Genomic DNA, 288,358 nt, shown 5'->3' with positions numbered 1-288,358 from the left:
AATGAAGCAATCCCATTTACATATAACACTCCATAAAGGAGAATTGAGGGGCTTATCAGGTCTGCGTCAAAAATTAACAGCCACACCCAATCAGACAGCTCGTGTTAAAAGGGACCTGAAAAGCAATCTGCATGGCTTGCTTTTCCAAGCATTGGCTAGTTTAGTGAGCCTGGACTAATAACAGTCACTGTAATGCTACCCATACTGCTGTCCTTTTAACATGGTGACAAAAGTTGATACCTATGCTACATGTGTGTAAAGTTACTTGCACCCTGCTAAATGGACAGCAATAAGGTTGTAAATACAGTGACTGCCTGTCCCCCCCTGATGGCGGCCCTGGGTGTGTCATGAAAGGCCAATTGAGAAAATGGCTATATCATGTAGAGGAAATCACCAGTGTGGGGCAACCTATGTCATGGAGGTAGATTTGGACATCGATGTATATGTATCACCAGAAATGGAATTCTTTGTTCTACAATATCTCAAAGACGACCTAGCATGTTATTTGAAGACTGTACTATTTTGGACATACTTGGACTCAAACATACACTGCTCTTTCCACAGCTCCTTCTCCTCTGGGGGTATGATAAAGTTTATACGCATCTTCACCAAAAGCACAAGATGATGTGTCGTCTCCGGATGAGGCTGCAGCGGAGATTTCAGTTTCTGCCTGAGATAGTGGATCTGCAGCGGGCCTGGAGTGATGCCAAAAGGCGCTCACCCAAGCTCCTGCTAAAGGCTGTGGAGCAAATCTCCGGTAAGTAAAAATATACATTACATGTGACCAGATAGGTTACAATTTTTTGGGTAGGTGGACATGTGTTTAGCTATGCAACAACACTAATACCAACACCCCCCCCCCCTCCCTCTCGCTCCTACCTTTCCTACCTCCATCAAGTGTCTCTTCACAACCTTTAATACTACTATGTACATTCGTATTTTTTATGGTTTTTTTTTTTCTTCTGCTTCTAGCCAAAGCGGACGGACGGCACCCTCTTGTGCTTTTGGTGAAGAAGGGGAGGAGGAGGACGGCCACACTCCAATATGCAGTCAGAGGCAGCGAGCCATTTGAGCAGCTGAAAATTGTGGATCGTAAGTAGAAAATAAAAATGTTAGAAATTTCTAATCTCTAATCACATTTTACAGAGCCCCCTTTACATCGGAGTCTCCAGACTTACTACACTGTAAGAGGGAAGTGTGAAGACTCTGATATAAGGAGAGTTTGGGAACCATTATTTGAGGGGGGAAGCTGGGGACTCTGGTGTAAAAGGGAACTCTGTGTTCCCCAAAGCTCCCCCATACATCTGAGCTTACAGAGACCCTCTTACACTTCCCTTCCTCAGTCCACCACAGTCAAGGGCACAACAAGTCCCACTGCAGAAGGCTACCTGCTTGGACTTGTAATCCTCTCTGTAGGGGAATGAGGAAATACTGCCTGCTATGCTAAGACTTGTAGTGCCCTCTGTTAGGGACTAAGGATTCCTCAGTCCTCAACATTCTAGGGCACTATAAGTCTCAGCATAGTGGGCTGTCATACCTCAGTCCCTCACAGCTCGGGTCAAAAACAACACAGTTAAACATCTAAAGGACAACTCCAAACAAAACTACCAATAATGGACAGAGTCCATATGCTCTATAATGTCAAAGACCCGCTACCACTCACCTTCCACCTCTGGTGCTGTCATTGTGTAGGGCAAAGGGCTCCATCTACACCATGTTTGGCTTTCATGTCAGATAGGCAGGACTTGCTCAGCTCCACTCTCTTCCTTGGCAATTGACTCTGGCGTCATTGTGGATCTTTCCTCCTCTAGAAAACCCCCAGGGGCCCTCTCCTTGTCCCCCAGCCACCCAGGGCCTTCTTCTCCTCCTCCTCCACCAACCATTTTCAGACTCTTCCAACTTCCCTGGGGCTACTCAACCACTTTGCATAGTGGACACAACAAATCTATGACCAGCCTGCAAAATATCAAGTCTGGGCCTGGTTACCTGTATGTTCCGGGTCCAGGGCGGAGCTCTCCTCCCAGAGCAACAACTGATGATAGCAGAGTGAGTTGACCGGCCAGTCACTTCCTACTGGTGCAGGTACACACCTACCGATTCCTCCACATCTTAGGATAACATGATCAGACGGCCAATCCCCAGGCAGAGAAGGAGGAGTAAGTGTCAGCGGACAACAGACACCTGGCAGACGCAGTGAAGGGACTGCAGCACACTGCTGCAACTTTTTGATCCGAGGATTGAAAGCAATCTTTTACTTGGGAGATTTCCCTGACTGCGCCCTTCGAAATGTTGGTGCTCCGCCACTGGCCGCAAGGCCCCTGTAGGTGCGAGGCCTTAGGCGCCCGCTTAATTTGCATGGTGCCCTCCTGTTTTAAAACATGGTCAATGCATCTCATTGGTGTAAGTGCACTTCTATGTTCTGAATTGTAGGGGCATTGAGTATGGTGCTAGCATGATGAGAGGTTACTGCCTATTTGTGTCCATAAATAATATATAATGTTTTTCTTTTATTTTAGAAACCAGTGATCAGGATGTGGAGGCTCAGCCTTCTCAGGCCCCCTGTAAGTAATGTGGATGTGCTGGTGTGTTGTGTATTAGGTCGAACTTGGAGGAATGATTGTTTGTTTTGTTTTCTTTTGTGGTTGATGTAACTTCAGCAAGAGAGGAGCCTCAGGCAGGGCCAAGTCGCCTGGATCCGGGCCAGGAACAAACTGTTGGCCAAGAAGAGGCCAATTGGTCCGACTCGGATGAGGACCTGGGCTCTCCTCAAAGGGGAAGTAAGTATTCTACATGTGTTTGTGTGTTCAATGTGTCCTGGTAAATATAAGGGCTGTAATATATATATTTTGACATTGGGGTTTTGTAGCAGCTGACATTGAGGATGTTTGTTGTGGAGGACTGGGGAAGAGGGGCCACTGCTTACCCAGTCCACTGTAACTACTACCTTCAATGTTTCCAGACTACTTTCTGTGTGCCTTTATCAAATAGCTTTTGTTCAAGGATTGTATTTGTGTCTTTGTGTTTCTAGGAGATACAACGCCATCCCCCCATGAAGGGACACCATCCCCCCATGTAGGGTCTCCCCCATCCTCCCCCACTCCAGGCTCCCCTGAACTAGTCTGTAAGTACCTAAAATTAGATTCTCACATGAATTGTGTGTGCTAGGATGATGTGTATCTAGGATAATCTAAGTTGGAGTCAAAGCAAGTGTAGTTTTGCTATATGTGACAGGAAGGTTGGTCATGAAACACTCTTGCTTAACCTTCATGTTTGAAAGGTGGTTTTGGGGAGCTTTACAGGACATGTTATCTTTTGTAAGTTATCTCAAGCCACCCTATTCTAAATTGGTGTTAGTTTCTCTACATTGGAAATGGTGTGCTTTGTACTTGTAAATTTTTAGGGGACATTGTAATTTAATCATGTCCTGATTTAGTCAACACTGAAAATGTGTGTTTGTCAATCTTTCATAAATACTCTTCCTCGGTAATGTACCACATTCCAGTTCACAATTTGTGTTCTTTTTGTGCAGTTTCTCCAGAGCCAGCCACGCCATCCACTTCAGGGGCCCCAAAAAAACCTGATGATGGTAAGTTGTGTGCTTTTCCAGTAATGTGTCTACTTAGTAAGTGGAGAAATGCTAACTGTGTATGTCCCCGCTCAGGCTTCAAGTTGTTCTAAAGGCAGCGGGTTCTTTATGTGAATGCATTCTATGCATTAGTATTCCAAGTGATAGGTGTGCATATTCCCCCTAAGACTTACTGGGACCATTTTTTACGGTCCAAATTTTTGCACTAATACTTGTCTGGAACAGACTCCCCCTCCTCCTTAACTGAGGTGACAGCATGCCAATATTGCCTCCTGATGCTGTCACTCCTAATCATTGAGACCATTGGAAGGGAGGGGGGCAAGGCTGGCTCACAGCCTAGTGCCTGAACAGGCACAGGGTGCTTGGCTTCATCTCATGTGCCTCCATAGCAAGCTGCCTGCTGTGGGGTCAAACAACAGGAGGGAGGTGCCTAGAGGTGTGTACAGGGGCCATGTAAAAAGGAGGATTGTTATTTCTCTTGTCCCCAAAAACCTAGAGAGTGTAAGTCTAACCTGATTAGTTTTCCGCAGCCCTCCCAAAATGATATGTTTCCAACACTTAGAACAGGCAGGGCTGAGGCACCAAAAACATCAGAAAAACACAATCAGCACAAAAGCAGGGAGTACGTATCCTTAACGCTACAAGCTTCACCCAGAAGAATGACGCTTGCACTGTACAAATCTGCATCACCACCATATCAATGTCTAAATAAAACTTTCAGGGAAATGTGGAGGGGTAATGAGTGGGTGTTAGAGCGTTTTCATGACTGCGTAACCTACAGTTAGCGTGAGTCCATTTGTTGATAAACTTTTTCTTCTCTCTTAACACAGCTGGGATGGCGGAAAGGAGATCAGGGGAGCAGACACATCTGCTCCGTCCAGAACTGGCCCTCAAAATTCCTAAGGGTGAGTCTCTACTATGTGTCAGGTTCAATCTATAGACAGTAAGAGGGAGAGAGAACGCTCCACAGATTCCAATGGTGATAGAGATAAATGTGTGCACATGTATCGTGTTGACCAATTGAACCCAAAACACCTTACATTCTTCAAAATGATTGCTTGTGTTTACATGCAGAAAAGCATTTTACTTAGCTTTGGTGGAACTGCTACTAACATTCCAAGCCATCTTATGTAACCTTTTGAACAATTTGCTGTGAAAGTTTGAGTTTAAGGTTTACAACAGCAATTTAGCATATTTGCTTCAGAGTGTTGATAAAAGCCAACCAATAGACTCCTAAGCATATTTGTTGAGGCACATTAATTACAATCCTTGTTTGGATCATTTTGCCTAAAACTAATTGTCATGTTTTTTTCTACCCAGGGCACACCCACCTCACCTACGAGGTCCTCCTGGATTATATGAGGTGGTGCGGAGACCGAATTCTCTATTTGGAACACCTTTGTGGCGTGGATCCAGACCCTAAGGAGCCATTCGTTAGGAATGTCACACCTTTAAAAAGATCCTAGTATTTTTTTTTTGTTGTTTGTTTACTTATGTTGCACGTTGCAACACAAAGAAATGTCACATTTGTAATTGTTGCCCATTATAAACAAAAATCTAACAAAAAAATCAAAACAGTTTAAAAAAAAACCCTTTTTTGGGACCCAAAAAAACAAAAAAAACAAAAAAAGCCTTGTTTTTGGCAACCAAAAAAAATATAAAAATTTTAAAAAAACCCTTTTTTTGGGACCCAAAAAAACAAAAAAAACAAAAAAGCCTTGTTTTTGGCAACCAAAAAAAATATAAAAATTTAAAAAAAAACCTTTTTTTGGGAACCAAAAAAACCAAAAAAAACAAAAAAAGCCTTGTTTTTGGCAACCAAAAAAAATATAAAAATTTTAAAAAAACCCTTTTTTTGGGACCCAAAAAAACCAAAAAAAACAAAAAAAGCCTTGTTTTTGGCAACCAAAAAAAATATAAAAATTTAAAAAAAACCCTTTTTTTGGGAACCAAAAAAACCAAAAAAAACAAAAAAAGCCTTGTTTTTGGCAACCAAAAAAAATATAAAAATTTAAAAAAAACCCTTTTTTTGGGACCCAAAAAAACAAAAAAAACAAAAAAAGCCTTGTTTTTGGCAACCAAAAAAAATATAAAAATTTAAAAAAAAACCTTTTTTTGGGAACCAAAAAAACCAAAAAAAAAACAAAAAAAGCCTTGTTTTTGGCAAACCAAAAAAAAAATGTTTACAAAAAAGCCTTGTTGTTTTTGGTAACAAACTAAACCAAAAATGTTTACAAAAAAGCCTTGTTGTTTTTGGTAACAAACTAAACCAAAAATGTTTACAAAAAAGCCTTGTTGTTTTTATGGCAACGGAGAAAACCACAAATGTTTACAAAGAAGCCTTGTTGTTTTTATGGCAACCGACAAAACCAAAAATGTTTACAAATAAGCCTTGTTGTTTTTGGTAACAAACTAAACCAAAAATGTTTACAAATAAGCCTTGTTGTTTTTATGGCAACGGACAAAACCACAAATGTTTACAAATAAGCCTTGTTGTTTTTATGGCAACGGACAAAACCACAAATGTTTACAAAAAAGCCTTGTTGTTTTTGGTAACAAACTAAACCAAAAATGTTTACAAATAAGCCTTGTTGTTTTTGGTAACAAACTAAACCAAAAATGTTTACAAAAAAGCCTTGTTGTTTTTATGGCAACGGACAAAACCACAAATGTTTACAAAGAAGCCTTGTTGTTTTTATGGCAACCGACAAAACCAAAAATGTTTACAAATAAGCCTTGTTGTTTTTGGTAACAAACTAAACCAAAAATGTTTACAAATAAGCCTTGTTGTTTTTATGGCAACGGACAAAACCACAAATGTTTACAAATAAGCCTTGTTGTTTTTATGGCAACGGACAAAACCACAAATGTTTACAAAAAAGCCTTGTTGTTTTTGGTAACAAACTAAACCAAAAATGTTTACAAATAAGCCTTGTTGTTTTTATGGCAACGGACAAAACCACAAATGTTTACAAATAAGCCTTGTTGTTTTTATGGCAACGGAAAAAACCAAAAATGTTTACAAAAAAGCCTTGTTGTTTTTGGTAACAAACTAAACCAAAAATGTTTACAAATAAGCCTTGTTGTTTTTATGGCAACGGAAAAAACCAAAAATGTTTACAAAAAAGCCTTGTTGTTTTTGGTAACAAACTAAACCAAAAATGTTTACAAAAAAGCCTTGTTGTTTTTGGTAACAAACTAAACCAAAAATGTTTACAAAAAAGCCTTGTTGTTTTTATGGCAACGGACAAAACCACAAATGTTTACAAAGAAGCCTTGTTGTTTTTATGGCAACCGACAAAACCAAAAATGTTTACAAATAAGCCTTGTTGTTTTTGGTAACAAACTAAACCAAAAATGTTTACAAATAAGCCTTGTTGTTTTTATGGCAACGGACAAAACCACAAATGTTTACAAATAAGCCTTGTTGTTTTTATGGCAACGGACAAAACCACAAATGTTTACAAAAAAGCCTTGTTGTTTTTATGGCAACGGACAAAACCACAAATGTTTACAAATAAGCCTTGTTGTTTTTATGGCAACCGACAAAACCAAAAATGTTTACAAAAAAGCCTTGTTGTTTTTGGTAACAAACTAAACCAAAAATGTTTACAAATAAGCCTTGTTGTTTTTATGGCAACGGAAAAAACCACAAATGTTTACAAATAAGCCTTGTTGTTTTTATGGCAACCGACAAAACCAAAAATGTTTACAAATAAGCCTTGTTGTTTTTATGGCAACGGAAAAAACCAAAAATGTTTACAAAAAAGAATTGTTTTTGTGAAAACCTTCCAAAAAATGATGTCAAAACATAAAAAATGTTTAAAATGTTTATCTAAATTAAATTTAAGTATGTTGCTCTTTGCAACACAAATGTTACATTGGCAATTTAGTTCATTCTATTATATATTGTAATATATTTTTTGTACGCTACAGTTGGTAGACACCCACATGTGTTATTAAAACATTTATTTTATTACCCAAGTTTTCTTTTTGGTGTACACATCGAATGTCTTTTGTGTTGTATTTGTTTACTTGAATGGTGTGGTCTGTAATTGTTAGTATGTTGGCTTTGGTTTATGTTAGCCTTGAGACTTGTTTTGAAGCTACATTTGAAGGGAGACCTTTTCTTGGGTCGTTATGTGAACATTGAGTTATCTAAATTTACATGAAATCATATGTTTGGAGATAGAGAAGCACGTGTGTATAAATGCCTACATTAACCAGGGCCATTACTTGGCCACCAACACTCCTAAAAAACCAAAGAGCAAACACAAACTAATCATTTTGCATAAAATTTTATTTCATCCCCAAAAGAAGCACTATAATAAATCATATTGTGCCACCCTCAAATTAAAAAAAAAAATGGCCCAAAAAATTGGCCAATGTAAATCATTAACAAAACTAAACCAAATTAAACAAAAAAACAAAAAATCAAGTTGGTGGTCGTGCCTGAAGCAGTGTGGTGAGCATTGTTAAGTTTCCTGCCATCAAATGGTGTGCCAAGAGTTCCATCTGGTCTGGGGTTAACTGTAGAGTTGTGCTCAAGTGGCCCATTAGGATCATATCTTCTGTCTGAGGCTGCTGATGATGCAGGGTGTTGAACGTTGGAAATGTCCCAGACAGAAGATGTTCGGCCAATAGTGTCATCTGCTCTGGGGTCAGCCTAAGCATTTGGGCAACGTGTGCCATTACCATGAGATGGGATCGTTGCTGCTCCAAGGCTATTTGATGCTGCTGGTGGTGCAAGGGTTGTGAAGATGTGAGGGGAGTGGTGGTTGATTGTTTGTTGTGGTCCACGGTGCGGGGGCAAACGACATGTCGCATTGGTGACAAAAAAGAAGAACGGCCTGGGGAGGAGTGAAGTGATAAAGGTGTGGAGGGAATGTAGTCAGGTGGAAGGGGTACTGTGGAACCAGTGCGCATTGAGGTTGTGCAGGAGGATTGCTCATTGAGGGGTGTGGGAGTCCGAACGGAGTGTGAAGTGCTAGGAGTGGCTACAGGAGGAATTGTCCCATCCCCAGCTGCCTGACAAGTGGCCAACACTGGCATTACCCTCCCACTACCACAACCTGCAGTGGCAGGTGAGTGAGATGTTTGGGAGGGCTCTGCCAATGGGGCATCTTCAGATCCAAACAGGCATTGGCGTGTGGCCAGCACCTGAGTGTCAACACTTTGCCGATCCCGTTGATGCTGGTCTGCTAAACTTACCAAGCTGTTACGCATATCCTGTTGAACCTGTAACATATCCTGGTGAACCTGTACCATTGTTGCTACAGATTCCTGTATGAGCCCGAGCAGACGTACTGCCTCAGTAGATTGCTGAGTACGCCTCCTTAACTCATTTTGGACCTGATACTCATCAAGCAGCCTCTCGGCTACATCCAGCATAGATGGACGAAGTTGGGTAGGTGACAATCCCTCTGCATCTAAGGCTACCTGAAAGCAGAAGAAATAGACCAAATCATTATCAAACATCATGACTAAATATTTCAGATTAGTTTGACAACTTAACACCCCAAGCAGAACGTTGAAAAGTTTGATGTGCTTCTAATGAGTACTTGTTCATTGTAAGATTATCCAAGCTAGCAACACTTCTGATAATGGGTACATATTATATTGGTGTGACTAATATGACAAAGGCAAAAAAGATTCAACATGAAGGTGTTCCCAATTAACCCTGGTGTGGTAGGTTGTTTATGCTTTTGGTAAATCTGTTACTACACCAATGACTTTATACATCTACGTATGTTGTCTAAAATCTTGCCATCAATCGGCTACAGGACAACCCAACCAAACGATACCCATGAATTTGGACCTGGAAAATCAAAGACGGGCCGGACTTTAAAGATCCTGGATGTTTTTGGAACATTAGTGGCACACCAAATTATAACATAATTCCCTGATGTTCAAGATAGAACTCTTGTTGTGCTGGTGCATCGTCAGAATGTCATAGCACTAATTTAACACACACAATGTAAGCCACATCTAGTCCAAAATCAATGCTACCATTGAAATGTTACATGTGCACCTTGTTCCCTTATATCACATACCACAGCACTGGATGCAGAATCGTCGCCAGCTCCTGATCCAACTCCAGCTGCAACGTCAAGAGGGGCCTGATGTTCTTTTAAAAACAAAAAAAAAAAAACATGTTTAGTACATAACCTTAGTCAGTAATGATTATGGCCAGATTGCCCTCCTAGCTTCATGAATGAAGCATTGAGGCCAAACATTCAAAAGTGCTTTCCTGGGCTCATAGGACACTTGCTAAACCCTCCCAAAGGTTAAGAAGGCTTGGTCTGCCTACTAATGACGGCACCCATTAATGCTGTCAACTGTGTTTTGCAGGGTAAACATCTAAAAGGCAACACTCTTTCCTAAGAAAAAACATGTGTGTTAATGGGGTTAATAAGATTCAAAAAAACATTATTTGACTAGACATACCAACACCTTCCTCCAGGCCTAGCTGCACTGGGTGTGTTCCCTGCTGCGGATCTTCTGTAAAGGACATAGCAATATGAGCTATCTTGGCAAAAAAAAAACATCTACATTGTTTGGCACAGTATGATATTGGACCTACCAGGAGGAGGGTCAGCACTGATGTCAACACCTGTGAGTCCGTCTGGTTCGCCAAGCTGCATGGGCTGTGGAGGGGCTGAGATCCGTGCTACAGATGAACAAATTGCAGGTTGGGGAAAACAAAAAAAGGACAATTGGAAGGGCAAGTATCACATTCTCTTAATGTCACACATAGGATAGTAGTTAATCTTTTCCAAACAACTCACACAATTGACATCCAAGATAATATCCTACCTCGGTGCAAAGCATCCGAATCTAAGTCCTCTCTGGGAAAGATGGTATCGGGTCCTATGATGTTCAAGAAAGGTAATTGATAATCCCAGAGAGAACTTCGTGCACGTTCATCCAGCCGACCTTGACGGTCATAAAGACCCTCCGCAGCCCATGCAATTAGCTTCTTCCGAACGGACCCACAGATGTCGTTGACCTTCTTCCGCACACTGTCACGGTGGCGAGGTGCTTCACCCAGTGCATTTACAGCATCCCGGATTTCATCCCACAATCTGTTCTTCTCTGTTACTGAGTAAGACGCGGCCCTGGTCCCATGTATCGCCTGATATCTGGCCATATAGGCGTGGACCAGGGCACAGCACTGATTGTGGGTGAAACGGGGAAGCCGGGGTAATGTGGACAAGCTGACTCTGGTGGACGGACCCGCTCCAGGACTACTGTCAGAAGAGCCAGCTTGTCCACTTGGTGTGTTAACACCTCCCCCGGCTTCCTCCTCCGGGATGGGGATGGTGGACTCCCTCATGGATACAGCTGGAGCCTCCCTCACACCAGAGCCAGACGATCTGCCCACCCTGCCCCCCCTGCCCCCCCTGCCCCCCCTGGCCCCCCTGGCCACCCTGCCCCTTCTCATCCTTCCAGTGGGTGGGGCCATGGGAGCACGAGGTGGGCAGAGAATCTGGCTGTCCAGCAGCAGCAAAGAGCCCCAAACTCCTAAATCTGAAATGACAAAAGAGAAAACAGAAAAAACAGGATTTGCAGATTGCTCTTCATATACAGTATAATTAGTGAACAGTTACAGAACACACTTACCTAATGGCACAAACAGACTTGGTCGTGGTGGTGGTGGTAGTAGTGGGCAAAGAGCAGAAGAGGCTGCAAAGAAAAGGAAAAAAAAAAACACATAAGAAAACGCATATGGGTACAAATCACACGAGGCCCTCCAAACACTTACCTAATGGCACAAACACGGTGGTGGTGGTGGTGGTGGCAAAAAAAGCAGAAGAGGTTGCAAAGAAATGTAAAAAAAAAACACATAAGAAAACGCATATGGGTACAAATCACACGAGGCCCTCCAAACACTTACCTAATGGCACAAACACAGTGGTGGTGGTGGTGGTGGTGGTGGTGGTGGCAAAGAGCAGAAGAGGCTGCAAAGAAATGGAAAAAAAAAACACATAAGAAAACGCATAGGGGTACAAATCACACGAGGCCCTCCAAACACTTACCTAATGGCACAAACACAGTGGTGGTGGTGGTGGCAAAGAGCAGAAGAGGCTGCAAAGAAATGGAAAAAAAAAACACATAAGAAAACTCATAGGGGTACAAATCACACGAGGCCCTCCAAACACTTACCTAATGGCACAAACACAGTGGTGGTGGTGGTGGTGGTGGTGGTGGTGGTGGCAAAGAGCAGAAGAGGCTGCAAAGAAATGTAAAAAAAAAACACATAAGAAAACTCATAGGGGTACAAATCACACGAGGCCCTCCAAACACTTACCTAATGGCACAAACACAGTGGTGGTGGTGGTGGTGGTGGTGGTGGTGGTGGCAAAGAGCAGAAGAGGCTGCAAAGAAATGGAAAAAAAAAACACATAAGAAAACTCATAGGGGTACAAATCACACGAGGCCCTCCAAACACTTACCTAATGGCACAAACACAGTGGTGGTGGTGGTGGTGGTGGTGGTGGTGGCAAAGAGCAGAAGAGGCTGCAAAGAAATGGAAAAAAAAAACACATAAGAAAACTCATAGGGGTACAAATCACACGAGGCCCTCCAAACACTTACCTAATGGCACAAACACAGTGGTGGTGGTGGTGGTGGTGGTGGCAAAGAGCAGAAGAGGCTGCAAAGAAATGTAAAAAAAAAAACACATAAGAAAACTCATAGGGGTACAAATCACACGAGGCCCTCCAAACACTTACCTAATGGCACAAACACAGTGGTGGTGGTGGTGGTGGTGGTGGTGGTGGCAAAGAGCAGAAGAGGCTGCAAAGAAATGTAAAAAAAAAACACATAAGAAAACTCATAGGGGTACAAATCACACGAGGCCCTCCAAACACTTACCTAATGGCACAAACACAGTGGTGGTGGTGGTGGTGGTGGTGGTGGTGGCAAAGAGCAGAAGAGGCTGCAAAGAAATGTAAAAAAAAAACACATAAGAAAACTCATAGGGGTACAAATCACACGAGGCCCTCCAAACACTTACCTAATGGCACAAACACAGTGGTGGTGGTGGTGGTGGTGGTGGTGGTGGCAAAGAGCAGAAGAGGCTGCAAAGAAATGTAAAAAAAAAACACATAAGAAAACTCATAGGGGTACAAATCACACGAGGCCCTCCAAACACTTACCTAATGGCACAAACACAGTGGTGGTGGTGGTGGTGGTGGTGGTGGTGGTGGCAAAGAGCAGAAGAGGCTGCAAAGAAATGGAAAAAAAAAACACATAAGAAAACGCATAGGGGTACAAATCACACGAGGCCCTCCAAACACTTACCTAATGGCACAAACACAGTGGTGGTGGTGGTGGTGGTGGTGTAATCCTTTATAGGCAAAAGGAGGCTGCAAACATTAAACATACATGAGAAATCGCATGACCTACATACGTGCACATAATAAATTACAGTTATCAGGAAAGCAAAAATGGTGTCTTTGGAAGCTGGGAAGGTAAGGGGGCAGGTTTAGATGCCAAATCTAGACTGCACACCTTTAACAAACATGAGAAAACACATGTCCAAACCACATGCACATGGGGCCAACTGCCAATGATTAAAAGACACTTGAGGGGTTCCCAAGCTATTGTGGGTTGGAGGGGATTCACCATAGACAACTTAAGCACACCCAAGATAAGTACAAATTGTCTCCTTCCTTTTTTTTGGGAGAGAGAGATACAATTGTCTTACCTCCAGATAATGTAGGTTGTGGGTCACAGGGTCTTGCTAGCACATAAGAAACATCGATCTATAACATCCAGCAGCCATATTGGCCATGTGCTCCTTTTATAGCTGGCTCACAGGTGTGATAATTAGCGGCCGTTTCTATATATATCTGCGCATTCGCGAATTTGCGCGTTCAAAATGGAGGACGATATCCCAGACGCATTAGATGGTGCAATGCTGGCATTTATTGGTGCCTTGTTTGAGGAGGCCCTGGCACAGGAGGCAGCAGAAGGTGGGGAAGCTGCAGCAGCAGCAGCAGCAGCACCTCCAGCAGCAGCACCTCCAGTCCGTGTGCCCTTACCTCGCCAGCCACGCATTTTTGCTCCAAGGATCTATTTGGACAAGCTGCGGGATTCTGATGTCAGGAGGAAGTTCCGGCTCGAGCGAGGAACTATTCTACACCTCTACCAGCTCATAGCAGAGAAAATTGACCCGGACACACAGCGCGGCCATGCGGTGCCCGGCATGGCCAGATTGCTGGCCACTTTGTATATTTTAGGGCGTGGCAGCTTCCAAGCCACTTTGGGAAGTATCATGGGCATTAGCCAGCCCACAGTTTCAAGGGTGTTCATGTTGGTCATTAATGCCATAGTGGATATAGTGCCCAATTTTATCCACTGGCCACAGAATGAAAATGAGTGGAATGAAGTCAAGTTGGGTTTCTACCGGCGGGCACACATGCCGCAAATCCTAGGGGCAATCGATGGCACCCACATAGCCATTAGGCCCCCAAGGAGCCACGAAAGTGAATACCGGAACCGCAAGCAGTACCACTCTGTGAACGTCCAATTAGTGTGTGACGCCAAACAGCGCATCATGAGTGTCAACACTGGTCACCCAGGGTCGTGCCATGATTCCAGTATGTTAAGAACAAGTACTCTGTACGAGGTGTTTGAAAGTGGACAAATGCCCGAAGGGTGGCTTATTGGTAAAGTATTTTGTCTTAACAACATAAACTGTAAGATTACATAGACATAGGAATAAGCTACATCGGTGTACACCCTGATTTAAGCAAAGCCTACCTAAAATGGATGTGTTAGGAGTTGTCAGGCTGTTCACACACAACCAGATCAGCAGCTTAGCAGCTCACAAAAGAAAGATTTGCAAAGTTGTCTTTGAGTCCAATGAAGGTGGTTAACCAATGTGTAAATGGTGTCCTCTAGCCACCCAAAGAAAACCTACAAATGATTCCAATGGTATTGCCATATCCCCAAAGTACTTTGCATAAGTGAGTCAATATTGGTTTCCTCACTCTAGTTGCAGATATATTCCAGAAGTAAGACCTAGGCTAATGTAATAGGAACAAAATAGGGGCCAAGTTGGAACTTGCAAGAGAAACCCACCACTTTGTGTGTCCTTTTTCCCATTTGTATTAGTGATTTAGGCAGTTAGACAGAGTTGAGATGTTTCATATGATTTTTTGCAAACAGACGAGCAGGTTGTTTAGTAAAATGCCTAATTGTCTCCCATTTTGAGGAGTCATCTAAAGTCACATGATAGGAAGAACTAATGTATATTTTTCTTATTTTTCAGGGGATGCTGGTTACCCGCAGCTGACGTGGCTGATGGCTCCAATCAGGTACCCCCAGGGCCCAGCAGAGAGGAATTACAACAGGGCCTTGCGGAGAAGCCGGAGTATCATTGAGTTGACCATAGGTCTTCTCAAGTCCCGGTTTCTCTGCTTGGCCCGGCCTGGGGGTGAACTCCTGTACTCTCCTACAAAGGCTTCCAAGATCATCCTGGCGTGCTGCGTGTTGCACAACATGTGCGTTGCCCGGGATGATTCTTGGGAGCTGACGGAGGAGAGGGAGCCAGAGGTCCGTCAGCCGGCGGCCCCCAGGCGGCGGAGCACCGCTGCCGGTATGGCCACCCGGAATACCCTGGTTGCTAGCCACTTTACATGTAAGTACTGTAACCGGTCAAGATAGGGCATGTGTATTAATTAGCTAGTTAGCAGAGGTGCCACTCACAGGGAGACAGAGGGTGATTATCATCTGCCAATGACACTTGCCATTGTAGATAAAGTGTAGTCAACATTGGTAAAATTGTGTTACTTGAGAAAAAACATGCACCTCTAACCATAAACATGTTGGTATTGTGAATAGTGTAAAGGGCTGAGAAGAGCTGGCAGGTGTTTATTTGTGTCTATGCCACCTGTGTAGTTATTGATAACATGAACGGCTGCTTGGTATCTTATGGTGTTGTAATTTTCCAGAACATCAACATCTTGGAATCATGGCACGTACCATGGGAAGCCTGTGGTGATGGGCTGTCTGGCGTCACAGGTGTGTATTCAAATGTTTACATTAATGATTTCTGGTTTGTGTAAGTTGGCATAAAATGTGTTATTTCACTCGTGATGTCGAAATTAAATGAAGTTCAGAATGAAGCAAACAGGCATTAAGATGTGATTTTCATAATGAAATGTCTTATCCTTTGTTTTATTTTTCCAGGAGTGGTACTGCTTGCGGGTGTAGGTGGTAGAAACCCACCTTGATGGACTCCACTCATTTTCTTTTGTGGTCAGTGGATATTTGGTAAGGCACATGGCCAATGACCAACATGAACACCCTGGAACTTCGAAAGTGGCTTGGAAGCTGCCCAGCAACCTTGCCATGCCTGTCCCCTATGAGCTGGTAGAGGTGCAGAATGGATTCTGAACTCTGCCGGAAGTTGTGGAAGACATCAGAATCCCGTAGCCATGGAGCAAAGATCGTGGTCTGGCGCTGTAAAGGCACACGGACTGGAGAGTGACAATATTCTTTTGCTGCATCCCTCCTTCTGCTGTCATTCTCAAATAAATAAATACATTAGAATTGAACATGTGTTTTTTTGTTTTGTGTGGGTGCCTACAGACAAAAGGGCCATCCACACTGTAAGATTTAGAGAAGACTTTATCCTTCCGATTGACATTTTCTATGTAGTGCAAGGGCCTGCCTGATTGCATCCAAATTGAAAGTGTTGAGGTTTGAGCTTCTATTATATGGTTTGGTTAAGTCTACAGGAAAAAGTCTAGACAAATTGTTAGTGTATGGCCCATTAAGCTGCCAAGGCCGGAGTTTTGCACTTTGCATGCTGCTTGTACTGGTGATGTGAGGGGTTGTAATGTAGAGTAGGGATGTGACAGTGTTGTGTTGAGGTGTGAGGCAAATGTAGTGTTGGACTATGAGGGCCTGTGTTGTTGAAATATGGAGAGAGTCCAATATCAGACACCTATGTTTATTGGTCAAGAAATTGTAAGAACCATGGTAAATATGTAAAGAATTGCATCTCGATAAAACTAGGACCACACTCATAAAATCAAAATTGTGTTGTTTCCATTGATGTGCTTGAAATTTGGGTAGGACACCCCCCTCCCCCCCCCCAAATTCAAGATAGTTTAAAAAAACTGTTTAAAAAAATGAGAGTGAAAAGAGATCCCAAGTGTAGTGATGTGATTTGAACCCATGACGTTGTGAACTGCAGTGAAGTTGCAAAGCACTTAGCTATTGTGCAGAATAAAGCTGTATGGTGGAAAAAATGGAGTGTGTTAAGGCTAAAAAGCACATATAGCTAAAGAACTAAACATTGTATGGAATGTGGGAAGAAGACCATGGTAAAATTGTGAGGTTTCATCTTGCCCTGAAGTAGGGTAGGGGTTTGGTCACTTGCCTTTGGTACTTTCCTTCATAAGATCGATTCGACACACAGACAAGATCAAAAAAACACTTAAAATGGTGTAAGCTTGCAAGCGCTTCTGAGTGTAACATTATTTAGCAATATATATGATGTAATCCGTTACATTTTAGCAATGTAAACAAAAAAAGAAAATAAAAAAAGTAGGTGGAGATGGTAAGCCTCGAACCTACAGCAGAGGGAGATGAATTACAGACATGTGATGTGTGCACTAATCCACTAGCCCACATCGCTATGTGAAACTGCTATAAGCACGAAGACATAAGTTTGCGAATTGGCGAAGCCGCGATCGTAAGTGAATCCCGCTGACGGCGGAATTCATTATTGCTGTTTTACTCGCCAATTCGCCGCAGCGCCAGTTAATTGATTTGAACGCGGCGAAACTGAAACACGTCATAGAGGTTTGAAGCTGCAGTTTCTTTAAATCCGGCCCCCCGTCTCCGGCTTTCAGCAGTGAAGGGGCGTACGAACTTGCTAGGGAGGGAGGCGTACAAACTTGCTAGGGAGGGAGGCGTACAAACTTGCTAGGGAGGGAGGCGTACAAACTTGCTAGGGAGGGAGGCATACGAACTTGCTAGGGAGGGAGGGACTGGCACCCCCATAGAGCGGCCAGTGACTGGCCAGATCGGCTGCACTTAATTCAGTGGGTGGGGCGGAGCCTGTAGCTCCACCTACCCTCCTCCGCACGGCATGTAAGGGATACTAACTTCTCCCCAGGGCAGGTCTATGTAAGAGGAGAGAGAGGAGGACAAGGGAACCCCCAGGACATCCGACAGCAGGTAGGTAGGAATCCCGATTTTAGGTTATCACTGCTATGGCTACAAATAATAATTCCATTTAAACTTTGCAGTACATGAACTTTCACTGCATGTGAACTGTTAAATGAGTTTACATTAGTTTCAGCATGTGCAACCTGCTCCATGCATGCTGAAACCAATAGAAATGCATTTAACAGTTCACATGCAGTGAAAGTTCATGTACTGCAAACTGCTACAAGCTTTAACCACTTCTGGACCGGAATATTTTCCCCCTTAATGACCAGGCCACTTTTTGTAATTCAGGACTGCGTTACTTTAACTGACATTAGTTCGGTTGTGCGACTCTGTACGCTAAAAAAATTGATGTCCTTTTTTTCCCACAAAAAGCTTTCTTTTGGCGGTATTTGATCACCTGTGCGATTTATATTTATTACGCTATAAACAAAAAAAGAGCAACAAATATTTTTTCGCATTCTGCTATATCACATTCCCCCCCAAAAAAATTAAAAATCAAAATGTCTCATCCTTTTAGGCCAATTTGTATTCTGCTACATATTTTTGGTAAAAAAAAATCCCAATAAGCGTATTTGTATTGGTTTGCACAAAACTTATCGTGTCTACAAACTAGGAGAAAGATTTATGTCATTTTTATTTATTTCATTTTTTTTACTAGTAATGGCGATGATCAGCGATATTTAGCGGAACTGCGACATTGCGGCAGACAGATCGGAGCCCTAACTGACATTTTTGACACTTTTGGGGGGACCAGTGACATTACTACAGTAATCAGTGCTAAAAATATGCACTGTTACTGTAATATTGACACTGGTAGGGAAGGGGTCAATACTGTGGGTGATCAAAGGGTTAAGTGTGAGCCTAGGGGGTGTTTTCTAACTGTATGGGGGATGGGACCTGTGATCCTAAGTAGGTGAATCACAGGGGCTCTATGATCATTCCAGAGAGAAGAACGGTCAGCTGTGTTTACAACAGCTGACCATCGTTCTCTCTCAACGGGAAGCGATCGCGGGTGCCCAGCGACAACTGCGACCACTGGCCCTGTGGAGTGGCATCCCCGCTGCCTAGTGAGGGCAGGAACGCGCGCTTACCCCCAACAGCGCTCCTATGAACCAATGTACCCATACGTTGGTTCGCGCAGCCGAGCCAGCCTTCCGCAGTAATTCTGCGGAAGGCAGTCAGCAAGTGGTTGACCACTTGCCGACTGCCCGCTGCAGTTTTACTGCGGCATGTTGGCTCGGCTGCGCGAAACAGGAAGGGGTGTGGCATTTACATGAAGGGGTGGGTCGTAGTTAAATTAGGGGGTGCACGAATTTAGTCCGGCCTAGGGCAGCACAAAACCTAAATACACCACTGATGTGGACTAAGCCTTTAGGAATAGTATAATAGTTAGCTTGGTCTATACATGATGTTGTGAGTGTTTCTTATTGCTTTATTATTGACAAAAGAACTATGATGGTTGTGAAAAGTCTTGATCTTGATATGAAACAATGAAAATATATTTTGTCCACATAAGTTTATTCATTATTGCAAGGCAAAAAGTACTGGTGAAGTACAGTTATCCATAACAGAAATCATATTCACTGATCTGGTAACAATAATTTGAAATCTTGATCGGCTGCTATGTTGTATTGTATTGTGCATAGAGTGGAGAGGGATTGGAACATCTGTAAATTTGTATTGCTGTCTGTGTTCTCTGTTAAGGGGATTGCCCTCTCTATTTGTCCTGTTTACCATTATAATTGAAAGCTAAAGTAAAAGAAAACCCTACATTTTTGGATGTCCCCAGAAAAGTAATATGGGGACACTAGTTCTGGTAACCTGGGGGTTCCCAAGAAATTTACTTAATTTGCAGGGATTTCCCCTCACTTCTTGTTTGGCTATGGGACAGGAAGTGAAGAGAAATCTCTGCAATGGGACACAGATGGTGAAAAGTCTTACAGAGCTTATAACCCTTGCTTGCTTTATTCAAAATGAACAAAAAAAAAGTTTTGCCTATAGTTCTACTTTAAGCCTAATAAATAATGTTAATTAGGTTGGTATACATGCAATATATAGAATTGGGGTTTGGCAACCAGTCAGTTATCTACCCATCAATCACAGCCATCTGATGGGTTGACCTTGACCCACCTCTCAGACCAGAACAGAGCTGAGAAAGTCCAAGACCATAGGTGGGGCAGACCCAGGGAACTAGAGAGCCACTGTGAATCAGCCAGCAGCAAGAGGCAAGGCCCTACTCTGCCAAACCACAAGATGTGGCTTTGTTAACCACTTCTGGACCAGAAGGATTTGCCCCCTTAATGACCAGCCCTTTTTTTGCGATTCGCCGCTGTGTTACTTTAACGTACAATTGCGCGGTTGTGCAACGCTGTACCCAAATAAAATGTATGTCCTTTTTTCCCACAAATAGAGCTTTCTTTTGGTGGTATTTGATCACCTCTGCGATTTTTATTTTTTGCGCTATAAACAAAAAAAGAGTGAAAATTCTGAAAAAAAAAAAACAATATTTTTCACTTTCTGCTATATAACATTCCCCCCAAAAAAATTTAAAAATCAAAATTTTTTAACATTTTAGGTCAATTTGTTTTCTGCTACATAATTTTGGTAAAAGAAATCGCAATAAGCTTATTTTAATTGGTTTGCGCAAACGTTATCGCGTCTACTAACCATGGGAAAGATTTATGTTGTTTTTTTTTTTCTAGTAATGGCGGCAATCTGCGATTTTTAGCAGGAATGCAACATTGCGGACAGATCGGACCCCCTAACTGACATTTTTGACACTTTTGGGGAGACCAGTGACATTACTATAGTAATCAGTGCTAAAAATATGCACTCTTACTGTAATAATGACACTGACAGGGAAGGGGTTAATACTGTGGGTGATCAAGGGGTTAAGTGTGAGCCTAGGGGAGTGATTCTAACTGTGGGGGGGGGGGGGGGCTTGTGAAATGATCACAGAGACCTGTAATCCTATATAGCAGGATCACAGGCACTCTGTGATCATTCCAGAGAGAAGAACGGCCAGCTGACCGTCCTTCTCTCTCAGAGGGGAACGAACCCGGGTGTCAGGCGGCAATCAGAGCCGCCTGCTCCATGCATCCCGGCCCCCTCTGCCAAGTGGTTAAAGTGGCAGTGGCAGAGTCTGGCAGACTGGAAGCAACTGAAAGTCAATGGGGGGTTGGTGCCAGGGGGCAGCAGGGTGCTGGCTGTATTAGGACAAGTCCTTACAAGCTCTCTGCTCAGGTAGCTCTGAGATTTGAGTGATCAGCAGTGTTTGATTGCTCGGTTCTCAGTCTTAGAGCTGGTAGGAGACACCTGCATCATCGGACTGATGCTTCATCCACCTACAGTAGGTAAGTGTGATAAATATCCCCATATTTCCCATATTTCTCTTTTAAATATTATTTCGAAAACAGTAGTGAAAATCAAAAACTGAATTCATTATGTATTATTTATTCTTGACCCCTGCACTACTTACTCCAGACGCCTGCACTGTGCGTTACATACTATTGACCTCTGTATTACTTACTCCTGCACTCTTGGGTACTTACAACTGGCACCTTAACTCTACGTAACTTACTGCTGACCTCTGCATTCTGTGTTATGTACTATTGACCCCTGCACTCTGCATTACTTACTCCAGACCCGTGCACTCTGTGTTACTTACTCCTGACTCTTGCATTCTGCGGTACTTACTACTGATCTCTGACCTCTGCATTACATACTACTGACCTCTGCATTAATTACTCTTGGCTCCTGCACTCTTCTATACTTACTACTGGCCACTTTGCGTGACTTACTACTGACTTCTGAACTCTGTGTTACTACTTAGTACTAACCCCTGAACTCTTCAAACTTTCCTTTTTAATGGGGTCTTACTAGGTTACAAAGTGTGATGCACCCATGCCTTTTTACAAGGAAGAATAGGATCCTTAACAAAAACATAACAAAAAATGGCTAGCTTAATTATTCTTGCAGCAAAACAATCGTGAATCGTCCCTCCCTCTCACTCTTCCCACTCTCCCTCTTCCTGGCCTCCTCATGACCTCCATTCCGGGCTGAAGCTCCTCTCCAGGTACTCTCTACTCACCGACCGAACCTTGGTTCCTGACCTGGACAGCAGAGGGCGATTGGGGGGAGCTGGGACAGCTCAGTCTGGGCTGGCCGGGGGAGGAGAGTTTCCAGTGGTACATGGAACTGACCTCTTCTCAGACACAGTTTACACCACCCATGCCGGGGGTGGGTGGGAGGCCAGCGCTCTGCCCTTGTCTTTATCCCGCACTCAGAAGTTTCTTCAACAGGAATCCTTTAGGCATGTCTGTGACAGAAGCGGTGCAGCTTTTTTGCGGCCCATCAGAGCGGCCCAGAGGGCAATATATCCCCTGCCCCCTGGCCCAGTCCTCCCCTATTGGCTGCTCTGGTTTTGTGACACTGTACTGGTGTGGCTAGCAATAAGGGACACTATGGCTGTCTGCACTGGTCAGATGATACTGTGTTTTGGCAATCAGGCACACTGTGGTTGGCTAAATTGGTCTTGTAACACTGTACTGTTGTGGGGGTGATCAGGGACATTGTGGCTGGCTGCACTCGTCTGGTGACCCTGGGACTGGAATGGCTAGTAATCAGGGACACTGGGTGTCTGCACTGGTCTTGTGACACTGTACTGGTGTAAGGGCAATCAGGGACACTGTAGCTGGCAGCACTGGTCTGGTAGCACTATGTACTGGGGTGGTTATTAATCAAAGACTTTGAATGGCTGCACTGGTCTGGTGAAAGTGTATACTGGTGTGGCTGGTGATCAGGGACATAGTCAGGATCTGATAAAACTTCTAAAACTTTTCTGCAGATCACTCTAGGAAACACTCTATTTCCTCCCACAGCTAATCCTTGTGAGAGGAGAAATGGGACACTGGCTGCAAAATGCAGCCTTTGTTTCCAAGCATGATCACTGTGACTGGTCACAACCAGCCTCCTGCCCTCAGAAGGTTATTGTACATAAACACAAGTGGTCAATGAGATATTTACTTCATCTTTTTTTTTTTTTTAAACCTCAAAAGTGCTTTTTCATGGCTACTTTATTTTTATACTGGTTTTTCAATGTAGCAAATGTAATCATCTGGATGTTAGACAAAATAATTACGCATATGTAGCAGATTTTTCAGGCATTGGGCCTGATGTGGGTTTGCCATGGTTACCAGTGACACCTTCAGCCCATTTAAGCTGAATACCCCAAGTATGAGATTGGAGACAATGACCATTCCGGCATCTTTGGTTTGTTTTGTTTATTTATTAATGGGGATGGGAGAAGGGAATGAGTGGGATACTCCTCTGGCTCAACTAGGTACAAATGGGACACTTTGTGGAAAAATGCCTTTTAGTTCTGTCTTGACGCCGGCTGGATGCCGACCAACGCTTGCTGGCGCTTGAAAAAACACTGACTTGCTGAACTGTACTTGAACTTGACTCTGATCAGCTCAAAAGTGCTTAAACTTGACTTCTGATGCTCTGGGTAGCTCAAAAGTCCTGCATACAGCTCCCTCCAGTCCTTCCTGACTTAGGTAGCTCCTGTAACTGCTTGTGCTGCTGCAACTCTCAACACTGTACACTGCACACTGCACACTGCACACTTTAACACTTCAGGGCCCAACCGCTGGCGCCTCCTTTGCTTTTCAGGGTCCTCTCACTAGGCACCCTCTCTGCACTACAGGGTCCTCTCACTAGGCACCCCCTCTACACTTCAGGGTCCTCTCACTATTCACCCCCTCTAAACTTCAGGGTCCTCTCACTAGGCACCCCCTCTACACTTCAGGTTCCTCTCACTAGGCACCCTCTCTGCACTTCAGGGTCCTCTCACTATTCACCCCCTCTAAACTTCAGGGTCCTCTCACTAGGCACCCCCTCTACACTCCAGGGTCCTCACACTGGCACCCTCTTTGCTTCTCTTCAGGGTCAGCACTGGCACCCCCTTTTCTTTTACTTCTGCACCAGCTAGCTAGCTCCTGGATCCCCACGACCTTCACCGGAGTTGTCCCCTCTCTCTTTAGGCAGACCCCCAAGGGGCAGTTTGCAGTACTCAGGAACTGGGAATGCTTTCTTGAAACTGGACCCCTCTCAACTCCGCTGGTCCTCGGCACACCGGATCCTCTCTGCAGCTCAGCTGAGCCCTCTGTCCCCTCAGGCAAGTCGCCTGGGACAAGCGATCCTGCTGACAGGAGGAGAGACAGCCGTACTCTCCCTCCTGGGACTCTGCTTCCCACCAAAGATGCTGCGTCATGCGTTCTCCTCAAACTTATACCCACTACCTTTCTGCCTTTCTGGGGTAGATACAGGCCTGAGTGCCCCATTGGCTGGGTTTTTTCCACTGCCCAATGAGAACCCTCTCATGGAGCACAGTGAGGAGACTTCTCAGTCTCAACAGCTACACCTGGGAGACATGACAGCCCAGCTGAAAATCATGGCCCTGCTGTTAGGCAGCCAGGGCCCACTATATTTTACCTAGCACCTACTTTGTAGGGTGCTACACATAGTTTTACAATTTTGATAGTAAAATATTTTTTTTATAGAGGTCTATGCATCAGACCAAAAAGAGGGACAACTGAGGAGACAGTAGGGACAGAGATGTTTGGTCCCAAAAGACAGAGAGTACCTTCAAATGAGTGGCAAGTGGGAGCTATGGTACTGGTGAGTTGAGGATAAAATTAAAGGGAAAACTATAATTTTTTATTAATTATCCTTATTATAAGTTAGTATCCCTCAACAGCATCTCACAAAGTCCTGTACTCTCTTATCAACATTTCTGTAAGATCCATGCTGTGCGGTATACAATCCATGCTGTGCGGTATACTGGGAAGTGTTGTTTTTCAATAGGAGTAACATACATAAAGTAATCATTTATTGCACCTTTAAGGTTATTTGGAATACAGTGATCTCTATCTAAAAATTAATTTAATAACATGATTATTTCTCCAAATAAATAATTATGTGCAAGGTCTCCTTGAGGATAATATTTTCTGATTAACTGTAATGGGTTGACAGCTTAGATAAGTATTGTATATGAGAAATTACAGTGTCATCTGTCACAGTAGAGATGTTCAGTGACAAGACTGAGGCTGGCTGCCAATTCTGTAAATTAGAGAAATTCATGTGATGCAGAGGTAATCCAATTTAATGATTACTGTATGAAAGTCTGGACAGATTTGTGCTATGGTTGGGCCTATCCCTGATTGTTTTTCTATATGTAAGAAATGAAGAGGGATCAGAGAACTTGTTCTGGCTGTTTTCTATGGTATAGAACACAAAATTCATTATTAATTCAATAACAGCACAAATGGGTAAAATCAATATGAGATAATGGTCGATGCACTGATATGGTTTTCGTTTATATTACCATTGCCAACTGCATACCTCCCAACTTTCTGAGCTGAGAAAGATGGATACCTTTAAGCACAAAGTATGTAGGTGAAGGACACGCTCCTGCCACACCCCCAGTTACGTAGACCACAGAGAATTAATACTCAATTAACCACTTGCCGACCGCTCACGTTAAGGGTACTGCGGCAAAGTGGCTCGTTATAGTCCAGCGACGTAGACCTACGTCGCTGGACAACGCCCCCTCTTGGCGGCGCGCGGATATATTGGATATTTTTTAACTGTCAAAGTAGAAAATGTCAATTTTTTTCGCAAAATTTTTGCTCTTTTTTTATGAATATCGCAAAAAATGAAAAGCGCAGAGGTGATAACATACCACCAAAAGGAAGCTCTGTTTGTGGGAAAAAAAGGACGTAAATTTTGTTGCGGGTTGCATGACCGCCCAATTGTCAGTTAAAGTCGCGCAGTGCCAAGTTTCAAAAAGTGGCCTGGACGTAAAGCATGAAAATCCTCCGGTGGTAAAGTGGTTAAATCAATGGTCATTGATGTCACCTGCCCCTTTTTTATTTGTGGGGACCAGAGCTGTTATTCAGGGAGAATGAGCAACAAGAGGAGATTGTGTTGGCAGATTTTTTTTTCAGGGGATTACTAGTGGTTGTTTATTTAATTAAGTTGATGTACATTGTACAACATTTTTTTTTTTTTTTCATTAAAGGATTTGCCAAAAAGTGCGGTGTCTTTATTTATGCTTTACTTTTTTTGTAAAAGAGTACCCCTTACTTATTCACATTAGATGGGCTGGTCTCTAGGGGTCCCCTTCCTTACTATACAGGAGGCTGCCAGATTCCAATCAAACCCTGCCCACAGACCAGCATAAAAAGTATATACACGATGGCACAAGCAGATAGCATTAAACACTAAGTAATAGTCCAAAGGGTAGCCATATAGGCTGCCCTAATAGTCCTTGTGATGTAGGGAGAGAAACAGTCCATAAACTCAAGGCCAGCCTAGTGGGGAGCAGAAGCAATCTCCAGACATGCAAAACACAAAGAGAGAAGACAGGCGCCTCTGAGTAAAGACTGTGACTTTTATTGAGTGAGGTACATTAAAAACTTACATCCAGGTAAGTAAATGTAGATACGTGGGACCTCCGGCATCCAGGATCGGCATGGGGCCACCGCTGATGGTCGATTATCCCCTGTGTCGTTCCGTTTCCTGTCCAGCAGGAAATGAGGTGGTATGTGTGGAGTCAGAACGAGGCTTGGACTGCAGGGTGAGCCGCACTGTTGCTGTCTGAGGATCTTCCGGCATGCTGACAGACCAGCATGACCACTAGGTCAGGGTTGTGGGGAAAAGGACCTGGTCTTCATCAACTTAGGGTGAAGGTATTTTGCCAGGGGGGTTCTCCTAGCAAGGTACCCCCCATATTGGGGGCATGTGGCCTGGTATGGTTCAGGGGGGCAGGTCATTACAGAGCACAAGAGGACACTTTTTACACCTAGAAGAAAATAATTTTAACTTCCACATATGGAAAGGCTTCTACACAATTTTTGTTGTTGTTCAGTCGTTTCGTTGTGTCTCACTCTTCGTGACCTCATGAACCATAGCGTGCCAGGTTTTTCTGTCCTCCACTTCCTCCTGGAGCTTGCCTAACTTCATGTTCATTGCTTAGATGATTCTATCTACCCATCTTGTTTTCTTTTGTCCTTTTTCCTTCCATGTTTCCCAGCATCAGGGTCTTCTTTACATTAGGTGGCCAAAGTATTCGAGTTTCAGCTTCAGGATCTGCCCTTCCAGTGAATATTCATGGTTGATTTCCTTCAGGATTGACTGGCTTGATCTTCTTTTCTACACAAAAAGAGCTGTGAAAATGTGGAATAGACTACTAACGTTTATAAGTAATAGCATTAGGGGTAGTTATTCCAGAGAATATCCAATTGCCTCCTCAGGTGATCAGGAAGGAGTTTTTACCCCCACTGGGGAAAATTGAATCATGCTATATTATTTTTTTTACCTTCCTCTGGATCTACTATGGGATTAGGATTGTGTATATGGAGGCTTTCTTTTTGTTGTCTTTTTTTCTATTGGTTGAACTAAATGGACCTGACTAACTATGTAACCACTAATAAAAGACTTAATGCTCAAAGGGTAAACTGAAAAAACATTCTCATTTCTGACAGTTCAGTATCTTTTTTAACAAGTAAACATGGAAAGGGTTAGCTGGGGTCAAGGCAAACAATGGGTTACAAACTGAATGTGAAATTTCACATGACATCGATAAAGGATACAAAGACATGAGGTTACACATCACAAGAGAAAAAAATAAGTGTCACTGGGTCAGTGACTTGTACCCTTTGATGCTTAAAAGCAACATGACATCACTTTATCAATTACATCCTATCACTATCTAACTAAATTTCTTTAACCACTCGCCGACCGGTTAACGTAGATTTACTGCAGCACTCAGCCGCTTGCAGGCAAAGAAACGTAGCCCTACGTCGCTTGCCACCGCCGCTCTGGGGCGCACTCCCACACGCCCCCGGCCCGCTGATGATCTGATCGGGTTCAGAACCGATCAGTCATCAGGTCCAGGCCAATGATTTTTGGCCTGGACCTGTTAATCGGTCCTGCCCAATCAGATACTGACTTGTGCCTGTGTCATGTAAACATAGGCACAGAAAAGACCCGCTCTCTCCTCCCCAAATCCTTTTTGGATTCATCAAGAGGAGAGAGCAGATCTGAACTGTGAGTACTGCACCAAGCACACCCACACACACCTAGGCTAGGCACATTTAACCCCCGATCACCCCCCCCCCAGTTAACCCCTACACCCCCTGTCACAATACACACTGTATACATAGCATTTTCCTATATACCTGTATAAGTGTGACTTGTGACCAGGTTTAGCGCTTGCGGCTGTTCCTTTTAGGCTTAGGATACCCGCCACGCCCCCAATAAAAATTTAACCCCCTGATCCCCCACTGATCACCCCCAGTTAACCCGTTCCCCCCTGTCACATTGCACACTAATATACAGGTAATATAGTGGTTTACTGTATTTTGTATTAGTGTGATTGTGACTTGAGTTAGCGCTAGCGAGTTAGTTTCTGTCCCAAGGAGGTTTAGGGTCCCTGCCACCCCCCCCAATAAAGATTTAACCCCCTGATCACACCCAGTTAACCCCTACACCCCCTGTCACAACACACACTGTATACAGTATATAGCAGTTTCCTATATACCTGTATTAGTGTGACTTGTGACCAGGTTTAGCGCTTGCGGCCGTTCCTTTTAGGGTTAGGATACCCGCCACCCCCCCCAATAAATGGTTTTAACCCCCTGATCACCCCCAGTTAACCCCTTCCTCCCTGTCACATTGCACACTATACACAGGTAATATAGTGTTTTTCTGTATATCTGTGATAGCGTGATTGTGACTTCAGTTAGCGCTAGCGAGTAAATTTCTATCCCAAGTAGGTTTAGGGTCCCCGCCACCCCTCCCCAATAAAGATTTATCCCCCTGATCCCCCCCTGTTCACCCCAGTTAACCCCTTCACTGCCTTGACACAGTGTCACTTTTATAGTGTACAGTTTTTTTTCTGATCACTATTATTAGTGTCACAGGTGACATTAGTTAGTGTTAGCGTCAGTCTAGGATAGCGCAGATCCCCGGCGCATAGTTAGTTAATTAGTTAACCCCTTGATTACCACATACACACACATACACCTCCATTACTAGTATAGTGTTTGAACAGATCAATATCTGATCAGAACTATACTGGCGTCCCCAATAGTTTAGGGTTCCCCAAACACGGTGTTTGCACGATCAGCACTGATTCCTGCCAGCACCTGCGTTTAGCCCCTCTGCCAAGCCCACCCCACCCCACCCCACCCCCCCCAGGCAAGTGCAGTAATCAATACATTACTGTCACTTCCAAAAAAACACAAAACCACTGTGTTAGCAGAGTCAGGCCTGATCCCTGCTAGCATTAGCAGTTTTTTTGTAGCCACCAAATAGTCCTTGACAACCAGGTGCTTTTTTACCTGTGAGTCACACTACTGTACCTGTAAATTTAGTTGCTAAAATGACCAAACGGTGGTACAGTAGTGCAGAGGCCTACAGTATACTAACCATGTCAGATGAGAGCGATGGGGAAGCCTCACTGGCAGAATCAGGGTCAGTATGCAAACCTGAAGAGAACAGTGGCTCCCTGACAGACAGCTCTGACGACGGATGGGTCCATGTTAGAACCAGGCGTACCCGACCCCATTCTGGAGTTGCTGAGGTGCAGGAATTGCAGGGTGCTCGTATGGAGCAGAGTATCGGTACTAGTGCCGCTCAGCCTTCTGGTGATCTGGTGAGCACCTTCGGCCTAGTACACCCTGGACCTAGATTAACCACCACTGCAGTATCACTTGGTGATGTGGCGAGTCCCATAAGTGCAGTTGAAGCTGGTGCGGTGGCTAGCACAAGTAGTGGCCTGCAGCCACCGCGTATTCGAAGACAGACCCATAGAGCCCATAGTGCCCTCCCTGATGCGCTGGCATATCCTGATTGGCAGCCCACTGATACTACAGCGCCTGTACTTCCCCCATTCACTGCCCAACTTGGAATCCACGTGAAAACAGACAATTTTACTCCCCTGTATTTTTATGAGCTGTTTTTCACGGAAGATCTTTTCAGATCTATTGTGGACCAAACAAATTTATACACTGGTCAACACATCGCCGCCAACCCAAATTTGTCCCTTGCCAGACCATTCGGCTGGAAACCTGTAACGGTTAAGACTTTTCTGGGCCTTTCCCTCAACATGAGCATAACCAAAAAGAGTGAATTGCGGTTATATTGGTCCACTAGCCCAATTCACCATATGCGCGTGTACTCTGCTTCCATGTCCAGGGCGAGATAGGAGCAAATTCTGTGGTTTATGCATTTCAACGACAATGAAAAATGTCGTCCTCAGTGAGACCCTGAATATGACCGGCTCCACACAATTTGGCCCCTTGTAAATCACTTCAATCAGCGGTTTGCAGCCTTGTTTACCCCCGAACAAGTTGTCTGCATTGATGAGTCCCAGATTAAGTTTTCTGGCCGCCTTGCTATGAAACAGTATCCCCCCAGCAAGCATGCCAGATACGGGGTCAAGCTGTATAAGCTCTGTAACAGGGCCACAGGCTATACAGTTCGTTTCCGGGTTTACGAGGGAAAAGATAGCACTGTGGAGCCCCCCAACTGCCCAGACTACATAGGGAGCAGCGGAAAGATAGTTTGGGACTTGGTGTCATCCTTATTCGTACGTGGACAATTTTTATTCAAGCGTGCCACTATTTAGTCACCTGCTCGAATTACAAATTGGGGCATGTGGCACTGTGCGAACTAATGGCCGGGGCTTTCCCCAACGGCCGGGGGGAGAGAGCCTGCTTGAAAACGGACAAATTGCTTGCAGTGAAGTGGAGGGATACACGGAATGTTTTCGTTCTGTCCTCCCTTCACGCAGACACGACAGTCCAAATTACTACGGCAACTGGTGTTATGGAGAAACCCCTCTGTGTCCACGACTATAACCTTAATATGGGAGGGGTGAACCTTAACGACCAGCTTTTGGCGCCGTACTTAGTTGCCCGTAAAGCCAGATGCTGGTACAAAAAAAGTGTCTGTTTTTTTATTCCAATTGGCTATGCTGAACGCCTTTGTGCTATACAAAGCATCAGGACGTGCTCCTGCCCAACTTCCCCTTCCAGATGCAGTGAGCCGGCTGCATGAGAGGCACTTTCCACAAGTCCTCCCGCGTACCCCTACCCAAAGACACCCCCAAAGAAGATGTTGTGTCTGTAGCAGGTGCGGATTTAGGCGTGACACCCGCTATTATTGTCCCGACTGTCCTGACCAACCTGGTCTCTGCATCGGGGACTGTTTCCGTCGCTACCAAAAAGTGGAGTTTTAGTGTAGGGTACAGCACGACACAGTGCAGGGCACACTAACACAGGGTCTCGAAAGATGTTCGATGGCTATCGACATTTTGAGAGACCCTAACCTAAAAAGTTGCAGTTCACAAAAATAAAGTGTAAGAAAAAAAATTACAAAAAGTTACAAAATAAATTACAAAAAAATATAAAAAGTTACAAAAAAATTTACAAAAAAAATATAAAATAAAAAAGCCAAAAACAGTTATTGTTTAAGTTTTTTTTCTGTTCTTCTACTCTTCCTACTGTAGTTTGTTGGTTTTACATTCTATTGTTAACCAGTTTGCTTTGCAGTTACACTCATCGGCTGCGAAAATGATTTTATATATTCTGACACAAACAGCGCTTGCGCTCAGCATATATGGATACCTCTGATAGCAGCGCTGTGGTAGGTGATTTCACCACTGCAGTTAATATACCATTAGGTATACATGGAATTTTGTCATGTATACTCGCTATTAGGTAGTGGGTTTGGATGTTTGGGCGGTTAATGGTGGGTAAACTACACAAATTTCTTGGGGAGATTTCTGTTAGGGTTTCTTTTTTTTTGTTCAGCCCACAGGCTGCATGAAAAAAAAAAAAACCTACACTATATGCCAAACAAGGACCAGCAATGTACTGGTAGGTTGCTGGACTTTGAGTGGTTATACCAGGATGATGCCTGCATATGTTTTTTACAGCCAGCGGTCGGCTTACATGTAAAAGCAATCCTAGCGGATGATTGGCCACTAGACTGCTTTTATAATTTTTAAAGCATGGCATATTTAGTATTTATGTACTCGGCATAAGATCATCTTTTAAATTTTACCAAACAATTTGGAATTATATAGTGTATTTGTGCATTAAATTTAAAAAATATATTTTTTTTTGCAAAAATTGCGTTTGCAAAATCTGTGCGCAAATACGGTGTGGCAAAAAAATTTGCAACATCCACCATTTTGTTCTGTAGGGCCTCTGCTTTAAAAAAATATATAATGTTTGGGCGTTCAAAGTAATTTCCTAATAAAAACAAAATATTTTTTCATGTAAACAAAAAGTCACAGAAAAGGCTTGGTTTTCAAGTGGTTAGAAGAGTGGGTGATGTGTGGCTAAGATTGAGCATAAAATGCCAGGACAGTTCAAACACCCTCCAAATGACCCCTTTTTGAAAAGTAGACACCCAAAGCTATTTGCTTAGAGGCATATTGAGTCCATGGAGTATTTTATATTTTGCCCTAAGTTTCGGGAAGGTGACAATTTGTTTTTTTTTAACACAAAGTTGTCACTAAAAGATAAATTGCTCACACATGCCATGGGTATATGTGAAATGACACCCCAAAATACATTCTGCTGCTTCTCCTAAGTACAGGGATACCACATGTGTAAGATTTTTTGGGAGCCTAGCTGTGTACGGGACCTCGAAAGCCAATCACCACCTTCAGGTTTTCTAATGGCGTAAATTGTGCATTTCACCTCCACACTACCTGTCACAGTTTCAGAGGCCCTGAAATTTCAAGATAGCACAAAACCCGCCCAAATGACCCCATTTTGCAAAGTAGATACTCCAAGCTATTTGCTGAGAGGCATGGTGAGTCCATGGGATATTTTATATTTTGCCACAAGTTTCGGGAAAATTATTATTATTTTTTTTTGTTTTATTTACACAAAGTTGTCAGTAATTGATATATTGCTCACACATAACATGGGTATATGTGAAATGACACCCCAAAATACATTCTGCTGCTTCTCCTGAGTACAGGGATACCCCATGTGTGAGACCTTTTTGCAATCTAGCCGCGTACAGGACCCCGAAAACCAATCACCACCTTCAGGCTTTCTAAGGGCGTAAATTGTTGATTTCACTCCTTACTACCTATCACAGTTTTGAAGGCCATGAAATGCCAAGATAGCACAACCCCCCCCCCCAAATGACCCCATTTTGCAAAGTAGACACTCCAAGCTATTTGCTGAGAGGCATGGTGAGTATTTTGAAGCTCTCGTTTATTTTCGAAAATGAAGAAAAAAAAGGAAAATGCATTTTTTTCCTCTTTTTTCAATTTCCAAAAGTTTGTGACAAAAAGTGAGATCTGCAAAACACTCAACATGCCTCTCAGCAAATAGCTTGGAGTGTCTTCTTTGCAAAATGGGGTAATTTGGGGGGGTTTTGTGCTATCTTGGCATTTCATGGCCTTCAAAACTGTGATAGGTAGTAAGGAGTGAAATCAACAATTTACGCACTTGGAAAGCATGAAGGTGGTGATTGGTTTTTGGGGTCCTGTACGTGGCTAGACTGCAAAAAAGTATCACACATGGGGTATCTCCATGCTCAGGAGAAGCAGCGGAATGCATTTTGGGGTGTCATTTCACATATACCCATGGCATGTGTGAGCAATATATCATTTAGTGACAACTTTGTGTAAAAAAACAAAAGACAAAAAAATATATATTTTTCCCAGAACTTGTGGCAAAATATAAAATATTCCATGGACTCACCATGCCTCTCAGCAAATAGCTTGGAGTGTCTTATTTGCAAAATGGGGTCATTTGGGGGGGTTTTGTGCTATCTTGAAATTTCAGGGCCTCTGAAACTGTGACAGGTAGTGCGGGGGTGAAATGCACAATTTACGCCATTAGAAAACCTGAAGGTGGTGATTGGTTTTCTGGGTCCCATACACAGCTAGGCTCCCAAAAAGTCTCACACATGTGGTATCCCTGTACTCAGGAGAAGCAGCAGAATGTATGTTGGGATGTCATTCCACATATCCCATGGCATGTGTGACAACTTTGTGTTAAAATTTTGTTTTTTTAAAAATTTAATATTTCCAAAGCTTGTGGCAAAATATAAAACATTCCATGGACTCACCATGCCTCTCAGCAAACAGCTTCGGGTGTCTACTTTCCAAAATGGGGTCATTTGGGGGCGTTTTGTGGTATCTTGACATTTCAGGGCCTCCTAAACCGTGATAGGTAGTGAGAAAATGCAATGAAAAATGTACGCTCTTTGAAATTCTGAAGGTGGTGATTGGTTTTCGGCATCCTGTACACAGCTAGGCTCCCAAAAAGTCTCACACATGTGGTATCCCTGTACTCAAGAGAAGCTGCAGAATATATTTTGGGGTGTAATTACACATATACCCATGGAATGCTTGAGCAATTTATCATTTCATTGACAACTTTGTGTAAAAAAAAATTTTTTTTTTAGTCATTTTTTCAAACACCTGTAACAAAAAAATGAAATATTCAATGAGCTCAACATGCCTCTCAGAAAATTTCTTAGGAGGTCTACTTTCCAAAAAGTGGTAATTTGGGGGGGGGGGGGGTTGTACTGCACTGCCGTGTTAGCACTTCATAAAATGAGATAGGCAGTCAGAAAGTAACAGCTGCATAAATTCCAGTATTTACACCATAGTTTGTAGACGCTACAACTTTTGCGCAAACCAATAAAAATACTCTTATTGAGATTTTTTTGTCAAAGACATGTAGCTAAATTCATTTTGGCCAACATATATGACATACATTGAGTATATTGGATATTTTTTAAAAGACAAAGTTGAAAATGTCATTTTTTCTTAAAATTTTCGCGCTTTTTTTATTAATATCGCAAAAAATAAAAAGCGCAGAGGTGATCAAATACCACCAAAAGAAAGCTCTGTTTGTGGGAAAAAAGGACATAAATTTTGTTTGGGTACAGCATTGCATAACCGCGCAATTGTCAGTTAAAATCACGCAGTGCCAAGTTGAAAAAAGGGGCCTGGTCTTCGAGCAGCCAAATCCTCCGGGGCTAAAGTGGTTAAGTCACATCACATTACAAGTAAAATAGAGGCAATATGTTTCTCTTGCTGCAATTATCAGATGCATTCCCCTCACACAAAAAACAGCAAGGCAGCAATGAATTCTGACGCCACATAAGAATACCAGTCCAAAGCACTTCAATTTAAGGAAATTGCATTTCTAGTTTTGTTTCAGAAGTCCATCCCTGACCTGGTGCTTACTCTCCACATAGTGGCAAAAAGTACATCACCTTCTCTCAAAAAATCCTTTCATACAGCACTTGTAGAAATCGGGGGGGGGGGGGGGGGGCAGATACAGTAAACAGACTAACCATGAAGATCAGTCCTGAGAAAGGAAAAGCCCCAACTTTAAACTATGTACACACACTTGTGGGTTTGCTTACCATAACCTGTTGTGAACATCTGGAACACTTCACAATCATTTTTTACCACTGGCAGTCCATAAGCAAAAGGGCAGCAATTTCCTGCAGCACAAAATCACTAGATGTTACCACCAGCAGTCCGGAAAACAAAGATCAGATGTCTTCTAGTTACAGAATCACATGCATTTACCACTGGCAACCAGGAACAAGAGACCTGCAGTCTTCCCATCCAAGGATACATGGTAGCTCTATGCCATAGAAACAGAAGCCGGCAGTTTTCTGGGATCCTCCAACAGGAAAAAGTCCTTAGCAGTCTTTCAATAACACTTTGTGTCTGGCACCTTAATAGGCTTCCCCTTCTTTTCTGGTGTGGGGATGCTAAACTCTTTCTGGCCTGCTTATGGTAACTTTGTCTATAAAAATATATATATATTTTTTATCTATGGGATACATTGCACTAAAATATTTAGGCTACAATGTTGTCATAGCATTGAGCATTTCCTTGATATTTTAACTGCTTGTACACTGCCTATTATAAGTGTCAATACTTGTTTTATATTGCCCAAAATAATGGCCCCTGTTGAGACACCTCTCTGATGTTTAGGCCTTCTCTATTGTTGCTGCCCTCCAAATAGTTTTGCATACACAGTGCATGTATCTTCTTATTTTTACTTTACATACAAAGATATATATATATATATATATATATATATATATATATATATATATATATATATATATATATATATATACTGTATAATGTTGAAAAAAAAATGCATGGCTAAATTTTTAGGGTTTCCATATCCAGGTTACACATAGGAAGCAGGGGACTACTATGTAACTCTCCCGCTGTAGCTTTAAAGAAACATGAATCAGTGAAAAGAATAAGAAAATGTCAGTGCATGTCTCTCTGCATTTGGGGGTAAGTGTCAGGGCAGAAGTGGTGGGTGCCATCTCACCCCCCCCCCCCTATTTCCTCTTCTTCCTATGATCTCGCTAAAGTCACAGTATCATTGCTATCCTTATCTTCTTTCTCTGTAGGTGGAAGTACTCTGAACCTACCAGAAGAAGCGGAGTAGGGGCCTGGGAAGGGTCCTAAGCACTAAGTACACTAATACCCCCACATTGCTCACCTGTCTTAATGGCAGGAAGTGTGCAGGTAAGTGTGAGGCAGCACTCAGGTTTCTCTTCTGCTGTCAGCAGCTGTAGTTGCAGGCCTCAACCATGACTGCAGGATGCTCAAGCATGCCCTAATAGATTTGCAGCAGATACAGGCTGGTCGCTTCCAGTAGAAATATCAGCTACTGTACAGATAGTCACTGGCTCCTCTGTTGTGTATTTGGTTGTCTAGTACACCCTTAGTATGCTAGGCAGCAGATTAGCTTGGCTTGAGCTCTGTCAGTAGAAAGTCCCCACAGTGGTGGCAAGGACTTCAAGGTCTCATAGTAGCAGAGACCTTCCAACACTTTCCACATATGATGGCAGAAGCTCATATTCACAATATCTTGGCTGCATCAGCAGTCCAGTATCAATAAAGGTTCCACCATCCGGCATAACTAGGCCACTGGTAATGCCAAGTGTATTTACCTTTACTTACATCTCTGTAGTAGTAACAGATGAGATCGCAGCAGCAGGTGGCTGAAACCTTGCTGCCTCAGTAATGGTCTCTAAAGCACAGTAGCTCATCACACAGACAGCGCACAGGATGGCCCTGACAGCAGAGTGTGGCAACTCTTCCAGATAAAGGTCCAGGGACTGGTGGTTGCCTTCTTTCACCAAAAATCATAAAACTCTCTACCACACTGAGCAGCACACTTGTGACGGTGACGGTCCGAACACAGATGACACATTAAAAAAAAAGGTTCCCTGGTTCTGCAGCACAAAACTTGCTTCAATCTCCTCCAAAACAGCTAAAGGAATCCCAGAAGATAAGCTCACATGTAGCATTGATCCCATTGGGAGGGCTGATAGATTTTTGGCCTTTCTACCAAAAATCTGGCCTTTAGCTGCCCCTAATCACTCATCTACCAGCAGTGACCAATTTTTGGCTCAGTGTCCAGGAGAGAGGGGGTTAGGGGTACAGGATGAGTAAAAACAGCAGAAAAATTCCCTCTGTTCAGTAGTATCTTTGCCCCTGCCATAAGATAATGTAGAACAGGGTAGGCCAGATGGACAGCTACCCTAAAATATCGTTGACCTCTCTCATAGTCTAAAAGTGGACCTTTAAGCTGAGATGGGCAACCTATAGTGGTGGACCTTTAAGCCAAGACAGGCAATTACCTGAGAAAAACTCTTCTGAAAGTGCTCCTCCTTAGTAGCCACCTTCCTATATTTCCAGGCCCTAGCAAATGCCAACCAACAATTCTTTAGCCCTGGATTTGGAGTTGTATCTCCCCCAGACAGCAAACCTGGGGGGGGCAAAGGACTTCTGAAGTAGGCCTGAAAGGCAGCGACTGGATTCCTCACGCACATCCTCTCAAAGATCCTAAAGTCCTATAAAGTCCTAAAGTCCTGTTGGTCTTGTCAAATACATATATATATTTCACCATAGACATTATATCCTCTGAAACAGTCAGTCCAGAAACTGTCTCAAATATTTAAAAGCATATGTTGATCTCTATCATTATTTATGGGACTGTGCTAAAAGAAACCCTTTGAAGACAAATGGCACAATGTACTCAATCTGCCAATATTGTGACCTGTCTAACCTTCTCTCAGAAAACATTAGGGGTTGATCTGGTTGAACAAAACAACATGAATGTAATCAAGCAAACAGAAAAATTAGCTGCTTTATTATTGCCATCAGTAGCTGAAAAAAGGTTGTATTGTCAAAGTAAAAAAACAAAACATCCAACTTTTAGGCAGTTCTAAAAAAAAAAAAAGGTAAATTGCATTTCAGAATGGAACACATTGAGACATCATTAAAATAATTAGATGCTTGTTTGATACTTGGCAATGTTATTATAATTAATTGTACTCAGTAACTAAGCAGAAAATCCATAAATGCTTTCAACACATGTTGCGCTTTATAAATAGAGTTCTCCAGTCTGGAAATATCTTTATGGACATTTTACATTTCTGAAGCCCTTATAATACATCCAGATTACTGATGTGCACATTTACATGCATACTTCTGTGCATGTTTCTCTGCTAAAGGTATAGGTTGACTTTGCTGCATTGAGGGGCCAATGGACAGGGCCGTGTATTGTAAAATCTTGGATGAGAACCTTCTTCCCTCAGCCAGAACACTGAAGATTGGTCATGGATGGGTCTTTCTGCATGACAATGACCCAAAACATACCGCCAAGACAAGAAAGGAGTGGCTCAAGAAGATGTACATTAAAGTCATGGAGTGGCCTAGTCAGTCTCCATACCTTAATCCTATAGAAAATATTATGGAGGGAACTGAAACTTTGAGTTGCCAAAAGAGCCAAGCAGCCTTAAAGTGGTTGGTAAAGGCAGAAGGTTTTTTATCTTAATGAGTTCTATGCATTAAGGTTTAAAAGCCTTCTGTGTGCAGCAGCCCCCCTCATAGTTACCGGAGCCCATTTCTATCCAGCAATGTTTTAGGAGTGTCTTGGCTGCCCGAGACTCTCCCTCCTGATAGACTGACACTGCAGCACCACTCCATTGGCACCCACTGCTGTCAAATTCAGTGAGCCAATCAGGAGAGAGAGGGGGCGGGGCAAGGTCTGGATGGACACAGGGAGCTGAAGCTCGGCTTGTGTGCCCCCATAGAAAGTTGCTTGCTGTGGGGGCATTCAAAAGGAGGGTTGGCCAGGAGAGCCGACAAGGGTCCTGAGAAGAGGAGGATCCAGGCCACACTTACAATCACTTTAAGGATTTAGAGAAGATCTGTAAAGAAGAGCGGACCAAAATTCCTCCTGAGATGTGTGCAAACCTGGTAACCAACTACAAGAAACTTCTTACCTCTGTGCTTGCCAACAAGAGTTTCTCCCCCAAGTATTAAGTAATTTTTTTCTTGGGGATCAAATTCTTATTTTACTCAATGAACTGCAACCTATTTTATAGCATTTTTTTTATGGATATTTGGTTGATATTCGGTCTCTATTATTTAGGATTTAGGATACACCTATGCTAAAAATTATAGACCCTTCATTTCTTTGTAAGGTGGCAAACTTACAAAATCTGCAGGGGATCAAATATTTATTTTCCCTACTGTACACATACTTCGACCAATTCAGACAGGAGCTAATTAACCTACCAGCAAGTCTTTGAAGTACCCGGAGAAAACCTACGCAGGCACAGGGTAAATATGCAAACTCCAGATATGTATATCTAATGAAATATTTCTCTTAAAAAATATGCTTTTTAAAGTAAGATGTGCTGTATTTGGTAGGTATAAACAATTATATAGATAATTGTATAACTTATAAGGTTATAATAGGGAGAAGATTGGAAAAGGTAAAAAGTAGTCCTGAAAACTGTTTACGTCTATGCCCCTCCGCCACAAAATATTTTGCTGCATGACCATACAGCTACCTCTTCAGCTGCATCAATGATTGTTTGGGCTTTCAGATGTCTCAAAGAAGCCGGATTACCTATTAAAATGTGTTATATAGTTGTGCTCAAAAGTTTGCATACCTTGGCAGAAATCGTGAAATTTTGGCATTGATATTAAAAATACAATACCAAAAAATGTTTTTTATTTAAGGATAGTTATCATAAGAAGCCATGTATTATCACATCGTTTCTCTGCTCATTTTTAAATTATAATGATAATAGAAATCACCCAAGTGGCCCTGTTTAAAAATGTACATGCCCTGGAATGTTTGGCCTTTGTATAGACACGCAAGGTGACACACACAGGTTAATATGGCAATTAAAGGTTAATTTTCCACATTTGTGGCTTTTTAAATTGCGATCAGTGTCTGTGTATAAATAATCAATGAGTTTGTTAGCTCTCACATGGATGCACTGAGCAGGCTGGATACTGAGCCATGGGGTGCAGGAAAGAACTGTCAAAAGACCTGTATAACAAGGTAATGGGACTTTATAAAGATGGAAAAGGATATAAACAAATATCCAAAGTCTTAATAATGCCAGTCAGTACTGTTTAAATGAAGAAGTGGAAAATTTGGGGATCTCTTGATTCCAAGTCAAGGCCAGGTAGACCAAGAAAGATTGCAGTCAAACCTGCCAAAAGTATTGTTTGGGATACAAGGAAAATCCCACAGGTAACCTCAGAAGAAATGCAGGCTGCTCTGGAAAAAGATGGTGTGGTTATTTCAAGGAGCACACTATGACGACGCTTGAACAAAAATGAGCTGCATGATCAAGTTGCCAGATAGAGGCCTTTACTGCGCCAATGCCACAAAAAAAGCCTGGTTACAGTATGCCTGACAACACCTTGACACGCCTCACAGCTACTGGCACACTGTAATCTGGAGTAACAAGACCATTATAGAGCTTTATGGTCAAAATTCAAAACCTAAGCGCTATGTTTGGAGAGGGTTCTACAAGGCCTATAACAACATAAATATCATCCCCACTGTGTAGCATGGTGGTGGCTCACTGATATTTTGGGGCTGTGCGAGCACTTAAGGCACTGTGAAAAATGATGGCAAGATGAATGCAGCATGTTATCAGAAAATACTAGCAGACAATTTGCATTCCTCTGCAGGAAAGCTGCGCATGGGATGCTCTTGCACTTTCCAGTACAACATTGACATTAAGCACAAGGCCAAGTTGACTCTCCAGTGGTTACAAAAGAAAGAAGGTGAAGTTTCTGGAGTGGCCATCACAGTCTCCTGACCTTAATATCATCGAGCCACTCTGGGGAGATCTCAGACGTGCAGTTCATGCAAGACAACCAAAGACTTTGCATGACCTGGAGGCATTTTGCCAAGAAAAATGGGCAGCTATACCACTTGCATGAATTTGGGGCCTCGTAGACAATTATTACAAAAGACTGCACGCAGCCATTGATGTTAAAAGGGGAAATACACAGTATTAAGAACTAGGGGTAGGCAGACTTTTGAACAGGGGTCATTTAATTTGTTTACTTGTTACCGTGTTTTGTTTTATGATTATGTCAATCTGTTATGACCTACAGTTGAATATTAAATCCCAAAAGAAATACAAGAAATGTGTTTTGCCTGCACACTCATTTTTCTTTACATATTTAAATAGTTAGTGAGGTTGAAAAAAGACAACAGCCCATCCAGTTCAACCTATGATGAGTGTGTGTATAAGTGTTTATGTCAATAGTACATTCTATACCCTTGTATGTTGTGATTGTTAAGGTACCCATCTAATAGTTTTCAGCTCCCTGCTGATACCTCTGCTTGTGGAAGAGAATTCCACATCCTTACCGCTCTGACGGTATAGAACATTTTATGCAGTTTAAGGTTAAACTGCTTCTCTTCTAATTTTAGTAAATGGCCAGGAGTCCTTTTATATTCCCTTTCACTGAAAAGTTTGTTCCCTATGCTAGGGTCGCTAGAACGGTATTTGTACATTGATATCATATCCCCTCTCAAGCGTCTCCTCTCCAGAGAGAATAAGTTCAATGCTTGTAGTCTTGACTCATAGCTTAAGTCCCCCATTCCCTTTATTAGCTTTGTTGCCCTTCTCTGGACTCTCTCCAGTTCCAGCACATCCTTCCTGAGGACTAGTGCCCAGAACTGGACGGCATACTCGAGATGCGGCCAGACCAGAGTCTTGTAGAGTGTGAGAATTATCGTTTTATCTCTGTAGAGCATGGGTGTCCAACCTTTTGGCTTCTCTGGGCCACATTGACTGTAGAGAAATTTTCCCGGGCCGCATTTAAAATATATACTATAGTTGAGGTATATAAGTAATAAAAAACGCCCCTGTGCCCTTCCCGCGACACCCCCCCCCCCCCCCCGCACTAATATAACACAACTAGAGGACGATGAAATTAAATACAATCAGTATACAGAGGTTTACTTCTTCTGAGAGATACTAAAGGAACACTCTAACCACCATGACCACTTCAGTGATTTGAGGAGTCAGGGACACTGCACATGGTGGGATATTTACAGTTATGTGCTGGGGGCTAGTTGCACCTCCTAGCACATGTGACTTAGGCAGCCAGAAAATGTCATGTCCTTATTCATACATGTATGTACAAGGACATGACATATTATGACCCAACACAACTAGTTATTAAAAAACATATTGCAACATTTTACACTTGCTAATGCACATACCTTTTCTACTTATTTTGCAGACTGTTGGCGGTTACTGCTGGTGGTTACTGCTGGTGGGTACTGCTGGTGTGGTTACTGCTAGCGGTTACTGCTGGCGGGTACTGCTGGTCATGCGGGTACTGCTGGTCATGCTGGCGGGTAATGCTGGCCATGCAGGTACTGCTGGAGGAAGCAGCGGCTTCAGTAGATAGCAGAGCCACTGCTTCCTGTATGGCTCCTGTCACAGGCGCAGGAGGGCTGCATTTCATATCACTCTGCCTGTGACAGAGCCGGAACCATACAGGAAGCAGTGGCTCTGTCACTGACTGCAGACATCCTGAGTCTACCGCGGCAGCTGGGAGATCCCACGGCACTTGCAGCCTAGTGCGTGCCCATCCAATGCTGCCTAAACAGTGCCCATCCAATACAGCCTTACTAGTGCATGCCCATCCAATGCAGCCTGATCAGTGCCCATCCAATACAGCCTCACCAAAGCATGCCCATCCAATGCAGCCTGATCAGTGCCCATCCAATGCAGCTGCACAAGTGCATGCCCATCCAATGCAGCCTGATCAGTGACCATCCAATGCAGCCTCACCAGTGCCCATCCAAAGCAGCTTCACAGGTTCGTGCCTATCCAATGCAGTCTCACTAGTACATTCCCCTCCAATGCAGCTTCATCAGTGCGTGCCCATCCAATGCAGCCACATCAGTGCATGCCCATCCAATGCAGCTTCATAAGTGCATGCCCATCCAATGCAGCTTCACCAGTGCGTGCCCATCCAATGCAGTCTGCAATGAAGAGAGAGGAGAGCGGCTGGATTACACAGAGCGGGGATCTCCCGCTTACCCGGTGACCGCTGTCATACGAAGTCCTGCCTCCTGGACCTGCTCCTATGATAGACGTCACCAATGTGCTGTCTATCATAGGAGCTGGTCCAGGAGGTGGGGCTTCGTATGACAGAGGCGGCCGGGTAAGCAGAAGATCCCTGCTCTGTTTGTAATCCCGCAGCACTCGCCCCCCCCCCCCCTGCGAGGCAGTCTCTGCCTACAGTTAGTTGGAAGCCGCTGTGGCCATGCCCCCGACTAGAATTCCTTCCCAGCAAAAAAAAAAAAAAAAAATTGTCAGGTGGCAGTGGGCCTCATTGTCTGCAGTCCTGGGCCGCAGGTTGGACATGGCTGCTGTAGAGAATCCCCTTTTTTATACATGCCAGCATTCTGTTGGCTTTGCTTGCAGCAGCTTGGCATTGCATGCCATTGCTGAGCTTGTCATCTACTTGGACCCCCAGGTCCTTTTCCATCTTACATTCCCCTCTAGTGAGTAACTTGCGCTCGTATTTCTGGCACCCAAATGCATTACCTTACATTTTCCAAAACTTAAACCTCATTTGTCATGTAGATGCTGACCCCATTATTTCGTTCAGGTCTTCTTGTAAGGTTTCCACATCCTGCGTAGAAGTTATTGCCCTGCTTAATTTAGTATCGTCCGCTAATATGAAGTTTGGGCTGTTTATTCCATCCACTAGGTCGTTTATGTATAAATTAAACAGGATTTGTCCCAGGAGAGATCCTTGGGGGACCCCATTTTCCACACCAGACCATTCCGAGTACTCCCCATTTATCACCACCCTTTGGACTCGCCCCTGAAGCAAGCTTTTACTCCAGGTTTTCTCTCTATGGTTCATACCTACGTACTTTAGTTTGTACAGTAAACATTTGCCTTTGCAAAATCCAGATAAACCACATCCATAGGCCTTCCTTTATCTGGATGGCAGCTCACTTCTTCAAAAAAGGTTAATAGATTTGTCTGGCAAGAGCGTTTTTTTCATGAATCCATGCTGATTACTACTAATGATACTATTTTCATTACTAAAGTCTTGTATATAGTCCCTTATCATCCCCTCCAATATCTTGCAGACTATTGATGTTAGGCTAACCGGCCTGTAGTTCCCAGGGATATATCTCCGCCCTTTTTAAATATTGGTACCATGTTGGCTTTTCTCCAATCACCTGGTCCCATTCCCATCAGTAGTCTATCCATAAAATTAGGAACAATGATCTGGCTATCACCTGGCTAAGTTCTTTAAGGACCCTCAGGTGTAATCCATCTGGTCTCAGTGACTTATTTATGTTATGTTTTTCAAGTCTAGTTCGGAGCCTGTCTTCTGTTAACCATGAGGGTGCTTCCTATGACGTGTAATTAACTCTAACATTACAGTCTAGGTTACTGTACCCCCCCATTTTTTTTGTGAAGACTGAGAAGAAGAATTTATTTAGAACCTTCACCTTCTTTCTGTCCTTTACAGCCAGATTCCCATCATCATCCTTTATGGGGCCAATATGTTCTGGCCTCACTTTCTTACTATTTATATAGTTAAAGAATTTTTTTTTTTTTTACTCTCTTCCACTATGTGCCTTTCATGTTCTATCTTAGCTGCCTTGATTGCGCTCTTACATTTCTTATTGCATTCCTTGTATTTTTTGAAGGCCTTTTCTTTAGTTTTTATATGCATTTTTACGTTGGAGTTTAGCCACCCAGGGTTTATTTCAACTCTTTTAAGCGTATTCCCCGTTGGAATGCACTGGTCAATACCTTTATTTAGTATGTTCTTAAAGCACTTCCATTTTTCCTCAGTGTTCTTTGTTCCTAGGAATCTATCCCATTTTATATCATCTAACAAAGAGCGCATTTTGGGGAAGTTGGCTTTTTTGAAATTCAGTGTCCTTGTACCGTAATACCCTTATAATTCCTATTTATATGATTTATACTGAAATAAATTGATCTGTTGTCACTGTTTCCTAAGTTGCCCCCTATTTCTACATCCACAATCAAGTCTGTATTGTTTGTAATCAGTAGGTCTAGTAATGCATTGTTTCTTGTTGGTGCGTTCACCATCTGACCCATGAAATTGTCCTGCAAAACATTTAGGAAATGGTGAGCCTTAGATAAATGCGAGGCTCCTTCTGCCCAGTCTATATCTGGATAATTAAAATCCCCCATTTTAATGAGATTTCCCATCCTTGCAGCCATTCCAAGCTGTGATAAGAGATCCGCTTCTCCCTCCTCCCTCTGGTTTGGGGGGCCTATAGCATACGCCCAATATTATTTTCCCCATAGTGCCTTCCATTTTAAGCTCTAACCATAAGCATTCCACCTCCTTCCTAGCTCCATTCGTGTTATTGTCCCTCATATTCACTTGCACATCGTTCTTGACATACAGGCCTCCCCCTCCCCTATTTTATACCCTCTCTATCTCTGCAATAAAGGTAACACCCCTGAATGGTTGCCAGCCAATCATGAGAGCTGTCAAACCAAGTCTCTGAAATTCCCACAAAATCGAAATCCTCCTCATACATTAGCAGCTCCCATCTCATTAGCCAGACTTCTAGCATTGGCATACAAACCTCGTAATTTTGTCCGGTTGCATACCATATCCTCGTCAGATGTTGTAGGCTGCACTTTTCATTTGTCAGCCTACCTACCTTGGGTTCTGGATCTCTGGTCACCCTACCACTAATGCCCCCTATAATGCCTAATGAACCATGCTCCCCGTGGGCTAGCTCTACATCTGGACCCTCCCCCCATCTCCTAGTTTAAAAGCCCCTCTAACTTTTCGGCCATCTTCTCTCCCAGTACGGCTGCACCCTTCCCATTTATGTGCAGTTCATCCCTACTAAAGAGCCAGTAGCCAACTGAGAAGTTGGCCCAGTTCTCCAGGAACCCAAACCCCTCCTTTCTACACCAGCTCCTTAGCCACTTGTAATCTTCCCTAATCTCCCGCTGCCTCTCTGACATGGCTAGAGGTACAGATAGTATTTCCGAGAATACTACCTTGGAGGTCCTACTCCTTAATTTAGCTCCCAGGTCCCTGAAATTGATTTTTAGGACTCTCCATCTTCCTATAACCTTGTCCTTGGCACCCACATGTACCATGACATGTCACCAGATCTGTGATGTGCCGAACCAGAGTCCCCGGTAAACAACATGCAGTTTGGCGCTTATGGTCTTTTTGACAGATTGCCCCTCTATCCTTCTAATAACTGAGTCCCCTACCACCAGAATCTGTCTTTCCTTACCCTTAGCCTATGTCCCGCCCTCACTGGAGGAGTTCTTCCCCTGGCAGCTAGGGGCGTCGCTCTGCTCCAGCAATGCTGGTCCCTGACTGGTTTCCCCAACATCATGCAACAGGGCGTATTTATTGGGATGTTCCAGCCTAGGACCAGCCTCCTTGACCTTTTCCCCTCTACCCTTCCTAAATGTAACCCAACTACTCTGCTCTGGTGCCTGCACCCTTGTATCTCCACCCCCCCTCTGTTATGTCCCCTACCGGGTACGTTCCCAGCTCTTCTTTCGTATGGAGATTCTTCTCAGTGTTGCCAGTGGCTTCCCTAGATTTAGGACCTGAGCTTCCAGGGAAGCAACGGGCTTACATTTTGTGTAGCTGTATTCGCCCTCGATCAGATTATCGAGAAACACATCCATGCCACAAGATGTGCACCGAGTCGAATTTCCACACCCATCGGGCATCATACCCACTCATTTATTGGGGATTGGGAATTTAACTCTGTCCGATTAGCTGTTTAAAAATGGCACATTCTGTATATTAACAATTTTGCAAGGGTATGCAAACTTTTGTGCACAACTGTACGTATAAGGCACTCTGCCACCTTTTTTTCACCTGCTGTATAAACTATACTAAATATTATCTCTTATAGAGTTTCTAGAATCTTCATAATTTCAGGAGCCAGGCTGTGTCATATATTTGCTGCAATTTCCATGAAGCACTTTACCCTGACACAGTGTGGGAAATTTACTAAAACAGGGGCACACAGAATCTGGTGAAACTGTGCATATTACCCAATCAACTTCTAACTTCAGCTTATTCAAATAATCTTTGACCATAAAACCTAGAAGCTGATTGGTTACTATGCACAGCTGCACCAGATTCTGTGCGCACCAGTTTTAGTAAATCTTCCCCAGAGTCTCTATTTTATAATAAATAAAATCTCTGGGTAAAAACTTTCATTTTGGATATAGAGGAGTGGGTTAAAACTGCTGTCCTGTTCCCTTCTGGGATTCTTCCATGCTTGTTTTGTATCCAGAAAAACAGCAAGAAATAAGTGGAAATCTCCCCAGAATTTGCAGAAATCTCACAACATATATCGTCAATTGCATTGTCTGCTGCTATTTTAGTGATATTTGAATAATTTTGGGTTCACGTTTTTTCCAGTGATGATGATCACCAGGACAAATAGGTTAGAACTTAGACTGTATTTAAAAAAACACTGCTGCTGTTTGAGGAATCGAATGACAAACCTCACTCTGCTTCCTTCTCAGCCTTTGCAGTTTTGCCTAGCTTTCAATATGTAGGACATACACACAGATGGAGTCTATGAGTGGAGATTGAAACTACGAGTTTTTACTAAAGAAAATACATAACAGTTTGAGGATTAGTCAAAAGACTGTACTTCGGACAGCAATATAAACTTGACAGAGTTTCAAACCTTCCCCTATTCTATTTAAAACTAGATAGCTGTGTGTTAGGTTGACTTCATATTTCAACCCGTCATAGGGGAAATATTGTTGACCTCCTTTTGAACATGCTAGTTGACTGGCCTAATTGCTTATTTAATGGCTTTTAAAGTTTTCTATGTGCTTGACTCAGGTCTCAGCAAATTCAGTATGAAGAGCAGGAGAAATTAAGCCATTGGATGAGCAGGACAACCATGTAACTATAATTTTTAAGAGGGTGTCAGCAGCGACAAACTTTTATGATGGAATACCAATGAGTATGTAAGGGGCATGAATCCTACTCTGAAGGAATTTTTTGTTTTTCTGTCTTAAGATGTGGCCTCATTTCTATGCTATACTAACTTTTGCATAAGCACTAGGCAACAGCACCATACCTTTACAGTGTGTTTCGGATTTTTTCTTTAAAAAAATGCCTAATAAAAATACAATAAAGAGAAAAAAACAGTCATGGCCTTAAACTGTGTTTAGATGACAATGTGATTCATTTCTAGGTACATACAACACTTATACAAAAGGCAGAAGGTTTACAAAGCCTCACTCTGTGAAATGTGACTGGTATATTAACTGTATTTTATATATAGTTATTGCAATATAGTCCTGTTTTTACTGAGATATTACTGAGATCAATAAATTAAAAACCTTTTTTGCGCTCATCCCTCACAAATATGAAATAGTATTAGAAACTAAAATCAACAATCAAAATCAACCACAGACAATCAAGCTGCATCAAAGGTGTCCAACCTCCACATAATATAGCCTACTGACTATGGATTTGACCCCGACTATTCTAAACCTTGCCTGCCTTGTATCTGGACTGTCATTGAACTACACTGCCTGTCTGCCAACCCCAAGTACCTGTTTGCTGTGCTCAGTTCGCGCCTGCCCCAGCGGGGTGGCCAGGCACTGAGTACAAGACCCGGGGGCAACCGAGTACCAGTAGGCCTGCTTGCCTTGTGGGAAAGTGGTTGTTATAGGTGAGGAACACTGAAGTCAGCTATAGTGCCTGACCATTTCCCTAAGGTGTAAGTGAAACAAAACCAAAAAAAAAAAGGGAATAAAAAGCAAAAAAAAAATGGTTCATATGTGCATCAGTGTCTCCAAATTGAAAAATCCTGTTTGGTGACTCTCATGGTGCATAGAGAAGGAATTCCAAGACAAAAAGTTGCAGATCTACACTTACCTTCCAGTATGGACCTTAAAACTGGTCACATGCGCCTTTTCCCCTTTAAAAGCCAGGATCAGCTATTCATAATGGACTGTGGTTCCAATGGAGATTACTCCCAAATTCACACATATAAAACATATAAGAGAGAAAAAGAACTAATAGTGCACTTTGCACTTATAAGGATTTTTATTTTCCACTAAGAACAGCACACACATTGTGTATACATCAGACCTGAAAGGACTTCATCAACATTACCCAACAATAAACTTCTCTTGTACTCAGAATACTTCGTATTGTAGCTATATTAGTGCACTTTGTAAAGATCAGGGTGACTGGACTCAAGTGGTGCATGCGTTTTCATGAATTTGCACCAGTCCAGAACTGTATTCTTAAGGGCATGGCAGCCCACTTTTGTTTAAGGGAATGGAAAACCGCCAGTGCTCTTGTTGAGTGTGTTTTCAGCTTTGCTTGTGCAGGAACACCTGAAACCTCATAAGACATGGTAATGGCCTGCCTAATCCATCTGGAGACTGAAGGTTTTGACGCCTGCAGTCCTGTTCTTGGTCCAGAGTAGAGGATCAAAAAGTGATTAGATCTCCTAAACTCCCTGGTCTTCTGTAAATAAGTGAGGAGACATCTCCTCACATCTAAACAATGAAATTTAATTTCCTTTTCATTCCTATAATTATCACAGAAGGATGGTAAAACTATTTCCTGCTTTCTGTGAAAGGAAGATGCTACTTTGGGCAGATATAGGGGATCTGGCCTGAGAATAATCCTATCTGGGAAGATCAGCATAAATGGTTCTTTAATTGAAAGACCTTGTAAATCCCCTATGGCTAAGAGTAAGGCTAGTTTTAGGGACAAAAACTTAAAGGGAACCTCTTCTATAGGTTCAAAAGCTCTCCTAGATAACACTTCTAGAACCCTAGTCAGGTCCCAAGGAGGGAACCGGGGAACGACTGAGCTTCTGTAAAACTCGAGCTATAAGAGTTTGAGAAAGGCATAGGCTAACTCGAACTGCCATGTTTGGGCCAGAGCATCCAGGCCCAGGGAGAATACTATTTACCCCCTTGGTGATTCAGGTAAGCTACTGTTGTGGAAAAATGGATTAAGTACGCTCCCAAGTAGCGGTACCCTGGGCGTCTAAATAGCGTAATGAGTGCCACATCCTATTACAAGATTAAACAAAAAACTAAATGGAGAGAAGCATGGACTTTGGAGGCACTGGGTACTTTAAAATATAACATTTTATTAAATAACATGTATAAAAACATCAAAAAACAAAAAACAAAACAGTGTAACCATCCCTTTCATAAAGGGGAACACATTTGTACAGAATAAACAATTCTGGCAGTTACATTGCTGGTGAATAATGAACAAGTACAGATCAATTGAATGACATAATAAAACACATATTAACATATCGAACATATTAACACATTGTCCGATCTCCCTGGGAAGACAGTAGACCTCCCTGTCACCTTCGGTTGGATCGATTCGATGTGAAGTATCAATTATTTTATTATGTCATTCAAATGAACAAACTGACTCGCACGATTTTTATTATGTCATTCAAATGAACAAACTGACTCGCACGATTTAAAAGCTGTATTTCAGTCCGACTTCGGGGGCGACTTGAAAGACATCTGTGCAGAAAGCCGCCAAAAGTAGTGCAGAAACTACTTTTGAAAATCAGTGCGGCGTCGCACCGATTTGGACACTCTGATTGCCGGCAATAGGGTGCGCCAATGGGAACGGGGGCTTAAACAGCCTAAAATGAACAGTTGCATGGGCTCGCCTTTCTACAACTTGCAACAAAAACAATTGAGTACTGTTTGAACCTTAAAAAAGAAGGGTATACACCCCGAAAGCTTGTCCTGAAAATGTGGATGTTAGTGCAAATAAAAAAATATATCACAGTCACAATTATTTTTGTCCTTGAAGTACTAGAACATTTACCTAGTTATCTTTGTGAGGTTGGCATACAACCAGCCTTTCTGTGTATCATGTTTCCTAAGCCATTCAGGAATGTCCTGACTCGGCTTTTATGTCAGAGTATTGGTGTTTGTTTTCTGAAAACATTTTGTGGTCATTACTTTTGACGTTATAGTTGTTACATTCTCTGTCGGTATTATGAAAATTCCTGAGCAGAAACCTCAAAAAGACTGAAGGCATGGAAAGCGGGACAACGTTTCTTTCTCTGTTCCGGAAATAAGACATTTCATTTTCAATCCTACAAGAAATCCTACAAGAAATCTCTGCAATCCTACAAGATTGCAGAGGAAAATATGTCACTATGAGTGTTTCCTAGATTAACCAAAGTGGCTGCATTAATATCCATAGTGCACTCCATGATGTAACAGTATATACTAAATGATCCCTAAGGCTCTACAGAAATCAAAGGGGGAAAGAGTTGACTTATGTAGAATTACATTTCTCTTAAAGTACAAGCATATCTTTGGCAAGACTCAGACTTGTGAAAAGGTCACTGAGGTTTAAACTTCCAGCAGCAGTCAGAAGAAAAAAGACAAAAAGAATAAAAATAAATCCCTGCCAGTGGGGAAATTACCATCATGATAGGCATCCAAGGTGGTGGAGGTCAGGGGTGGTTGTGACTGGTCTCCCCCTGGAAACAAAGAAAAATGCACTTTGTTATACTTTATTTATAAACTTTATCTTTATATTCCTTGGTGGATTTTCAGGGATGTGTGAAAGTGATCCTGCATTCAGGACTATAATACTACCTAGTCAGGAGAAACATAAAGTATATAGACATATCAAAATGCATTTTATTTATATATCCAAAGTTTTGTTTTTCATGTGTTGGGGTGGATGGCAACCCAATTTTGCTGCAACGTGCCTTTACCACGTGAAGCATGCCCTACAGTCTATAATGGTGTGAACAGGCAATCACATTGCAATTACTCCTGATATTTTACATGCATGAAATGTAATCCCTTTGTTTATCAGTGCTTGAAGTTGTAATCAATGCACTGCAAATTAAAGTGGAACTTTAGTTAGAAAATTAAGTCCTGCTAGATCACTTCAAGCTGGTCCTTTTTGCAGGTATAGTTATGTAAAACATTAAGCACTTACGGTCCGCCCTATAGCAGTATTACTGCTACAGGTTGGCACCTCTACACCGGATCACACATATATATATATATACGTGATCAGGCTCTTTTGGAAAATGGGGGCAAATGCGCGCCGCCGCTGGCTCGCTCCCACTGCAAATTATACACAGCGGGAGCTGAGCGGCGGGTAATATTTACTCAATGTCTGCCATCACCCACAGATTGTTCTATACAGAGTGAGAATGGCAATCTGTCAGGAGGGAAGGCATGGATCCTGTGGCTCTGCAAAGCAGGGACATAGATCAATGCCTTCTCCTAGTAAAAAGCACTTCCCACAGTACACAGAAACACAGGCTAGGCACACAGATAACACTTTGATCGCCCCTGATGTTAACCCCTTTCAAGTCAGTGTCATTAGTACAGTGACAGTGCATATTTTTTTTAGCACTGATGACTGTATTAGTGTCACAGGTCCCCAAAAAGTGTCAAAAGTAACAGAATGTCCGCTGCAATATCGTGGTCCCACTAAAAGTCACTGATCGCTGCCAATACTAGTAAATAAATAAATACAAATATCCCATAGTTTGTAGACACTATAACTTTTGCACAAACCAATAAATATACGCTTGTTGGTTTTTTTTTTTTTACCAAAAATTTGTAGCAGAATACATATTGGCCTAAATTGATAAAGAAATAAGATTTTTTAAAAAAATTTTATTGGTTATGTTTTATAGGAGAAAGTAAAAAATATTGTTTTTTTTTTTTTTTTTTCAAAATTGTCAGTCATTTTTAGTTTATAGCGCAAAAAATAAAAAGTGGTGATCAAATACCAACAAAAGAGAGCTGTGTTTGTGGGGAAAAAAGGACATACATTTTTTTATTTTTTTTATTTGGGTACAGCGTCCCACAACCGTGTAATTGTCAGTTAAAGTAATGCAGTGCTGTATTGCAAAAATGGCCTTGTCATAAAGGGGGGTAAATCTTCTGGAGGTCAAGTGGTTAAAAATAAGTTCCTATACTGTTTAAAATCCAGTAATACACTGTCTCACCCTGCTCTGCACATGCTCAGTCGCTCTTTATTTTTAGGCACTGTGCCAAATATGTAGAGGCCAATCTGCTGACAGCAGAAAGATTTACTGTTGTTCAGGGGCTCTGGGCTTCAGCACAATGGCGGCCTCCAGTAGGAAGAAACAGGAGCAGTGCTGGAGGAAATGTACAGTACACACTAATTTTGATAGCATAATTATTAATGTGGAATTTATATTCTTTGCTAAGGGACATTATTTTTATCAAGTTGTTGTGGGTAAATTACAACAAGGAGTTAATTCTCTTGCTAACAAGCGATTAAAATCTCACATCTAGTTGATCCCTTTATGTCTCTACTGATGAAACTGCCATAACGACTATAAAAAAGGCAATACATGTCCTCTATATCTGCCAATAATGGTTCAGTGTATTATTAAAATGTGTACAAAAAAAAGTTTGTTGCTAAGAAACAGAACCCATTATTATGCTGTTGGACAGATGTTCTACAATCTCAGTAGTATCACATATATTAACTCATGTCATATCTGTATTGTAAATTCATTTTTTGGTCGTTTTTTTTCATGCTGTTAAACCCTGCACATATGTTTAAAATGTCTGTTGGAGACAATTGTGTAATATTTTAATCACAAATTCACAATACCATCAGAAATTACCATTTAACCCTATTATATAAAAAGCAGAATAAAGCATTGGTAGACTATTTATTTATTTATTTTTATACATGTCATTAAAAACATATTCTATATAACTATGTAACTATATAACTATGTTTCCGTTTAACCACTTCTGGACTGGAAGGATTTGTCCCCTTAATGACCAGACCATTTTGCAATGCGGCACTGCGTTACTTCAATTGTGCAGTTGTGTGACGCTGTACCCAAATAAAATGTATGTCTTTTTTTCCCCACCAATAGAGATTTCTTTTGGTGGTATTTGATCACCCGTGCGATTTTTATTTTTTGCGCTATTAACAAAAAAGCGCGCCAATTATGAAAAAAAAACCCCAATATTTTCCACATTTTGCTATATAACATCCCCCCCCCCCAAAAAAAAAAAAAATTAAAAATATTTTTTTTTCATCCTTTTAGACCAATTTGTGTTCTGCTACATATTTTTGGAAAAGAAAATCTCAATAACCGTATTTTGATTGGTTTGCGCAAAAGTTATCACGTCTACAAACTAAGGGAAAGATTTATGTAATTTATATTTATTTTATACTAGGTATGGCGGCGATCTGTGATTTTTAGTGGGACTGCGACATTGCGGCAGACAGATCGGACCCCTAACTGACATTTTTGACAGTTTTGGGGGGACCAGTGACATTACTACAGTAATCAGTGCTAATAATATGCACTGTTACTGTAATAATGACATCTGTGATTTTTAGTGGGACTGTGACATTGCGGCAGACAGATCGGACCCCTGACATTTTTGACACTTTTGGGGGGACCAGTGACATTACTACAGTAATCAGGGCTAATAATATGCACTGTTATTGTAATAATGACACGGGCAGGGAAAGGGTTACCCTAGGGGTGATCAAAGGGTTAATTGTGAGCCTAAGGGAGTGCTTTCTAACTGTGGGGGGGAGGGACTTGTGAAATGATCATAGAGACCTGTGATCCTATATAGAAGGATCACAGGCACTCTGTGATCATTTCAGAGAGAACAACGGTCAGCTGTGTTTAAAACAGCAGACTGTCCTTCTCTTTCAGCGGGGAACGATCGCGGGTGCCCATGGATCGGCATCCCCGCTGCCTAGTGGGGGCGGGAGTGCGCCGACGCACGCTCACACCCAGGAGCGCTCCCGCGGATTGCTGTACAGGTACAGCGATTCGTGCAGCCTAGCCAGCCTGCTGCAGTATATATGTGGCAGGCTGGTCGGCAAGTGGTTGAAGAAAAATGCATGGTACCTTACATTTTATTCCAGCTCTTTGGTCATTGCCAAAATCGATGTACAGTCTGAGAGTTATGCTAAATAGACAAAGGTCAGAAAATTGAGTGAAACCTTTAATTATGATTTGATGTCTAGGAATCGACAAAGTGCAGTCAAAAGGTATAGCCATTGGAAGTTGCCTTACCACTCCACTCCACACCTGCTGCTATCAGGTGCATAAGCTGCAGTTACATGCCCTCCTTCATGTGTACTCATGTAATAGTAATGTAAGACTTATTTGACTGATGTAAAAGAGGATCTAAAATTAATAAAAAAAGGGTAGTTGATACTTGGAATATACTACCAGCAGATGTAGAGAGACAGTCAACAGTAAGAGTCCATTCAGACTAGCGCGACTTGTCAGGCGACTTGTCAGCCTGACAAGTCGCGCTCGGTCGCTCGCCAATGATTAGCACAGGACCCGTTCTAATAGGAGCGACGCAAGTCGCTCCGACTTAGAAAAAGGGTCCTGTACTACTTTGGGGCAACCTGGGAGCGACTTGCATAGACTTCCATTATGTGAAGTCCCTGCAAGTCGCGCCGAAGTCGCTGTGCACCGCGACTTCACAGGTCGCCCCTCAAAGTCGGATCGCACCAGTCTGAATGGGCTGTCAATGGCTTCAAACAGGCTTGGGATAAACATAGTTAGACAACAAAGTTAACGAAAAAAAACAAAACAAAAAAAAAAAACAATAAAAAACAAACAAACAAAAAAAGCCCCCATAAAAAACAAGTAAATAAAAAATAAAAAACAAAACAAAACAAAACAAAACAAAAAAATGGCCAGACTCGTTGGACTAAGGCTCGGTTTCCACTAGTGCGACTTGCGGTGCGACTTGACACATGTCAAGTCGCACAGCAAGTCAAAACCCATTGTTTTCAATGGGGCCCGTTTCCACTGCCGCGGCTTCAGTTGCCGCGACTTCAAAAGTAGATCGTGCACTACTTTTGAGCCGCCTTCAGTGCGACTTCCCTCTATATATGAGGGACAAGTCTCACTGAAGCCGCAGTTTACTTTCGCTACGAAGTCGTGCTAGAAGTAGCACGACTTCGTAGCCGCACTAGTGGAAACCGAGGCTAATAGGTCTTTTTTGCCGTTCCTTTTCTGTTTCTATGACCCTAAATTCTCTGTTAGTGCCAGTTCATATATTTGCGATGTCAGACATTGCATGTGATTCGCAGCTCACTGCTCTGCAAATCACATGCGATGTCTGTGCATTACGAATTCAGCCATACAGATTGTATGGCTGAATTCACATCGCATTAAGGCCAAAGTCGCACAGGACCCTTTTTTTGGTCCGCACCAGAATCGGATCACATGGGTGTTCACACCTATGCGATCCCTTTCAAGTCTGAACTGACAGTTCACACTGTGATAGGCAAACTGATCTGGGGTGTCGTTAACTTTGTATTGATACCCCCAGCGATTTGCATATGCGATCCGAGTTCGATGCCTTGAAGCCGCAGTGGATTTGCAGTGTTCCTGCATCGCATATGTGTGAACCGGCACTTACAGGTCTAATAGGGATATACTGTAGTGGTGTCCTCTCCAGCCAGACAGCTGACTGGACAGTAAACATGAAGCAGAAGAATGAAATGCTGACTGTGCTATATTCTCCTATGTAAATGTGACTTAACAGCACATTTTTATGTAGCACACATGATTGGCTCCTAGTTCTGCCCCTTCCTCTCCAAATCGGAGTGCTGCTGTATAGTGATTGCAAGCAGCTGGTACCAAGTCAACTTCAGGTACTTACACTTGCTCCATTTAAAAACACATTTAATGATTTTTTAAATAAAGTAGAACGATAGTCAAAACTTTTTTTTAATTTTGGATAGCGTAAGAGACGGTTATTACCCTTTTTAGGTCAGTTTATTGTTGCCATGTGTCCCATTGGGGAGATTTCCCTTCACTTCCTGTCCCATAGCCAAAACAATGAAGTGAAGTGAGAAGAAATCCCTGCAAATTAAAGGAATCCCTTGGGTCACCAGAACTAGTGTCCCTATTGGAAGATTTACCCTCTATGGCATTTCTAGAGACAACCCCAAATTTGGGATTTTCTTTTACTTTCAATGATAATGGCAAACAGGACAAACAGAGAGGGTGGATCGCTCTAACTGGGGCACAGACAGCAAAAAAAAAAAAAAAAAAACTGACAGGTGATCTAATCCAGCTCTGTCCAAAAACCAAAAAAAAAGGTTTTGCCTTTAGTTGTACTTTAACCACCTCAATACTGGGCACTTAAACCCCCTTCCTTCCCAGACCAATTTTCAGCTTTTAGCGCTGTTGCAATTTGAATGACAATTGCGCGGTCATGCAACGCTGTACCTACACCAAATTTGTGTCATTTTTTCTCCACAAATAGAGCTTTCTTTTGGTGGTATTTGATCACCGTCAGGTTTTTTCTTTTTTGGTGCACAAATAAAAAAAGACTGAAAAGTTTGAAAAAAAAAAAAAGTTTTTTTGTTTAGGTTATAAAATTTTGTAAATAGATATGTTTTTTCCTGCACTGATGAGCACTGATGATGCCGCACTGACAGGCACTGATGAGGAGACACTGATGGGGTGGCACTGATATGCAGCACTGATGGGCACTGATAGGTAGCACTGATATGCAGCACTGATGGGCACTGATATGTGGCACTGATAGATAGCACTGATATGCAGCATTGGTGGGCACTGATAGGCAGCACTGATGGGCGGCACTGATGGGCACTGATAGGTGGCACTGTTGGGCGGCAATGATCGGCACTGATGGGTGGCACTGATCGGCACTGATAGGTGGCACTGTTGGGCGGCAATGATCGGCACTGATAGGCAGCACTGGTGGGCAATAATGGGCACTGGTGGGCGGCACTGATAGATGGCAATAACGGCACTGGTGGGCAGCACTGATAGATGGCATTGGTGGGCAACACTGATAGGGAGGGCACTGGGGGGCTCTCTGAGCCCTGCTTGCCATCCCTGGTGGCCATCCCTGGTGGTCATGGGTGGGCATCCCTGGTGGCTTAGTGGCACCCCTCCCCCCCAGGGCTGCACTGGTAATCAATGTTCTGATTACCAGCACAGACCCCCCCCTGTGATCAGTGAGTAATTAGAAATACTCACTGATCACCCCCGCAGCAGCACCGATCATCCCTCTTCTCCTCACTGACAGGATCTGTCAGGAGGAGAAGAGATCGAAGCCGTTACAACGGCTCTATTTACATTACATGACGGCTGTGATTGGACACAGCCGTCATGTGATCAGGAGGGCCAATCACAGGGCCCTCCTGCCGAATGATGTTGCTCTGTGTCCGAGGGACCCAGGCACATCGAGATCGCGCTGCTGCACGTGCCCGGGGTGGCGCGATCTCTCTCCTTCTGAAGGATGTTCCGGAACGTCCATTCAGAAGGACGAGACTCCCACCCGGCCGTATATTTACAATGGCCCGGGCGGGAGGTGGTTAAAGGAATGGTAAAGGCAGAAGTTTTTTTTATCTTAATGCATTCTATGCATTAAGATAAAAAGCCTTCTGTGTGAAGCAGCCCCCCCCCCAGCACCCCCTAGTACTTACCTGAGCCCCAACTCTGTCCATGAGTCCCACAGCCGTCTGGGACCCTCCCTTCTGATTGGCTGAGACACAGTCGTGGCACCATTGCTTCCCACAGCTGTCAAAGTCAGTTAGCCAATCAGAACAGAGAGGGGCAGGGCCAAACTGCAGCCTCATGTCTGAATGGACAAACGGAAATTGCAGCTCGGCTCAGATGCCCTCATAGCAAGCTACTTGCTGTGGGGGCACTCAACAGGAGGGAGGGGCCAGGAGCAATTAAGAGGGACCCGAGGAGAGGAGAAGCAAGGCTGCCCTGTGCAAAAAGCCAACTGCACAGAGGAGGCAAGTATAACATGTTTGCTATTTAAAAAAAAAAAAAACAAAAAAAAAAAAACAGACTTTACAATCACTTTAATACAGAGCTACAATATTTGCCTGTAGTACAGCTTTAAAATAATCACAAGAATCTTCCCATAGCACTTGGTCCTATTAGGATTCATGCAGTGGTTTAAAAATAAACTGATACTATTTTACTGTTTGTGCTGTAGCTCCACCCCTGGCTGAAGGCCAATTTATGGATTGAGTCCCCAGTTTATGGATTGAGCACTGAATGCTGACCCTCTCTTTAAGCTGACTGGTCTTTTATTGTATAAATGAACAATCAATGCTGCAGGGCTGTGTGACAAAGCTGCCAGCAAACATACATGGCACCGGCAGATACATCACACAGCCCCAACATCGCTAACTGTTTATTATCAATGGTAAAAATCAGCACTGTGGGGCTGTGTGATCTATCAGCCAGCAGATCTATTACACAGCCTTACAGTGCTGACTGATAATTTACTATTGTGAATAAGCAGGCAGCACGATCAAGGCTGTGTGATGTACTATATCTGCTGTTGCCTAGAATGTTTAACAGAAGCTGCAGTGCTGTGGAGTTGTGTGAGATATCTGCCAGCTCCATGTAAGCCCTGTCAGTGGTGACATGGCACCTCCAGAGGGCTTTGTTTCAACCCAATTTTTTCATAATGTGCTAGTATGAATATGGCTTTACCTTGCAGGCAGGTTTTGTTTTTTTATCATGAACTTTACTACCGCTTTAAAGTGGTTGTCAACACTTACATACACCAAATGAAGTGACTAACCTCAGGTGATACACAGAGATTAAATAAATCCTCCTATACAAGTTATCCCTGTTTATCTGCAGCCCTTTATCCTCTACAGACTTCCAAAACATACATTTTTCACAGCATCTCTCAGCAGCAAATAGCAGAAGGCAGGGATCTGATTTCATAAACACTGCAGAGCTAATGCATAGAGCATTGTGAAATCTGATCTGAAGCTGATTAGAGGGAAGGGACACATCCCCCTATTATAGGTTCATTGACAAAAACACAGAGCTGAGTCTATGAGTCACCAGCTGTGTGCTGAAGGGGGGCGTGCCATCTCCTGGGAGGCTGAGGTGTTGATTAAGAGTTCTATCTGTGACACATGCAGATAGCAGAGGAATCAGAGAAGAAACAGACTGGGGCTTCCCACTTTAATTTCGAACCAATTTGCCAGTGGCAAAACAGTTTCATAACAGTTTTCAAACATTTAATACAATGCCAAAATATTCCAAATATAGACTTAAGGTATGTGGTGAAAATTGGCTATCGTCAAGACAGTATGTGAGCACATGAATTGGCAGCAAATGTAAAGAAACAAGGCAGAATATGTCTTGCAATTACAATTAAAGGATATTATTACAAATGCAGTAGCCAAAAACATTGCAAATTTGCTGGAGTAAGTAAGCAGCTTGATTAGCCCCCAATGTAAGAGGGAGGGAAAAGGAAGGTTTTATCCTGAAATGTTCCATTTTTTGGGGAGGAGGGGGGGGGGGCAGATTTTATAAACAAATTAGTAGCAGCTACAAGGGTTTTGTAATCATTGCGGATTCCAGGACTGGTTCATTTTTATAAAAAGTGAGCCAGTCCACAGTTTCAGGGGACAGGTGGAATTTTCTCCACATTGAGTCCTCACTTCAAAGAGTATCCACATTAGCCTTGGACTTCTAGTTGTCTGTAATAATATGATTTAGGCGCTGCCTACAGCCAGGCCTTATCACTATGTTTGGACAAACGACTTAACTGCGTGTATTGTGGCTGGAATAGTCTTCTGAACAGAGAAGAAATGGCGACTGGGTGTCCGCTCCTGTGGGGCAGCACAGATCCTAAACCAATGGAAGGGAGCAGACTCCACCACTTGGAACAGAAGTAACTGTAAATCCAGCAGTTTTGGAAAAGTTGGCCCTGAGATACTGGACACACAGGTGATTAGGGGGCATTTTTTTCTTCGTTCATTCCAGCAGCTCTGGAAGAGAAATCTGGCTGGGGATACTGCTGTAGGCAGCGTGGTGGGGTTAGGAGACTTGTGGCGAAGTTCAAGCTATGCTTGGCTTTATTTACCATAGTCCCAGGCTCTTTCCTACTTGATGTGTTGTAAGATGGGCCTCTTAAACCCCCTGTCTGACTTCCCTCCCCATTGCTTGAAACAGCAGATAATGCAGCAGATGCAGAATCTGGAGTGGGGGGAAGAGGTGGAAAGTGAGAAACAAGTAGGAGGAAATTGGGACTTTCCTGGTGATTGGTAGCATTAAAATGATGCTCCCAACAAGTTTTGTGATGCATATTCTTGTGTTTTCTCAAGCAGAGCAGTCACTGGGGATGGTTGTATCTTGTATGCGTGGGAAAGTGCCATTTGGTGAAATAGGACAGCTGCTACCTCCAGTCCACTGGAAGCTGCCCCTGCTCAAAATATTACCTTGCTGATGTTCTGCCTGTGCCTCACTTTCCTGGGATAATATGTGTAACTGGTGTATGCCTAACTTTAATTTTAACTATGAGAGTGGGTGATGTTTTTAATTGTGGGTGACATAATGTAATGTGTTTTATGTGCACTCCTGTCTTCCAAATAGTTTATTTCTTTCAAACAATGAAGCCATGCTGAAAACAAAAGGCAGATTCAAGAATGGCCAGGAATAAAGAAATGAGGCAATAACCAAATATTATGCTCAGGACATGTTTGCAAGTCCTTTCTAGTTAGGCAATTTTAAAATATTACATATTATTATTTTATGGTCTCTAGAGCAAGCAGAGGACTTGTCTACAGTTGTCTACATAATTAAATAGCTCAAGTTAATAAGTTTGAGGAATTGCTCATCACTTATCATTATATATTAGACATTTTTAACAGAAAGCAATGGTTTGACCACTTGCCAACTGCACTATAGCCAAATCACGGCTACAGCACGGCCGGCCAGTTCTGGGAGGGTGTCAAATTACATTCTCCACTGATCGCGCCAGTGGCGCACTCTGTGATCACTGTATCCTCTGGTTACAGCTGATCACAGATTGGGGTAAAGATCAGCGGCTCTTTACCATGTGATCAGCTGTGTCCAATCACAGCTGATCACAATGATAACACAAGCCAGTTATTGGCATTCTTTTCCACACGCTGTCAGAGGAAAGGAGAGCCGGTAACTGGCTTGTGTGAAAGGGGCATCTACACTGATAATCAGTGAAGTCCCAATAGTGCTCACCAGTGCTGCCCATCAGTGCCCACCAGTGCTGCCAATCGGAGCCACCTATCAGTGCCACCTCATTAGTGAAGGAGAAAAATTACTTGTTTGCAAATTTTATAACAAACTATAAAAAACATTTTCTCCAAATTTCCGGTATTTTTTCATTTATTTAGCAAAAAAAAAAAAACAGTGGTGACCAAATACCACCAAAACAAGTTCTAATTGTGTGAAAAAAATGATAAAATGGGTACAATGTTGTATGACTGCACAATTGTCATTCAAAGTGCGACAGCGCTGAAAGCTGAAAATTGGCCTGGTCAGGAAGGGGGGGGGGGGTAAAAGATTTATAAACTAAAAAACAGACCAAAACCAATAACATTTCTCTTTTACCCCCTTCATGACCAGGGCATTTTCTGTTATTCAGCACTGCACTATTTAACCACTTTACCTCCGCTTACATGGAGGCTACTGCGGCAAAGTGCCGCGATTCCGTCCAGCGACGTAGACCTACGTCGCTGGACTCCACCCCTTGTGGGCGGCGCTCGCGCGCCGCCGGAGGCTCGCTCCCACTGTGTTCATTCACAGCGGGAGTCGGGCCAGCGGAGGAGCAGCGGCGATTGCCGCTGCTCTGCCCCGATCGTCGGGGATCGAGTCTGGAGATCCGCCCGCTGTATGTAAACACAGCAGGCGGATCTCCATAGTGACAGGGACTGACAGATCGGAGTGTTCAGCATAGCTGGACATCCGATCTGTCCTTCTGTCACACAGTCACCTCCCCCCCCACACGTCAGTAAGCACCAGGCATACATTAACCCCTCCCTCTCCAATAAAATTAACCCCTTCCCTGCCAGTGTCATTTTTACAGTAACAGTGCATATATATAGCACTGATTACTGTAGAAATGTCACTGGTACCCCCAAAAGTGTCAAAAATGTCAGTCAAGGGTCCGATCTGTCCGCCGCAATGTCGCAGTCCCGCAAAAAAAATCGCAGATCACCGCCATTACGCGTTAAAAAAAAAACACCAAAAATGACAGAAATCTTTCCCTTAGTTAGTAAACGCAATAACTTTTGCGCAAACCAATCAAAATACACTTATTGCGATTTTTTTTACTAAACATAGGTAGCAGAAAACAAATTGGCCAAAAATTTAAAAAAAATTTGATTTTTACATTTTTTTGGGGGGGAATTTCATATAAAAAAATTTGAAAAATATTGTTATTTTTTCAAAATAAACGCTCTTTTTTTGTTTATAGCGCAAAAAGTAAAAATCGCACAGGTGATCAAATACCACCAAAAGAAAGCTCTGTTTGTGGGAAAAAAAGGACGTAAATTTCGTTTGGGTACGGCGTCGCACGACCGCGCAATTGTCAGTTAAAGTCGCACAGTGCCGAAACGCAAAAAGTGGCCTGGACGGAAGACAGCAAAATCCTCCGGTGGTAAAGTGGTTAACTGGCAATTGCTCTCAGTCTTGCAACACTGAACGCAAATTCAATTTATATAATTTTTTTTCTCACAAATAGAGCTTTCTGCTGGTGGTATTTGTTCACAGTTGGGTTTTTTTTATTAATTATCTAAACTAATATTTTTATAGAAAATATCTAATAATAAAAAAATTGAATTTCTTCATAAATTTAGGGCAAAATGTATTCTACTACATGTCTTTGGTATAAAAAAAAAAAAAATCCCAATAAGTGTATATTATTTGGTTTGTGTGAAAGTTTTAGCATCTACAAACTATGGTAAATACATGGGAATTTAAACAGCTATAGACACTATACTGTAATGGCGGTGATCAGTGACTTATAGTGGGACTGTGGTGGCCAATCTGTTAACATTCTACGAGGAGGTGAGCTGTGAGCTAGATAGGGGGAGACCAGTGGATGTGCTGTACCTCGATTTTGTTAAAAGGCGTTTGATACAGTTCCCCACAAACGCTTAATATATAAAATAAGGTCTGCAGGCATCGACCACAAGGTCTGCTCTTGGATACAGAACTGGTTAAAGCGGCGTGTCCAAAGGGTGGTAATAAATAACGCATACTCAAACTGGTCTGGGGTGGAAAGCGGGGTCCCCCAAGGCTCAGTCCTGGGACCAATCTTGTTCAATTTATTCATAAATAGCATTGAAGACGGGATCAGTAGCTTGATTTCAGTTTTTGGTGAAGACACAAAACTAAGCAGGGCAATACCTTCACATCGTAAGGCAGGAATCTTACAGAATGACCTGAACAAAATCGCAAAGTGGGAAACTACATGGCAAATGAGGTTTAATGTGGAGAAGTGTAAGGTATTGCATTTGGGGACAAAAAACATTAAAGCACAATACACTTTAGGGGTGAAACTCTGGGGGAATCAAAAATGGAGAAAGATCTGGGGGTCTTAGTAGAAGATAGACTTAGCAACAGCATGCAATGTCAAGCTGCAGCTGCCAAAGCCGGCAAAATATTAGCATGCATAAGGAAGGGGATTTATTTCAGAGATAAAACTATAATCCTTCCTCTTTATAAAACTCTGGTCCGACCGCATCTGGAGTATTCTGTCCAGTTTTGGTCGCCAGTCCTCAGAAGGCATGTATTGGAGCTGGAGAGAGTCCAGAGAAGGGCAACTAAACGGATTAGGGGATTGGAGGACCTTAATTATGAAGAGTGCTTACAATCGCTTGATTTATTCTCCCTGGAGAAGAGACGCCTGAGAGGGGACATTATAGTGATTTATAAATACCTCAATGGTGATCCCAACATAGAAAAAAAACTATTCAGTAGCAAGGATTGCATGAGGACTCGAGGCCATACAATGCGATTAGAGGAGAAGCGTTTTAACCTCAGGCTACGCAGGGGGTTCTTTACAGTAAGGGCTACAAAACTGGGGAATTCTCTACCACAGATGGTAGTAACTGCGGGATGTATGGCTACTTTTAAAAGACTCTTGGATGTACACCTCAAGGGTCAAAACCTTCAGGGGTATGGGAAATGATTACGTCCACACACACCTACACAGGTTGAACTGGATGGACGATTGTCTTTATCCTACCTCAACTACTATGTAACTATGTATGTAACTGACACTATACTTAAATGACACTGGTCTGGAAGGGGTTAACGCCTAGGGGAAATCAAGGAGTTAACTGTAACAAGTGTAATATGGGCTGCTTTTACTTATAGATCTGGTTAGTTCTTCTGCCTGCTCAGCCAGATCACTGCTCTGTGTTTGCAAACACAATACTCTGTTCTGTGATTGGCTACAGCTGATCAGCAGGTCCACAGCCAAAATCATTGGCTAAGACCTGCTGACAAAATCATGCTGTAGCCAGTTCAGCAAGGGGCGCGTGCATGCGCGCCATGAACCTAGGAAGAAGCTCGAAGGCGTACATGTTCGTAATCCAGCCTGGCTGTGCCACTCGTCTGCAGTAAATGTACTGTCGGCAGGCGGCAAACAGTTAAACATAACTATTTATTTTGGTTTTGTAGATAAAGTGGAATATTTGCAGCAATCAGGGTCTCATTTTCTTGTAATCAAGAGTTTTCAGGTTACCTGATGGATTAAGGGGCTTGATTTTGTCTGTTGATGAGCTGCAGAGCAGAGATGAAATTAAAAAATGCATAATCAGAGGATAACTTTAGTGAGAATCACATATCTACACCATTCATAGATTAAGCCCTCGTAAACACTGGTGTGAATTGATAGGTCCAAATCGCAGCATTGGAACTGTTAAATTGGTGCGAATCCAACTTTTGGGGCGCCACACAGATTTTATAAAAAGGTTCCTGCACAATAATTGGGGGATTTCAGGTGCGACTTGCATCGACATCTGTGCATGAAGTTGTCAGATGTCAGCCTAGTTGCCCCTGAAGTTGCACTGACCTGCGATTTTCAAAGTTGGATTCAGTGTGAACGGGGATTTAGAGACATCAGAGGCAGCTGAAATGATATGCACACCTCTACCTGTGTCACCACATTGGACAAAGTCAGCTATCAAATTAAAGGGCAACTAGGGAGGCTGGAAAGGTGGCAGGGCCAAACTGGACTTTACAGGAAAGTTAACATTTTCAAAACCTCAGCTGCTTATAATTCTGTGTCAGCAGGTTTTTTTTATTTTTTGAAGGAAAAGGAAATCACTGTTTAAGTTTTATCATATTCTAAGTTTGAATAGGCCAGGTTATTAAAAGTTTTATTCAAAGTGAAGCTGTGTCCAGACGTTGCACACTAAAGTATTTACATATTCTGAACAAGCAGTACAGTAAATGCACTAATTAAGAGTAACAACAAATGTACTTGAATATACAAAATATGTAGATGTCCGCTACACATTGTGATTATTAAAGTAGTTGTACACCCTTATACATAGAAGTGACTAGCCTCAGGTGATACACAGAGATGAAAGAAATTATCTTACATAGGTTGTACCTGTTTATCTGCAGTCTTCTTATCTCTACAGCTGTTGAAAGTCCAGAATTAATAAAGCTTGTAGACAATCAGTGCTCTTAATAGAAGGGGGTAAAAATGTGGGACTTTAGATGAGACGCAAGGTGGGACTTTAAATGAAGGACATGACAAGGCTGGTAGGAAAATAAAACAATGCATTTATTGTTGCATAAAAATATAGAAAACAACGTTGCATATTACAGGATATTCATAATGTGTATGAGCTGATAAGTGAGACCCAAATCCAGATAGTAAAAAAATCAACATCACAAAATTTCATGGAGTAGAAGAGTATATAAACATATGGTATTATAATCGCTGCATCGGACAGGCTCAACGCCTTTTGTGGACTGGATCTGCCACATCTTCAGGAGTGTGTGATGCATATCTGCAGAAAATATATAGGAAATTGCAAAGATGATAGATTCAATAAAAACTGGAAGGGGGATGGGAGGGGGAAACCAAGCACCCATATCAAAACTTACAATGCAGCTCAGATTGTTTGTGGTGTTGAAGGCAAGAGATGACCATGAGTATCTCTCTCGGGAGCTGAGGGGGCACAAACCAGGTGGACAAGGCAAAGCACGCCACACATAGCCAGAGTGTGGGCATGAGTGTATCAGTGCTCTTAATTGTAACGAGTACGCGCTATTGCTTTGTTCGTATTTCATGTCTGAGGGTTGCAACCACTTTAGGTCTATGCAGTTTCTCTGCAAAAAAAAAAAGGGTAAAAGTCTGCATCATATACACTCGCCGGTCACTTTATTAGTTACAGCTTGCTAGTACTGGTTTGGACCCCTTTGTGCCTTCAGAACTGCCTTAATTCTTCGTGGCATAGATTCTACAAGGTGTTGGATACATTTCTCAGAGGTTTTGGTTGACATGATAGCATCACACAGTTGCTGCAGATTTGTCAGCTGCACATCCATGATGCGATTCTCCCATTCCACCACATCCCAAAGGTGCTCTATTGGATTGAGATCTGGTGACTGTGGAGGCCATTGGAGTACAGTGAACTACCTACAGTGAGTACCAACTTGAGATGATTTGAGATTTTTTTACATGGTGCATTATCCTGCTGGAAGGAGCCATCAGAAGATGGGTACACTGTAGTCATAAAGGGATTGACATGGTCAGCACCAATACTCAGGTAGACTGTGGCATTTAAACAAGGCTCAATTGCTACTAAGGGGCCTAAAGCGTGCCAGGAAAATATCCTCCACACCATTACACCTCTACCACCAGCCTGAACCTTTGATACAAGGCAGGATGGATCCATGCTTTCATGTTGTTTATGCCAAATTATAACCCTACCCTCTGAATGTTGCAGCTGAAATCAAGATTCATGAGACCAGGCACTGTTTTTCCAATCTTCTATTGTCCAGTTTTGGTATTCTTAACTGACAGGGGTGGCACCCAATGTGGTCTTCTGCTGCTGTAACCCATTTGTTTCCAGGTTGGATGTGTTGTGCATTCAGAGATGGTATTCTGCATACCATGCTTGTAACAAGAGGTTATTTGAGTTAGTGTTACCTTTTATCATCTCAACAATTCTCCTCTGACCTCAACAAGGCATTTTTGTCCACACAACTGCCACTCAATGGATATTTTCTCTTTTTCAGACTATTCTCTGTAAACCCTAAAGATGGTTGTTTGTGAAAATCCTAGCAGTTTTTGAAATACTCAGACCAGTCTGTCTGACAAGAACCACCATGCCACGTTCAAAGTCACTTAAATCCCCTTCCTTCCCCATTCTGATGCTCGGTTTTAACTTCAGCAAGTCTTCTGCACCACATCTACATGCTAAAATGCATTGCAGTTGCTGCCACGTAATTGGCTGATAAGCAATTTGTGTTGCCAAGTAACTGGACAGGTGTACCTATTAAAGTGGCCAGTGAGTGTATAAGATAACTCTAACCCTCGCCCCCACCCGCCTTTATCCTTTTAATCAGGACAGTATGCAGCTAATTGTACATGCAAGGAAGCTCTGTTTTTTTTCTCACTCCACTCTTATACTTATTTTAGAACGCGTGCAAATAAATGAGCAGGATAAGCAATGTAGATAATAAACAGAAATTAGAGAAATCATCTAAAGACTCTTGGCAGTGGTGTTGTGTTTTGCGATCATTGTACCAGAGCTGGGGGGAATAAAAATGGTCTTGGAGACAGTGTGCTGTTAAGGACATCTTTTTGTTTATCATACAACCATGTTCATAATTAAGCAGTTGTAGAGCATAGAAAGCATAGAGCTTCACGACACTCTTTTCTGTCCAAGACTTGCTCTGTTCTTTTTGATCCACTCTATAGCAATCTAATTATCAATTGTTAAGAACCTGTTCGCTTCGATATTCGAGTGTGGCTCGGGGTTAAATTTCAGTACCAAAACCGGTAACCCCGAGCCTCACTCGGGAATACCCCAGAACATTACTCACCTTCCCTGCGATCCCCCACTGTCCTCCTCACACTCTCTCCCCGCTCTGTGCATGGCCGATTGCCGGCACTTGCCTTCCGGTTCCCTCCCTGCGAGCGTTGCCACGCAGGGGGGTGGAACCGGCGGCAAATTCAAAAGTGTAAATAAACAAATGACATGATACAAAACTGTGATCCTAATGGATTACACTGTATCATGCCATTTCACCTGGGGGACTTTTCCAGTGCCCTGCCTGTGCTTTTCCAGTGCTTTGTGCCTGGAAAATTTTGAACGAACATGGCGTCCAAAAAGAGTTTTTTGCGCAAAAGCGCTTTTAGACGAACTGGAAAACGGCAACAGCAAAACAGAGTTACTTGAAGAACTGAGCGATAGCGATTAGTAGGAAAATTAGCCATCAGGTATGGAAAGTGACGACAGCAACGATTCTGATGTCTTCTTCTGGCACATAGCTTGTGGAATTTGGGAAGTATATCAAATAAATCTTCAGAATTTACAATGGAGCTATGTGCCTGAAAGAGACATCAGAATCGTCGCTGTCGTCCCTTTCATTACCTGATGATGATTTTCCCACGAATCGCTCTCGCTCAGTTCAGTAAACCGGAAGGCAGGTGCTGGCGTCTGTCGAGCACACAGCGGGAGGACAGCGGGGGATCACAGGGGAAGGTGAGTTTTAAAATGTAAAACAACAGATTTCTATGCAAAACAATGTACCGCTTTTAGCACAGATATCTGGACATAATCAGACCACCAGGGAGGTTAATAACCTGTCTTTATTCATGTGCTTTTTGTGCATTATTATATATTTGTGTAATAGGACCCAGGTCTTACAACCCTTGTGAAGAAGATTATTTTTATTACCATGGATGGCTACAACATGATTTTAGTAGTTTGGGAGTTTTTTTGTGTTTTCTGGACATACAGTATGTGGTTGTGCTTGGTGTATACAGGACTGCTTTTTTATTGGATAATACTCTGCTAGCCAACAGTTAGCATGCACAAATATTTACAGTATCTCACAAAAGTGAGTACACCCCTCCCATTTTTATAAATATTTTATTCTATCTTTTCATGTGACCACTGAAGAAATGACACTTTGCTACAATGTAAAGTAGTGAGTGTACAGCTTGTATAACAGTGTAAATTTGCTGTCCCCACAAAATAACTCAACACAGCCAATAATGTATAAACCACTGGCAACAAAAGTGAGTACACCCCCTAAGTGAAAATGCCCAAATTGGGCCCAATTAGCAGTTTTCCCTCCCCAGTGTCATGTCTCGTTAGTGTTACAAGGTCTCAGGTGTGGATGGGGAGCAGGTGTGTTAACCACTTGCCGACCGCCGCACGCCGATCTACGTCGGCGGTCAGCCCCTCACAGGCAAAGTGACGTAGGGCTACGTCACTAGCTTGTGAGGGTCTAGGGAGCGAGCGCGCGCCACCGGAGGCGCGCTCCCGCGTGGTCACGGACCCCCCCGCGCGTGTGACCGGCGGACCCGATGTCCGCCGGCCACTCTGCGATCGGCGGGGGAGAGGGAGAAAGTCAGGCAGCTTGTGTAAACAAGCTGCCTGTCATTCTCCCCTCTGTATGAGAGCTGATCATATGGATCTACTATGTAGATCCGTTGATCACTCTGCATACAGCTGAAGCCACAGCCAATCACAGTTAGAATCACGCCCCTAGGGACACACACAGCCCCTCCCTCTCAAATAAAGTTAACCCCTTCACTACCAGTGTATTTTTACAGTAACAGTGCATATATATAGCACTGATTACTGTAGAAATGTCACTGGTAACCCCAAAAGTGTCAAAAATGTCAGTCAAGGGTCCGATCTGTCCGCCGCAATGTCGCAGTACCGCAAAAAAAAATCGCAGATCGCCGCCATTACGCGTTAAAAAAAAAAAACAACAAAAATGACAAAAATCCTTCCCTTAGTCAGTAAACGCAATAACTTTTGCGCAAACCAATCAAAATACGCTTTTTGCGATTTTTTTTACCAAACATAGGTAGCCTAAAACAAATTGGCCGAAAATGTTAAAAAATTTTGATTTTTACATTTTTTTGGGGGGGAATTTCATATAAAAAAAAGGGAAAAATATTGCTATTTTTGCAAAATTGACGCTCTTTTTTTGTTTATAGCGCGTGATCAAAAAATCGCACAGGTGATCAAATACCGCCAAAAGAAAGCTCTATTCGTGGGAAAAAAAGGACGCCAAATTCATTTAGGTACAGCGTCGCACGACCGCGCAATTGTCCGTTAAAGTCACGCAGTGCCGAATCGCAAAATAACCCCTGGTCGTTTAGCAGCCAAATCCTCCGGGGCTTAAGTGGTTAAAATTGGTGTTATCGCTCTCTCTGTCATACTAGTCACTGGAAGTTCAACATGGCACCTCATGGCAAAGAACTCTGAGGATTTATAATAAAAAAAAAAAAATAATTGTTGCTCGATAGAAAAATTGTCTATTCTATAAGACGGCCAAGACCCTGAAACTGAGCTGCAGCACGGTGGCCAAGACCATACAGCGGATTAACAGGACAGGTTTGACTCAGAACAGGCCTCGCCATGGTCGACTAAAGACGTATGAGTGCAGCCAGCATTGCTGCAGAGGTTGAAGGGGCCCAGACCATATGCTGCACACTGCAGCAAATTGGTCTGCATGGCTGTGGTCCCAGAAGGAAGCCTCTTCTAAAAATGATGCACAAGAAAGCCTGCAAACCGTATGCTGAAGACAAGCAAACTAAGGACATGGATTACTGGAACCATTTCCTGTGGTCTGATGAGACCAAGATAAACTTTTTATGGTTCAGATGGTGTCAAGCATGTGTGGCGGCAACCAGGTGAGGAGCACAAAGACAAGTGTGTCTTGCCTACAGTCAAGCATGGTGGTGGGAGTGTCATGGCCTGGGGCTGCATGAGTGCTGCCAGCACTGGGGAGCTACAGTTCATTGAGGAAACCATGAATGCTAACACATACAGTGACATACTGAAGCAGACTGAGCCGCAGGGCAGTATTCCCACATGATAACGACCCCAAACACACCTCCAATACGACCACTGCCTCGCTAAAGAACCTGAGGGTAAAGGTGATGGACTGTGTCCAAGCATGTCTCCAGACCTAAACCCTATTGAGCATCTGTGGGGCATCCCCAAACAAAAGATGAAGGAGCGCAAGGTCTCCAACAGGCACCAGCTCCGTGATGTCGTCATGGAGGAGTGGAAGAGGACTGTATAACATTTTAACCTAGGGGTGTACTCACTTTTGTTGCCAGCAGTTTAGACATTAATGGCTGTGTATTGAGTTATTTTGAGGGGACAGCACATTTACACTGTTATACAAGCTGTACACTCACTACTATACATTGTAGCAAAGTGTCATTTTTTCAGTGTTGTGACATGAATAGATAAAATATTTACAAAAAATGTGAGCGGTGTACTCACTTTTGTGAGATACTGTATATGATTGTGAAAAAAAAATGGGATTTTTGACTTACCGTAAAATCCATTTCTCTGATGTTCATTGACAAGACAGCTCCTGATATTCTTAACCATTGGGTTTTACTGCCCCCTACAGGAGTAGAACACTAGGCAGAAAAAAAAAAAGTCTGACTACACCTATGGGCAATCCCAGGGGGTATACTCCCTCGCTCTGCTATAGGTACTCAGTTTTGTGTCAGAAGAATTACAACTCCACAGAGGGGTGGGTGCTGTGTCCGTCAATGAACATTTTCTCTTTCGCTCACTGACAGACACAGCTCCTTGTTAACCATTGGGACGTCCCAAAGCAGTGTTAAACATGAGCGGTGGGAATAGTGAAAAATAAATTCCCAAGGCTAACTATAACCAACCAGGTAAACAGGAGTTCAACCAAAACTGGAGCTCACCTGAAAAAACAAACACCCTCAAAGAGGACCAGGTCCTCTAAACAGCAGCCTGCAAAACCTTGCGGCCAAAGAAAGCATCCGCAGATGCCAACACATCCACTTTAAACAACTTTGTGAAAGTGTGCACCAACGACCAGGTGACTGCCTTGCAAACCTGCGTCACTGACACCTGATGACGGAAGGCCCAGGAGGCACCGAGTGCCCGAGTAGAGTGTGCCTTGACAGGGAAAGGAGGAATCTGACCCTTGATGGAATAGGCCTGAATCACCGTCTGCCTGATCCATCTAGAAATGGTTGCAGAGGAAGCAGACAACCCTTTCCAAGGCCCATCCTTAACCACTTAAGCCCCGGAAGATTTTACCCCCATTCCGACCAGGGGGTATTTTGCGATTCGGCACTGCGTGAATTTAACGCACAATTGCGCGGCCGTGCGACGCTGTACCTAAACGAATTTGACGTCCTTTTTTTCCCACAAACAGAGCTTTCTTTTGGTGGTATTTGATCACCTGTGCGATTTTTTGATCACGCGCTATAAACAAAAAAAGAGCGTCAATTTTGCAAAAATAGCAATATTTTTCACATTTTTTTATATGAAATTCCCGCAAAAAAAAATGTAAAAATCAAAATTTTTAAAAATTTTCGGCCAATTTATTTTATGCTACCTATGTTTGGTAAAAAAAAATCGCAAAAAGCGTATTTTGATTGGTTTGCGCAAAAGTTATCGCGTTTACTAACAAAGGGAAAGATTTTTGTCATTTTTGTTGTTTTTTTTTTAACGCGTAATGGCGGCGATCTGCGATTTTTTTTGCGGTACTGCGACATTGCGGCGGACAGATCGGACCCTTGACTGACATTTTTGACACTTTTGGGGTTACCAGTGACATTTCTACAGTAATCAGTGCTATACATATGCACTGTTACTGTAAAAATACACTGGTAGTGAAGGGGTTAACTTTATTTGGAAGGGAGGGGCTGTGTGTGTCCCTAGGGGCGTGGTTTCTACTGTGATTGGCTGTGGCTCTAGCTGTAAGGACACTGATCAACGGATCTACATACCAGATCCGTTTTATCAGTGTCTTTGCAGCGAGGAGAATGACAGGCAGTTTGTTTACACAAGCTGCCTGACATTCTCCCTCTCCCCCGCCGATCGCCGAGTGACCGGCGGACATCGGGTCCGCTGGTCACACGCGCGGGGGGGGGGTCCGTGACCACGCGGGAGCGCGCCCCGGGGGGTGCGCGCTCGCTCCCTAGACCCTCACAAGCAAGCAACGTAGCCCTACGTTAGTTTGCCTGTGAGGGGCTGACCGCCGACGTAGATAGTCGTGCGGCGGTCGGCAAGTGGTTAAGCACAAATAGTGAGTCTGATGTCCTAAGACTCCATAGCTGCTAGGTACACCTTAATCGCCCAGACCACATCCAAGGCATGCAAAGCAATGTCCTTCGGATGTTTTGGCTTGGGACACAGGGAAGGAAACACAATGTCTTAATTCAAATGACGAAGAACCACCTTATCTCGGTGAACCACCAAGTAAGGTGAACGACAGGATAACGGCGCCAATTCCGACACCCTGCCAGGTGATAGCCACCAAGAAGGCCACCTTCTGGGACAGCGTAAGCAGGGGAATCTCCTGAAGGTTCTCAAAAGGAGGCTTCTGGAGGACAGAGCACTAAATTGTGGTCCTAAGGTGGCAACAGAGACTGCACTGGAGGGGCCAAGTGCCTAACTTCCTGAAGAAAGGTACGCACGTACGATGTTAGATCTTCCTAGAAGTAGATTCCCTAGCTTTTAACAGCATTGGAATCACCGACTCAGACAAACCTCTATCCATCAGCACCTGGTGTTCAACAGCCAAGCCATCAAAGCCAGCAACTGTAAGAAGATTGGCCCTTGGAACAGCAGATTCTCCCTGAGAGGAAGCTTCCAAAGAACGTTGGTGACCAGCCGCACCAGATCGGGGTACCAAGCCCGGTGAGGCCAGTTCGGAACCACTAAGATGACCGGAATCCCTTCTGCCTTGATCCTGCGTCAAGGTCTTGGCAGAAGCTAGAGAGGGGGGAAGGTGTAAACCAGAGGATACTGACCCCACGGGGCCACCAATGCGTCTGTGGCATCCATCAGAGGATCCTGTGAGCGAGCCACAAACCTCTGCACCTTTCTGTTGAGCTGAGACGCCAACAGATCCACCTTGGGTATACCCCACCAGAGACACAACTGATGAAACACCTCCAGTTGAAGGGACCACCCCCCTTGGTCCAACACCTGCTGAGGTAATCCGCCTGCCAGTTTTTCACCCCCGGAATGTGTACGGTGGAGAGGGCTGGAACAAACCGTTTCTCCCACCTTAGAATGCCGGCTACCTCCAGAGCTGTCTAGGACACTTCTTGTGCTCCCCTGGTGACAGACTTAAGCCACGGCCATGGCATTATCCAATTGAATGCGCACTGGACATCCCTGAAGAGGATCCGTGCAATGGTCCAGGCACAGTCTGATCGCTTGGAGTTCCAAGACATTGATCATAGTCTGGGCTCTTCCGGTGTCCAGAGCAAAATTTTTGCAGAGGACACCTCCCCAGCCGGACAGGCTGGCATCTGTGGTGACCAATGTCCAATACAAGGGGAGGAAGGATTTTCCTAGCTGAAGTGCCGGGAAAACAAAGCCACCATATCAGGGAATGCCATTGTTCTCTGGCTCAGCCGGATCAGAGTGTCCAGACAGCAGGGTCTAGTCCCATTTGGCCAGAATGTCCCTTTGCAGGGACCTCGTATGGAACTGTGTAAACGGAACCGCCTCAAAAAGGTAGACACCATCAGGCCCAGCACCCACATGCAAGTCCAGAGGGATTACCATCTGCTGGACAGCAGAAGACAAATTGCAACCTGCAATTTCTATAGTTTGTCCAGAAGAAGGAGCACTAAGGCAGAGTCCAGGGTCAGACCCAGATAGTCCAGCTTTGTGGACGGAACAAGAGCAGACTTCTGAAAATTCATAATCCAGCCTCAGAGCTTGTATGGTTAATTCTAGGTTTTCCACCAGAGCAGTAGGAGACTCAGCTCGCAGAAGGAGGTCGTCCAAGTAGCCCAGTACCGCAATCCCCTATTGGCGTAAAAATGCCAGCACCGGGGCTAATACTTTTCTGAAGACATGACGAGCAGAGGTGAGACCAAAGGGTAATGCCACAAACTGATAATGCTCCTCTCCCACGGCAAAGCGGAGGAATCGCTGATGACCGGCACATATTGGAATGTGAAGGTAAGCATCCTTGATGTCGATAAGAGGCAAGAAAATCCCCCTGATGCAGGGATGCCACCACCGTGTGAATGGATTCCTTTCTGAACTTCTGCAGCCAGACAAAGCAGTTCAGTGCCTTGAGGTCCAGGATGGAAAGCACCTTGCCTTCCTTCCTGAGGACTGTAAACAGGTTTCTGTAAAAATACTGAAAACGTTTGGAAGTTGGAACCGGGACAATCACCCCCTGAAGCAACAGGTCTTGTACTGCCCCAAACAGATCCTGTAAGCGGACAGGGGGACAGGAGGGAAAGAACCTTGCCGGGGGACAAGAGCGAAACTCGGTCTTGTAGCCGGATCCAATACGAGTGAGGGCGCACCTTCATGCTGAAGGAGTCTTGTGCGCGGGTCTGGAGAAGCCCACTCTCGGCTTGCCAGACCAGGTTTCGCTGGGATCCTTCAAAGGAGGCCCTGAAAGGCTTGAGCCCTTGTCAGTCGACCCTGAGGGAGGAAAAAACGTATAAGCCGAGAAGGAGGGCCCACGTCTACAACGAGGGTCCTTGCCCTTAGTAGCCTGAGGAAGAAAGGTACTCTTACCCCCTTTGAGACCTTTAATGATGTCATCCAGGGTAGCTGCAAACAGGCAGTCTGCTTGAAAAGGGGAGAGCAGTCAAGGTCTTTTTAGAAGTCTGGTCTGCAGACTAGCATTTGGGCCAAAAGACACGCGGAAGGACCACTGCCGAAACAGAGAGCCAAGCCACTAGGGGAGCTGCATCCAAAGAGGCATTACAGATAAATTGCAGCCCCTGAACCAGCTCAGCAAAGGCAGGGGGGGGGGGGAGCTGTTCTATTTTAAAGGTCACAACATAAAAGCTTAGCATACTCAGTCAGTTTGCGACACCAGGGCAATGGTGAATACCGAGTCCTTAGTGCCGAACCAGCCAGAGTGTACATATTGCGGGCCACAATTTCCGCTTTCCTGTCAGCAGGATCTTTAAAGGCTGGGGACTCTTCAATCTGAATCATAGTTGCCTTGTTCAATCTGGAAACCGGAGGGTCCACCACCGGTGGAACAGTCCAATTCTTGATAAGGGACTCCTCAGAGGCAACGCCTAGTAAATCGCTTAGGAACCCCAAGGGGACGCTTTGGTTGTCCCCGCTCTTTAGCAACAATTCTGTCAAAATAGGAGGGGAAAGGAAACACCTTTGCCGCTCTGTGCATCAATGGATGGTTGGGACTCGGAGGGCCCTCACAGCCTCATAGAGGGGATCAGGTGGGGATATGTGCTCCAAAGACTCCATGAGTCGCCAGGACGACTCCACAAAGTGTAAACCACTGCAAAGGGATAACCCCCACCACACTGGCAGCACCGTCGCCAGACACAAAGCACCAAGCGATCCCCAGCAGAGAGGAAGAGGACCCCACCAGATTCACCACCCTGCAGAAACAGGCACCTGCAGCCACCAGGACCATCTGCACTCCACATGTGGCGTTCAGGAAGTGAAAAGATCCAGGAGTCAGCACCAGGGGATGAGGAGGGTGCTCCTAACGTCGAAATTGCCGCCCACAGGGCTCCACTGTCATGGCCTCCGCTATTTTCAATGGCAAACCACCACAAAATGACCGCCGGGCTACACAAACATGGCCGCCACGAATTGAGCACACAGGCTACAAGAAAAAATGGATTTTTGTAAGATCTTACCGTAAAATCCTTTTCTCTTAAGCTCATTGACAGACGTAGTCTTCTTGATTCTCAAGAGCTGGGTTATGTTGTCTCCGCAGGAGTAGGACTAGGCAGAAAGACAAAACGTTCTGGCTCCACCTTAGGGGCAGTCCCTGAGGGTATATCCTCCCTCTCTCTGCTACAGGGAATCAGTTCTGTTTAAAGCAGTACAGAGAATTTAACCCAACCCAACTCAATGATAGAGGGGCGGGTACTACGTCTGTCAATGAGCTTAAGAGAAAAGGATTTTACGGTAAGATCTTACAAAAATCCATTTTTCTCTATCGCTCATTGACAGACGTAGTCTTCTTGATTCTCAAGAGCTGGGACATCCAGAAGCAGTGCCACAAATGAGGGGTGGGATTGACAAAATCAAATCCAATCTAGAAGGCCCAACCGGTGCCAAACTAGAAGTTTTAAAGGCTCATTATGAACAAAGAATGAGACTAAAGAAAAAATTTTCCAACGGAAAAAAAACCCTCGAGGTAGACCACTGGTCTCCTCAAATTGCGGCCTGCAAAACCTTGCGGCCAAACGAGGCATCAGACGATGCCATTACATCAACTTTATAATGTTTAGAAAAGGTATGCACCGACGACCAGGTAGCCGCCTTGCACACCTGGACCACTGACGCCTGATGGCGAAAGGCCCATGACGCACTAAGTGCCCGAGTGGAGTGCGCCTTAACAGGGAACGGGGGCTCCCGACCCTTAATAGAATAAGCCTGCACTACCGTCTGTCTGATCCATCTGGAAATGGTCGCGGCAGATGCAGGCAACCCCTTTTTGGGTCCATCTGGGATCACAAAAAGTGAATCCGTCTTGCGAAACGAGTCTGTCGTTTTCAAGTATACCCTGATCGCCCGAACCACATCCAAGGAGTGTAAAGCAAACTCTCGCGGATGACTGGGCTTAGGACACAGGGAAGGTAATACAATTTCTTCATTCAGATGAAATTCTGAAACCACTTTTGGTAGGAAGGATGGATTCGGACGAAGAACCACCTTATCTCTATGAACCACCAGATATGGTGAACGACAAGATAATGCGGCCAGTTCTGACACCCTGCGTGCAGAAGTAATAGCCACCAAGAAGGCCACCTTCTGGGACAACGTGGGTAGAGGAATCTCCCTAATATCTTCAAAGGGAGGTTTCTGAAGAACCGACTACACTAAATTAAGATCCCAGGGGGGTAACGGCGCGTGCACTGGCGGAGCCAGATGTCGCACCCCCTGGATGAAGTTCCGCACCAAGGAATGAGTAGCCAAAGGCTTCTGAAAGAAGATGGCTAATGCTGAGACCTGACCCTTGATAGTACTCAAGGCCAGTTTCTGCTCAACCCCTTGTTGCAGAAAAGCCAATATTCGACTAATCGAATAAGACCGAGGACGGAACCCCAAAGGTTCACACCATGCAATGTAGGACTTCCATGTGCGATGATAAATCTTTCTGGAAGTCGCTTTCCTTGCTTCAACTAGAGTAGGAATAACTGAAGCTGACAAACCTTTGTCCTTCAGCACCTGGGTCTCAATAGCCAGGCCGTTAAAGCCAGCGATCGTAAAGCAGGATGGAAGATCGGTCCCTGAGACAGTAGATCCTCCCTGAGAGGAAGTCTCCATGGGACGTCCGCCACCAGTCTGACCATGTCGGCGTACCAAGCTCGACGAGGCCAGTCCGGAGCCACCAGGATTACTGGGATTCCTTCCTCCTCTATCCTGCGAAGAAGTCTTGGCAGTAACGCGAGAGGAGGGAAGGCATATATTAGCTGGTATTGCCCCCACGGGGCGATCAGTGCGTCTGCGGTTTCTGCTAGAGGATCGCGGGAGCGAGCCACGAATCTCTGAACTTTCCTGTTGAATCGTGATGCCAACAGATCCACATCCGGGGTGCCCCACCGTAGGCACAACTGGTGGAAAACGTCTGGATGGAGGGACCATTCCCCCTGATCCAGGGTCTGACGGCTGAGATAATCTGCCTGCCAATTCTCCACCCCCGGAATGAACACCGCAGAGATTGCTGGAACAAATCGTTCCGCCCAGCGAAGAATGCAAGCCACTTCTTTGGCCGCTCGGACACTCTTGGTGCCCCCCTGGTGATTGACATAAGCCACGGCCGTGGCATTGTCCGACTGGATCCGAACCGGGCTGCCCTGGAGCTGCTCGGTCCAGTGAATCAGACAAAGTCTGATCGCTCTCAGTTCCAATACATTTATCGGTAACCTGGATCGGTAACCTGGATTCTTCCGGGGACCAAAGTCCCTGGACAGATAACTGACCAAGAATTCCTCCCCATCCGGATAGACTGGCATCCGTGGTCACTGTCGTCCAATATATTGGCAGAAATGACTTTCCCTGGCTGAGCATAGGAGACCGAAGCCACCAAACCAGAGACTCTCTGGTCTGTTTGCTCAATCGTATCTGATTGTCCAGGGATTCCGGATTCCGATTCCATCTGAGAAGAATCTCTTGCTGAAGAATTCGGGTATGGGACTGGGCAAATGGGACTGCTTCGAATGAAGCCACCATCAACCCCAGAACCCTCATGCAAGTCCGAAGGGAAGACCAGTTGTTGGACAGTAACAACTGGACTGCTGATTGAATCTTTCGGAGTTTCCCTACCGGAAGAAAAACTCTTGTCCTGACTGTGTCTAGGATTAGACCCAGATATTCGAGCCTCTGGGTGGGAACCAGAAATGACTTTTGCTGGTTCACCAGCCACCCGAATTCCTGTAAAGAAATCATAGTAATTTCTATGTTTTGTAGCAAGGTCTGAGGAGACTCTGCATGAAGCAGAAGATCGTCTAGGTAACCAAGGATCGATATACCTCTTTGGCGCAGAAGTGCCAACATTGGGGCCAACACCTTTGTGAAGACCCGCGGAGCCGTGGCGAGACCGAAAGGTAACGCCACAAACTGATAGTGGTTCTCCTCTACGGAAAAGCGTAGAAAACGCTGATGTCCTGCGAAAATGGGAATGTGAAGATAGGCGTCCTTGATGTCTATGGACGCTAGGACATCCCCTGGATGCAGGAAGGCTCCAGAATTGGACGCACTTTGCCCTCTTTCCTGGGTATTGTAAACAGGTTTGAATAAAACCCTTGAAACCGTTCTGTCCAAGGAACGTGGACTACCACTCCTTGTTGTAGTAAATCTGTGACTGCTCTCCGCAGATCTTCTAAACGATCTGAGGATAGTCGGATATTGGAAGGGAAGAATCGCGCCGGTGGGAGAGATCGAAACTCGATCTTGTACCCTGACCTTATGACTTCGCAAACCCATTTGTCCGGGATTCTGGAAAGCCATGGATCCGGGAACCGGCGAAGACGTCCCCCCACCCCAGTTATGGGTGGGGGCGCACCTTCAGGCTTTGGATGGTTTATCTTCAGGTCTGGAGGGGGCGGGCTTTTGCTTGCCCGACCAACGACCCCTGACGCCTCCTGCAGGAGCTTTGGAGGACTTAGTTTTTTCACCCACTGGACGAAAAAAACCTCTTGTGAGCAGAAAAAGAAGGCCCTCGTCTTTGACGAGTTCCTCTACCTTTAAAATTTTGCGGTAAAAAGGTGCTCTTTCCACCGGTGAGATCCTTAATGATCTCATCTAAGTTGGCTCCAAATAGACGCTCTCCTGAAAAGGGGATATTAGCCAATGCTTTTTTGGAACCTTGGTCGGCTAACCAACCTTTTAGCCACAGTGTACGCCTGAGAACCACTGCTGAGACTGATGCTCGCGCCATTAATGGAGTGGCGTCTAACGCCGCATCACACACAAACTGTAACCCCTGTATCATTTGTTCCAACAAATCTGATACCGCCTGAGGGACCTCTTCTAAGTCCCGGCGTAACCACTTGGTCCATTCAGTTACAGCCTGCGAAACCAGACCAATAGCTATTATAGGTCTGAAAGCTGATCCAATCAAGGAAAACATGGTGCGAGACATAGCTTCTATCTTGCGATCCACTGGATCTTTAACCACTCTACGACCGCTCACAGTAATACTACTGCGGCAGAGTGGTTCGTTATCGTCCAGCCACGTAGTATTAACGTGACTGGACACTCCCCCTTCTGGGCGGCGCTTGCGCGCCGCCGGAGGCTCGCTCCCGCTGTTTTCATTCACAGCGGGAGTCAGGCCAGGGGAGGAGCAGCGGCGATCGCCGCTGCTCTTACCCGATCGTCGGGGATCGAGTCTGGAGATCCGCCCGCTGTGTGTAAACACAGCGGGCGGATCTCCATAGTGACAGGGAGTGACAGATCGGACTGTTCAGCATAGCTGGACATCCGATCTGTCCATGACTCACATAGTCACCTCCCCCCCTACACGTCAGTAAGCACCAGGCATACATTAACCCCTCCCTCTCCAATAAAATTAACCCCTTCCCTGCCAGTGTCATTTTTACAGTAACAGTGCATATTTATAGCACTGATTACTGCAGTAATGTCACTGGTACCCCCAAAAGTGTCAAAAATGTCAGTCAAGGGTCCGGTCTGTCCGCCGCAATGTCGCAGTCCCGCAAAAAAATCGCAGATCGCCGCCATTACGCGTTAAAAAAAAACACCAAAAATGACAGAAATCTTTCCCTTTGTTAGTAAACGCAATAACTTTTGCGCAAACCAATCAAAATACGCTTATTGCGATTTTTTTTACCAAACATATGTAGCATAAAACAAATTGGCCAAAATTTTTTAAAAAAATTGGTTTTTACATCTTTTTTGGGGGGAATTTCATATAAAAAAATGTTAAAAATATTGTTATTTTTTCAAAATAAACGCTCTTTTTTTGTTTATAGCGCAAAAAGTAAAAATCGCACAGGTGATCAAATACCACCAAAAGAAAGATCTGTTTGTGGGAAAAAAAGGACGTAAATTTCGTTTGGGTACGGCGTTGCATGACCGCGCAATTGTCAGTTGAAGTCGCACAGCGCCGAATCGCAAAAAGTGGCCTGGACGGAAGACAGCAAAATCCTCCGGTGGTAAAGTGGTTAAAAGACGGAGCGTCTTCTAAAGGAATAACCGTGGCTTTATTCAATCTAGCAATTGGTGAATCCACCACAGGTGGTTCTGTCCATTTCTTAATAAGGGTTTCCTCAAACGGATAACGCCTGTCAATGCGTTTAGAAATAGTAAAAGTGCGTTTTGGCAGACGCCATTCTTCTTCGATTGGATTGCCAAAACATTTGGGCAATGGAAAAACCTTCGCCACTTTGATGCGTTTTTTAGTCCCAAAAGGGATTTCAGTTTCAGCTATTTCCGATGGAATACCCTGTAACCTTAAGGTCTCTTGAACAGATACAATGAGTGCGTTTACCAACGCTTCCTCTCGGGCTATGGCGGATGCCGAAACATCCTCCTCACTGTCTGAAGAGACAGGACCCGAGACACCAATCCCAGATGAAGTACCTGCAACTGCAGAAATAGGCTCAGAGTCTGAATCCGAGGTTTCAGATAATAAGGGGTTAGGCGGGGGTCGCTTTCTTGCGCCCTGTCCCTGACAAGCCACTTCCACCCGGGACACAAAAGTTTCCATAATAGCTGACAATGATTCAATTGTCAATGGGGTGCTGGAGGATCCCGCAGACCCCTCGAGGGGATCCGGAGGAGATACATGAGTGGCAGGGTCCATGTTAATACAGGACACCTTTGCCAGCAAAATAAAAAAACTTTTTCTCTTTTTTTTTTTTTTTTGTGTGTCTCCCCCTAGCGCAATAGCGCCCCTCAGAGTACCTGCTTCTCGATCCCAGAGAGAGAGAGAGGGACCCCCAAGGCTCACCAACCGATGCAGTGCAGTTTCCAACCAACTGCAGTCAGCGTCTGTCTTACACAGACTGGAAGGAGCTGTTTGCTTTTTCCTGGGTAGAAGGCGTGGCTCCGCCCCCTGTGTACGCCTTCCGGCGTTCCCAGCCCTCCACGAGGTAGCTGGGCTCACAAAACATGGCCGCCCCCATAGAAGAGACATAAGACTCCAAAAACATGGCGGCCGGCGTGACCTGAGGACATACATGCATTCGGTCTACGGCAAAATGGCGGCGGACCGCCGAAATCGTCTTCCCAGCACATCCACCTGCACTCTGCTAAGAGGTGATATATGGATCTACAGAGATACACTACACATAAGGTAGGATTATACCTCCTATGTCTGCTGTAATGTTACAGTCTGCTGGGTAGAGTGTTAGCTCTTAAACCAAGTCCACTTCCCACAAACACATGCTGTATTACAAGGGGGACTTGTAAGTATCAGATATATACTGACCATATATGGAGGGGCCCATAATACATACTGCCTCATAACGAGGAAAAAAAAGGGAACGTTTACTCACCACACCGAACCGACAGGCACCCTCTCTTCACAATACCCTCTCCACCGGGGTGGGGGTTTGTGGACGCCTCGACTCTCTGGTACCTGGCGTCCAAGCGAGACTTTTAACTCGCAAAGTCAGTCCCTTCACTGGGACTCCGTCGCGGCCGACCCAGCGCGGAGCTCTGGTCTGCACGCGCTCGTAGGCAGAAACCGGGGTGACCACTGGATCTCAACATCCAGCCCGTCGCCCGGCCCCGCATACTTACTTGAATATGTCGCGGCCGACCAAGCGCAATGCCATGGTCTGCGCGCGCTCGTAGGCCGGCTGGGGTGACCACAAGTGTCGCCCAGTCCGGCATTTTTGCTTGAAGATCTCACAGGAAAAAAACACTGGAGAAAACTACCTAAAAAATGTCTTTCTTAAAGAAAAAAAGTCTTGCCAGGACCAAAAGATCCCAGCAAGGAACTTAGGTCCTTACTCCTGACTAGACAGAAAAAAATGGATTTTTGTAAGAACTTGCCGTAAAATCCTTTTCTCTTAAGCTCATTGACAGACGTAGTCTTCTTGATTCTCAAGAGCTGGGTTATGTTGTCTCCGCAGGAGTAGGACTAGGCAGAATGACAAAACGTTCTGGCTCCACCCTAGGGGGCAGTCCCTGAGGGTATATCCTCCCTCTCTCTGCTACAGGGAATCAGTTCTGTTTAAAGCAGTACAGAGAATTTAACCCAACCCAACTCAATGATAGAGGGGCGGGTACTACGTCTGTCAATGAGCTTAAGAGAAAAGGATTTTACGGTAAGTTCTTACAAAAATCCATTTTTCTCTATCGCTCATTGACAGACGTAGTCTTCTTGATTCTCAAGAGCTGGGACATCCAGAAGCAGTGCCACAAATGAGGGGTGGGATTGACAAAATCAAATCCAATCTAGTAGGCCCAACCGGTGCCAAACTAGAAGTTTTAAAGGCTCATTATAAACAAAGAATGAGACTAAAAGAAAAAATTTTCCAACGGAAAAAAACCCTCGAGGTAGACCACTGGTCTCCTCAAATTGCGGCCTGCAAAACCTTGCGGCCAAATGAGGCATCAGACGATGCCATTACATCAACTTTATAATGTTTAGAGAAGGTATGCACCGACGACCAGGTAGCCGCCTTGCACACCTGGACCACTGACGCCTGATGGCGAAAGGCCCATGACGCACTAAGTGCCCGAGTGGAGTGCGCCTTAACAGGGAACGGGGGCTCCCGACCCTTAATAGAATAAGCCTGCACTACCGTCTGTCTGATCCATCTGGAAATGGTCGCGGCAGATGCAGGCAACCCCTTTTTGGGTCCATCTGGGATCACAAAAAGTGAATCCGTCTTGCGAAACGAGTCTGTCGTTTTCAAGTATACCCTGATCGCCCGGACCACATCCAAGGAGTGCAAAGCAAATTCCCGAGGATGACTGGGCTTAGGACACAGGGAAGGTAATACAATTTCTTCATTCAGATGAAATTCTGAAACCACTTTTGGTAGGAAAGGATGGATTCGGACGAAGAACCACCTTATCTCTATGAACCACCAGATATGGTGAACGACAAGATAATGCGGCCAGTTCTGACACCCTGCGTGCAGAAGTAATAGCCACCAAGAAGGCCACCTTCTGGGACAACGTGGGTAGAGGAATCTCCCTAATATCTTCAAAGGGAGGTTTCTGAAGAACCGACTACACTAAATTAAGATCCCAGGGGGGTAACGGCGCGTGCACTGGCGGAGCCAGATGTCGCACCCCCTGGATGAAATTCCGCACCAAGGAATGAGTAGCCAAAGGCTTCTGAAAGAAGATAGCTAATGCTGAGACCTGACCCTTGATAGTACTCAAGGCCAGTTTCTGCTCAACCCCTTGTTGCAGAAAAGCCAATATTCGACTAATCGAATAAGACCGAGGACGGAACCCCAAAGGTTCACACCATGCAATGTAGGACTTCCATGTGCGATGATAAATCTTTCTGGAAGTCGCTTTCCTTGCTTCAACTAGAGTAGGAATAACTGAAGCTGACAAACCTTTGTCCTTCAGCACCTGGGTCTCAATAGCCAGGCCGTTAAAGCCAGCGATCGTAAAGCAGGATGGAAGATCGGTCCCTGAGACAGTAGATCCTCCCTGAGAGGAAGTCTCCATGGAACGTCCGCCACCAGTCTGACCATGTCGGCGTACCAAGCTCGACGAGGCCAGTCCGGAGCTACCAGGATTACTGGGATTCCTTCCTCCTCTACCCTGCGAAGAAGTCTTGGCAGTAACGCGAGAGGAGGGAAGGCATATATTAGCTGGTATTGCCCCCACGGGGCGATCAGTGCGTCTGCGGTTTCTGCTAGAGGATCGCGGGAGCGAGCCACGAATCTCTGAACTTTCCTGTTGAATCGTGATGCCAACAGATCCACATCCGGGGTGCCCCACCGTAGGCACAACTGGTGGAAAACGTCTGGATGGAGGGACCATTCCCCCTGATCCAGGGTCTGACGGCTGAGATAATCTGCCTGCCAATTCTCCACCCCCGGAATGAACACCGCAGAGATTGCTGGAACAAATCGTTCCGCCCAGCGAAGAATGCAAGCCACTTCTTTGGCCGCTCGGACACTCTTGGTGCCCCCCTGATGATTGACATAAGCCACGGCCGTGGCATTGTCCGACTGGATCCGAACCGGGCTGCCCTGGAGCTGCTCGGTCCAGTGAATCAGACAAAGTCTGATCGCTCTCAGTTCCAATACATTTATCGGTAATCTGGATTCTTCCGGGGACCAAAGTCCCTGGACAGATAACTGACCAAGAATTCCTCCCCATCCGGATAGACTGGCATCCGTGGTCACTATCGTCCAATATATTGGCAGAAATGACTTTCCCTGGCTGAGCATAGGAGACCGAAGCCACCAAACCAGAGACTCTCTGGTCTGTTTGCTCAATCGTATCTGATTGTCCAGGGATTCCGGATTCCGATTCCATCTGAGAAGAATCTCTTGCTGAAGAATTCGGGTATGGGACTGGGCAAATGGGACTGCTTCGAATGAAGCCACCATCAACCCCAGAACCCTCATGCACGTCCGAAGGGAAGACCAGCTGTTGGACAGTAACAACTGGACTGCTGATTGAATCTTTCGAAGTTTCCCTACCGGAAGGAAAACTCTCGTCCTGACTGTGTCTAGAATTAGACCCAGATATTCGAGCCTCTGGGTGGGAACCAGAAATGACTTTTGCTGGTTCACCAGCCACCCGAATTCCTGTAAAGAAATCATAGTAATTTCTATGTTTTGTAGCAGGGTCTGAGGAGACTCTGCATGAAGCAGAAGATCGTCTAGGTAACCTAGAATCGATATACCTCTTTGGCGCAGAAGTGCCAACATTGGGGCCAACACCTTTGTGAAGACCCGCGGAGCCGTGGCGAGACCGAAAGGTAACGCCACAAACTGATAGTGGTTCTCCTCTACGGAAAAGCGTAGAAAACGCTGATGTCCTGCGAAAATGGGAATGTGAAGATAGGCGTCCTTGATGTCTATGGACGCTAGGACATCCCCTGGATGCAGGAAGGCTGCTACCGTGCGAATGGACTCCATTCTGAATCTTCTTATGTTGACGAAAGAATTGAGTGCTCTTAAGTCCAGAATTGGACGCACTTTGCCCTCTTTCCTGGGTATTGTAAACAGGTTTGAATAAAACCCTTGAAACCGTTCTGTCCAAGGAACGTGGACTACCACTCCTTGTTGTAGTAAATCTGTGACTGCTCTCCGCAGATCTTCTAAACGATCTGCGGATAGACGGATATTGGAAGGGAAGAATCGCGCCGGTGGGAGAGATCGAAACTCGATCTTGTACCCTGACTTTATGACTTTGCAAACCCATTTGTCCGGGATTCTGGAAAGCCATGGATCCGGGAACCGGCGAAGACGTCCCCCCACCCCAGTTATGGGTGGGGGCGCACCTTCAGGCTTTGGATGATTTATCTTCAGGTCTGGAGGGGGCGGGCTTTTGCTTGCCCGACCAACGACCCCTGACGCCTCCTGCAGGAGCTTTGGAGGACTTAGTTTTTTCACCCGCTGGACGAAAAAACCTCTTGTGAGCAGAAAAAGAAGGCCCTCGTCTTTGACGAGTTCCTCTACCTTTAAAATTTTGCGGTAAAAAGGTGCTTTTTCCACCGGTGAGATCCTTAATGATCTCATCTAAGTTGGCTCCAAATAGACGCTCCCCTGAAAAGGGGATATTAGCCAATGCGTTTTTGGAACCTTGGTCGGCTAACCAACCTTTTAGCCACAGTGTACGCCTGAGAACCACTGCTGAGACTGATGCTCGCGCCATTAATGGAGTGGCGTCTAACGCCGCATCACATACAAACTGTAACCCCTGTATCATTTGTTCCAACAAATCTGATACCGCCTGAGGGACTTCTTCTAAGTCCCGGCGTAACCACTTGGTCCATTCAGTTACAGCCTGCGAAACCAGACCAATAGCAATTATTGGCCTGAAAGCTGATCCAATCAAGGAAAACATGGTGCGAGACATAGCTACTATCTTGCGATCCACTGGATCTTTAAAAGACGGAGCGTCTTCTAAAGGAATAACCGTGGCTTTATTCAATCTAGCAATAGGTGAATCCACCACAGGTGGTTCTGTCCATTTCTTAATAAGGGTTTCCTCAAACGGATAACGCCTGTCAATGCGTTTAGAAATATTAAAAGTGCGTTTTGGCAGACGCCATTCTTCATCGATTGGATTGCCAAAACATTTGGGCAATGGAAAAACCTTTGCCACTTTGATGCGCTCTTTAGTCCCAAAAGGGATCTCAGTTTCAGCTATTTCTGATGGAATACCCTGTAACCTTAAAGTCTCTTAAACAGATACAATGAGTGCGTTTACCAACGCTTCCTCTCGGGCTATGGCGGATGCCGAAACATCTTCCTCACTGTCTGAAGAGACAGGACCCGAGACACCAATACCAGATGAAGTACCTGCAACTGCAGAAATAGGCTCAGAGTCTGAATCCGAGGTTTCAGATAATAAGGGGTTAGGCGGGGGTCGCTTTCTTGCGCCCTGTCCCTGACAAGCCACTTCCACCCGGGACACAAAGGTTTCCATAATAGCTGACAAAGATTCAATTGTCAATGGGGTGCTGGAGGATCCCGCAGACCCCTCGAGGGGATCCGGAGGAGATACATGAGTGGCAGGGTCCATGTTAATACAGGACACCTTTGCCAGCAAAAACAAAAAAACTTTTTCTTTTTTTTGTGTGTCTCCCCCTAGCGCAATAGCGCCCCTCAGAGTACCTGCTTCTCGATCCCAGAGAGAGAGAGAGGGACCCCCAAGGCTCACCAACCGATGCAGTGCAGTCTCCAACAAACTGCAGCCAGCGTCTGTCTTACACAGACTGGAAGGAGCTGTTTGCTTTTTCCCGGGCAGAAGGCGTGGCTCCGCCCCCTGTGTACGCCTTCCGGCGTTCCCAGCCCTCCATGAGGAAGCTGGGCTCACAAAACATGGCCGCCCCCATAGAAGAGACATAAGACTCCAAAAACATGGCGGCCGGCGTGACCTGAGGACATACATGTATACGGTCTACGGCAAAATGGCGGCGGACCGCCGATATCGTCTTCCCAGCACATCCACCTGCACTCTGCTAAGAGGTGACATATGGATCTACAGAGATACACTGCACATAAGGTAGGATTATACCTCCTATGTCTGCTGTAATGTTACAGTCTGCTGGGTAGAGTGTTAGCTCTTGAACCAAGTCCACTTCCCACAAACACATTCTGTATTACAAGGGGGACTTGTAAGTATCAGATATATACTGACCATATATGGAGGGGCCCATGATATATACTGCCTCATAAATGAGGAAAAAAGGGAACGTTTACTCACCATACCGAACCGACAGGCACCCTCTCTTCACAATACCCTCTCCACCGGGGTGGGGGTTTGTGGACGCCTCGACTCTCTGGTCCTGGCGTCCAAGCAAGCTTTTAACTCGCAAAGTCAGTCCCTTTACTGGGACTCCGTCGCGGCCGACTCAGCGCACTGGTCTGCACGCGCTTTTAGGCAGAAACCGGGGTGACCACTGGATCTCAACATCCAGCCCGTCGCCCGGCCCCGCATACTTACTTGAATATGTGGCGGCCGACCAAGCGCAATGCCATGGTCTGCACGCGCTCGTAGGCCGGCTGGGGTGACCACAAGTGTCGCCCAGTCCGGCATTTTTGCTTGAAGATCTCACAGGAAAAAAACACTGGAGAAAACTACCTAAAAAATGTCTTTTTCTTAAAGAAAAAAAAAAAGTCTTGCCAGGACCAAAAGATCCCAGCAAGGAACTTAGGTCCTTACTCCTGACTAGACAGAAAAAAACTGATTCCCTGTAGTAGAGAGAGGGAGGATATACCCTCAGGGAATGCCCCTAAGGTGGAGCCAGAACGTTTTGTCTTTCTGCCTAGTCCTACTCCTGCGGAGACAACATAACCCAGCTCTTGAGAATCAAGAAGACTACGTCTGTCAATGAGCGATAGAGAAACAGTGGCCCTGCGCGGCACCACGAGGCTCCAAGGAGGGATCCCTAGCCCTCAATGACAGCCCGAAGCAGGACAAGGGGCCCTGGCAGGAGCCCCCACTAGGTCCAACCGCCCCCCCGGGAGCAGATCGTCCGGTCACCGGCGGCGTATCCCCCCTGCCCCATTGCCAGCATAGCGCCCTGCCCCCACCCCAGGACCAGACCACCCACATAGCCCCAGCATACAGTACCTTGCAAAAGCATTCACCCCCCTTGGCATTTTTTGGGTTTTGTTGCCTCATAACCTGGAACAATTGATTGTTTGAGGATTTGCATCATTTAATTTACAGAACATGCCCACAACTTTGAAGATTGTTTTTTTTTTTTTTATTGTAAAGCAAACAAATAGGACAAATCAACAGAAAAAGTCAATGTGCATAACTATTCACCACCCTAGAGTCAATACTTTGTAGAGCCACCTTTTATGGCAATCACAGATCCAAGTCGCTTTGGATAAGTCTCTATGAGCTTGCCACATCTTACCACTGGGATTTTTACCCATTCTTCCTTGCAAAACTGCTCCAGCTCCTTCAAGTTGGATGGTTTGCGCTTGTGAACAGCAATCTTTAAGTCTGACCACAGATTTTCAATTAGATTGAGGTCTGGGCTTTGACTAGGCCTAACACAATTACGTTTCCTCTTAAACCACTCAAGTGTTTGGGGTCATTGTCCTGCTGGAAGGTGAACCTCCGTCCTAGCCTCAAATCACACACAGTGGTACAGGTTTTGCCCAAGAATATCCCTGTATTTAGCACCATCCATCTTTCCCTCAACTCTGACCAGTTTCCCAGTCCTGGCTGCTGAAAAACATCCCCACAGCATGATACTGGTATTCTTTGGGTGATGTGATGCGTTGGGTTTGCACCAGACATAGCGTTTTCTTTGATGGCCGAAAGAAAAGTTAAATTTTAGTCTCATCAGACAAGAGCACCTTCCTCCATACATTCTGGGAGTCTTCCACATGCCTTTTTGCAAACTCAAAACGTGCCATTTTGTTTTTTTGCTGAAAGTAATGGCTTTCGTCTGGCCACTCTGCCATAAAGCCCAACTCTATGGAGCGTTCTGCTTTATTGTCCTCCTATGTTAAGATACTCCAGCCTCTGCTGTGGAACTCTGCAGCACCTCCTGGGTCACCTTAGGTCTCTGTGCTGCCTCTCTGATTAATGCCCTCCTTGCCTGGTCCGTGAGTTTTGGAGGGCGGTCGTCTCTTGGCAGGTTTGCTGTTGTGCCATGTTCTTTCCATTTGGCTATGATCGATTTGATGGTGCTCCTGGGGATCATTAAAGATTTGGATATTTTTTATAACCTAACCCTGACTTGTACTTCAACACCAGTGTCCCTTACTTGTTTGGAGTGTTCCTTGGTCTTCATGGCAATGTCTGGTTAGTGGTGCCTCTTGCTTAGGTGTTGCAGCCTCTGGGGCCTTTCAAAAAAGGTGTGTATATGTAATGACAGATCATGTAACACTTAGATTGCACACAGGTGGACATCATTTCACTAATTATGTGACTGAAGGTAATTGGTTGCACCAGAGCTTTTTATGCGCTTCATAACAAAGGGGGTGAATACATACGCACATACCATTTTTCTGTTTTCTATTTCTAAAAAATCGTTTTATGTATATATTTTTCTCATTTCACTTCACCAACTTAGACTATTGTGTTCTGATCCATCACATAAAATTCAGATTAACAAAACATTGAACTTAAGGCTGTAATGTAACAAAAATAGGTACAAGGCACTGTAAGTTGGGGGGGGGGGGGACAGATAAAGGGGATTCCTGATGGGAAGGAGGGGAACCCAGGGGTCTGACCGTCCCAAGAAGGGGCTCACATCCACCCCAAAAGCCTCCAGTGGGAGAGGGGGAGTTACTCACCATACCAGGAACCAGACAGGATATTAAGGTGGTTAAAGTACAAGGAAAACATGACATGGACAGCTAGTATGGTTGCACCATATTGGGAAATAAAAAATTCAAAGAGGATCAATGAAGTCATAAAACCTGAAAAATTAAACTGCATTGAAAAAAAATGCATCACACAAAAAAAAAAAAAAAAAAAAAAAAACTAATACTAAGTAATGTCATGTCCTCCTGAAACCAATCTGGGGTGTAGACATCCAATACCTAAATATAAACCCCAATTTCTACTTTACTACAAAGCCACTACCTGACATTTTACATGAGAAAGCTCTATTCACTTTGCAAACTATTGTTGATCACCATTAGTTGTGTGGCTTATTTCCATATCTACATGACTGTAAACCTGGAAATAATGTAGGAATACATACAAACAAGATGGAATGGAAAAAACAGCCAACTGATGTAACAGGGCTTATAGTACAGTATACTTGTCAAGAAATGCAGTGGTCAGTGGACTTTTTAGCCCAATCTACCTACCGTGAAGGCAGCATAAATGTCATACATCCAAAAATGCACTGTATAATTGCATCACCAACTATCTGCTTATATCAAAGGGATTCCAGAATGGAGATCCTGGGTGTTAATTGCTGCCCATGCACAACATATTTTCCTATCAATATTTATTGTGACGTCCAGTATTCAGTTTTTGTAGATATGCATTTTCAATCATCTTTTGTAAAAACAAAAAAGGTTTAGGGTGGCTTCACAGTGCCCCGGTGCAGTCCCTCGGATTTGGGCAAAGCGCAGCTAACCCTCAGGCTTTGTGCGGGTTAGTTGTGCTTTCATATAGACTTCTATGATGTCCCATGGTTTTGGCGCTGTTTCAGAAAGCACACTTAAAAAAAAAAAAGTTTTGGTGTGCTTTCATAAACCGCAATAAAACCACAGGACCTCATAGAAGTCTATGGGAAAGTGGTGCTAACCTACACAAAAACGCAGGTTCGCTCTACTTTGGCAAAAGCACGTTGAGGCAGGATGAAGCCACCCCTACAGAATACCTTACGTCAATTTACGTCAATACACCAGATAACTTGTGCCCAGTCAAATTATTATACTAAAATGCAGTACACTAAAGAATTTAGGAATCCTCCACAATTCTGCATCGTGTATTATTTTACCAAGTTTTTAGTACTTCGGCAGGTCCGCCAGACCAATAAGTTTCTCTTGAAATTTGTTGCAAAGTGGCCAGGTAACTACTTGCTTTTGCACATGATTTGAATGCATCTCTGGTTATGCTGCAAATATTGGTACAAAATATTATGTTGGTATAAACTGCTTTCCTAGCCCATTGGTAAATGCTGATGAAATAACCCAACTGACATTTTCTAGTGGTTTCAGCAGTTCTCCGCTGTGGCCATTATGAAAAGGTTTTGAAAGGTTCCCGCACTCGTTACTTTTTTTTTTTTATATAATGGAAAAAAGAGCTTAACACCTGAAAGCCCTTCACACATATAACACACCTTAGATGCATTTGGGTGTTGCGTTTTTTTTTTAGGGAATGTACACTACTATACTATTGTGTCTCCTGGTACGCTGCATTACATAAAATGGCGTAAGTCCGATCTCAATCAGTTATAGACTGCCTTAACTCAACACGTTAACCTGGGACAGAATGCACCTATGTTAAATGCACTAGGCTTGACCAGCTGGGTGTGAACGGGCCTCCAAACTGGCTAAGAACAGAGTCTGGAACTGCTTTTATCCAAGAAATTTATAATTATAAAATACACATTAAAACTATTTATATCAACATGCATGCATACAGTAATTTCATATATATATATATATATATCCTCATTTGAGCAAATCTGAATGGATCAAGAAGCTAGTGCCACACTGTAAAGGCAGGTAACAACAGATACTTGTGTTAGAGGTCTGCTCTCATATTAACACGAAATCCTGGAATGCAAACTTTAGCCACCTAGCTTTTTCTCGTCTTGCATATATTGGTTAGTGACGTTGCCCACTACAGTTTTCTTTAAACGTGTTTGATAGCAACCTGAACCATGTAACTTTCTGAAACAACCCCCCAAAAAAACAGACCATGTTTGTAAAAAAGGAAAAATTATTTTGTTTATTTTACATATTGATCTCCTGTTGCTCCAACAGGCATCATATTTAACAAAACTGTGTTAAATGTATCAACCAGTAAGCTCCCTTTCCTGTTAGATATGCATCATCACAATCATTTCCAATGCAATAATTACTCTTTAATTCGTTACTATACAAATGATATTACATGATCAATGTTTAGTAGTGAAAAGACAATGATTGACAGCCAGTCAGACTGCCAAGCACTGATGCGCTTTTACTTAGTACAGAAACTTACAGAGTTTGAGTTAAATTAGTTTGAAAAGTCTTATAAAAAGATACAGTTCCATAATTTTTGTATAAAGCCCTTTAAAAAAAAAAAAAAAAAAAGTCTTGTTTTAAAGGAACAATGTTGTGATGGCACTGCCATTGAAAACACATATTGGGAATCGTAAACAAAATATAGTTCCACATTACCAAATATCTGTACATATTTGCCAACAATCCTAAATAAATGGGTAAAATGATTGGGTGTTGTAGAAATGGGAGGGTTGAGGGCATCACCTAGCTGGTCCCTGGTGTTAAACTGGAAATGTTAGCAAGTATGCCCAGAGGCAAAAAAGTACTGATCTTGGACCTGTCCAGACTGTAGTGTGTGAAATGTAGAATGGGAAATACAATTTAGAACGTTATGTTTTATTGTTAGATAAACATATTAACAAGAAAAGGAAATTCAAAGAAAAAAAGATTATTGCCAGATATGGGTCAGTTGTAATTGTGAAAAGTGTAGCAGGTTTGTCCAGCCAGCTTGGCGCTGGGGACCTTGCACTTAAACCACAGTAAATAAACCATGTCAGAATACAGTTATTTAAAGCATTCACATTTTGCTCCAGTCACCTCACACTAATATTAGTCAAAGATAAGCCAAAGTGCTATCACTGAAATCCCTGAATTACAGGAAATTCTCAAATAGTGTCATAGATGTGTGATTCCAATATTTCTTACAAATAAAAAGTCACAAATATAGAATAAAAAAATTGTATCAAAAATGCATGAGATTGCATACATGATTATCTGAACTTTAAATAACCTATAACCACTTCTGATTGCCCATTAGAGTTATGGGGGGGGAAAAAAAAATCACATTTAATGCATAATAAAACATTTTTGGATATTGCTTGATGTTAAAACACCACTTTATGTCCTGGAGGCAGTTTTAGGCAATTCAATTGTCATTCTTTGGAGAGGTTCAGTGCAGAGAAAAAGCCTCTGGAAGGAGGTCCAGTGACTCTGCAGCGAGCTCAGAGTAAGTGCTCACTCCCCTGTATGACAATAGTGACAGCAAAGAAAAGAAGATATATGCCCTACTAAAACTGAGTACTAATGTAATGTCTAAATTGAACACAATGTCTAGCCATTTGGTGATAATAAGGCTAAAAAAAAATCCTAATTAACAATTTCCCTTCACTACATCCATGGGCATTGTAGCACGTGGAAGGCAATGCATTTTTATATTGTATGTGTCAGCATATGAAGTATATAAAAAAAAAAAAAAAAAAAAAAAAAAACAAGATCTTATCGATCGACCAGGAATGAAATGCTTGGTCCAGTGATGAGCCCCTATTGGATGTTCCTGAAATGTTGCTTAAGGAATAAGAAAAAAAAAAAGAAGAGAAATCTGTATTAAAACAGCGGGCTGAGCATTGTGTTCTTAATGGCTTAACCAACCAGCCACACCACTGCTGACCATTCTTTGGGACCTGCTCTGAATCGTATGATTTGTCCATTTTACTTGCAATACTTTCAAAGTGGTTTTGTGCAACTGTACTGTGGATTTCCAATTCGCCATAAGCATGCAGAGTGATCAAGACTCTCCATTCCGCTATAAGAACAGGTAAAACTTATGCAAAGTCTCTTGTATACTTTTGGCAAGTATTGTGCATTTTATGGTTACTCTCCCTCTTATAGATTGTCTCCAGGTTGGTACTGTGGCTCTGTTGCTGTAAAGTAGTCTTCTAAAAATGACTGAATATATTCAAAGGTTGGCCTCTCATCTGGGTCCTTCTTCCAGCACAACTTCATTAATTCATGCAGGGACTCTGGGCAGCCTTGAGGGCAGGGCATTCGGTACCCACGCTCCACTTGCTCCAGCACCTCCCTATTCACCATTCCTGTGGAAAGTGTTTCATATAGTTAGCCAGAAACTATTAAACAAGGATGTTATAAGTAAAACTGTGCAAATGTGTGAAACATACAGCTATAGCTATTCCATATTTCCTTTTAGAGTGCAAGTTAGACAAAGAAAGTCAAAGAGAAGTCTATAGCAAGCCATTTCTGGCCTACTGGAAACGCTGCCTGAATGCATCACCAACCTGGAGCAAGTAAACAGTAAATCAATGCTAGGAAAAAAAAAAAAAAAATCCAAAGAAATCCATGTCTGTACATGTTCCATGTTAGCAACCCAAAGCAGCCTACAAATATCTTCCATGGTTGGTTTTCCTTAATTAAATGATTACCAAACATATTTGTCTATGGTCTTCATGAGCATCACATGGCATCTAGTGAAGGTCTGGCTGAACGGTAAGATCAGCCGATTCTCTTTTTCTTCAGCATAAGTTAGGACAAAGATGCCTAGGCATTTAGTCACATGATCATCCATTGTAGGATGTCAAATAAGTGGTTCCTCCAAACATTCAGTGCTTCAATTACAGATTAGGTGTATAAGGGAGTGACTTTGGCAAGAAACCTAATTTCTGTTGACAGGACCAATTTTAGGAGGTTGCAAAACATAAGCTTAAAAAAAAAAAAAAAAAAGATATTTTTGACTTACCGTAAAATCCATTTCTCTGATGTTCATTGACGGACACAGGGTCCTGATCTTCATAACCATTGGGTTATACTGCCCCCTACAGGACTAGGACACTAGGCAAAAAAAAAGTCTGGCTACGCCTATGGGCAGTCCCTGAGGGTATACTCCCTCTCTGCTATAGATACTCAGTTATGTTACAAGCAGTGTCAGAATTACAACTCCACAGAGGGGTGGGTGCTGTGTCAGTCAACGAACATCAGAGAAATGGATTCTACGGTAATTCAAAAAAACAATTTTCTCTTTCGTTCATTGACGGACACAGCTCCTCATCTTCATAACCATTAAAACATCCCAAAAACAGTGTTAAACATGAGGATGTTTAAAAAATTTCCCAAGGCTAACTATAGCCAACCAGGTAAACATGAGCTCAACCAAAACCTGGCGCTCACCTAAAAAAAAACAATACACCCTCAAAGAGGACCAGGTCCTCTAAAGAGCAGCCTGCAAAACCCTGCAGCCAAACGAAGCATCCGCAGATGCCAACACATCCACTTTATAGAACTTTGTTAAAGTGTGCACCGACGACCAGGTGGCCGTCTTGCAAACCTGCACTGAGCACCCGAGAAGAGTGCGTCTTAACAGTGAAAGGAGGAACCTGACCCTTGATCGAAAAGGCCTGAATCACTGTCTGTCTGATCCATCTGGAAATGGTCGCAGAGGAAGCGGACAACCCTTTGAGTCCCATCCGTAAGCACAAATAGGGAGTCTGATTTCCTAAACTCCTAGATGCCCGGACCACATCCAAGGCATGCAAAGCAATTTCCTTTGGGTGTTTTGGCCTGGGACACAGGGAAGGCAACACAATGTCTTCATTCAAATGAAAATCAGAGACAACCTGAGGAAAGAACAACGGACAGGGGCGAAGAACCACCTTATCACTGTGACCCACCATGTAAGGTGAACGGCACACCGTGCAGAGGCGAAAAGCCCCCAAAAAGGCCACATTCTGGGACAACGTAAGCAGGGGAATCTCCCGAAGATTCTCAAAAGGAGGTTTCTGGAGGACTGAGCACTAAATTGAGGTCCCAAGGCGGCAACAGAGACCACACTTGAGGAGTCAATTGCCTAACTCCCTGAAGAAAAAGTACGCCCCAAGGAGTACGTGGCCAAGGGTCGTTGAAAGAAGACTGCTAAGGCCGACACCTGACCCTTGATAGTACTCAAGGCCAGTTTATGCTCAACCCCCCGTTGAAGGAAGGTCAAGATCTGAGCAACAGAAAAAAGAGTGGGGCTGAACCCCAAGAGACTCACACTATGCAATGTATGTCTTCCGCGTACGATGGTAGATCTTCCTAGAAGTAGATTTCCTAGCTTTAACAGCGTTGGAATCGCCGACAAACCTCTATCCATCAGAACCTGGCGTTCAACAGCCAAGCCATCAAAGCCAGCGACTGTAAAGCAGGATGGAAGATTGGTCCTTGGGACAGAAGATCCTCCCTGAGAGGAAGCTTCCAAGCAAGATCTGCGACCAGCCACACCAGATCGGCATACCAAGCCTGGCAAAGCCAGTCCGGGGCCTTTAAGATGAATGGAATCTCTGACATCTGTGGTGACCACTGTCCAATATAAGGGTAGGAAGGATTTGCCTAGCCGAAGCGTGAAGCCACCATACCAGCGACTCTTTCGTTCCCCGACTCAGCTGGATTTGATTGTCTAGAGACTGCGGATTCTTGTTCCATTTGGCCACAACCTCCCTTGCCTAGACCTCGTATAGAACTGTGCAAATGGAACCGCCTTGAAGGTAGACACCATCAGGCCCAGGCCCAGCACCCGCATTCAAGTCCGAAAGGATTACCATCTGCTGGAGAACAGGAGACAAATTGCAGCCTGCAGTTTCTGGAGTTTGTCCAGAGTCAGGCCCAGATTGTCCAGCTTTGTTGATGGAACCAGACTTCTGAAAATTCAGAATCCAGCCAAACACCTAGCTTGTATGGTAATTTTCTGGTTTTCCACCAGAGCTGTAGGAGACTCCGCTTTTAATGGCAAAGTACAGAAAAAACGGCCACCGGACTACACAAACATGACCGCCGTGCATTAAGCATGCAGGCTACAAGGAAATGGCGGCCCCACGAGGCTACCAGGGACTCCGGAGGGATCCCTAGGCCTCAGAAAGCTGCACAGGTAGGAAGAGAGGCCCTGGCAGGAGCCCCCACCAGGTACAGCCCACATAGGGCTGCATGATATTGGAAAAAAAGTACATTGCGATATTTTTTTTCCCCAACGATATATATTGCGATATTCAGAGAGCCATCAATCCAGGCTAAAGTCAACAATTACCTTGGGAAGTAGTGCAGCAGCATTTTTCTGATTGTACTACAGGGCCAGCCAAAGTTAATGTTACTGTAGTAGAATTTGGGAAGTAGTGCAGCAGCAGCCTTCTTCTGATTGTCATTGCAGTTGCACCATACAGGGCAGGCCAGGGTTAATGGTAATGAAGGGAACTGGGTGGACAGGGAACTGCAGGTTAATAAGACACTGACAGTGTGACTGTGCTGTGGCAGGCAGAGAAGTCGGGACTCACAGTGGTGGTAGAAGAATACAGCCCGATATCCGTCCCACAAGTTAAGTCTGCCCTGCAGCTCTCCTGACCGAGCGATGAGCGCGGCACAGCGAACCAATCACGTCATGAGTAGCAGCACAGCGAACCAATCAGGTGTGCAGGCACGTGTGATTGGTTCCCTGTGCCGCTGCTCACCGCTCAGGAGAGCTACAGGTCAGACTTAACATGTGGGACGGATTTTGGGCTGTATTCTTCTACCTTCACTGTGAGTCCCCAATATCGAATGATCCGGCGATGTGACTATCGCCCACAGCACGATATTCGATGTTACATCGAATATCGTTCAGCCCTAAGCCCACACAGCCGATCTCCACCCCATCACCAGAACAGCACCCTGCCCACACCCTAGGTGGTGGACCAGGCCACCCCACAGCCCCTGCATCAGTGAAGGGGGGCGAGATGGCCCACAGGAACCACCAGACCGATGAAGGGGTGCCTAACAGGAAAGAGGGGAACACAGGGGTCCGACCGTCCCATGGAGGGGCCCACGTCCACCCCAAAACCTTCCAAGGGGAGAGAGGACAGTTTATTACCATACCAAGAACCAGGCGGGCACAGCTCCAGACAGAACCTCCTCTCCATCGAAATTGGAGGGGCCGTCGGCCAGGAGGAACACTGAGACTCGGGCCGAGACCTGGTCACATGCGACCTCGCAAAGTGTTTAACTCGCAGGCCAGCCTCCGTCCGGTGGGGCTATGTTGCGGCCGACCTAGAGTGGAGCTGAGGTCTGCACGCGTTCGCTGGCCAGACTGGGGTGACAACGCAATCTAGATTATCCAGCCCCTCGCCCAGTCCGGCCGTTGATTTTAGATCTCAGAGGAAAAGAATCGAGGATAAAAAAAAATTATATCTAAATAGAAAAAAAATGCAAGGACCAGGGATCCCAGCAAGGAACTAGGTCCTTACTCCTGACTAGGCAGAAAAAAATCTGAGTACCTATAGCAGCGAGAGGGAGTATACCCCTTGGGACTGCCTATAGGCGTAGTCAGGCTTTTTCTGCCTAGTGTCCTACTCCTGTAGGGGGCAGTAAACCCAATGGTTAAGAAGATCAGGAGCGTTTTAAAACAAAGTCCCAATGTTTCCATAATGACATTAATAGTTATTGGCTACACATTGAAAATGTTGAAAAAGACTCCTATGTTTTCAACTTGAACAATAAACTTTATGTACACTTTCTGGTAAGAGCCCATTCAGACTAGCGCGACTGGTCAGGCGACTTGTCAGCCTGACAAGTTGCGGTAGGTCGCGGTCCATTGAGTAGTACAGGCCCCGTTCTAATAGGAGCAACACAAGTCGCTCCGACTTAGAAAAAGGGTCCTGTACTACTTTGGGGCGACCTGTGAGCGACTTGCATAGACTTCCATTATGTGAAGTCCCTGCAAGTCACAGTGCATGCGACTTCACAGGTCGCCCCCCGAAGTCGGATCGCCTCAGTGTGAATCGGCTCTAAAGGGACTCTATATATATATATATAATAAAAAAAAAAACAAAAAAAAAAAAAAACTTACAAGGTGTTTGCTCCCCCCAGTCCCAAAATACTCTCCCGTATCAATCCAGCACTGCTCTTTCTCCCTGATCTCACAAGGCAGAAAGACAGGAACAGGAGCAGGGTCGGGCCAATCTCTGTGCATCTATAGAAAAATGCAGCCCAGCTCGGGAGCAAATCCACACGACTGCCCCCAAAGCAAGCAGCTTGCTATTAAGATAGACAGAGCCAAGCGCCAGTGGGGGTCCCCAGAAGAGGAAGAGGCAGAGACTTTAGAATAACTAAGGATATTGATTCATACCTCTTCACATTTTTACTGCTGTGTGAATACAGCCTGAAGAAGTCTAAATAGTTGGATGGAAATTGATCTAACGATTGACTTCAATCAGCATGTCCTGTAATTTTTTATAACCACTGCCTTTGTTGAAAGTCAACTGACTTTGTTGATGAGGGAATCAAGTGATTTACCTTCTATCAACCTGTGGTTGAAGGAAAGAAAACTGTACAATATATGGCCTTCCTAACATTTTACTCATAATGGTCAATAGTCCTACAAATGCAAGATTGAGTTTGACATTTCTACATACAGAGTAGCTCACATAATAGCCTGCAAGCTCTGTACCACAATATAAGGTCTTTTCAAGGTGCATTACTTTAGAGTGCATTAATCATGTAATTTCTAGACTCAGCAGTATCTCACAAATGGACCATTTATGCCTCTGTGGTTTGTCCAGTATCCTTCCGATGGACGTAACACAAAGTGATGCATAAAAGGCAGGTTGTAAACTACCCATGAGAATGACCTCCTAAAGTTTTACTTTCAGGCTGTTGTCCACCTATATTACATTTTGCCAGCATCGTCAATCAATTTTCACAAAATACATTTACTGCTTTGTGCAAAACAAGCTGTACTTCTGGTTCCTGTAAATGCTACGTGTGCAAAAACTGCAATTCGAAAGAAAATAAAAGGGCTTCAACATATTAACATGCTGACTTATTGTATCGTTAGAAGTAATTTTTTTACATAACTTTCACAATTTTACTTGCATACCAAGGTTATATATAAATTTCTAAATGCTTCCTCTAGTGGCAAAACAGAAAACATTGCAAAACACAGCAAGTGGAAGGCAACCAGCCATGGGATATAGTACCTGGATATGGCACTCTTCCTTTGGTGACCAGCTCTGTCAGAAGAATGCCAAATGACCACACGTCAGACTTGATGGTAAATCTGCCATACAGGGCAGCCTCAGGAGCTGTCCACTTGATAGGAAACTTTGCACCTAAATTAGCACAGAACAGATGCTTGTGAACCTTTGCTCTTAAATTGCATGCTTATACACAATCAACCATATTTACGTATGCCTTCAACTAAACACTGATGTGTTTTAATAAATAACCAGAACAAAATGAGCCTTAACAAATTATATTTTTGTACTCATTGTAAAATACTGTTCTCTGAGCTTATTCAGAGACACAACTTTATTGGTAATAAGAAACCAAGGGTAATGATGTCACTTACAGGAAAAATGGGAACTTAAGGCTAGTCCACTATAGGCTATAACCCCTCCCACCTCATCCTTGCCTGTCCTAAGCAGTCCAAAGAGGAAACAATGGCATATGAGCGGGAGGGAGTCACGGCTGTGAAAAACTGAATTTTTGTAAAATCTTACCGTAAAATTCCTTTCTCTGAGTCCTCCGACAGTCGCCGCCACTTCATAATCTTCACTAATGGGTATTGACCTTTTCTCCGTAGGAGTAGCTAGGCAACAAGATTTGTTAATATAAAAGCTTTTAGCATATCACACCCCTAGGGGGCGGTCCCCTCAGTCAATACCTCCCTGCTTCCTGCATTCTCAACTCAGTTTCAGTAGCATAGCAGTAGAGTACATAAACAAACCCCAAAAGAGGGGCGGCGACTGTCGGAGGACTCAGAGAAAGGAATTTTACGGTAAGATTTTACAAAAATTCCGTTTTCTCTTACGTCCTCCGAGAGTCGCCGCCACTTTATAATCTTCACTAATGGGGACGTCCCATAGCAGTGTAGACATGAGGGGTGGGAAAAAAACAGCCGCGCCTAAAGCAACGCAGTACCCACAGCAGAGAAAGGAACCTTACCAAAGTAAGAGAACCAACTGGGCAACAGGAAAAAACGTGCTCAACAGGAGCAACAACCCAGGAAAGAACAAGTAACCTAGGGGTAAAAATACCCCAACAGCCAAGGACCCAAACAAGGGACCCTAAGGCACTGCCGCACTAAGAACTTTACGGCCAAAGGAAGCATCTGCCGATGCCTGAACATCCACCTTGTAAAATTTGGAGAAGGTGTGAACAGACGACCAAGTCGCCGCCTTACACACCTGGGCCACAGAAGCCTGATGACGATAGGCCCAAGACGTACTCAGAGACCTGGTAGAGTGCGCCTTCACAAGGAAAGGAGGAACCTTCCCCTTCAAAGCATAGGCTTGCACAATGGTCTGTCTGATCCATTTGGCGATGGTCGCAGCCGACGCTGCCATGCCCTTCCGAGGACCCTCTGGAAGGACAAATAGAGAATCAGACTTGCGAAAGGATTTCGTCGATGACAGGTAAACCCTGATCGCCCGAACAACATCCAAGGAAGGCAAAGCCACCTCCTGTGGATGCTTAGGCTTCGCGCAAAGCGAAGGCAAGACAATGTCCTCATTAAGGTGAAATTCCGAGATCCCCTTCGGAAGAAAAGATGGGTTAGGTCGTAAGACCACATTATCCAAGTGAATCACCAAGTAGGGAGAGCTGCAGGACAAGGCCGCCAGCTCCGACACCCTGCAAGCCGAAGTGATCGCTACCAAAAAGGCAACCTTCTTGGACAACAGAGACAACGAGATCTCCCTGATTTTCTCAAAGGGAGCATGCTGTAACACGGACAGAACAAGGTTCAAGTCCCATGGAGGTAAAGGGTCCCTCCGAGGAGGGGCCAAACGTCGCACCCCCTGAACGAAGGTGCTAACCAAAGAATTAGACGCCACAGGGCGTTGAAAAAGAACGGCCAGCGCAGAAATCTGACCCTTAATCGTGGCCAACGCCAAACGCTGGTCCACACCCGTTTGAAGGAAGGCCAACACTCTCGATACCGAGTATGAGCGAGGGGAGTACCCCCTGGACTCACACCAGGCAAAATACGCCTTCCAAGTACGGTAGTAAATCTTCCCCGAAGAGGCCTTCCTAGCCTTGATCAAAGTGGGAATGACCTCAGGGGAGAGACCCCTATCCTTCAGGACCTGGCCTTCAACAGCCAGGCCGTTAAAGCCAGCGACTGTAAAGCAGGATGGAATATCGGTCCTTGAGACAGGAGATCTTCTCGAAGAGGCAGACGCCACGGAGCGTCGACCGCCAGATTCACGAGGTCTGCGTACCAAGGCCGGCGAGGCCAGTCTGGCGCCACCAGAATCACCGTGTGCGGTTCCGAGGCCAACCTGCGAAGGAGCCTGGACAGCAGCTGAATCGGTGGAAAGGCATACATCAGACGATACTGATGCCAGGGCACCACTAACGCGTCTGAGGCGTCTGCCCGAGGATCGTGCGTCCTTGCCACGAACCTTTCCACCTTGTTGTTTAGACGAGACGCGAACAGGTCCACATCTGGGGAACCCCACTTCGCGCACAACATCTGAAAGACATTCGGGTGAAGGGACCATTCTCCCTGGTCCAGGGTCTGGCGACTTAGATAATCCGCCTGCCAGTTCTCCACTCCCGGAATGTGAACTGCAGATATCGCCGGGACGTGCGTCTCGGCCCAAGACAGAATGTTGCCCACTTCCCGAGCCGCTCGGGCACTCCTGGTGCCCCCTTGGTGGTTGATGTAGGCCACCGCTGTGGCATTGTCCGTCTGCACCCGAACCGGACGGCCCTGAAGCCTGTCCGTCCAACGCAGAAGGCAGAGATTTATCGCTCGCAATTCTAGAATGTTGATCGGAAGGGAGGATTCCTCCTCCGACCAAGTTCCCTGGGCGGACAGAACGCCCAGAACACCACCCCAGCCCGACAGGCTGGCATCCATGGTGATCACCGTCCACGACAAAGGACGAAAGGACTTGCCCCCCGACACCGCCGGGGACTGGAGCCACCACAAAAGACCCCTTCGGGTGAGGCGGCTCAACGAAATCCGCAGATCCAGAGAATGCGGACGCCCGTCCCACTTGGCCAGGATCTCCGCCTAAAGATCCCGCGTGTGAAACTGGGCGAAGGGAATCGCCTCGAAAGCCGAGACCATCAATCCCAGACACCTCATACACGTCCGGAGGGACGAGCACTGATTGTCCCTGAGGGACCTGACTTCGTCCTGAAGTGTCCGGAGCTTGTCTTCCGGCAGGAAGACCTTCGCTTGAACAGAGTCCAGGATCATCCCCAGGTAGGGAAGACGAACCGACGGACACAGCGTTGACTTTGGAAAATTTATCGTCCAACCGAACTCCTGCAGAGTCTGCATCGTGATGGACAGGTCGTTCATCAGGCCCTGACTGGTCGCAGACCGAATCAAGATATCGTCCAGATACCCCAAGACAGAGATGCCCTGGGCTCTCAATAAAGCCAGGACCGGCGCAAGCACCTTGGTGAAAACCCGCGGAGCAGAAGCGAGACCAAAGGGTAACGCCATGAATTGGTAATGATCCTCCGCAATGGCGAATCGAAGGTACCTCTGGTGACCCTCGAAAATGGGGATGTGAAGGAACGCATCCTTCAAGTCGATGGAGGCCATGAATTCCCCCGGAACCAGGGCAGCCACCACCGAGCGCAAGGATTCCATGCGGAACTTGGGAACCCGCACAAAGCGGTTCGGAGCTTTTAAGTCCAAAATCGGACATACCTTGCCCTCCTTTCTGGGCACAGTGAACAGATTGGAATAGAACCCCCGAAATCTGTCCCGATGAGGCACCGGAAACCACCACTCCCTGGGCCCGCAGGCCCCGCACCGCCAGGTGCAGATCCTGCAAGCGCTCCGGAGACAGCTGAATTTTGAGGGAAAAAATCTGCCCGCCGGCCGAGAGAGAAACTCGATCTTGTATCCAGATCGAACGATTTCCTGAACCCACCTGTCCCGAATGCGGGCCAGCCAGGGTTGACGAAAACCGAGCAAACGTCCCCCCACCCCAGAACCGGGTGAGGGCGCCCCTTCAGGCCGAATTGGTATGGGCAGCGGACCCAGACTGGCCGGACTTCTGCTTACCTGCCCACGGCTTCTTCTGGGAGCCTTGGCCCTTGAAGGGCTTGCCCTTATATTGCGACCGAAAGGCACGAAAGGACCCCTGAGAGGGCCTAAACGAGGCATTCTTCTTACCGCGAACTTATTTTTGTGAGTTTGGGGTAAGAGAGTGCTCTTACCCCCGGAAATTCCCTTTATCAGAGTATCCAAAGACTCGCCAAAAAGGCGAGATCCCGCGTAGGGCAAATTAGCTAAAGTCTTGCGAGATGATTGGTCAACCGACCAACATTTCAGCCATATCAGGCGACGGTTCAATACCGCCACACTTGAGAGGCGTGCAGCCAAAGGGACTAAATCCAAGTCCGCATCACACAAATACATGACACCCTGATAAATTTGATCCACCATAGCCAATGTTGTCGGTGGAGCAGAGTCAGCCACCAGGGTGCGCCTGAGCACCTGCGCCCAATCTGCAATAGCCTGGGCTGCCAAAATGGAAGCAAAAATAGGCTTCAGCATAGAACCAGCAACCGTATAAGCATGACGGGCAAGAGACTCCAATCTCCTGTCCGTAGGATCCCGGAACACCGGGGTATCCTCAGCAGGGATCGCAGTAGATTTATTCAACACCGCCACCGCGTGATCCACCTGAGGCGGCACACACCAACGCTCATCAGTGGTGGGTGTAAGTGGATAACGCAGCCTGAACTTACTTGGCACAGTAAAAGGCTTCTTCAAACTGCGCCATTGCTCATCAACAGCGCGCTGAAATTCCGCAGGGCAGGGAAAAACCTGCGCGGTTTTGCGCTTCCTTTGCGTCCCATAAGAGGACATCAAAGCAGGAGGACATGGTTCATCCTGCAAATGCAGTGTGTCTTTGATAGACGCAACCAACTCATCCATGAGTGCAAGCTCTTCAGGCGAGCCAGGGGGAGAATTATCAACCCCTTCCACCTCAGCCTCACCCTCAGACCCCCCAAGGTCTAGAGATGAACGAGACCCTGAGAAGGGCACTCCAGCCATAGCAGCCCCATCGCCCTCTGAATCAGAGGAAATAGAGAATCTGGGCCGTTTTGCGGATCGATCAGCCATTAGCATCTGCCCTGAGAAGCCAAGTTCGCCACAATAGCGGCCAGATCAGCCCCCTCGGGGGATGCAGCAGCCCCTTGGCCCCCCACCAAGGTGGGAGGAAACTTGCAATCCTGAGAATCCATGCCCCAGCAATAATAGGAAAAAGGAGTACTGCCCCTTTAAGACCGCGGCGAGCGTAGCCCACCGCACACTACAGTATGTGCCGACCCCCACAGGGATAAGAACACTGAGCAGGGAAATACAGGATAAGGAAAGGTAAAAACCTGGAGAGACCACACAGGCTGCTGCCACCGATCGCTGTCCCCGAGCAAAAGGAAGTGATGTAATGACTGACCGCCCTATAAAGCCTATACAGGCTACACAAACATGGCCGCTCGGCTGAGGCATTTTTGGGCAATGAGAAAATGGCGCCGACATGTGGCTGTACGATCGATCGCCGCCAAAATGGCGGCGTTTGGCGCCAAAACACCGCGCCCTACCACACAGGGCCAGACACCACAAGTTTGCCGCAAAAAAATGGCGGACCGCAATAGCGGCCGCCGCATAGCATGTCTAAGCCCAGTCTGCCCACACAGTACACATAGCAGAGCGGGAGAGCCCCCCCCCCTCGCAGCCCACAGAAAGGCAGCTATTCCACACAGGAATCTGACAGGGAGCTCAGCACATACACAGACATGCAATGTCACACAGTCACAGACTGACACCCAAAACAGACAGGTCCCCACATGGAAATGCACTTACCAGTCCGGATGGCGTGGGGAGCCTTCTCCTGCGACCAAACCGCTGTACTGAGGACAGGGAGTGTCGCAGCCAGGATGCAGTGGAACTGCGGTGCGAAACCGCAAATGGCGTCCGGTGAGGTAGCCACCTCACAGGCAGCATCCCTGCAGCGAACAGGGATGGGTCGTTCAATATGCCAGGGAAACCTGACTGAACGCTCGATGGCAGGCTGGGGAACCACTGGCCCTGAGCCCTGGGATCCAGGGTGGCCAGTCCGAGGCCCAGCTCCGCATGATCATCTTCATCCGAAGAAACTAAACTAATGCTGATAAAAAGAACAGCTAAGTAAAAAGAAAGAGAAACATACTCAAATTAAAATCAAAAAGAGGATAGAAGGCTGAGACTGAGAGCCCCAGCACAGGATCAGCCAGCTACTCCTAAGCTAGGCATTAGAAACTGAGTTGAGAATGCAGGAAGCAGGGAGGTATTGACTGAGGGGACCGCCCCCTAGGGGTGTGATATGCTAAAAGCTTTTATATTAACAAATCTTGTTGCCTAGCTACTCCTACGGAGCAAAGGTCAATACCCATTAGTGAAGATTATGAAGTGGCGGCGACTGTCGGAGGACGCAAGAGAAAAAGGATTTTTATAGTAAGTACAAATATCCTATTTTTACTACCGGACATTGAGAGACACAGCATAATTGGTAAATAAGAAACCAAGGAACATTAGATACCTTGGTATCCGATAGCATTCGACAGCAGTTTGCTGAACTTTTCAGTCAAAATGAGCATCTGCAGAAGCAAGACTGGACATAACATACTGTAGGTATTGCAAAATCCACAATTAGGTTGGATGCAGAGACTACCCTGGCCAAAAAGGTGGTCTTTGGTCTCCAACAACCTTGTGTGTAATGTAAAATCAAGTGAACATTCCTTACAGGACAATGCTGAAACGTTTTACCTGAAAGGATGGCCACAAAAAAAAAAGCTATATCTTATAGGATAAAAAAAAAAAAAAAAAAACAGGAAAAACACTGGCACTCAGTAGGTGACCCTTCATTGACAGTTTATTATCAAACCGTTAAAATCCGCTAGCATAGTTTGGCCAATGAGGCCTTAGTCATAGTTCTGAATATTAGGACCTCATGGCTAAAACACATTAGCATCTTAGTCATGACTGGATTTTAGGCCTTGGATAATAAACAGTAAATTAAAGATCAGCTACTTACATGTCAACACTTCCTTCTGTTACTATACCCTTTGATGACTTGCAAGAATGAAACTGTTCTTTGGTGTTCCATCTCATTCAAATCTGGTGATTTGAGAGCTTTAATATTTTGAGAGTATAGTTAAATGTTCTAAATAGGTTCAAACAGGGTGTTTTGCAACACGGGCAAAACTAGAGTTAAAGTGATATTGGACACAGTTTAAAAGCATTATAAGCATTTTCAGCAGCCGATTTATTCACTTACTAAGTAAGCAGCTGCTTCATCTTTTAATCCTTGCCTATGTTAAATTCTAATTAAAGGGAATTATTATTTTAGTTTCAGATAGAGTGGAGAGGACTTAGAATACCTATTTGGTTTTCATTGCTGTCTATGACCCCTTTAGGAAGATTCACCCTCTAATTGTCACATTATCCACCATCATTAAAAGTGTACGTAAAAGAAAATCCCACATCTTGGGTTGTCCCCAGAAAAGTAATTTGGGGCAAATCTTCCAATCTCCAGCTATCAGGTTTTGTGTGCTGGCAGTCCGTTCATTTTGGTCGGGGCTTAGTGTCCCAATTTGACAGCCGAGAGAGTGAGCAGAACTGAACAAAGACCACGTAAGGAACTTTACAATTACTCTCAAACATCCAGGTGTTCCCCCCTCTCTGATGAAGCATGTGGGTCGGATAGACTGAGACCTCGGTTTACCATGGATGCTTAGAACCCTCTGAACTTGAGATGGTGAAGAAAACTTGTGAGCTCTGTAACTGGAACCTGACCTGCAGGATAGGTCAATCTTTGTGGTAGACCCTTAGCTTTGCATAGCTGGGATAAGTAATCTTTCTCCCATTGCAACTTCAATGATTTTGTGTAGTAAGAGTCAAAAGATGGTCTTACACAAGGTGTAGGCAAAACAAGGCCTACTCACATTGTTGCTTCACTGACGGGCACTTAAATCAGCGTGCCCTGTGGATCTAAACAAAGGAAAGGATTTCCTGACATTGCTTAGCTGAAATCCAGCATTGCAGTGAACAAAGTTTAATACAAACTAGTCCTTTATATGCTATATCATGGAGTCCTAGCCAGAGAGAAAAAGCAGGAAAATTTGTTTGGGCTAAAAGAGCAGTAAGTACCCAGTTGCCACAGTATGAAACAGAGTGGTGCTAATGCATATGGCAGTTTGAGTATATGCAGTGTGCAGCTGCCCCAGACAGTGCTGACACTCAAATGCTAGTTTTAAAAAAAAAAAAAAAAAAAAAAAATCCAGAAGAGCATCTATTCCCCTCAACTGCCAAGCCACTTTGGCCACTTGTGTGCAATACCCGCACACAAGAACTTCAGGAACATATAGCAGCACCATACAGCAAAAAACCTGCTTAATCAGTGATGGGGACAGACAAATACAGCCACAGCTCTGGTATACTCTGCAAGGAATAGCCAGATATACTGGCCGGACCTGGGTAGTGGAGTCTTGTGTAACGGGAATACAGACAAGTAGTTATCGATGACTGCAGAATCGTTACAGAGAGACCACCAGTATAACAGATGAACTGGAAAAACCTGCATTCATTGGCTAACTAGGAAGATTTCCAGTATTTAATGTATCGGGTATGACTACCAGCAGCTCTTAATATAGCAGAAAATCTTCTCATTTAGGAGAAAAATTAAATCTAAGGTAATTTTACCTTGTCTTGCTGTGTATTCATTGTCTTCTATTAACCTGGCCAGACCAAAATCAGCAATTTTACAAACAAGATTGTCTCCTACTAGGATGTTAGCAGCTCGGAGGTCTCTGTGGATGTAGTTCATCCTTTCGATATAGGCCATACCATCTGCAATCTACAAAAGGATAAAATGTAAGGTAAATTATTACCCGTTGATTGCAACAGCCACCATGACATGAGGAAACGCAGCATATACTCTTACCTGTGCAGCCATATCAACAAGCTGTGGCAACTTCAAATACTTCCCATCCCCTTCTTTAAGAAAGTCCAAAAGACTGCCTATTAGAGAAAAAAAAAAAACAGAATAAACTTAATTTCACCTGGCTTCATTGCTCTCCAACAGCAAGGACATTTTAAATAACATTTTTGTATTTACTGTAAAATCCTTTTCTTGGAGTTCTTTGAAGGACACGGGAAGAGTTTGCCATTCAGAATATACTGGCAAACAGACAAAATCAGGAGACAAGCCCAGGATAACCTCTCTATTACCAGCAAGCCCCAGAATCACAGCAAAGCAGCACTTTGAGCATAATTATAAACCCAGAGGGGTAGGAACCCATGTCTCTCAATTCCAAAAAAGGATTTTTACAGAGAGTACAAAATTCCTACTTTCTTTCTAGTCCAATGAATAACACAGAAGTCCAGCCTTTTACATGTTCAACAGCAGTCTGAAGAATGGGCAACTCAACAAATAGTAATAGTAAACAAATTCTAACAGGTCTAAGAAAAATACACAGGGAACTGGGGGCGGCCTGCAGGACGGCCTGAAGGACATCATGCTCAAAGCTGGCATCGGAAAAGGCCACAATGTAGTAGAACCCAGAGAAGAAGTGAACAGACGACCAGCTGGCAGCCATGTAAATCTGATAAGGCTTAAAGCAGAAAAGCCTTGTAGATCTAGTAACTGCACTATGACAGGAAAGGGTGGAATCTGATCCTTGAGACCATGAGCTTGATGGCCTGTCTGAACTTTCAGAGCCACCATACAACTGACAAGCTGGGCCTTGGCGCAAAATGAACCGGTCTGTTTGAGGACTTGATTAACTTGTCCTAAGGCAACAGGTTGTTCTGTTGCAGATAAGAAGAGATTAAAGTGTATGCTTTTCCAAAAGTTCATATCACATTTATGTGTTTTTCCTGTACATTGCATTGGGTAGATGTATCCTGGTCTTTACTGAGCTTAATATCTGGTAATTCTGCAAGTTTCCCCCTAGTCGGCTTCATTTTGACCACATCAAGTGCGGGAGAGGATCCATGCTGGTGTAGTCAGGTTCGCTTATCTCTTCTTCCTGAACAGAGATACAGGACGCTGTGCCGACACTCAGTGTGCATGTATCTGTCGTAATCAGCTTTACCAACACACCCCCTGTCCAGCCCTGCTGTTTTGATTGACATTAGCAACAACAGTAGACATGCTGCAAGAAGCTCTGGAGCCAATCGATTGTGAGCTGGGGGCACCCATTACAGTGGGACTGTCCTAGTCCCCTCCCTGGTCTAAAATCATACATATTGTGACTGTGCTGCAGCAACATAGCATAAGGCTCAGGGTAAGATGCGTGTTAAGTATTCAGAAAACCTGGACACCTGGTAGTAGGTAAGAGTCGGAGGAAGGAAAAATGGGTGGTAGCAAAAAAAAGTTAGTCTTAGTCAGTCAGAATAGCTGCTGTAATCCATTCTCCTATGACAAATCTGAGACATACTGGTAAAGGGAGGGGTTATACTGGGTATAAATGGTTGGACGTACAGTTTTTTTCTTGTGCCAGTCTCTGGTCCTCCTGTAGGTGGTAGTATATTTTACGATAACACTCAAAACGTCCCTCAATGGACATACTACATATATACATATACACACACATTTCTGTAAGGAGGACAATACAACCAAACACAGGATATGGACTGTGATTTCATTCTTGGGCTTGTTTAACCATTTCCCACCCAAGGACATACCCATACGTCCTTGGGCTTCATCCCGGTATCATTGTTTGCAGCTGGCGAATCTCTACAAGGCAGAAGTGATCCGAGTGTATAATTAGCCATTCGATCACTTCTGCGGATGGGGGAAAGGGGTGCCTGCCCCCTCTCGCCGTCACCTCTCCCAGGCTCCCCGGTCCCATCGCGGAGGCCGGGAGCAATGCGGCCGGCAGCGATGGCTGCCTGTGACAGAGAGAGGAACTGACATTGTTCCCCTCTCTCTCTCTAACCCTAGAAACCGGGAGCGATGTTTTATTCGTTACTTCCAATTCCGCCCCTTTGTTTACCTGGCCGCCAGCGGCCAGAGAAGCAGCCGAGCAGACCGATCTCGGTCTGATCAGCTGCATGGGTGGCCAGAGGAGAGATTTAGGGTCCAATAGACCCCAAATCTCTCTATAAAGAGGACCTGTCACGGCCCATGCTGTCACAAGGGATGTTGTTCATTAATGAATTGTTACTAGTGTGCCTTTTAGCCAACGATCCTATATATGTTTTTTTTATTTTCTAAAAACTGAATTTTTGTAAAATCTTACCGTAAAATTCCTTTCTTTGAGTCCTCCGACAGTTGCCGCCCACTCATACAGTCTTCACCAATGGGGTATTGATTTCCTCTCCTTAGGAGTAGCTAGGCAAAAGACTTGTTAGAACAAAAGCATTTCCATAGACACACCCATGGGGGCTGTCCCACTGGTCCAATACCCCTCCTGCAATAGCCATTTCAACTCAGTTTGGTATCAAAGCAGTTAAGTGAATAAGAACCCCAAAAGAGGGGCGGGGGCGGCGACTGTCGGAGGACCCAGAGAAAGGAATTTTATGGTAAGATTTTACAAAAATTCTGTTTTCTCTTACGTCCTCCGACAGTCGCTGCCCACTCATACAGTCTTCACCAATGGGGATGTCCCAAAGCAGTGTAGACATGAGGGGTGGGAAACGCAACCATCAGAAAAGGCAACGCAGTAACCATCTCAGAGAAAGGAACCTTACATGAACAGAAAGGTAACCCTCTGGGTAACAGAAAAGCACAACTGGAGCAAACAACCCAGGAAAGCAAATAACCAAGGTGTAAACAACCCCAACAGCCAGGGACCCGCACGAAACCTGGGTCCCCTACTGGACTGCCGCACAGAGAACTTTGCGGCCAAAGGAGGCATCCGCTGATGCCAGAACATCAATTTTGTAGAATTTGGAAAAGGTGTGCACTGACGACCAAGTCGCAGCCTTGCACACCTGGGCCACTGAGGCTTGATGCCGGAAAGCCCAGGACGCACTCACCGACCTGGTAGAGTGCGCCTTGACAGGGAAGGGTGGTACCCTTTCCCGCAACAAATAGGCCTGAACAATTGTCTGTCTGATCCATTTTGCAATGGTCTCCGCAGACGCAGCCATACCCTTCCGTGGTCCCTCAGGAAGGACAAAGAGGGAATCCGATTTCCGAAAGGATTCAGTCGATGACAGGTAAACCCTGATCGCCCTGACAACATCCAAAGAATGCAAGGCAATCTCCTTAGGATGCTTAGGATTTGCACAGAGTGAAGGTAAGACATTGATGTCCGAAATCCGAAACCACCTTTGGAAGAAAGGACGGGTTAGGTCGCAAGACCACCTTATCCCTATGAACCACCAGGTAAGGGGAGCGGCAAGACAATGCTGCCAACTCCGACACTCTGCGAACAGAAGTGATCGCTACCAGAAAGGCAACCATTCGATAGCAGAGGTAATGAAATTTCCCTGATGTTTTCAAACGGGGAACGTTGTAATACGGACAGAACCAAGTTCAAGTCCCATGGAGGCAGAGGCTCCCTTCTAGGAGGGGCCTAGTGACGCACACCTTGAATGAAGGTGTCAAAGAATTAGACGCCACAGGGCGCTGAAAAAGAATAGCCAGTGCAGAAACCTGGCCCTTAATCGTAGCCAACGCAAGGCGCTGGTCCACACCAGATTGGAGGAAAGCAAACACTCTCGCCACCGAGTATGAGCAAGGAGAGAAACCCTTGGACTCTCACCAGGCAAAAAATGGATTTTTGTAAAATCTTACCGTAAAATCCTTTTCTCTTAGCTCATTGACAGACGTAGTCCTCGGTGATACACCACCTTCGGGTTATGTTGCCTCCACAGGAGCAGGACTAGACAGGAAATTAAAAAGCTCTGGCCACACCCTAGGGGCAGTCCCAGAGGGTATATCCTCTCTCTCTCTGCCTCAGCAAATCAGTTATGTGAAAAAGCAGTCTTTAGAGATTTAACCCAACCCAACTCAAAAAACAGAGGGGCGGGGACTACGTCTGTCAATGAGCTAAGAGAAAAGGATTTTACGGCAAGATTTTACAAAAATCCATTTTTCTCTAGCGCTCATTGACAGACGTAGTCCTCGGTGATACACCACCTTCGGGACGTCCCAGAGCAGTATCACAAATGAGGGGTGGGAAAATGAAATCAAATCCCAATCTAGAAGGCCCAACCGGTGCCAACTAGAAGTTTACAATGCTCATCCTTAATAATGAGACTCAACAAAAAAGAGAAAAAAAAACATTTTTTTTTTTTTTCCAAACAGAAAAAAACCCTCGAGGTAGACCACCGGTCTCCTCAAATTGCGGCCTGCAAAACCTTGCGGCCAAATGAGGCATCCGCTGATGCCGTCACATCAATTTTATAGAATTTTGTAAAGGTATGTACCGACGACCAGGTGGCCGCCTTACATACCTGGACCACTGACGCCTGATGGCGAAAGGCCCAGGAAGTACTGAGCGCTCGAGTGGAGTGCGCCCTAACAGGGAACGGAGGACTCTGACCCTTAATAGAATAAGCCTGTACCACCGTTTGTCTAATCCATTTGGCAATGGTCGCGGCAGATGCAGGCAAACCCTTTCTGGGGCCATCCGTGATCACAAAAAGTGAATCCGTCTTACGGAATGATTCCGTAGCTTTCAGGTATACCCTGATTGCCCGAACCACATCTAAGGAATGCAACGCATGTTCCCGATGATGCTTGGGCTGAGGACACAAGGAAGGTAGTACAATATCTTCATTCAGATGAAAATCTGAAACCACCTTAGGAAGAAAGGATGGCTTAGGATGAAGTACTACCTTATCCCTATGAATCACTAGGTATGGGGACTGGCATGATAATGCAGCCAGTTCTGACACCCTGCGAGCAGAAGTAATAGCCACCAGGAAGGCCACCTTCTGGGATAAAGTAAGCAAGGGAATCTCCCTGATGTTTTCAAAGGGAGGTTTCTGTAGAACCGACAAAACCAAATTAAGATCCCAGGGCGGTAAGGGCGCGCGGACTGGAGGAGCCAGGTGCTGCACCCCCTGGATGAAATTCCGCACCAAGGACTTGGTAGCTAAAGGTTTCTGAAAGAAGATTGCTAATGCTGAAACTTGACCCTTGATGGTGCTCAAGGCTAGCTTCTGCTCAACCCCTTGTTGCAAAAAGGCCAATATTCGAGTCACCGAATAGGTACGTGGAGGAAATCCTAAAGATTCGCACCACGCAATATAAGTCTTCCATGTGTGATAATAGACCTTGCTGGAAGTCGCTTTCCTTGCTTTAATAAGGGTAGGAATGACTGAAGCTGACAAACCTCTGTCCTTCAGTACTTGGGTCTCAATGGCCAGGCCATTAAACCCAGCGACTGTAAAGCATGATGGTAAATTGGTCCTTGAGACCACAGACACTCCCTGAGACGAAGTTCCCACGGAACGTCTGCGACTAGCATGTTCAAGTCGGCCAGGCCGGCTTGAGGAGGCCAGCCTAGAATTTCTAGGACCACTGGCGCTGATAGAATCTGAACCAGGTGTCCCTAGAGGTATCTGGCCCCGACCATCCGAGAAAGTCTGGTCGTTTTCTGTTCCCACACATTTATCAGATACCTGATTGTTATCAGGAAGGGTGATCTTTTCTGGTTGAACCTCAGGGACCGAAGTCACCCGACTAGAGGCTACTTGGCCTATCTGGTCAACCAGATCCGATTCCTGTGAGGTATAGGGACTAATCTTAGGAAAAGGTAAAGGAAAAGATCTATTCAGGGAACGGTAACTACCGCTTCCTGTAGTACTTAAATGTTGGAAGGGAAGAATCGCACCGGTAGTAGTGGTTGATGCTCGATCTAATGTCCTGAATACCGGTGAAAACGTCCCCCCACCCTGAAACCGGGTGGGGGCGCACCTTCAGGCTGTGTACTCCTTTGCTTCGGGTTTGGCTGGGTTGGTCCTCTGCTTGTCCGACCAGCCCTTCTTGAACCCTCCTGGAGGAGTCTTGCCTTTCCCGCTAGTACCAGCCGGGCGCCCTTTATGGGCGGTAAAGAAAGGTCCTCGCTTGTTGCGAAGTCCCTTAGCTTTAGCAGCCTGTGGCAAAAAAGTGCTCTTGCCCCCAGTGGCATCCTTAATGATTTCATCTAGGTTGGCCCCAAATAGACGATTCCCCTGAAAAGGGAGATTTGTCAAGGTCTTCTTGGAACCTAGGTCAGCTGACCAGCATTTTAACCACAGCACACGTCTGAGGATCACCGCTGACATAGATGCATGCCCTAATAAGGGAGTAGTGTCCAAGGCTGCGTCACAGATAAACTGTAGCCCTTGTATAATCTGTTCCATCAAATCAGATGTCTCCTGGGGAATATCTTTTCCCCTAAGGTCTTGGCGTACCATTTTCGCCCATTCCGTAAGTGTCTGGGAAACTAGACCAATAACAATTACTGGTCTAAATGCTGACCCTATCAGAGAGAAGATGGTGTGGGACTCTGCTTTCATCTTTCGATCCACCGGATCCTTAAAGGACGAAGTGTCCTCCACTGGGATAACCGTGGCTTTACTCAGCCTGGAAATAGGTGGATCCACCACTGGTGGTACCGTCCATTTCTTAATGATGGATTCCTCAAACGGATAGCGTCTAGCAATACGCTAGGAAATAGTAAAGGTACGTTTAGAATGCTCCCATTCTCCTTTAATCTGATTACCGAAACATTTGGGTACAGAAAAAACCTTCACCGTTTTGATGGGCTTATTAGTACCAAAAGGAATCTCTGTTTCAGTTGCCTCTGCCGGTAAAGCCTCAAGTTTTAAGGTTTCCTGCACTGCCACAACTAGTGCGTCCACCAATGCTTCTTCCTGAATTATAGCAGGAGAAGAAGCGTCCTCCTCACTGTCTGAGGGGGCTTTACCTGGGATAACAGCCCTTGCAGAGGAACCTGCAACTGCAGTGACCATCTCTGAATCGGAGTCAGAGGTGTCAGATAGTATAGGGGTAGGCGGGGGTCGCTTCCTTGACCCCCGTCCCTGACAGGCCGCCTCCACCCGAGCCACCATAGACTCCAAAATTGCTGTAAATGACTCTACACTCTGTGCACCGGCGGGTCCCGTGGCCCCCTCGAGGGAAACAGGTGGGGGAATATGTGTGGCAGGGTCCATGATAATTCCAGTCACTTTCTGGATAATATAATTCAAAAATAAAAAACTTTTTTTTTTTTTTTTCCAGACCCCCAGCGCCACAAAAAGCCCCTTAGTGTTACCTGCTAGGGATCCCTATCGATCGAGAGAGAGAGAGATAGACCCCCAGGCTCACCACTTGATGCTCAGAGTTTAACTGCAACAGGTTACAGCGCTGTCCTGACAAACAGGAAGTCTCTTGGCTGGCTGCCCAGGAAGAAAGGAGGCGGCTCCGCCCCTCTGCACGCCTTCCGGCGCCTCCCCTAGCTCCACGAGGTGTTTGGATCACCTCAAACATGGCCGCCCCCATGCTGGAGACACGAGGCTACGCCAAAATGGCGGCTCGTGCGATCCAGCAAAAAAAATGGCGGCGGCCTGTACTGAATAGCGGTGTGCTGCAGGGCACACAACACTCTCTCTGCATGGGGATTTTGGCGTGGTTGGCGGTACCGGCCCTGGCGGACCGCATGGCCATTCGGGAGGCCTGCTAATAGCTGGAGATCTGATTAGGAAGGCAGTCTACATGTCCGTGGCTTCTGACTGGTAGGTAGCTTATTCTTATCACCGTAAGATTCCCAGAATGCCACAGATTACAATCTTTTTAACATGTATACAATTAGATTGTTAGCTCCCAAACCAAGCCTCCTGGCTTTTTGCACATAAAATCACACTCAAAGTAGGAGGATCTGTGTCATTTATAGGATAGAGAGGGACTCTATCTTACCATACAGAGAGGGGCCCGCGTTCACCACAAGACCCGTCAGGGGAAAAGGGGGAACATACTACTCACCATACCGGAACCAGGCGGGCACCAACTCCTGACAGTACCCCTCTCCACCGGGGCGGGAGGGCTGTCGACCGATATGGACGCCGTGACTCATGGTGTTTGGCGTTTCAGCGAGACGTTTAACTCGCGGGGTCAGTCCTTTAATGGGACTTTGTCGCGGCCGACCCAGCGCGGAGCTATGGCCTGCACGCGCTCGTAGGCTGAACTGGGGTGACCACCGGATCTCAACATCCAGCCCGTCGCCCAGTTCAGCTTTCTTGCTTGAAGATCTCACAGGAACACTTGGAGAAAAAAAGCTGTCTAAAAAAATCCTTTAAGAAAAAATTCTTGCTAGGACCTAAGATCCCAGCAAGGTATCTAGGTCCTTACTCCTAACTAGACAGAAAATAACTGATTTGCTGAGGCAGAGAGAGAGAGGATATACCCTCTGGGACTGCCCCTAGGGTGTGGCCAGAGCTTTTTAATTTCCTGTCTAGTCCTGCTCCTGTGGAGGCAACATAACCCGAAGGTGGTGTATCACCGAGGACTACGTCTGTCAATGAGCGCTAGAGAAATAAGCTTTCCACGTACGGTAATAAATCTTACCAGACGAGGCTTTCCTAGCCTTTATTAAAGTAGGAATGACCTCTGAGGAGAGACCCCTGTCGCTCAGGACCTGGCTTTCAACAGCCAGGCCGTTAAAGCCAGCGACTGTAATGCAGGATGGAAGATCGGTCCCTGAGACAGCAGATCTTCCTGCATTGGCAGCCGCCAAGGAGGCTCGACGGCCAGATGAACGATGTCCGTGTACCAGAACCGGCGCGGCCAGTTCGGCGCCACCAGAATCAACCAATGTTGGTTCCGAGGCCAACCTGCGAAGGAACCTGGACAACTGAATCGGAGGAAAGGCATAGATCAGACGATACTGACGCCAAGGCACCACATGCGCATCCGAGGCGTCTGCCAGAGGATCGCGCGTTCTTGCCACAAACCTTTCCACCTTGTGGTTTAGCTGAGATGCGAACAGATTCACATCCGGGGATCCCCACTTTGCACACAGCATTTGAAATACCTCCTGGTGCAGGGACCATTCCCCCTGGTCCAAGGACCATTCCCCCTGGTCCAGGGTCTGGCGGCTCAGATAATCGGCCTGCCAATTCTCCACACCCGGAATGTGAACTGCCGATATCGCCGGGACATGAGTCTCGGCCCAAGACAGACTACTGGTCACTTCCTGGGCAGCCCGGTCACTCCTGGTGCCCCCTTGGTGGTTGATGTACGCCACCGCAGTGGCATTGTCCGTCTGCACCCGTACAGGACGGCCCTGAAGATGATCCGACCAGCGGAGCAGGCACAGCCTGATCGCTCTCAATTCCAATATGTTTATCGGAAGGGAGGATTCCTCCTCCGACCAAGTGCCCTGGGCAGACAGGTTGCCTAGGACGCCACCCCAGCCCGACAGGCTGGCATCTGTGGTAATCACCGTCCATAGAAACGGCCGGAAGGATTTCCCTTCCGACAGCCGGGGACTGAAGCCACCACAAGAGATCCATTCTGGTTTGACGACTCAGAGACACTCTCACGTCCAAGGACTGAGGTAGTCTGTCCCACCTGGCCAGGATCTCCCCATTGGTGAAGACTGTATGAGTGGGCAGCGACTGTTGGAGGACATAAGAGAAATAAACATTTGGATTGTAGACATATCAATCTAAAGGATGCAGTAAAGAGAAACATTTTAGCGTTACATAACAGTGTTTGTTAAAAAAAAAAAAAAAAAAAAAAAGCTTTCAATGAAACAAACCTTTTGTCATGAATTCTGTAACAATGTAGATTGGTTCTTCTGAAACCACAGCATAAAGGGGGACTAGTTTGTCATGCCTTAGCTTTTTCATTATCTGAGCTTCTTGTAGGAAAGCTTCAGGCATCATTGTTCCAGGCTTTAGTGTTTTAATGGCTACTTTAGTTGTTCCATTCCAGGTTCCTAGAGAAAGGGGGGAAAAACAAACAAAAGCGTGTTGAGAACTCTACTCATCAGAAATAACAGAGCAACCAATGATCAAGTGAAATTAAACTAAAAAGTTACATTTTGAGATTGCTGGTGGAATTAAAAATGCAAAAATATATTTAAGAAAAATTATCTGTATTTCTTTTTTTAATATGCCTTGTTGAATTGAAAAAGAAAATGCTATTTGGAGATCAATGAACACAGGAATTTAAAGGCAACAAACATCACAGGAGAGAAAAAATATACTTGGAAGAAAGATTTGCTCTTTAAAGCCAATGTGCACATATGTAGATCAAAGAATTCACTGATGTTTGGTAAAGACTGGGAACCTATTTACTCCTGCTAAAGTATAGAATTTTTTTTTTTTTATTTTTTTTTACACAAAACTTCAAAAAGGGCAACACATTTTGACACGGTCTGCCTGCACATATCAAATATCTTATATTTAAAAAACAAACACGGAAATTTCAGTACCTGGAGATTCGTTTAAACTAAATTAATGAACAGGTAAAAAATACTTTAGATGTTCTATTAGCTTGCTTTGCATGATGTAACTAAAGCCATGCAATATTGCCAATAAAAAAAAGGGAGAAGAGGATCCAACATACGCTACAGAAACAATAAGATTCGAGGGCACTACAAGTAAAAACAGACTGCAAGCTCAAATATACTAAAAGCAAACCTGTCCGTGAATGTAAAATGCTTTCAAGACTCTGTATACTTACTTCAAATAGTACATCTTTTTATATTTTATGTAAACCCTAACAATTACAATACTTATTTTACTTACTCACTTTTGGTCTATTAAATATATGATTAAAGGTGTTTAGTTACGTCTGTTCAAAAGTGAATATAATATTTGGTGAACCTCTCAGAATTGTATTGGGCTTATAGCTTCTTCCTCTAGTTCTGAACAGTTATCAGTTAAAACTATTATCAGTTTTCACTGTCGACTACAGAATACTCACTTCCCCTTCATTACAGAGAAGAGGTGTGTGGTGTCCTCTAGTCCTGACACTTCCAGTCCTCGGGGGACAATAGTTCCCACATAGATAAGTACTAACACTTTTGAATATCAAAAAACAACTCAGAGCAACCTACACAAACACAGAAAAATATAGAAAAAAAAAGTACAGTATACAGTAAGCGTTGCTTTACGAAAAGCAAAAGTATTACCAGGTACAGGCCGGCAGCTGTGCACCGGATCAGGTATATATACGTAATTCTGGAGTTCTGCCTACAGGGGCTGTGCGCCGTTCCTGCTGTAAGCTACACAGAACAGGGAGGGAAGGGATGAATTCTGTGTTGCTGCAAAGCAGGAACTAGAATCCATCTCTTCTCCTAGTAAAAGTAGCACACATAATTAACACAAACACTGGCTAGGCACACAGTTAACCCTTTGATCACCCCGGATTTTTAACCCCTTCCCAGCTAGTGTCAATACAGTGACAATGCAATTTTTTTTAGAACCTGAAAGTGTCAAGTGTCCAATTGCTGCCGCAATATCTCATTCCCGATATAAGTCGCAGATTGCCGCCATTACCAGTATAAAATATAAATAAAAATTCCAGTATATATCCCAAAGTTTGTAGACGCTATAACATTCACGTAAACCAATCAATATATACATATTGGGATTTTTTTTTTATACCAAAAACATGTAGCAGAATGTATATTGGATTACATTTATGAAGAAATTAGATATTTTTTTCAATTTAATTTTAATTAGTTATGTTTTTTTTACCTGAAATTAAAAAAAAAATTTATATTTTTTTCAAAATTGTTAGGGTGATTAACCAGTTCCGGACCACCCGCTGCCTTTTTACTGCGGCAAGGTGGCACAGACAGGCAAAGCGACGTAGGTCTACGTCGCTCTCCTGAAGTGCGCTAGGGGGCACACGCGTGCGCGCCCCCGATCGTCAGCGAGTAAGCCGATGCAGGTGTCAGGCGGCTCCGATTGCTAAGAGAGGATGACAGTCGGCTGTTGTAAACACAGTCGACCGTCCTTCGCATGTCTCTGATCATTTCAGAAGTCCAACCCCCATACAGTTAGAATCACTCCCCTAGGTTCACATTTAACCCCTTGATCACCTATACTGTTAACTCCTTCCCTGCCAGTGTCATTATTACAGTAACAGTGCATATTTTTATCACTGATTACTTTAGTAATGTCACTGGTACCCCCAAAAGTGTCAAAAATGTCAGTTAGGGGTCTGATCTGTCCTCCGCAATGTCGCAGTCCTGCAAAAAAAAAAAAAAAAAAATTGCAGATTGCCGCCATTACTAGTAAAAAAAAACCCCCAAAAAAGACAAACCTTTCCCGTAGTTAGTAGACACAATAAGTTTTGCGCAAACCAATCAAAATACGCTTATTGCGATTTTTTTTACCAGAAGAAATATGTAGCAGAAAACAAATTGGCCTTAAATGTTAAAAAATTTTGATTTCTACTTTTTTTTTTTTTGAGAATGTCATATTAGCAGATTTATTTGGGTACAGAGTTGCATGACCGCACAACTGTCAGTAAAGTAATGCAGTGCATATAGCAAAAAGTGGCCTGGTCATGAAATCTTCCGGAGGTCAAGTGCTTAAAAGGTAACTTCCACTTTAGTGAGGCTGTACCTCCCTAATAAAAGCCAAATGATTGCGTGGCTCTATAGAACCATACAAAAGTTGCCGTGTAGTTTAGGCCCTTACCCCTATGGGAATACCAGCAAAAATGGATAGAGAAAAAAAAAGGATGGGCTTTACGGGCCAGTGGGAGTAGAAGGATCAGACGCAAAACCAGTTTATAAAACCAAATAACATTTTATTGGCATATAAAGGTAAAAAGCATGGGCTACCATGCATGTTTTGTGCAAACAGACTAACATACAACAGACTAACATGCCTGTTGCTGGCGTATCACGATTATTAAGGGCCTGTGGAGCTCGGGACTTATTGTCCTCTCTATCAGCATGAAATAGCGATACATATATGTACTTCTTTCCTGCCTGGAGCCATCCCTGCACCACAAATAGGTTATTCACCTCTGTCTCCCGGGACTTTCAGGTCCGGGATATGTCGCCCTCTTTGGTCGCATGAAAGGTGCATGCCTCCGTCTGCCTGAGGCTACCCCTACACCATAATAGATCTTTTATACCCAACGTTGAATGTCCATAATTTTGAATATACCAGGGAGAGGGCTTGGGTAGTCGAGTTTCCCAGGAGACTGCCATCAGTGGAGATTATAAGCCTTGCTTCTGTGGTAAACGAGGGTCTAAACATTTGAATCCAGCGTAATATATATGACGCTAACATGGAGTTTGTATTCTGAATATGGAAGCAGTGATCTCTAATCAGTATCTGTGTCGCCACAACTTTGTCACCACTGAGTCATTACCAATAAGGAAATACCGGTCTGTCATGGACTCTCAGGCCCTGAGGAAGCCTTGAGCGAAACACGTCGGCTTGCTGGGGACCTACATTGACCGTAATCCATCCTGAGACCTACCTTCCATCCTACACAGGCTCTTTGGTTTTGTTTCCCTCATGGGATGTATTTCTATATTGTGAATGACTCATCTTGATTGATTTTAGTAACTTTGTATGTTAGTCTGTTTGCACAAAACATGCATGGTAGCCCATGCTTTTTACCTTATATGCCAATAAAATGTTATTTGGTTTTATAAACTGGTTTTGCGTCTGATCCTTCTACTCCCACTGGCCCGTAAAGCCCCATCCTTTTTTTCTCTATCCATTTTTGCTCTATAGAACCAGATCTCTTAACTGAAATCACCAGAAGCAGCTGTACAAAACAGAAACAAGCCCATGGCTGCTATTGCAGGATGTAATGTATAAAATTAAAAAGGTAATCGAGTGAATCTTTAATGGATTTAGAAAACACAACTTACCCATCCATACTTCGCCAAAGCATCCCTGACCCAGCTTCACTTCAAGTCTCAAAGATTCCCTAGGAATTTCCCAAGCATCCTTCGCTAATCCCTGGGTTTGTGGTTTCACAGTGGGACACACAGTTGTTAACCTATAGCACAAGCCATCAGCATGTTCTAAAAAAAATAAATACACATTATTTGCAGAGCTGAAAAACATGCAGCATTCTAGTATTAAAGGCTAAGTTCATGGTTTTTCCCAACTAAATTTCAGCTTCCCTATGTACCAATATACCATTATTAAACTTCTCTTGCAAAAAAAAAAAAAAAAATTTCCATCTTCTAGGGCATGCATTACTTCAGCCTCCAGTGTCTCCCAAAGAAAACGTCTCCATTACTTCCTGCTATCTGGTCGTTATGACATGAAAACGGTTAGAAGGAAGTAGTTCCATCAGCTGACCTCATTAACACACGCTGCACTTGTTCTTCCCCTCCAGAAGTTTGCTACAACTCACCTCTACAGTTACATGCTAATCTAATGCAGGCAATGCCAGCACTGTTCTCACCGAACACACAGCCAAGGTTTTCCTCGTTTTGTACGTTACCTTTTTCTTGCATACATGGTTAATTTGGCAGAGTGTGCAGGAGCTGAGAAACCACAACAGTCTATGTGGAGGAAAGCTGTAGTATTGAAAACAGAAGTGTGTCCCTGGAAGTCTGTAAAGCTCATGCCCGTGTCCCTGGATGTAAACAAGCTGCAAACGGGCATTGCCATTAAATGTTAATGGCATCCCAAAGGTTGGTAGCAGGTGGGTGTTTGTTATGCCATGTGACAAACGCCTTGTAAGTGCACCAAAAAGCGTGGTAAAAGTCCTGAAGTTTCTTTGGGGCTTCTGCCATGCAAAGGGCAGCCCATTCAAGTGAACTGCTCAAATCCCCCCCACCCCCCCTAAAAACAAAACAAAAAAAATGTGTGGGAACGTGAGTGAATGTGAACAGGGTCTGACAGCTGAGTGACTCCATTCACTCCCCCCTATGTACTTGTGGGTGGAAATAAAACAGGTGGTGTAGTAATGAGGGAGGTGCAGTCCAGAGTTGTAATACCCCCCTTATTCTATGATGCGTAAGGCAGTGCATGATGGCATATGATCTACATCAAGTGATGTAAACAGAAAGCATTTTTTTTTTTAATTTCAAACAGAAGATTGAAAGCTGCAGTGGATGAGGTGACAGCTATGTACATTGGGATGGCTTGGGCAAAATACATTAGAAGAGGAGTCTATTATGAAATATTCTGCCTGAAAAAGTGAACTTAACCTTTAACCTAAAAAGATTTATAACATTTTATACATTTTTTTGCTCTTTGAATTACCACATTCTGTAACAGCCCATTCAGACTAGCACAATCCGACTTTGCGGGGCGACCTGTGAAGTCGTGGTGCACAGCGTGCACCCCGACTTCGGCGCGACTTGCAGGGACTTCACATAATGGAAGTCTATGGAAGTCGCTCCCAGGTCGCCCCAAAGTAGTACAGGACCCTTTTTCTAAGTCGGAGTGACTTGTGTCGCTCCTATTAAAACGGGTCCTGTGCTAATCAATGGCGAGCGACCGAGCGCGGCTTGTCAGGCTGACAAGTCGCGCTAGTCTGAATGGACTCTTAAGTAGCCTAATTTTTCTCATAGTTCATTCACACCAGGTGCCATGGGAATGCTTTGCGTGGCTATTCCAGCACAGTCCCACCACACCTCCACCGCAAGACAGGACCAATATGCTTGCCTGGTCTCCGATGCGACCATTTCATACCATTGTGTTGCAGTCGTGTGCATTGGAAAAAAAAAAAGAAGTACTGCATGCATTTTTTGCCAGTGCAGAACAGGGCACCCCAAGCTGGCCGATGTGTGACATTTCAATAGAGATGTGTAAAAAGAAAAACACATTGCGCTGTGCTGTTATCAGTGCATCAACACTGTGCTGATCAGGTTGGACCACACTGCGCAGCAGCTGGTGTGAACAACCCCTAAATCAAGTGCTACTTTATGAAAATACTGACATAATGAGCATCTCAGAAATAAATGTCCTAAATGTATGGTTGTAGGCATTCAGAAATGGAGGTAACAGAATTCTGTCCAGAAGAGGCAAATTACCAATAAAATGGCCTTATTACCTGAGTAGTGTTTTACAAGCTTCTGCAGTGAATCAAACTGTGCCCGTGTAGTGATATAATATCCTCCATTGTCAAGTTTTCTGATCTTGTAGTGTTTCACATTATCACCTTTTACTTCATCCCAATCTCGAATAGAAAGGGAATATGCTCCTATAAAAACATAAGATATTTGTTAATTCTATTAACATAGTTTTACCAAACGCTCAGATTATGCTCTTCCTCATAAGTGCTAAAAAGTACAACGCAGGGTGTTCTATATATATATATATATATATATATATATATATATAAATAAATAAATAAACATTTTTCATAGCAATAGCCCAGTGACAGTGCACGCACATTTATTCTGTGCAAATGGGACAAAAAATGTTATTAGGCTATTCCCTGTGCTGGTCAAACATTTTTATTTGATATAAAAATGGAAAATGCCACATTTGGCCACTGGATGGCGCTCAATACCATAGAAAATTCCTATGGCACTTTTTAATAAATTAAAACATTTGTCTAGCACAGCAAATAGCCTATCATTTGGTAATTTTCACCCTTCACACAGATCTAATGCACATGCACTTTTACTGGGTGAAATGCTATGCAACTTTTTAATTATAACCCTTTGTCAAGCAGTAATGGCAAGCCATCCTTGGATAAAAGTCTTTAGCTTTAAAAGATATGGGCAACGTATCTATTTAATGTCACCTCATTATAAAAATATACCTCATTATAAAAATATACATCTTCTTGGTCACTGTTTTAAAGTGATTGAAATCCTATTTGGATGACATTAAGTTTACTAAAGTGCTGGGTATCATACAATTGCTTTCATTTGAAAAAAATAGATTTTTGACTTACCATAAATGATGTTCCTTGATGGACAAAGCTCCTGGTATTCAAACCATTGGGTTATACTGCCCCCTACAGGAGTAGGACACTAGGCAGAAAAAAATTCTGGCTACATCCATGGACAGTCCCAGGGGGTATACTCACGTTCTTTGCTATAGCCACCCATTTTTCTAACAAGCAATTTCAAGAGAATAATAACTTTGCAGAGGGATGGGTGCTATGTCCGTCAATGAACATCAGAGAAATGGATTTTACAGTCAAAAATCCAATTTTCTCTTTCTTTGACGGACATAGCTCTTAGTATTCATAACCATAACCATTACTAACCATCTCAAAGCAGTGTTAAACATGAGGGGTAAGAACAACCAAAAAATTCCCAAGGCTAAACATTAGCCAACCAGGCAACAGGGGCTCAACCAAAAAACTGGAGCCCACCTGAAAAAACAATACACCCTCAAAGAGGATCAGGTCCTCTTAATCAGCAGACTGCAAAACCTTGTGGCCAAAGGAAGCATCTGCAGATGCCAACACATCCATTTTATAAAACTTTGTAAGTGTGCACCGACGACTGTCTTGCAAACCTGCATCAGAGACGCCTGATGACGGCAGGCCCAGGAGGCACTAAGCGCCCAAGTAGAATGCACCTGGATAGGGAAAGGAGGAACCTGACCCCTGAAGGAATAGGTCTGAACCACCGTCTGTCTGATCCATCTGTAAATGGTCGCAGAGGAAGCAGACAACCCTTTTCAAGGTCCATCTGTGAGCACAAATAGGGAGTCTGACTTCCTAAAAGACTCCGTAGCAGCAAAGTACACCCTAATTGCTAGGACCACATCCAAGGCATGCAAGGCAATTTCCTTTGGATGTTTTTGGCCTGGGACACAGGGAAGGCAACACAATGTCTTCATTCAAATGAAAATCAGAGACAACCTGAGGAAGGAACAATGGACAGAGGCGAAGAACCCCCTTATCCCTGTGAATCACCAGGTAAGGTGAACTGCAGGAGGCTTCTGCAGAGCTGAAAGCACCAAATTAAGATCCCAAGGCAGCAACGGAGCCCACACGGCAGGAACCAAATGTCAGACACCCTGAAGAAAGGTACGCACCAGGGAGTGTGTGTCCAAAGGTCATTGGATGAAGGCCGTCAAAGCTCTTGGCCCTTGATAGTAGTCAAGGCCAATTTCTGTTCAACCCCCCATTGAACGTCAGTGACCAGCCACACCAGATCGGCATACCAAGCCCCAGCGAGGCCAGTCCGGAGCCACTAAGATGACCAGAATCCCTTCTGCCTCGATCCTGCATAGAAGTCTGGGCAGAAGCTTGAGAGGAGGTAGGGCGTAAATCAGACAATACTGACCACATGGGGACACCAGCGTGTCTGTGGCGTCCATCAGAGGATCCCTTGATTGAGTCACAAACCTCTGCAACTTTCTGTTGAGCTGAGACGCCAACAGATCCACCTTGGGAGTGCCCCACCGAGGAGAGAGCTGATGAAACACCTCAGAGTAAAAGAGACCACTCCCCTTGGTCCAACGCCTGCTGACAGATAAACCGCTCGTCAATTTTCCACCCTGGGAATGTGTACAGCGGAGAGGGCTGGAACGAACAGTTCTGCCCACCTTAGAATGCCTGCTACCTCCAGAGCTGCCAGGACACTTGTGCCCCCCTGATGATTGACATAAGCCACGGCCGTGGCATTGTCTGATTGAATGCGCACTGGACAACCATGAAGACAGTCCATCCAATAACTCAGACACAGTCTGATCGCTCGGAGTTCCAAGACATTGATCGGTAGTCTGGACTCTTCCAGCGTCCAGATCCCCTAAACAGAATGCTTGCTGAGGACGCCTCCCCAGCCGGATAGGCTGGCATCTGTGGTGACCACTGTCTAACAACAAGGGAGGAAGGATTTTACCAGCCAAAGCGTCGGAGAACAAAGCCACCATATCAAGGACTCCTTCATTCCCAGACTCAGCCAGATCCGATATTCCAGAGACTGGGGAGTCTTGTCCCATTTGGTCAGAATCTCCCTTTGCAGGCACCTCGTATGGAACTGTGCAAACAGAACCGCCTCGAAGGTAGACACCATCAGGCCCAGCACTCGCATGCAAGTCCGGAGGGATGACCATCTGTTGGACAGCAGGAGATGGAATTGCAGCCTGCAATTCCATCTGTTGGACAGCAGGAGATGGAATTGCAGCCTGCAATTTCTGCAGCACCACCCAGTCACCAGGCACAAAGCACCAAGCGAGAGGGTACCACAAGACTCACCACCCGCAGAGACAAGCACCTGCAGCCACCAGGATAATCTGCACTACATGTGCGACGATCAGGAAGTGAAAAGATCCAGGAGTCAGCACCAGGGGATAAGGAGGGGCTCCCATCACCGAAATTCGCCGCCCACATGGCTCCACTGTCAATGGCAAACTACAGCAAAATGGCATTTGGACTACACAAACATGGCTGTGGATTATAGAAACACAGGCTACAACAAAATGGCAGTACAGGGACCCAGGATTGGGAGACCAGGCCTCAAGCACAGATCCAGACCCCCCGCCAGATACACCCTGCCTCATCCGGTTGCCGGCGGCACACCCCTCTGGTCCCCATCGCCAACCCCAGGAAAGTGGCCAGACCACACAAACAGCCCCAGCGTATGTGGAAAGGGGGGGGTCAAGATGAGAGACTCCGCGGGGGGGTTAAGTGCCTGTGGGAAGGAGGGGAACCTGGGGATCCGACGAACCCAAGGAGGGGCCCATGTCCACCCCAAAACCATCCAGGAGGCGAGGGAGAACAGCTACTCACCATACCAGGAGGGCACCACTCCAGACAGAACCCCTCTCCATCTAAATGGGGGGCTGTCGGCCAGGAGGAACACTGCGATTCAGGTCGAGACCCAGTCGTATGCAACCTCGCAGGCCAGCCCCCGTCCAGTGGGGCTGTGTTGCGGCCAACCTAGCACGGAGCTGAGGTCTCTGTGAGCTCATTGGCTAGACTGGGGTGACCTAAGGATCTAAATTATCCAGCCAGTCTCCCAGTCCAGCAGTAGATCTGTGTGTAGATCTCACAGGAAAAATCCAGGAGCAAAAAGTTTTCTATATAAATTTTTTTTACCAGGACCAAAGATTCCAGCAAGGAACTAGGTCCTTACTCCTGATTAGGCAGAAAGAATGGCTATAGCAGAAAGAGTCAGTATATCCCCTGGGACTGCCCATGGGTGTAGCCAGAATTTTTTTCTGCCTAGTGTCTTACTCCCATAAGGGGTAGTATAACCAAATGGTTATGACCACCAGGAGCTGTGTCTATCAAGGAACGATAGAGAAATACAGTTTTTACTTTTTTGACAACATTATGCCACGGATATCCTCAAGCCTCTGGGTAGCCAGTTCCTATTTACAAGTTATATAGCACGTCACTGATCAGCGCTAGCTTAATGGTAATAATAGTGGAACATGCCTGTGCATTTATCGTTCACATGGCCACTTATAATCCCCAGTGAGAGAGCACATTATGGGTGGCTGACAATGCAGGGATACCACTAGGAGACAGTGACAAAGCAGTTCAAAACAGAAGTGTCTGAGAAGGGTCACCAGGTAGAATTGTAGTTGTAAACTTGTATCTTTTTTTTTCTAAAATGCCTTGCCATTACTTCTTGACTTTTGTAATTACAATAACACGCTAAAAATAGGAGATTAGAGTGACTAATTTAATATGAATGAAAAAGACATAGCTCACCACATATAAACAGTAACACAGTGAGATAAGTACCTTTAGTGGTTTCACTTTCCCTTACTAAGAATGTTCCTCTCTGGTTCCCTGGATTGAGGAGCAATCTTTCAGCGTCTTTTCTACCCATTTTCCCAAAATACCATCTGAAAAATAAAATGACACTGATGTTACCAGCATCTGGATCCATGTAAAAGAAAAGTTTCTTTCTAAAAAGATCATTCATCATACAAGGTTCATAATGTTATTTCTTTAGCGCAGCTTTCCAATAGCTTTTTGCAATATTATACAGCAACAGCCTTCTCATTCTTTCATTTGAATAAAAACACCACAAAAAAATGTGATTTTTGACTCACGGTAAAATCCATTTCTCTGATGTTTGACGGACACAGCTTCTGATTTTCTTAACCATTGGGTTATACTGCCCCCTAAAGGAGTAGGACACTAGGCAGAAAAAGCTACTCAGTTTTGTTACAAGCATTGTCAGAAGAATTACAACTCCACAGAGGGGTGGGTGCTGTGTCCGTCAATGATCATCAGAGAAATGGATTTTATGGTAAGTCAAAAATCCCATTTTCTCTTTCGTTCAGTGACGGACACCGCTCTTGATCTTCTTAACCGTTGGAACGTCCTAAAGCAGTGTTGTTAAACATGAGGGGTGGGAAAAGCGGAAAAAATTCCCAAGGCTAAACTATAGCCAACCTGGTAAACAGGAGCTAAACCAAAACAACTGGAGCCCACCTGAAAAGAATAAACCCTCTCAAAGAGGACAGGTCCTCTAAACAGCAGCTTGCAAAACTGTAGCCAAAGGAAGCATCCGCAGATTTCAAACCTGCGTCACCGCGTAAGCCTGAACATCATCTGTCTGATCCACAAACAGGGAGTCTGATTTCCTAAAAGACTCCATAGCTGCCAGGTGCACCCTAATCGCCCGGACCACATCCAAGGCACGCAAAGCAATTTCCTTCTGATGTTTTGGCCTGGGACACAGGGAAGGCAACACAATGTCTTCATTCAACTGAAAATTAGAGACAACCTTTGGAAGGAAAGTCTGACAGGGACGAAAAATCACCAAGTAAGGTGGACAGGAAACGCCGCCACTTCAGGCACCCTGCACATAGAGGTGAACCACCAAAAAGGCCAACTTCTGGGACAGCATAAACAGGGAAATCTCCAGAAGATTCTCAAAGGGAGGCTTCTGGAGAACAGAGCACCAAATTGAGGTCCCAAGGCGGTATCGGAGACCACACTGGAGGAGCCAAGTGCCGAACTCCCTGAAGGAAAAAAGTACGCACCAGGGAGTGTGTAGCCAAGGCCAGTTGAAAGAAGACCATTAAGGCTGACACCTGACCCTTGATAGTACTCAAGGCCAGTTTCTGCTCTGCTCAACTTCCCCTGTTGAAGGAAGGTCAAGATCCGAGCCACCAAAAAACAAGGATGAAACCCAAGAGACTTCCACCACGCAATGTGTCTTCCACATACAATGGTAGATCTTCCTAGAAGTAGATTTCCTAGCTTTTACCAGTGTTGGAATCACTGACTCAGACAAACCTCTATCAGCACCTGGCGTTCCACAGCCAAGCTGTCAAAGCCAGCGACTTTGATTGGTCCTTGGGACAACAGAACCTCCCTGAAGCTTCAAAGGAACTTCAGCGAAGAGCCGCACCAGATCGGCGTACCAAGCCAGGGGGGGGGGGGGGGGTTACTAAGATGACCGGAATACCTTCTGCCTCAATCCTGCGTAGAGGTCTTGACAGAAGCTGGAGAGGGGGGGGGGGGGGAGGGGAGGCGTAAATCAGACGATACTGAACCCACGGGGCCACCAGTGCATCCATGGTGTTCGCCAGAGGATCCCGTGACCGAATCACAAGCCTCTGCACTTTTCTGTTGAGCCAGAACTTTAACAGATCCACCCCAGGGACGCCCCCCCGGAGACACAACTGATGAAACCCCTCCGGATTAAGGGACAACTCCTCTTGGTCCAACGCCTGCCAACTGAGGTAATTCGCCCGCCAGTTTTCCACCCTGGGAATGTGTAAGGCGGAGAGGGCTGGAACAAACCACTCTGCCCACCTTAGAATGCCTGCTACCTCCAGAGCGGCCAGGACACTTTTTGTGCCCCTCTAGTGATTGACATAACCACAGCCGTGGCATTGTCCGATTAAATGCGCACTGGACATCCCTGAAGACGATCCGTTCAATGTTCAAGGCACAGTCTGATTGCTCGGAGTTCCAAGATATTAATCAGTAGTCTGGACTATCCAGTGTCCAGATCCCCTGAGCTGAATTTTTGCAGAGGACACCTCCTCAGCCAGACAGGCTGGCATCCGTGGTGACCACTGTCTAATACAAAGGGAGGAAGGACTTGCCCAGCCAAAGCGCTGGAGAAGGAAGCCACCATATCACGGCTCAGCTGGATCTGATTGTCTAGAGACTGCGGAGTCTGGTCCCATTTGGCCAGAATCTCCCTTTGCAAGGACCTAGAAGAACTGTGTAACTGAACCGTCTCAAAAGGTAGAAACCATCAGGCCCAGCAGCCGCATGCAAGTCCGGAGGGAAGACCATCTGCTGGACAGCAGGAGAGGAATCGCAGCCTGCAGTTTCTGGAGTATGTCCAGAGGAAGGAGCACTCTGGCTAAGGGCAAGCCCAGAGTCAGACCCAGATAGTTGTGGATGAAACCAAAGCAGACTTCTGAAAGTTCAGAATCCAGATGCCGCTCCCAGAAGGAGGTCGTCCAAGTAGCCCAGTACCGCAATCCCCCCTTGGCTTAACAATGCTAGCACCAGTGATAACACTTTTGTGAAGACCCGAGGAGCAGAGGCGAGACCAAAAGGGTAACGCCACAAACTGACAAAACCCTGACAACGTTCTGAAGTTGGAACTGGAACAATCACCCCTTGAAGCAACAGGTCTTGTACTGCCACAAACAGACCCTGTAAACAGTCCGGGGACAAGTTGGGAGGAAAGAACCTTGTGGGTAGGGGGGGGGGGGGGGAGAGCAAAACTTGATCTTGTAGCTGGTCCGAATGACTTTGTGGACCCACTTGTCTTGTACCAGAGAAGTCCACGGGTCCAGAAACTAAGATATCCCCCCACCCACGATACGGGTGAGGGTGCATCTTCATGCTGAAGGAGCCTTGTCCTTGAGAAGCCCGCTCTCGGCTTGCCAGACCAGGTTTGTTTGGATCCTTCGGGGTGGTGGGGGGGGGGGCCTGAAAGGCTTTGAGCCCTTGTCAGTCGACCATGAGGGACGAAAAAACTTCTTATGAGCAGAGAAGGAGGGCATACGTCTAAGACGAGGTTCCTTGCCCATAGCAACCTGCGGACGAAAAGTACTCTTTCCCCATGTGAGACCTTTAATGATGTCATCCAGGGTAGCCCCAAACAGGCGATCCCCTTGAAAGGGGAGATCAGTCAAGGCTTTTTTGGAAGTCTGGTCCGCAGGCCAGAATTTAAGCCAAAAGCCACGCCGAAGGACCACTGCCGAAAGAGAGCCGAGGCATTAGGGGAGCCGCATCCAAAGAGGCATCACAAACTGCAGCCCCTGGATCAGCTGGTCAGCCAGCTCAGCAAAGGCAGGGGGAGCTGTTCTCCCTCCGGGTCACAGCGGAAGAGCTTAGCCCACTCGGTCAGAGTTTGTGACACCAGGGCAATGGTGAATACCAGGCTCAGTGCTGCACCAGCCACAGTGTACATATTGCGGGCTACAGCCTCAGCCTTCCTGTCAGCCAGGTACTTAAAGCCTGGGGACTCTTCAACCGGAATCATTGTTCAATCTGGAAACCGGTGGACCAGTTCACTTCTTAATAAGGGACTCCTCCTAGAGATGGCCCCTAGTAAATCACTTAGGGACCCCAGGGGGACACTTTGGTCTTACCCACTCTCTAGCGACAATTCTGTCAAAATAAGCGCAGAAAGGAAACCCCTTTGGTGCTCTGGATGGCTTGTTATAGCAAAAGGGAACCTGCTCCTCCATAGCAGCTGCGTCCTCCATCTTCAAGGTCTCACGCACAGATACAATCAGTGCTTCCACCAGCGCCTTTTTTGTGCACGGTTGCAGATGTGAAGGAATCGTCCTCACTATCTGAGAATTCCGGGCGTGTGTTCGCAGACCCAGCAGGGTGACTCACATCCGCAGCAGCCAAATCAGATTCAGGATCTGATGAGACAGATGAGGCAGGGGAAGGCGGGGGTGCTTTTTGCTAGCCCATCGCCCAAAAGCCACCTCCGCCCGGGACACAAAGGACTCCAGGACCGTCATCAGTGCATCGATGGATTGTAGTCACCAGGGGGATCCCACAAAAAGTGTAAAACACTGCAAAGAGACAACCCCCCACTGCGCTAACAGCAGCAACCGGGAGCCAGGCACAAAGAACCAACCGATCCTCAGCAGAGAGGGAGAGAACCCCCACCAGACTCACCACCAAGCAGAAACAGGCACCTGCAGCCACCAGGACAATCTGCATTCCATGTACTGCGATCAGGAAGTGAAAAAATCCAGGAGTTTGCACCAGGGGATGAGGAGGGGTTTGCACTGCCGAAATTGCTGCCCACAGGGCTCCTCCACAGTCATGACCGCCACCATTTTCAATGGCAAACCTCCGTAAAATGGTCGCCGTGCATAGAAACACACTGGCTACAGTAAAATGGTGGCCCCCGCGAGGCTCCCAGGCAATCTTCCTGCCTGGTCACCGGCAGCGCACCCCCTGGACCCCATCGTCAGCATAGCACCCTGCCCCCACCCCAGGAGGTGGACCAGACCACCCACACAGCTCCCAGTATAAGTGTGGGGGGGGGGGGGTTTGGGATGAGGGATAGATGAAAGGGGGGTACCTGAGGGGAAGGAGGGGGTCCGAGCATCACAAGGAGGGGCCCACGTCCTCTCCAAAACTCTCCAGGGGGGACAACTACTCACCATACCAGGCACTGCTCCAGACAGAGCCCCTCGCCATCGAAATGGGGGGAGAGGCTGGTGGCCAAAAGGAATGCTGCGACTCGGGCTGAGACCCGGTCGTATATGTGACGTCGCGAGGCATTTAACCCGCAGGCCAGCCCCTGCCCAGTGGGGCTATGTCGCAGCCGACCTAGCGCGGAGCTGAGGTTTACGCGAGCTCACTGGCCAGATTGGGGTGACCACTGAATCTAGATTATCCATTGTCCCATCGCCCAGTCCAGCAGTTGATTGTAGATCTCACAGGGAAAAAAAAACAGGAGAAAAATTTCTATCTAAAAAGAAAACATTTGCCAGGACCAGAGATCCCAGCAAGAAACTAGGTCCTTACTCCTGACTAGGCAGAAAAAAAAAAAAAGAGTACCCATAGCAGAGAGAGGGAGTATACCCCCTGGGTCTGCCCATAGGCGTAGCCAGATACTTTTTCTTCCCTAGTGTCCTACTCCTGTAGAGGGCGGGATAACCCAATGGTTATGAAAATCAGGAGCTGTGTCCGTCAATGAACGAAAGAGAAAGACACTATCTCCGCAGCGTCTCCTTTCAAGATTTGGGTTATTTTGCGTTCCCTAGGATTTCACTGGAAGAATGGTAAAGTCACCCTTGCCTAGGATCCACAGGCAGAAGCAAAGGTTAAAGTATCTTAAGTAACTTTTGCCATATTTTTTTTTTTTAATAAACTGAATGCGGATATTTATGATAGGAGTGGGGCCTTAATTTATTGCGTTGAATTCGCAATTTTACTACTAGGTCTGCTTTAAAAAATAATCTGCGGCCAGTATGATGTTAAACTGCAAAAAAATGTAAAAGTGTTTTTCTTGTAATATGGTCAAACGTGGGCACGCTGTGTACAGTGTGTGAACTGAACACATCTATAAAACTAACTTCTTGCTCATATGACTTACTGCTTTTCTCCGAAATCTGCACAGTCATCCTCTGTAACTTATTTCTGCCAAGACATTTTCCTAGAACTCTTCATAACTGAAGGCATGCGGATGGTAATCCTTTTAGGATTACATAGCTGAGTGTGCTCAGGTGGGGAATACTGAAGGCAAACGCTCTTTTATTAGGGAGTTTGAGAAAGGGCAAGCAAAGGCAATAATTAATAGCTTCTAACAGAAAAAGTTTCCTAAAGTCCTTGCAACTGCAATCTACAACACATAGTTTAGGAGACAATTTCAAGCCCAATTTTGTTAAAGTGGAACTTTAGTGGGAAAATTAAGTCTTGCTAGATCACCTCAGGCAGGCCCCTTTTGCAGGAAGTGTTAAATTAAAAATGATTATATTGTTTAAAATCTAGTAATACACAGTTTCACCCTGCTGTACACCTGCTTAGTTGCTTTCTATTTTAGGCACTGTGTCGAAAATCAGAGCCACTAGAAGTTGGATCTGTTGGCAGCCTAAAGATTTACTGCTGCTCTGGGACTTTGGGCTTTAGCAAAATGGCAACCTCCAGCAAGAATAAAAAAAGGAACAATGCTGGAGGCAATTTAAACCTCACATTCATTTTAGTAGCATATTTATTCATGTGGAATGTATGTTCATTGCTGAAGAATATTTTTTATCAAGTATTATGTGTAAAGTTCCGCTTTAACAGGGTTAAACTTTCTGCATAGTGGCATGTGGTATTGCCTGCCGAACAGAACATGCCCTATTTTTTTGTCAACATATATGGGGCTGTCTAGCTGACACTGCATGGTCTTGACAAGTGCCTAAAGCGGTTTAAAAATGCACTTCACCTGTTTTTGGCACATGACAGCGCTTATGTAAAAGGGGACTAAGATTTTTTTTTTTTTTCCTTTTTAGGGTCTTTGAGTTCAATCGCACATTCTACAGTTTGCTTCTCAATCATAAGTGTGGTGCCACTCATTCTGAATGACAAAGCAACCTACCTAGCCAGAGCACCACAATGCATGCGAGTTTTAGTGCACCATTTTCAGACATGTGAACCATCTCCGTATTGAAGTGTGCTGAAAAAAATGGTACAGGACAATGAGGTGCACTGCCATCCAATTCAAAATGAATAGGCTGTCTCAACTCATTAAAATGTGTGCATCTCCAAAACTTAGTATGAATGGGTCCTAATAATCTGAATTCTGTAAAGCAAAACAGGCATGGTTTTCACAACTATCACACAAATACACTTTCTCTATTACACCACTGACTATGCAGATACATTTTTATTTTTTAACAGATGGCAGGACATGTAAATCCCATATAAAAAGGTCTACCCAAGCTCCTACAATCATTCTCTACTAAAAATGTAAGCAGTACAATCTTACTCTTCAGCCTGTATAGAGTCCGCAGGAGCAACATAGTTACTAGGAATATAACCAGTTTTTCCAGTGGCTATAGATCTTGCTTCCCACCAGTCTCCTTCCCTGTAAAGGAAAATAATTTACAAATAAATAAAATGTTCTTTATATTACAGAAAAAAAACAGGAAAATCACAAATTTTTTGGCCGTCTCTTCCAGCCAAAGCTCACCCTTTTACGTCTGTTGATCAAAGACCATGTGATCTTTGCCTGGGCCTTAGGCCATATACAAAAAAACACACACTGACAAACCCCTGCATCCATGCAAGCGATGTTGATGCAGGGATCTCTCCCCCTGTGCTATTGAGTTCTGACAGCAAGGACTATTCTCCACCTATCAGAATACACAGGTCAGCGCTGCAGCCATTGGAAGAAGCTGATTGAATGCTGGTCTTCCAGCAGAACAGTTCGACAGAAGCTGGTCTGTTGGACAGCGGGTACGCACATACCAAAATTCAACTGCTTCCAACTGAACTGGCTGAATTCCAGTACCTGTATACCTAGCTTTACTTTGAGTCTTCAACTCAGAACATGTAAACAGGTAAGGAGTTCTGATTTTTATTATAGGATTACTTTCTATGGGGAAGTCTGAAATAAAGAAATCCAGAATGTCAATATAATAGCCACACGATTACTAGCAACAGAGAGCAGCAATGATAGGCTCAAAATGTATTTGAGAAGTGTTTACTTTATAATGAGAAATCTACCACTGCTTTAAGAAGGGCATTTAGTATAATTGGAAGTTGTTGATGCCATATATACTAAGTGGGCATAGTAAGTGATGATTGGCATTAAAATAGAAATGTTTACATCCACTCCCACTCTAAAATCACTATAGAAGCTGTTCAGTAAAAATTCCACCATCTACCCACTCTGATATAGCACATGAAGAGTATTCATAGTATTTCATATGGTCCTGTGGAATTCTCTGTACTATGCCTCTACACTGTCAGAGTGGGTAAGTTGAGGTTATGTCTGCTTTTTGCCTCTCACACTTTTGTCCTTGAAAGTGTCACGACGGTAAGAAGTAATAACTAAGCATACTTATTTTAGGAGTTTGAAAATGTCCTCTTTAAATGCTCTTTCCTGCTTCTCTTCCTGCTTACTATCACACTGCACAGCTTGCATCGACTCTAGATAAATCTTAGGTTTAATACACCGTCAAGGAATAGCATCATTTTATACGAACTCAAAATATAAAAAGATACCGATAGCAGCAGCATTAAAGCCATTTTAGCTAAGATCGATATTGACTAGCCACTGCTTAGCTTTATGTCATGCTATGATACATTCAGAGAAACAGTGATTTCCCTTGTGGTGTACAATTGATGTTTTAAGGTGTGGCCTGTCTGAATCAGAAAAACAATGCCTTAATTCCAGCCAAACTAACAATTTGAGGACAGTGGATCTTGCAGTAAATTAAAATCCTGGTTTACCCGTTATCACATACTAAATATTTATACATTTTTAGGCAGAATATACATCAAAAACACCTGTACATATCCTGCAACAGCACAAAGAAACTGGCACAGAATTCTATCACAACTTACGTGTTATTAATTATTTGGAATCTTTCACCCTTTCTGAAAGAAAGATCTTCTGATGTCCTAGCTTCATAATCATATAAGGCAACAAAAACTGTAACTCCACCTACAAAAAAAAAAAAAAAAAATGAGATTATGAAAAGCAAAACGCAATGGACAGTCAAAAAAAAAAGAAAGAAAGAAAAATGATTATATAGAATGTCTTCCAACATAAAAGATATTTCAATATAGGACGATGGAGTTCGCTCAGGAATAGCATATGGCATTAACTAGGTCACAAAGTATTTAGGTTCACAGTATACAATCAGTACTTGAAAAAAAGAATGGTTTGATCATAATGGATCTGTCTTATAGAAACGTTTGTTTTATAGATCAAAATAGCCTCAACTGTTATGGAAAATACCAATCACTAAGGCCCCGTTCACATAGCAGCGACGCTACTTCCCGAGGCGACCTCCGAGGTCGCAGCGCGCTGCTCGCCCCGCGACCTCGGAGCGGCCGGCACGGACTTCATAACATTTAAGTCTATGACGGTCGCTCCGGGTCGCCCCAAAGAAGCTCCGGACCCTTTTTCTAAGTCGGAGCGACTTGTGTCGCTCCTATTAGAACGGGTCCGCAGCTTCCCTATGGAAGGCGATCTACGGCGACCTGTGAGGCGACCAGGTCGCCTCACAGGTCGCCCCAGTGTGAACGGGGACTTACAAGTTCTGTAAGTGATGGAGATAATTTACCATCCCTAGCACGGTCATATGCACACTACGCACAAATATGGTCAAAGTCAGTACCCCACCATGGTTCTGAACTATGAAAGGAGTGTATTGTAAACTAAAGCAGAACTAAAACTGAAATTAAAAAATTTCGAGCAGACTGGCTCCCAGATGATGGAACTCCTACACATGCATGCATGTCAATCAAGATGGCCAAAGACTGGCACCTGAAAGATCCAGGGAGAAGGCGTCAGTGCTGGCAAGGGACTATTGGACCCAAAGTAAGTAATGTGGACTGTAACAAATAGCTTTACCCAGACACTGGGTATAAAGTAATGAAAACAAAGCCGAATTTAAAACTGGAGAGCAAAAACGGTCATTGCTGACTTGTTTTTAATAGTCCAGGTTCCTGGGATCATCCTGGTCAATGGCTTTTTACATAGTAGGTCAGTGACCTGGTACAAGCATGCAACCAGTTAAGTCTTATAACTGAATTTCCTGCATGTGTACATGTTTCAGGACAGGGGATTCCTTTCTATAGTGGAGCCAGAATCAGCCCTATAACATGTACCTTTAACCACTTGCCGACCAGCCGCCGTACTTCTACTATGGCAGGTTGGCTCTGTCCCGTGAAATGACATACATGTACGTCGCTTTGCGAGACCGCTATTGGGGCAGCACGCACGCGCGGATTGGCCCAAGTGGAGTCAATCAGCAGGTCCGGGGGAAACAATGTCCGCCGGCACCCGCAATCTCTCCCCAATCCCCATGGAAACAGAACGGAGGTCTGCCAATGTAAACACGGCAGACCACTGTTCTGCCAGTGATGAACACAGGGATCCTGTGTTCCTCCTATTTAGGAACACAGGTCTCTGTTTATCCAGCAAGTCCATCCCCCACACAGTTAGAAAGCACCCCCAAAGGACACATTTAACCCTTTTATCGCCCCTGATGTTAACCCCTTCCCCGCCAGTGTCATTAGTACAGTAACAGTGAATAGTCTTAGCACTGATTACTGTAGTAATGTCACTTGTCCCCTCAAAAGTGTCAAAAATGTCAGGTGTCCGATCTGTCTGCCGCAATCCCGCTAAAAATCGCTTATCGCCATTACTAGAAAAAAAAAACTACTACAAATCTTTCCCCTAGTTTGTAGACGTGATAACTTTTGCGCAAACCAATCAATATACACTTATTGGGATTTTTTTTTACCAAATATATGTAGCAAAATACACATTGGTCTAAAATTATTAAAAAAAATTGATTTTTGTCTTGTGTAAAATCCTTTTCTCTGATGTTCATTGACGGGCACAGTTCCATATCTTCTTTGACCCTTGGGTTATGCTGCTCTCCATAGGAGTAGGAGGAAACAAAATTTGTCTACGCCCCTAGGGCGGTCCAAGGGGGTATACTTCCCACTTCCTGCTATAGGACTTCAGTTTGTAACAAGCAGTGTCAGAAGAATACATAGCCCAACTCAACAGAGGGGTGGGTGCTGTGTCCGTCCATGATCATCACAGAAAAGGATTTTACGATGAGAAAAATTCAGTTCTCTCTCATTCACCGACAGGCACAGCTCCCTATCTTCTTTGACCTTTGGGATATCCCAAAACAGTGTCAATATGAGTGGGAAAAACACAGCAATGCACATAATTCCCAAAAAGGGCTAAACCTAGTAAACCAGGTACACCAGGAGCTCAACCAGGAACAGCTGGAGCTCACCTACCAGAAAGAATACACCCTCAAGATGCAGGAGCCTCTGCAAAAGCAGCCTGCAAAACTTTGCAGCTGAACGCAGCACATAGAGTACATCCACCTTGTAAAACTTGGGGAATGTGTGCACAGACAACCATGTGGCCGCCTTGCACATCTGAACCACTGAAGCCTGATGACGGAAGGCCCAGGAGGCACTAAGCGCCCTTGTAGAATATGCCTTAACAGGGAAAGGAGGATCCTAACCCTTAATGGAATAGGCCTGCACCACCGTCTGCCTGTTCCATCTGGAAATGATCACAGCAGATGCGGCCTGCCCCTTACGAGATCCATCTGTAAGGACAAACAAAGAATCAGATTTCCGAATCAACTCAGTCGCCGCCACCAGGTACACCGATTGCCTAAACCACATCCAAGAAATGCAAAACTTCTTCTTTAGGATGTTTCAGCTTAGTGCACAAGGAAGACAACACAATGTCTTCATCCAAGTGGAAACCCGAGACGACCTTAGGAAGGAATGACTGACAGGGACGTAGCACCACTTTGTCCCTGTGAACCACCAGGTAAGGTGAACAACAGGCCAAGGCAGCCAGTTCCGACACCCTGCGTGCAGAAGTAATAGCCACCAAAAAAACGACCTTCTATGAGAGAGTAAGCAGAGGAAGTTCACAAATATTTTCAAAAGGCGGTTTCTGAAGAACCGACAGTACCAAATTGAGGTCGCACGGGAGGTACCAGAGACCTTACCGGAGGAGCCAAGTGGCGAACCCCCTGGACGAAAGTGTGAACCAAAGAATTTGCAGTCAACGGCCATTGGAAAAAAATTGTCAAGGCAGAAATCTGGCCCTTGACTTGATGGTGCCCAGGGCCAAACGTTGATCCACACCTTGTTGTAGAAACTCCAGCAATACAGCCGAGACCACAGACCCGGAAGGAAGATGGGCAAAGATGGATGCGGCCGGCAGTGGGGACATCGCGGGCTTCGTTGCAGGTGTCACATAATGTGCTAGTATGCGAAGCATACTAGCACATTATGCATTTACTTTGCAGGAGAAAAAAGGAAGAGTTTACTTCCTCTTTAACAGAGTAGGAATCACCAAATCAGACAACCCTCTATCCTTCAGTACCTGGCTTTCAATAGCCAGGCCGTTAAAAGCCAGCGACCGTAAAGCAGGAAGGAAGATCGACCCTTGAGACAAAAGATCTTCCCTGGGAGGGAGTCTCCAAGGAACATCGGCTATCAGCCTTACGAGGCCTGCATACCAAGACTGGCGAGGCCAGTCTGGATCCTCCAGAATGACTGGAATCCCTTCTGCGCAAAGTCTCGGCAGAAGCTGTAGCGGAGGAAAAGTGTAAATCAGATCATACTGACCCCAAGGGGCCACCAGAGCATCACAAGACCTTGCCACAAACCTCAACCTTCTGGTTGAGACGAGAGGCCAACAGGTCCACATTGGGAGTCTCCCACCGGAGACACAGTTGTTGAAACACTTCCGGATGAAGAGACCATTAGCCCGGACTCAGGGCCTGCCGACTGAGGTAATCCGGCCGCAAATGTTCCACCCCTAGAATGTGCACAGCAGAGAAGGCTTGAACATATCGTTCTGCCCACCTTAGAATGTCAGCTACTTCTCTGGCAGCTAGGGCACTTTTGGTGCCCCCTTGATTGACATATGTTACAGCCGTGACATTGTCCGACTGAATTCTTTACGGACACCCCTGGTAACCACTGTCCAGTACAGGGGGAGAAAGGATTTCCCTTGTCAAAGCGCCAGGGAACGGAGTCACCAAAGCAAGGATCCCCTCGCACCCCGGCTCAACAGGATCAGATCGTCCAGAGATTGAGGATTTTTGTCCCATTTGGCAAAAATCTCCATTTGCAGAGGCCTGGTTTGGAACTGAGCAAACCGAACCGCCTTGAAGGTGGAGACCATCAAGCCCAGCACTTGCATGCAAGTCCTGAAAGGCGACCGACAGTTGGACAACAGGAGCTGAATCGCATGCTGCAACTTCAGCAGTTTTGTCTCCGGAAGAAACACCCTGACTGAGGCTGAATCCAAAGACAAGGCCCAGGTAGGCAGGTTATTGGACAGAATCAGAGCTAATTTCTGAAAATTCAGCGTCCAGCCGAACTCTTGCAGAGTTCGCACAGTGATGTCCAGATCGTCTTAAGACAGACGGAGACTCGCAGAAGGTGATCGTCCAGGCACCCTAGTACAGCGATTCACCGGGGCCAACACTTTTGTAAACAACCGAGGAGCTGAGGCAAGACCAAAGGGTAACGCCACAAATTGATAATGTTCCTCTCCCAAGGCAAAACAAAGAAAACGCTGGTCCTCTACATATATTGGGATATGAAGGTAAGCATCCTTGCTATTGAGAGGGCAGAAAATCCCCTTGATGAAGGGAAGCCACCACCATGCGAAAGGACTCTATCCGAAATTTCTGAACCCGCACAAAGCGATTCAGAGCCTTGAGATCCAAGATCGGACGGACCTTGCCTTCCTTTCTGGGAACAGTAAACAGATTAAAAAAAAATTCCTGAAAATGTTCCAACTCTGGAACCGGGACAAAAGGTCCCTGTGATAGCAGATCCTGCACCACCCCATAAAGGCCCAGCAGCCGATCCTGGGGCAGGTGCAAGTTGGAAAGAAAGAACCTTGCCGGAGGCAAGGACCAAAACTCGATCTTGTAACCGGACTGAATCAACTCCAGGATCTATTTGTCTTGAAAGAGGGGTCCATGGGTTTGGAAAGAAGCAAAGACCCTCGCCCACACCAGATACGGGTGAGGGCGCCCCTTCAGGCAGAAGAGGGCTTGTCTGCGGAACCAGTGGAATCGGCTTTTGACTTAACAGCCCATGGCCTCTTGGAACCTCCCACGAAGTTACGGGTGGACTTTTGTCCCTTGTCCTGCGAGCCCGCTGGGCGAAAATGCTGTGTGAGCGCCGAGAAGAAAGGACCACATTTACGACAAGGCTTTGTTCTTGGCAATCCGTGGAAGCAGAATACTCTTACCTCCCGTAAGACCTTTAATAATCTCTTCCATAGAAGCTCCAATTAGGTGGTTTCCTACAAAAGGGAGATCAGTCAACACCTTTTTGGAAGCCTGGTCCACAGACCAGTATTTTAGCCAAATCATGCGGCGACATGTCACAGCTGTCACAGCCACCCTGCAGGCTAAAGGAGCCACTTGCACAGAGGAATCACAGATATACTGTAACATCTGTATCAACTGATCCGCCAGCTCAGGAGGATGTTGAACCCCTTTCAAATCCTGGAGCAGAAGCTTTTCTGATTCTGTTAAGGTCTGGGAGACAAAGGTGATGACAAACACTGGCCTCAACATTGAACCTGCCACGGTGTAAAGGTATCGGACCAACAGCTCTCTTGTCCACCGGGTCATTTTAACCACTTTACCACTAGAGGATTTTGCGGTCTTACGTCTGGGCCACTTTTTGCGATTCGGCGCTGTGCAAATTTAACTGACAATTGCGCGGTCGTGCGACGCCATATCCAAACTAAATTTACGTCCTTTTTTCCCACAAACAGAGCTTTCTTTTGGTGGTATTTGATCACCTGTGCGATTTTTACTTTTTGCGCTATAAACAAAAAAAGAGCGTAAATTTTGAAAAAACAATATTTTTCACATTTTTTTATATGAAATTCCCCCCAAAAAAATGTAAAAATCAAATTTTTTTTACATTTTGGGCAATTTGTTTTCTGCTACCTATGTCTGGTAAAAAAATTCACAATAAGCGTATTTTGATTGGTTTGCGCAAAAGTTATTGCGTTTACTAAGGGAATGATTTCTGTCACTTTTGGTGTTTTTTTTTTAACGAGTAATGGCGGCGATCTGCGATTTTTTTTGCGGGACTGCGACATTGCGGCGGACAGATCGGACCTTTGACTGACATTTTTGACACTTTTGGGGGTACCAGTGACATTACTGCAGTAATCAGTGCTATATATATGCACTGTTACTGTAAAAATGACACTGGCAGGGAAGGGGTTAATTTTATTGGAGAGGGAGGGGTTAATGTATGCCTGGTGCTTACGGACGTGTGTGGGGGGAGGTGACTGTGTGACACAAGGACAGATCCAGGGTTCAGCTATGCTGAACAATGCAATCTGACCCTGCCTGTCACTTAGGAGATCCGCCCGCTTGTGTTTACACAAGCAGGCGAATCTCCACACTAGATCCCCGACGATCGGGGAAGAGCAGCAGCGATCGCCACTGCTCCTCCCCTGGCCCGACTTCCGCTGTGACTGAATACAGCGGGAGCGAGCCTCCGGCGGCGCGCCCACGCCGCCGAGAAGGGGGGAGTGTCTGATGACGTAGATCTACGTCGTCAGACGATATCAGACCACTTTGCCGCAGTACTATCAACGTAAGCAGACGGCAAGTGGTTAAAAGATGGGGAAAGCTCCAATGGAAGAAGCGTGGCTTTATTCAATCCGGAAACCTGACAATCCAAAACTGGTGGAACCGTCAGTTTCTTTAAAAGGGACTCTTCAAAAAGGATACCTCCTTGAAAAATGCTTGGGAATCCCAACCATGCGTTTCAGGGTTCCCCACTGACTTGCAACAATCTCGAAATAGGCAGGAAAGAGGAACAGCTTAGTCATCTTCGATGGTTTGCGGGTACCAAATTGCAGTAAGGCAGCATTAGCTGTGTCTTCCAATTTTAAAGTTTCTGCACTGATATAGTCATAGTCAGTGCCTCCACAAGCGCCTTTTTATGCGTGGCTGCAGTAAAGAAGAGGATTCCTCCTCACTATCAGAGCACTCCGGGTGCGTGGATGCAGACCCAGTGGGTTGACTCGCATCCGTGGCGCCCAAATCCACCTCAGAATATGAGGAGGCAGGGGAGACAAGTGAAGGCGGAGGGCGCTTCTTGCTAGGTCGCTTTGAAATGGCCATAACCACTTTTGACACTAATGACTGCAGGACTGTCGTCCTGGCCGCCAGGGCAGATTGAGACCCAGAGGGTCCCGCAGCTTCCGAGTGTGGGTCAGGTGGTGACACGTGCTCCAGGGACTCCATGGTTAACCCGAAGGCTGCCCGCAAGATTGTGGAAAAAAAAAATATAATAAAAAACCCCCTTCACCGCTGCAGCAGTAGTACTACAAGTCCCAGCGCACCAGCGGCGCTGCTACAGCAGAAAAAGGGGGCTGTAACGCAAAGGGAATTTTTCAATAGGAAACTCTGAAAACATGGCCGCCGGACTACACAAACATGGCAGCCGAAGCTGAAGAACAGCCATCGACAGCAAAATGGCGGCGGCCAGGACCCCCACCTGCCCTCCAGGTACATTGTTTGCCAGGAGGGCCCTAACAGGGACCCCTGCTATATAAAAGATTGTAAACCGCCCGCGGTGCACTCCCTCCCCTCGTCTGCCCATCACCGCATGACTACCACACCTGAGAATAGCCTGGCCACCCCGGGGGAGGGGGGACTAAGGGGGGTAGGTGAGGGCGACTTGTGCAGGTAGACCCTGCTAGTGGGGAGGGGCACCATGTGGGGGCCTGCCAACCAAAGGAAAGGGCCGCGTAACATTTTACCGGAAAAGAGGGGGGACACTACTTATCACACCTGGGAACCGAGCGGGCACCACTTAGGGTAGCTCACCGCACCATCTTCGAATGGGGGTGCTGCGACCAGAGGTACGCTGAGACTCAGGTAGTGACCAGTGTCGTGACCAGGGCTATGCGTCCTCGCTAGGTATTTTATTTGCCGGCAGCCCCTGTCCAGTGGGGCTACGTTACGGCCAACCTAGCTCGGAGCTAAAGTTGGGTTGCGCTTGCTGGGCAGACTGGGAATACTAAGGATCTAGGATATCCAGTGTGTCGCCCAGTCCGGCAGTTGATTATTATTTTCTGTTCCTGTGAGAACTACAAAAAAGGAAGAAAAACATTTTGGTTAAAAAGGAAAAAAATCCCAGGACCAGAGATCCCAGCAAGGAACTAGGTCCTTACTAGGGCTGGGCGATATGGCTGAAAACTGTATCACGATATCAGTGTTTCATATCGGTCGATATCGATAATTATTGATATTTTTTATTACCCATTTAAAATAAGGACCCTAGGGTGATAATGCAGGGCGGCGGGCATGGTACAGGAGAATGCAGGGCGACTGGCATGGTGCAGGAGAATGCAGGGCGACTGGCATGGTGCAGGAGAATGCAGGGCGACTGGCATGGTGCAGGAGAATGCAGGGCGACTGGCATGGTGCAGGAGAATGCAGGGCGACTGGCATGGTGCAGGAGAATGCAGGGCGACTGGCATGGTGCAGGAGAATGCAGGGCGACTGGCATGGTGCAGGAGAATGCAGGGCGACTGGCATGGTGCAGGAGAATGCAGGGCACTGGCATGGTGCAGGAGAATGCAGGGCACTGGCATGGTGCAGGAGAATGCAGGGCACTGGCATGGTGCAGGAGAATGCAGGGCACTGGCATGGTACAGGAGAATGCAGGGTACTGGCGTGGTACAAGAGGATCCGGGGTTGTGGGCATACTACAGGAGATGCAGTGCTGTGGGCATGGTACAGGTAGACCATGCCCGCAGCACTGCATCCCTTGTAGTGTGCCCGCAGCCCTGCATAATGGCAGGTAGTGAAGCTGTTTCACTTACCTGTTCCAGAGGCGCCTTCATTTTAAAAATGGCGCCGCCCGGCGCCGCCACGTCATTGCGCACGCGCCGCCACCGCTCGTGTAATTTCGGCTATTCCCGGCCTCTCCCCAGCGGCGGCGGCGCGTGCGCGGTGACATGTATGCGACGGGCGGCGCCATTTTTAAAGCTTAAACCCGTCGGAGCGGACTTTGTTTTATCGTTCAAAGTCTTTTATTACTATCGATCACGTGACTATCGCGATACATATCGGTATCGTTTTATCGCCCAGCCCTAGTCCTTACTCCTGACTAGGCAGAAAAAAACTGAAGTCTTACCCCCTAGGACTGCACTAGGGGCATAGTCAAATTTGTCTCTGCCTAATCCTACTCCAATGGAGAGCAGCATAACCCAAGGGTCAAAGATGATATGGAGCTGTGTCCGTCAATGAAAGATCAACATTACATTATTGGGAATGTTTTATAGCAGAAAGTAAAAAATGTTTAACCTCCACCCTCCCCCCCAACTCTTATTAGTGCAAAAAAATAAATAAAATCACACAGCTGATCAAATACCCCCAAAAGAAAGCTCTATTTGTGGGGAAAAAAGGACATCAATTTTATTTGGGTACAGCCTCCCACGACCTCACAGTTGTCAAAGTAACTCAGTGCCGTATTGCAATGGCCTGGTCATTAAGGAGGTAAAACCTTCCGGTCCAGTAGTTAAACCAAATGAGCAATATCAACTTTCATATTTTTATCATCACAGGACCCTTTTCATTTTTTTGTTGCCAATAATCCCAAATATCCAAGTAGAACATTTCAGCCAGCTATTTCCCCAATCACAAAACTGCCCATGCCACACACGTCTCTTTTTCTAAGCATTTTTGGTGAGCCAAGTGCTGTTAATTCTCAAGGCAGTTAATATCTATTCACAACTGTTCAGGAAATTCTGATATACTTCAATCAGCAGACTGAGCCAAGAGATGTAAATCAGTGTACTACTGAACTTCGGATTATTATTATTAGATACAGACCAAGTACTTCATGGAGCATGTTAATCTTATTTACCACCCAAAATGGATTTATTCATTATCTAAAATGTATATCTGATCTCTGTCCACAACAGAAGCATGTTTTTTAAACTGTTCCATGCAGATCATAAAGTAAACCTCTCCGCAGACAGAAAAAATTGGATATTTTACTTAACTGTAAAATCCATTTCTCCGAGTCCACCGACGGACGTAGCTACGGCTTTAAATCAGACGGATGGGTAATAAGCCCCTCCCACTAAGAGTGACCAGGTAGAGCCAAAGGCTTTGACATGCCCAGGGGGGCGGGGTCCCTGGGGTATTACCCCTGGCTTCACCGTTGCATCTTGAGTTTAGTTGCAAGCAGTGAATAATAACCAAAACCCAACTCTTCAGAGAAAAAAGGGGTGGGAGCTACGGCCATCGGTGAACTCAGAGAAATACATTTTTTACGGCAAGTAAAAAATCCCATTTTCTCTTTTGTCCACCGACAGACGTAGCGGCTGCTTTAAATCATAGATGGATGGGACGTCCAAAAGCAGTAACCACTGAGGGGTGGGGAAAGGACAAACTTAAAAGAATGCAATTCCCACGGCTAACATAGCCAACTATATAACATGGAGCCCAACAACTGGGGCTCAATGTAGCAAAAATAGACTGCCCCTTAAATGGCGGCCTGCAAACCTTGCGGCCAAAGGACGCATCTGAGAATGCTAACACTTATGCCTGATGGCGGAAAGCCCAAGAGGCACTCAACGCCCATGTAGAGTGAGCCGTAACAGGGAAAGGAGGAAAACCTTGCCCTTAAGAAAATATGCCTTCACCACGGTCTGTCTGATCCATCGAGAGATGGCTGCCGCAGACGCAGCCTGACCCTTATGGGGTCCATTCGTATTCATGAACAGAGAGCCCGATTTACGAAAGGACTCAGTCTTCAGATACACCAGTATCGCCCGAACCACATCCAAGCAATGCAAGGCAATTTCCTTAGGATGTGAAGGTTTCGGACAGAGTGACGAAAGAACTATGTCTTCGTTCAGATGGAAGTCTGAAATCACCTTAGGAATAGACGACGGATTAGGCCGTAACACTACCTTATTCCTGTGTATTACCAGATAAGGAGAGCGGCAAAATAGTGCCGCTAGTTAAGAAAACCTGCACGCAGAGGTAATAGCCACCAAAAAGGCACCTTTCTGCGACAAGGCAAGCAATGTGTCTTATGTTCTCGAAAGGAGATGTCTGAAGAACCGATAGAACCAAATTAAGGTCCCAAGGAGGCAACGGAGACCTCCGGGGGGGGGGGGGGGGGGGAGCCAAATGACGAACCCCTTGAAGAAACGTACAATTTAAAGAGTGCGTAGCCAAAGGGGGTTGGAAATACACAGTCAAGGCCGAGATCTGACACTTAAAGAGTGCCCAATGCCAAACGTTGATCAACCCCTTTCTGCAGAAAGGTCAGGATCCTGCTGATAGCAAAGGATCTAGGATGCAGCTTCAGCGATTCGCACCAAGCAATGTACGCTTTGCACGTACGATGATAAATCTTCTGAGAAGTGGAGTTCCCAGCCTTGAGTAAGGTAGGGTTCACAGAATTGGACAGACCCCTGTCCTTTAACACCTTGCTCTCAACAGCCAAGCCGTTAAAGCCAGCGACTGTAAAGCAGGATTGAAGATCGGACCCTGAGATAGAAGATCCTCCCACAGAGGAACTGTCCACGGACCTGCGACCTTCAGCCGAATCAAGTCTGTGTACCAGGATCTCCAGGGCCAATCTGGAGTCACCAGAATTACCGGTATCCCCTCCAACGTGACCCTGCATAACAGGCGAGATAAAAGTTTTAGCGGAGAAAAAGCATAAATTAGCCCGTACTGGCTCCAGGGAGTCACCAGGGCGTCTACTGCATCGGCCAGAGGATCTCTGGACCGAGCCACAAACTTTGAAACTTTCCTGTTTTGTCTGGAGACGAACTGGTCCACATCCGTGGTCCCCCACCGGAGACACAGCTGGTGAAACACTTGTGGATGCAGGGACCACTCTCCCTGATCCAGGGTTTGATGACTCAGGTAGTCTGCCTGCCAATTGTCTATGCCAGGAATGTACACGGCGGATAGGGCTGGGACATAGTCCTCTGGCCAGCGCAGGATCTTTGCTACCTCTAGAGCCGCCAGGGCACTCCTGGTGCCCCCTTAATGATTGACATATGCCACGGCCGTGACATTGTCAGACTGGACTCGAACAGAACAGCCCTTGAGATTGTCCGTCCAGTGGAACAGGCTCAACTTGATTGCTCTCAGTTCAAGAACGTTGATCGGGAGCTTGGACTCTTCCAACGTCCAGGTCCCTTGAACATTCACCCCCCCCCCCCCCCAACTGGTCAGACAGGCATCGGTCGTCACCACCGCCTAGAATAATTGAAAAAAGGATTTCCCGTGGAGAGGATTTGGAGAGCTGAGCCACCAATTCAGAGAGTCCTTGGATCTCCGACTGAAGCGAATTAGACTATCCAGGGATAGAGGATCCTTGTCCCATTTGACAAGGATCTCCTGCTGCAAAAGTCTTGTGTGAGCCTGAGCATAAGTTACGGCCTCGAAGGAGGACAACAGCAGGCCCTGCACCTGCATAGATGACCCGAGAGACACCAGGTCGCAGGCCAGCAGCGACAGAATCGCTGCCCTTAACCTCTAACTTCACAGGAGGTAGAAATACCTTTGCCGAAGCTGAATCTAGGATCATCCCTAGATACTCCAGTCTGGTAGTTGGAACCAGGGCAGATCTCTGAAGGTCGAGATTCCAACCGAACTGCTGTGAATGGTCACCTCCAAATCCCGTTCCAATGTCACAGACGAGTCTGCTTGGAGAAGATTGTCCAGGTACCCCAGAATCACTATTCCTATCTGTCGTAGCAGAGCCAGGATAGAGGCCAACACCTTGGTGAAGACCCTGGGAGCAGAGGCGAGACCAAACGGTAATGCCACAAATTGAAAATGGTCCTTGCCCACCGGGAAGCAGAGGAATCGTTGATGACCCTGGCAAATAGGGACATGGAGATAGGCATCCTTGATATCGATCAAGGCCAGCAGGTCCCCCTGATGCAAGAACGCCACCACTGACCGCAGGGACTCCATGCAAAATTTCTGGACGCGCACAAAGCGGGTCAGAGTTTTGAAGTCCAAGATTGGACGCAATTTACCCTCCTTCCGTGGAACGGGAAATAGGTTAGAATAGAACCCTTCTAAAGCGTTCCCGATGAGGAACCAGTAAAATCACGCCTTGTGACAGCATATCCCGAATCGCTACCTGCAGCTCCTCAAGGCGGTCTGGGGACAGCTGAAGATTGGAGGGAAAAAATCTGTTTGGGGGACGGGAACTAAACTATCTTGTACCCGGACCGAATGACCTTGTGGACCCACCTGTCCTGCAACAGTGAGGTCCAAGGATCCGGGAAGAAACTGAGACGTCCCCCCATCCCTAAAGTGGGTGGGGGCACCCCTTCAGGCAGAAGGGGTCTGCTTGGAGGTGCTGGGGCAGAGGATTTCAGCTTACCAGCCCACCGTTTCCCGGATCCTTTTCCGCCCGAAGTCTGTTTGGTTTTCTGGGACACGGTCGCACGAAAAAGACGGTTATGGGCTGTAAAGGAAGGACCTCGCTTACGCGAGAGACACTTACCCTTAGTTGAGTGAGGCAGGAGTATGCTGTTTCCCCCAGTGACCGTCTTGATTAAGTCATCCAAGGAGGAACCAAAAAGGTGATCACCCTGAAAGGGAAGATCTGCCAAAAACGGCTTAGAAGCCTGGTCGGCCGACCAGGACTTTAGCCAGATCGCACGTCTGATGAGCACACTTGCCACTGACGCTCTGGCCGTGAGCGAAAGAACGTCCAGGTTAGCATCGCATACAAATTGCAGAGTCTGCGATAATTGGTCAGAGAGTTCCAGGGCAGATGATGGTAACGGGGTTACCGTCAGTGCCTCTCTCAGAGCCTTTACCCATTCAAAACATAGTCAGAGACTAGAATGGTAGTCAGGGCAGGCCTGAGAATAGATCCCACTACCGTATACAGGTGTCGGGATAAGACCTCAATTCTTCTGTCAACTGGATCAGGGAGAGATGAGGATTCTGCCAACGGTACAACCGTGGCCTTGTGAATACTGCATATGTGGGGGTCGACCTGAGGGGGGACCGTCCATTTGCATAAGATCTCTTCCTCAAAACGCCTAGCGTTTAGCCAAACATTTGGGAATTGCAAGCGTGCGATTAGGTCATCGCCCTTGTTTCTCCACTAAGGGGGACAAGACTTCGGGACAAGGGAAAACCTTGGCCGATTTCTTTGCCCTGAGGGATCCAAAGGATACCGAGGCTCCTTACGATATAGAACTCGCATCCGTGACTTTTAGGGTGTCCCTCACTGAGGATATCAATGCATCTACCAGCGCCTTTTCCTGTTGCAAGGCAGGTGCAGAGACATCCTCTTCTGTGCCAGAAAAGTCTGAATGCGGAGACGCAGCCTCCAAAAGGGGGTCTGCGTAGCTGGCGACCATATCGGCCTCAGAATCTAAGATCTGAGATGAGACAGGCCGGGGCCGAGGGCGTTTCTTAGTAAATGCTGCCGCAATAACTTTGTCCATTTTTTTGGACATTTCTTGCATCACAGACAAAGTCACATCAAGAGCATTAGAAGCGGGCCCCAACAATACATCAGGAGTTGCAGACAAACTTGGGGAATCCATGTTAGACATATGGCCAAAAAAATGGATTTTTGTAAAATCTTACCGTAAAATCCTTTTCTCTTAAGCTCATTGACAGACGTAGTCCTCCTTGTTTAATATCAACTCAGATTATACTGCCCTCTACAGGAGTAGGACTAGACAGGAAAGAAAACGTTCTGGCCACACCCTAGGGGCAGTCCCAGAGGGTATATCCTCTCACTTCCTGCTACAGCAAATCAGTTATGTCACAAAGCAGTGTTTAGAGAATTTAACCCAACCCAACTCAAAAACAGAGGGGCGGGTACTAAGTCTGTCAATGAGCTTAAGAGAAAAGGATTTTACGGTAAGATTTTACAAAAATCCATTTTTCTCTGTCGCTCATTGACAGACGTAGTCCTCCTTGATTAATATCAACTCGGGATGTCCCAAAGCAGTGCCACAAATGAGGGGTGGGAAAATGGAAATCAAAATCCAATCTAGAAGGCCCAACCGGTGCCAACTAGAAGCTTTAAAGGCTCATCAATCACACGATGAGACTCAACTGAAATTCCAACGGAAAAAAACCCCTCAAGGTAGACCACCGGTCTCCTCAAATTGCGGCCTGCAAAACCTTGCGGCCAAATGAGGGATCCGCCGATGCCATCGCATCAACTTTATAAAATTTTGTAAAGGTATGAACCGACGACCAGGTAGCCGCCTTGCACACCTGGACCACTGACGCCTGATGGCGGTAGGCCCAGGAAGTACTGAGCGCTCGAGTGGAGTGCGCCTTAACAGGGAACGGAGGATTCCGACCCCTAATCGAAAAAGCCTGTACCACCGTCTGTCTGATCCATTTGGAGATAGTCGCGGCAGATGCAGGCAACCCCTTTCTGGGGCCATCCGTGATCACAAAAAGTGAATCCGTCTTACGGAACGATTCCGTAGCCTTCAGGTATACCCCGATTGCCCGAACCACATCCAAGGAATGCAACGCATATTCCCGAGGATGATTGGGCTGAGGACACAAGGAAGGTAGCACAATATCTTCATTCAGATGAAAGTCTAAAACCACCTTAGGAAGAAAGGATGGCTTCGGATGAAGAACTACCTTATCCCTATGAACCACAAGATATGGGGAATGGCATGATAATGCAGCCAGTTCTGACACCCTGCGTGCAGAAGTGATAGCCACCAAGAAGGCCACCTTCTGGGATAATGTAAGCAAGGGAATCTCCCTGATATTTTAAAAGGGAGGTTTCTGCAGAACCGACAAAACCAAATTAAGATCCCAGGGCGGTAAGGACGCGCGCACTGGCGGAGCCAAGTGCCGCACCCCCTGGATGAAATTCTGCACCAAGGAATGAGTAGCCAGCGGCTTCTGAAAGAAGATTGCCAACGCTGAAAAACCTGACCCTTGATAGTGCTCAAGGATAGTTTCTGATCAACCCCCTTTTGCAGAAAAGCCAAAATTTGGGTCACCAAATAGGTACGTGGGGGAAATCCCAACGATTCACACCACGCAATATAAGTCTTCCATGTGCGATAATAGACTTTGCTAGAAGAGAGAGAGACCCCAAGGCTCACCTGATGCACACCTTTATCTGTAACCTGGAATTTATCAGAAGAAATTACTTCCCCTGGCTGAGCATCGGAGACCGAAGCCACCAGACCAGAGCCTCCCTGGTCTCCTCCCTCAATCCGATTGTCCAGGGAATCGGGATTCCGATTCCATATGAGAAGAATCTCCTCTTTGGAGAATTCGGGTATGAGACTGGGCAAACGGTACTGCCTCTAAGGAGGCGACCATCAATCCCAGCCAGTTGACGGACAGCAACATCCGAATCATTGAATGAATCTTCTGGAGTTTCTCCGCCTGGAGAAACACTCTTGCCAAGGATGTATCCAAAATTAGGCCCAGATAGTTCAGTCTCCTGGTGGGAACCAGGGATGATCTTTGGGAAAAGCAAAGAAAACGCTAATGTCCTGCGAAGATGGGGATATGAAGATAGGCATCCTAAATGTCTATGGACGCCAGGAAATCCCCCTGATGCAGGGAGGCCACCACTGTATGGATGGACTTCATCTCTTCCAAGACCAGAATTGGACGCACCTAGCCCTTTTTCCTGGGCATTGTGAACAGGTTCGACTAGAACTCCTCCAAGGAATGGGAACTACCACTGCTTGTTGCATCAAGCTGTTCCCCGCAAAGCTTTTTAAGCGACCCGGGGATGTAGAATATTGGAAGGGAAGAATCGCACCGGTGGAAGTGAAACTCGATCTTGTATCCCGACCATATAACCTTGCGAACCCCTTTATCCGGGATTCTGGAAAGCCCTGGATCCGGAAACCGGTGAAGACGTCCCCCCACCCTAGAGATGGGTGGGGCCCATTCTGTCAATCCAAAGAGATAACAGTGGATTTATTTAGTCTGGAAATCGGTGAGTCCACTATTGGTGGTACCGTTCATCTTTGTAATGAGGGATTCCTCAAAATGATAGCGCCTAGCAATGCGTTTGGAAATAGCAGGGACTCGTTTACGGAAGACCCCATTTGGGCAAGGGAAACCCTTCATCATTTTGGTAGGCTTGCTAGTACCAAAAAAGGAATACGAGTCTCAGCTACCTCTGCCGGTGTAACCTCAAGATTTAAGCTTTCCCGGCAATGACAAGCTCAGAATCCGTATCTGAAGTATCAGATGACATAGGGGTAGGCGGGGGTCGCTCTTCTTGACCCCCGTCCCTGACAGGCTACCTCCACCCGGGATACCAAAGACTCCAAAACTGCTGATAATGCATCATCACAAGTGGGGTCCTGGAGGGTCCTGCGGCCACCCTGAGGGGATCAGGTGGGGATACATGAGTGGCAGGGTTCATGTAACAAGACACTTGCCAGCAAACACAAAAAAATTAATTGCAAGAAAAAAAAAAACTTTTTTTTTTCTTAGTCCTCCAGCGCAGTAGCGCCCCTTAGTCTACCTGCTTGGACCCCTCAGAAAGAGAGAGAGAGACCCCAAGGCTCACCTGATGCACATAAGTTTCTTATCAACCTGCTTCCAGCACTGTCTGTTACAGACAGGAAGTCTTTGGCTTGCTTTCCCTGGGCCAAGGAGGCGGCTCCGCCCCTTTACACGCCTTCCGGCGCCTCCCAATTACTCCACGAGGTGTTTCGTCACCTCAAACATGGTCGCCCCCATGCTGGAGACACGAGGCTACGCCAATATGGCGGCCTCGTGCGATCTGCAGGAAAATGGCGGCGGCCTGTGTAGGATAGCGGCGGCTTGCAAGCTAGCAGCGGCCTGCGGGATATGTGGATTCGGCCTGTGAGGCCTGCGGAAGTGCCTCGGACTGCGGGAGGCTGTGTGGCCTGTGGAAGTGACCGGCTTTCTGGAGGGATGGCGATCTGTGGCTGCAGTAACTCAGGCATAGGCATCGGCCTGTGTACACACTAGACAGGTAGGATACCTCTATACCTCAATAGTAATGCCTTTTAGTAGTCTGCCACTGACTTCAGTCACCCTTACAGTCATATAGTGACTTTAGATAGTCAGCTCCCAAACCAAGCCTCCTGGTTTCTATTCACAAAAATCACACGCAAATTGGGGGATCTGTGACCTGTTATAGGATAGAGGGGAGACCCAGAAAACCGAGTGTCCGACCATCCCAGAGAGGGGCCCGCGTCCACCAACAAACCCGACAGGGGGAGAGGGGGAACATTCTACTCACCATACCGGAAACCAGGAGGGCGCCAACTCCTGACAGAACCCCTCTCCACCGGGGTGGGGGGGGGGCTGTCGACCAATACGGACGTTGTTGGTCATTGGCATCCTGGCGAGACGTTTAACTCGCAGGGTCAGTCCCCGTCCAGTGGGACTATGTCGCGGCCGACCCAGCGCGGAGCTATGGCCTGCACGCGCTCGTAGGCTGAACAGGGGTGACCACTGGATCTCAACATCCAGCCCGTCGCCCAGTTTCAGCGTACTTGCTTGAAGATCTCCCAGGAACACTGGAGAAAAAAAGCTGTCTAAAAAAGTATTTCTAAAAAAAAAAATCTTGCCAGGACCGAAGATCCTAGCAAGGAATCTAGGTCCTTACTCCTAACTAGACAGAAAAAAAATGATTTGCTGTAGCAGGAAATGAGAGGATATACCCTCTGGGACTGCCCCTAGGGTGTGGCCAGAACGTTTTCTTTCCTGTCTAGTCCTACTCCTGTAGAGGGCAGTATAACCCGAGTTGATATTAATCAAGGAGGACTACGTCTGTCAATGAGCGACAGTGAAAGTAGGATTGCAAAGTAAGAATGTAAAGAGCTGACAGGGAAACACCGGAACCTGCACCGCAAGGGGTTAAACAGAAGCTTCTCCTGAAAACAGAAGCAATGGCCCAAGAGGGAGCAAGCCGCGCCCAATTGCCAAATATTAAAACGCCCCTGAGGCTAAGTGAGGTTACAAAAGCACCACAGTTCCCAGCAAGTTTGCCACCACCGGCGTGCACTGTGCCTTTAAGAGGCGATTGCGATGCACGCAGTGCTACTCCGGGGGATGATCCTTAGCCCTCTAAAGGCCTGAAACCCCTCTGAAGATGAAAAGGTGAAGGCTAGGGTAATTAAACTCCTCTAGAGTAGTTACCACATGGAGAACACAGCAAGGTCAATCAGCAGCATGGAGAAGAGAAATAGAAGGAAACGCGCCCACCCCCCCCCCCCCCCCCCACAAGAGCCAGAAGATCCTGTGCGGTTTTGTCTCCTGCAAAATGGCCACCGGCATTACAGTGATAGGGATACCCAGGCAGGCTGCTGCGGCCTGTTAAGGCTGCCGGCCACGGCAAAATGGCTGCTTTGCACCGATGAGCACGTGACCTCGGGCCTAGTGAGGCCTACCCTAGTAACAGGCCTGGGGGCCCTGGCGGGGGTCATCCCGACGGATGAACCCCCCCCCCCCCAAGGTAGCGTATGAGGAGCAACCATGTACCCCCTCTGAGGCCTCCCCCTAACCGTCCACTACCCGGTATAGCACCTGAGGCGACTTGCATAGGGGACCCCCCGCTAAAAGTGTCCTGGGGGTCCAGAGCCCAGGGTAGGCAGAGGTCAGGGTAGGAGGGGAAGGTCCCAGGTGACCCCTCATAGTGGAAGAGGGTGGTAGGAGGTATGGGTACCCAAGGGTCCTACTCACCTATGGAGGAGCCCACATCTGCCCCAGGTCCGCTAACCAGATGGGGGGGACTGTACTTACCGGACCACGCTGTTGAGGGTGGGCATCCATCCTGACAGACTGCCTCTGCACCACAGTGAGGGCGATGTCGGTCAAGGGGCACGCTGCAACGCTGGCGTGCCAGGTGTGTGCGTCCCGGCCGGGCGTTTCACCAGCAGGCATGTCCCCGTCCGGGGGACTATAGTTACTATGGAGACCCAGTGAGGAGCTACGGTCTACAAGCGCTCACTGGCACAAACTGGGAGACCCATAAGGCGCTCATATAGCCAGTCCGAAACCTAGCCGGCATTCTACAGGAACTGGAGTCAATGGCAAAAAAAAAAAAAGGTTCCCTTTAAGACGTTTAAAACAGAGATAGGACAAAAGGGTCCCAGCAGGGAGCTGTTTGGCCACTCCTAAGACCAGGCTGCTAAAACTGAAGATGCAACAGTGGGGTGAGGCCAGGGGTAATAACCCAGGGACCCAGTCCCCCTGGGCGTGTCAAAGGCTTTGGCTCTACCTGGCCGCTCCTAGTGGGAGGGGCTTATTACCCATCCGTCTGATTTAAAGCAGCAGCTATGTCCGTCGGTGGATGAAAGCGAAAACTGAATTTGACTTACCGAAGAAAAAAAAAATGTAATGGGGCACAGTATAAGAATTCATGTTCACTGGGTTATACTGTTGCCTTCAGAAGGACAACAGACCAACAGGTTAACAGAGCCATCCAGAGCGGTCTAAAGAACCCTATACCTGAAGTAGGATTCAGCATCTGGTTACTACAAAAAAAAAAAATCTTGATAAAAGTATATACAAAAAAGTAAGTAGGTTGCTTCTCTCAGAAGATTGAAGACATCCAATCTCCTAGGTTACTAGCAAAAAACATTTTTTTTCTGAAATTCTGATTTGCATCTACTCCTGTACATGCATCTTGGCTATAATATAGGACTAGAAGGAACATGATGAAATCCCAAATGACACATTGTGCTTTTAAATCTATAAACACAAAACAATGTAGGATCTTCAAGATTAGTACCACAAGACATTCACCAAGAGTAACATCAGCTTACCCGTCAACCCTCCTGGGTAAGGAACTGGCACTGGTGAAAAGACCGAAGATGGTCCTCCAAAAAGAGTTATTCCAGATGAACCTCCGAAGGGTGTCATGGAATCACTTTTAAAATTACCAGAGGGCCCTTTGACTGCTGGGGACTGTGCAACTTGTGTTGGGTCATTGCCAAACTGATTGATGGGCTCTGGTTTGGGTTCTGTTCTGTACTTGATTGATGGACCTTTGTCCTCCTTACTCTTAATACAGCCCATTATACCTGTAAAAGAAAATAAATTGGGTTAAATAACACTGAAGTAGAGTAGGCAGTTGTATGGCTAATGGCATCCTGCAATAATGTGTTATGGTTTGAAAACGGAAGCAGACGGACTCTGGAGCAGCTATGCATGACAACCAATCATTTTCTAGCTTTTATTTTCAAACAAGCTGAAACTAGATGTGGATTAGTTACAGATTAGTTACTCTGTACAGCTGCTACAGTTTTTTTTTTTCTTCAGATAAGCATGTAAGGCTTATTCACACGGACCCTGCATTCGCTATATCTGGTCTCCCACGGAACATGGAAATACGATCATTTTAGTAAATATAAACTGCTAAATACCTTTTCTCATCAGCAGTATATAGCAGTATTGTGACTTCTATCAGTGCCTGGTAAAGCTTGCAGGAGGAGTTTTCATACTGTACTAGCTGCCCTATCGGGATGCAGGACCCCGACCCTCTGGACAGTGCCGATTGGCCCTGTGCTGATCAAATGCAATCTGGGGGGGGGGAGGGGGAACCTCTAGCAATACACACCAAACTGAGCACGTACAGCCCGACTCCAGTAACTCTGTCTTATCTGGACATGTTATGGAAACAATGCAAGGAGGATGAGGAGGATCTGGGCATACAGGATCAAACAGCCTTTTTACACAATGCAGAGGATTAACTCCTTAGGCTCCACAGTGAGTATAATAAGCATGCTTTACTGCATATACAGACTGACTTTACTGTTTAGCAAAACTTTAAGCATATGCCCATGTGAAAGATGTGTTTGCCTCCACGCGAAACACAGGTGCTGTCCCCAATTTGACAGGGGAGTAAGGGCAGGTCCCCAAACGGAGACTGTGTGCGTTCATGGACCTTCACAGCTATAAAATTGGGAGCAACCTCTGGATCCCAAATTACATAAATGAGACTGCCTGCACGGGGATGCACGGAACACCTGTGCAGCTGAACATGCCCCCTGCATGGGCGGACGCCTGTGTGAATGAGGCATAAGAGAGATATGATTGTTACACGATTGTTCGCTTCACAACTCCATTAAACAAAAGCAAGTGGATAGGTTGGCCAAACGACCCCCCTGTGGCTTAATTCTTATCCTAAACAGATTGCAAAAGTTACGTTTTATAAATAACCAGCAGGTCATATTTACCTGCTCTGTGCAATGGTATTTGCCATTGTAACTACGTTAACAGATATTAATATAGCCTTTCCTAATGGAAATATGGGGAGTGTCACTGCGTGCTTTCTGAAAATGTTAGGCAAGTACACACTTCAGGAAAGTCTGAATAAAAAACAAAAAAAAACAGTAGGTATAGGGAGTGTGGTGCTTTACCAAGTCATTGGACAGCACAACCTTACCTACAATGTAAGCCTGAACAAAGTCAGATGTAATCATCTGCATACTTGTTCTGGGTTAGAATGGGCTGCAAAACGCACCAGAATGCAATAAAAGCTGGTGTATGCACTACTTTAAAAAACGTGCCGCACCAAATTGCATAGTACTGCAGTACTATGTAATTTGTTGCTTGCAAAAACACTGCATTTGAGAGGTGTATTTGGGGTACCGTTAATACATTTTCACTGGTTTGATTGATATTTTATTCTACAAGATGAATATAAATCCAGAAATGTTAACCCAGATAGCAGCACAACTGCCACCCGAAAACAGGAAACTGCATTAGCTGGACTTCACTAGCAGGATCAACAAGTATTTGGAACTTTGCAGAGAAATAAAAGAAAACTCGAAGTGCAGATGCACTTACAATTAAAGTGGTTGTAAACCTCTGACATGAAATATGAACAAAGCATAACTCTCTATAGTGTGAACTTGTGTCAATTAGGAGCACCAAGTGTCATTTCTGTCTGCTGCTTCGTTTATCTGCTACCAGCATAAGTTATTTATTTTTTATGATATTTGTGGTGCACATATTTAATACTTTTTTGGTGATCCATAGGCGCAGGTGCACAAACCCCCCTTTTATAAGTCCCATCTGACAGGGTTTCCTGACACCAAGAGCAAAAATGTGACAAGGCAGCTCAGCTTCAGCTCTATTCGTGTGGGTGAGTGTGCGTGCATGAGGTGGGGGGGGGGGGTCTGTGTCCCTTCCCCAATCAGCTCTTAGAGCTCTCATCACTGCAGTGTAATTTCAGCCCCAGCCCCACCCCCCTGTTTTTTTTTTTTCTTTTTCTAATAGCTCAGACAAGGTGTTGAAATTCAGCGCTTTGACCAGATGTGGGAGGAAGAGAAGACTGCAGATAAATAGGTACAACTTACGTAGGAGGATTTGTTTAATATCTGTGCATCACCTGAGGCCAGTCACTTCAGTGAGTATATGTTAGTTTACAACCACTAAGTTCTGCAGTTTGTATGCCTATATACACTACATTATATGTCAAGTTTAAGATCACCAGCATTTATCCAGTTTTATTGAATTAAAGCAGTTTAATGTCTCAATGGACTCTGAAAATAAAGCCTTGAAGTAAAATAATTAGAACAAAAAAAATTGTGGAATTGTTTTCTTTAACAAAATGTAATCTAAATTTGACTCCAAGTATCTACCTTTTGCAGATATGACAGCCGAACACACTTATGGCATCCTATCTACAACAGAAATTCTTTTTTTTTTTTTGAAAGCTCTTCCCAGCTCTGTTGCAGAAGTTCCCACAAATGTATTGCACTTGCAGGTAGCTTTGTTTTCACCATTCTGTCCAGATCACCCCAAACCAGCTCCATGGGGTTTAAGTCTGGAGACTGCTGGCTATTCCATGATTTGAAGCCTACCGTCTTGTTCTCTTCTTCTAAGGTAGTTCTGACAGCCTGGAGGTATGTTGCCGGTCATTATCTTGCTGTAAGATGAACCACTGACCAACTAGGTATATGCCAGAAAGTATTGCATAGTGCTGCAGAATAGTAGTTTTGGTTCAGGGTGCCCCTCACCCTGCAGGGTGCAAGTCGCTGACTCCTGTTTGACAGTGGTGTTACGCACCGCGGAACCATCCTTTCCCCTACTAGACGGCGTACACAAACTCTGCGTGATGAACCAAAGTTTTTTAAATTTTGATTCACCGGCCCCATAAGACTTTCTTCCAGTCTTTAGTAGTGTACTGGCAGTGATTCATGGCCCTGGCAAGCCTCATTCTTGTTTTGCCATTTTAGCAATGGCTTCCTTACAGTCACTTGACCTGTCAAACCCTGAGCGCAAAGTTTTTTCACAGTTGAAACTGAGACTTGCTTACTTCAATGAGTGTTAAGCTGTGCTTGAAGCTGTTGTCCTGTGAGCCACCTGTCACCCAAGCTGTTGAGGCTTTTGGTCTGCCAGACTGCCTCCTGTCAGGATTTCCTTCAGTTTCCAAGTGCTTTTTGACAGTGCAGCAAACTGTACTTACTGACACCTTGGCTTTCTTTGCAATTTCATTAAAGGCAAGACCCACACTTTTGAAAATATTGGTGTGTCTTCCTTTAATTGCTTTTTTTCTCAACAGTTTGAGAGCAATATACTACTTTCTGCAGGACAATACTGTCCATTGCTTAAGAGGGTGTAGTAACGCAGTCTGTTTCGACACTACTTTTATACAGACCGAGAGCACAGCAAGTATTCAACAAAAGTTGGGATACCCGTAGGAATTGTTAGCATAAACTTTCAAGACTGGTGAGATCAAATGCTTTCCATTTTAAAAATTGGTGCTGAGGAAACCAGAAGTAATCCCGTTTCCTAAATTACAGAGGCGGACAGAGCGGTTCTGGTCTTTTTCCACCTCAATGATCAGCCCGCGGAAGTGCCAGCTGGTCGATCATGTGTCCGGGTGGGATGGGACAGCTTGCGGAAGGTGGTGGGATGAGATGGGATGGGGGGGGGGGGTTAGGGAGGCACGTCCCCTCCCGCTGTTTGTAAAAGTGATCCAGCGGCTAGTTAGCCACTCTGATTTCTTTTAAACGAGAGCCATCATCAACTCTAAACCCTGCTGCTTGCCTGCAGCAGGTCAAAACGTTAAAAAAAAAAAAACACAACACACATCTTGCCTGGAGCCCTGAACTCCATGTCTCAGGAGTTGGGAACTGAACATACCTGAGTGAGTCAATTACAAAAGCAGGGGACTAAAGAGTGGAAAAATGAAATACTGCAGACATAGTTAAAAAAACAGGAATCCGTTTTTAGCGGGTATAGAAAATCGTTTTAGGCTGCAAAATGAAATGGACACTTTTTTTAAACAACCATGTGTTCTAAAAATGTTTGGTTTCCTTTAAGAATGACTGTCATATGGTGCAAGATAACAGCAATCTCCCTGTTCAGCCAGGGCAGGGAAGAAGCTACCGCCTACATCTTCCTCTGCCTGTAATCTCAAAAGACATCAGAACAAAGAAGGGCTCGATTAACAATAGTTTCAAGGAAAAAAGTGTCACTGCCAAGTTTGGTATACAGTCATATTGAGTTAAAAAGGGATATCATATAAACAGATTATAACCCCCGAACCACCTACCCATGGCAAGGTCTGTGTGTGTTCCACAGTTAGACTAGTTCAGCATTGTTACAGCTACAAAAATGTTTACTTGTAACTTACACAATATATACACACGACTTTTAAAGAGATGAATACTACAAAAATCAAAACCTTGACAGAGATTTGCATTTTCTGTGCCCCAAAATGTAGTTTTAAAGTACACATGTGAGCCAGAATTAGGAGGCGAGCCTAACATTACACTAAAACTGCAAGCTAAACCCTGCAATAATTAGGAACATCTGCCCTGATGTCACTCTGAGGCTAAACAACTCCATAATCTCTGTCTGCCAAAGGGAAAATTTCCAGGACTTGCTAGGGTGGATAACATCCCCACAAATGGAAGAAAATCATGTATTACAAGACTGATAATCAAACAGTCCAAGTACAAAGATGTATGTGCTCCACTATTCACAAAAATAATTAAAACATAAAGCTATATTAGGTACACACACGCCTTGACTAGTAAATGATTGAAAGGTCCCGAATGTTGACTATTCTGATACAGTGCTTTGGCACAAGGCAAACATGATTTGCAATTAAAGTGAAACTACAACTAAAACTTGGTTCCCCTCTATTGTGCATTTGCCAAAGTATTCCATAGAGAATTGACTACGGGCTACGGGCAGTGCCACTAATTCCCACTATTGCTAGGACAGGGGCCCGTGGCAGTGCCACTGGAATCCTCACTATCACTGGGACAGGGGCAGTGCCACTGGAATCCTCACTATCACTGGGACAGGGGCCCGTGGCAGTGCCACTGGAACCCTCACCATCACTGGGACAGGGGCCCGTGGCAGTGCCACTGGAATCCTCACTATCACTGGGACAGGGGCCCGTGGCAGTGCCACTGGAATCCTCCCCATCACTGGGACAGGGGCCCGTGGCAGTGCCACTTGAATCCTCACCATCACTGGGACAGGGGCTCGTGGCAGTGCCGTCAATATCTGATGAATAGGACAGTAAGGGGATCTCCCCAACAGGCAGTCAAGAGAATCCGACAAAGTAAGAGGAAGGACAGCTTTCATTTGGTTAAAAATAGATGCAACATAACTACTATGAAGACATCTAGTTTATTTTATTCATTTTTTAAGATTGCAAAATGCAGCCTAATATTTGTGCATCTATAAAAAGTCCAAAAAAAGTCCTAAAAAAAAAAAAATTTGCCTCAACATGCGATTATAGTGAACCTGAAATGTATTCTGAATGTTGAAGGCTGGCAATTTTGGATAATACTGGACAAATAATCAAGATGTCCTACTTCCACACCATTTAGAAACAAAATTGGACTACTATATTGTCTAACAGTTGATGATGCCTTGGTCTAAGATCTAAATCTTCTCCCAAAAATGAAAGTAATCATGATCTTCTTGCTCCCCCCCCCCAAGCCTGGTACATATCTATCTATATCACCCTAATAATCGCCTTGGTAAGGTTGATGTATGCTTGATATGTCAGCTGTGGACAGCGAACATAGCACAACAACTTCTCTTTTATAAATACATTTGTTTAAAAAACAAAAAAACATAAAAAACACTTAGTATCAAAGTCCAACGATTCAGTAAAAATTAAGATTGTGTTCATGAAAAACATGTAGATATTTTTCCAGTGTCAAGACAACGGCTCTTCCTGAAGCTAGGAGAACAAATGATATGAGTCACACAGTTCTAAAGTGAAAGCCTGAACCTGCCTGGAATTACCGAGCTGCATCATTTTCACAAATATAGGACATACAGGCCAATACAGAGACCTGAATCTCCTTGAGTGAACAGACCAGCACTTCCTGCACATGCCTGTTGCTAGCAGCCAAAAACATATTTCCATGGGCAGTACCCTCCTGTATTGTCTGCTTGGTAAACAGTGGAAGTCTTATCACAAGTGCCTAACAAGACTTTTTTGTTGGGATTTATTATTATAGCAAAATATATGGGCAAGTTTACTCTATTGCACTGCAGCATCATTTATCTTCAATGGCACACTAAAGCTTGGAACACACTAGGCCTCAGAAAATGGCACAGGTAGGAAAGGGGGCCCTGGCAGCCCCCACCAGGTACAGCCAATCGCCGGCAGTGCATTCCCTGCCCCTATCGCCAGCACAGCACCCTGACCCACCCCAGGCGGTGGACCAGGGGGCGAGATGGCCCACAGGGACCACCACCAGACCAATGAGGGGCTGCCTAATAATAAGGGAACCTGGGGCTCTGGTTGTCCCATGGAGGGGCCCACGTCCACCCCAAAACCCTCCTGGGGGGGGGGGGGGGGACTGCTACTCACCATACCAGTAACCAGGCGGGCACTGCTCCAGACAGAACCTCCTCTATCGAAATGGGGGGCTGTAGGCCAGGAGGTACGCTGGGTCTCGAGCCAAAACCTGGTCGTATGTGACCACGCAAGGCGTTTAACTCGCAGGCCAGCCTAAGTCCGGTCGGGCTATGTCGCGGCTGACCTAGTGCAGTGCTGAGGTTAGCGCGCGCTCGCTGGCCAGACTGGGGTGACCACTGCATCTAGATTATCCAGCCTGTCACCCAGTCCAGCAGTTGACTGTAGGCATAGCCAGACTTTCTGCCTAGTGTCCTACTCCTGTAGGGGGCAGTATAACCCAATGGTTAAGAAGATCAGGAGCTGTGTCCACCAACGAACGAAAGAGAAATACATTTTTCATCTCTTCAGAAGGGCCCCCCCCAGAGCTGTGACTGTTTCCCTGCAGTTACCTCTGTAAACAGAGACTAGCTGCAGTTGGACTTCAGTCTTCACATATAGGTTAATGTGTGTGAAGATGCCAAGGCTACACACACACACACACACACACACACACACACACACACGAGCATCAGGCAGAGGAGGAAAGTGCCAGAGCGAGGAAGACAAGGGAGTAATAAGATCCGCACTTGTACCCCCCTACATACCGAACATTTAAACCTTGCAGGGGGGCCTCACTGCAAGGATAAAGTCTATAATGCAGAACAAACCTCATACAGATTTCGAAGGTTTGTATCCGACAATACAGTATTTACAGTGAAGTTAACATTTTTAACGAAAGAAAATTGGGAAAAGTCCAGAAACCCCAAGAAACCAATCAATCAATGTACTTGTCCTCAAAGTCCCAAATCAAATTATTTCACTGGAATATCAATTTGAGAAGCTCATAGGAAATCCAATGACACATGCTAAGCAAGTTGTACAGTTGTTTTCTAGCACATGGAGAAAGCAAAGCCGTACTTCTGGAAAAGCGTGCACTCTATTTTCAGCTTGGTACTCCAAACACAGTTGTGAGACTAGCCATTTAAGAAGCTTACGTCTAATCGGAAAAGCCCTCACCAAACCAGGCTTTACACACGCTGCTAAAGAATAAACATCAATAAGAGCTTATATTCACACACTGAATTTCTGAACAGAGCATTAGAAGACCCACTAGGACAGGAGAATTCCATTTTACTGCATTTATCAGTCCTCTACAATACACAAGCAAGCCATACACACAGATTTTTGTTCTAGCTTATGGGCTGAATAAGAGAAAACCACTATATCCCACCCCAGCTATGATAAACCACGCAGATGGAAGGAACTCTACTGTTGGGTATTGTATTTAAACAATTGCAGCACCCGTGGCTGCCTGAATACCCGAACAGTGACTTAACATCTGATAAGATACAGTCACTATTTGGCTGATACATTTCTACCCAGCTCTGCCAAGTTTTTTTAAATGTACTTTTTTTTTTTTTTTTTTTAACTTGGTGGTGCTGACAGGGCCACCCACAGTTTGTCATCACTATAGTGTGAACCGGCACTAAAGCTAGCAATGTAAAGAATTCAGACATCGCATGTGATTCGCAGCGCACTGCTCTGAAAATCACATGTGATGTCTGTGCGATGCAAATTCAGCCATACAGATTGTATGGCTGAATTTGCATCGGATTCGGGCCCAACACGCACAGGATCCTTTTTTGGGTCCGCAGCAGAATCGCATTGCATGGTGGTTCACACCTATGCAATCGATTCCTGTCTGAACTGACAGTTTGCACTTCGATATGTGAACTGAGGGTGTCGTTAACTTTGTATTGACAACCCCAGCAATTCGCATATGGCAGTGTGAACTGCCTGCGATTTGAATGCGATGCGGGAACCTGCAGTGGATTCACAGGGTTCCCGCATCGCATATATGCAAACTGGCACTTACCGTATAAGACGCACTTTTTCTTCCCCAAAAGTGGGGGGGAAAAGTTAGTGCGTCTTATACGACGAATACACATTTTGCCTGCCAGTGGCGGAGCCAGAGGGCTAGCTGGGGTGGCAATTGCCACCCCAGAGGAAGTCCTTGCCACCCAGGTTGCCACCCCGGCCCCGCTCACGCCTTGCGCTCGCTGAAAATATACGCTCAGTCATAAATAACATTAGCTGCCCTGAAGTTGAACGAGTGGGTGCCTGCAGTTCTCCTGACTCAGACTGACTGACTGAGAGCCGAGCGCGGTGAGCAGCAGCAGCGGGTGGCGCCGTGAGCCGCTGCACAGCTAACCAATCACGCGTGCCTGCACACCTGATTGGTTCGTCTGTGCTCACCGCTCGGTCAAGAGAAGAACTAGCTGCGGGCCGGGGACGGATGTCACTGTGTCAGGCTGTGTTCTTCACTTCTTCTACCTGTAACCGTTACCTTAGGTAAGTCTCTCTGCCTCTGGTGGTCTCTGCATGATTGAACTCTTCTAATAGATTAGTCACCTCACACTTCCCAGCTCATGGTTCTGTAGAGCAACTTCCCCCCTAATTTCAATGAAAGGGGTACCTATTTGGTACTGTGGTCCCTACACTCACCAGTGCCCAGCCTGTTTAGAATCTTTTTTTTCTAGATTTTCCTCCTTTAAAATTGGGAGCGTCTTATACGCTGGTGCGTCTTATACGGCGAAAAATACGGTAGTCCTCTACAAATGTTTCACAGCTTTAATTAGTAGCCTTACACCATCCATGGTCATTTTTCACCAAATACAAATAACTGCAGTGCTGATCAGTTCATTCATAAAATGTAACCTGTAATATCTCTTAATATTCACTAAGTCTTTAAAATGGCAAAAAGTTAACTTTACTATCAGAAAAATTGGCAAAGACACATAGGTAAAAAGGCTGTGAAGCTAAAGTATGAGGGTAGTTTTCTTCAGGAAGTACTTCAAGTATCAGCCAACAGGTACTGTAATCACAATAAATACTAAGGCCCCTTTCACACGGGCTGTCCGATCAGGTCCGCCTGTCAGTTTTTCAGGTAGACCTGATCAGACCCTCCGCCTTCTTCTATGGAGCAGTGGATATCCGCTACCATCAGAGCCTGCCTGACAAAAACAGATGGATGGTGGTCCTATTCCCAAACCGTATGGCGGGCCTAAGGGCCCATTCACGATGAAGAGTTTAAGCACTTTGTGTTAAAAAAAAAAAAAGCGTAAAGAAAAATGCCTCCCTTTAAATACCATGAAGGTTTTCGCACTGGGGCAATGCGCTTTCATTGCGGTGAAAAAAGCATCCCTGGAGCATGTTTGGTGGGGGGGTTGGACGCACCAAAAAACGGTCCTCTCTACTGAAATGAATTGGAACCACCTCAAAAACATCCCCACTAATGTCCTTTAAAACCTGTACCGCAAATGCTTCAAAAGCGACGCAAAAAACACTCAAATAATGTATAGGCGTTTTACAGGCAGTGTTGAAGCGAACCAGTGTGAAAGCGCCCTAATACTCGTATTCTGAAAGATGTAAACATAGAAAGAATATATGCATGTGTGATTTCAGATTTTGGCCGAGTTGACACAGCTGTGCTGCACAGAATGGGTGTACCTTCAGTCTGACGTTTTCTACAGCGCACCAAAAATTCTGCATGCTGCATTTTTGGTGCACTTTCAGAAAATGCGACAAAAAGCTGCAACATAATAGAAGTCTTTGGGGCAGTGGGTAAATTGCACCAAAAAATCCAGATACATCTGTGGCCAAACCACAGTGCAGCAGTGTGAAAAGGCCCTAACTAATCAAAGATTAAAAAGAAAACCAAAAAAAAAAAATCACACAACACAGATTCTATAACTGCATTTAGTACATGTGCATATGGGGGCCTGAGATTGGATCATATAAAATTTGGGAATATTTCCTTGGCACAGAGCTCCTTACAGCCACTCATAGAAATCAGTGGCTCTATGCGGGTATACTTGAGAATGCACAGGTACCTGAATTAACACGTGCATGCATGCAGTCTGTGTCTAGGGGTGCACCGATCCGACTTTTTTTGTCCCGATACCGTTATCTGGCATTGTGTATCTGCCGATACCGGTACCGATCCGGAACGACACACATAGCATGCAGCTGCAGTACAGAGCAAAGCCGCTGCTTCATGTGTATGGCTCCTCTATTCACAGGCGGAGTGCATCTGATATCACTCCGCCTGTGAGCCGGACCTATACAGGAAGTAACGGCTCCCATCCCATACTACTACTACACCAAGTAAGGGATGGCTGAGCCGGGACTCAGCAAAACCGCATCGGCACGTGGATCGGTTAATTTTACCGACCCCCCCAATCCAGCTATTGTGGCAGTATCGGCGCCGATATCCGATCTGAATATCGGATCGGTGCATCCCTACTAGGGTCATAGATCCATATGTATGTTTACACAAGTACTGGCATATACCTGCATACAGCTGTTGAATCCGAGTATACGCATCATCTGTGGCTCGTGGGGGCATATACCCCCAGTTTATGTGATACAGCTCCAAGTGCCATTGGTATGCACAATGCGTTACACTTTCTTCACTTTCAGGTACAGAGTAGCATGTGACTCCCCATGTGATAATCAGGTGCTTTAAGTGCTGAATTGTGTTTTTTTTTTTTCTTTTTATACAGTGGGGAAAGGTTAGAATCTTTCTGCTATCCAGGGCTCTATTAGAGAGATTTACCTTAGCTTTTGGTTCTGCTAAAAACTGGTGCTAGAAATAGATTAGCAGAGAGCTGGTCTATTCACAGCACATTCCTTCCTCTGCCTATGTGGAGGGGGGGCGGGTGCGCCTTTCCTCCAATCAGCTGTCAAACAGTGTATACAAACACAATACTCCCAGTGCTGAACAGGAAGAGAAAATTTCCAACACAATGTGAACTTTCTAACGATATATTAAGCTGAAGGCAGCAGATATGCATATAAAACTTGTGTAGGGAGATTTGTTTAATCTCTGTGCATCATCTGAGGCTGTTCACTGAGTATATGTGAGGGTTTAGATCTACTTTAAATACAATGTGTCTAAGAGACTATGGCATGCTAAAAGTATGGGGGCTACCATTGTAGAAAATGCTAGATACCTGGTTGTATGAGACATTGGCAAAAAAGTGTCAAAAATGTCAGTTAGGGGTACGATCTGTCCGCTGCAATGTCGCAGTCTGGTTAAAAATCGCAGATCGACGCCATTACTAATAAAAAAAATAAATAAAAAATCCAAAAATCTATCCCGTAGTTTGTAAATGCTATAACTTTTGCGCAAACCAATTAAAATACGCTTTTTGGGATTTTTTTTTACCAAAAATATGTAGCAGAATACAAATTGGCCTAAACTGCTAAAAAAAAAATTAAATTTTTTTTTTTTTTATTGGGAATGTTTTATAGCAGAAAGAAAAAAATATAGCGTTTTTTTCAAAATTGCTCTATTTGTGGGAAAAAAATTACATCAATTGTATTTGGGTACAGCGTCGCACGACCGCGCAATTTTCCGTTAAAATAACGCAGTGCTGAATCGCAAAAAATGGCCTGGTCATTAAGGGGGCAAATCCTTCTGGGGCTGAAGTGGTTAAACTCACAACATTTTCCCATGACAATAACCCTGTTGAAAAAAGGGATGAGAATAACACGCAAGTAAACTCTGCCCATTGTTCGCATTCTGCATATTTCTTTTCTAGATTTTCTGTATAATATTTCTTTTTTAGATTACATCAGTGTTGAGCGTTAATGCGAGTATGTTAAGGCCTCGTGTACACATAGCCTACTATGACCGCCGAGCACAGGAAAATGCAAAATGGTGGTCAAAGCATTCCTATCCTGAACGCGATTCTTCCGCATTCAAGAGAGGGAGGTTAGGGGAGGTTGATGCTCCCCTAACTGCAGCAGCTCCTAAACTCTCCTAAAATCCTATGTGTACATGGACACAGACTTATGGAGTTGAGATTAGGAGCTTTAGCAAAAAAAGCTCCTTAACTCAAGTTTAGGAGCTGTAGTATACATGAAGCCTAATGTGTGATGTCCTGTGTTACCTTAAGGCAGGGATCCTCAAACTATGGCCCTCCAGCTGTTGCAGAACTACACATCCCATGAGGCATTGTAAAACTCTGACATTCACAGACATGACTAGGCATGATGGCAATTGTTGTTCCTGAACAACTGGAGGGCCATAGTTTGGAGACCCCTGCCTTAAGGCATGGGTGGGGAACCTTTTTTCAGCCAAGGGCCATTTGGGTATTTATAAAATCCTTAGGAGGCCGTACAAAATTATCAACTTACAAATGTGTCTGTTATATTTGGTCAAACATTTATTTAACTCACCCCTAATGCGCTGCCTGCAACTGCTTCTCTTTGGTGAGGTGTGTGATGTTAGCTGGTATTGATGTTGCTACTCGCAACTGGTTTTCCAGGTTTGCGTCGGCCAGTCTGGTACTGCTAGTGGGTACAGCTGGCTGGTACTGCTGGCTCAGGCTGGTACTGCTGGCTTGTACTGCTGACTCCGGCTGGTACTACGCTATGGGTACTGCTGGCTCAGGCTGGTACTACTGGCTAGTACTGCTGGTTCTGCTGTGGGTATTGCTGGTACTGCTGGCTCTGGCTGGTACTGCTGGTTCTGTTTTGAGTACTGCTGGCTCTGGCTGGTACCGCTGCGGGTACTGCTGGCGGGAAATGCTGATATTAGATATCACTCCGTCTGACTCAGACTGTCAGAACGGAGCCGGAACTATAAAGGAAGCATCGGCTCCGTTCTGACAGATCAGCGGAGAGACACAGACTCAGCTGCACTGGGGGCCGAACCGGATGATTCCACGGGCCATAGGTTCCCTACCCCTGCCTTAAGGCAATCCATTCATTTGAATATAATGGCAAGCACACCAAAACTATCAAAGAGGGGGTATACTCCACTTTTAGCAACACAATAACCACAACACATGGTGGTGGTGCCTCAAATGTTGTGGTGGAAGTGCAACGGGTGCCAATTTAAAGCAGAACTCAAGCCAAAATAATATATATAAAATAAATAGCCCATTTGATGCAATAGACACCTTATATCCAGAGATTTCCCCTATAGCACTTTTGGTGACTAGATGTCCTCAGTCTGATAGCCAGCATCATTCAACCCGCTTTCTCTGATCCTAGGATGCCCTAAACTACAGTGAAACGAGAAGCAGCACAGTGATTACCTCAACATTCTGCAATATGCTCTACCCTCCTATGATCATGCTTCTTGATAGGCATATAAACTGACTGGCTCCTTTTTCTGTTTTTTCCTCTCACATTGTACAGCTCTGCTATGTAAGCAATGCTAGAGGCTGATAGCCGTAAAATGCAGATAGGTACATTACTTGCATCTTAAAGAATTACAGTTCTGCATTTGTCTTGTTTATATCGGCCTAGAATTGAGATTTAGTTACAGCAAAGGAGCGGTGTTATAAAACTAACCAGCAGGTAGCACTATATGTGGATTGATGGATGCCTAGTACGTCAGCGACCCCTCCATGTTGTTGCACAGAAGAAATTAAATCATCTTTGTGAGGAAGATTTCATTGCAAGTGTTCTTTGCCAAATTTAATACAAAGTAATGAACCAAAAAAAAAAATAAAAAATTTGAACCTGCATAAACTAACTTTTGGCACAACGCATCTCCCAACAACAGGTGCTGTCCAAGAATGTTACACATAGAAACAGTCTTTGGGAGACTGACATTTATGACTGCCTGATAATACCATGCTATTTTTAACAGCAGCAGAAACAAAAGGCACATATGAACAAACACCACTGCTAACCAAAACACAGACCTGTAATATTAGCTTTCTGTAACTAGTTGTCTTAAGAGATCCGTTTGTTTTAGAAAACCATACACCAAGTACTGAAAGTGGTTCCAAAGTGAAAAAAGTTTTTTTTTTTTTACCGTAACCTTAAAGTGTTATTTAAGCTTTTTAAAATAAGCATTTTAATACTTACTTGCTCTGTGCAGTGGTTTTGCACAGAGCAGCTCCGATCCTTTTCTTTTCAGGCCCCCCGCTTCTAGCTCCTCCCCCTCGAGCAGTGCCCCAAGAAAAAGCTGCTTGCCCTAGGGGCACCACTGTGTGCTCGCTCCCCAGCCGCAGGTTCATGCATCCATAACACACAGACAGAGCTGCGCCTCGATCCCCCCCTACTCACTGGCCAATGGGCTCAGACTGCTGTCTCAGCCAAGGAGGGGGTAGAGACCCCATACAGCCAAGGCTAACGTTAACATAGCAGGATTAGGGGGGCTGGGGAGAGCAGCTGCACACAGACGGTTTGTTACTTTTGGGCATGGAATGCACAAAGATAAAACACCTTTGGCCTTTAGAACCACTTTAAAGCAGACCTTCCCTGCATTTGAGCACAAAAAAACAAACTATTTAATTCATTTTTAATATTCAAAGCAAACTCACCCCATCCATTCACCAATGCTTTATTTTGTTGAGAAATCACTTAGAAAGCCACCCCTCTAGCATTTCATGCTTTGGCCATCTTGAATAAAGGCAAATGATTAGTGTAGCATTTACTTCCTGGAATCCATCTGCCCTTAGCAAAAGCATGCATGCAGGAAAGTGTGCTTATCTAAAAAACATCCTCCTCTCCAGACGAAGACTCCCGGGATGTATGTCATTCATTTGCCTAGGCAAGAAACCAGAAGGTAACTGAAGAAATGTAAAAAAATAAATAAATGAAACCAGTAAATATGATATACCTATTTACTAATGCTAGCAGCATGAGGATTAAAAATAATCAATGTTGATTGGTAAAGTGAAGTTCCACTTTTAAGTGGATGTAAACATTCACCTATACCCAGTGAAGTGAACAGCCTCAGATGATACACAGATTAAACAAATCCTCCTACATAGGTTTTACTTTATCTGCAGTTTTCTACTCTCTACACCCTTTTAAAAGTGCAGATTGCGTTAAAAAATATTTCTTCATTTGTCAGCAGCACAGAGGAGGGGGCGGAGAGACTGCAGTTACGCTGTGTGAGAGCTGATTGGAGAAATGGAACACACCCCCTTTCATATAGCAGAACTGTGTTCTGAAAAGAGGAGTTCAGTTCTGAGCTCTTCCTCCCCCCTCCCTCCAGACACAAATTTTCTCATGGGTTGGGAAAACTTCTCAGAATGCTGATAAACGCTGCAGATATATGTGCTTTGCTCAGATTTCATTACTGAGGTTTACAACCACTTTAATGCATTACCTGCATTGAGGTAAAAAAACAAAACAAAAAAAACCTTGCATTTGCTGTTTGTCCCTTCCCCCCTCCTCAAAACTTACCTCAGCCCTCTCTTGATCCGCCGCTATGCCCACCTCCTACAACTACTGTAGCTGCTGACACACACTTACCCGTCTAAGGAACCAGCGTTGTCCATCACTTGGGCTTGTTGTTCATCAGTCTGTGGGTCCCCGGGGCTGCAATCTTGCTTGTGGGAAGCTGGCTGTGACTTCCTGCAGCATTACAGCCGGCTCCCTACAGCACATTTGTGATTCTCGCTGCAATTTGTAAAATTGACCCGCAACCTCCTGGGATATTTCTGAACAGACCTATAGCCTCCTGAGAACTTCTGCTCTGTTTACCTAGGCAAGTTCAGCAGAAGCAGGATCCGACACCTGACAGAAATTAGTACCCGCTCCCACAAAAGAGAAAAAAAAAATACATCAAAAAGTAGTAGAGGGGGGCGAGGAAGAAAAGAGGAACTTCCATGCCAACGTGAAGTTCTGCTAACACGATAAGTGAACCTGCGCTAGAAGTGCTACTACACATTCAACACTAAGGAATATCCTTCCCATTCCCCGTGTGTGGGTTGTTGGGGGTTCCAATGGTTCTCTGGAAGAACAGTATGCAAACTGAAGACATGCTTTTACAATTTGATGGCACTAAACACTGTCTTGATTTGAGCCAAATGAACAGATTTTAATAACGCTCACCTCCAGGCAAACAACTCAATTTACCTAAAATACATGGATGGGGGTGTTTGATTTTGCCAAATGATTCACATTTCTGTCCACCTAGTCCTCAAATATATACTCACCTACTTTTCCTCTACCCTAGTTAAGGTATTTGGACAATGAAGCAGCAGACTAAATGAACTCATCATTCAGCTTACTGTGCACTCTTCTCATAGTATGCTCCTGGTTAGCACACCTGATTGGCATCTAGTGCTGCCCTTCATCTCCCAAGGCACTCCCAAATGTCTACTGTACAGCGGATTACAAGAAACCGATACCAAACTTAGGGACAAGCACTAGTTGTATATAAAAGTTTTCTAAACTAAATGCATCATTTTTTTTCTTTTTTTAATAGCAGCTTGCCATTATTTTTATAGCAGCCTTCCCTTTTAAATACAATACAATTATCTTCCTAATTAAAACAGAAGTTTTTTTTTTTTTTTAAATACCTGCCTTGGGTTTAGCGTGAAAGATTATTAAATTTTACATGTACTTGCATTAGTGGCATTTCATATACAATTAAAATTAGTTTCTTAATGAATACATAACAGCATTAATTGCTGTTTTTTAATATCTGCCTAGTATTGTGGATTAATTAGCGTTCTTATCTGTGTAGTGTTAATCACTTAACAAGGTAATACAACATAATATCCCCTTCAGCTACTCTGCTAACTGGAACTTGCCCTATCCACTGACACAGCTTCCTGGCATACCATTTTTCCAAATGACTTTCATGCAGACGTGTTCCAAAAGGGCCATTGTGCGTTGTCAGAACTTGCATGCATTTAACTATTTCAACAAGCCATTATACAGTACACATTTCTAATCTTTGGAAACAGCAAGCATTGTGATAGAAAATTCAGTTTACTGAACTCTGCTCCAGCTTGGCAACTACTGTCTAATTGCTCATAGCATACACATTTTTAGTTTCAAGAGGTAGTAAACTGCCAAAACAAGAAAAAAAAAAAAAAATGTTGGACCCCATGCAGATTACATAATGTGATAGTATGCGCCACATGCAAGCACATTATGAGTCTTGACTGAATGTGGAACCCTCCAGCGCTTACCTCAATCCTGCACATGCATGCAGGAGTTCCGGCCGCGACACGGAGCTCTGCATTCCAGGGCATACTGTATGCCCCCCGAATGCAGAGCATCATTGCACATGCTACTGCCAATTTGAATTTATTAGAAATGGTGCTTGCTTGGAGATATTCATTGTACCTACAGATAAGCCTGATTGTAAACGTACCTGTAGTACAAGTTCAGAAAGACACTTTACTACCGCTTTAAAGCAGGGGGCACATTTGCTATCGTCTACCCCAGGCCTTGGGCCTAACTTCCCATAAATATCCAGAAATGTACACTATGATAAGTTTCTGTTGAACCATTTACTGCCCCCCCCCCAATAGCTTAACCACTTGCCTACTGTGCACTTAAACACCCTTCCCATCCAGGCCAATTTTCAGCTTTCAGCGCTGTCACACTTTGAATGACAATTGCGCGGTCATGCTACACTGTACCCATATGAAATTTTTATCATTTTTTTCACACAAATAGAGCTTTCTTTTGGTGGTATGTAATCACCTCTGGGTTTTTTATTTTTTACAAAAAAAAAAAAGAATAAAGACAGAAAATTTCGAAAAAAAAAAAAAAAAAAGTTTATTTTCTGCGAGTAAATTTTGAAAATAAATTTTTCTCCTTCACTGATGTGCGCTGATGAGGCGGCACTGATGGGCACTGATAGGCTGCACTGATGGGCACTGATGAGGTGGCACTTATGGGCACTGATTAAAGCGTGGGGGTAAATGCTTTAGAACACGAGGGGTTGAGATTAGCTTCAGCATTAGAAGAGATGAAAAGTTCAAAGAGAAGGATTCAGTGAATACAAATCCACACAGAGGGTGCTGACAAAGATCAGTCACTAGTAGCAGAGGTAAACACTGACCCTTATCCCAAATAGTCGACCACTTTACCAAAAGCAGTCAAAAATGCTTTGCAGTAAACAAATTCAAACTCTCCACACCCATAAGACCTCCGCATAGCTGTATTCCTCAGTCTCTGGCACACTCCCATCAGGGACAGGATCTTCTCCTGCAGTCCAGGTGTTATCACAGCAGTTAGTGACAATGTATCCTTCCTCCCAGCTATAGAATCAAACATGGGGTCACAGGTGACAGCCAATCATATGATCTCACTTCTGCACCACCCTACTTGCCAGATTTGGCTCCTGCAGACTTCACCCTCTTCAGAAAAATGAAGATCCCGCTTAAAGGTCGCTGTTTTGGACACCATTGTGGAGATCCAGCATGAATAGCAGAAGGTTCTTCACATGCTTTGAAAAGACGACTTCCAGGACACATTCCAGAAGTGGCAGGAACGCTGAAGTGCTGTATTGCTCTGCAAGGGGACCATTTTGAAGGCGATAGTGATCTTTTAAACAGAGCTAATCTCAAAACGTTTTGATTCCACCTCGTATTCTATTCTGTAGTCCTAAGATAAGGACTAGGAAGAAAAAGGACTACCTTAGGCAGGTAAAATAGCTCAAGTGTGTGCGGTTTGTCCAGAGTTCTGTTCAGCTTTAGGCCATCTACTATTAATTGCATTAAAAGGAGAAGTACAGCCAAAGATCATTTGCTGTTTTCAGCAGACCGTGGGCTGAAGTCCACTGTCTCCTGACGTCGCAGAGCTGGTCCAGGCTTGGGCAAGATCGCGACACTGAGGTCAGGATCCACTTACATGCCTGGACTGGCACCTGGCTCAGTGAGCTGCTGAGAGCCTGACCTGGCCGCTCCTGCCCCCTCCACAGCCCAGCGCTTCAGTGAGCGAGGAGGGGGGCAGAGCAGATCGTTGTGACTGACAGTCACCAGCTCTCTGCTCAGGGAGCTTTGAGAACTGATTGATATCTGCGGGGTTAGATCGCTTGGTTCTCTGTGTTAGAGCCAGCAGGGAACAAAAAAAAAAAAAAAACACTTCTTTTAAACCTGTTAAATAGCTTGTTTAGAAGGAGCAAGGAATTCCCCTCTTCCTCTTAACAAGCTACTGAGATATCTTGACTTGAAGAGAAAATATGTTGAACAACTGCAGCAGCAGTGCGGATCAAGTTAAATGGATTTATTTTTATCCCCTGTAGCAGCTGGAACAACTGGAACAACTGGATCTAGAAGCTGGAAATGTGCAAACAAAGCTGCCCAATCACGCTACGGAAAGAATGGCCATCTGTGGTTTAGGTGCAAACCAGCAGTTTACTTTACAATAGGCTCATACAATGATACATGGCTAATGCGCCCATTTATTTCCCACAGAAAGGCAAGAGTAGCTTATCTAAACATGATAGAACCGTTTTACTTGCATAGACTCTACCTAACACAAAGAAGCAGTATTCGGTGTGATTTACTCATTTGGCTTCATGAAGACAGAATATTTCCTTTGGCGTGGTACTGGACAATGGCCATAATGACATTTTGATGTACAGGTTCAAAGGCAGAACACTTCACACAACAGACGGACCACCATGGCTCCCTATGGAGTATAAATAGCCACAACTAAAATGAAGAATTTCAGGACTTTGCAAAAATTATTTCCAATGTTTTCACAAACTGGACCAAATGTCTCCGTAAACACTTGTTATTACCGGCATATAAAAATAGCATGCCAGGCCCTCTACCCTACACAGATAAACCACCCAAACTCCATGTTGAAAAATTGATAGTACATGCCATAAAGTTAACCACAATGCCATGACGATAGCAAGAAGGCAAAACGTACAACATAAAGACTGCATTCACATCTGCATGGAAGAACAAAAAATAAATAGGCCCAAGCATACATCTGCTCACGGTTAATAAGAGCCTCACTAAAATCTAGCTGACATTGGTCTTTTCCTACCAAGCGGTTAGATTTCCATCCACAAGAGAATCAAAACCTTAAGCAATAAAAAAGGTGGTTTCTGTGCCTTAAAGTTACATTTTTACTTAGAAAACAGTAATTATAGTGGTCCAGTTTGAAAAAGAAACCCTAGTCAATACATATACAGAATATAGTGCATCTGGAAAGTATTCGCTGCTCCTAACTTTTTCCACATTTTGTTAAGTTACAGCCTTATTCCAAAATTGATTAAATTCATTATTTTCATCAAAATTCAACAAACATTCCCCCCTAATGACAACCTGAAAGAGGTTTGAAATATTTGCAAATTTATTAAAAATAAAAAAATCACATGTACATAAGTATTCACAGCCTTTGCCTTTTCGACACTCAAAGTCGAGCTCAGGCGCATCCTGTTTCCACTGATCTTTCGTGAGAGGTTTCTACAACTTGATTGGAGTCCACCTGTGGCAAGTTCAGTTGAATAGACATGATATGGAAAGGCACACACCTGTCTATATAAGGTCCCACAGTTAGTAGCGCATGTCAGAGCACAAACCAAGCAATGAAATCCAAGGAATTGTCTGTAGACCTCCAAGACAAGATTGTTACAGATCTGGGGAAGGGTACAGAAATATTTCTGAAGCATTGAAGGTTCCAATAAGCATAGTGGCCTCCATCATCTGTAAATGGAAGAAGTTTTTTACCACAAGGACTCTTCCTAGAGCAGGCTGCCCGGCCAAACTGAATGATTGGGTGAAAAGGGCCTTGATCAGGGAGGTGACCAAGAACCCAATCGTCACTCTGACAGAGCTCCAGCATTTCTCAGTGGAGAGAGGAGAGCCTTCCATAAGAATAACCATCTCCGCAGCACTCCACCAATCAGGCCTGTATAGTAGATTGGCCAGACAGAAGCCACTCCTCAGAAAAAAAAAAAAAAAAAAAAAAAAGGTACATGACAGCCTGCCTGGACTTTGCCAAAAAGGCACCTGAAGGACTCAAACCATGAAAAACACACAAATTCTCTGATATGATGAAACAAAGATATAACACTTTGGCCTGAATGGCAAGTGTCATGTTTGGAGGAAACCAGGCACTGCTCATCACAATCCCTACAGTAGAGAATGGTGGTGGCAGCATCGTGCTGTTAGGATGTTTTTCAGTGGCAGGAACTCGGAGACTACTCAGGATCGAGGGAAAGATGAATGCAGTGGAGAGAGACATCCTTGATGAAGAGCGCTCTGGACCTCAGACTGGGGTGAAGGTTCATCTTCCAAAAGGACAACGCCCCTAAGCACACAACCAAGATAACAAAGGAGTGGCTACAGGACAACTCTGAATGTTCTTGAGTGGCCCAGCCTGAGCCCAGACTTGAACTCAATTGAACATTTCTGGAGAGATCAGAAAATGTCTGGGCACCGACACTCCCCATCCAACCTGACAGAGCTGGAGAGGTCCTCCAAAGAAGAATGGAATTAACTGCCCAAAAATAGGTGTGCCAAGCTTGTAGCATCGTACTCAAAAAGACTTAGGGCTGTAATTGGTGCCAAAGGTGCTTCAACAAAGTATTGAGCAAAGGCTGTGAATACTTGTACATATGATTTTTTTTTTTTTTTTTTTTTTTTTTAATAATTTGCAAAGATTTCAAACAAAATTCTTTCACGTTGTCATTATGGGGTCTTGTTCAAAGAATTTTGAGGGAAATATTGAATTGAATTTTGGAATAGGGCTTTAATGTAACAAAACGTGGAAAAAGTAAGCGCTGTGAATACTTTCCGGATGCACTGTACATGCTTTTCATATACTAGATTTATTTATTTTTATGAGCAGCTTATAGAGCTGCACAATTAATCATTAAAATAAAAAAAATAAATTGTGATCTCAATTCACCCCCCCCCCCCCCCTCTTACAATCCTAAAAACGGCATGTCCTCGAATTATACAGAGCTGTTCTCTGGCTAACAGCTGTCAAAAAAAAAGAGCCTCCAGCAACATTGCTAGGGCTGCAAGATAAAACACAATGTTTCATTTCCTTCTTTTAGATCAAAGGAATGAATGTCTGTCTGTCAGTGGAGGCAGTTTAACCTCTTAACCACTTGCCGACTGCCTAACGCCGATCTTCGTCGGCAGTCAGCCCCTCACAGGCAAAGTGACGAAGGGCTACGTCACTAGCTTGTGAGGGTCTAGGGAGCGAGCGCGCGATCGGCGATCGGCGGGGGAGAGGGAGAATGTCAGGCAGCTTGTGTAAACAAGCTGCCTGTCATTCTCCTCGCTGTAAAGACACTGATAAAACGGATCTAGTATGTAGATCCGTTGATCAGTGTCCTTACAGCTCAAGCCACAGCCAATCACAGTAGAAAGCACGCCCCTAGGGATACACACAGCCCCTCCCTTCCAAATAAAGTTAACCCCTTCACAACCAGTGTATTTTTACAGTAACAGTGCATATGTATAGCACTGATTACTGTAGAAATGTCACTGGTAACCCCAAAAGTGTCACAAATGTCAGTCAAGGGTCCGATCTGTCCACCCCAATGTCGCAGTACAGCAAAAAAAAAAAAAAAAAAAAAATCGCAGATCGCCGCCATTACGCATTAAAAAAAAAACAACAAAAATGACAAAAATCTTTCCCTTTGTTAGTAAACGCGATAACTTTTGCGCAAACCAATCAAAATACGCTTTTTGCGATTTTTTTTACCAAACATATGTAGCATAAAACAAATTGGCCGAAAATTTTAAAAAATTTTGATTTTTACTTTTTTTTTGGGGGGAATTTCATATAAAAAAATGTGAAAAATATTGTTATTTTTGCAAAATTGACGCTCTTTTTTTGTTTATAGCGCGTGATCAAAAAAAATCGCACAGGTGATCAAATACCACCAAAAGAAAGCTCTGTTTGTGGGAAAAAAAGGACGTCAAATTCGTTTAGGTACAGCGTCGCACGACTGCGCAATTGTCCGTTAAAGTCACGCAGTGCCGAATCGCAAAATACCCCCTGGTCAGGAAGGGGGTAAAATCTTCCGGGGCTTAAGTGGTTAAAGACCAAGCGTTCTTCTGACACTTGTTGCTTACAAGTTAAAATCAGTATTTTTTGCTAGAAAATTACTTGGAACCCCCAAATTATATATATATATATATATATATATATATATATATAAATATAAGCAGAGACCCTAGAGAATAAAATAGCAGTTTGTTGCAATATTTTATATCACACGGTATTTGTGCAGCGGTCTTTCGAAAGCAATTTTTTGGGGGAAAAATACACTTTAATGAATTGAAACAAATTGAAACAAACTAAACAGTAAAGTTAGCCCAAAGTTTTCAGGCATGTGTAATCAATGTGTGTGGAAGAGTGATGTCCGCTGTCTAATCGCATGTATTAAAGTTTTAATATTTTATTTAATAAAGTGTATGTAAACCCAAAACATTTAGTATGTTTGGCAATATTTCTCACTGTAAACAGTTTTCCAAGAAACTCATTTTTGTGACTCTGCTGCAAAGTTTCTTACCTGGAGATCCTGCCAGTAACAACACTTCCAGATGAAGACTTACAACACTAAACCACTGCCTTGCAATTAGTATCAGCATTGTCAGCCTGCTGCATCTGCTCTTTCAATGGGCCCTTGGACTGCTAGAAATGAGGATACTGTCAGGATCTGCAGGTAAGAAGCTGTAGTAGTCACACAAAATTTGTTGCTTAAAATTAAACTAAACTCTGGTTTGAAAAACTTCAAAACTGAAATCCCAGGGGGGAAGCTCTCAACCAGGGTTCCATGAATCCCCAGGGATCCTCCAGAGGTTGCTAGGAGTTCCTTGAGCAATGCCTGCCTCTCAGATAAGCTCCCACTGACACCATTAACCACTTCAGCCCCAGAAAAATGTACCCCCCTTCATGACCAGGCCATTTTTTGCAATACGGTACCACATTACTTTATCTGACAATTGCGCAGTTGTGCGACGCTGTACCCAAATAAAATTGATGCTTTTTTCCCCCACAAATAGAGCTTTCTTTTGGTGGTAAAAAGAAATAGGTCCTGCGAGGAACCTTGAGGCTCTAAATGAATGGGCTATCTGCTGTACCCCCTGAGGAAGACACGTGGTCCCCTGTGTCATCACACGTAGGGGAGGGGCAAGGACGGACGGAGCGATACACCGCTGTTTGGTGAGACTGTCAGCTACCAGCGCACGCTGTGATTACAAGGCGGCGCTGAACGGTCTCTCCCGCTATAGCACCATGATTTCTACCATCTCTTGATGCTATTTTCTATGTGCATGTTATGCACCCACAAATGTGAGTGAGACCATTTATTTTTTACTCAAAGACCAGTTTTTAAGGATTTCATGCACTATTGCAAGTCTTTCTATTTCTATATTATGCTGCATAGCACACCACAAGCCAGATCTCAGTACTGTGGATGAGAGGAGCCCTAAGGATATGGATGGATATCTATAGGATCTATATGCACTCTTTATAAAGATCTGAGGTGAGCCCCCATTCACAAGGGGGTGCACGGTTGGCTGTTCACTAACACTCTGGTCACTCTTCTTTGGGAGCACAGTTTACTTTAGGATTGTTTGGACTATATTTGTCTTCAGCACGATTATTCTCTTTATCTTTTATGGAATCTTATTAATTTATTGGCACTTTAATGTTATATACCATTCACTGTTTTTTTGGATTTTAATGCTTTGATGCACATAGGGCAGTATATGATAATTTATATATTTTCACAGCACTGTTTATTTCTTTTGGTGGTATTTGATCACCTCTGCAGTTTTTATATTTTGCCCTATAAAAACGAAAAAAAAAAAAAAAAAAAAACAGTTTAAAAAGAAAAAAAAAAAAATTATTACACACACACACACACACACACACACACACACACACACACACACACACACACACACACACACACACATCCAAATTATGCAAATATATTTTTCTCATTTACCTAAAAAATTGATGTAAATGACAGTCAGCATAATTCACATGTTATCAACTATTAAAGAGTACAATTTACATTTTATTGAACAAACCTAATAACAGTATTTTTTTTTTTTAAACAAAAAAAAAAAAAAAAAAAAAAACCTTACAATGCACTGTTCCAAATTATTACACACAGTAAGTTTCAAAACACTTTATAGGTTGTAAAAAGCTGAAAATTGGCACTTGTGTTTGCAGCATATTTACTGAAATCAAAAGCTATTTCAAATCAAACTTATAACATTTTAACTGGTCACGTTACATTTTAGCATAGGACCCCTTATTTGATAGCAGCTTCACAAGTCTTGCATCCATTGAACTTGTGAGTTTGACAGTTTCTGCTTGAATTTGTTTGCAAGATGTCAGAATAGCCTCCCAGAGCTGCTGTTTGCTTGTAAACTGCCTCCCACCCTCATAGATCTTTTGTTTGAGGATGCTCCAAGACTCGATTCACACTAGCGCGACTTGTCAGGCGAGTTGTCAGTCTGACAAGTCGCGCTCCCTAGCGGTCCATTTACTGCTACAGGACCCGTTCTAATAGGAGCGACACAAGTCGCTCCGACTTAGAAAAAGGGTCCTGTACTACTACGGGGCGACCTCGGAGCGACTTGCATAGACTTCCATTATGTGAAGTCCATGCAAGTCGCTCCGAAGTCGTGGTGCATGGGAATGCACAAGTCGCCCCCGAAGTAGTACAGAGTCGTGCCGCCCCAGTGTGAACCGAGCCTAAAGGTTCTCAATAGAATCAAGGTCAGGTGAGAATGGAGGCCAAACCATGACTCTCTCTCCTTTTATTCACATAGCAGCCATTGATGTAGAGGTATTCTTTGCAGCATGAGATGGTGCATTGTCATGCATGAAGATGATTTTATAAAAAGGAAAGCATTCTTTCTGTTCCAAGGAAGAAAGTGGTCAGTCAGAAACTCCACATACTTTGCAGAGGTCATCTTTACACCTTCGGGGACCCTAAAGGGGCCGACCAGCTCACTTCCCATGATTCCGGCCCAAAACATGACTCCACCACCGCCTTGCTGACGTCGCAGCCTTGTTGGAACAGGGTGGCCGTCCACCAACTATCCATCTGGACCATCCAGGGTTGCACGGCACTCATCAGTGAACAGGACTGTTTGAAAAGGAGTCTTCATGTATTTTTCTGCCCAATTCAGCCGTTGATGTCCGTGGGACTCCAGAGGCACCAGCAGCTTCAAATATCTGTTTGCTGCGATGTAATGGTATTTTAGCAGCTGCTATCTTGATCCCCGATGCATGGATCTGGCAGAAATCTTCCTCAATGTGCCTTTATCTGCACGAACCCGTCTGTGCTCTGAATCAGTCACAAATCTCTTAGGCACCATGTACACGGGACGTTAGAAAAAACGTGCTGTAAAGCAAGTTCTGACACCGGGAAAAAGCAGCTGTTAAACGTGCTTTCAGTAGCTTTTTCCATTGGCGTTATTGCACGTTGCTTTTAGCAGCGTTTTTTCTGCCTCCATTCAAAATCAATGGTTCCCTATTGATTTGAATTGAAGTCAGGATGATCCGACTTGCGCTGTGAGAATCTTGAGGGGGAACTCCACGCCAAAAATAGGAAAAAACTGCGTGGGGGTCCCCCCCAGATTCCAAACCAAGCCCTTCGGGTCTGGTATGGAATTTGAGGGTAGCCCCACGCCGAAAAAACAGCTCGGGGTCCGCCCCCCAAAATCCATACCAGACCCTTATCCGAGCATGCAGCCTGGTAGGGAAGGAAGAAGGAGTGGACAAGCGAGCGGCCCCACCCCCCCTGGACCATACCAGGCCACATGCCCTCAACATGGGGGGGTTGGTGCTTTGGGGCAGGGGGAGCTCTGCACCCCCACCCCAAAGCACCTTGCCCCCATGTTGATGAGGACAAGAGCCTCATCCCCACAACCCTGGCCGGTGGCGCTGTGGGGGTCTGTGGGCTTCTCGGTATCTGGAAGCCCCCTTTAACAAGGGTGGCCCCCCAGATCCCGGACCCCCTCCATATGTGAATGGGTATGGGGTACACTGTACCCCTACCCATTCACCCCATAAAATGCAGTGTATGTAAATGACAGGAGACGTTTTGGAAAGTTTATTAAGAGTCTTCATCCGCTCTTCTCCCCCTACGCTCTTCTGCTCTTTTGCTGTCCGCTCTTCTGCCCTCGGCTCGTCTTCTTCCTCCGGTCCTCCTCCTGTCTCCGGTCTCTGCAGCTTGTTATATAACCATTGTGTGCGTGGCCGGCAGGTGACGTCATCAGGAGGCCCCGCCCCCCTTATGTCACAGAGGGCAAAAGAGCAGAAGAGCGGACAGCAGAAGAGCAGAAGACCGGAGGGGAAGAAGAGCGGAGAGGGAGAAGAGTGGATGAAGATTTTTAATAAACTTTCCAAAAACATCTCCTGTCATTTTCATACACTGCATTTTATGGGGTGAATGGGTAGGGGTACAGTGTACCCCATACCCATTCACATAGGGAGGGGATCTGGGGGGGCCACCCTTGTTAAAGGGGGCTTCCAGATACCGAGAAGCCCCCTGCCCGCAGACCCCCACAACCACCGGCCAGGGTTGTGGGGATGAGGCTCTTGTCATCAACATGGGGGCAAGGTGCTTTGGGGTGGGGGGTGCAGAGCTCCCCCTGCCCCAAAGCACCAACCCCCCCATGTTGAGGGCATGTGGCCTGGTATGGTCCAGGGGGGGGTGGGGCCGCTCGCTTGTCCCCTCCCCCCTTCCTGCCCTACCAGGCTGCATGCTCGTTTTTCCGGCGTGGGGCTACCCTCAAAACCCAGACATGGGCGTTCGGTCACGTTTTTGCGTTTGAAACGCCGGGAAACACACGTTCGAACGCAAATAATTGCGTTCCAAAAAACGTCCCTGAACTCAACTGCCTACAAACGACCCTGTGTACATGGACAGATAACATGTAGGTGGGTTCAGGGGCTTCTGTAAAAAAACGACCAACTGCTCCTAAACGGCCATTTACAACGTCCCGTGTACATGGAGCCTTAATAGTGCAATGATCATGCTTAAGTTTTTGTGAAATATCTATTGTTTTCCTACCTCGTCCAAGGCATTGAACTATTTCACTCTTTTCGGCAGCAAAGATCCTTTTTCTTCCCCATATTGCATGAAAATGGTGCTTTGCTTAACTAATGTGGAACACCCTCCTTTAGTGGTTTTTCCTTAAATTGGGCTCACCTGGCAATTATCACAGGTGTCCGAGATTGTTTTCAGTGATCAAAAGAGCCCTGAGACACAATGCCATCCATGAGTTAAACTGAAAAACTAAATATTTAATCTTTGTGACACCTAAATAGAATCTACATAATTTGGAACAGGGTGTACATATTTGTTAATTTCTGCTATAAAACATATCTAAAAAAAAATGTAATTACTTCAAAGGGTTAACTGTTTTCCCTGGGAGTGCTTGCTAACTGTGTGAGGGTGCTTTGACTGGGGAAGACAGAGATCCACGTTCCTGCTTAGCAGAAATACAGGATTCTCCATCTTCCCCTCTGACAGAATGACGATCTGCCTTGTTTTCATTGGCAGACCGGCATTCTGCCTCTCTCGGGAATGATCACCGGGTGCCAGCAAATATCAGGTCCACCGGACCTGCCAATTGGCTGGTCGGCCGCAGTGTGCATGTGCGCCCTAGATTCGGAATGAAAAAGGACGTACAGGTACGCGATTTCGCACTGAAGGGCCGCCCTGCTGCAGTACAGGCGGTCCCCGGGTTACAAACATCCGACTTACAAACGACTCCTACTTACAAACGGAGAGAGACAACAGGAAGTGAGAGGAAATCTCCCCCTAGGAAGGCAAATTCACTCCTGTAAGAGAGATCATGGTAAAAAGGTGTCTCCACTGAAGTTTTATCACCAATCCTTGTTTCCACAACAACCCCAAATTTTCTAAATCCAATTGTCACAGGGACAGAAAGTGAGGTGAAATCTCCAGAACAGGGGCACAGACAGAAAAAAAAAAATGGTACAGGGGTGTTAATTCCCTATGCTATCCAAAAAACGTAAAAATATTTTTTTTGACTGGAGTTACACTTAAAAATGTACCTGTTCAACTTACAAACAAAATTTAAGTTAAGAACAAACCAACAGACCCATCATGTTTGTAGCCCAGGGACCGCCTGTATATGTAATCAAAAATGTGCTGCGCTACGAAAGGATTCTCCCAAATAAATGGAAAAGTGTTGATCTATCATTAACGTTTAGGTAATACTTGGTATATAATACAAACTTAAATAAAATGAAAAGCAAGATGTGCACACAAGTTTTAAATTATAAGTGTGAAAGAAAGGGGTGTTTTAACCACTTGCCTTCTGTGCACTTAAACACCCTTCCCATCCAGGCCAATTTTCAGCTTTCAGCGCTCTCACACTTTGACTGACAATTGCGCGGTCATGCTACACTGTACCCATATGAAATTTTTATCATTTTTTTCACACAAATAGAGCTTTCTTTTGGTGGTATTTAATCATCTCTGGGTTTTTTATTTTTTACAAAAAAAAAAGAAAAAAGACAGAAAATTTTGAAAAAAAAAAAAAAAAAAAAAAAAAAAAAAAGTTTTTCTTATTTTCTGCGAGTAAATTTTGAAAATAAATTTTTCTCCCTCACTGATGTGCGCTGATGAGGCGGCACTGATGGGCACTGATAGGCTGCACTTATGGGCACTGATAAGCTGCACTTATGGGCACTGATGAGGTGGCACTTATGGGCACTGATGAGGTGGCACTTATGGGCACTGATGAGGTGGCACTTATGGGCACTGATGAGGAGGTACTAATATGCCGCACTGATGAGCACTGATAGGTGGCACTGATAGGTGGCACTGATAGGCACTGAGAGGTGGCACTGCTGGGTACTGAGAGGTGGCACTGACTGGTGGCACTGATGGACACTAACGGGTGGCACTGATGGACACTGACGGGTGGCACTGATGAGCACTGATGGGCGGCACTGATGGGCAGCACCATCAGTGCCCACACTCAGTGCCCATAGTGCTGCCAGTCAGTGCTCATCAGTGCCTAGATGAGCAGGCACTGATGGGCACTGACTGGCAGCACTATGGGCACTGATTGTGGGCATTGATGGGGGCACTGATGGCGGGCACTGTGGGCACTGACGGGGGGGCAATGTGTGTGTTTTTTTTACCTTCAGTAATCAGGGCACTGGTGATCAGTGCCCTGATTACATGTCTCTGTGTCCCCAGCGGCTGTCGGCTCCCCCTCCTTCCTCACACTGCAGTGTCTGTGTGAGGAAGGAGCGCCGGCGATGAGAGATGATCTCATATGTTTACATATGAGATCATCTCTCATTGGACGGCTTGATCACGTGGTGAATGGCCGCTGTGATTGGCCATTCACCACGATCTGTGATCGGCCGTGTCCCTTGGACACGGCCGACACAGATTCTCCCCGCTGCGCGCTCGCAGGAGCGCGCGGGGGGGCGTGTCACTGGAGGCCGTTTAAAAATGGCCTCCCGAAAATTCGAGTCCGCGCTGCAGCCGTATATAGGCTGTAGCGCGGATGTGAGGAGGTTAAATCCCAATAAAGTCCATAGCTTTAGAACATGAAAATGGTGTTCAAAGAAATCAACAAAAGGTCCCAGAGGCTGAATCCAGATGACACTTTAGGAAGATAGCGGAGACACCGACGTGCAGATCACCAGATACGAAAACAAGATGGCTGCTTACCAGAGCAAAATGGTCTCTCAACCTAATGAGCTGACCAAACAAGCTTACATGTAAAACCAGGGATAATCAACGGATATCTCCTTATGGATCCAAACACGGCATCTATCCTCTATGTCCAGGTAATGGAACTTGTTGGTAATACCACAATAAGCCACAGGGTGTCTCTCTATGGGCTCACACACGATATCCACATCACGAAGTCAAAAGACAAAAGTATATACAGGGACATAGCGTAACTCCATTTTAAAAATTTTATTCGAAGTAAAAGCAAACAGTGCACTCACGTTTTTAGTAGAACATCAAGGCATGTATAGAACCAGCTAAGAGCGAGCAAACATCTCTTGCGGTATGGAGATCCTTGGTAGCCGGCTATTGGGGGCGTGGTTGTGTCACGACTGGCTCACCCGACCGGTTTCATCAAAGGTATGTGTACACACACACACATTATATGTGTGTGTGTGTGTGTGTGTGTGTGTGTGTGTGTGTGTGTGTGTGTGTGTGTGTGTGTGTGTGTGTGTGTGTGTGTGTGTGTGTGTGTGTGTGTGTGTTTTCTCTTTTTTATAAAGAGACCACATTTCCTCTGTTCTCCGCTTCATATGAGCTGGGGGGAGGAGAATCAGGACATGGAGCTTCCCAGTGAATGACTGTGCGGTGGGGGCTTGTCAGGACAAGTCTGATCATTGGAGGAGAGCAGGCTGAGTTCCCAGCACAGCTACAGAACTGACCACAATATGTTCTCCTGCTTGGTGAGGTCAGTTTTTATTAGGAAAGCAGAGAGACTGGCAAGAACACAAAGGATTTCACTAAGGAAGCAATACAAGAGAACAGGATACTTTCTCATACAAGAACATGGTACAGCAGCCACATAACAGAAATATGAAGTGTTGGAGTAACAAATGCTTTAAAAAAAAAAACAGATTTATTGGCCAGATCACCAGATGAAAATAGAAGAAAACAAGAAGAAAACAAGCCCAAAAAAGAAAAAAAATGCAGCCACCACACCCAAGAATGGTTAAGCTACAATATAATAGAAATGTTTGCTTTCGGGTTTAGTGTCCATTCACATTGATCCGACTTGTCAGGCGACTTGTCAGCCTGACAAGTCGCGGTCCTCACGCTCCCATTGTGTAGTACAGGAGCCGTTCTAATAGGAGAGACACAAGTCGCTCCGACTTAGGAAAAGGGTCCTGTACTACTTCGGGGCGACCTGGAGGCGATTTACATAGACATTCATGTTATGAAGTCCGTGCAAGTCGTGCTGCACGCGACTTCACTGGTCGCCCCCTAAGTCGGAGCGACCTAATGTGAACGGAGGCTTAATGCTGCTTTAATTAAAATGCAAAGCCTGTTTGAGATAGCTACTTGTGCCCACTACTTGTACATATAGGAGAGCAATAACAAAACATTTACAGAACAGAACCTAATGCAGTGCACCACTATGGGTTAATATTGCCCACTCAGTTTATTTGAAATGCTAGGTGGTAAAGTTCTCTTGTAAGAGAAGATATGCAAATATGGCTATGCTCTGTGCAGAAAAGAAGCTCTTCAGTCTGACACTAGGGTTTTCCTCCTCATGAACAGCTTGACATCATAAGCACAATAATATTCAAGGTACATTCAGTAGGGTAGCACATGAGAAATACTTCGCTACACAGCAGATGAAGGCTTCGGGTTGCTATGGAAACCATATTTTTGGTCATTTTGCTTTCTTGGCAACAAGTTCAGATTGACAAGTTGTCAGCAGTGCAAGAGGCGTCACCAAGCACCTTCCTGTACTGCTGCCATATAAGGAGCGCATGGGATTTAAACAAATATTAAAACAAAAGAGAACAAATACATTCCTCTCACATACAAAAAATGTTATATCCAAGGTGAAGAGATAGGACTAGGAAGGTGAGGCAATAATGTTCTATGCATGACAAATGGCATTAACACTGAAATGATTACATATGGAATAGTATACTTCCATCACCTCCCAAAGCTGCTACTGAGCGGATCCCTGTCCATCCTTGGTCAGGCTGTATATATTATAGGAGGAAAGACCATATTGGGGCAGTAGTTGGGGTATACGATTATAGACTGATTTTCGTGGACAGGATCTTGATTGCACATCATTATGACAGCCAACTTATATGTATGCATAGCATAAAGTGGTATTAAGTTCATTCTTTTTTCTAAAATCAGATAAAAAATAACATAACTCACATGCATTTTTTTTTTTTTTTTTTATTTCCTCCTCAAAACTTCTTTTCAATTGTCCCTGGCAGTTTCACTATTTTTCTGTTCTCGTCGACCTCTGTACCTATTGAGTCATGTGTGAGTGTCTTATGCCGGCCATAAATGGGTTTCAGGAAAGAAAATCGCTCAGTTTCCCCTTCAACACAGTCAGTGTTGATGGGGAAATCTCTCCCGCAGAGCCATTGCATTCTCCGGGCATGGGATGCAGGGGAAGCAGTCCACGCCAGGAGAAGACATTGGATTATTGCTAGCGGTTGAAACAGCTGCTAGCAATAATTGCGCGTGAAATCTGATGGGCTGATTGTAATAAAGTTGATCAATAAACTTGGGTACATTCAACCTGCCCATATATGGTTTGGACCATCTATGGCCAACTTTACTGTGTACTGTAACTCAAAGCCATTCAGAGTACCGCACACAGCAAGCAACGTTTGTGTGTAATGTTTGACTTCGGAATGCATGTAACTTCCCGAACAAAAAAACACAATTACGGTTAGGGTCCATTCACACTAGCGCGACTTGTCAGGCGACTTGGTCGCTCGCCATTGAATAGTACAGGACCCATTCTAATAGGAGCGACACAAGTCGCTCCGACTTAGAAAAAGGGTCCTGTACTACTTTGGGGCGACCTGCACTGACTTCAATTCACACCGAGACTTCACAGGGCGCCCCAGCAAGTCGTGTCACGCCAGTCTGCATGGGCGCTTAGAAATTTTGTTGGTCAAGAAATAATTTCCTTTCTTTTCCTTCAAATTTTCCTCATCACTACTATTAAAAATGAACATGGATTTTTAACTTCACTGATGAGAAAATCGAATAAACACTCAAACCAAAAGAATTAAAACCAAAAAATGCTAGTGTAAAGAGGGTGTGAACACATATACTGTTTGACAACACTGGAACAGTAAAAGACGTTTCACAAAAGATCAGGTCTCATGCACATGGCCAGGTTTGGCCACTTTATTTCAGGCAATTATTTCTAATATGTCAGCATGCTAAGATGTATTAGTCCCGGTTCACACTGCCACGACTTGGTCAGCCTGACAAGTCGCACTCCATTCTGTGCAATGGAACCGTTCTAATCAGAGCGACTCAAGTCGCTCCGACTTAGAAAAAGGTTCCTGCACTACTTCTGGGCGACATCGGAGCGGCTTGCATTGACTTCTATTATAGAATTCGTTTGAACGTCCTTTTGAAGGTTTGTGGTGTATAGGCAAATACGTACACTGATCTGGGATGTCTCCAGCTGGTTATTGCCATTGCACCCACTTTTCTTAAGCCTATTCCAAGAACATGTGTGATGGGAATATTGTCAATGCAGACAGTCGTGCACTTCCATCCCTAACCACAGTTGATGTGAATGAGCCCTGAAGATGTTTGGATAAATAGGCTATACATTATCTGGCTGATGGTTTCACAATATTTTTTGAAAACTCCAAACAGTAAATAATTAAAGGAATTGTGAAGTCAGGTTTTTTTTTTTTCTTAATGCATTCTATGCAGCTCTGTGTCTGAATGGACACACGTTGCTGCAGCTCGGCTCGGGTGCCCCCATAGCAAGCTTCTTGTTGTGGGGGGCTAGGAGCAGCAACGAGGGACTTGAGAAAAGGAGGATACAGGCTGCCCTTTGCAAAACCACTGCACAGAGGAGAGAAGTATAACATGTTTGTTATTTAGAAAAAAAAAAAAAAGGAGACTTTACAATCACTTCAAATTATACTACCCAAAAAGAAATACCTGGAACATCCTGTCTAAATGCAAGCTACTGAAATTCTGTTTTCCTGACTTGCAGCTGTAAAAGCCCAGCAAGAATAACTGACTGACACAATACTGACTTCCGGTGCTCCATGTTAGCTGGAAGGAAGTCGGATGATCTCTATCAAAGTCTATAGGAAATTTGCCTGGAGAGCTCTGTGAAGATACAAAGGGAATACAGCCGGGCTATTGTATTGCCCCTTTATAACTCTAGATGGAAACTCGCACAAAAAAAAAAAAAAAAAAAAAAAAAAAACAACACTAAATCTGCACTATTTCAAGAAAAGAAGAAAAAAAAAAAAAAAAGAAAAAAAACTTCAAAACAATACAGGCTGTCACTCCAAAAATAGAGTGAAAATGCAAATATATACAATATTTGTACAGAGCAACCCAAATAAAGAACACAGAGCCCATTCACATTGAGGCGACACGACTTCGGGGGGCGACCTGTGAAGTCGCGTGCGGCGCGACTTGCAGAGACTTCACATAATGGAAGTCTATGCAAGTCGCTCCGAGGTCGCCCCAAAGTAGTACAGGACCCTTTTTCTAAGTCGGAGCGACTTGTGTTGCTCCTATTAGAACAGGTCCTGTACTACTCAATGGACTGCGACATACCGCGACTTGTCAGGCTGACAAGTCGCCTGACAAGTCACGCTAATGTGAATGGGCTCTGACTCCTTGAAATATTACAAACAAGGGATAAATTACAAAATCGTATTAGAAGTTTAAATACTGTGCAGTACACAGAAATAAAATCTCTAAATGTACACACTGCACAAAGTTAAAGAGGTAGAATACTGATTTTTGTGACTTACTTTTACAATTAATATCTCCTAAACCTGCACGGTTTAGGAGATATTTGCCCTGCATGCAGCCGCTGACGCTAGCGGCGCATGTGCTCTGAAGGTCCGGCATACTAGCTCATTATGCCTTTGTCTTGTCTTTTTTTCCAGTATACAACTGCTTTAACTCAGTAAATACCATTTAGAAGTAGTGGTGACATGATCACTGTGCTACACATAGCCAGTGAAGACAACAGAACTGGGGGAGGTACCCAGCAGCTCCACCCACTACAGGCTGCCTGCAGAAAACTACAGGAGGGGTGGAGACCAGCTGGTGATTATTGCTAGCGATAATCGCAAGTGAATCTGACAGGCTGGTAGTACCCAAGTGGATCAAGTGGGTACATTCAGCCTGCCCACACAATTCCAACTGTCTATAGCCGGCTTTATGTCCAAGAATGGTGAAATCTGCAGGCCACAGAAAGCAGAATTATTTTGCACATACTACTAAGGCAGTGGTCCTCAACTCCTGTCCTCAGGACCCACCAACAGGCCAGAGTTACAAGGTAACTGAAATACATCACAGGTGATATTTGCTGCTCAGTGATTGCAGTATTCTAGTCTGTCTCCCCAAGAGACAGATCTGACCTGTTCGTGTGCCCTGAGGACCCGAGTTGAGAACCACTGTACTAAGGAGATGTGCATTGGCCAAGAAATAGCAAATATAATATACAGTTTAATATCATACATAAATATTGCCTTCATTAGAAATCAGAGGTTTTGGTGATGCAAGATTATATGAAAAGTGCAGTAACCCAAAGCAACCAATTCAGTTTCAGTGAATTGGAACAGAATCAATAAAATGTGAGTATTTATAGGCTGTTGCACTTGGGGAAAAAATGGAAGCTGCCACTGTTGATTAAAGCCACACATACCAAAGTTTGTCCAGTTTAGCAGAAAGTGGGCAAATTTTGGTACATGTGTAGTGCTGTCCATTCAGCAGAAGCCAGTCTTATGCCTCGTACACACGCATCGATTATTGGCCGGGAATTTTCGGCCAACGTCCGATCGGCCGATTTTCGGCTTGTTAGTATGATGCTTCCGACAACCGACTCCGACTTTTCGGCCGAAAAAAATCTGGTGTGCAGGCTATAAAATTTTTGTTGGCCGTCAACACAACGGCCGATTTTCCGTCAGTCAGTACAGATTTTGGCAGACAAAAATCTGATGAGCAAGACTGGGCATGCTCAGAGAAGAAAAAACACACGGAAAGTAAACCAGCACATGACATCACTTCTGAAGTAGACTTTTGTTGGCTGAGAAAATGTGTGTGCAGTCTAGGCACATTCCAACCAACAAAACAACACTCTGGACAAAAGTCGGCCGATCGGTCGGCCGATAATCGTTGCGTGTGTACGAGGCATAACAACCAGCTTCTGTCGAATGGCCATGCTAGAGAACCAGCCTTCGATCAGCGCTGCCAGCAAATGGCTACAGTGCTCATCTGTGTATTCCGACAGGGGGAACAGCAGAAGAGATCCCTGCATTGAAATCACTTGTGCTGATCCAGGGATCTGTCAAATTTTTTTCGTTCAACCTACCTACTACAAATCCATGTATACCTAGCTTTATTCTGAAAATACTAGTTGCCCGACTGCCATATGAACCCCCCTGCTGCAATACCTCAGCTCCTCTATGGGCTGCTCCCACAGATGAATCCCACCCTCTCATCCGACATCCGTGCCCCGAGATCAAACACGTTGTGTCCATGCAGCTGCGTACCAAGACGATCATCAAGGCATTGAACGTGGTAAGAATTTTTGTACAAATTTTCATTTGAAAATCTACTTGTATATAATCAGCCTAATTCAAATTATCGCTAAGTCCCTTGTATAGCATGAAAATATTTGCTGCACTATAATGGGACCACATTATGTTATCTTATGACCTGGTAACTTTTAGTGCTGGACTAAAATGTTTGTTTTATGTTTGAAATAGTAGTAAAACGGTGACAGTTGGGGAAATAGGAGTTTTCTATTTATATCCAGCAAATTCTTCAACACCACAAAAAACAGGCAAAGTGTTTACATCCCACAGGAGGAGAGGGTAAAATTACACAGCAATCCTAGAAAGCACATTACATACAGTAAATGCCGAGACAGAATCATCAATAATGAAGAGGATGTAGTTATCGGTCATGTTCTGGCGTCAGAGCGAGTCATGCGGTCAAAGTACATTTCTACCAGGAGATTAGAGGATACAGGCTTCAGCTATTTTTATTTCTATTAGGTCAAGTCTTACAAGGTGCACTTTACATCCAGCAAATGTTATCACACAAAGACATGCATTACCCTCTTTATCAGATGAAGAGAAAGGGCAACTTTGGCTGCTGAAAAGCTCTTAAGCATTCCCACAAATAAAAGGAAAACTCCTAGATTAAAGTGGTTAGTTATGCCTAAACATTTTTACCTTAATGCAGTCATGTAAAAAAATGTCAGCATCCCCTCTCCTCACCTCCATTTTACTTACCTGAGCCCTCATTCAATCCAGCACTGTGCACAACTGCAGCTCTTCTCTCTTCCTGGTCTCACTGGCATTGCTGAGGCACTGGGAGCCACTGGCTTCCACTGCTATCAATCAAAGCCAGTTATGAGGGAGTGGGAGGGGCTTGGGACGAGTTCCGCTGTCTCTGTCAAAAAGCAGACAGCAAGATTTGGGAGCGAGCCAAGCCAACATTAGTGCCCCTATAAAAATTGTCTTTCTACAACGGTACTTGGCGGAGGGGAGGAGCCAGGAACGCCAATGGGGACCTGAGAAGAGGATGTCCATGGCCGCTCTGTGCAATGGAATGGAAGGGGTAAATATAAACCGGTTTATTTTCTACCACTTAACCTTCGGTGGACATCAGCTGCAGGCAACAGATATCAGTTTTTTTTAGCTGGTGATTCCCGATCATGTAAAAGCAACATTTAATGGCTCTACAGCAGCTTGATTGCTTTTACAGGTGGGGGGAGGGGACGCAGCGTGACATGTTCGGTATCTATTTACTAAGCGTAGAATCATCTTTCACATTATACCCTAAAATTGGGCTAACTTTAGTGTTTTTTTTTTTTTTTTAAATCAGTAGTTTCTCAAAAAAATTGCGTTTAAAAAATTGATGCGCAAATACTGTGTGATTTAAAAATTGCAACAACCACCATTTTATTCCCTAGGGTCTCAGCTAAATATACACTGCTCCAAAAAATTAAGGAACTCTCTTTAATCTGAGTATAGCATCAAGTCAATTAAAGTCCGTGGATATTGATCAGGTGAGTTAAGTAACAGAGGGGATTGTTAATCAGTTTCAGCTGCTTTGGTGGTAAATAACTTAACAGGTACACTAGATGGGCAACCGTGAGAGACAACCTCCAAAACAGGAATGGTTTTACAGGTGGTGGCCACTGACTTTTTTCCCCCTAGTCATCTTGACTGTCTAAATAGTTTTGCAATTGGCTAGGGTCAGTGTCACTACTGGTAGCAGTAGGCGATAGCTGGACCTATAGAGATTGCACAGGCAGTCCAACTCCTCCAGGATGGCACATCAATACGTGCCATTGCCAAGTTTGCTTTGTCTCCCAGCACAGTCTCAAGAGCATGGAGGAGATTCCAAGAGACAGGCGGTTACACTAAGAGAGCTGAACAGGGTAATAGAAGGTCCTTAATCCATCAGCAGGACCGGTATCTGCTCCTTTATGCAAGGAGGAACAGGATTAGCACTGCCAGAACCCTACAAAAATGACCTCCAGCAGGCCACTGGCGTGAATCTCTGACCAAACAATCAAACAGAATTCATGAGGGTGGCCTGAGGACTGGTTTGGTAGTGGGTCAGTGAGGGTCTGGGGCGACACATCCATGGAGGAATCACAGACTTCTATAGGCTAGACAATGGCACCCTGACTGCCACTGGGTATCGGAATGAAATCCTTGGACCTATTTTCAGACCCTACGCTGGTGCAGTGGGTCCAGGGTTTTTCCTGGTGCACGACAATGCCCGGCCCCATGGGAGAGTATGCAGCCAGTTCCTGGAGGATAAAGGAATTAAAACCATTGAATGGCACCCACGCTTGTCTGACCTAAAGCCAATAGAACAGTTCTGGGACATTATGTTTCGGTCCATTGGACACTCAGTGATGCCGTGATCCAGCTTTGGGAGTAAATACCCCAGGACACCATCCACCTCATTAGGAGCATGCCCCGACGTTGTGAGACATGCATACAAGCACGTGGGGGCCATACAAAGTACTGAGTACCATTTTGAGTTGCTGCAATGGAATTTCAGCAAAATGGACTAGCCTGCTGCATAATTTTTTCTTTGATGAATTCTTTGATTCAGCCCTCTGTAGGTTGATAATTTTCATTTCCATCAAATGATGTGGCATCCTTTCGTTCCTAACACATTACCCAGTTCATTTCAGTATAGATATCCAGCACGATATTTTTCCCTATTGAGATCTGATGTGTTTTCAAAGTGTTCCTTTCATTTTTTTTTTTGAGCAGTATTTTTATATATGTGTGTTTGGGGGTTCTGAGTAATTTTCTAGCAAAAATTATGATTTTTACAAGTAAGAGTAGTGCCAGAATAGGACTGGGCTGGGAGTGGTTAAATGAAAAAACAAGCATACACAATCACTAAGGATAGTTTATCTTGGAAAAACATTTTCTAGACATCACCTCCATGAGGCCAGTGGTGGAGCCATATTTCACTGTTGTAGCCTAGATTGCATACAGTAAGTGGCATCCTCTTCTGGCAGGTGCTTCAGCAACTTCCCCTCTGTGACTAAACAGGGTGTCCCCCTTACTCTGATTACTTCTCCTCCACTCAGGAGAAGCCCATTTTTTTTATCTAATGAATAGAAATCATTCTCCGATTGGTTGGCCAGAATGGAGAGCCTGGTGTCACTCGTCCGTCCCTCCGTTGCAGCCAAACAGAGAATTCACTGAAAAAAATACAAATGCTTACTTACATTGGCTACATATGCCGACTGTCACAGATGAAAACTGCTGCAATTCCTGCATGTATTATATCTTGTATGGCCACCCTAAAGCACTATTCAACTCTCTGGATGTTTGATAAATATTGAGGGCTCACAATCCTGTTAGGGTGATAACTTACATATTAGGTAGTCTAATAATCCCAGTCTTCTGTACTGGTGTCCACGGAAGCACACTTTCCCTGGGTTTTTGAATTTCTATGTTGGCTTCTACTAAGGAGCTACTGCAAGAGTAAAAGTGGTTGTAAAGGTAAAAGGATTTTTACTTTAATGCATTCTCAGCATTAAGGTAAAAAAAAAAAAACCTTTCCATGTCAGTTCCCCCTAAAATACTTACCTGAGCCCAAACCTGATCCAGGATTTTGCATGCCTGCAGCAGCGCTGCTCTTCTCTTCCTTCTCTCACAGGAGGCTTGACAGCAGCAGAAGCCATTGGCGCCTGCTGCTGTCAATCAACTCCTGTGAGCAGAAAGCAGGGGATGGGGCAGAGCTGCACTTGCAATGTAAAAGGACTGGGAGGGGGCTTTAGAGCTGCACTCTGACTCCACCTGCGCTGCAAGGGTGTTTTTTTTTTTGTGGAGCAGACATAGTTAAAATTTACCTTATTTTTTGCACCTTCGCTTCCTCGAAGCTGCATGTCCCCTGAAACAACTCTATTAGTCACAGGAACTGTGATATCATTTAGAATGCAGAACAGCAGTCTTGCATTGTATGTGAAGAGGCCATGAGCCAATCTACAACCTGGAGAGCACTAGCTTGTAGTCATGGTTCAGCTTTAGCAAAAGCTCACAGTTCTACCAGACATGAAGAGTCATTCACTCAAAACCTTACAACAAATAAAGGCAGTTAAGGCCATAAAGCAAAAGGCATTCTATATAGTACAAACTTGCTTTTTACAAGGCATGAACCTGCATAAATACCCCAATGCCTGGTTCATATCTATGCATTGCAGTTTGTGTGAAAGACAAAAGGAAACTTCTACAGGACCAATCATACCAACATTGTTGCATTACCATACACACACATGGCACATTTAAAATCCAACCTAGAGAGTCTATTCTGGCAACAGGAGTAATTCCTCAGAGGCCCAGGAGTCATATTTGGTCTTTCAGTGCTACCTCTGATATTTGTGTTATAAATGTCATTTTGCAAACAGATTTCAGGGAAGGTGAAACGGAGAATGAAATCTGAAACTGCAAGGGCACTGTAGTGCACATGTTGCTGTGTACAGCCACTTGGGCTCTCAAACATTTTGCAATAATTACCATTTCAAAGTAGATCCAAAATTAACTGTCCCTTAACCAGCACTTCGAATTAAGGTTCCTATCTATTTGAAAGAAAACTTTAAGTTAGGCCCCTTCACACTTGTGCAACCTGAAAACCACGCGACTTTGCCACAACTTGAAGCAATGCCTGTATAATCTTGAGGTCTATGGACCTCCAGTCGCATTAAAGTCAGACCAAAGTAGTGCAGGGACTACTTTGAAGTCGCACATATATGAACTGTACTCATTGGAAATCATTGGGTACGACTTGTGTGAATTTGAAGTCCCAAGTTGCACAAATGTGAAAGGGGCAAAAACCCGTCAATCATTTTTTTACCATTAAAAGTGATATTAAACTCTGAAAAGTAAAATAACTTTAGTGCATACTTTTGAGTAACAGAATTTGTGTATCTTTCTTTAAAAGGCTGTGATTACTTTGCTTTCCCCATGTGAAAATACTCTTTCCCTTGTTCCTGTTTTTAGGTGGCTCCGTTCCCATACAGAGTCCCAAGGAACTACCAATGCGCATGCGAGTTCCCAGGTGGCAATACGGACACCTCTCTCTACCTTGCTGGCATTCATAGTTTTACCCTCCTTCAATGAGTGATTGACAGTGCAGCTAAAGCCGTGCTGTCCCTATGTTGAGGTACTCCCGAGGTGCGCACCAGTTCCCAGAAGTTTGGAGAAGTGCCCTTTGGGAGTAGACAGTGATGAAAAGTGAGGTAAGTGTTTGCACCCACAGAGGAGCAAAAAATGTACTGGGTAAAGTGCACAAGTTGCTTAGAATGCACCAAGGAACAACAGAGCGCTTAGTACCACTTTAAAGAAAATGAAATATAAAGTAGTAGCTATAGGCAACCAAAGTTATTTGTGAACCATGACTTTTAAACAGAGGATTTTGGCTCCACCTCTCCTGTCACAACCCAGCTCCCCTGTTGGTTCTTTAAAATAAGAAGCTTGGCCAGCCTTTATTTTAAAAGACAATTTGTGATTTGTATCTTCAGCTGTCTAAATCTCTGGCTTCACTGAATAGGATGACATACATACAGTTTTCAATAAAGGTAGCTGCTTATGTGCAAGTGCTCTGTTTGAAATGTCTAGGTTCGCTTTGAGCAGGAGTGACAGCAGCACTGAGCCACACAAAACCTGCAAGTTTGTAAAACTGGTCTAGAATGGTAGCTCATTTCTTTACTACAAAACAGTCCTTTTAGGCTTCTTTCACACTGCACATGGGCAGCAGACTTTACCACCTTCTGAAAAGTGATCCATGGTGGATCACATTTTAGACTTTTGGTGAAAGTCAGTTTACAGGCCTTCAGGCGGCAATGTTTTTTTACACCCCAGGGGATTTTTCTGTCTTAGTAGGGACTTTACATTGAATTGTGCTGTAACTGTCAAAGCTGTACTAGCACACGGTTGCAGCAAGGCCCTATTGACTTAAATGGTGTTGGGGGGGCCGTGCTGCCTGTAAATCTTGAAAATGCAGAGTTATAATTACCACAAATGTGTAGCATTGCAGCCACGGCAATGTGAACTCATTACTCTGGCCTCCAAATAAACTTGGAGGTGGGTAGTTTGGTGGCAGTAAAAAACACAGATTATCTGCCTGTTTTTTAAACCTTCTTACCCATTAAAATAGACAGTATATACATGCTCATCAAACTTCGAAATTAAAAAAAGAATATAAAACCACTATTTTTAGGGACAAAGATTTAGAAACGTGTAAACATTACATCACAAATGTTATTTTGTATGTTTTAAGTCTTAAGTAAAGGCAATCAATCCTTAGCTTCCATTGTCTTTTTTCTACAAACAGAAAGCCTGGAAAAGGAGGAAGGAAGTTTCTGTAATGGAAACTGCGAAAGCATTTCCCAAGACTTCAGCACTCTACAGCTTGTGTGCAATTTGTTGTGATTGTATATTAATGAGCACACTCAAATGTACACCTCCAAAGGGAGGAAAACATTTCTCTAAGGCCTCTTTTTACACAGGCGGACCGTTCAGATACGCCTGTGAGTTTTTGTGGCGGATCTGAACGGTCCCCCCATGCATCTCTATGGGGCATCGGATGACATCTGATCCGATCCGTCAAATCTGGACGGATGGAAACCCCATTTTCCATCCGTCCAGCGGATCGGATGAGAACGGACAGATGGTCCGTTCCCATCCGATTCCCCCATAGAGATGCATGGGGACATGGCAGCTGTGTCTCCGCACACAGCGTGGAGACACAACTGTCACCCTCCTGCTCTGCAGGGGATCGGCGGATTGATCCCCCCGCTGAGAAAAACGGAGTGTGCCAACGGACTCCCTAGTGTGAAAGAGCCCTAAAAGGGTCTTCCAGTTGATGACAATGCTCAAAAGGTTAGAATTCTGGCCTTAGGCTTGAAAAAAATCACACAATTTTCTTATTCAAATTCCTTTAGACTTACCATCAACTACGTAGTAGAGCTGCACGATTAATCGTATGAAAATCACGATCTCAATTCACCCCCCCTGACGATCTAAACCTGACTTATGCTCGATTCTTTGCATAGCTGAGGGAGCAGAGAAAACAGCTGTGGAAAACTCCCAGTAACTATAAACAAAATGATTACATTGTATCTTTCCTCCCGCAAACGCCTATCATAAGTCTCCCAGTAACTATAAACAAAATGATTATATTTTTTAAACAGGAAGTTTAACCTCTTAAAGACTAGACCTTTTTTTGACATTTGTTGCTTGCAAGTTAAAATCAGTTTTTTTTTGCTAGAAAAGTACTTAGAACCCCCAAACATTTTATATATTTTTTTAGCAGAGACCCTACAGAATAAAATGGCGATTGTTGTAATATTTTATGTCACACTGTATTTGCGCAGCAGTCTTTCAAACGCAATTAATAAACTTTAATGAATTTTAAAAAAAAACGTAACAGTAAAGTTATCCCAATTTTTTTTTGTTACACAGAGAATCGTGAGAGAATCGTGATCTTTATTCCAAGCTAAAAAATCGTGATTCTCATTTTGGCCAGAATCGTGCAGCTCTACTACGTAGTGCAGCCTTTCTCAATCTTTTCAACACAAAGGAACCCCTGAAATAAATTCCAGTCTCAAGGAACCCCCCGCTAAAAAAAAATGATAACAATTCATAAATTAGTATGAGAGTCAGCAGAAGATGTGCTCTTACATTTGTGGTTATTGGGAAGAATCTTCCCTTACAGACAGCTAAAAAGATCATTGGTGCCAGCGGAAACTTGTCTGTGGGGCAGAAATTGCTCTGGAGGAACCCTGGTTGAGAAACCATTATTTGGTTTTGGTAAATCTAAAGGAAAACTGTATAATGTATGGCCAGCCTTACCGTGCTGAAAGGTCCAACCAGATTTTAAGGAAAAAAAAAAAAAGGATAGATTGTAAGCTGTAATATATATCATAATATGTGATATAAAAAGTCTACACATCAATGTTAAATTGTCAAGTTTCTGTGATATAAAAAAAAAAAAAAAAAGAAAAGAAAAATCATTACAGAACTTTTTCCACCTTTAATGTGACCTATAAACTGTAAGTCAGTGGAACAACAAACTGAAATCCTTTAGGTGGAGGAAGTAAAAATAAAAACTAAAATAATATGGTTGCATAAGTGTGCACACCCTTAAACTAATACTTTGTTGAAGCACCTTTTGATTTTATTACAGCAGTCTTTCTGGGTATGAGTCTATCAGCATGGCACATCTTGACTTGGCAATCTTTGCCCACTCTTTGCAAAAACTCTCCAAATCTGTCAGACTGCAAGGACATCTCCTGTGTACAGCCCTCTTCAGATCACCCCACAGATTTTCAATCGGATTCAGGTCTGGGCCAATCCAAAACTTTAATCATCTACTGGTGAAGCCATTCCTTTGTTGATTTGGATGTATGCTTTGGGTCGTTCTCAAGCTGAAAGATTAAAGTTCCTCTTCATGTTCAGCTTTCTAGCAGAAGCCTGAAGGTTTTGTGCCAACTAGGCTTGTGACGGTATCAGATTTTCATGCTGCGATTAATTGATTAAGGTTTTGCCACGGTATACGGTATTATCACGGTATTCTATTATTAAATTTAAATTATTAAATTTCCACCTCACTTCAATTTCATTGCTGAATTTAGGGGCTTTGGTTCACTTATGCACATTATTATATAGTCAGTCAGTACAGACTCTGTGAACCAGGCCTAAAATAGGTCATCAAGCAGTGTCTGGCCTAACTGGTGATAACTGGTCCTGGCGCTCGGCTCCGATCCGATGGCCTGGTCATTAAGAGGGCAAATCCTTGTGGTCAAGAAGTGGTTAAACCTGAAGGAGGTGTTGTTTATAAATTACTTTACTATTGCTTTAGGCCTGGTTCACATGTATGCGGGTTGGCGGTTCACATGTATGCGGGTTGGCGGTTCACATGTATGCGGGATGGCGGTTCACATGTATGCGGGTTGGCGGTTCACATGTATGCGGGTTGGCGGTTCACATGTATGCGGGTTGGCGGTTCACATGTATGCGGGTTGGCGGTTCACATGTATGCGGGTTGGCGGTTCACATGTATGCGGGTTGGCGGCCCACATTTGCACAGGCATAGCAGCCCATTGATTTGAACGGGCTGCTATGTCCTCATTTTCCGCAGAAAAAAGGTGCATGCAGCATTTTTTTAAGATTCAGTGGCCTTGAAATTCATCCTGCTTTTGCACCATGCGACTAACCTGCAGTTCCTGCTCTGGCAAGCTTTCTGCATTTTTTGTATACGTGGGCACGACATTTAAAAACAGTTTGCGTGTGCAGCAACGGCAGGTAAGTCGCATGGTGCAAAAGGATGGATTTCATGGCCACTGCATTTTTTTAAATTCTCCATGCACCTTTTTTCAGCTGAAAACGCAGGCATAGCAGCTCAAGCCCATTCACATCAATGGTCTGCTATGCCTGTGCAAATATGGGCCCCCAACCCGCATACATTTGAACCAGGCCTAAAGCAATAGTAAAGTCATTAATTGGTTAAACCTGCAGGAGGACCGGTGTTTTTATCTATTAATGACTTTACTATTGCTTTAGGCCTGGTTCAAGGCCACTGAAGTTTAAAAAAATGCTGCATGCACCTTTTTTCTGCGGAAAATGAGGGCATAGCAGCCCGTTCAAATCAATGGTCTGCTATGCCTGTGCAAATGTGGGCCGCCAACCCGCATACATGTGAACCGCCAACCCGCATACATGTGAACCAGGCCTAAAGCAATAGTAAAGTCATTAATAGATAAAAACACCGGTCCTCCTGCAGGTTTAACCAGATTGAGAAAGGCTGCACTACGTAGTAGAGCTGCACGATTCTGGCCAAAAGGAGAATCACGATTTTTTAGCTTGGAATAAAGATCACGATTCTCTCACGATTCTCTGTGTAACAAAAAAATAAAATTGGGATAACTTTACTGTTACGTTTTTTTTTTTTTTTTTATTCATTAAAGTCTATTAATTGCGTTTGAAAGACTGCTGCGCAAATACAGTGTGACATAAAATATTACAACAATCGCCATTTTTTTCTGTAGGGTCTCTGCTAAAAAAATATATAAAATGTTTGGGGGTTCTAAGTACTTTTCTAGCAAAAAAAAAACTGATTTTAACTTGCAAGCAACAAGTGTCAGAAAAAGATCCAGTCTTTAAGAGGTTAAACTTCCTTTCTCCCTGGCAGAGGGAAGGAAAAGATACAATGTAATCATTTTTGTTTATAGTTACTGGGAGACTTAGGCTCCGTTCACATCTAGGCGTTTTGGGGCGTTTTTGGGGCGTTTTTCTGCTCTAGGATCAGCTCTCAAAACGCCCAACAAGACAAATCCTATTCATTTCAATGGCCCCTGTTCACATCTGAGCGTTTTGACGCTGTTTACAAAACGCCCAACGCTCAAAAAAGTACATGAGCTTCTTTTTGGGCAGATTACAGGCGTTTTCCATTGATCTCTATTCAATCTAAAAACGCCTGCACAAAAATCGCGGTAAAAATCGCGGTAAAAAAACGCCGCAAAAATCGCGGTAAAAAACGCGTGAAAAACGCTACGCTCAGGTGTGAATGTAGCCTTAATGCTGAAAGGCGTTAGCTGTGTGAGTGAATGAGTCATCCAGCTCACTGAAATGTATCAATTCACAAGTCAGACCCAGGAGCAGAGAAACTCGGTATTTTAAAAATGCCACAATAACAATACCGTGGCTATGCAATACCGCGATATATCGAATTACCGAAAACCGGCATATGTCTAGTGCCAACATTGACTGGTATTGACTAAGGCCCCTGTTCCAGCTGAAGAAAAACAGAGCCAAAGCCTGATGCTACCACCACCATGCTTCACTATGGGTATGATGTTCTTTTGGTGATGTGCAGTGCTGTTTTTGCACCAAACATAACTTTTAGAATTATGGCTGAAAAGTTCAACCTTGGTTTCATCGGACCATAACACATTTTCCCACATGCTTTTGGGAGACTTCAGATACGTTTGCCACCCTACCCCATAGCCCAGACATATGAAGAATATAGGAGATTGTTGTTACATGTACCACACAGCCAGTACTTTCCAGATATTCCTGCAGCTCCTTTAATGTTGCTGTATGCCTCTTGGCAGCCTCCCTGACCAATTTTCTTCTCATCAGTTTTGGAGGGACGTCCAGTTCTTAGTAATGTCACCGTTGTGCCATATTTTCTCCACTTGATGATTACTGTTTCACTGTGTTCCATGGTATATGTAATGCATTTGCAATTCTTTTGCACCCTTCTGACTAACTTAACAGTGAGATCCCTCTGATGCTTTGGAAGCTCTCTCTGCGGACCATGGCTTTTGCTGTAGAATGTGACTTAGAAAATGTCAGGAAAGACCTACTAGAACAGCTGAACTTTATTTGGGGTTAATCAAAACGCACTTTAAAATGATGGCAGGTGTGTACTGACTCCTATTCAACAGGAGTTTAAATTTGATTGCTTAATTCTGAACACAGTTAAATCCCCAGTTATGAGGGTGTGTACACTTATGCAACTAAATATTTTATTCCCCCCCCCCCTTAAAAGATTTCAGTTTGTTAATTGATTTGTACAGTTTATAGGTCACATTAAAGGTGTAAATAGGTCTGAAAGAATTATATTTACATCAAAGAAACCTGACAATTTATCTATTGTATGTGTGTGAAAAAAAAATATATATTATATATAAACAAACACACATACTATATTGTCAAAAGTATTGCGACACCTGCCTTTACACGCACATTCATTTTATTGACGTCTTAGACCGTAGGGTTCAATATTGAGTTGGCCCACCCTTTGCAGCTATAACAGCTTCAACTTTTCTGGGAAGGCTGTCCACAAGGTTTAGGAGTGTGTCCATGGGCAAGTCTGACCATTCTTCCAAAAGTGCATTTGTGAGGTCAGCCACTGATGTTGGACAAGAAGGCATGGCCCACAGTCTCCACTCTAATTCACCCCAAAGGTGTTCTGTCAGGTTGGAGTCAGGACTCTGCAGGCCAGTCAAGTTTCTCACCCCAAACTCACTAATCCATGTCTTTATGGTCCATAAAGACATGGATAAGTAATTTTGGGGTTTGAAAAACTTGACTGGCCTGCACAGTGTTCTGGCCTCAACTCGATAAACACTCTTGGAATGATTAGAGAGGAGACTGCAAGCCAGGCTGCCTTGTCCAACATCAGTGCCTGACCTCACAAATGTGCTTCTGAAAGAATGGTCAAACATTCCCATAGACACACTCCTAAACCTTGTGGACAGCCTTCCCAGAAGAGTTGAAGCTGTTATAGCTGTAAAGAGTGGGCCAGCTCAATATTGAACCCTACGGACTAAGACTGGGATGGCATTTAAGTTAATGTAAAGGCAGGCGTCCCAATACTTTTGACAATATAGAGTGAGATTGCTTTTTTTTTTATACTGGGGCCAACACCTCAGAAATCTAACCATACAGGGTGCATGGCAACTTTGGCAAGGACTTTAGATTTTGATTTTAAGCCCCCTCTGACCCAGGCAATCTAAAACCAGTAACAGCTCTATAAGATGTTGGCGATATCTCAAAAAGGTCTCCAATTACTGGACACCATTGGCTACTCTTATAAATCATAGGCAAAGCAGTAACCAATTACATTGGAGACAGTGAGAGAAAAATCACCCAAATCAGGATCATGATTCATAACCTGAAAAAATGTATGCACTGAATACATCTGTGGGACATTCAACCAACTTGTGTATCTACTCATCACAACTAATAACTCCCAGCACTGGAATATAAAGTCATGCAAACCTTCTCATTCTATTTCTATTCCATTTCAATCACAGGAAAGTCCCTGGCTCAGACAACAAAAGGGAGGCTACACACCAACAGCTGGTCATTAAATATGTGCAACATTTGTTTCCATTTACAAAAATATAAGGTTTCAAAGACAGGAATACTGGATAGATCAGTGTTGCTCCTTTAGCTCTGGGCTACTTGCACACTAGGAGTTTAGCCTCTGGATGTCAAATCCTGGCATTTTAGTGGGACCGGAAGGCACAGGTGCATCGTCCAAACCGTTGCCAGCAGCAACTCTTTGGCAGGCATATGCGGCAACTGGGCGTGGCTGAACGCTATACCGACGAATGTCACTAGCTTGTAAATACACAGCTCTGACAGATGGATAACAAAGCCGCAGAACGTAGAGCAATCTTTTATGAATGAATAATCAGCACTGCAAGGCTGCGTCTTATACCGCGCCAATCCCAACAATGCTGATCATTCGTAAAAGTAAAAGATCACTCAGTGCTGCAAAGCTGTGTGATGAATCAGTCGGGGACGTGTATGGGTACAAGCAGTGGCAGATCACAGAGAGCCGCAGTGACCTTTTACCATTTTATTAGAGCAGTACTTTAAGAATGGGAGGAAATAGAGCCAGGAAAAGAGGAGCTTTAAATTCCCAAACGAGGCCACTGATTTGAACATCACATCCATACAGGCACTAAACCCCTCCCCCCATATTGCCATATTGCAGCCCTCTATAGACCGGTTTCTTAGCCCACCATTTTTCAGATGTTTTTAAATATGGCCAGGAATATGGGCACATTCTACACATGGTTGCTGCAGGGCTGTGAGGCTAGTAACGATCTAGGAAGCCCACATAGGAGTATGCACATAACGTAAACTCAATTCACTAAGTTAGCATGCATGTTACTTCATAGTGTGGTTATTTTCAGCTTGTATTGGTCGTCACTGATTAAAAATAACAGATGTTAAAATAAAGAACAATCATCACACCTTAAAGGAACTTAAATCATATACTACATTTCTGTATTTTGTGCTCTCCACATCACCAACATATTCAAATGTTGTCCCAGCCAGAGGGATTTTCCCTGTAAAAACAGAATATCCAGGCATCTCTTTGGCTGTGGCAGTTTTATATAATTTTCAATGCAGTATCTTACTACAGAAGAAAAAAGCTCAATGCTAATCTTTGCCTAATGGTGGGATAGGGAAGGGGGCTGGCGTAACTGATCAAACAAAAGGAAAAAACTGGGCGTACAAGCAAGAATAAACAGAGCCTGGGCGGAAACAAAAGCACAAAGCTGCAATATAAACAAGGTGTAACCAGAACGGTCTCACAGAGAGCAGAAGGCATAGCACACTTAAAGCTGGATATACACTGTGTGAAAGAATCGACTGCTCCAGCAGGAATCGGACTACTTTAGGTCAATGTGTACAGCAGTCTGTCCAAGAGAACGACTGACTTTAGTCTAAGGTACATGCTAGCAAACCAACATCCAATCAGTGCTCAGAGCCAATAGCAGCCAGAGCTGATCGGTGTATTCTGGCGTGGGAGGGGGGGGGGGGGTGGGGGAGTGCCCCTGTCAGGACACAATAGCACATCTGGGGAGATCACAGCAGCAACATCACTTGTGTTGGTACGACAATCAGTCTGTTTTTGGCTGAGAAAAAAAACAACTTACTTTAACTAGAAGTGAGCTTTATAGGAAACTTCAGATGCTACCATTGGCAAGCCCTACATCATTACATTGAGGGATCCTGTGGAAGCTTGAAATCGCTTTATTAGGCTGCTTTCACACGGACGGCCTCTGTCGGCGGACTCCGTGCTGCTCAGCAGGGATCGATCCACCGATCCCCGCTGAGCAGGCAGATGTCAGAGCCCTGCTGTTCTCTATGAGGGAATCGGATGAGAGCAGACGGCCTGTCCACTCTCATCCGATCCGATCCCCTGGACGGATGGAAAATAGGGTTTCTATCCGTCCAGATTTCACAGACAGGATCGGATGCGGATGGCAGTGGGTGTCAGCGGAGATGTCTGCCCCATAGGGATGCATGGAGGATCCGATCAGATCCGCCTAAAAAACTGACAGGCGGATCTGATCGGATCGTTCGTGTGAAAGAGCCCTTAGGCACAGTTACTACAGTGCTTGCTGCCTTCTTCCAGGGTCCTGTGCCAAGTGGCTGTCCTGCTGCTTACTGAACACAGGAGGTGACTTGCTGGGCACAGGCACCAGTCAGAGGACGCACTGCATTTTCTCAATTAATGCAAAGTGTTCTCTGACTGGATGAGGTGAAGATTGTGATATCACCACCTCATCCAATCAGAGATCGATCTGTATTCACTCAGAAGATGTAAAGTGTTTCCTAAATGGCCATAAGCCAAGCGAGCGTCGTCCTGTATTTACAATGTAGCAAGGCAGCCACGTTGAAAGGTAACAAGAAACAGAAACTAAAAACCAAACACACATTCATGTCTTTATGGACCTTGCTTTGTGCACTGGTGCGCAGTCATGTTGTAACAGAAAGGGGCCATCCCCAAACTGTTCCCATAAAGTTGGGAGCATGAAATTGTCCAAAATGTCTTGGTATTCTGAAGCCTTAAGAGTTCCCTTCCCTGGAACTAAGGGGCCAAGCCCAACCCCTGAAAAACAACCTCACACCATAATCCCCTCCACCAAATGATTTGGACCAGTGCACAAAACAAGGTCCATAAAGACATGGATGAGCCAGTTTGGGGTGGAGGAACTTGACTCACCTGCACAGAGTCTTGACCTTAACCCGATAGAACACCTTTGGAAAGAATTAGAGCGGAGAATGTGAGCCGGCCTTCTTGTTCAAATCAGTGCCTGACCTCACAAATGCGCTGCTGGAAAAATGGTCAAACATTCCCATAGACACACTCCTAAACTCGTGGACAGTCTTCCCAGAAGAGTTGAAGCTGTTGTAGCTGCAAAGGGTGAGCCAACGTAATATTGAACCCTACAGACTAAGACTTGGATGCCATTAAATTGCATGCATGTGTAAAGGCAGGCGTCCCGATACTATTGACAATATAGTGTATATCTCCATGTGCCACATAGTACTACATATCCCATGAATCTTTAGGATTGTATTTGCATTATTAGGTTGTGTCAGGTGTTCTGCCTATTTTACACTGTCACCACTCTCATAAATTAGTAGGCAATCAGGCAGGCCCTTGCACTACAGAATTGAAGGTAAATCTACAGGAAATTGAATAAAAAAATTGTATAATGTATGGCCAGCTTTAGGATCACATAAGCATGAAGATGGGTGGAGCGAGTCAGTGAGAGTCATGAAGAACCACTGTGATTATAACAGACACCCCACATAGGCAGTATGAGCGGTAGTGGGAGCGGGTACCTGCTCATCAAAAGTGCCAATTCTTCAAGAGGAACAGTGGACGGCTCCTTATAGTGGAACCTCCCCTTTTGGCTGGAGCTTTGCTTTAAGCAGGTCTTATATAAGCACCATGCATGCTGAAATTTTGCCTGGTGTGCAGTTTAAAATAAAAGTGATACTAAAGTCATTTCTTTTTTAGTTAAAAATAAACATTATACTTACCTGCCCTGTGTAATGGTTTTGCACAGACCAGCCCAGATCCTTTCAGGTCCCTCTTTGGCGCTCCTGGCCCCTAACTCCTGTTGAGTGCCCCCCCACCCAGCAAGCAGCTTACTATGGGGACACCCAATCCTAGCCACAGCTCCCTGTGTACATTCAGACAGGGAGCTGCGGTCCAACCCTGCCCCCTTTCTCTGTCTCGGGCAATGAGAAGGGAAGTCCCGGGCAGCTGAGATATTCCTGCAACCTCGCTGGATCTAGATGGACCTCAGGTAAGTATTAGAGGGGCTGACGGGGTCAGCTGCACACAGGCGCCTTTTTATCTGAAATGCATTAAGATGAAAAAACTTCTGCCTTTACAATCATTTTAAAGTACTAAGAAAATAGATGGGCTGTGCTTAGTTTCTGAGTCATGTAATGGTCAATGTGTAAATCAGTCAGCATACAAGGACACAGAAGCTGAGAGCAGGAAGAAGATCAGGAACTCCGCACCCTGTTAGGCAGAGGGACACCTAGCCCTTTTGCTGACAAAGATAGGAGTGAGCAGGCAGCTCTCAAAGCCAAGGGGATTTTTTTTTTTTTTAATTTGGTAAGATTACTTTCAGAAAAGCTTAACAAAAACATGATCTGCTATTCTTTGTGTTAAGATCAGGCAGCACCAGTTGTAATATGTGGAATGCTTGTGGATACGCGACCATTCTTAAAAGGGTAGCTGTGATTTTACTTAAAACATGGCTTAAGAATGACAGCTGTTTTTCCAGATAAAAAAAAAAAAAAAAAAAAAAAAAGGTACCTCTTGTGCCCTTATAAGATAACCGCTGCACCCCGCAGCCCAAGCCCAGTGATTACAGCTGCCTTCGTCAGGGGTTCCAAGATGTGATCATATGAACAAGGGAGTGGGCCAGCCTAATGTTGGCTCATACAAAATAATGGCCAGAATAAGACAGACCCACCCATTCGTCCTCTTAAAAACATGGCCGGACTCACAAATAGAAGGATCTTGGCTTGTGACTGTAAATATTAGGTTTAGAACCTACTGAAAGTTCATCATACAAGGGTGCAGTTACTTCTGACTAGCAAGACTGCTGTATGTGTATACAGGGTATTTTAACATCCTTTAATAAAGAACAAATTACAACCTTCAAACTAAATTAATTACTCTGTATTCATTACTATATCATTAAACTTGCTTTTTAGGTTAAAACAGGGCAAATCTGAATTTGACTTATCAGCCTCTTGTTTTACCCATACAGAAGAGCTCAGACTAGGAGAGGGAGAAAAAGAACGAGTCAATCAAATGTGCTACAGTGCAGGGAGCATGCCAATAGGAAGAGCAAGTAGAATGAAAGAGAAAAGCTCAGTCTGCTGCTTCTCCTTTTACTGTCCTGTCACAGGCTGGAGTTGGGGAGAAGAGCTGTACTACTACGGCAAAGATTTCCGGGAATGAACAAGGAGAGGAGGGGCAGGTAAAATAATGGGATCGCCCCTTGCCGATTCACAGAACGTCTTACCTTTTATGAACAGAAAAGAAAGCGTCTTGTGAATGGTTAAGGGGAGAGGAGGGGAGGGTGAAGAACAGTTGACTGTGGAAATACCTTCACTGTGCAAATGCTTGAACTAATTGCAGCACCGGAAGGAGAGCTACTAATCCAGACTTAGAATAGTCGTAATTGGAGGTACACTTAGCTGACTAGTGGTGTTTTAAAAAAAAAAAAAAAAAAAAAAAACACGCAGTACCCACGTCAGAGAAGGGAACCTTACGTGAACAGAAAGGTAATCCTCTGGGTAACAGAAGGCTCAACTGGAGCAACAACCCAGGAAGCAAATAACCAAAGGGGAAAAACCTCGGGAAGGACGAAAAGAGAATCCGACTTCCTGAAGGATTCAGTAGACGACAGGTACACCCTGATCGCCCGGACCACATCCAGGGAGTGCAGAGCAAACTCCTTAGGATGCTTAGGATTCGCACACAGCGAAGGCAAGACAATATCTTCATTAAGGTGGAAATCTGAAACCACCTTGGGAAGAAAGGATTGGTTAGGTCGCAAGACCACCTTATCCCTATGAACCACCAGGTAGGGGGAGCGGCAGGACAGGGCCGCCAACTCCGAAACTCTGCGAGCAGATGTGATTGCCACCAGAAAATCAACCTTTTGCGACAGCACAAGCAGAGGAATCGGTGGGGGTGCCGTCAGCCAAAAACGCAGGACGCTAGCAACGCACGGAACCGCGGTTGAGACGTCCCAAGCGAGATGGCCACCTCGCGGGTTTTTGTCCCTGAGGACAGGGACAGGTCGTTTGCGAGGCCAGGGCGTACGCATAGCCTGCTAAACGCTCGATGGCGGGCTGGGACTCCATAAGGCCCTCTGTCCTGGAACACCAGGACGACCAGTGCGACTCCCAGCTCCACAACGCTGTCTTCATCCGAAGATCCAACTAACTAAAAAGCTGGCAAACAGCTAGTAGTGCAAAGAAAAAACATTTGCAGAAAATAAAATCATAAAATAGAAGATAGCTGAGACAGTAGCCTCAACACAGGGAAGCCTATCTTACTCCTTAACTAGGCAGAAGACAAACTGGGTTGGGAATGCTGATAGCAGGGGGTATTGGACCAGTGGGACAGCCCCCATAGGTGTGTCTATGTAGATTACTTTGTTTTTAACAAGTCTTATGCCTAGCTTGCTCCTATGGATAGGAAGTCAATACCCATTGGTGAAGACTGAATGAGTGGGCGGCGACTGTCGGGAGGACGTAAGAGAAATGAACGTTTTCTAAACCACAAATATATAGTGTGTGTATATTTTTTTTATATATATATATATCTCACACATACATACACAAATACAGGATATGGCTGTAAGTGGGTATATACTGAGCGTAAACACGTGCTTGGACGTACACCCCTGGGCATAGTTGGTCTAAGTTACACTTCTGAATATTTGGGATGACATGAGAAATAGTGCTTCCATACTGCCAGTGCCTCCCAGTTAGTGCTGCCCACAATGCTTCCTCCCACATACTAAGCTGACAGGACACAGCCTTCTCTCAATGCATGTTCCCTGCAAACAGACAATATCAGGAGCCTCTATTCCTGCTAGACATACTTTATCTAGAATGCTTCAGTCCAGGCATCTATATATTCCACCCACACAGGCATGCAAGCTTCTTTTATGAAGGTTATATGACAAAATTAAAGCTATACTCCAGATCAAAAAAAAAAAAAAAAAAAGGGAGCACCAGCCTAGTTCATTATCCTAAGCAGCATTTATTAACCACTTGCCTACTCTGTGCACTTAAACCCCCTTCCCATCCAGGCCAATTTTTAGCTTTCAGCGCTCTCACACTTTGACTGACAATTGCGCAGTCATGCTACACTGCACCCATATGAAATTTTTATAATTTTTTTCACACAAATAGAGCTTTCTTTTGGTGGCATTTAATCATCTCTGGGTTTATTTTTTACAAAAAAAAAAAAAAAAAGAAAAAAAAGACAGAAAATTTTGAAAAAAAAAAAAAAGGTTTTCTTATTTTCTGCGAGTAAATTTTGAAAATAAACTTTTCTCCTTCACTGATGGGCACTGATGAGGCGGCACTTATGGGCACTGATGAGGCGGCACTGATAGGCTGCACTTATGGGCACTGATAGGCTGCACTTATCGGCACTGATAGGCTGCACTTATCGGCACTGATAGGCTGCACTTATCGGCACTGATAGGCGGCACTGATAGGCGGCACTGATAGGCGGCACTGATAGGCGGCACTGATAGGCGGCACTGATAGGCGGCACTGATAGGCGGCACTGATAGGCGGCACTGATAGGCGGCACTGATAGGCGGCACTGATAGGCGGCACTGATAGGCGGCACTGATAGGCGGCACTGATAGGCGGCACTGATAGGCGGCACTTATCGGCACTGATGAGGTGGCACTTATCGGCACTGATGAGGTGGCACTTATCGGCACTGATGAGGAGGTACTACTATGCGGCACTGATAGGCGGCACTGATAGGCACTGGCGGGTGGCACTGATGAGCAGCACCATCAGTGCCCACACTTAGTGCCCATAGTGCTGCCAGTCAGTTCTCATCAGTGCCTAGATGAGAAGGCACTGATGGGCACTGAATGGCAGCACTATGGGCACTGATTGTGGGCATTGATGGGGGCACTGATGGCGGGCACTGTGGGCACTTTGTGTATGTTTTTTTTACCTCTAGTAATCAGGGCACTGGTGATCGGTGCCCCGATTACATTCCTGTGTGTCCCCGGCGGCTGACGGCTCTCCTCCTTCCTCACACTGCAGTCTCTGTGTGAGGAAGGAGTGCCGGCGATGAGAGATGATCTCATATGTTTACATATGAGATCATCTCTCATTGGACGGTCCGATCACGTGGTGAATGGCCGCTGTGATTGGCCATTCACCACGATCTGTGATCGGCTGTGTCTAAGGGACACGGCCGACACAGATTTTCCCTGATGCGCGCTCGCGGGAGCGCGCTGGGAGCGTGTTACTGGGAGGCCGTATAAAGACGGCCTCCCGAAAATGTGAGTCCGCGCTGCAGCCGTATATAGGCTGTAGCGCGGATGGGAAGAAGTTAATAAAAAAACGAAAACACTGTAGATTCTGAAGCATGTAGTAAAACACATAGCAGTATCTCAGACCTCTAGGACCTGGATAACCATGAAAGACCTAGCAACATTACATGACAATGCAAGTGTAACGCATTTTACCTTTTACCTCAGAGCTTCATCAAATCACAGATAGATAAATGTAGCTCTGTATTAATTATAAATCACCTTAATCCCCTAGATTTGACAGGCACTTCCGCTCGGGCCGCCTAGGTGGCTTGAGCGGAAATACTCCTCTCACCTTTCTCCCTGCAATCTTCTGGAACACATTACAGGTCCCAGAAGATTGCCCGGCCATTCACATCCTGCAGTGCAGTACCGAAAGCGGTCACAGCCGGATGCCCACACTAGTGATGCCGGCACCTCGAAGTGGAGAGGGAAATAATCGAGGCTTCCGGTGGCCGCATTTCTGGATCGTGGGACAGGTGAGTGTGTGTTTATAAAAAGTCAGCAGATACACTTTTTGAAGCTGCTGACTTATTAAACAAAAAAAAGGGCTGGAACCCCACTTTAAGATAGCAAACATTTGACACATCTCTTACTGGAAAAACAAGAAGAGGTTTTCCTCTATTTTATTACTGTACTAACCGCTTTACTAATTGTGAGCAGTGTCATCCGCTTGGTTATTTTATGTGGAACTTTTTAAATTTTTAGGAACGTATAAAGAGAATCAAAAATTCTTTGACAGGAAAAAACAGCCATTATATTTTTTTGACCATTTTGGAAAGTGACAGTGCTTAGTGTTATACTTTTAGCCCCGTTTCACACTTGTGCGTGTGCCGGGTTCGCATGTAATGTCGGAGCGCACTGCTCCTTCATTACATGCGATCAGCTGTGCGGTGAAAGTTTAGCCATACACTTTGTATGGCTAAATTCGCATCGCACCCGCAGCAAACACGCACAGGAGGCATTTTTGCAGCCGCATCAGGATCGGATCGCACAGCGGTTCACACTTGTGCGATCCGATCCTGTGCGAACTGCAAGATCGCACTGCGATATGCGATCAAACTTGGGGTGTCGTTAAGATTACATTGACACCCCCAGCGTATCGCATATGGCAGTGTGAACTGCCGGGGGTGCGTGTGCGATGCGGGAACAGGCTGCGGATTCGCAGCCTTCCCGCACTCGCATAAGTGTGAACCGGGGCTTAAAGACCTACTAGCGCTACATTTACCAGGCGGGGCTAGCTACATCTCCACTCAGAAGAAAATGGCAGAATAAAAAAAAAAAAAAACTGTAAACATACTGTATGTCAGAGCAATATCTATCTACCTGGGCTTTCTTTTTCTCTCTGGAAGTGTTGCGTAGAAGAAAAAATTACTTCACAATGCCTTCGGCTTCTAGCAGGAAATGAAGGCCATCTCTGAGAATGTCCTGCGTCATGGACAAAGAAGCCCCCCCACGCCCAATCCCCTTAGGAATAACCATCCTGGAAAGTATATTGGAAATGTCAGGTCAAGTCCCACTACTTTATTAGGCACAAAATCTGAAATTATTTAACTATACAGAGATATTAATAGGTCGGATCAATCCTTTGTTGTAACCCCAAATTTGACTTTATGGGTTCATGGGATCCACACTTTGACACTGTTTAGGAATATTCAAAATATCCTTCTCAACAGAATCTTGCAAAATGATTGCCATTTCTAACAATCTAGGGACACCAAACACATAGGTACCACATTTAGGAGTTTAGAAAGTTTATTCGGCATCCTGGAAACCCTAAACCTGAGCATACATCAAGCTGGCTCCTCACCCAAGGCTGTCAGAATACTCAAACACTGACTTCTGTCACGGTTCAGACAACTTTTTTCTGCCTGTCTTCTTTAATTTCTCAATCGAAGTCAGTCGACTGGGGTGGTGTTGGCAGGGCCCCTCATTGCTTGGATTTCCTTTTTTTCCAATTTCTATGAATTGGCTGAAGTCTGAGCCTTGGGTAGCCAGCTTAATTCGCAGGAAAAGGGACATCCTTTATGCTGGATGAAAGTAAACTAATGGAAGGAAATGTAAAGTCAAGGCACCAAAACAAAGACAGTTCTGTAGAGAAACCTACAGCACCTACAATAAACCTCAGTCTACACACAGTACGTTTGTAAAAAAAAATTGCGATTATCCACTTGTTTTTCAGGTGACCCGGAGCGAGAAGATGGAGGTAAGTATTATTTTAGGGTGGAACTCCGCTTTAATATACAGGAAATTTTGAATGTGAAAGTACCAAAAAAACATCTGTTTAGGTCACATTATGTGGCTGAAAACTTTTGCACCAAAACATTCCACTGTCAAGCCACACTGCCATATGCGATACGCAGGGGGTGTCAATTAAATGTTAACGACACCCCCAGTTTGATCGCATATCGCAGTGCGATCTGACAGTTCGCACAGGATCGGATCGCACAAGTGAGAACCACTGTGCGATCCGATCCTGGTGCGACTGGAAAAAAGGGTCATGTGCGAGTTTGGTGCGGATACAGTGCAAATTCAGCCATACAAAGTGTCCGCACGGCCGATCGCATGTAATGAAGGAGCAGTGTGCTCCGAATTACATGCGATCCCTGCACTCGCAAGAATGTGAACCGGCCCTTAGACTGGCTTCACAATGCTGTGCTGTAGTTTGATCACAGAGTGGGTGTATTCGTGCATTTTACCCATGGGTTTAGCTGAGCCCTATAGACATTCTATTAAGTCGCATGTTTTCTGATACTTTATAGAACCACGGCTAAAATGCACAAAAATCACTCAAAAAACATTTATTGTCATACATTAGCATAAGCCAGGTATTCTCAACCAGCTTTCTGCAGAACCTGAGTTTCAAAACACATCCCTGAGGTTCCACTTTGGCCACCATTGCAATAGACTTATACCATTCAGTTGTGTCTTTTGTGTTTTCTTTCTCAACAGTGCCGAGTACCACGGGGCAGGTGGATAGCAGCCCAACAATATTCTTTAAGCTTTGGCACCTGACAGCAATATTGTACTCTGCGCCTGTCTTTGCAGCAACACTTCCTGATCCCTTTCTTACTGTACACTCCTTGCTCTGCCCCACTTCAGCCTTAAGACCCCATTCAGACTAGCGCGACTTGTCAGCCTGACAAGTCGCACTCGGTCGCTCGCCATTGATTAGCACAGGACCCGTTCTAATAGGAGCGACACAAGTGAAAAAGGGTCCTGTACTACTTTGGGGTGACCTGGGAGCGACTTGCATTGACTTCCATTATGTGAAGTCCCTGCAAGTCGCGCCGAAGTCGCCCCTCGAAGTCGGATCGCCTCAGTGTGAACCGGCTCTTAAACTCCAAAAACAACTTTTTCAAAGCATCTCCCCCTCTGGAAGATGCCTGCTGCATGGCCTATCTTCATCTCAGCTCTACAGGTAAGATATAGAGCAGCACATTTCATGTCTGTGTTGGGCTCTGGAGTTTGCTTTTTTTGGGAAGCAAGCAGAAACTGATAGGAAAATGCTTTACAGAAGAAACAAATAAAATAAAAGCAGGGAAAGCAATTAGTGTAGGTTTTTGGAACAGCTGGGTTTATTATAAAATCATAAGTGATTGATTTTATAATAATTTCCTGTTGAAAATATGCTTTCACACACACAGAGACCCAAGTTTTTTTTCCCAAGGGTTCCTAAAGGTTAAAGTAGTGAAGAAAGGCTGGTACAGGCGGTCCCTGGGTTACAAACACGATAGGGAGTGTAGGTTTGTTCTTAAAGAGGAAGTAAACCCTCCTCAGGAAGTTGTACCTATAGGTAAGCCTATAATAAGGCTTACCTATAGGTACTGTAAATATCTCCTAAACATGTACCGTTTAGGAGATATTTACCTTTAATGCAGCCAGTGACGTCACTGGCGCATGCGCTCTGAAGGAACGGCTGATCGTGCCGTTCCTTCAGAGCCCCGTGCCGTGACCGTCGGCTGACGGAAGACGGGCGACTGAACATGTCGCTCGTCATACAGGTAAGAGAGCGGCACGGCGGGGGCTCGTTCTAAGGTAAGTATTTCATAATAAGCTAGTATGCGATGCATACTAGCTAATTATGTCTTTCTCTTGCAGGTTGTAAAAAAAAAAAAAATTTTTGAACGAGTTTACAACCTCTTTAAGTCAAATTTGTTTGCAAGTCAGAACAGGTACATTTTATAAGTTTAGTTCCAGCCAAAAGAATATTTTTTACGTTTTTTTGGATAGCCTAGGAAAGGGTTAACACCCCTGTACCATTTTTTTTGCTGTCTGTGCCGCTGTTCAGAAGATTTCACCTCACTTTCTGTCCCTATAACAACTGGATTTTGAAAATTTTGGGTTGTTGTGGAAATAAGGATTAGTGATAAAGCTTCAGTGGAGAAACTTTATTCCCATGAAAACTCTTCCAGGAGTGAATTTCCCTTCCTAGGGGTAGATTTCTCCTCACTTCCTGTTGTCTCCCTCTGTTTATAAGAAGGAGTCGTTTGTAAGTCGGATGTTTGTAACCGGGGGACCGCCTGTATATGCAATCATTAATGCCAGATTCACACATGCTATACGTTCATTCATTAACACAAAGATGTAAATGGGGTCTAAATGATGAACCAATCAGCTTATTAAGCCAATTTCCTCTGTTCTGCCCCATACACTATGACAATCTCCTAAAAACATAAAACGCTACAAGCACATGCTTATTTGCCCCTCTGGTTACTTTTGGCTCTCCTTGGCCCCGACAATTTTTGGTGAAATGCTCAAGTTGGACACCCTGCTTATGGATACTGCCCCGCAAATGGTAGGGCTAAGGACTGGTGCACATGGTCTTTAAGATCAGTAAGTGTTCATTCAGATGGGCGTTGACACCTGTCCTCCATGCTGAGGGTCTGCATTCACCTTGGAGCTGCGTGCAGTCAGCCTATAGAAGTGGATGGAGGTGCGGTGACTGCAAGGACACAACTGAGAGTCAAAATTTGACATGAGTGCAGGAGCACAGATCCAAATGAAGACACTACGCATTCAGATCTGTGGACCCATTTCAGATTTTGGATGTGCAGCCGTTGTCCCTGCATTCACTTCTATGGACTGCCTGTGTGCAGCTATAAGGTGGATGCAGATGCAGCAAAAAGCAGCTAAGCTAGGAGCATGGGTGTCGATAATCTAAATGAGCATTTAAAGTGTACTTAAATCCCAAACCTCTCATTAATTTTGGATAAAGTAAAAATGGTTAAAGTGATGATAAAGTATATATTAAAATAACAAAAATGTTATACTTACCTGCTTTGTGTAGCGGTTTTGCTCAGAGCAGCCCCAATACTCCTCTTCTCAGGTCCCTCCCACCTGTTGAGTGCCCCCCACAGCAAACAGCTTGCTATGGGGGCACCAGACCTGAGCTACAGCTCCGTGAATCAATTTCAGACATGCAGCCGCAGTTCAGGCCTGCCCCCTCTCTCTCCTGATGGGCTGAGTTTGACAGCAACGGGAGCCAATGGCGCTGCTGCTGTGTCTCAGCCAATCAGAAGGAAGAGTCTCGGACGGACGAGATATTCGTGCACAACGCTGGATAGAGATGAGCTCAGGTAAATATTAGGGGAGCTGCTGCACACAGAAGGCTTTTTATCTTAATGTACAGAATGCATCAAGAAAAAAAAAAAAAAAAACTTCTGACTTTACAATCACTATAAAGCTGAACTCCAGGAATGACCCGTTTTGCATACTTACGCATCTCTCACGTTGTGGGCTGCTGAAACTCCCTGTTCTAGTCAGTGCTACTACAGCAATATCAGAAATCTGGTCTTGTTTTATCATCATCTCCTCGGCCGCTGGACCACAGGAGGGCACCCACTCAGCACTACCCACAGTCATAGAACACCTTGTATTTTTTTCAATAAAGTCGGAGAGAAGGAGGTAAAGTCAGAATATCCATCTCATCTAATCAAACAATACCTTAGATTCAGGCCCCTTTCACACTTGTGCGACTTTGGGACTGCAAAGTTGCATCACAAATCGTACCATTCATATCTGTGCGACTTCAAGTTGCAGCAACTTCAAAGTAGTCCCTGCACATCTTTGGTCCAACTTTTATGCAGCTTGAGGTCCATAGACCTCATGATTACTCAGGCATTGCTTCAAGTCGCGCAATTTTCAGGTCGTACAAGTGTAAAAAAGGGGCCTTTAAAAAAAAAAAAAAAAATACAAGGCGTTCAATGAATGCAGCAGTGCCAAACAAGAAACCCCCCATGGTAATTTTAAAGAGGGGAAGCCACTCACACAGCCTGGGAGATCTTGGCTATCACTGTAGTAGCACCGACTACTACAGCAATTGTCAGCTTCCCCGGCAGTCCCTCATGTGTGACACATGCATACTTACTTTGTGCCAAGCTGGACCAATGCATATGCAAAAATGATCAAACCTGAAGTTCAGCTATAAATCCTGGTAGTTTTTATTTTTTTGTTAGTAGACTGACTTATTACACTGGAGAGTGCAAAATCTGGTGCAGCTGTGCCTGGTAGCCAATCAGCTTCTAACTTCAGCTTGTTCATTTAAGCTTTGACAAAAAAAAAAAAAAGAAACCTGGAAGCTGATTGGAGAACAGCACCAGTTCTTGCATGTTCCAGTTTTAGCAAATCAACTCCAGTGTTTCATTAGGGGGATTTTCCTTCACAACTTCTTTCTCACATACACAACAGGAAGAGATGAGTTCTTTATAGTAAAGTTGTCACTGCAACTTTCTCTTTTATTCCTGTTATGGTGAACTTTCTACTCAACGTTTGGAGGTTTTTAAATTTGGGTCTACTAATTGGGGATGCACCGAAAATAAAAATTCTGGGCCTAAACCGAAACCGAAAATGCAGGATGCCCTCGGCCGAAAATGACTTTTTCCCCCAAATAATTTTAAAATAAATAGAAGAGGGGCATACACCAAAAACAGGCAGCGACATACACTTGTCGCTGCCACCCTGTCACGGTATATGTACTGCGACGGGTTGACAAGAGGTTAATTTAATTACCAATGGTATTAGTATTATGCAGCATGAGGTTGCACTGATACTGGTTGCACTAATGCAGCACAAAGGGGTTAATTAACTGCCACTGGTCGGTCACTAATGCAGCAGTGGCAATATATTAACCCCCTCATGCTGCATAATACTAATACCAATGGTAAGCTTGCCTCAGCTTCCCCCCCCGCCTCAGCTTCCTTTCTGTCACTCTGCTCCTCCGGTGTCCTTCATTCAAAAGACGCGCCTCTGGCCGGCGGCCCGCCTCCCGGTGATGTCACTATTACTACGATGTGCATGAATGAACTAACACACCGGGCGGGAGGGCGGCCGCTAATAGCTATAACTATGTGAGCGCCTCACTTCCCTGTCAGAGGAGATACCCGCATGACCGGGAAGTGAAGCGTTCACATAGTTATAGCTATTAGCGGCCGCTCACCCACCCGGTGTGTCAGTTCATTCATACACCTAGTCTTAGTAGGGACATCACAGGGAGGCGGGACTTTTCAAACCTGCGCTGCGCCCTCCTTCCTCACGGCGGCCATTAATTTCTGCATTTTTAACCCATTTTCGGCCGAAATGGGATAGGCCCATTTTCGGACAAAAGTTCTCCTACACCCCCCCCCCACAGTCTCACTGCATCCACCATTCACAATGCACAGTGGGCACCCACGCAACTGTGAAGCCGCAAGCTGTCACGGCTGGGTGCCCATAGTGAAGATGCCAGCGCAGTCAGAGGGTGAAGACAGCTGGGCTGAGTGCACCGCTGAATCGTGGGACAGGTGAGTGGCTGTTTTTGTAGCTGCTGACTTTTTTTTTTTGTTAACAGGTGGCTGGAACTACTCTTTAAAGTGGTTCTAAAGGCTGAAGGTTTTTTTTACCTTCATGCATTCTATGCTCGTCATTCTACTCTTCAACATCGAGAGCCAGCTGTCTCATTCAGTTTTTTACAGTCGACCCCCTGATGATGTGTTTATGCCATGGGGTATTATCAGAAGGCCGGCTACAAGAACCAGGAAGAGACAGCTGCACATGCGTAATTTTTGATTGCTGACCCAACGCCTCCTGGGATGTGCGACATGAGTATACCATGAGGACACAGGAGATTGGGGTGAGCTAAGTCATTCTTTCCTAGGCAAGAAATGAGGAAGCAGGGGCTGTATGCAGCAACAAAGGGTTTTTGAGAAAAAAAAAAAATGTACAGGTCAATGTGAATTAGGGCTGCACAATATTGGAAAAAAAATTACATTTCGATATTTTTTTTCCCCAACGATATATATTGCGATATTATTGCAGCCTTCTGATTGTACCATACAGGGTTAATGTTACTGTAGGGAAGTAGCGCAACCTTCTGATTGTACCATACAGGGTTAATGTTACTGTAGGGAAAGTGCAGCCTTCTTCTGATTGTACCATACAGCATTGGTCCTCAACTCCAGTCCTCAGGGCCCGCTAACAGGCCAGATTTTAAGTATTACCTTGGGGAGATGCAGACTAGAGTACTGCAATCACTGAGCAGCAAATTATATCACCTGGGATGTATTTCAGTTATCTTGCAAACCTGGCCTGTTAGTGGGTCCTGAGGACCAGGGTTGGGGACCAGGGCCATACAGGGCAGGCCAGGGTTAATGTTACTGTAGGGATGGGAAGTAGTGCAGCAGACTTCTTCTGATTGTCATTGTACCATACAGGGCAGGCCAGGGTTAATGTTAATGTAGGGAACTGGGTGGGAACTGCAGGTTAAAAAGACAGTGCGAGTGTGGTGGTGGAAGGCAGAGAAGTCGGGACTCACAGTGGTGGTAGAAGGTAGAGGAACACAGCCCGACATCTGTCCCACATGTTCAGTCTGCCCTGCAGCTAGTTCTGCTGACTGAGCGGTGAGCGCCATGAGCAGCGGCACAGCGAACCATTCACGTCGTGAGTAGCGGCACAGCGAACCAATCAGGTGTGCAGGCACGCGTGATTGGTTCGCTGTGCTGCTGCTCACGGCATGCTGCTCACCGCTCAGGAGAACTAGCTGCAGGGCAGACTGAACATGTGGGACGGATGTCGGGCTGTGTTCTTCTACCACAACTGTGAGTCCCGACTTCTCTGCCTTCCATCGCATGTTCCGGTGATGTGACTATTGCCTACGCTTGCAGCACGATATCGATAACATCGAATATCGTTCAGTCCTAATGTGAATGCATTGCAAAAGTATCTAAAATGTGTAGATGTAGTCTGTTACAGATCCAGCCGCCTTGTGTAATCTAATAAGACATGTCTTTACTACCTAAAGCTGTAATTCAATATAGGAATTGTGTTTCATAAAAGATTACCAAGACTGAGATTTTTTGCCACAAAGAACAACGTGCCCTCAAAGCCTGTCCTGAAGGTGTAACACCTTTGGTGGCTGGCAGTGAAAGCTGAGACGTACAGAAATGTAATTAAAAGGGAGCTAGTAGTGTACACCTGTGAAGGTGCGTCCCCTAACCTAACATATCACCTGGTACACAGGAAAGATAAAGCTGCCCCCTGATGTTTTTTTTACTTTGAAATTCAACTGCCCAAAACAATGCGAACAAATATCCCCTTCCACTCCAACAATAAAAGGACAAGCATAAATGTAACGTTACCTCCATACGTAGACACACACACACACTACATTTTCATGCTGTCCTCTTCAATCATTCAGAAAATCCAGAGAAGAAAGAGGCCACTGAGTCCTTCCAAACAGTTGTTCCCAGCTATCATCAGACAGGACAGCAGTCCATTTGTATGAAAGGATGGGAGAGAGAGGGAGGGGGGCTGTGAATGAATTCCTTTCCTCCTCCTTCTTTACGACTATTCATGTGGAAGGGGGTCAAAAGCAGGATTACACCATTTATTTCCCCTTCCAACACACAACACTATATTAACCTCTTCAGGTACAGTCACCCTTCCATGGGACCCAACAGAACATGTGCTTTGATGACAAACGACCAGTCACTGAAAATAACCACACTAAACTCTGATCCAACATTCCTACCAAGCTGTCATCCGCACTGGATCTCCACCATGTCCGAGCCTGCCCAGCAAACCTCTACATCTACACAAGTCCTTAAAATAGAGCTAAAGGAAAAAATCCTTCCATTTTGGCTAGAGTAAAGGACTCCCTTTTTTGGCCATCTGTGTCCCATATTTCCCTTTACTTCCTGTCAAATAGCCACAGCAGGAAGTGAGAGAATCCCTGGTTGTCACCAGAACTAGTGTTCCCATTGGAAGATTTCCCCTCTATTACTGTTCTAATGAGAACCCAAAATTTGAGATTTTACTTCACTTTTGATGATAAGAATAAACAGGAGAGTAAAGCTAATGCCGCGTACACACACAACGATCGGCCTTCTTTTGTCCAGTGTTGTGTTGGTTGAAATGGGCTCTAGACTGCACACAAATTTTTTCGGCCAACAACAACCAACTTCAGAAGTGATGTCATGTGCTGGTTAACTTTCCGTGTGCTTTTTCTTCTCTGAGCATGCCCAGTCTTGCTCATCTGATTTTTGTCTGCCGAAATCTGTACTGACTGACGAACAATCGGCCGTTCTGTTGACGGCCAACAAAAATTTTATAGCCTGCACACCAGATTTTGTTCGGCCGAAAAGTCGCAGTCGGTTGTTGAAAGCATCATACTAACAAGCCGACAATCGGCCGATCGGACGTTGGCCAAAAATTCATGGCCAACAATCGTTGCGTGTGTACGAGGCATAACTAATGAGGGCAGAGACCGAAATACAAATCTGTCAGGGGTTCTAATCCCTCCCCACCCCATCGAAAAAAAAAAAGTTTGCTTTTAGTTATACCTTAACCACTTCCTGCAAAATTGCATATCTGTACGTCATTTTGAGGGAGTGGCTGTACCGGGGGAATGTCTGCTGCTAAAGGTATCACCCCGGTACCGTTTTTGTAGAACGGACAGTCGGCTTTCATAGGATAACAACCGATGTGGCTGGTTAGCCGCTTGGCCGGTATCACAAGTAGCAGGAGGAACATCCCCCTCCCCCCCCACCGCCGGCATGTCCGCCAAAAAAAAAATATAAATATATAATGTGTGGGGGTTCTAAGTATTTTCTAGAAAAAATTACTAATTTGAACTTGTAAGCAACAAATGTCAGAAATAGGCCTGGTCTTTAAGTGGTTATTCCCCCCACTCCCCTAATTGGGTCTATCCCGCCCTCCCCCCAAATCACTAACCAAGATCTGGCTCTGAGGCCCAGGCCTGCACATCCACACCTGTGCAGTTCAGCTTTTATGGGGCTGGTAGATGGACAGGATCCCATCTCTCTACCAGCCGTCTAAAAATCTATGGGGTTGACAGAGCAGAAGGGAATATCGGATCAAGAAGCCCGCAGAGGGATGTAAACAAAGCCATGGGCCTCAGATCTAGATAGGTATATTGGCTAGGTGGCTTGGAAAAACCTGCTTGGGGGCAAATAGGTAAGGAAACTGTGTGTCCGTTTCTGTACCCCAAAACGTTCATCTAGGTAAAAATCTAGTTTATAATTTTAGGTAGTGTGGGGAAGGGTTAGATCCTCCATCAAATTTCAATTGCTGTGTCTCCAATTGGGGGATCCACCACTGTATCCTGATGACTAGTGTCACTAAGACAAAATGGTGTAAAACATTTTAGAGCTCTCTGAAGAACAAAAGGTCAGGAAAAATCTTTCAATAGGGGTGTAACGTGAGAATTACCTACCCCGTGAGAAAAACCTACCCTCGTCACTTCCGGCCAGGAACAGCTGAGCAGCGCAGCAGTGCGCATGCTCACAGCCCCAGATACGCAGTGGAAGAGTTGAGGAGCTGACTAGTGCGCATGCGCACTAGTATGAAATGATCACGGTGTCCGTGAAAAAAAACCTACCCACGCGGCGGTTACATTAAAACAGCTGTGCTACAATATGAGTCATCTCCGCTCCTGTCCCTTCCCTGACTTTGGCTAGTAAATATAAAAGCGGCTCTAGGCTCCGTGATTTATCTTTTCATACAGCCGCCGCCGCTTTTATATATACTAGGCAAGATCAGGGAAGTGACAGGGACAGGAGCGGAGATGACTCATATTGCAGCACAGCTGTTTTAATGTAACCGGTCGCGTTACACACACTGCCGTGCAACGGAAGTGACGAGGGTAGGTTTTTCTCACGGAACAGGGGGACCAATGACATTAAGAAAAGATGAGCTTTCAGTTCACTAGATAAGAGAAAAATAAGAGAAAAAAGTTTTGATGTTCAGATAGAGAGCAGTTCTCTATTGAGAACAGGACAGCTGTCTAATAGGGGACTTCCCTTCAGTTTGGGAGATTTCCTCTGACTTCCTGTTGTATTTCTGGGGAAGGGAAGTGAAGGGGAATTTCTCCAATGGTACGCAGACAGAAAAAGAATAAACTGACAATGGTTTAACCCTTCCTTAATCTGTCCATACATAATAAAAAGACTGCATATTTGTTAGGGTTCATTCGCACTATTCCACGTACACTGTGCATGACACGTGGACACTAGTGTTTGAAAGACCGTGTGATCTGTTGTTACAAAGCATCACACCGTTTATAACTTTACTGAAAAGTTAAAAAAAATTAAATTGTAATTCAGCTCTATGCAGTGAGTTGTGACGCACTGACATGCGGTGTGGTGGGTTGTGCTGGGTATAAATGCATACATGCTGCATTTTTACACAGAACACATCACTGCACATGTATAGTGCATATGGGACACACAGCAAACATGTCCCCACATCTCAATGATGACAGGCTGTTAGAGATGACAGGTCTGTGGGTGACCACGCTCCACATACAGGTGTTTGGGAAGCAGCAGCCTCCTGACATTACACAGTGATGGCGGCCATACAGTAATAGAAAACTGAATGACTGTGTGATGATGACTCAACCCTACAGTCAATCAATGGCACTTATCCTTGATTGGCATGTAAGAGCGTGAAAAATGCCATCAACTGACCCTGTATGACTGATATTTACCACCACCACAACCAATCAACTTCAGCTGACTGAAAACGTTGCCATCTGTTACCACTATCTGTCTTGCTTCATCAACATCCCATGACTGTTTTGTTGGATCACACATTGATCATTTGATCATTCAGTTTTATCGCACCGTGTATGATCACCATTACTATGTAGCGTTGTTAGGTTGCTGGCTGTGTATGCGGAGCATGGTCCAACTCAGCCCTATGGCCCCTGAATGGGACACCCCGCAGCCCTGAATGGGACAGCCCGCGGGCCCTATGGCCCCTGAATGGGACAACCCGCGGGCCCTATGGCCCCTGAATGGGACAACCCGCAGCCCTATGGCCCCTGAATGGGACAACCCGCAGCCCTATGGCCCCTGAATGTGACAACCCGCAGCCCTATGGCCCCTGAATGTATAATGTGGTCACTCACAGATGTATGGCTGAGGTTGGCTCCCACCATGTGGTCAGTGTACGGCCACCATAAGGACACAATGAGAGTGTAGAATAGGGGGCCGTGTCCCCGATGAAGTTGGGGACACAGAAGTTGCCTCCCTGACTCCTGGCACACTGTCCGGCCTGGCAGGCAATGTCTCCGGAAGGAAGAGCCGGGAAGGGGTGGGAAGTGTGGCCTAGTGTCGGCATTTCCCGATCCCAGCCCAGGGAAGGATCCATTACCCAGTCCACACACATACAGACATACACAGACAGACAGGTCCCGGACCAGGCCCAGCAGTACACAGCACACTCCGCTCCTCCTCACCTGAATTCCCGCACAGCCTCACATAAGTTACTTGTTCCTGAGAGACGGAGCGCCTTCCTGGTCAGTGTGTCCGGAGCTCGGCGTCCATGGGTCAGCTGGCTGTGTGCGGTCAGTCCATGGCGGTGGGCTCTCCGTACACTCTGCTCTCTTCTCCCCCTCCTCCACAAATCTCAGCCTGACACATGCACCGTCCGCTCCGAGTCCTCACAGCTCCCCGCACAGCGGCGGCGCGGCGCTCTGATCCGAGGGGCGGGGCGGAGGAGATGAGGGCGGGGCACACGGTGAGGGAAGGTGTGGAGTTGGCGGGCGCCGCTGGTGTTGGGAGTGTGCGGATCTTCCACCCTCTCCTGTGAAGGGAAGGAGGAGAGAGAGCGGGAATATGGCTGCCGGGCACAGCGTTACAAATCATGAGGAAATTCTACATAGAACTCAGGAGTTGGAGGATGTGTTGGGTCCCTGGCCCTGAGAGGGGATAATGCACCAATCAGAGCACAGCGCTGCGGTCAGCTGTTCTTTACACCCTGGTAGTGGTCACTCTTCTAACAGGCTCCAATGAATAGGAAAGCAGCCCACAGGCACTGGGGCTGTGCCGGGAGCAGTGGTGCATTTTGGTTTTGTATTGCCCCAGGCAAGACTAAAATTGCCCCCCCCCCCCATCTAAATGTATTCCACCCCAGCTGCTTTATGTAAATGTATTCCAACCCAGCCGCTTTATGTAAATGTATTCCACCCCAGCCGCTTTAAAATTGCGCACACCCGTACAGCGGTGACAAACGGCCTAAATCTTACTATCCACAGGTGATGCTTTAACCACTCAAGCCCTGGAGGATTTGGCTGCTAAAAGACCAGGGGGTATTTTGCAATTCGGCACTGCGTGATTTTAACGGACAATTGCGCGGTCGTGCGACGCTGTACCTAAACTAATTTGACGTCCTTTTTTTTCCACAAACAGAGCTTTCTTTTGGTGGTATTTGATCACCTGTGCGATTTTTTGATCATGTGCTATAAACAAAAACAGAGCATCAATTTTGCAAAAATAACATTTTTCACTTTTTTATATGAAATTCCCCCCAAAAAAAAGTAAAAATCAAAATTTTTTAACATTTTCGGCCAATTTGTTTTATGCTACATATGTTTGGTAAAAAAAAAAACGCAAAAAGCGTATTTTGATTGGTTTGCGCAAAAGTTATTGCGTTTAGTAACAAAGGGAAAGATTTTTGTCATTTTCGTTGTTTTTTTTTAACGCGTAATGGCGGCGATCTGCGTTTTTTTTTTTTTTTGCGGTACTGCGACATTGGGGCGGACAGATCGGACCCTTGACTGACATTTTTGACACTTTTGGGGTTACCAGTGACATTTCTACAGTAATCAGTGCTATACATATGCACTGTTACTGTAAAATTACACTGGCAGTGAAGGGGTTAACTTTATTTGAGAGGGAGGGGCTGTGTGTGTCCCTAGGGGCGTGATTCTTACTGTGATTGGCTGTGGCTTGAGCTGTAGGAACAATGATTAACGGTCCTACATAGTAGAACCGTATGATCATTGTTCCTACACAGGGGAGAATGACAGGCGGCTTGTTTACACAAGCTGCCTGCCTTTCTGCCTCTCCCCCGACGATCGCAGAGTGACCGGCGGACATCGGGTCCGCCGGTCACACGCGCGGGGGGGGATCCGTGACCGCGCGGGAGCCTCACAGGCTAGTGACGTGTATATATATATATACGTCACTTTGCCTGTAAGGGGCTGACCGCCGCAGTATATCTACTTGCGGCGGTCGGCAAGCGGTTAAAAGCTTTACCGGTTTCCTCTTCCTATCCCCAGAGGAGGTCTAGTGCTAGAAATACTTCCTATAATCTAACGTTTGCGGTGATACCTCACGTGTGGTATGATCGCTGTTTGCATGTGTGTGGTGCCCACACGTGTGTTTGCCTTTGCGTGGGCACTTTCATTTTATTTATTTTTTTTACACTTTATTTTTTTTATCGCTTTTATTGCTGTCACAAAGAATGTAAACATCCTCATGACAGCAATAGGCATGTGACAGGCACTCTTTATGGAGAGATCTGGGGTCTATGAGACCCTAAGTGCCGGTTCACACTTCCGCGTGTGCAGCGATCGCATGTAATATCGGAGCGCACTGCTCCTTCATTACATGCGATCGGATGTGCAGTGCGAATTCAGCCATACACTTTGTATGGCTAAATTCGCACTGCACCCGCACAAAGTCGCACATGAGGCATTTTTTCAGCCGCATCAGGATCGGATCGCACAGTGGTTCACACTTGTGCGATCCGTTCCTGTGCGAACTGTCAGATCGCACTGCGATCAAACTGGGGGTGCCGTTAACAATTAATTGACACCCCCAGCGTATCGCATATGGCAGTGTGAACTGCCAGATGTGCGTTTGCAAAGCAGGAACAGGCTGCGAATTCGCAGCCTTCCCGCATCGCACAAGTGTGACCCGGCACTAAGGGTCCTTTCACAGGACTCAGTTTTCCTCAGTGGGGATCGGTCCCCGCCGAGCAGGCAGATGACAGCTCCGTCTCTGCTCTGTGTGCAGAGACAGATCCCCGCTCTCCTCTATGGGGAGATCGGATAAAAATAGACCGCCTGTCCGTTTTCATCCAAACCAGTCCGATCCTCCAGATGGATGGAAAATAGGGTTTCCATCCGTCTGGATTTCACGGACAGGTTCGGATCACGGGGGGGTGTCAGCGGAGATGTCACCGCTGACATCCACTGTTCCATAGGGATGTATAGAGCATCCAATCGGGTCTGCCTGAAAAAAACTGACAGGCGGACCTGATCGGGAAAGCCTGTGTGAAAGGGGCCTAAATCCTTCCTCTACACTTAAAAGCATTCACAACACCAAGTTCGGTTCATACCAGAATTCCCGAACATGTAAAAAGCTTGGACCCGAGTCATGAACTCTATTAAAATCTATGGGACCCAAACTTAAAAAATCAAAAATCCCTGTTTTAAGGCCTTATACAGTGCCTTGAAAAAGTATTCATACCACTTGAAATTATCCACATTTTGTCATGTTACAACCAAAAACATATTTTATGGGGATAGACCAACATAGTGGCACATAATTGTGAAGTGGAAATCATAAATGGTTTTCAATTTTTTTTACAAATAGCTGAAAAGTGTGGCGTGCATTTGTATTCAGCCCCCCTGAGTCAATACTTTGTAGAACCACCATTCGCTGCAATTACAGCTGCAAGGCTTTTCGGGTATTTCTCTACCAACTTTGCACATCTAGAGAGTGACATTTTTGCACATTCTTCTTTGCAAAAGAGCTCGAGCTCTGTCGGATTGGATGAAGAGTGTCTGTGAACAGCAATTTTCAAGTCTTGCCACAGATTCTCCATTGGATTTAGATCTGGGCTTTGACTGGGCCATTCTAACTCATGAACATGCTTTGATCTAAAGCCCCGTACACACGTACCGATGGTCGGCTTACAAATGTTCCTCTTTTCTCCCCGGGATGTCGGTGTCTGCTGAAAAGTGCAAAGACAGCACAAGGACAGCACAAGAATTTTGTCTGCCGACTGCAGAAGTGATGTCATGTAATGGTTAACTTTTCCTGTGTTTTCTATTTTCTGAGCATGCCCAGTCTTGCAAATCTGCGGTCTGTCGGCCGAATTGTGTACTGACAGGCGAACAATCGTCCGTTCTGGTGTCGGCATACAAATATTTTCATGTTTGCACGAAAGACTTTTGTCCGCGGATTGTGCGCAGACATCTGTCGGAGGCACCATACTAACACACGTACAATCGGCAGATCCTTCGTCCACCGACGTTTGTATGCCGACGATCGGTACGTGTGTACGGGCCTTTAACCATTCCATTGTAGCTCTGGGTGTATGTTTAGGGTCCTTGTCCTGCTCGATGGTGAACCTCCGCCCCAGTCTCAAGTCTTTTGCAGACTCTTAACAGATTTTCTTTTTAGATTGCCCTGTATTTGGCTCCATCCATCTTCCCATCAACCCTGACCAGCTTCCCTGTCCCTGCTGAAGAAAAGCATCCCCACAACTTGACGCTGCCACCACCATGTTTCATGGTGGGGATGGTGTGTTCAGGGTTATTTGCAGTGTTATATTTCCGCCACACAAAAGAATTTTGCTTTTGGGACAAAAAGTAAAATTTTGGTTTTTCTGATCAGAGCACCTTCTTTCACATGTTTGCTGTGTCCCCCCACATGTCTTCTTGCACACTGTAAACCATATTTCTTATGACCCACGATGAAGGCTAACCACCATTTGCCTGCTCCGCCATCTAACCGTTCTTAAATAGGTAAGGGGTGGAGCACCTAATGGCACCGCCATGTGTGATGTCACCAGTCGTGCACGCTGGGTCGGTGATGTCACATGGGGGTGGTGCCACCAGGTGACGTCGCCATTTGGCCACGCCCCTTATCTATTTAAGAACTGTCAAATGGCGATGCAGACAGTCGGTGGTTAGCCTTCGTTGCGGGCTGTCATGATTGACAATGGATCTACATCGTGGAACATTGTTTTTTATCTTTAACCACTTATGGACTGAAAGGTTTTCCCCCTTAATGACCAGGCCATATTTTGCGATACGGCAGTGCATTACTTCAACCACTTCCCGACCACACGCTGCCTATTTACTGTGGCAGGGTGGCTCTCCTGCGCAAACCGACATAGACCTGTGTCGGTCGCGTGTGGGAAGCCAGGGGGCAAGCGCGCGGCGCCCTCCTGCCCCTACTCGGCAGCGGGGAAGCCGATGCACGGGTCAGGTGGCTCTGATTGCCACCCAACATCCACGATCACTCCCCGCTGTAGTAAACACAGCCGACCGTTCTTCTCCCTTAAATGATCACAGAGGTCATGTGATCCTTCTATATAGGATCACATGTCTCTATGGTCATTTCACAAGCCACACCCCCCACAGAATCACACCCCTAGGCTCACATTTAACCCATTGATCACTCATAGGGTTAACCCCTTCCCTGCCAGTGTCATTATTACAGTAACTGCATATTTTTAGCACTGATTACTGTAGTATTGTCACTGGACCCCCCAAAAGTGTAAAAAATGTCAGTTAGGGGTCTGATCTGTCCGTCGCAGTCTCGCTAAAAATCGCAGATCGCTGTTATTACTAGTAAAAAATAAAAAAGACATAAATCTTTCCCGTAGTTAGTAGATAACTTTTGTGCAAACCAATGAAAATTACGCTTATTGCGATTTTATTTTACCAAAAATATGTAGCAGAAAACAAATTGGCCTAAAATGTTAAAAAATTTAGATTTTTACATTTTTTTTGAGAATGTCATATAGAACAATGTGAAAAATATTGTTTTTTTTTTTTCAAAATTGTCGCTTTTATTTTTTGTTTATAGCGCAAAAAATAAAAATCGCACAGGTGATCAAATACCACCAAAAGAAAGCTCTATATGTGGGAAAAAAAGACATCAGTTTTATTTGTGTACAGTGTCGCACGACCGCGCAATTGTCCGTTAAAGTAACACAGTGCCAAATCGCAAAATAGGGCCTGGTCATTAAAGCGGAGTTCCGGCCACAAAAACATTTTTTCAATAAACATACCCCCGGGACAGTCAGGGCTAGTACATTCCACATTCCACAATGTATAGCCTCTGATCTGTCCCGGTTCGCACTTACCTGCAAGAAGAAATACTCACTTTTAAAATTTCTTCTCCAGCGTTGCCATCTCTGTTGTGGGCAGCTAAAGCCAGCGCGATCCTCTTCTGCGTCCTCTTCCGCATCTTCTTCTCCCAGAATGCGCCTTCACCGGCCCCTCTCGTCACTTCCGGTGCGGCGTCGCACCGGAAGTGACGAGCGGGGCCGGTGCCGTCGCATTGATTCCTGGGAGCGATGACGTTCAGCTCCCAGGAATCATTGCAAACCGGAAGTGACGGCGCGGGCCGCCGAGGGAGGAAGTGGAAGACAGGTGAGTATTTTTTTTCTACAATTACAAGGTAAGTAAAAAAAAAAAAAAATATATCCTAACTATCCAATTCTGTTTCAGGTGGGGAAAAGCAAGCGGATGGCCACAAAATCGGTTATGTCGATTTTGTGGCCGGAACTCCGCTTTAAGGGGAAAATCCTTCCGGTCTTAAAGTGGTTAGCTGACAATTGCGTGGTCGTGCGACACTGTACCCCAAAAAAAGATGGTTGTCCTTTTTTTCCCACAAATAGAACTTTCTTTTGGTGGTATTTGATCACCTCTGATATTTTTTTTTTGCGCTAAAAACAAAAAAAGAGAGACAATTCTGAAAAAATATATATATATATATATTTTTCACTTTCTGCTATATAACATTCCCAATAAAAAAAATGTAAAAATCTAATATTTTCATCATTCTAGGCCAATTTGTTAACACCAGGGGCGATCAAAGGGTTAAATGTGTCCCTAGGGGGTGCTTGTAGGGGATGTACTTATGGAATAAACATAGGGACCTGTGTTCCTAAATAGGAGGAAAACAGCAGCCCTGTATTCATTGCTGACAGAGCAGCGGTCTGCTGTGTTTACAACAACAGATTGCCTTTATGCCCCCACGGGAAGCGATTGCGGGTCCCCTGTGGCAATCGCGGCCACCAGACCTGCAGATCAGTTTCCCCTGTGGCGAATAGGACAGAGCCGACCTGCCACAGTCTATGTACTGCTGGCGATCGGCAAGTGGTTAATAAAGAAATTGTCAAAAACAGTGTGTGTGTTTTTATTTCTTTTTGACACTTTTTTTTTAGTGAATGAGTAGGGGTACAATGTACTCCATACCTATTCACATGGGGGGGGCAGGATCTGGGGCCCCTTGTTAATGGACTTCCAGATTCCAATAAAGCCCCTGCCGCAGACCCCCACAGCCCAGGGTTGTGGGGAAGAGGCTTTTGTCTCCATCAACATGGGAACAAGGTGCTTTGGGGTGGGGCCCCCCTTGCCCAAGAGCACCCCCCATGTTTAGAACATGTGGCCTGGTATGGTTCAGGGGGGGTGGCTTTCCTGGCCTGCCAGGCTGCATGTTTGGATAAGGGGAACCACATGCTGTTCTTTTTTATTTTGGCATGGCATTCCCCTTAAAATCTGTAGCAGACCCAGGGGGCCTGATATGGATTGGGGGAGGGGGCCCGCTCTTTTTTTTTTTTTTTTTTTTTCACATTTTTGTATTGCGGGCAATATTTTTCTCTTTTTTTTTTTTTTTTTTTTTTTTATTCAGTGCAGAAGCCTGTTGACAGCTCATGACTAATCCATTAAGGACACAGCGGCCGGCTTCCTGGCCTGCTCCTTAATAACCAGCTATTCAGTGTGCTGTGAATGGGAAAAGCTTTGCCCAATCAGGGCTTAGAATGCACTGTGCAGCTCACAGTGCATTGTGGGGCATTCGGCAGGCGAATATCCCGCCAAGTGTCCTGAAAATTTGCATATTCCCCGAACGGGAGATGTTCAGGCTTAATTTATGCTCGGTCCAAATCGCTCCCCGAACACTTCCTTAGATTTATAAAAACTGTCGATGGTTTTCTAAGTAAACTGGATGTCATGTCATCACTTCTGGTTAACTGTCATGAACAGCTGATTCTGGCTTTGCTTGGCTGTCCGCTGGTCGCTCGAGTCTCCCGGGGGTTGGGAGAGGCTGAGAGAGCCGAGGAAGGCGACGGGATGGGTACGTCCCCTCCCACTGCTTGTAATGGCGTTCAGGGTGGCTAGTAAGCTGCTCCTATTGCTACTAAAAGAGAGGCGACTGGGGTGATGGTATAGACCAGGGGTATTGAATTAAAATTTACAAAGGTCCAGTCAATAAAATATTCTTCCAGCAGAGGTCCGAATCACATGTTTGTGCGATGGCCACCCTGTATCCTCGCAACCAATTACTTGCTTGTTAACTTGGATAGCCCCCGTCCTCTGTCTATAGCTGTCCTGCCTCCAGCTGTTGGCTCTGTGAGACTGGCAGTGGTGATGGCTGTGGGCAGAACAACTCTAAAGGGTGGGACCGCAGGGGTCTGGATGAGACATTAACTGGGTCTGGATCCGGACCCTGGTCCGCCATTTAGTGATGCCTGGTATAGACACTGACCCCTGAAAAATTCCGCCCGAAGAAAACGTCTTCTTTTGCCTTGTGGTAGATAATCCCCTGGCTGTGAGTCCGTACAGAATAGAGACGTTCAGGGATCTCACTGGCTCGGGTTAGGTTGCTCACAACAGACAAAGCTACCCTCCACTTTGTAACCTTAACAGGTAACCAATGTAGAGCGGGAAAGGTGTGCCCCGGGTCCCTTTCTCACACTGTGTTCAAAATGCACAGCATTTTCAAATTGCTGCAGATGCCAATACATTGTTACCAGCACCCCAAACGCAGTGTGTATGCGGGCACCAGATCGCAAGGTACTACCATTGCATGCAATTTGGTACAGCGTATTTTTCAAATGTAGTACAGGCACACCTTTTTTTGCATTCTGGTGTGATTTAAAACCCATTCAAATGATGGGAAATCTCAGAAATCACACAGGAATGAGGGCAGCATTTCTGTGCAATTCTGGTGTGAACTAACCTTAATGGAAGGAATGCCAGAGCAAAGGATAAAAGAGTCCAAATTAATTTATTAGTTTGTGCTAAAAGAAGAAATCCAAGGCGTTTTGGGGGTCTGAGAAACTGCCCCTTCATCAGGGCTTCAGTTAAATCATGAACCCTTAATGGACTCTAAAAAGAGCTTTCCTATGTGAATCTGTGCAGGGAGCTAATTGCTAAATCAGGACAGTAAGGCTACCAATAGAGGAATCAGTTTATTTTTTGTTCAATCAGCAGTATCTGCTCGAGATAAGACATATCATATGTTGATAGGTCATGTAGATACTGCTGGCCAGTAATGCCGGTGTAATGTGAGAAAACCATACCTCATGAAAATTCCATACCCACGTCACTTCCTGTCAGAAATGTAATGGAACAGCTGAGCAGCGTAGCAGTGCGCATGCTCACAGCTCCGGATACATCATTGAACAGCTGAGGAGCTTACAAGTGCGCATGCTCGGAGGGTATGGAATTTTGACGGTAGTGTGTGTAAAGTTACTCCGCATCAGCTGTTGCGGCGGTTACATTAAAGGTTACATTAAAACAGCTCGGCTGCAATATGAGTCATCTCCGCTCCTATCCCTGTCACTTCCCTGATCTCGACTACTAAATGTAAAAGCGGCGGCGGATCTATGAAATCTAAATCACGGAGATCTCGGCTCCATGATTTAGATTTCATAGACCCGCCGCCGCTTTTACATTTAGTAGCCGAGTGTAGTATGGTAAGCAACGGGTTAAGTTGCTGTCTGCAAAATGTTACAATACTATGTATATGTCTGGGAGCTGGGTGTGGCTGAAGTTCAGTTTATGCGTGGTGTTCAGTGAATAAAGAAGAAACCTGTACAGCCTGGCCTGTGTTAATACACTACATTTTGGCGACGAGGATGGCTAGCTTTCTGGATTTACCGGCTATCGGACCGTTTGATGTGTCTGGAGACCACATTAGTCTCTCACAGCGCTGGGACAAGTGGAAGAAGGGATTTCAGCTCTATGTTATAGCCACAGGAGTGACTGCACCTGCTCAGAAGAGAGCCATGCTGCTGCATCTGATAGCTGGATCACAAGTTCAGGACATTTTTGAAACCCTGGGAGCAACAGGGGACGATTCGGACTATGAGTGAGTACTTTGAGCCAAAGAAAAATATTCCCTATGAAAGATATAAGTTTAGACAGGCTGTGCAAGAACCGGGAGAAACCACAGACAGTTATGTGACTAGGCTGAAATAAAAGTCTTGTGATTTTGGGACTGTAACTGAGGAGATAATCAGAGATCAGGTCATAGAGAAATACACATCTGTGCACCTCAGGAGGAGATTATTGAGAGAACCTAGTCTCGCACTTACTAGCCTGCAGGAGATTTCAAGAGCCATTGAACTGTCTGAGCTCCAGGCTCTGCATATTGAAACCAAAGACACTGCATCTGTCAATACAGTCTCCAAACCTACCTATAATAATAGGAACCTCTGGAGTAGAAAAGAGAGTTTTCCGAAGAGGACTTTACATATAATCTGCAGTAAATGTGGCAGAGAGGGACACACATGTCAGGACTGCACTGTGGTACAGAATAAAATGTGCTATGCTTGTGGAAAGACAGGTAATTTTGCAGCTGTGTGTAGAAGTACAACCAGAGATAACAAACCCAAAGGACCATCAGCACAAGTAAATGTTATAGCTGAGGATAAAGAGAGTGCTTCTAACTGTGAATTTATATTCTCCTTGTGTTCTCTGCAAGCTGGGACATTAACCATTAAGATTGGAAATACAGATGTGTCAGTGCTGATTGACTCCGGAGCTACATGCAATGTTATGGACTTAGCTTCTTGGTACAGTCTTAAAGGCAGAGAAAATCACCTTAAATTGTGTAACACCACTAAACAGATTTATACTTATGGCTCCAGTACACCACTACAACTTAAAGGCAAATTCTATACCCCTGTGCAAACACATGAGACTGGTCCTCCATTGCAGACCGAATTCTATGTTGTAGATGGCACAGGGTCGCCTCTGCTTGGTCGTCAAACTGCTATGGCACTGGGGGTGTTAAAGATTGGCCTTGATGTAGGCAGCGCAAGAGTGAATATGGTGTCTCCTGCTATTTCTGCATTGAAAGAGGAATTTAAAGATTGCTTCTCTGGGTTTGGAAAATTAAAGGATTTTCAGTTGGAGCTTCACATTGATCCACATGTAAAGCCTATTGCACAGCCAGTACGCAGACTTCCTTATAGCCTGAGATCACCTGTTGAGCACAAACTGGCAGAGCTGCTAGACCTTGACATTATCGAACCTGTAGATGGACCCACTCCGTGGGTATCGCCGTTAGTTGTTGTACCAAAGGGCACAGATATTCGGATTTGTGTGGACATGAGATGTGCTAACCAAGCTGTGCAGAGAGAGAGACATCCAATTCCCACTATTGAAGATGTTCTACATGCAATGAATGGGGCAAGTGTCTTCAGTAAACTGGATTTGAAATGGGGTTATCATCAGATTGAACTGACCCCAGCATCTAGAGTCATCACTACATTTGCAAGCCATAAAGGTCTTTTTAGATACAAGAGGTTGATGTTTGGCGTATCGTCAGCACCGGAGGCCTATCAACATGTGATTCAGCAAGTGCTACATGGTTGTGAAGGCACACATAACATTTCTGATGATATAATTGTGTGGGGAACAAACACACAGGAGCACGATGAACGTCTCCGTGCAGTGCTAAATCGCTTGAAGGAGAAAGGATTAACATTAAATGAGAAGAAGTGCACATTTCAAATGAATAAAATGACTCTTATGGGCCATGTGCTGTCTGACAGGGGCATTGGTCCGGAGGACTGTAAAATTAAAGCTGTGTCTGATGCCAGAAATCCTGAAAACCCTGCAGAAGTACGCAGTTTTCTTGGGCTAGTGAATTACTGTGCTAAGTTTATTCCAGATATGGCGACTGTCAGTGAACCTTTGAGATTGTTGACTCGCAAAGCAGTCCCTTGGAAGTGGGGCCTTTTGGAACAAGGTGCATTTAATGAACTTAAGAGACGGCTGACTTGCGCCACAACTTTGGCTTATTTCAATCCTACTGCACACACCCAAGTTATTGTCGATGCTAGCCCTGTGGGGTTAGGCGCCATCTTGGTCCAGAGACAGTGCACAGGCGATTACAGACCTATTCAGTATGCAAGCAGATCCCTTACTGATGTAGAGAGGCGTTATTCTCAGACCGAGAAAGAAGCTTTGGCTGTTGTTTGGGGATGTGAAAGGTTTCACACGTATCTCTACGGACTTGATTTTGAAATCATCACTGACCACAAGCCTCTGGAAGTGATATATTCGCCACAATCAAAACCATCCGCCAGAATTGAACGATGGGTTCTCAGATTGTTACCGTATCGATTTACAGTTCGGTACAGACCTGGACCGACTAATGCAGCAGATGCACTTTCCAGATTGCCTCAGTCTTCAGCACCTGTTCATAACCTAGCAGAAGAGTACATTCATTTTGTGGCTACTAACGCCATGCCTCAGGCATTGACACCGTGGGAGGTTGAAGAATTGTCATCTGTGGATCCGGAAATTGCTCGGTTGAGAAAATGTGTAAGACAGGGGGTTTGGGTGGATTGTGACCCAAGCTATCACAGAATCAAACAAGAGCTGAGTATTGCAGGACAACTAGTTTTACGTGGCAATCGTATTGTGATGCCTAAAGACTTACGGAAACGTACATTACATTTAGCCCATGAGGGCCATCAAGGCATTGTTCGCACCAAACAAAGATTACGTGAGAAAGTCTGGTGGCCAGGAATTGACAAGGATGTGGAACGTTTGGTTTCCTCATGTCGAGCATGTCAGTTGGTGGGCAGCAAACCTAAACCAGAACCAGTAACTCACACTGTTCTACCTGAGGGACCATGGGAAGATTTAGCCATTGATCTGTGTGACATTCCATCTGGACACCATCTTTTAGTTGTTGTGGACTATTATTCAAGGTGGCAAGAGGTGGTAGTTCTCACTAAAGCTACATCATCAACTGTAATTGAGGGGTTGGAGAGCATCTTTGCGTCTCATGGGTTGCCTAAACGGATGGTGAGTGATAATGGTGCCCAATTTACTTCTCAGGAATTTCAGGATTACCTGAAATCAAATGCTATTGAACATCATCGTACAACTCCATACTGGCCACAGGCTAACGGGGAAGTGGAACGCCAGAATCGAACCTTGCTAAAAGCTTTGCGAATTGCTCATTTAGAGAGAAGAGACTGGAAAAAGGAACTGTGGCGTTTTCTTTTAGCTTATCGCACAACTCCGCATACTGTCACGGGAGTTAGTCCTGCGGAACTTCTTTGTGGTCGTCAATTCAGGACAAAATTGCCAGACATTGGGGGTCCTCCTACGAGTCAGAAACCTTTTCGGCACATTGATGAGGAAAGGAAGACCCGGGCTGAACAGTATGCAAACCACCGCCGCCATTGTCAACCCAGTGGCCTTCAACAGGGTGATAAGGTGTTGCTTCAAAATGATCGGTTTAACAAACTGGCTCCGTCCTTTGAACCTGAGCCTTATGTTGTAAAGGAGAAAAGAGGTACTCAAGTGGTTTTAGAGGATTTGGATGGACACACAAAAGTGCGTAATTCCTCATTTGTGAAGAAATGTATTGAGCCAGAAGGTCAAGTATTGGAAGACGGTGAACAGGCAAAGAGTAGCGATGGTACCGCCAGTGATCCAGACTTCAATCCACAACCATCCACATCGGAATGGCCACGAGAAAAACGAGCAACTAATCCACCGACCTACCTTAAGGACTATGTGTATAGTCAGGAGTTTATAGTTTAAATTTTTAGTTGTTCATCCATGCATTTTGTTAATCTTATTAATCCGTGTTAATATTATGTTTTTATTCAAAGAGAGGAGGGAATGTAGTATGGTAAGTAGTGTTGAGCGAACACGGACTGTATTATTCGTGTTCGTACCGAATAATTGGATTTTTGTTACCCGAACACGAACACGGATACTGTATATTCGGGTAAAAATCCGTGTTCGGTCGTTTTATTTCCGGGTTTTGCATGCTTTGGCGCTCTTTTCATGGCGGGCTTTCAACAGCCAATCAACAATCGTTTAACTGGTGTGCCTTAAGCCATTCCAGCCATGCCTGCAAATGTCTCAGTAGCTGTGATTGGCCGTCTGAAGCATGTGACCAAGTCTTTATAAGTTCGAGGCAGCCGCAGCGGCGTCATTATGCTGCTTAGATCAGGGACAGAGCACACATCAACGTGCTGGCTGCTGATTAGGGAAAGATAGGCAGGAAAAAACCATTTGTGTCCGGATAGAATTGAGGGACAGGTCGGAGTGTTTAGGCAGGGCGAGTTGTAGGCATTTTAGGGATAGAGTCTGCTGAATTATAGGGTCAGTGTCTTCTGCAAACTACAATCGATATTGCTGTGTGGGGGGTGGGGTCTGCACTCAATCCTGATCTACGATCTCTTCTCAATCCTGTTAGGGAGAGGCTGCTGCTGAATTTTAGGGTCAGAGTGTTCTACAAACTACAATCGATATTGCTGTGTGGGGTGGGGGTCTGCACTTAGTTCTCCTGATCTACGATCTCTTCTCAATCCTGTTAGGGACAGAGTCTGCTGAATTTTAGGGAAACTGTGTTCTACAAACTACAATCGATATTGCTGTGTGGTGTGGGATAGGAGATAGGCAGGTGTCAGTGATCCACATCCATTTTTCTGTATGTGGGCTGCAGTGAACACAATCTTTTTGGGGTGCAGTGAACACAATCCTTTTGGAGTGCAGTGAACAAAATCTTTGTGGGGTGCAGTGAACAAAACCTTTGTGGGGGTACAGTGAACACAATCTTTGTGGGGTGCAGTGAAGACAATCCTTGTGGGGTGCAGTGAAGACAATCCTTGTGGGGTGCAGTGAACAAAATCTTTGGGGGGTACAGTGAACACAATCTTTGTGGGGTGCAGAGAAGACAATCCTTGTGGGGTGCAGTGAACAAAATCTTTGGGGGGGTACAGTGAACACAATCTTTGTGGGGTGCAGTGAACAAAACCTTTGTGGGGTGCAGTGAACACAATCTTTGTGGGGTGCAGTGAAGACAATCCTTGTGGGGTGCAGTGAAGACAATCCTTGTGGGGTGCAGTGAACAAAATCTTTGGGGGGTACAGTGAACACAATCTTTGTGGGGTGCAGTGAACAAAACCTTTGTGGGGTACAGTGAACACAATCTTTGTGGGGTGCAGTGAACAAAACCTTTGTGGGGTACAGTGAACACAATCTTTGTGGGGTGCAGTGAAGACAATCCTTTTGGAGTGCAGTGAACACAATCTTTGTGGGGTACAGTGAACACAATCTTTGTGGGGTGCAGTGAACAAAACCTTTGTGGGGTACAGTGAACACAATCTTTGTGGGTGCAGTGAACAAAACCTTTGTGGGGTACAGTGAACACAATCTTTGTGGGGTGCAGTGAAGACAATCCTTTTGGAGTGCAGTGAACACAATCTTTGTGGGGTACAGTGAACACAATCTTTGTGGGGTGCAGTGAACAAAACCTTTGTGGGGTACAGTGAACACAATCTTTGTGGGGTGCAGTGAACACAATCTTTGTGGGGTGCAGTGAACAAAACCTTTGTGGGGTGCAGTGAACACAACCTTTGTGGGGTACAGTGAACACAATCTTTGTGGGGTGCAGTGAACAAAACCTTTGTGGGGTACAGTGAACACAATCTTTGTGGGGTACAGTGAACAAAATCTTTGGGGGGTAAAGTGAACACAATCTTTGTGGGGTGCAAAGAACAAAACCTTTGTGGGGGTACAGTGAACACAATCTTTGTGGGGTGCAGTGAAGACAATCCTTTTGGAGTGCAGTGAACAAAATCTTTGTGGGGTACAGTGAACACAATCTTTGTGGGGTGCAGTGAACAAAACCTTTGTGGGGTACAGTGAACACAATCTTTGTGGGGTGCAGTGAACAAAACCTTTGTGGGGTACAGTGAACACAATCTTTGTGGGGTGCAGTGAAGACAATCCTTTTGGAGTGCAGTGAACACAATCTTTGTGGGGTGCAGTGAACAAAACCTTTGTGGGGTACAGTGAACACAATCTTTGTGGGGTACAGTGAACACAATCTTTGTGGGGTACAGTGAATACAATCTCATACTTCTGAAGCTTTGAGGGTGCTGCCTGTTCTATACTCCTCCTCCTCCTCCTCCTCATCCATCCTTTTAGGTGTACAAACAATAGTAATTGGGGCCTAGTGTGCTTCTGTAAGTGTGAAAAACATACACTTTTTTTTGATCATATTTCCTATTCCGCTATTCTATAAAAACCTTTGGGGCTCAATTAAATTGCGGAATAGTCTGTGTCGGTACGTGTGAGATCCACCTTTCCAAGTTTTTGGGGTTCATCTCATACTTCTGAAGCTTTGAGGGTGCTGCCTGTTCTATACTCCTCCTCCTCCTCCTCCTCATCCATCCTTTTAGGTGTACAAACAATAGTAATTGGGGCCTAGTGTGCTTCTGTACGTGTGAAAAACATACACTTTTTTTTGATCATATTTCCTATTCCGCTATTCAATAAAAACCTTTGGGGCTCAATTAAATTGCGGAATAGTCTGTGTCGGTACGTGTGAGATCCACCTTTCCAAGTTTTTGGGGTTCATCTCATACTTCTGAAGCTTTGAGGGTGCTGCCTGTTCTATACTCCTCCTCCTCCTCTTCCTCATCCATCCTTTTAGGTGTACAAACAATAGTAATTGGGGCCTAGTGTGCTTCTGTACGTGTGAAAAACATACACTTTTTTTTGATCATATTTCCTATTCCGCTATTCAATAAAAACCTTTGGGGCTCAATTAAATTGCGGAATAGTCTGTGTCGGTACGTGTGAGATCCACCTTTCCAAGTTTTTGGGGTTCATCTCATACTTCTGAAGCTTTGAGGGTGCTGCCTGTTCTATACTCCTCCTCCTCCTCATCCATCCTTTTAGGTGTACAAACAATAGTAATTGGGGCCTAGTGTGCTTCTGTACGTGTGAAAAACATACACTTTTTTTTGATCATATTTCCTATTCCGCTATTCAATAAAAACCTTTGGGGCTCAATTAAATTGCGGAATAGTCTGTGTCGGTACGTGTGAGATCCACCTTTCCAAGTTTTTGGGGTTCATCTCATACTTCTGAAGCTTTGAGGGTGCTGCCTGTTCTATACTCCTCCTCCTCCTCTTCCTCATCCATCCTTTTAGGTGTACAAACAATAGTAATTGGGGCCTAGTGTGCTTCTGTACGTGTGAAAAACATACACTTTTTTTTGATCATATTTCCTATTCCGCTATTCTATAAAAACCTTTGGGGCTCAATTAAATTGCGGAATAGTCTGTGTCGGTACGTGTGAGATCCACCTTTCCAAGTTTTTGGGGTTCATCTCATACTTCTGAAGCTTTGAGGGTGCTGCCTGTTCTATACTCCTCCTCCTCCTCCTCCTCATCCATCCTTTTAGGTGTACAAACAATAGTAATTGGGGCCTAGTGTGCTTCTGTACGTGTGAAAAACATACACTTTTTTTTTATCATATTTCCTATTCCGCTATTCAATAAAAACCTTTGGGGCTCAATTAAATTGCGGAATAGTCTGTGTCGGTACGTGTGAGATCCACCTTTCCAAGTTTTTGGGGTTCATCTCATACTTCTGAAGCTTTGAGGGTGCTGCCTGTTCTATACTCCTCCTCCTCCTCATCCATCCTTTTAGGTGTACAAACAATAGTAATTGGGGCCTAGTGTGCTTCTGTACGTGTGAAAAACATACACTTTTTTTTGATCATATTTCCTATTCCGCTATTCAATAAAAACCTTTGGGGCTCAATTAAATTGCGGAATAGTCTGTGTCGATACGTGTGAGATCCACCTTTCCAAGTTTTTGGGGTTCATCTCATACTTCTGAAGCTTTGAGGGTGCTGCCTGTTCTATACTCCTCCTCCTCCTCTTCCTCATCCATCCTTTTAGGTGTACAAACAATAGTAATTGGGGCCTAGTGTGCTTCTGTACGTGTGAAAAACATACACTTTTTTTGATCATATTTCCTATTCCGCTATTCTATAAAAACCTTTGGGGCTCAATTAAATTGCGGAATAGTCTGTGTCGGTACGTGTGAGATCCACCTTTCCAAGTTTTTGGGGTTCATCTCATACTTCTGAAGCTTTGAGGGTGCTGCCTGTTCTATACTCCTCCTCCTCCTCCTCCTCATCCATCCTTTTAGGTGTACAAACAATAGTAATTGGGGCCTAGTGTGCTTCTGTACGTGTGAAAAACATACACTTTTTTTTTATCATATTTCCTATTCCGCTATTCAATAAAAACCTTTGGGGCTCAATTAAATTGCGGAATAGTCTGTGTCGGTACGTGTGAGATCCACCTTTCCAAGTTTTTGGGGTTCATCTCATACTTCTGAAGCTTTGAGGGTGCTGCCTGTTCTATACTCCTCCTCCTCCTCTTCCTCATCCATCCTTTTAGGTGTACAAACAATAGTAATTGGGGCCTAGTGTGCTTCTGTACGTGTGAAAAACATACACTTTTTTTTGATCATATTTCCTATTCCGCTATTCAATAAAAACCTTTGGGGCTCAATTAAATTGCGGAATAGTCTGTGTCGGTACGTGTGAGATCCACCTTTCCAAGTTTTTGGGGTTCATCTCATACTTCTGAAGCTTTGAGGGTGCTGCCTGTTCTATACTCTTCCTCCTCCTCCTCCTCATCCATCCTTTTAGGTGTACAAACAATAGTAATTGCGGCCTAGTGTGCTTCTGTACGTGTGAAAAACATACACTTTTTTTTGATCATATTTCCTATTCCGCTATTCAATAAAAACCTTTGGGGCTCAATTAAATTGCGGAATAGTCTGTGTCGGTACGTGTGAGATCCACCTTTCCAAGTTTTTGGGGTTCATCTCATACTTCTGAAGCTTTGAGGGTGCTGCCTGTTCTATACTCCTCCTCCTCCTCCTCATCCATCCTTTTAGGTGTACAAACAATAGTAATTGGGGCCTAGTGTGCTTCTGTACGTGTGAAAAACATACACTTTTTTTTGATCATATTTCCTATTCCGCTATTCAATAAAAACCTTTGGGGCTCAATTAAATTGCGGAATAGTCTGTGTCGGTACGTGTGAGATCCACCTTTCCAAGTTTTTGGGGTTCATCTCATACTTCTGAAGCTTTGAGGGTGCTGCCTGTTCTATACTCCTCCTCCTCCTTCTCCTCATCCATCCTTTTAGGTGTACAAACAATAGTAATTGGGGCCTAGTGTGCTTCTGTACGTGTGAAAAACATACACTTTTTTTTGATCATATTTCCTATTCCGCTATTCAATAAAAACCTTTGGGGCTCAATTAAATTGCGGAATAGTCTGTGTCGGTACGTGTGAGATCCACCTTTCCAAGTTTTTGGGGTTCATCTCATACTTCTGAAGCTTTGAGGGTGCTGCCTGTTCTATACTCCTCCTCCTCCTCTTCCTCATCCATCCTTTTAGGTGTACAAACAATAGTAATTGGGGCCTAGTGTGCTTCTGTACGTGTGAAAAACATACACTTTTTTTTGATCATATTTCCTATTCCGCTATTCTATAAAAACCTTTGGGGCTCAATTAAATTGCGGAATAGTCTGTGTCGGTACGTGTGAGATCCACCTTTCCAAGTTTTTGGGGTTCATCTCATACTTCTGAAGCTTTGAGGGTGCTGCCTGTTCTATACTCCTCCTCCTCCTCCTCCTCCTCATCCATCCTTTTAGGTGTACAAACAATAGTAATTGCGGCCTAGTGTGCTTCTGTACGTGTGAAAAACATACACTTTTTTTTGATCATATTTCCTATTCCGCTATTCAATAAAAACCTTTGGGGCTCAATTAAATTGCGGAATAGTCTGTGTCGGTACGTGTGAGATCCACCTTTCCAAGTTTTTGGGGTTCATCTCATACTTCTGAAGCTTTGAGGGTGCTGCCTGTTCTTTACTCCTCCTCCTCCTCTTCCTCATCCATCCTTTTAGGTGTACAAACAATAGTAATTGGGGCCTAGTGTGCTTCTGTACGTGTGAAAAACATACACTTTTTTTTGATCATATTTCCTATTCCGCTATTCAATAAAAACCTTTGGGGCTCAATTAAATTGCGGAATAGTCTGTGTCGGTATGTGTGAGATCCACCTTTCCAAGTTTTTGGGGTTCATCTCATACTTCTGAAGCTTTGAGGGTGCTGCCTGTTCTATACTCCTCCTCCTCCTCTTCCTCATCCATCCTTTTAGGTGTACAAACAATAGTAATTGGGGCCTAGTGTGCTTCTGTACGTGTGAAAAACATACACTTTTTTTTGATCATATTTCCTATTCCGCTATTCTATAAAAACCTTTGGGGCTCAATTAAATTGCGGAATAGTCTGTGTCGGTACGTGTGAGATCCACCTTTCCAAGTTTTTGGGGTTCATCTCATACTTCTGAAGCTTTGAGGGTGCTGCCTGTTCTATACTCCTCCTCCTCCTCCTCATCCATCCTTTTAGGTGTACAAACAATAGTAATTGGGGCCTAGTGTGCTTCTGTACGTGTGAAAAACATACACTTTTTTTTGATCATATTTCCTATTCCGCTATTCAATAAAAACCTTTGGGGCTCAATTAAATTGCGGAATAGTCTGTGTCGGTACGTGTGAGATCCACCTTTCCAAGTTTTTGGGGTTCATCTCATACTTCTGAAGCTTTGAGGGTGCTGCCTGTTCTATACTCCTCCTCCTCCTTCTCCTCATCCATCCTTTTAGGTGTACAAACAATAGTAATTGGGGCCTAGTGTGCTTCTGTACGTGTGAAAAACATACACTTTTTTTTGATCATATTTCCTATTCCGCTATTCAATAAAAACCTTTGGGGCTCAATTAAATTGCGGAATAGTCTGTGTCGGTACGTGTGAGATCCACCTTTCCAAGTTTTTGGGGTTCATCTCATACTTCTGAAGCTTTGAGGGTGCTGCCTGTTCTTTACTCCTCCTCCTCCTCTTCCTCATCCATCCTTTTAGGTGTACAAACAATAGTAATTGGGGCCTAGTGTGCTTCTGTACGTGTGAAAAACATACACTTTTTTTTGATCATATTTCCTATTCCGCTATTCAATAAAAACCTTTGGGGCTCAATTAAATTGCGGAATAGTCTGTGTCGGTATGTGTGAGATCCACCTTTCCAAGTTTTTGGGGTTCATCTCATACTTCTGAAGCTTTGAGGGTGCTGCCTGTTCTATACTCCTCCTCCTCCTCTTCCTCATCCATCCTTTTAGGTGTACAAACAATAGTAATTGGGGCCTAGTGTGCTTCTGTACGTGTGAAAAACATACACTTTTTTTTGATCATATTTCCTATTCCGCTATTCTATAAAAACCTTTGGGGCTCAATTAAATTGCGGAATAGTCTGTGTCGGTACGTGTGAGATCCACCTTTCCAAGTTTTTGGGGTTCATCTCATACTTCTGAAGCTTTGAGGGTGCTGCCTGTTCTATACTCCTCCTCCTCCTCCTCCTCATCCATCCTTTTAGGTGTACAAACAATAGTAATTGGGGCCTAGTGTGCTTCTGTACGTGTGAAAAACATACACTTTTTTTTGATCATATTTCCTATTCCGCTATTCTATAAAAACCTTTGGGGCTCAATTAAATTGCGGAATAGTCTGTGTCGGTACGTGTGAGATCCACCTTTCCAAGTTTTTGGGGTTCATCTCATACTTCTGAAGCTTTGAGGGTGCTGCCTGTTCTATACTCCTCCTCCTCCTCCTCCTCATCCATCCTTTTAGGTGTACAAACAATAGTAATTGGGGCCTAGTGTGCTTCTGTACGTGTGAAAAACATACACTTTTTTTTGATCATATTTCCTATTCCGCTATTCAATAAAAACCTTTGGGGCTCAATTAAATTGCGGAATAGTCTGTGTCGGTACGTGTGAGATCCACCTTTCCAAGTTTTTGGGGTTCATCTCATACTTCTGAAGCTTTGAGGGTGCTGCCTGTTCTATACTCCTCCTCCTCCTCATCCATCCTTTTAGGTGTACAAACAATAGTAATTGGGGCCTAGTGTGCTTCTGTACGTGTGAAAAACATACACTTTTTTTTGATCATATTTCCTATTCCGCTATTCAATAAAAACCTTTGGGGCTCAATTAAATTGCGGAATAGTCTGTGTCGGTACGTGTGAGATCCACCTTTCCAAGTTTTTGGGGTTCATCTCATACTTCTGAAGCTTTGAGGGTGCTGCCTGTTCTATACTCCTCCTCCTCCTCTTCCTCATCCATCCTTTTAGGTGTACAAACAATAGTAATTGGGGCCTAGTGTGCTTCTGTACGTGTGAAAAACATACACTTTTTTTGATCATATTTCCTATTCCGCTATTCTATAAAAACCTTTGGGGCTCAATTAAATTGCGGAATAGTCTGTGTCGGTACGTGTGAGATCCACCTTTCCAAGTTTTTGGGGTTCATCTCATACTTCTGAAGCTTTGAGGTTGCTGCCTGTTCTATACTCCTCCTCCTCCTCCTCCTCATCCATCCTTTTAGGTGTACAAACAATAGTAATTGGGGCCTAGTGTGCTTCTGTACGTGTGAAAAACATACACTTTTTTTTTATCATATTTCCTATTCCGCTATTCAATAAAAACCTTTGGGGCTCAATTAAATTGCGGAATAGTCTGTGTCGGTACGTGTGAGATCCACCTTTCCAAGTTTTTGGGGTTCATCTCATACTTCTGAAGCTTTGAGGGTGCTGCCTGTTCTATACTCCTCCTCCTCCTCTTCCTCATCCATCCTTTTAGGTGTACAAACAATAGTAATTGGGGCCTAGTGTGCTTCTGTACGTGTGAAAAACATACACTTTTTTTTGATCATATTTCCTATTCCGCTATTCAATAAAAACCTTTGGGGCTCAATTAAATTGCGGAATAGTCTGTGTCGGTACGTGTGAGATCCACCTTTCCAAGTTTTTGGGGTTCATCTCATACTTCTGAAGCTTTGAGGGTGCTGCCTGTTCTATACTCCCCCTCCTCCTCCTCCTCATCCATCCTTTTAGGTGTACAAACAATAGTAATTGCGGCCTAGTGTGCTTCTGTACGTGTGAAAAACATACACTTTTTTTTGATCATATTTCCTATTCCGCTATTCAATAAAAACCTTTGGGGCTCAATTAAATTGCGGAATAGTCTGTGTCGGTACGTGTGAGATCCACCTTTCCAAGTTTTTGGGGTTCATCTCATACTTCTGAAGCTTTGAGGGTGCTGCCTGTTCTATACTCCTCCTCCTCCTCTTCCTCATCCATCCTTTTAGGTGTACAAACAATAGTAATTGGGGCCTAGTGTGCTTCTGTACGTGTGAAAAACATACACTTTTTTTTGATCATATTTCCTATTCCGCTATTCTATAAAAACCTTTGGGGCTCAATTAAATTGCGGAATAGTCTGTGTCGGTACGTGTGAGATCCACCTTTCCAAGTTTTTGGGGTTCATCTCATACTTCTGAAGCTTTGAGGGTGCTGCCTGTTCTATACTCCTCCTCCTCCTCCTCCTCATCCATCCTTTTAGGTGTACAAACAATAGTAATTGGGGCCTAGTGTGCTTCTGTACGTGTGAAAAACATACACTTTTTTTTTATCATATTTCCTATTCCGCTATTCAATAAAAACCTTTGGGGCTCAATTAAATTGCGGAATAGTCTGTGTCGGTACGTGTGAGATCCACCTTTCCAAGTTTTTGGGGTTCATCTCATACTTCTGAAGCTTTGAGGGTGCTGCCTGTTCTATACTCCTCCTCCTCCTCTTCCTCATCCATCCTTTTAGGTGTACAAACAATAGTAATTGGGGCCTAGTGTGCTTCTGTACGTGTGAAAAACATACACTTTTTTTTGATCATATTTCCTATTCCGCTATTCAATAAAAACCTTTGGGGCTCAATTAAATTGCGGAATAGTCTGTGTCGGTACGTGTGAGATCCACCTTTCCAAGTTTTTGGGGTTCATCTCATACTTCTGAAGCTTTGAGGGTGCTGCCTGTTCTATACTCCTCCTCCTCCTCCTCCTCATCCATCCTTTTAGGTGTACAAACAATAGTAATTGCGGCCTAGTGTGCTTCTGTACGTGTGAAAAACATACACTTTTTTTTGATCATATTTCCTATTCCGCTATTCAATAAAAACCTTTGGGGCTCAATTAAATTGCGGAATAGTCTGTGTCGGTACGTGTGAGATCCACCTTTCCAAGTTTTTGGGGTTCATCTCATACTTCTGAAGCTTTGAGGGTGCTGCCTGTTCTATACTCCTCCTCCTCCTCTTCCTCATCCATCCTTTTAGGTGTACAAACAATAGTAATTGGGGCCTAGTGTGCTTCTGTACGTGTGAAAAACATACACTTTTTTTTGATCATATTTCCTATTCCGCTATTCTATAAAAACCTTTGGGGCTCAATTAAATTGCGGAATAGTCTGTGTCGGTACGTGTGAGATCCACCTTTCCAAGTTTTTGGGGTTCATCTCATACTTCTGAAGCTTTGAGGGTGCTGCCTGTTCTATACTCCTCCTCTTCCTCCTCATCCATCCTTTTAGGTGTACAAACAATAGTAATTGGGGCCTAGTGTGCTTCTGTACGTGTGAAAAACATACACTTTTTTTTGATCATATTTCCTATTCCGCTATTCAATAAAAACCTTTGGGGCTCAATTAAATTGCGGAATAGTCTGTGTCGGTACGTGTGAGATCCACCTTTCCAAGTTTTTGGGGTTCATCTCATACTTCTGAAGCTTTGAGGGTGCTGCCTGTTCTATACTCCTCCTCCTCCTTCTCCTCATCCATCCTTTTAGGTGTACAAACAATAGTAATTGGGGCCTAGTGTGCTTCTGTACGTGTGAAAAACATACACTTTTTTTTTATCATATTTCCTATTCCGCTATTCAATAAAAACCTTTGGGGCTCAATTAAATTGCGGAATAGTCTGTGTCGGTACGTGTGAGATCCACCTTTCCAAGTTTTTGGGGTTCATCTCATACTTCTGAAGCTTTGAGGGTGCTGCCTGTTCTATACTCCTCCTCCTCCTCTTCCTCATCCATCCTTTTAGGTGTACAAACAATAGTAATTGGGGCCTAGTGTGCTTCTGTACGTGTGAAAAACATACACTTTTTTTTGATCATATTTCCTATTCCGCTATTCTATAAAAACCTTTGGGGCTCAATTAAATTGCGGAATAGTCTGTGTCGGTACGTGTGAGATCCACCTTTCCAAGTTTTTGGGGTTCATCTCATACTTCTGAAGCTTTGAGGGTGCTGCCTGTTCTATACTCCTCCTCCTCCTCCTCCTCCTCATCCATCCTTTTAGGTGTACAAACAATAGTAATTGCGGCCTAGTGTGCTTCTGTACGTGTGAAAAACATACACTTTTTTTTGATCATATTTCCTATTCCGCTATTCAATAAAAACCTTTGGGGCTCAATTAAATTGCGGAATAGTCTGTGTCGGTACGTGTGAGATCCACCTTTCCAAGTTTTTGGGGTTCATCTCATACTTCTGAAGCTTTGAGGGTGCTGCCTGTTCTTTACTCCTCCTCCTCCTCTTCCTCATCCATCCTTTTAGGTGTACAAACAATAGTAATTGGGGCCTAGTGTGCTTCTGTACGTGTGAAAAACATACACTTTTTTTTGATCATATTTCCTATTCCGCTATTCAATAAAAACCTTTGGGGCTCAATTAAATTGCGGAATAGTCTGTGTCGGTATGTGTGAGATCCACCTTTCCAAGTTTTTGGGGTTCATCTCATACTTCTGAAGCTTTGAGGGTGCTGCCTGTTCTATACTCCTCCTCCTCCTCTTCCTCATCCATCCTTTTAGGTGTACAAACAATAGTAATTGGGGCCTAGTGTGCTTCTGTACGTGTGAAAAACATACACTTTTTTTTGATCATATTTCCTATTCCGCTATTCTATAAAAACCTTTGGGGCTCAATTAAATTGCGGAATAGTCTGTGTCGGTACGTGTGAGATCCACCTTTCCAAGTTTTTGGGGTTCATCTCATACTTCTGAAGCTTTGAGGGTGCTGCCTGTTCTATACTCCTCCTCCTCCTCCTCCTCATCCATCCTTTTAGGTGTACAAACAATAGTAATTGGGGCCTAGTGTGCTTCTGTACGTGTGAAAAACATACACTTTTTTTTGATCATATTTCCTATTCCGCTATTCTATAAAAACCTTTGGGGCTCAATTAAATTGCGGAATAGTCTGTGTCGGTACGTGTGAGATCCACCTTTCCAAGTTTTTGGGGTTCATCTCATACTTCTGAAGCTTTGAGGGTGCTGCCTGTTCTATACTCCTCCTCCTCCTCCTCCTCATCCATCCTTTTAGGTGTACAAACAATAGTAATTGGGGCCTAGTGTGCTTCTGTACGTGTGAAAAACATACACTTTTTTTTGATCATATTTCCTATTCCGCTATTCAATAAAAACCTTTGGGGCTCAATTAAATTGCGGAATAGTCTGTGTCGGTACGTGTGAGATCCACCTTTCCAAGTTTTTGGGGTTCATCTCATACTTCTGAAGCTTTGAGGGTGCTGCCTGTTCTATACTCCTCCTCCTCCTCATCCATCCTTTTAGGTGTACAAACAATAGTAATTGGGGCCTAGTGTGCTTCTGTACGTGTGAAAAACATACACTTTTTTTTGATCATATTTCCTATTCCGCTATTCAATAAAAACCTTTGGGGCTCAATTAAATTGCGGAATAGTCTGTGTCGGTACGTGTGAGATCCACCTTTCCAAGTTTTTGGGGTTCATCTCATACTTCTGAAGCTTTGAGGGTGCTGCCTGTTCTATACTCCTCCTCCTCCTCTTCCTCATCCATCCTTTTAGGTGTACAAACAATAGTAATTGGGGCCTAGTGTGCTTCTGTACGTGTGAAAAACATACACTTTTTTTGATCATATTTCCTATTCCGCTATTCTATAAAAACCTTTGGGGCTCAATTAAATTGCGGAATAGTCTGTGTCGGTACGTGTGAGATCCACCTTTCCAAGTTTTTGGGGTTCATCTCATACTTCTGAAGCTTTGAGGGTGCTGCCTGTTCTATACTCCTCCTCCTCCTCCTCCTCATCCATCCTTTTAGGTGTACAAACAATAGTAATTGGGGCCTAGTGTGCTTCTGTACGTGTGAAAAACATACACTTTTTTTTTATCATATTTCCTATTCCGCTATTCAATAAAAACCTTTGGGGCTCAATTAAATTGCGGAATAGTCTGTGTCGGTACGTGTGAGATCCACCTTTCCAAGTTTTTGGGGTTCATCTCATACTTCTGAAGCTTTGAGGGTGCTGCCTGTTCTATACTCCTCCTCCTCCTCTTCCTCATCCATCCTTTTAGGTGTACAAACAATAGTAATTGGGGCCTAGTGTGCTTCTGTACGTGTGAAAAACATACACTTTTTTTTGATCATATTTCCTATTCCGCTATTCAATAAAAACCTTTGGGGCTCAATTAAATTGCGGAATAGTCTGTGTCGGTACGTGTGAGATCCACCTTTCCAAGTTTTTGGGGTTCATCTCATACTTCTGAAGCTTTGAGGGTGCTGCCTGTTCTATACTCCTCCTCCTCCTCCTCCTCATCCATCCTTTTAGGTGTACAAACAATAGTAATTGCGGCCTAGTGTGCTTCTGTACGTGTGAAAAACATACACTTTTTTTTGATCATATTTCCTATTCCGCTATTCAATAAAAACCTTTGGGGCTCAATTAAATTGCGGAATAGTCTGTGTCGGTACGTGTGAGATCCACCTTTCCAAGTTTTTGGGGTTCATCTCATACTTCTGAAGCTTTGAGGGTGCTGCCTGTTCTATACTCCTCCTCCTCCTCTTCCTCATCCATCCTTTTAGGTGTACAAACAATAGTAATTGGGGCCTAGTGTGCTTCTGTACGTGTGAAAAACATACACTTTTTTTTGATCATATTTCCTATTCCGCTATTCTATAAAAACCTTTGGGGCTCAATTAAATTGCGGAATAGTCTGTGTCGGTACGTGTGAGATCCACCTTTCCAAGTTTTTGGGGTTCATCTCATACTTCTGAAGCTTTGAGGGTGCTGCCTGTTCTATACTCCTCCTCCTCCTCCTCATCCATCCTTTTAGGTGTACAAACAATAGTAATTGGGGCCTAGTGTGCTTCTGTACGTGTGAAAAACATACACTTTTTTTTGATCATATTTCCTATTCCGCTATTCAATAAAAACCTTTGGGGCTCAATTAAATTGCGGAATAGTCTGTGTCGGTACGTGTGAGATCCACCTTTCCAAGTTTTTGGGGTTCATCTCATACTTCTGAAGCTTTGAGGGTGCTGCCTGTTCTATACTCCTCCTCCTCCTTCTCCTCATCCATCCTTTTAGGTGTACAAACAATAGTAATTGGGGCCTAGTGTGCTTCTGTACGTGTGAAAAACATACACTTTTTTTTGATCATATTTCCTATTCCGCTATTCAATAAAAACCTTTGGGGCTCAATTAAATTGCGGAATAGTCTGTGTCGGTACGTGTGAGATCCACCTTTCCAAGTTTTTGGGGTTCATCTCATACTTCTGAAGCTTTGAGGGTGCTGCCTGTTCTATACTCCTCCTCCTCCTCTTCCTCATCCATCCTTTTAGGTGTACAAACAATAGTAATTGGGGCCTAGTGTGCTTCTGTACGTGTGAAAAACATACACTTTTTTTTGATCATATTTCCTATTCCGCTATTCTATAAAAACCTTTGGGGCTCAATTAAATTGCGGAATAGTCTGTGTCGGTACGTGTGAGATCCACCTTTCCAAGTTTTTGGGGTTCATCTCATACTTCTGAAGCTTTGAGGGTGCTGCCTGTTCTATACTCCTCCTCCTCCTCCTCCTCATCCATCCTTTTAGGTGTACAAACAATAGTAATTGCGGCCTAGTGTGCTTCTGTACGTGTGAAAAACATACACTTTTTTTTGATCATATTTCCTATTCCGCTATTCAATAAAAACCTTTGGGGCTCAATTAAATTGCGGAATAGTCTGTGTCGGTACGTGTGAGATCCACCTTTCCAAGTTTTTGGGGTTCATCTCATACTTCTGAAGCTTTGAGGGTGCTGCCTGTTCTTTACTCCTCCTCCTCCTCTTCCTCATCCATCCTTTTAGGTGTACAAACAATAGTAATTGGGGCCTAGTGTGCTTCTGTACGTGTGAAAAACATACACTTTTTTTTGATCATATTTCCTATTCCGCTATTCAATAAAAACCTTTGGGGCTCAATTAAATTGCGGAATAGTCTGTGTCGGTATGTGTGAGATCCACCTTTCCAAGTTTTTGGGGTTCATCTCATACTTCTGAAGCTTTGAGGGTGCTGCCTGTTCTATACTCCTCCTCCTCCTCTTCCTCATCCATCCTTTTAGGTGTACAAACAATAGTAATTGGGGCCTAGTGTGCTTCTGTACGTGTGAAAAACATACACTTTTTTTTGATCATATTTCCTATTCCGCTATTCTATAAAAACCTTTGGGGCTCAATTAAATTGCGGAATAGTCTGTGTCGGTACGTGTGAGATCCACCTTTCCAAGTTTTTGGGGTTCATCTCATACTTCTGAAGCTTTGAGGGTGCTGCCTGTTCTATACTCCTCCTCCTCCTCCTCCTCATCCATCCTTTTAGGTGTACAAACAATAGTAATTGGGGCCTAGTGTGCTTCTGTACGTGTGAAAAACATACACTTTTTTTTGATCATATTTCCTATTCCGCTATTCAATAAAAACCTTTGGGGCTCAATTAAATTGCGGAATAGTCTGTGTCGGTACGTGTGAGATCCACCTTTCCAAGTTTTTGGGGTTCATCTCATACTTCTGAAGCTTTGAGGGTGCTACCTGTTCTATACTCCTCCTCCTCCTCTTCCTCATCCATCCTTTTAGGTGTACAAACAATAGTAATTGGGGCCTAGTGTGCTTCTGTACGTGTGAAAAACATACACTTTTTTTGATCATATTTCCTATTCCGCTATTCAATAAAAACCTTTGGGGCTCAATTAAATTGCGGAATAGTCTGTGTCGGTACGTGTGAGATCCACCTTTCCAAGTTTTTGGGGTTCATCTCATACTTCTGAAGCTTTGAGGGTGCTGCCTGTTCTATACTCCTCCTCCTCCTCTTCCTCATCCATCCTTTTAGGTGTACAAACAATAGTAATTGGGGCCTAGTGTGCTTCTGTACGTGTGAAAAACATACACTTTTTTTTGATCATATTTCCTATTCCGCTATTCAATAAAAACCTTTGGGGCTCAATTAAATTGCGGAATAGTCTGTGTCGGTACGTGTGAGATCCACCTTTCCAAGTTTTTGGGGTTCATCTCATACTTCTGAAGATTTGAGGGTGCTGCCTGTTCCATACTCCTCTTCCTCATCCTCCCTTTAGGGTAGGAAAAAATTTAATCGGGCCTAGTCTGTGTTTGTACGTGTGAGATACACAGTTTTTTATCCTATTCCGCTATTCAATACACACCCTTTTGGTGTAAAAAACATTAAATTGCGGCATAGTTTGCATATTTGACTGTGAGATACACCCGTGCGATACTGTTGTTCTTTTGTTCCGCTATTCAATAAAGACCTTTCTAGGGCAAGATCTTAAATTTCAGAAATATGAGGAGAGCGTCAAATAGGGGCCGTGGCCTGGGTCGTGGTGGTGCTGCTGCTAGAGCTCCTGTTGCAAGGAGAGGACGTGGTCGATCTGTGCCAGCTACACGCACAAGTGAAACACCTTCCTCAAGTGTGAGTAGGCGACAGAACCTGCATCAGTATTTGGTAGGGCATCATACGCCCCTAGAAGTGATGAGGCCAGAACAAGTGGAGGCGATAGTAGATTGGTTTGCTGCTGACAGTGCCTCCAGTTCCTTCACATTGTTTCCCACCCAGTCTACTGCAGAAAGGTCACAGTTGGCACCTGCAGCCGATGTCCAACCGTCTTTCACCTCACCCCCTTGCAAATCAGGCAAGCAGTCTGAGCCCCAAGCCATACAGCAGTCTCTTCTTCTTTTTGATGACTCTGTCAGCAGGGTTTCCCAGGGCCATCCACCTAGCCCTGCCCCAGAAGTGGAAGAGATTGAGTGCAGCGATGCCCAACCACTTATTTCTCAAGATGAGTACATGCAAGGATCATCGCAGCACGTCTCCGATGATGACGAAACGCAGGTTCCAACTGCTGCGGCGTTCAGCATTGTGGAGACCGACAAGGAGGGCAGGGGTGAAGACTGGGTGGAAGATGATGTGGAGGACGATGAGGTCCTCGACCCCACATGGAATGAACGTCATGCAGGTGACCTGAGTAGTTTGGAGGAAGAGGCGGTGGTCGCACAGAGCCACCAGCACAGCAGAAGAGGGAGCAGGGTGCAGAAGCGGAGCGGCCGTGCCCTAGACACTACGCCCGCTACTGCCCAACGCAGCAAGGGAACGAGCGCACCAAAGTCAGCTCAAAGGAGTTCTCTAGCGTGGAAGTTCTTTAGAAAATGTGCTGATGACAGAACACGAGTGGTTTGCACCCTGTGCAATCAGAGCTTGAAGCGAGGCATAAACCTTCTCAACCTGAGCACAACCTGCATGATCAGGCATCTAAGTGCAAAGCACGAGCTGCAGTGGAGTACACACCTTCAAAACCAAGAAACGTCTCTGGCTCATCCTGCTTCCTCTTCTGCTGCAGTCTCGGCCGCTCCAGCCACATCTGTAGTGATACCGGCACCTGCCACCCCGCAAACAGACGATCTGTCAGCAACACCACCACCTGGGTCACCAACAACCATCTCCACAATGTCCCGTGGAAGCGTTCAGATTTCCATCTCCCAAACACTTGAGAGGAAGAGGAAGTACCCCCCTACCCACCCGCGATCCCTGGCCCTGAATGCCAGCATTTCAAAATTATTGGCCTTTGAAATGCTGTCATTCCGTCTGGTGGAGACGCACAGTTTTAAAAACCTTATGTCGGTGGCTGTCCCACAGTATGTCGTGCCCAGCCGCCACTACTTTTCCAGGCAAGCCATCCCTTCCCTACACAACCAAGTGGGGGAAAAAATCAGGTGTGCACTGCGCAACGCCATCTGTGCCAAGGTCCACCTAACTACCGATACGTGGACCAGTAAGCACGGTCAGGGGCGTTATATCTCCCTAACGGCACACTGGGTAAATGCAGTGGCGGATGGGCCTGAGGCGGATAGCAATTTGGCGCATGTCCTTCCACCACCGAGGATTGCAGGGCGCTTCAGTTTGCCTCCTGTTCCTAACTCCTCCTACTCCGCTTCCTCATCCTCTACCGCCTCCTCATCCGGACAGCGTAACACCTTCACCACCAACTTCAGCACGGCCAGGGGTAAACGACAGCAGGCAGTTTTACAACTTGCCTGTTTGGGGGACAAACCACACACCGCGCAGGAGTTGTGGAGGAGCATGGAACAGCAAACAAATGAGTGGTTGCTGCCAGCGAGCCTCAAGCCCGGCCTGGTGGTGTGCGATAACGGGAGAAATCTCATAGCAGCTCTGGGCCTAGCCGGTTTGACGCACATCCCTTGCCTGGCACATGTGCTGAATTTGGTGGTGCAGAGGTTCCTTAAAAACTACCCCGATATGTCAGAGCTGCTGCAGAAAGTGCGGGCCGTTTGTGCGCACTTTCGGCGTTCTCACCCTGCTGCTGCTCGCCTGGCAGCGCTGCAGCGTAACTTCGGCCTTCCCGCTCACCGCCTCATATGTGACGTGCCCACAAGGTGGAACTCCACCTTGCACATGCTGGAAAGACTGTGCGAGCAGCAGCAGGCCATAGTGGAGTTTCAGCTGCAGCACGCACGCGTGAGTCGCTCTGCGGAACAGCACCACTTCACCACCAATAACTGGGCCTCCATGCGAGACCTGTGTGCCTTGTTGCGCTGTTTTGAGTACTCCACCAACATGGCCAGTGGCAATGACGCCGTTCTCAGCTTAACTATCCCACTTCTATGCCTCCTTGAAAAAACAATTCGGGCGATGATGGAAGAGGATGTGGCACAGGATGAGGAGGAGGAGGAGGAGGAGGAGGAGGATGAAGAGGTAACATTTCAAAGGCTTTCAGGGCAGTCATTCGCAAGGGGCTCCGAGGGTGGGTTCCTGCACACACAAACGCCAGGGACACAATTGTCCAGCAGGGGCACAGTTCTGGAGGATGAGGAGGAGGAGGAGCTGGAGGAGGAGATGGAACCATGTTCACAGCAGGGTGGCACCCAGGCCAGCTCATGGCCATCACTGGTGCGTGGCTGGGGGGATACAGAGGACACGGACGATACACCTCCCACAGAGGACAGCCTTTCGTCGCCTCTGGGCAGCCTGGCACACATGAGCGATTACATGCTGCAGTGTCTCCACAACGACCGCCGAGTTGCCCACATTCTAACTTGTGCTGATTACTGGGTGGCCACGCTGCTGGATCCCCGTTACAAGGACAACGTACCGTCCTTAATTCACTCACTGGAGCGCGATCGCAAGATGCGCGAGTACAAGCGCACGCTGGTAGACGCGATGCTGCTGGCATTCCCATCTGACAGCGGGGCCACAGTGGAAGCACAAGGCAGAGGAGGAGGAGGTCGCCAACTCAACCAGGGCACCACCAGCACCTCAGAAGGCAGGGTTAGCATGGCCAAAATGTGGAAAAGCTTTGTCAGCACGCCACAACAAACAGCAGCACCAGCAGCTCAGATGGAACGTCTTAGCAGGAGGCAGCATTTTACCAACATGGTGGAGCAGTATGTGTGCACACGCCTACATGTAGTGAATGAGGGGTCTGCCCCCTTCAACTTCTGGGTCTCCAAATTGGGCACATGGCCTGAGCTTGCCCTTTACGCCTTGGAGGTGCTGGCGTGCCCTGCAGCCAGTGTATTATCTGAACGGGTATTTAGCACGGCTGGGGGTGTTATAACAGACAAGCGCAGCCGCCTGTCCAGAGACAATGTGGACAAGCTCACGTTCATTAAAATGAACCAGGCATGGATCCCACTGGACTTTTCCGTACCTTGTGCAGAATAGCAATGGATACCGACCTTACCCAGCCATTGTTCCATTTTTGCTCTTTCTCACTCTTTTGGGGTGTACCCTCATTTAAAATTTGTGAAAAGAAGCAGTGTTGGCTACCTCGTCCTCCTCCTCAGGGCCAGATTAACGTAGGGGCTATTGGAGCTGCAGCTCCATGCAGGCCCCTACCTTTTATATAGGCCCCGGGTTGGCCATATTCACTGTGACCGCTCTTCTGTCACTTGTAAACACAGAAGTCTGGCTTCTATGCTCGCTTCCCCAGGCAGCACCCTCAGAACCTCCCCACACAGCGCGAAGGCCGGACAAGGAGGGACAGTTGCCGATGCATGGATGTGTTTATGGGCTTCAGAGACAGCATCCCATGTTGAATTAGGCATGCATGGCTGCACCCTTCCTCCTCTGGGTGCATGCCAAGGCACGGCCCTTAAGGCCCTTCAAAATCCTCAGCACCAAGACCATGATGCTCTTAATCCGGCCCTGGTCCTCCTCCACCGCCGCTTCCACCTACACCGCCCATAGGTGTGCACAGCCTATTGCATTAGGGTGTGCACCCCAAAGTTGAAATACACATGCATGTGTTTGCCTACATGTACATGGCCCCGACACATTACTCTCCCTGCTGGCAAAGAGAAATAGAGCAGAGCAGGTGCGAGGGAGATCTTTCCCATCTCCTCACTGGCAAACAGAGCGATAATGCTATGTGCCCTAGGTGATTAGGGTGTGCCCAGGTACACCAGGCACACCCTGTGCGCACGCCTATGACACCGCCACATCCACCACCACCTCAACCTCCCTCCTACTCCTTATGGGCCTCGTCCTTCAGAGATGAAGAACATTGTTTTATTTTTCTGTTTTTTTTTTTGTTGTTTTAAGTTATTTCCCTATCCACATTTGTTTGCAGAGCACTTGTCATGCTCTTAACTACGTTTTGCTGCCATTTGCAGCACTCTAGCCCTTTCCATTGGTGTTTTAGAGCCATTTTAGTGCCTTAAAGTTCGGGTCCCCATTGACTTCAATGGGGTTCGGTGTCCGGGAAAAGTTCGGTAAAAGTCCGGGACACGGACCCGGACTTTTTTTTAAAGTTCGGCCGAACCCGTCGAACACGGACATCTAGGTGTCCGCTCAACCCTAATGGTAAGCAACGGGTTAAGTTGCTGTCTGCAAAATGTTACAATACTATGTATATGTCTGGGAGCTGGGTGTGGCTGAAGTTCAGTTTATGCATGGTGTTCAATGAATAAAGAAGCAACCTGTACAGCCTGGCCTGTGTTAATACACTACACCGAGGTCAGGGAAGTGACAGGGGTAGAAGCGGAGATGACTCATGTTGCAGCCGAGATGTTTCAATGTAACCGCCGCAACAGCTGAGGTGGTGTAACGTTACACACACTACCGTGAAAATTCCATACCCTCCGAGCATGCGCACTAGTAAGCTCCTCAGCTGTTCAATGACGTAGGTGCACCGGAAGTGACGAGGGTATGGAATTTTTACGGTTATGGTTTTTTCACGGGAACACCGGGTACATGCGGGCCAAAAACGGCTGGTTCGGCAGCAACCAGCCAACTTTTGGCTTGTGTGTACAGTTCCCTTTCTGATAGAAGCTGATCTCGTGACCAGCTTCTGTCGAGCGGGCATGCTGGAAAACCAACATCTGATCAGTGCTGCCAGCCAGTGGCTGCAAGGGGGGGGGGTCGCTTAGTTCCTCTGTCAGAACACAATAGCACAGCAGGAGAGATCGCTGTACTAAGATCGCCTGCGTTAGTACAGCGATCTGGGTAAAAAAAAAAAAAACCTTTAAGCATGTACCTTTAAGTGGCTCACAGGGCAACAGCTTCAAGCACAGCTTAACACTGATCGAAGTAAGCAAGTCTCGGTTTTAGCAGTGAAGAGAAGACTTGCAGGTTTGACAGGTCAAGTGACTGTAAGAAAGCCACTGCTAACATGGCAAAAGACCATGAATCAAAATTTGATATCTTTGGTTTATAACGCAGGGTTTTAGTATGCCATTGAGTAGATGAAAGGATGGTTCTTCATTGTATAGCACCAACTGTCGAATATGGAAGAGGAAGCATGATGGTCTGGCATTCTTTTGATAGTTCCACAGTTGGCAACTTGAACAGAGTGGCACCCTGAACCAAAATTACTACCACAGTATTCTGCAGCATTATGCAATACTCTCTGTACTACTGTATGCCAAGTTGGGTCAAGGGTTCATCCTTACAGCAAGATAACGACCCAAAACATATCTCCAGTCTGTGTCAGAACTACCTCAGAAAAAAAGAAAACAGCACGTCTCCAGACTTAAACCCCATCGAGCTGACCTTCTGGACAGAAGGGTGAAATTAAAGTAACATACCACTAGTGGGAACTTCTGCAACAGTGTTGGGATGAACTTTCTGAACAATATTTAATTTCTGTTGTAGAAAGGATGTCAAGAGTGTGTTCAGCTGTTATATCTGCAAAAGGTAGCTACTTTGATGTGTCAAAAATTTAGATCACATTTTGTTAAAGAAAATGATTACGTGATTTCTTTTTCATGTCAAATGGCTTATTTGTTCTACTGTTTGCTTTATTTTTTAGAGTACATTGAGACATTAAACTGCATAAAATGTATTTCCTGGAAAAATGGGGGTGTTCTAAAAAACCTTTGACCAGTAGTGTATGTGGTATTGCCACTATCATCAGGAGTAGGAGAATGTATTTTGCAGGTTTTTTTTGGTGGTGGTACATGGTAATGGCATACAAATATTCAACTAACATTTACAAACTTATATTTTTTCTACTATTTTGGGCAGGTGTTCTTTTGCTAATAAAAAAAAATCAGGATATATCCATTAACCTTTACCACCTAATAAAAGCCCAATCTGTCCTGACAAGGTATAATCCACCTGGATACACTAAGTAGCTGCAATGGTATATACAGTTATATTAACACAAGTCAAATTTGCTAAATTGTGCTTGGAAGTTGAGGTTTATTTTGACCCTGGTCATGAAGGGGTTAAACTGTATCTAAACCCAGGAGCAAACATTAAAAGTATTGGGCCTCTTCCACTCAGGTTGCAAAATGCCATGTTAGGCATTCAGGCTTTAAAATTTGTTTACTGATCTGGATAAAGGCCATTGCTTTTAATGTACCTGTACACACAGTTTAAAAAGAAACAAAAACACAAATTCAAAAATATACTGCAGCACTTGAAGTGAGACTCCCCGGATACAAAGTTAAAGAAAAATTCCTGTTATGAATATCTAATACATACAGTAGTTACATTGGTCCAACTTGGCTCAATGTAACTACAGTATTTATAGTACATATACTAAATCTGGCCAATGCCCCTGGAGCTGGAAATCATTCCAGTAGACACTGCCACTCCTGTGATCTCCACTTGCTTCTGGGTCCCATGCTGAGTGGCTGCCCTGATGCATTCTGAACACAGGACATTGGCCACTCGGCAGGGGCACCATTCAGAGGATGCTTTGTATTTTCTCAATGAATGCCAATCATTCTTTGAATGGAGAACGTGCCGAGCAGCTGATCTTTTGTGTTCATAATGCAGCAAGGCAGCCATTCAGCACAGAACCCAGAAGCAAGTAGAGATCACTGGAGTAGCAGTGTCTATGCTGTACCTACATTCTTTTCAGCTTCCAGGGGTATCAGTCAGCTATTGCATATATAGTACATAGTTACATTGGGCCAAGCTGGACCATTGTAACTATATATAAAATATTTATACCTAGAATTTTTCTTTAATACATATATCCTCTACCACAGTGTCATAAATCAAATAAAACATCCCATATGTATAACTTAATTTGTTCAAACAACTTGTGAGTTAGAGTGACATACTGTAAATGAGACTCCTGTGATCATCAAGAACGATCACTGCATATGGATAGAAGGCTTTACAGAGAGAGATAGACCCCTGAGCATAGAGGCCAGTATGCCTATGTATGGTACTATAAAGGAAATTTGCACATCCTGTATATTATTTTATTTTGTATGTATTGCACACTGCACGCAATAATGTTTTCATTACATGTTTGCATTCTTTTGAGTCCTGATTAAAATTAGCCTGCCTATGTTACGCCCCTTGTTACCATAAAAGTACAATTGTAATAAAAATGTAAAACCTATATAATCATGTGTATAAAAGCCTTCAATTGCATCAAATAAAACAGAGCAGTTGGGGCGTGGCCAAGAACGGCATGTAAGCAGACACATCTCACAGAGCTCCCAGATTACATCCTCAAAATATCCTGTTCCCAGACACCTAAACTCTCAGAATCTTTCCCAATCTGCTCCCACAAGTTCACTGCTGTTCCAGGCAGGTAATCTGAAGTCCACAGTGGCCATGATGACCCGAAAGCATAAGGAAGATACAGTGCTGCCCGACTCCCAAAATGGCGCCCAGCAGGGAAGCACATGTGAAACAGACAGAAATTATGCTGTAAACCTCCTAAAACCCCCAAAACGGCTCCCAGGGATAATCAAAGGAATATGAGATTCTATTCCCACAAATTATCTGCCCATGAGGAGAGGGGGGGGATGAGGAGTGTGCTTGTCCCCCAGAGATATCTGACACAGAACAGGAAGAGTCGGAGTGGCTGCATCAGCATACAGCTCAAGCTGACCGAGCAGGAGTGGAGCAGTCTGTTATGGGAGAGGGAGGTGAGGAGCCTGGACAGCTGACCCTGTCTGATATCCTGAGAGCTGTTAATAAATGTACAGCTTCTGTGGACACATTGAAGGCACAGTTTGGGGGACTGACAGGCAGTGGCCCTGATTAGACAAGACCTCATAAAAGTGAGGGAAAGAATAACAGCAGCAGAAAGCAGGATCAGTGAAATTGAGGACCAGCTGCCACCCCTGGTCAGGGAGTCTCAGTCCACAACCATGCTGGCCAGAGCAACAGATATGAGAGCTGAGGACATTGAAAACTGCCTTAGGTGAAATAATGTATGGATAGTGGACCTGCCAGAAAAGGTAGAAGGCAGGGACCCCACTGACTTTGTGGAACCCTATCTATTGGATGTTTTTGGCCTTCTCAGCTCTGTATGCAGTGGAGAGAACTCATAGAGTCCCCACGCGACCGTTACAGCCAGGGAGAGCAGCGTGCACAATGGTGGCGTGACTTTTGAATTACAGAGATAAGGAAACAATTCTTCGCTTGGCCAAAGAACGACAGAACATTTAGTTTAATGGGGGTCTTATCCGGATTACTGGCGGAGGTCCAGAAAAGCAGAGCTAAGTTTACATCGGTCAAGCAGCGTCTCCAGAAGTTGTAGGCCTCTTATGCAATGCTATACCCGGCCAAACTCCGCATAACAGCTCGGGCATGCACACTTTTTTGAAAATGCGGCGGACGCTTCTGCCTGGCTTGATTGGAATGAACATATGTTCCGTCCGTCACACAGACCCATGGAGGAAGATAAATGAATGGCCATCACCTTCACACTGCCACCTTTTTATACCCTGCTGAGAGCAATATAAGTATACCTACCCAGCGTTGAGGATAGTCATCTGGAAGAATTCCACTATGCTTTACCAAGAGCGATAGGAATCAGATATATTCCCTAAGAGATGGACTTACTTCAGGTTTATCTTTTTTTGCTACCTAGTTTTTATGCCGTCCGGTTGGTGGCAGGAGGGACCAGTTGTTCCTCACAGACATTTACATGGTTTTTGCCTTACTTTTTTTTACTCTTGTGCCTACGTACGACAGTATGAGAAGCCAGCGGAACATCTTCCTGTGGGCTAAGCATCACCTGTCCATTGACGGGAGAACACGGAGGTTACTGTCTGCCCGACTTACTAATGGCAGTGCAACTGGGTCAACCCTCTTGTTCGTCGGGGGGACAGGTGAGGTCTCTGCAATATACGAAGCATACACAATGGAGTTGCCTTGTTATAATGACTTTCTTGGAGTCCTACAGAGTCCAACAGAACTATTTAGGAGGGGCTACGTGCTTGTTTTATACCCTGCAACACGCCTGACCTCTTTTCTGTCATGTCTACAGTAACTATAGTTTCGTGGAACATTAGGGGTCTCCGTGATGCCCTAAAATGCACTATGATACACACTTTACTTCAGGGGCATCTACCTGCGATTTGTGCACTACAAGAGATGCACCTCACCAGAGAATCTCTGTCATGTCCTAAATTTGCCTGGGTTGGGAGAGCGTACTATTCCACTCACACTGTATGTTCGAGGGGTGTGAGTTTTTTTGATACATGACTCCATAGACTACCAAGAGCTGGATAGTTCAGTTAATACCAAAGGTAGATTTGTGTTTTTGACATGCCGCATTTATTCTCTATGTTGTATTCTAGAATTTATTTATATACCAGCCCTATACAATAATGAGATACTCAAAACCTTACTAGTGTATCAATTACACTGCCCAGAGTTACCACTGTTTATTATGGGAGATTTTAACTGCTGGCTAGATCCAACATTGGATAGACATCCCCCTGTTCCTGTAGGCCGCGGTGTTTGCCGCACGACCCTCTTGAAGCTTTCTAAGGAACTGGGGTGGGTTGATCCTTGGAGGGGCATGCATCCGGGGGAGCGGATGTTTTCCTGCTTCTCCAAGACAAATACATCCTTGTCTAGGATAGACTTATGTCTATGTAAGTCCCAGGCAGACATGTGAGTGACATTGCATATACCACCCAGGGAATTTCTGATCACTCCCCAGTACTGGTGTGCGTGGAGGTTCGATCACCCACTGGGCTGCTGAAGGCCCCTTGGAAGCATATTGCCTTTTGCTTAAAGTTATACCCGTGCGCTCTGGAATCGGGGAGGCAATATCTGAGTTCTGGCAGGTTCATGCTGATCACCCGTGTATGGGGGCTGTTTGGGATACTTTCAAGGCCTTTTTGCGGGGCCGTTTCATATCGGAAATCCAGGCCGTTAAAAGGGCAACAACGGCTCAGGGGGAAGGGGTAGAAAGACTGGTGCATGACCTTAAAACCAAATTCATTGATGGTCCAACAGAAGCGAATAGGAGGGGGGTGGCTGGCGGCTCAGGAGGCATTATCCCATAAAACCATTTTAGCTGCCGAGAGAAAGCGCTTCTTTAACAGGTTGGCTTTCTACGAGGAGGGGGAGCAGAGGGGTCACCTACTAGCTAAGCTTGCTCACCCCCACCGGTCCTCCCCGTGTATAAGTGCTTTGAGAGATCGTGATGGCAAGTGGGTTACCAGAGCTGATTGTGACTGAACTGGTAAATTAATATTCCACCGTTTACCTCTCTAAACAATCCCACTCAGAGGACCAACTGGTTCGATATGTGGATGCTGTCCCTTTGCCATCACTTTCTTCGGTGGACCGAGACATGTTAGGTGCACCACTGATGTTGGAGGAGTTGAGAGGGGCGACTAGTCTGTTCCCTAACTCGAAGGCCCCTGGAGAGGATGGGTTGCCAATAGAGGTGTACAAGACCTTTGGGAATGAGATCTTACCTAAATTGCTACAGGTGTTTAATGAAGCCAGGGCCAGTGGTGTAATGTTCTGGTACCTTTGGGTACCCTAATTACTCTTTCATAAGTGTATGCGCCCCACCATTCTCTTTTGGTAAGGTGCGCATACACCTTTAAGACTGATGCTGTCATCACTGAGCGCCGGACTGGATGGCTATTTAGATCGCCGGCTCTCACTCACATGTGTTCGTTCAAACTGCTTTGTGCCTTGATGCTAACCTGTCTTGAAGCTCTCATGCTTGCAAGCATACCTCGCTGTCGGAAACCACGCTGCGCTGATCCCTGTATCCCGCTACCGGATCATCCGCTCTTGCCGAACCTCTCCTCTACTACATTGCTATTAGTGATAAGTACCCCACAGGGGAAACCTCTATAACCTTTATACTAAAGCTTACACTATCTAGCTCTGCATACTAAGGACTATTACTACATCTGCATTATCTAAGATTGCTAGCTCTTGAGCCTACTACCACCTGTTCTTGCACTGGGTTGATCTCTCTTGTATGTCCACCTGCTACTCTGTCATCTGCTACCATACATGATTGCTAAACCTATCTGCATCCCATCTGCTACTATCTTACCTTCAAGAACATTTCCTTTCAAGTGTCTGTCATCTACCATCTTTACCCAACCTGTCTCTTCAGCCTATCATCACTGTGTTACTATATACATAAGTCACTCTAGGAAACATCTTATTGAGTGTGTGTATTTACTTGCTGAATTGAAATCATCCACACATGAAGAGTCATTGAGAGTTGGGAATGGTGTCTCAGCGTTTCTCTACATGACTACTGAAGTGGAATATTTCTGCAGCTGAAAATCCACATCATACGTAAAACGCAGGAGCGTTACAGATTGAACGAACCCATAAATGGATTCAGCAGAAATAACCACTCAGATGACACAATTAAAACAGCAAGTAATTGCGTTAATACACGCACATGCTGAATTAAAAGAAGACAATCAGGCTCTGTCACAGCAGGTAATTAGACTGACACAACTTACCACTGCTCAGTGCCCTGAACCCAAAATAAATCCTCCTTTGGTATTTACAGGCGATCGCAAAAAATTTCGCGAATTTAAAAACGCATGTGAGTTACTTTTCTTGCTAAAACCCCGTACCTACCTTACTGATCACATTAAGGTTTGTACTATTATTTCTTACCTAACAGGCGATCCTCGGGCCTGGGCAGACTCTCTTTTTGAGAAAAACGACCAGCTTCTCAACTCCTATGCCTTGTTCCTAGCAGAACTCACTAGCCTATATGATGATCCCAATAGGCAGAGTACTGCCGATCTTCAATTAAGATCCTTGAAACAAGGTAGGAGACCTGTAGAAGACTTTGTCGCAGAATTCAAGAGATGGACCCTTGATTCAGAATGGAATGATGCATCTCTGAAAACCCAATTTAGGCTTGGCCTATCAGAGGCCGTTAAAGACGAGCTCGCCCGAGCGGATCTGCCAAAAACCCTGGATGCATTGATACAACTCAGTATCACCATAGATAGAAGACTACGAGAAAGAAAGGCTGTGAAAATGGGAATGCCTATATCCAGTTCTTCTCGGATTTCGGCCGTTGATCCCGTTCCTATGGAGGTAGGAACCATACGCCCACCTCTATCAACTATGGAAAGAGCCAAAAGACGATCTGGTAATCTCTGCTTGTACTGTGCATCCTCGGATCACAAGATAAACGTCTGTCCCCTAGTCTACAAAAAGAAGGGTGAGTGTTCACATGTCCTCCTAGGGGGATTGACAACTTCAATCACTAACCCTTACCTTTCTGTTTTCTTAACATTACAGTGGGACCAGAACAGGATTACTACTAAGGCCATGATTGACACAGGATCTTGTGGAAATTATATTGACATACGTTTTGCTGCTTTAAATAAAGTTCCTATTATTTCTAAACTTAAACCTGTCTCAGTAAGTCTTATTAACGGTGTTCCTTTATCCTCTGGTCCAATCACTGATCAGACACAGGCACTCCTAGTCACTACTAACGGGTCTCATATGGAGACCACTACCTTCGATCTAATACCTTCACCCCACTTTCCCATTGTGTTGGGACTTCATTGAATGGAAGTACTTGTGGTCAGTAATGCGTAAATTTGGCTTTTTATTAGGGTTTATCTCATGGATTCAATTACTTTATTATACCCCAAAGGCGGCCATTAGGGAAGCTGGCAGGATGTCAGCCAGGTTCGATCTCCAGAGGGGAACAAGACAGGGCTGCCCCCTGTCACCGCTCTTGTTTGCACTGTCTATTGAGCCTATGGCTGCGCTCATTAGATCCAATGCAAAGATGCTGGTTTAAATATGGACAGGTACAAGAAAAAATAGTGTTATACGCAGATGATACCATGCTCATGTTGGGTGATACTACAACCTCTCTTGAAGAAACAATGTCGGTAATCTCGGAGTTTGGCACGTACTCGGGTTTGCACATAAACTGGTCAAAATCCTCCCTGACACCACTGGATGGGGGCCTGGGGGGTACATCATAGGTTACAGCTAACATACCCATTTCCTCTCAAATTAAATATCTCAGTATTCTAGTCACACCTCGACCTTTGGACTATATAACCCTAAATCTGACCCCCCTGCTTGCCAAATTTAGGGATAGAGTTAAAATATGGGCAAAACCTAAATGCCTCTGGTTGGTCAGACTAACCTTATTAAGATGATCCTCATGCCACAACTGTTATACATACTCCACAACTCCCTGGTGGTTATCGCACTAAAAATGTTTTGTATCAATAACACTATATTTAGATCTCTCCTGTGGTAATCCAAAAACCCAAGAGTGAAGTTGGAACAATTTCAGAGACCTAAGGATGCAGGAGGTTTGGCTCTTCCCAACCCCTGGCTTTATTACCTGGCCTCCCAAATGCAGCATATCGCACACTCCATGCACTCCTCCACTAATGAAAGAGGGACTGATCCCTCTGTTAAAGTAATTACCCACACAGTAGGGGTGAAAAATGTGGCATGTACTCTGGAGGGACATATGTTTTGCAAATCCAACAAACTATACCCCACTTATGCCTTATTGCAAAAAACTTGGAATAAGGTTAGGCAGTTGTAACAGATTTAGTCCCATATGGAACAATGAGTACTACCTGGAGTTGGATAGGATGGATGGTGGTGCAAGATGGTCCCCCTATGGGATCACTCACCTATACCATATTTTCACTAATGGTAGGCTGTGCTCCTTCCCGGAACTCCCTGCCTCAATGTTCTTCTTTTACATGCAGCTATCCTATGCGCTGAAAACACAAGGTGGGCCCTATTTGTGGGTACAACCGCCCTCTCCGATATTCAATTACATGTACAAGGTTGATTCATACAGAGGTTTTATCTCCCAATGTTACTGAATGCTAATAAACATTTTCCTAAAGAAGCACCCCATGAGTGTGGTATCCAAATGGGAAGGGGATGTAGGTTATTTGCAGGAGGAACAGTTGGAGGAGGCAGTCAAGCAGTGCTCCCTGAATGTGGCACAGCATCTGTCACAGCTATATTTACTCCTACGGGTCCACTACACCCCAGTGAGGTTATTCCGCATGGGAAGAAGAGAATCCCCTACATGCTCCAGATGTCAAATTTGAATTTTGACTTATGTGGCGCTGCCCAAAGCTGCATAGATATTGGAAAGAGGTCACTGCCACCATTGCCAATGTCTTTTAGGCACATATACCTGAGGATCCAAAAATCTATGTGCTGGGAATCCTGAGTGACCTTCAGATAGAGGATGCACCCAGGCAGGCCATATTGAGGGCATTATTTCAAGCCCAGAAGGTAATACTTCGCAATTGGATCTCTGCATACTCCCCTACCTCGAAGGAATTGTTAGTTCAAATGCAGGATAACCTCCAATTAGAAAAATATATTTTTCAGCACCGAGGCTGCTATGATAAATTCAATAAACAATGAGCACCTTGGTTAGACACACCTGGTCTAGCACCAGTGGACTTGACTACGGACCGGCTGGTCATTGGTAGAGGGTAATTTGGAATTGGTTTTAGAGGTTACCCTTGGGTAATGTGGTGTGGGGTTATGGGCAAATTCATGCAAGTCGTGTATCTGTTAATGATTATGATTTATTATGTTTCTATGGATGTAATACTTTTATGCTTTTAAATCCGTATGTTGTATTGTATTTTGACTGAGCCGGAGACTATATAGCTGGCACATTTTTCAATTGTTCATTCAATAACACTTTTTTTTTTGAGGAAAAAAAAAACAGAACAGTTGTTTTGGAAGGATGCAGAGTGAATCTTTTTGTGTCTGTTCCCTACTGGAGTAGTTATTCATTTGGAACCAATAATCAATATGAGGATAGGTGTTGCCTATCTGTAAAAATGTCAAGGTCTTACTTTGCCCTCCTGTTGGCAGCCATCTTGGACATGTGCAGACTGCTGCCTCCTATAGACTCTGATTACATCATCACTTCCTGCTGCCTGGGTGTTGCACATTGATAATGCTGCACACCTGACTATATCTATCACCTGTTGGGTTGCAATCCTTGTCCTTATGTTTGTGCTCCAAGGTGCATCTCTGCTAGCAGTCTTCTGTTATCTGTGTTCCTCCGTGTATCACCTGGCTTGGCTGATGACTCTCCTGGCTCTCGACCCAGCATCGGCTGACGACCTGGCATTGGCAGACTATCCACTTCTGGACCCGACCCCGGCTTGAATGACTACCTGCTCCTGGACTTGACCCCAGCTTGTTCCTGCTCTCTCTTCCTCACTCTTGCTGTGCGATTATTGTTGTTTTCTCCAATAAACTGCTTTATTTTACCTGCATCCCTGTGTGGTTTGGTTTCCTGGCACCCTGACAAAAATGTCCAGAACAGATGGCGAGCCAGATAGGAGGGAATTTACAGGTGACCCTGAGAATCTGAAACAAGGAGCTTGAGACGGTCTGAGGATTTCTGATAATCAGTCGGCTGAGGTAAGCCATTTGCTTACATTTGGGTTGTCAGACTTCCTTGATCGTTAAGGCATTTTCGGGACAAAGGGTACCTATTTTACTCCCCTTAATTGAACTGTATTGATTGGTGGTTATATGTTATGTCATCACTGTCTACTGTCCATCGGAGTGTTATAGATAAGAAAGGGAAGAATAGTGCTGTAACAGGTTATATGAAGCACACATCTGCTGTATTAGTGGTTTAGATTGAAGAGTGTATAGGCACATGTAGAGAAGAGAGTAGACTGGCCAGTTATTATGGGCATACATAGGTAAGGGAATGAAGGGTAAGAGACCCCCAAAAATGCCCAGCGCAATAGGAGCGCTAGAAAATATTTAAACCAAAGGTGCGGTTCTGCCTATACTGAGCCCTAGATAAGAAGTTAAAGTGGACAGGGATCCACAATGGGTAACACGGTTACCAAAAAGTCCATGGGGACTAAGAATCATGCAGAATAAACAGCTAGAGGAACAGCAATCTATGTGAGCAGGATGGATGAAGGATGACAGACAAATTAACACTAGAAATAAAGATAAATTTTGATAAGTTGTGTGATGAATTTAGGGTCAGGAACTACAACTAGTACATTCTAAAACATGAGAAAAAGCCAAAACAGAAAATGAGAGTCAAACTGTATAGGAATAACATCATTTTTGGCTCTGGCTCAAAACAAAATACTTTATATGTTGTCAGAGAGGGAACATAGGATGAGCATTATGGCTGCCCATCTGATCATAGGAGCTAGAGTAAGTTAAGTACATGTACATGGGATGAAAGCGATAACAGAAAAAAATAGGGAAGGCAGATTTTAGGGAGGTAAAACTAACTTAAGCAGGGAAATAAGTTCACAGAAAGTGAGCGAACAATATGCATGAGTTGTGTACAAATTTGAAAAATGTAAGTGATTTTAGAGAGATAATTGTGTATGTGTGTGAATGCTGGAACTCTTAGTTCTACATCTTGTGTGTCATGTTAGCTCTGTGCAGATGTGACCCTCTCCCTTGCCCCCCTCCCTTTTCTCTTTCTCGTGAAAGGAATGTACTAGGATGAGACATTAGTGATATCTGGCAAGGTCACCCATGATATGACTACACGTATATCATAACAATATATGCAGGATTAATTAATCTAATGATTACCAATGTGATCACAGTTATTTTGAATCTGTTTCCCAAACAGAATGGTAAAATGAAGGTTAAATTGAGAAAAGTGCCCACAGTATAGGATAACACATATTAAATATCCTTTGTGAGTGGAATCAGTGCATTTAAAAAAAAAAAAAAAAGGAGGGAAATTAGGTAAAACGTAAGGAGATATATCTGTGGGAATATATTGGAATTGGGTTGTGATATTGAGATTATCACTCGAGTATTACTTTTTGATGTGATGTTAACAATTCTATTAATAATATAGATGTATATTTAGTTGATTTAGACAACCTTTGATTGGAAACAAAATACAGGTTATTGGGAAAACTTGTAATATGGGGTTAGTTTAGATTAAGATGAGGTTGATAATTATAATACAGCTGTGACAATACTGAACAAAGCCAAGATGGATGGGATACATTGGAATTTTCTACAAAAGATGAAATCTAAAGGTCTGATAATAACTTGATGTGCGGCCCATGATGTGAGAGTAATAAATACAATTTTAAATATAACAGACCCATCACATCAAGTCCACACATCCTGTTAGGATAGGTGCCACCTGCAGCCAAGCTGTTTTATAGTTTTTGATCTGGCTGATGATTTTTCTGTTGGTACTTTTTGTTTTTATTTATTTTCAATTCCAAAGCAGAATGTGTGGATTGTGAAATGATGTGCTCCTTTTCCTTGTAAGTGCAGTGGTAAACTGTAGCATTACTGCATGGTATTGTTATCATTTATTATGAAATATATTATATTGTCTAATGGAAACTAAGGCTCCATTCACACTACCGCGGCACGACTTGTGCACGACTTCGGGGGCGACCTGTGGAGTCCCGTGCACCGCGACTTTGGCGCGACTTGCACAGACTTCATATAATGAATGTCTATGCAAGTCGCTCCGAGGTTGCCCCGAAGTAGTACAGGACCCTTTTTCTAAGTCGGAGCAACTTGTGTCGCTCCTATTAGAACGGGTCCTGTAGCACTGCATGGACCGCGACGGACCGCGACTTGTAGGCTGACAGTGGTGTGAATGGAGCCTAAGGCCTTGTGTTATTTTGCTAAAGCTAACAACAGCACAAGCAATGAGAAATTATAATATTGCCAGGAAAAGGTTGTAATTTTGAAACATGAAACCGGAGCATTTACACAAACAGCATGATAGAAAAAACAAGCAATTGTAATATATTTCATGCAAGCTGGACCCAATAATGAAGGGTTCACCTGGCTAAATCAGAGTAGTAGTAGCAAGGTGCTACTGGACAAAGTTACAGACATTATTTTGGTCAACTTTTAATGGTCCCACATTTTGTGCAGCAAATATTGAAAACAGTCAAATAAATATTTGTTAAATGAAAGGTTTACAAAATATGAATTTGTATTGTTGTTTATGTACGAATCTAACAATGAACAGTGCATACAATTGAACCCATCCACCTTATTGCCTGTATTGGAGAAGGCAGGAGAAAAAGAAAAACTACATGTTTTAAACTAATGAGGTAGAAATCAGCTGTTGTTAGTCCAGTGCATTTCGTCATTTCCGACTTTATCAAAGGGCGTGAACCTTACGGCACGGCATCCGATTATATAGGAGTATCTGCTGACGGTTTTGATGAGGATCAAAAAGGCCCGCCCTCGTATGTAAATTGGGCCACTTCATTGCAGCGAGCACTTCCGCCCACATAGGACCGTTGAAAAGGTCCTATAACCTGCCTTGTTTGCCCATACTCAGGTCCTACTCCCATAAGACAACAATGCACGATCATCTGGTTTCCCATTATTCATGCAGTGGGCAGTCATACTAAAAATGCTGTACAGCTGCAATTGTCATTAATTATATTACATTCCTCTACGGTGTCCCATTGATTAGAATGATTTGTATCTAGGTAGTCTTATAAACACCAGACTAACCCATTTATACCGTCAGCATACTCTTCCCATATTGATATAAAAATAAGTATATATTAAAATACAGGATAATTATCCTTATACACCATAAATTGATGTGCATATCAAAAATACATAAAATCACATTATCAATAACTACTACCCTGCCCATAACAGACAGTGTAAGTACAGTATATACATAAAAATTTCCTAAATTTAATAGAATAGAATAAATTAAAAAATAAATGAAAAAATAAATAAAGTAAAATGGGCGACTTTCCATACCCAATACCACATGTGTGGTTACGGGTGGTTACCCAAAAAATACCAATAGAAGCAACACGTCAGAAGTCACTATAGATGATAATAGGATCCCACAGGAATCCACATAATTAGAAAATCTAAAATTTAAACTTTGAATAAGCGTCTTAGTCTCAAAGCCTCATCCTCATACTATAATCCCATTTAACTAAAAGGATCTTTTAAGGATTAAACTATTTTAATAAAGGTGTAAACTTAAAGAGTGAACTTAAACAAAATAAAATTAAATAAAGTAAAAGTTCAAACAAAGGTCCAATCTCCTGAACTGTCCATCATAAGTCACTGATGAAGCAGTTCAGGTCCAAGTCAATGTTTAGCCCTTTGGGGATCAAGGCCTGGGTGAGAAAAATCCATCTAGTCTCGCATTTGGATAGTTCTCGGACCCAGTTAGATCCCCTCCAGGATGGAGTCACCCTCTCTACACCCCAAAACTGTAAATCAGTGGGGTCCTGGTTATGATGCCTCCTAAAATGCTCCGAAACGCTGTGGTCCTTGAAGCCATTTATGATGTTCCTAATGTGTTCACCCACACGTTTCTTAACGGTCCTTTTTGTTCTGCCAATGTAAATTAAGTTGCAGGGACACATTAAGGCGTATACCACGTGTGTGGTGTCACAAGTTATTAAACTTTGAATTTTGAACTGTTTCCCTATAGCTGGGACCTCAAAAACTTCCCTCTTCCTCAAATTATTTTTAGTAAATGAGCACGCCCGACAGCGCCCACATTTGTGGAAGCCTTTCCTATCGGGGAAGAAGGTAACATTTGGGGGGTCCAGGACCTTCTTTACCACTCTGTCCCCAAAATTGGGGGCTTTGCGGTATATAAAGGAAGGGTTTATTGGAAGAACTGGACCTAATACCCTATCTTTTAGGAGCATAGGCCAGTGCTTCTCAAAAATTGCCTCAACATTTCTGTAGTCACTTGAAAAGTCCGAGAGGAAACTCCATTCCTTCCCATTATCTGCAGACTTAATTTTGTTTTTTAAAACATCGGATCTAGGCAACTCGAGAATCTTTTGGATCTCTAGATCCAATTTATCTTCCTCGTATCCTTTTTGAATGAACCTCTCTTTAATAACAGCTGATTGTGTCATAAAATCATCGTCAAACGTACAGTTACGCTTCACCCTCATGAGTTGGCCCCTGGGAATGTTCTTCAACCACGTAGGGTGGTGGCCACTCATGATGGAGAGGTAACTGTTACGATCAGTTTTTTTAAAAAAGACCTTTGTAGCAAACCCTTTAAAATGTCTAAAAATGGTCACATCTAAAAATTGTATACTTGTTCTGTCCCAATGAAATTCCAACTTGATATTATTGGGATTGGAATTCAAATGGGACATAAATAATAACAGAGACTCCTCGGAACCTTCCCATATAAACAGGATATCATCGATAAACCTTTTGTAATAACGCAATTCATTTTTATGTTGGTTAAATACAAATTTGTCTTCCCATTCAGCCATAAAGATGTTCGCCAGGCTGGGAGCGAATTTAGCTCCCATGGCAACACCGGTCTTTTGGCTGAAAAAACAATCCTGAAACCAAAAATAATTGTGGGAAAGACAGAAATCCAACGCTTTATGGATGAATCTCTTTTGTTCAAAAGGAATCTCATCCCTTTTACTCAAAGCCCAATTGAGGGCCAACAAAGCATCATCATGCTGGATGATGGTGTAAAGCGAGGACACGTCGGCCGTCACTAGGAAGGCCGACGAGTCCTTCGCCCAACAACACATCATCCAGCGTTACCAACAAGTCCTTAGTGTCTTTCAAGAAGGCTCTCGTGGTCAAAACACTGGGTTGGAGGAATTTATCCAGATATTGACCTAGCCTAGCGGTGACAGACCCAATCCCATTAACAATAGGACGGGCTGGAGGACATTCCACGTCCTTATGAATTTTGGGAAGTGTATATATTGTGGGTATCCTACACACGCTAGGGGTCAGATATCTTTTCTCCTTTTTGGTTAGGGCATATGTCCTATAACCCAACTCAACCAGGTTTTTAAGTTCTTCATCAAACCTGGATGTCGGATCAGCGGACAGCTTAACATAGGTTTTCTCATCGTTAAGCATGCTAGACAATTGGTGGTGGTAAAAGCTTTTATCGAGTATTACCACTCCTCCTCCCTTGTCCGCTGGTCTTACCACAACCTGTTTGCCTGTTTGCCTGTCCTATGCAAATAGGAGGGCCACAGCATCTGGTGAGTTGCCAGTCCCCCCATTATCACATCGGTGGAGGTGTAGAGCAGTGGTGACCCCAACACTTGATGGTGTTTCTCACTTGGTGGATTGGACTATTACTGAGGAATTAACCCTTTGGTTTTGAATTTTTGCATTTAATTTTTTGCATTGAAGTTTTTTGCATTAAATTTTGCATTCATGGACGTATAAGGACTGTATCAAGATTTGGCTGGTTTATATGCTATGTCATTTCTCCTCAATTATACCTGCGCTACTTGTACTTTTGTATATGTTCCTAGGGACGATATATATTTGAGTATATTTTTAAATACTCATACTAAGTATGCAATTATTACCCATAAGGACTGTCAGTATTCAGAGTCAATGGATTCTTTTTCCCCAGCTCAATAAGCAGAGCTCCATACTTTAGAAAACCCGTGAGCTAACAAAAGAGTATACATTTATATAGATAGTAGAGATTTAGAGAGCTTTTGGTTCCATTTGAAGGGCCAGAAGTTTGTTTTTACTTTGGCAGGTAAACCAATCAATAAGAGAGAAAAGAGAGCTGTGCCATCTAAGTGTAGTATAAAAGATGCATTTAATAACAACAGACAAATGCAAACTCACAAGATGGGCATGATAAACCGGCATGTAAAGGGTTCATCCACTCCAGTGGGAGGACGAACAGCAGGGATCCGGGGAATCTTTGCTGGTTCCGGCTGTACTGGTGGTTCCCAGCACTTCCGGTTACGCGGTGTCCCTCAGAGAAGAGCCGCTAACTTCACTTCCAGGTAAAAGGTGGAGTGGGAGGTGCGTGTGTTCGAAGCATGTGTGCTTCTTCCTCGGCCATGATGCGGCAATCAGGGAGGAGGTATAAATAGGAAGCCCAAGTGGGGGCAAAAAAACAATCAAACATGCTAAGTTAATTGATTGGCTGTCTTCAGCCTTCCAGCTTCTTGCTGAGGTAGCCATACTAACATTAAAACTCACACATGGAAGCAGACCAGGTGACTAAGGATGCTGCATTACAGCCCCGGACAATTGCTGGGTCTGTGCAACCCACAGGTTCCACCCTAGTTCTGGCCAGTAGAGCTGGGAATAATATTTAATCTTTAAGGACCCCAGAACAAGTGGTCCACAGGAGGTAACTTCCTTTAAAACAAGACTTTGGAAAAAGATGACCTTTTATGTCTGCCAGTTACCCCTTTCCCTCAAGTTTGACACATGGACTACATCATAAGTCAAAGGCAGTTATAGCTATCTCAGTAAATGGGTGTGGGATAGTGCCAGGGTTCATCATAGTTGTTTTTTTTAAAGAGGAAGTAAACCCACCTCTGCAACTTTTACCTATAGGTTAGCCTATGATAAGGCTTACCTATAGGTACTGTAAATATCTCCTAAACATGTACCGTTTAGGAGATATTTACCTTAAATGCAGCCAGTGACATCACTGGCACATGCGCTCTGAAGGAACGGCCGCTGGTGCCATTCCTTCAGACCCCTGTGACGTGACCGTCTGCTCCCGCGCGCATGCCAGATGGCCGGAAGGCGGGCGACTGAACATGTCGCCCGTCACACAGGTAAGCGGGCGGCACAGCGGGGGCTCGTTCTAAGCTAAGTATTCCATAATGAGCTAGTATGCGATGCATACTAGCTCATTATGTGTTTCTCTTTCAGGTTGGAAAAAAAATAAAAATTTCAATGGAGTTTACAACCTCTTTAATGACCGTTTCTTGTTTTACCTGTTATCAAAGGTGATACCAAAAGCTAAATATCCCTTCCAGAGTTTACAAAAATGTATATTCAGATGCCTAAGTCAGGATCTTACGAGTATGCATTTTATCTGTATGGACATGTTTTCTGGATGGCCAGAAGTTT

General features: G+C 44.8%; 1 protein-coding gene across 1 annotated transcript; it reads right to left on the bottom strand.

Annotated features, from left to right (window-relative positions):
• Positions 1–96,346: 96,346 nt before the first annotated feature.
• YES1 (YES proto-oncogene 1, Src family tyrosine kinase) lies at positions 96,347–235,152 on the bottom strand. Its single transcript, XM_082258783.1, has 12 exons — positions 234,907–235,152; positions 162,179–162,436; positions 141,190–141,289; positions 139,607–139,705; positions 132,418–132,521; positions 127,807–127,956; positions 125,663–125,818; positions 121,568–121,747; positions 111,808–111,884; positions 111,567–111,720; positions 102,826–102,957; positions 96,347–96,930 (listed from the first exon to the last, which is right to left on the bottom strand). The coding sequence occupies exons 2-12, from the start codon at positions 162,429–162,431 to the stop codon at positions 96,722–96,724; spliced, it is 1,614 nt and encodes a 537-aa protein (XP_082114909.1). The 5' UTR covers positions 162,432–162,436; positions 234,907–235,152; the 3' UTR covers positions 96,347–96,721.
• Between the last annotated feature and the right edge of the window lie 53,206 nt (positions 235,153–288,358).

The sequence above is a fragment of the Pelophylax lessonae genome, assembly GCF_965119305.1.
Source record: "Pelophylax lessonae genome assembly, chromosome: 5".
In the NCBI taxonomy this organism is placed as follows: Eukaryota; Metazoa; Chordata; class Amphibia; order Anura; family Ranidae; genus Pelophylax; species Pelophylax lessonae.
The sequence above is the reverse complement of the archived record's forward strand: the minus strand, read 5'-3'. Positions and strand labels throughout refer to the sequence as shown.

Bases quoted from the DNA above. Each gene is read 5' to 3' on its own strand.
- YES1 (XM_082258783.1), bottom strand. From the start codon at position 162,431: ATGGGCTGTATTAAGAGTAAGGAGGACAAAGGTCCATCAATCAAGTAC. The intron at 139,706-141,189 runs GTAAGTTGTGAT...TTTCCTTTACAG, and splicing joins TTCCAAATAATTAATAACAC to GGAAGGAGACTGGTGGGAAG. The intron at 121,748-125,662 runs GTAAGTTGTGTT...CCCTTTCTCTAG, and splicing joins CTTTGGCGAAGTATGGATGG to GAACCTGGAATGGAACAACT.